At 41.6% G+C, this 288,358-nt stretch overlaps 3 protein-coding genes and 1 long non-coding RNA gene across 5 annotated transcripts; 2 read left to right on the top strand and 2 right to left on the bottom strand.

The window, feature by feature from the left end:
* Window positions 1-3,637: 3,637 nt before the first annotated feature.
* On the top strand, window positions 3,638-102,994 carry LOC140197038 (uncharacterized). The gene is made up of 18 exons (XM_072256969.1): window positions 3,638-3,714; window positions 10,687-10,731; window positions 11,010-11,104; window positions 12,009-12,169; window positions 14,746-14,770; window positions 32,855-32,968; window positions 36,780-36,920; window positions 40,229-40,353; window positions 45,099-45,216; window positions 46,475-47,019; window positions 81,908-81,998; window positions 84,788-84,948; window positions 87,422-87,446; window positions 88,091-88,210; window positions 90,412-90,546; window positions 93,226-93,413; window positions 95,526-95,643; window positions 99,706-102,994. The coding sequence occupies exons 3-18, from the start codon at window positions 11,038-11,040 to the stop codon at window positions 100,254-100,256; spliced, it is 2,685 nt and encodes an 894-aa protein (XP_072113070.1). The 5' UTR covers window positions 3,638-3,714; window positions 10,687-10,731; window positions 11,010-11,037; the 3' UTR covers window positions 100,257-102,994.
* A 6,463-nt stretch (window positions 102,995-109,457) lies between these two features.
* On the bottom strand, window positions 109,458-130,543 carry LOC140195969 (uncharacterized). The gene is made up of 3 exons (XR_011885583.1): window positions 130,490-130,543; window positions 111,206-111,288; window positions 109,458-109,476 (listed from the first exon to the last, which is right to left on the bottom strand). It is a non-coding gene; the product is annotated as an uncharacterized lncRNA (long non-coding RNA).
* A 46,011-nt stretch (window positions 130,544-176,554) lies between these two features.
* LOC140196438 (coagulation factor IX) lies at window positions 176,555-225,935 on the top strand. Its single transcript, XM_072255665.1, has 9 exons — window positions 176,555-176,583; window positions 204,387-204,471; window positions 207,211-207,371; window positions 210,512-210,536; window positions 211,181-211,300; window positions 213,526-213,660; window positions 216,325-216,512; window positions 218,629-218,746; window positions 222,872-225,935. Exons 1-9 carry the CDS (start codon window positions 176,581-176,583, stop codon window positions 223,420-223,422), a joined length of 1,386 nt encoding a protein of 461 aa, XP_072111766.1. The 5' UTR covers window positions 176,555-176,580; the 3' UTR covers window positions 223,423-225,935.
* LOC140196437 (uncharacterized) lies at window positions 224,914-284,319 on the bottom strand. Of its 2 annotated transcripts, XM_072255663.1 has the most exons (15): window positions 284,153-284,319; window positions 262,166-262,281; window positions 259,211-259,565; window positions 256,994-257,053; window positions 256,116-256,728; window positions 250,784-250,850; window positions 246,779-246,891; window positions 245,546-245,696; window positions 240,170-240,252; window positions 238,321-238,450; window positions 237,366-237,483; window positions 236,599-236,710; window positions 227,955-228,011; window positions 227,597-227,708; window positions 224,914-225,689 (listed from the first exon to the last, which is right to left on the bottom strand). In XM_072255663.1, exons 1-15 carry the CDS (start codon window positions 284,187-284,189, stop codon window positions 225,564-225,566), a joined length of 2,250 nt encoding a protein of 749 aa, XP_072111764.1. In that variant the 5' UTR covers window positions 284,190-284,319; the 3' UTR covers window positions 224,914-225,563. The 2 variants fall into 2 exon arrangements, with proteins under 2 accessions (XP_072111764.1, XP_072111765.1); XM_072255664.1 differs by lacking the exon at window positions 262,166-262,281.
* Window positions 284,320-288,358: the final 4,039 nt, after the last annotated feature.

The raw sequence follows: 288,358 nt of genomic DNA on the forward strand, positions 1-288,358 counted from the left end.
GACAGATTGAAACACAGCAAGTTCCCACAAATAACAATGTGATAACTAAATAAACTATTTTAATGATGTTAATGGAGGCTTAAGCCATGAACACTAGTTCAATCTATATACTACTAAAACGCTCATGCCTTGTCTGTCTGTTTGTGACCTCCAATTAGCACAAACGGTGCATTACAGCGGCACTCTTCTCTGGCTAAATCGAATTAAAATGTGCTAACTTACAGAATGCAGGCAAAGTTCAGGGTTATATATTCGTATAAAATTGCTCATTCGCAAAAATCAACAGGCTGCTGTTTAACCCGAGAGCCGATCCGCCATCATGGAAATCGAGGCGCGACAGCCCAACATGATGCATGCGCACGGCAAGCCTCAGCAGCGACACCTACCGGAGCAAAAGGGCAGGGCAGCTGTATTTCGAGGGGTCACATTCTGCCAATCACCATCAGCATGTGCAAGATTGGGACAGATCAAACTGCCACCCATCAATAAGAAATAATTAAATCTTATTGTAATGACGTACTTCGAGACACCCATAAAATCCTTTGCTGCAGTCAAAGGACACCAGTGACTATATCACGTACATTTAGGACAGCGCCAACGACATCATCATGAATAATCCCAGCTTCCTTTGCTGTTACTGCTTTGTATCTTCTATCCAGTATTAGGGTTAAAAAAAGGTCAGCCTAATTATGCCGCGTGGAAAGGGAAGACGGACATTATGGTCAAGAGATGACACCAAACGTCATCGGGAAGCAGCAAGGAGAGGGAGAGAACAAGAATCAGATGAGGCCAGGGTTGCGTGACTCCAGGATCAAAGAGTCAGGACAAAAAAAGATGGCAGAAGAAGAGACAGAGGAGGAGAGGCATGCACATCTCCAGGGTCAGAGACAAACAACAAACAGCAGAAAAGATGAAGAGACAGGGGATGAAAGGGCTGCACGTTTCCAGAATGACAACGAGAAGCAAAAAGGTGGCAGGTAAACCAGAAATTATTCCGTCAGAAGTGTCCTTCGTTAAATGAGCAGCTATATTTCCTTTGCTACGCATCGTTCTTCTTTAATAAACTGAGGTTTTCTACTTCAGTTTCCAAAGCAAAGCGATACCAATAGCATTCAGGAAAATTTAATGTTCATTCTGGTGGCATCAGACTGCACTACCCTTCTCTCAAAGGATGCCCCAACGGGTCACCCGGTTGTCTAGTATTCCTTATTTTTCACTATTTGTATGATTTACCATTTATGTCTTTGTATGGTACTGCTATTACAAAACAATTTTTACATCAAATGTCAGTGATAATAATTCTGATTCTGAGTCCTTTTTAATTCGTCTTTCAGGATCCGCTCCCCGTGCTAATGACATTATCTCTGAACACTCAATATTTATTTGATAGTTGTGCTTTTGAAGTAATCAGGCAAACTCAGACCAGTCTGTACCACAGTAGAATTTCCCAACAAATGGAGACAATAACTCATTTCCTCAATTGGATGCTTTTTATATGTACAGTATACAAAGAAAGCAACTCAAAAAGTTCAATTGGAATACTTGGCCATTACTCAGCAATCCCAGATCTATATTCACACTGATTCCTTTTCAGTGTCCACTCTGTTTCATGAAGCCTAAAATTTTACTGACATGCGGCTAAGGATGTGAGCATTGTGGGTTAGACTAGTACTGTCCATCACTCATTTGAATCAAATACATAGGCAATTTCAAGGAAAAATAGATATCAACATATGGTCAATGGTCAGTTAAGGAAAAGGCCAGAAAGTGTAGATACTCTTCTATGAAGAACAACAAGCCAAATGAGCTTTTGTTATAATCCTGCAGTTTAATTACTGTTATTATTTTTATTCTGGATTTGTTGAAGTAGTTGAATATAAGTTTCCTTGTTTTAATATCAGTCTTGCTGAAGTGTTTCAACCAGAAACGCCGACTGTACTTTTTTCCATAGATGCTGCCTGGCCTGCTGGGCTTCTCCATCATTTTGTGTGCCTTGCTTTAATATCTTTTATTAGAGGGTAAACCTGAACTACTTGTTCCCAGTCAATAGCCCAGACCTCTGATTACTACTGAGTAGATTACCATATCCAACATGCCTTTCCTCATTTTGAATTCTGACTTGATATTTACAAGCTTAGTTTCTACTTTTTTTGAATGTTATACCAAATTGAGTGGACTGAGCACGGTTCTCGGATCAGATCATTCCAGACCTCTGCATGCCTTCAAGAAAAGTGTTAGTCTGAGATGAGATGTGTGTCTGATGCCTGCTGGAGGTCAGCTTTACACTAGGGCTGACTGCTGACCAAATGGCAACTCTATTTGCCTGAATATGGTTTCCAGCACTATAGAAAGAAGTATAGGTAAATGACATTATTTCAGTTTTTAACTTTTTTTTGCATTTTTAAAATTGCTTAAACCTGCTTAAATAGAGACATTCCGAAACATAGAAACATAGAGCATAAAAACCTACAGCATATTACAGGCCCTTTGGCCCACAATGTTGTGCCGACCGTGTAACCTACTCCAGAGACTGCCCAGAATAGCCCTCTATTTTTCTAAGCTCCATGTTGCTGTCTAAGAGTCTCCTAACAGACCCTGTTGTATCTGCCTCTACCACTGCTGCTGGCAGTGCATTCCATGCACTCACCACTCTGTGTGGAAAAAATTACTTCTGACATGTACCTTGTACCTAATTCCAAGTACCTTTATACTGTGGCCCCTCTTGTTAGCCATTTCATCATGGGAAAAAGCTTCTGGCTATCCACATGATCAATGCCTTTCATTTTAAAAACAACTCAGACGTATTTGACAACTATTAAGCTATGAAAGACCCTCTGGACATTCTGGGGGATTCCATGATGCTTGTCTGTCTCTCAGAATCAATTCCACCTAGGGGGAGACCTCCTGGCTGCAGAGACTCATCTTGTCTGATCCCTGCGTCCAGGCAATTTTCTTTAAGTGACAAAATGGGCCCAGCAAGCAAGTCTGAGTAACAAAATGGATTCAGCAAGATGCAGACTTGAGGATAATTCCATTCTGTACTCAGCACAGGAAAAGGGGCAAGATGTTGAGGGTGGATGTGGAAATTCTTAAGGAGGCACAGTAGCTTAGCAGTTATCACAAAGCTTTACAGTACAGGTGACACAGGTTCAATTCCCGCTGCTCCCTGTAAGGAGTTTGTATGTTCGCCCTGTGACTGCATTGGTTTTCTCTGGGTGCTCTGGTTTCCTCAATGGTCCAAAGACTTACCAGTTGGTAGGTTAATTGGTCATTGTAAATTGTAATATGATTAGGCAAGGATTAAAATTGGGGGATTGCTGGGCAGCATGGCTCAAAGGGCCAGAAGGGCCGATCCTGTGCTGTATCTTAATAAAAAGAGAAGAGACTGAGCAGGCAACAGCAAGTTCATGGTTACCTATAGTGTCTGTTGAAGTACTCACTATGAGAAAATACTTTCGTTAATGTATCTTTCAAATTCTGACAGCATTTCTCTCTCACTTTTGCTCATTTGTGCTCTGACCAGTGTGGGGATTTGTCAGCCATCGTTTATTTACCCATGGATTCAGATGGTTTTGAGTAAATATTTGAAGTTACTCATTAACTGAGGCTTTCTGGTGTTTGATTGTGCTTGGTGTTTTAAGTGCAAGAAGCACCCAATGGCTGTGTGATGAAAAGTATTCCATCTGGATTTTTGTGGACAAATTGTATTTGAAGGTACTGCGCCATATTGTAGTCCAGCCTTTGTGTCAATTTCTATTTTGAAAAATAAATATCTTTATTTTATCAGTGCTGATACCTGGCCTCTTCAGTGGGTCTGCATTGACCTCTGGCCTCTGGAGGGGAGTCAGTGCTGACCCCAACAGTGCTTATCCCTGGATTCTACAGATGGTCAGCGATGAACTGTGACCCTTACGATGGGTCAGTGCTGATCCCAAGCCTCTGCAGTGCACATTGTTTTACCCGGATTGGCAATTGATCCATGTGAATTCCTGAGTTCTTCTGTGAGTCTTTGTTGGTTCCTGGGATTTGCCATGAGTCGATGTTGGTTCCGGAGTTCTGTAGAGGGTCGACATTGGCTCCTGCAATTTGTCGTGAGTCGGTGTTGGTTCCAGAGTTCCGTAGAGAGTCGACATTGGTTCCCACGATTTGCCATGAGTTGCTGTCGGTTCTGGAGTTCTGTAGTGGGTCGGTGTTGGTTCCCGGAATCTGCCGTGAGTTTAGCATTGGTTCCTAGATTTTTCTTTAGGGCCAGCACAGATGCCTGGCCTGTGTGATGGATTAATATTGTTCTCAGGTCACTGCAGTCAATTGGTCTCTTCCTAGCTTATACCATGGATCACTGACTCTCCTTGCTTGTGCAGTGGTTTACTTTATGATGGATTGATGATGTATCCTGTGCTGTAGGCTTGGTCACAGATGTTCCTCGGCTTTACCAAGAGTCACAAATAATCTCTGATATGTGTATTTAGACAGTGATGGTCCTTAACACGTGTTCTAGTTGACTGATATTCCCTGACAGTGTGCTAGTCACTGATGTCCATGGTGTGTGTTGTAACGCAGTAGCAATCTGTGGCCCTTGTGCTGGATCACTGTTTGTTCCCTGACCCAGGGGTTGGGTCAGTAGTGTTCATTGGCCTGTGTTCTGGGTCACTTGTACAGTGGGCCCCTGATGATCTGTCCTCTGTGACGGGTCTGTGAAGATCCCTAACCATTGCAGTGATCCCAGCCCCAAAAGTTCAGTTCACTAGAGACCTAGTACACAAGCCAACAGATACCCAAGTCCTGCTGTTCTTCAGTGCCTGTTCCCAGATTCTTTGGTGGGTAAATAATGCATCTCAGTGTCTGTGAAGGTTCAGCAAAGGTACCTGGCCTGACGATTGTTCAGTGCTGGTCCCATGTCACAGTGCTGTTTCCTGGCCTCTACAGTGAGACGGAGGTAGACCCTGGCCTGCAGAGTGGACCATTTTTATTTTACATCTGTGCAATGTGTTACTTTAAGATGGATGGTGGGCTGGGCCATTGATTATACCTGCCCTGTGTACTGGGGCATTAACCATACCTGGCCTGTGAGGGTTGGTCATTGACGATTGCTGCTATTGTGATTGATCAACACAGATCAGTTGCTCAAGTGCTGGATTAGTAATTATTTCTGACCGGCTAACCATCCCTAGGACATGTATCGGGTCACTGATGTTCTCTGGGCCTGAGCTGATGCATTAATGTGCCTTGATCCATGTGATCATTGATATTCCCTGGTCCTTGTGTTGGGTCACTGCTGGTCCCTGGTTTGTATGTTGGGTCTGTAATGTTCCCTGGTCTGTATGTTGGGTCTGTAATGTTCCCTGGTCCGTATGTTGGGTCACTGCTGGTCCCTGGTCTGTATGTTGGGTCTGTAATATTCCCTGTTCTGTATGCTGTGTCTGTAATGTTCCCTGGTCTGTATGTTGGGTCTGTAATTTTCCCTGGTCTGTATTTTGGGTCTGTAATTGTCCCTGGTCCTTGTGTAGGGTCTGTAATGTTCCCTGGTCCGTATGTTGGGTCTGTAATTGTCCCTGGTCCTTGTGTAGGGTCTGTAATGTTCCCTGGTCTGTATATTGGGTCTGTAATGTTCCCTGGTCCGTACGGTGGGTCTGTAATGTTCCCTGGTCCTGGTCTAGGGTCTGTAATGTTCCATGGTCTGTATGTTGGGTCTGTAATGTACCTTGGTCTGTGTGTTGGGTCACTGCTGGTCCCTAGTCTGTATGTTGGGTCTGTAATGTTACCTGGTCCGTATGTTGGGTCACTGCTGTTCCTCGTCCATGTGTAGGGTCTGTAATGTTCCCTGGTCTGTATGTTGGGTCTGTAATGTACCCTGGTCTGTGTGTTGGGTCACTGCTGTTCCCTGGTCCGTATGTTGGGTCTGTAATGTTCCCTGGTCTGTATGTTGGGTCTGTAATGTTCCCTGGTCTGTATGTTGGGTCTGTAATGTACCCTGGTCGGTATGTTGGGTCACTGCTGGTCCCTGGTCTGTATGTTGGGTCTGTAATGTACCCTGGTCTGTGTGTGGGGCGTCTGATAATCCCTGGGCTGGATGCTGGTGCATTGACATTCTCCAGTCTTAGCTGTAATATGTCAGTTTGACTTTTTTAAAAAATGTGTTGTGATAACCTGCCAAGAGGAGAGTTATATCATCAAGTTCACAAGAAGTTGAGAAATTATCTGGAGCGTATTTGGAGTAAGGATAGCAATTATTTTTTTCAGATGATTGCAAAGGTTTTGTTTCCAACCTAAAGTACCAAAATATTCTTCTCTTATGACAATGTACAGTACATGCAGAGTAGTATGGGATATTTTGTGATTCTGTGTTGCTCAATAAAACCAATTAATGTTGAAAGAAGTGCTATTATCGAAGCACAACGAATTTTAAGAGTAAAGTGTAGGACATCAGCTTCAGAAACCAGATACGATGCTATCAGTATATCATATTTCAATTCACTTACGTGGGACCCTATGCTCTGTTGCTCTCTAACAATCTGCCAATTATAATGGACATTGTACCTCACAGGTAAGCAAGCTGATGATGTGATATCTCATCTAATATGGGGCTATAATGCAGCCGATCAGGAGCATTGATCCCTTTTCTGAAATCTCACTGACGTCAAGAGAAGTTCTGCCCTGGTGCTGTACTGCTTTCAGTTTTGGAAAAAATCCAAAGCCAAAATCAATATCAATGTTAAGGCAGTTCGGCACAAGAAGGTAAATCAGATAGAAAACAGAATGAATTGCATCAGAAACTAAATAGAACAGAGAAAGCTAAGATGAAGAGGTATCGGTGGGTGGCCCTGCGTCCAAAATAGACCACAATTAGAGCGTACAATACAATTTACTAAATTGATAGCAGTCAAAAGGAGCAAAAGGTTACAATCAAATGGAAGGTTTTCCAAATGGACAAGGATCTAGAAAACAAGACATATTCAAGTGAATCAAACCAAAGGGAAGATAGATTTAAGGTGAAAAAGGTGGTATAAAAATGTGGGTTGGAGATTACAAGGTGTATTAACTATGAGAAGCTTTTAAAGGAATATGCATTTTATTAATTACACCTGTACACCTGCTTGTTATTGGAAATATCTAATCTGCCAATCATGTGACAGCAACTCAATGCATAAAAGCATGCAGACGTGGTCAAGAAGTTCAGTTGTTCAGACTAAACTTCAGGAACATAGAAAACCTACAGCACATTACAGGCCCTTCAGCCCACAAAGCTATGCCAAACATGTCCCTACTTTAGAACTGCCTAGGCTTTACCCATAGCCCTCTATTTTTCTAAGCTCCATGTACCTATCCAGGAGTGAAAGACCCTATCGGTTCCACCTCCAACACTGCCGCCAGCAGCCCATTCCACGCACTCACCACCCTCTGCGTAAAAAAACTTACCCCTGACATCTCCTCTGTACCTACTTCCAAACGCCTTTAAACTATGCCCTCTCGTGCTAGCCATTTTAGCCCTGGGGAGTGGGAAGAATTGAGTTTGAAGTAACTTTGACCATGGAAAGATTGTTGGTGCCAGACGGAAGTGTTATGAGTATCTCACCTGGGATTTTTACAAACAATAGTCTCTGAGGTTTACAGAGAAAAGTGCAAAAAACAGCATTACAACAGTGATGTGCAGAAGAGCATCTCTGAACGTGCGACACGTCCAACCTTGAAGTGAATGGGTTACCGCAACAGACCATGAACTTACATTTAGTGACCGCTATATCAGGTACAAGAGATACCTAAGTAAAGTGGTCACTGAGCCTAGCTTAATTCGTAAATGTAGAAATGATGCACAATCATGTTCAGACAAAGCACAATGCATTCAGAGACAATTATTGAGTGAAAAATGAATGGTATTGAACATGGTAAGCAAGTCAGTTAAAAGTTCACAGTGAGCAAGCTTCTAAACTTGAAGCAAGCCAATTGAGAATTGGGTTTTCATACTCGGGAATATTGAAGGAAACGAAGGAAGTGCAAACAGGTGAATTATTAACAATATAACATTCAAGAGACTGCAGTAATCTAGAGCAAAATAAAACTATTAGAGGAACTCAGTGAGTTGATCTGCTTCTGTGGAGGAAGGGAATTGTTGATGTTTTTGGTTGAGACACTCTATCAGGAGTAAGAGTGGAGAAGAAAAACAATGGATATTAAGAGGAGAGTGAAAGATGGACCAGGGAGGGGTGAGAAATGATGGAGCCAGGAGGGATGAGTTGGAAGGCCGAGGCAGGGGGATGGTACATGGAAGCAGACAAAGGAAAATAAAAAGGGAATATGGAACCTGGTAGTGGGGGTAAAGGTGGAGCCAGAGATTGGAGGGTTATAATTGGAAAAATCAGGGCTGAAAGTGCCAAAATGCCAAAATATGAAGTAAGGAGAGTGATTTAAGGGAGATGTAGGCCAATGGAACCTGGTGGGTGAGAGGATCTGGTAGGTGAGGTACTTGTGCAGTGTGTGAATGGAGCCAGTATAGGAAGAAGGACAAAAATGAGTGGGGATTTGAGGGTGGAGGCTGCTGGAAAGTGTTTATGGGAATGGAAAGAGACTAGAATGGGAGGGCCAAGGATGAATAAGAAGGGGAGAGAGAGAGAAAATATGAAGTGTCGTTTATTTAGTTTGCTAGGCTAAGGCAAAAAAAGCAAACTAGAATGGTAACTCATAGTCCACCTGGGAAGTCTACAACCCAACGTTGTAGAACTGTGTCAGGGTCTTGGCCTGAAATGTTGACTGTACTCTTTTCCTTAGATGCTGCCTGACCTGCTGAGTTCCTCCAGCATTTTGTGTGTGTTGCTAAGATAGGTAGATACTTTATTGATCCCACAGGAAACGACAGTGTCACAGTAGCATTACAAATGCACAGATATAAATATTCGAAGAGAAGTAGAAAGAATAAAAAAGTAAGTTACCTCAAACAGTCTAACAGGAGGGTGTCATCACTTCCACAGTTATAGGTTGACCTATTATAGAGCCTAATGGCCAAGGGTAAGAATTACCTCACGTAGCGCTCTTTGGAACAGCACAGTTGGCTTAATCTATTACTAAAAGTGATCCTCTGTTTGGTCAAGATGGCATGCAGAGGGTGAGAAACATTGTCCAGAATTGCCAGGATTTTCCGTAGGGTCTTTGTTCTACCACTGCCTCCAGTGTGTCCAGTTTGACTCCTATAACAGAGCCAGCCTTTCTAATCAGTTTATTGAGCCTGTTGGCATCACCCATGTTGATGCCATTGCCCCAGCACACCACCGCATAGTAGATTGTACTGGTGACAACAGACAGGTAAAACATGTGAAGGAGATGCCTGCATAGTCCAAAGGACCTCAGTCTCCTCAGGAAATAGAGACGACTCTGGCCCTTCTTGTACACAGCCTCTGTGTTGGTGCTCCACTCAAGTCTGTCATCCAGGTGCACCTCCAGGTACTTGCAGGTCCTCAACACATCCACGCCCTCACCATCAATAGTAACAGGAAGCACTGCAGGCTTAGTCTTCCTAAAGTCCATCACCATCTCTTTTGTCTTTCTAATGTTGAGTTGCAGATGACTCAGCTTGCTCATTTGACAAAGTCCTCCACCAGGGCCCTGTACTCATCCTCCCGTTCTCGCTTTGTACACCCAACTATTGCTGAGTCATCAGAGAATTTCTGCAGATGACATGACTTAGTGTTGTATCTACAGTCTGAGAAAGGGCAAACAGAAAGGGAGCCAATACAGTCCCTTGTGGGGCTCCAGTGCTGCTTATAACCATGTCTGGCACACAGCTCTGAAGCTGCACAAACGGTGGTCTGCCAGTCAGGTCATCCCATAAGCTCTGCATGACACTTGCAGCACTATGACACCTACGTGTCTGCTCTCCCTTGCCACACCTCAACCCTTGTCCTCTTTCTTTTAACTGCTGAGAGTTCTATTGCCTCTTAATGCATAGAGTAAGACTAGTAGACCATTACTAGATTTCTCACGGGCACCAGATGAGATACATGTGCATATTCTCAGTGAGGAATTTTCTCAAGGCTACTCACCAGGAACAAGAACGCATAAGTCAGGCCAGAATAGGCCAACTCAGGTGCTCACTTTTGAGATTCCATCCACTGATGTGCATTCATGAATGCACATTAAAAGATGCTGCAGGCAGGACAGACTGGCAGGAACCTGAAGTAACAGCACGAACTTTGCTTCCAATGAGTCCACACCACCCAATGTTGAATGAGTGATCAGTTCCTCCATTGCAACCTACCATAATCGTGTCTTTTATGACAACTCTGTTCCCACAGGAACAAAATAAGTACCAACACACAGTGTTTTGCCCCTGAAATATCATATCACTCCCAAAGTCTGTACTCTAGTGAAGGCCTTGGTATGCTGCGATTTCACTCTAGGAACGTACCTGGATTCCATAAGAGAGAATCCTGGTATCTCTCAGGACCAGGAATATGCATGTTGCTTCTGGTGCTAAAACACTACAGTCTGAAGCCTCGGCCTCTGATAAGAACTAATTGTACTTATCCTGAATTCTCAGTAATCTTCTAATATTCAAATGGGGCACAAACATCAGGAATGGAAAACCAGCATGTGACTGTCTTTGTGCAAGAATAATTGGCAATTTATTTGATCTTCTTATGATTTGTTTTGTGAATTTGACTGCTGATTTGAACTTCATGTTATTTGCCTTTGTAGCAAGGTGAGGGCAAAACCCAGAAGTTTGAAGTGAAGAATCCTCTGGTAAGTTTGTCAAGATGCTGAGGTAGGCATGCTTAAAGATGATATTTCTGTAAAAATTGGAAGTACAATCAAGGTTTGCCTTGAAGAGGTCTAGAAGGCCACTGGGTTGAAAAGTAATTAGAGATGGGCAATCCATAAGCAGGAATGAATTTAAAAAGAAAATACACAGAGAAGAAGCATTTGGTTGCTGTAAGACTGAAGAAAATAATTGAAACCTTTAGGGTTATCTGGTTAACTGCTACCTCAGTGCATGTGAGAATTTTGCTTTCCTGTTGTAGGTGGGAGCTTGATTAACGTGACTGCACAATGGTGAAGGCTTGCTGTTGCTTAATATTTCTTGCGGTTGCTCATATCGTGGTGCCCAGCTACTCAGGTCAGTATGAAATTTAAATGATTATGCTGCGGTAATGCTCAGAAAGTGCTTAACCCTGAGATAGATGTCCATCGACGACTTTCCCTTCCGTCAATTCTACATTTCGGTGAAACAGAGGCAGCCTTTCTTTGTAGGTGATTCATCATTCTGGTAAAACTGTACACTGTCCAGGGTACAAAGTTCATATTACCCTGGTGCACATTCTGACTCAGAAGTGAGTTTCCTGCTACTCATCTGCTTTATCACCTAAATCGCTACCTTCTAGCTTTGTAGAATCTGCATCAACTTTGTTCCATCATGTTTCCTGCTGAAACCCTCATACCTAACTTAGTTAATTCTAAACTTAACTATTCTTGTCCTATCCTAGCACATCTTTTGCCATTCACCCAGAACTCTGCTGCCCATAATTCTATTTTGCTCTAAGTAGTTTACACAATTATCTCAGTAACCTTTGCGTAGATTGGTTTCTTGTCTGGAAATACCAGATTTAGATTTCCTTTCCCTGGGGAGAAAGATTGAGTGCATTCATCTCATGATTTTAATAAACCTCTATATTGTCTCCCCTCAGTCCCTACACTCCCAGGAATTAAGTCCTAACCTGCCCAACTTGTCCCTATAACTCAGTCTTTCAAGTCCTGGCAACAGTCTTGTAAATTTTCTCTGCATTTTTTTCAGCTTAATAATGTCCTTCGCATAACACAGTGCCCAGTCCTGTATGTGTAATACTCCCAGTTTAGCTTCACCAATATTTTGTACACAGATGATGCACTGTCCTTGTTTAGATCAAGTGCTATACTAGTATGGAGGATACACTGCCTTGGTACTAATGCCATAATTCATGTCAGATTGGTAAACTGTCCTGCAGAGAGCAATAATTAAGATGATTCTTTATTTTCCTTTTCAGTATTTTTATCAGAAAAAAAAGCCTCTGAAGTCTTGAGAATTAGGAAACGGGACAATTCTTTCTTTGAAGAATTCAAGACTGGAAATTTAGAAAGAGAGTGTTCTGAAGAATATTGTGATTTTGAAGAGGCAAAAGAGATTTTCCCAACAACAGATGATGCTGTAAGTATCCTGCAGTCAATTGGCGCAGAACCCCGGTTGCCTTAATAAATCTGTCATAGTTTTATTGGCACTGAGGGAAAGATTTACATACTTTGAACCTTTTGAATCTCCACAGAACGGTTGTAACACTAATGCATGAGAAAACAATTGGTGTTGTTATTGTGTGCACAGTAATGCCTTTCACTGGAGGAATATTTAACCTTGTACCTCTGGTGTATCCCTTCTGCCCAACCCACACCTCTTCTTTGGAATGAGTTACTTCATTTCAAGCAACAATAGATGTTCTGCAGTTGGCTCACCTTCACAACTTATTGAAGTTCCTCCTTTAGAGTAGCCTCTGTTGGGAATTGTTTGGAAAGTGGGCTTCAGTTGCAGTATTTACCCTTGGAATAGTTTTTCACCACATTGTATAGGGTAGGAACCCAACTCTTCCATATTTCTGAATTAAAGTAAGTTAGCACCTTGGAGACTGAGCACGTATTATGGAGCCTCCATCTAGTGAATCTTTAACATGTAACACATGGTATAATTATGAGACCAACTTCTACAGATATGTGGTGGTGAATATATTGACTGGTTGCATCATGGAAACACCAATGACCTTGAATGAAAAAACCTGCAAAAAGTAGTGGATATGGCCCAGTCCAATACAGGTAAAGCCCTCCCTGCTATTCAGTGCATCTACATGGAGCACTGCCACAAGAAAGCAGCACCATCATCAAGGAACCCCACCACCCAGTCCATGCTCTCTTCTTGCTGTTGTAGAGGAGCCTCAGGACCCACGCCATCAGGTTCAGGAACAATTATTACCCCTCAACCATCAGACTCTTGAACCAGAGGGGACACCTTCACTCACCCCGTCACTAAACTTTTCCCACAACATATGGACACACTTTCAACGATCCTTCATCTCACGCTCTTGATATTTATTGCCTGTTATTAATATTTTTTTCTTTGTGTATTTTCACAGTTTGTTGTCTTTTGCACATTGGCATTTGTCTGTCTTGTATGCAATCTTTCACTGAATCCATTGTGTTTCTTTGCACTTACTGTGGATGCCCGCAAGAAAAATGAATCTCAGGGTCATATATGGTGAGATATATGTTCTCTGACAATAAAGTTATTTTGAATTTGAAGTGTTTTTGTAAATAGTGTTATGAAAAATTACAGGGATCTTGATCAGCTGGTACATAGGCTGAGCCCTGGCTAAGGCTTTCAATCCAGATAAATGTGAGGTATTGCATTTTGGGAGATCGATCAGAGTAGGACTTCTACAATGAATGCTAGGGTCCCAGGGAATGTAATAGAACAGAGGGACCTAGGAATACATGCGCATAATTCATTGCAAACACTGTCACAGATATACAGGGTGGTGAAGAAAGTGTTGGGTTCATTGGCCTTCATCAGTCAGGATATTGAATATAGGAGTTAGGAAGTTAGGTTGCACTTATTTAAGACATTGGTGAGGCCACACTTGAAGAATTGTGCCCGGTTTTGGTCACATTACTACAGGAAAGATGTTACAAAACTGGAAAAGAGTACTGAAAAGATTTACTAGGGTGTTGTCTGGACTTGGGGGACTGAATTACAAGGAGAGTTTGCATAGACTAGGATTTATTTCTGGAACGCAGGAGACTGAGGGGTGACCTGATAGAGGAATATAAGGTCATGAGGGTATAGACAGGTTGAAAGCACATAGTCCATACAGGTTTTTTCCCAGGGAGTGGGTGCAAACATGTCGATGTAGATTTAAGATCAGGGGCATCTTCTTCACACAAGAACTGATACAGATTTGAAATAAGGAACCAGAGGTAGTGGTTGAGACAGGCATATGAGCAGCATTTAAAACAAACCTAGATAAGTACATGGATAGAAGAGATTTATGAGGCTGTGGGCCAAAAATGGACAAATAGAACCAGCTAACACAGTTGGCATGGTTTGAATTGTTGGGATGAGTTGGTTCGAAGGGCCTGTTTCTAAGCTCTTATGATTCTATGACGCTGACAGACCACCATTTGGTTCTGAACTTGAAAAGCGAGCAAGCATCAAAGATAATATTTTTCATTTCAGTTACTTGACAATAGTATAAATTGTTCTTAGGCATAGACTCAACCCAAAGGAATATGATTAGAGAATGTGCATAAAAATGTTCATGATGGTTTAAATAGCATTTCCAACACATGAGCATGATGAAGAAATGAGTTCACTATGATGAAGAGTCCAAAGCCTAGAAAAAAATAGACTGAGGGATATGGAGAAAAGCTTGGATTGATGAATTTGACAAGAATGTGGGTGAGTGGGATTCTGGAATTTAGGAAGTGTGATTATGGAAACTAATAATATGTTCACTAAGCATAATTGTATGAAATGGTGGTGGAGGGATTAATTTTTTTTAAATGTGAACAGGCTTTTTGCACAATGTGCTTTTGTTGGAGTTTAGTTGCCTAATTGTTTTGTTCTTGTCATTAGGTATATAGTACAGAAGTGTTCTAATTAATTGCATTCACACAGGATCTCAGATTACAGTATCTGGTATTTTACTAAGGCATCTAATCAACTGTATACTTTTTTGACAGTTAATATTTTGGAACAAGTATGTCGGTGAGTAAACTGCTTTCTCACAAGCTAGGAATAGATAAAAAAAATTAATAAACAATATTAAAGCAACGTTTGCATTTAATGTTCATTGTGAACTGTGATTGGTTATTTTCTTTAAAATGGCTAAAAGATTACAATTAGCTTCAATGTGAGATATTCCTTCATATATCATCCAGTGTGCTATCAGTAACAATTTCAAATAGAATAGAATGGTGTTCTGCCATCAAAAAAAATTCCACCCTTCTGTCCCATGTTGTGTTTTCCTGGATGTGTTATAATCCCAATTTTTCTACTCTCATCCTACTCTAGTAACATGCAGATTTTTAAACAGGCCATTGATCTCTTTCCATGCCACATTGGTTCCTGTAGGTGATGTTCATTAGAAAGATGTAGAATGGGTGGTCTTACTTTCCAGTATTAGGCCATTTCTATGATGGGGAATTCTATTATCACTTAATTCCATTATTAAATTATTTTATTCCATTTATCATATTACATATAACAGTAAGACTGTCTGAGATAAGTGGAATTGAGTAATTTTAGTAATGGATTTTTAAAATCATGGCTATGAAGTTACTTAGTTATCTGTCTAATAAATGCGTGAAAATAGTGAAAACTTTATGCTTTACATTAACATTGCTTATATGAAACACTGCGTTATGGAGTATTTTTATCAGCCTAGCAATATTTTGTACCTAAATTTATACAGAATTGGAATAGAACCCTTTGAGAATGTTTTGTCATTCAGCGAAGTCATTACTCCTCTTCTGTTTCATCTACACCTTCCTTTAATATCCCAATTTCCTTGAGTCCCTGGGTATCCAAAAATATGTATATTGATTTCCTTTGTGGATGTGTCAATGAACATTTATTGTGTTCTTGTTAGAGAATTTCAAAGCTTCATATTTGTTTAGTAATTCATTTTTTTGCACTACCTTACTTTCCATTTTTCTATTTTCTATTTATGATTTATAATTTAAATTTTTAATATTTACTATCGATTTGTAATCCAGGGAGCGGGAAGTGCAGAATCAAATATCGCTATGATGATTATACATTCTAGTATCAATTGTTTGGCAACAATAAAGTATAAAATAATGAATTGGCTATTCCCAATCCTTTATCCTGTGACCATGACTCCTCACTCTAGTTTTTCCAGAACCTTCAGTTTCCATTCTTTATGGGAAGCAGGAAAGAGTCAAGCTCCAAGATAGTATGCGTCCACTGAGCTTTGCCACTTAGGATAATCTCCTGATTACAGAAATCAGACTAGTAATTCTGTATTTTTCTAGTCAGCCAAATGGAATGATGACCCATTGCAACTTCATCTTGTCCTCTCTATCACTGTTGGAAGCCTGGCTTCAGTCAATTCAATTCACTCTATCCAGTGAAAAAGAAACAAAAAAAAGAGAATGTTTGGATAAAGTTCATAACTTTCCATCTCTGAGAAGACTATTTGTGCACTATTGCTAGAAGCTCAGCTCTTCAAGCCAAGCTGTTCCAGTAAATCTTTTCTGTCTGTCTGTATCTTGTTTTACAGCGGTTGGCATCCAGCTTAATGGTGCATTACCGCCACCCTCTGCTCCAGAATGTGCACTAGACATACATTCTAAATCCCTTCACCCAATCACACGCGTGTGTGTATATATATATATATATACACACACACACAAACCTACACTTCACCCTCCCATCTTTGACCATCCTAGTATCCTATTCTTGTTTACTCATCATATTCTATAAAAAAAACCCTGTACCCCTTAAAAACGCTAAAAATACCCGGACTTGTGCTTTCTCACCCATGCCCAGCAACCCTTTTAATGTGAATTCCTGCATCCCCAACTCCCTTAATTTATTTCTCATCATCTCTCTCTGTATCCCATACTTCCTGCAACACAAAACTACATGTTCTACTGACTCCTCTTCCTGACATTCCTCACACAATCCTGTCTGGTGTTTCCCTATCATTTTCAATGTTTTGTTTAATGCACAATGCCCCAGCCTTAACCTAGTCCACACAATTTCCTCTCTTCTGTTTCCATTACCTACCCTAGTAACTGCAACACTCTTTTGTATTTGATATAAATGCCTCCCTTTCCCCTCCCTGTCCCATCTTTCTTGCCACATTCGGTTGACTTTTTCCCAGATTACACACTTAACCTCTGCTTTACTGATACTAATGTGCATTTCCACATTTTCTTTCTTTAATGCCCTCTTTGCCAACTCATCCACCCTCTCATTCCCCTTCACCCCTACATGTGCTGTAACCCATAGAAATTTTACCTGACCTCCTTGATTTGCAATTCTTGTAACTAACTGAAGGACTTCATAATGTACATCTTGCTGACTGTTTGTGTGAAAAGACCTTAAACTTGCTAGAACTGAGGATGAATCTGAACATATCAATGCTTTGGCTTGTCTGGCTTTCTGCACCCATTGCAACGCAACCAACACCGCCAGCATCTCCACTGTAAACACCTCTAACTCATTAGATGTTCTTCTGCTGATTCCAATTTCTTTTGCTGGTATTACCACCCCAAACCCTGTCACTCCTGTTTCAGGTTCCTTCGCACCATCCGTATAAATGTGAGTATAATCACTATACTTTTCCATCACATGACAGTTAAATGCATTTACTAAATCTGTTTATATCTTTCTTTCCTTTTTACCTCTAATAAATGCCAGTCTATATCAGGCCATACAAGCTTCCATGGAGCTACAACCGGATAAACTACTGGAGGACTTATCCTCAGATCAAATACTCCACATTCTTTCGCGATATCATTCCCTACCCGACTAAAGGTATCCCTCTGAAACTTCCCATTTTCCCAGCACTCCTGCAACACTCCTTTAGTAGGGTGAGAATCATTGTGCCCCTGCAAGTTAGCCCAGTAGTTTGCCATCAGTTGCATCCTTCTTAGTTCCAAAGGCATTATTCCCATTTCTACCTGTAGGGCTGACACTGGTGACATTTTAAAAGCCCCACTGCACACTCTCAAGGCCTGAGCCTGAATCACATCCAGTTTCCTTATAAGAGACCTAGCTGCTGATCCATATACTATATTTCCATAATCCAATACAGATCTTACTAAAGCCACATACATTCTCTTCAAAGCTGAACAACTTGCTCCCCATTCCCTACTAGTCAAACATCTCATCACATTTATTACTTTTTTACATTTCTCCTCAACTTTCCTGATATGGTCTGCCCATGTTAATCATGAATCAAATATAACTCCCAGAAATTTAAATGATGCAACCCTTTCTAATTCAACCCCATACATCCTTAACTTCTTCCCTACCTCAACCCTTTTCCTGGTAAAAAAAATACAGTTTGAGTTTTGTCTACTGAAAATCTACATCCCCAATCATAACCCCACTCCACCACTTCATCAATTGCTTCTTGTAGTTTCCTGATTATATGGTCCATGTTCCTGCCTCTTTTCCACAAGGCCCCATCACCCGCAAACAGTGACCTACCTATATCCACTGGTACCTTTGTGAAGACATCATTGATCATAATGATGAAAAGTAACGGGCTAATCACACTACCTTGAGGTGTGCCATTTTCCACTATGTACTGTTTTGATAATTCTGATCCAATCCGAACTTGAATTTTTCTACCAAACAAAAAATCTTTAATCCAATTAAAAACGCTCCCACCAACCCCCACCTTGTGCAGTTTAATTAATAATCCTTCCTTTCACATCATATCATAGGCTTTTTCAATGTCAAAGAACACTGCCACTACTGACTCTCTATTTGCCTGGGCCTTCCTTATTTCAGTCTCTAACATAATCACTGAGTCCATGGAATTCCTTCCCTTTCTAAAACCACTCTGATAACTTGCCAGCATTCCCCTTTTCTCAAGCTCATATGATAACCTTTCTGTTATCATCCTTTCCATTATCTTACACATACTTGATGTTAATGCAATTGGTCTGTAGCTAGTGGGTTTTGACAGATCCTTGCCAGGCTTCCTTATTGGAATTACTACTGCTTCTTTCCATGCACTTGGTAATCTTCCCTCCTCCCACACTCTGTTATAAAAATGCAGCAACTTCAAGAGCGCTCCTTCTCCTAGATTTTTTAGCATCACAGAGCATATCAGATCTTTCCCTGGGGAGGTTGGTCTCGATCTCTTTATTGCTCTCACCATTTCTGCTAATGTAAATGGATCATCAATTATATCATCTGTTCCTTCCCTCCTGCTTAACACACCTGGGTGTTGGCTCATTATTCTTTCCCTTCTTCAGACAAATTTTCTGAACTGTGTATCAGTACAAATGACTTGGCCATGACCTCAGCCTTATCCCTACTGGAGACTGCAGTTTCCTCCTCAGATATCATTACTGGATATTCTCATTCCCTTCTATCTCCTCCCATCCTCTTAATCATTCCCCATATCTCTCACACAGGTGTTGTTCTTCCTACCTTGTTGCAAAAACTCCTCCAACTTGCCCTTTTAGCTTGACGTATAGTTCTTCTCACCACTGCCTGTGCTTTCTTATATTGAACCAAATGCTGCATATTATGGGTTCTTTTAACTAGCCTGAATGCTCTATTTCTGTTTTTTACAGCCTGACAACATTCCTCTGTCCACCATGGTACCAGTTTTCTATTCATCCTATTTTTACTCCTAGGTATAGATCCTTCTGCTGCCATGATAATTGCTGAAGTCACCTGACTGTTTAATTCATCTACATTTCCAGAAATATCAATCTTTGTCAACCCTTCTTCACTCAACTTCTGGAACTTACCCCAATCAGCTTTTTCAAACACCTACTTTGGGGTTCCGCCACCTGGTCTTACTTCAACTCTTTCAACCACTGAACACAAAACTGGGTAGTGATCACTGCCTACTGTTGAAGCAGTCCAAACTCCCCAGTTACTAATGCCAGCCAAGGTATTAGACACTAACGTAACATCTAACACTGACTCAGTTCCTGTTGTTATATCTATCCTTGTGCCGCTACCATCATTCATACACACCAAATCCCTTTCTTCCATCAAATCTTCAATTACCTTTCCATTTGGATCTGTAATCTGATCCCCCCATATTGTGCTATGAGCATTGAAATCCGCACACCACACTACTTTATGTCTGTTTGTCCTTGTATCTCTAATAGGCTGTCCAAATCCAACCTTTTACATGGATTGTAGTAGTTAATTATAACCACTCCCTCCCCTCTCTCTCACACTTCCACCACTATGTATTCCTGATCATCTCCTTTTTCCAGTACCCTATATGGTATACCTTGCTTGATTAACATAGCACAACCCCCTCCTCCCCCTAGATTTCTATCTTTCCTTATCATTGTATACCCATATACCACAAAGTCTAAAGTTGGTTTTAACCAAGTTTGCTGAATACACACTACGTCTGGTTTTACAACCATTTCTTTAATAAAGTGCTTGAATTCCTGGCTATTGGCCAGTAAGCTCCTTGCATTCCATTGTAAAAGAATCACCATAATTAGTATTAACCAACACATGACACTTGGTTCTCCCTCACTTCCTCCCATGTCAGTCCTACTAACCCTAAATGGTTTACTGCTGCTTTTACCACCAGCTGAATTTTGTCACTTTTTGACTTTACCTCAGCCGTACTATTAATCACTCCTGCAATGAATGTTACTAGAGCCTTTTTGTCTACATAAATCCTGTCATTTGTTCTTTGTTGCATCTCTCGTATCCCTATTGCTCCCTGTTCATTATGAGCATTATTCTGTTCTCTTGACATTCTTACAGCTTCTGCATAAGTGATCTTTCTTTTCACTCTTATTTCTTGAATTTTAGTCTCCCGTCTGACAACCTCACACCCACTATATGCAACATTATGAGCTCCTCCACAATTGCAGCATTTTGGTTGAACTCCTATTCCGCACTTTCCATATTCATGATCACCCCCACATCTAGCACATCTCCTCTGCCTTTTACAGTTTTTAGCCACGTGTCCAAACCTTTGACAATTATAGCACCTCAATGGCTTTGGCACATACACCCTTACTGGGTAACTCATGAAACCCAGGAACACCTTCCTTGGCACTCTTCTTCAAATTCAATCAATACTGATTCACTTTCCTTTTTCACTCCCTCCTTTGTTGTTTTCAGTCTTTGAACAGTCATTACTTTCCCTCCTTTTATATTCCTCTTTATCTCCTCCATATTTATACTCATTGGTATCCCCGTGATCACTCCTTTACAACCACTGTTTTGTGCTCCCACCCTCCCAGTGTATTCCACCTTGCATTTTCCTATCTCTTTTAGCTTGAGTGCTTTCTCAAGTTGTTCCTCATTCGCACATCTTACCAATAAGTTGCCATCATTAAGGACTTTTGCAAATACTATTTCCCCTACCTTATTTGTCAGAGTTGTTGTTAGCACAAATGGGTTAATTTTCTTCATATGTCCCTGAGCCTTCTCATTAAACCTAATTATGACAACACCTCCTCTCTGAGCTTGTTCATCCTCCTCACTTTCAGAGCTTTCTCCACTATCATTTCTTATTCTTTTATTCCCTTTGTCTTGGTTTTTATTCATCCGACCCCTCACTACCTCCTCATTCCCTTTATTTCTCCCTTCACAATAATCCACCTCTCCCCAGCTGCCTACCTCTGGTCCCAAGTCTCTATCCCTCTCCTTCTCCACTTTCTTTCCCTCAACCCCGCCTCTTATCTTGTCTGCCATTACCGGACCCACATGACCCCCTCCCAGCAATTTCCGTTCCTTCCCCACTCTCTTTCCCTCAACAGGTTCCAAACCACATTCACGCATCAAGCAAAACACAGCCAGCTTCCAGTCTGCTCCCACGGTCAGCCAGCAATCTCCTCAGCAGCCAACCATCTCTAAAATCAGTAAATCTTTTAAAAGGATTGTGCTCCTTTAAGTGGAAGATTGCCAAGATGTGCTGTGTTTGAAATAAGTAAGACAAGTTCAGTGCAGCTGATTCCTGCCCAAGCTGCATACTCTCAGTTGACAGTGAGTAACAGGTGATCTTGTCAGTACTTGCTGACAAATGACCATCGACAGCTGTGCTCAGTTTTGCTTTCTCCTGGGCCATGTGCTTCCAGCTTTCTTTACAGCCTTGGTCTAAAAGAGCTGGATTCCAGAAGTGAGATTTCCTGCCATTGATGTGAAAGTAGCACTTAACCAAGTCATAGAGTACTATAGCACAGAAATAGTCCCTTCAGCCCATTTAGTCCTTGACAAACTGTTAATCTGCCTAGCCCCATTGACCTACAAATGGATTATAGCCCTCCATACCCCTCAGTACCTATGAAAATTTTCTCTTAAATGTTGAAATCAAACCTGGATCCACCACTTTTGCTGGCAGCTTGTAATAATTGTCCTATTTATGCTTATCTTATTTGACTGCATTTACCCCATATTCCTCTAAACTTTTCATATCTGTCCAAATATCTTAATATCTGCACTTGCCTCTATTGTCTTTGACGGCTTGTTTCATAGACCTACTGCTCTCTGTGTGGAGAGGGTGAGCTTGTCCCTTGGATCCCCTTTAAATCTTCCCTCTCTCATCTTAAACCTTTGCCCCTTGGTTTACTCTGGGGAAAAGACTGTGAACATGTACCCCAGCAATGCCTTTCATAATCTTTATAAAACTCTATATGGTCATCCCTCACTCCAGGGAAAATAAATTGAATGTAGCATTAGTTATTCTACCTTGTGTAGAAGGAAGTACTCAACTCTTCATTGCTGGTGGCCAATAAATTAGTATCCTTCTGCAAGCATGTTTACATCAAAATGACTGACTTCCAGGTTTTTGCCTTTTGGGGCAGTATTTTTTGGGGGTTGGTTTGATCAGATAGAGCAATCAAGCATAGCCTTGGTTTTAGGGTCTTGCCAAAAGTATAGCACATCACGAATGTCTCAACTGCTTTACACATGACCGCAAGAAACTGCAGAGAGGGTTCACCTCATCACAGAAACCAGCCTCCTCAGTAAAGCAGCCAGCAGAATCAAATACAGCCCTCCCCTACCCCCACTTTGGACTTCCTCTATTCTCCCCTCTTGCATTAGGCAGGAAATATGAAGATTGAAGAAACATAGCACCAGACTCTTGTGCAGTTTCTTAGTGTGATAAGTTGGACTCTTGACTCTACAATCTGCCTCACTATGACCTTGCTTCTCACTGTTTTCCTGCACTGCACTTTCTCTGCAGCGGTTACACTTTATTCTGCATTGTTAGTGTTTGGCCTTGTTCTGCCACCACTTGCGCCACCACTTTCACCACCTTCTGAGTGCAGAAGTTCCCCCTCGTGTTCCCCTTAAACATTTCACCTTTCACCAGTAACCTCGAGTTCCAGTCATACACAACCTCAGTGGAAAAGCCCTGCTTACATTTACCTTCTCTATGCCCCTCACAGTTTTATATAACTCTATCAAATCTCCCCTCATTCTCCTATGCTCAAGGCAATTAAGCCCTAATTTACTCAACCTTTCTCTATAACTCAGGTTTCCAAGTCCAGCAAATATAAGACCAAAAGACAAGGGAGCAGAACTAGGCATTTGGCCCATCCAGCCTGTTCCGCCATTCAATCATGACTGATTTTTTTTCACCTCCTCAGCCCCACTCCCCGGCCTTCTGCCCGTAACCTTTGATGCCATGTCCAATCAATAACTTATCAATCTCTGCCTTAAATACACCCAAAACTGGCCTCCACAGCTGCCTGCGGTAACAATTTCCACAAATTCACCACCCTCTGGCTAAAGAAATTTCTCTGCATCCCTGGTTTAAATCGATACCCCTCTATTCTGTGGGACACCACTAGTCACTGGCAGCCAACCAGAAAAGGATCCTTTTATTCCCACTCACTGCCTCCTACCAATCAGCCAATGCCCTAACCATGTTAGTAACTTTCCTGTAATATCATGGGCTCTGAACTTGGTAAGCAGCATCATGTGTGGAACCTTGTCAAAGGCCTTCTAAAAGTCCAAATATACAACATATTTGCATTCCCTTTATCTATCTTACTTGTAATCTCCTCAAAGAATTCCAACAGGTTCATCAGGCAAGATTTTCCCTTAAGGAAACCATGCTTGTCCTGTGTCACCAAGTCCTCCATAACCTCAGCCGTAACAATTGACTCCAACATCTTCCAAACCACTGAAGTCAGGCTAACTGGTCTATAATTTCCTTTCTGCTGTCTTCCTCCTTTCTTAAAGAGTGGAGTGATATTTGCAATTTTCCAGTCCTTTGGCACTATGCCAGTGTCCAATGATTTTGAAAGATCATCACTAATGCCTCCACAATCTCTACCGCTACCTCTTTCAGAACCCTAGGGTGCAGTTCATCTGGTCTGGGTGACTGATGTACCCTTAGGTCTTACAGCTTTTTGAGCACCACCTCCCTTGTAATAGTAACTGCACTACTTCTCTTCCCTCTCTCCTTCCAACACCTGGCTCACTGCTAGTGTCTACCACAGTGAAAACTTGCAAAATACCCATTTAATTCATCTGCCATCTCTTTGTCCCCTGTTATTATTTCTCCAGCCTAATTTTCCAGTGGTCCTATATCCACTCTCATCTCTTTTATTTTTTACATATTTGAAAAAGCTTTTACTATCCACTTTGATATTGTTTGCTAGTTTGCTTTCATATTTCATCTTTTCCCTCCTAATGATTCTTTTATTTGCTTTCTGTAGGTTTTTAAAAGCTTCCCAATCCTCTACCTTCATGCTAATATTTGCTTTGTTGTATGCCTGCCAGCATCTCCTTCCAATTTTACTTTGGCCAACTCCTCTCTCATATCACTATAATTTCCTTTTCTCCACTAAAATGCTGCCACTTTTCCCCTATTTTATTTCAAGTTGAATTCAATCATATTGTGATCACTGCCTCCTAATGGTTCTTTTACCTTAAGCTCCCTAATCACCCCCGGTTCATTCCATAACACCCAATCCAGTATAGCTGATCCCCTAGTAGACTCAACGACAAACTGCTCTAAAAAGCCATCTCACAGGCATTCAACAAACTCACTCTCCTGAGATCCATTACCAGCTTGATTTTCCAAATTGACCTGCATGTTGAAATCTCCCATGACTATCATAACATCACCCTTTTGACACGCCTTTTCTATTTCCTGTTGTAATCTGTGGTCCACATCCCAGCTACTTTTGGGAGGCCTGTATATAACTGCCATCAGGGTCCTTTTATCCTTGCAGTTTTTAATTCAACCCACAACTATTCCACATCTTCCAATCCTATGTCACATATTTCTAATGATTTGATGCCATTCTTCACCAGCAGAGCCATGCCACCCCCTCTGACTACCTTCCTATTCCTTTGACACAATGTGTAACATTGGACATTCAGCTCCCAACCTTCATCCCACAACATCATCCACCTTATTTTTTATACTCTGTGCATTGAGATATAACACTTTGAGTACTGTATTTGCTACCCTTTTTGATTTTGAATCTCTAATACACTGATACTCACCCTGCTGGCTGTAATTTTGTCCTATCATCTGCCTGCCCTTCCTGACTGTCTGACTAACAAAGTCTTCAAGAAGCTGCAGCTGGATGCATTTCACGCAGATGTAGTCCCTGGGAAACTCTGGGTCTCCCAGGACTCCCGCATCTGGCAGGAAGAACACACAATAGTAATTTATTGCACTAGGTACAGTAAGAGAAAAAAGGGGAAACTTAATAGAAATTTACCCAGAGCCAATACCTCTTTCGAGCTGAAGCCTCCTTTGAGCCAAAGCCTGACACTCCTACTCTCACCATTGGCCTACTCCCAACAATGGCCACCCCGCTTGTCCCTTTTGTACTTTTAAACAAGTGTCATCGACCTGCAAGAAACCTCATCACTGTGGCCTGCACCTGCTGCTGATTGGGCCGTCAGAATGAGCCCAAACGCCCGCTTGTACATTCTTTCTGCCCTACCTTTCTGTAGTTAGGTGACCAAAAATGGGCACTAGGCTCAAATTAGGCCTCACCAATGTCTTACAGAACTTTAACATAACATTCCAAATCCTGTATTCAATACTTCTTTGATTTATGAAGGCCAATATGCTAAAAGCTTTCTTTATGACTCTATCTACCTGTGACAACCACTTTCAAAGAACTATCGATCTGTATCCCAGATCACTCTGTTTTACCACAATCCTCAGTGCTCTACCACTCACTGCACAAGTCCTCCCAAAGTGCAACACCTCCTACTTGTCTGCATTAATTTCCATCTGCCATTTTTCAGCCTATTTTTTCAGCTGGTCTAGATCCCTCTGCAAATTATGATAGCCTTCTTCACTGTCCACTATACCCCCTAATCTTGGTATCATCTTCAAATTTGCTGATCCAGTTAACTAAATTATCATTCAGATCATTGATATGGATGACAAACAGCAATGGACCCAGCACGAACCCTGCGGCAATCCAATAGTCACAGGCCTCCAGTCAGAGAGACAACCATCTACTACCACTCTCTGGCTTCTCCCACAAGGCCAATGTTCAATCCTATTCACTACCTCATCCTGAATGCCAAATAACTGAATTTTCTTGACCAACCTCTCATGTGGGACCTTGTCAAGTGCCTTTCTAAAGTCCATGTAGACAACATCCACTGCCTTGCTTTCATCAACTTACTTGGTAACTCCCTCAAAATACTCTAAGACAGTGGTCCCCAACCTCCAGCCCGCGGACTGATAGGTTGCCGCGAAGAATGCAGCGGTAGTCGGAACGCACCCTGCACATCTTTAAGAAAAAAGCCAAAATAAACAAGCTAATTAATTAGGTGCCGCCCGGCACATAAATGTCAGGCCAGATCAGAGGCGATTGCTGCAAGTCTCCCCTCTCCACGCCACCGATGTTGTTCAAGGGAAGGGCATTAGGACCCATACAGCTTTGCACCGGTGTCATCGCAGAGCTGTGTGTGGTTAAGTGCCTTGCTCAAGGACACAACACGTTGCGTCAGCCAAGGCTCGAACTAGTGACCTTCAGACCTTAACCACTTGGCCAAGTGTTGTCATAGTCGATACTAAAATAAAATAGCTGCAATAACTGAGCCCAGAACACACACACACTCTTACGACTCAAACATGTTTTTGTTTTACATGTGCATCCACACTGTTCTGAAGTCTGAACAGAAGTCTGCTATTTTTATACAGAATTGACTTATCAGTTATGCATATCGACCATTTGGTAAATTATATATGTTTGAATTCCTTATTTGCAGGATTAATCATCATTCACAATAGAGATGGTAAAAGTTAATAGGAACAACAAGCTGGCACTTTGAAGTTAGTAAAGCAATTGTCCCTCCTCAGCCGTTGGGTGTATTTCACATCCTTCTTCTATTCCACTCTCGTCTGTCTCCACGCCCCTCCCCCCCATTGTGTAAAAGGATGCTATGTTTTAGGAAGATCTTTCTGGAGAAGTGTCACTACAGGGGCCTCAGTGGTTTGAGTATGCACTGCCGCCATCACCCCCATCTATCTTGTCTGAATTAAGCAGAGGTGTCTCCAGTGATTTCACTCCAAAGGTCTCCTTTGTCTGGGTTTGCCTACACACCACTGCAGTCATTCTTGCCTGGGTGTTGTCGTTAATTGTTACCTTACCACAGCTTCCACAACTGTGCAAGAGGAAAGAAAGAGATAATGATTGAAAAAAATCTGCCTACAGCCTCTCCTCTCTGTAGCCTCCATGAGCCAAGCCTCAACTTCCCACTCTAACATTGGTCCCGTCACACAATAGCCACACCTATAATGCCGCTCTGCTTAAAGCTAACTTATTCTTATTGGCCCTTTCCAAGTGCCTAACTACGCAAAATCTGATTTCTCCTTTCAATGTGTGGTGCGCAGAATGCTCCAACTGTCCCCGCACGATTCTTTTGAAATCCCTCTCCCACCACTCAAATCCAATGTCTCCTGTCGATGTGTGCAACGTAGAATGTCCCGAGTGCCCCCAGTTTCTTCTTTTGAAATCTCTCACTATGCAAAATCCATCTCCTTGTAATGTGTGGCATACAGAATTTCTTCACTGACCCCGCTTGCTTCTTTTGAAATCTCTCCCGCTATGCAAAATCCAATGTCCCTTAGTGAACTGAAGTCTGGCATGCGGAATATCTCCACTGCCCCTGCTTGCTTCTTTTGAAATTTCTCTCCTGCAACACAAAAAATTAATTAATGAGTCCTGTTGGAACAAAACTTTTACCAGGGTTCTTCTCTGGACTGGCTGGATTCATATCTGTCACTGCTGTAAATTGTTATGATTAAAAGTCAGTCAACTCAGCCCCAAGTCATCACTGCAGGAGTTCTGGGGACAGTGTCCTGGGCCCAACAATCTTCAGCTGCTGCATCAAGACCTTGTATCCATGAGGATGTCAAGAGGGTATATCCACCGATAATCCCACAGTATCTAATAATATTAGCAACTCATCAATTAGAGATGTTACATCTATTCTTGAGATTTACTGATACTGCTTTTGCCAAGTAACCTACGAAAAATATCTTTTGGGTTACAATTGACCCAAAATGAAGCAAACACAAGCCTATAATTTCAAATCATGTCATTTTATTAACAGTATTAGCTTACTCAGAATGAATAGGTAGCAATGAACTTACGGTAACACTAGTCTAAAAGTCTAACCTCCTGTTGCTAAAAAGCTTCTTGAATCATGGCACCTTATATTCTCATCCAGTCAAATTATTAATTTCACTGTGTATCCTTGATCTTAATGCACTTACTATTCCTTCAATATAGCTAAAACTGCCACTCTTTAGCCCCTTTTCCCCTTTTGTGCTAAAAAAAACTTCTCCGTTTCTTCTCAGGCTCGAGTACTTCATCTTCTTTGTTCTTAATCCTTTCACTACATTGCACTTCTGCAAGTCATCAAAAAATGTGGAAATCCATTCTATCTTTAGTCTATCTTCTTTAGATGATCTGTTGGTTTTTGGAACACCCTAACCCTGGTTTCCTGATGTACATCTTCTGCCTGCTGTTTCTCAGTGTAAAGTCTGAGACAATAGTTCTTGACCCTTTCATTTGTTTTAGACCATAAGACAAAGGAGCAGAATTGGGCCATTCAGCCCAACAGGTCTGCTCCACCATTCCATCATGGTGATTCATTAACTCCCTCAACCCCATTCTCCTGCGCTCTCCCCACAATCTTTGACACCCTTATCAAGAACCTATCAAACTCTGTATTAAACATACCCAATTACTTGATGTCCATAGCCGTATGTGGCAATGAATTCTATAAATCCACCACCCAGTGGCTAAAGAGATTTTTCTTCATCTCTGTTCCAAGTGAATGTCCCTCTATTCTGAGGCTGTGTCCTCAGGTCCTAGACTCAGTTATGATAGGAAATATCTTCTCTACATCCACTCTGTATAGGCCTTTCAATATTTAATGGGTTTCTTTGAGATCACACCCCCACACACCTCATTCTTCTAAACTCCAGCTAGTTCAGAGTCAGAATCAGATTTAATATCACTGGCATATGTTGTGAAATTTATTAACTTTATGGTAACAGTACAATGAAATACATGAAAAGTAAATGTAGAGAAACAAATGAGTTACATTAAGTATATATCTATCTATTAAATTGTTAAGTTAAAATAAGTAATGAAAAATAACAACTAAAAATACAGACACAGAGCCTTCAAAGGCTCCTTTCATTCCTGGAATCATTCTTGTTGCCCTCCTCTGGACCCTCTCCAGTGCCACATCTTTTCTTAGATAAGGGGCCCAAAATTGCTCACAATATTCCATGTACAGTCTGACCAATGCCTTAAAAAGCCTCAGCATAACATCCTTGCTTTTATGTTCTAGTCCTCTTGAAATAGATGCTAACATTGCACTTGGCTTCCTTAACACCGGCTCAGCCTGCAAGTTAACTTTTAAGGAATTTTGCACGAGGACTCCCAAATGCATTTGCGCTCTAATATTTGAATTTTTTGCCCATTGAGAAAATAGTCTAGGCTCTTATTCATTCTAACAAAGTACCTGACCATGTAACACAAAGAAAATGCTGGAGGAACTCAGCAGGCCAGGCAGCAACTATGGAAAAGAGTACAGTCAACAGTTCAGGTCGAGACCCTTCAGCAGGACTAGGGGGAGAAAGATGAGAAGTCACATCAAGAAGGAGGGTGATGTGGTAAATGACCATATACTTCCAAATGCTATATTCCCTCTGTCTCTTCTTTGCCCATTCTCCTAATCTGTCTAATCTTTTCTGCAACTCCCTGCTTCCTCAGCACTACCTGCCCCTCTACCATCTTTGTATTGCCGCAAACTTGGGCCACAATGCCATCAACTCCATCATCCAATTCATTGATATGTATATGAAAAGTAGCAAACCCAACGTGGACCCTTGTAGAACAGTACTAGTTACCAGCAGCCAAATAGAAAAGGTCCCTTTTATTCCCACTCTTTGCTTCCTGCCAGTCAGCCGATCTTCTATCCATACTGGTATCTTTCCTGTAATACCATAGTTTCTTATCTTGTTATCAGCCTTATGTATGGCACCTTGTCAAAGGCCTTTTGGAAATCCAGGTATACAATTTCCACCAATTCTTCTGTCTATCCTGCCTGTTATTTTCTCTAGGAATTCCAACAGATTTGTCAGGCAAGGTTTTCCCTGAAGACTTTGGCCTATTTTATCATGTGCCACCAAACCTCATCCTTAGTAATGGTCTCCAACATCTTCCTATCTACTGAAGTCAGGCTAACTTGCTATATTTTCCTTTCTTCCACCTCCCTCCCTTCTTGAAGAGTGGAGTGACCTTTACAATTTTCCAATCCTCCAGAACCATTCCAAAATCCAGTGATTCTTGAAAGATTGCTGTTAATGCCTCCACAATATCTCCAGCTACCTCTTTCAGAACCCTGGCATGTAGTCAATCTGGTCCATGTGACTTATCTACCTGCAGACCTTTCCGCTTCCCAAGCACCTTCTCATTAGTAACAGCAACTACACTCACTTCTGCCCCCAGACATTCTTGAATTTCTGGTATACTGTTGGTGTCTTCCACAGTGAAGTAATGTAAAATGCTTATTAAGTTCATCTGCCCTGTCTTTGTCCCCCATTGCTATCTCTCCAGCACAATTTTCAGCAGTTCAACATCCACTCTTACCTCTCCTATACTCTTATATATCTGAAAAAAACAACTTTTGGTATTCTCTTCTAAATTATTGGTCAGCTTAACTTCATGGCAAAAAATTTGCTCACGAAAGTAATCATTCTTTTGAAAGAAGTGGAAGGGAAAATCAGATCATATGTCCTGAGAGGAAGTTCCAAAGTAACTTACGGAAGCCAAAGAGTGGTATTAAATATATTTTATGTTTCCAATTCATGGACTATTGCTGAAGGGAAAAAGTTTTCTCCCTCAACAGCCATTCATTTTAATCCAACTTCTCTTGCAATGAAAAAGAGTGAAACTGTCTAACATTCTGATTGGTCTGAGTTTGTAAGGGCTTGCGAACCAGTCTGAAGTCTCTGCAGTGAGTATCAGTGATCTTGTCCTTAACAGTGCCCTGGGATTAAAGGACATGATGGTCAGACTAGGACAAAGTCATCAGTTCAAGGAATTGAGGGAATCATTTTACAGACTTTTTTTTAAAGAATAGAAGGAGCTTGAACCAACAGAAAGCATTAGCATGTTTGAAAACCTGAACCAGTCAGTCATTTAGAATTTCCATTTGCCCCTGACGAAATTCTTTTAATTCAATGGGGCTACAGAGAGCATAGTGTTTTTCTAGTATGGGTGATCTTGGAGTTTAACAAGCTAAAATTATACAGTCTGGCAGATGTAATAAACTTAAAATAGATTGGTCCCACCAACATGACACCTTCCTTAAAATTTTGTGGAATTGTGTGGAAAAGGTACGACTCTTACCACACAAACTCCCACAGGACTGACTGGTCATTCATCTGCAGAGATTGTAGACTGTTGTAGACCTCGATAATTCAGCCATCCTTACTGTTTCCATTAGACATTTCGTTCAATTCCAAGCTTCCACAACCAGGAAGTCTGGGGCTACCTTTTCCACCTGAAAAGTATCTTAATTACCAAGCTGTCACTCATAGTTTTATTCTAGCATTCACAACAGAAGTCCTAGGCTCAAGCCTCACATGAAATCAAGACTGACATTACAATTTAAAACAAAGGAAGTGGTCTTCTGTCCAATATGCTGACTTCTGGCTGACAGATGGGGCTTTCAGTTGCCCTGTCATCTCTGGTGATACAAAAGATCCTCCTTGTCTATTTTGAAGACCAGGAGATTTATCCATAGTGCCTTCACCAATATTTGAGTCTTATACCATAAACTATATGTATACCCAATATTTCATCATGTTTACATGACAAAGGATCATTTTTGATATATGTGGCTCAACCTACTCCCAGACGTAATAAATTCATTGTGCTCTCAAACAATATAATATTGAGCCTTTCCTGACACTCACCTCTTACACAGCTCTTCCCCATAATTTTATTTCTGCTTAATTGAGAGGGCAGAAAGAGTCTTGGTTTGATAACTCATCTGAGAAACAAGACTTCTGGATGCAGAACTCCTTCAGTACTACAGCAAACTTAGCCTGTAAATTTATCAACCTGGGTTGAAAATTTTATTTGAGCATTAAGGTTAACATTTAAGTTGTTGCAGAATACTCCTTGACAATATCCTTTCCAATTAAAACTTGTTTAAATTTTAAGATCATTACGTGACTACCTAGTGCTTTTTATCCTAATATTTTAATATGGTTTCCTTTGGAGATCAGAACAAAAAATATTGAAACAATCAAAGGTTAATGACATATTGTTCCTCAGTATTGAAATAACAATGTTTAAAGCCTTCCGTTCCTCATTTACCACATAGATTAATAATGTTTGCAGATTTATGTTATTAAAACATAAACATATCCGATTGCAATTACATACTGACCTTCATCAATGTTGTCTCTGAATTTATCATATTTAAGGGATGTGTATATCAATCCATATCTGAATTCATGTATCACATTTGAGAAAGGGCTTACTAAGAGTAGTTGATGAAGTCAATGAGAGTGGAAGTTTACATTTTTCAAGAGTCTCTGTGATTCATTAAATATATCCATCATAGACGGTGATCAGTGTGAAACTAATCCATGTACCAACAATGGAACTTGCCAGGATCTGATTGGGGGCTACTATTGCCACTGTCCTCAAGATCGAGATGGACCACAGTGTCAATATGGTAACGTTGAATCTTTTTCATTTGAAATGATGTCCTTGTTCAACACTTCCATGTGTTGTTGTTTATTGTGTTTGTGTTTAATAAAATTAGAGGCTTACAATTCTGTGTCTAATGAGAGCACCAAACAATATAAATGCAGTTACAGTCTGAATCTGCCATCAGAATTCTCCTAATTCACCATGTATTGATCTACAAAAATGTTCCCAATGACTTTATCTAGAGAGGAAGTAGCAGAGGGTGCAGACTGTAGGCAATGTCAGGAATGTTGTAATCAAATTGAAGGAAGAAAGCAGATTTGGTTTTTGGGTCGATGAGGGAACACCCTGCTCCTCTGGGCCCAAGAGCAATGGTGTAAAGGCACCAGCTGATGGACTCAGCCTTTTTGACTTCATTTCAATTGCCTGATTATCTGAACTCTGGGAAATCTACCCACAGGTTTTCCATTTATGGAATATTTAATGACAATACTCTGTTAACAGATAAGTTATGAGGGGAGAGACATATGACTCTTTGCAAATAATCTAATGTCCAATTTTCTCTGCAAAGAGTGCCTTTTTAAATGACAGAGGAAAAACAAAATACAGTAAAAGGAGCAACACACATCAAAGTTGCTGGTGAACGCAGCAGGCCAGGCAGCATCTCTTGGAAGAGGTACAGTCGATGTTTCAGGCCGAGACCCTTCGTCAGGACTTCGTCCGTTAGTCCTGACGAAGAGTCTCGGCCTGAAACGTCGACTGTACCTCTTCCTAGAGATGCTGCCTGGCCTGCTGCGTTCACCAGCAACTTTGATGTGAGTTGCTTGAATTTCCAGCATCTGCAGAATTCCTGTTGTTACAGTAAAAGGAGGGCAATTTTACCAGAGAAAAAAATTGTAGTTACATTTGTGGTTCACAGTCTCATTAAAGTAACTTAAATATACAAATCCAAAACTGTAGATACTGGTAATATGAAATAAAATCAGAAAATTTTCAGAGCACTGAGTGAGTCAGGGCAAAATATGCAGGGAAAGAAACAAAGTAAATATTTCAGGTCAAAGACTTATTGACAAAACTAAATGAGTTAATGTTGGAGTTTCCTCAGCACAGTTGTCACAAGTGCCAAAACCCATTTTGTATAAACTGAAAACAGGCATTCTGGGATGGGTTTCTCTTTTATTTTAATTTTTAACTCTACTGTCTGGAACATCAAGTTAACCCATTGTCACCCATTAAAAGCATATCGTGAAACTGATGTAAATACACTAAAGTGTTCAACACACAGAAAATGCTGGAGGAACTCAGCAGGCCAGGCAGCATCTAGGAAAAGAGTACAGACAATGCTTCGGGTGAAAACTCTTCGGCAGGACTGGAGAAAAAAGCTGAGAAGTAGATTTAAAAGGTGGGGAAGGGGAGAGAGAAACACCAGGCGATAGGTGAAACCTAGAACAGGAAGGATGAAGTAAGGTTCTGGGAAGCTGATTGGTGAAAGATCAGAAGGCCATTTGCCGAGCACCTACTCACTGTCCTTCAGAAAAAGCAGGAACTCCCATGTTAATTCCACTTCCCATTCCCATTCCGATATGTCCATCCTTGGCCTTCTCCACTGTTGTGATGAGGCCACACTTAGGTTGGAGGAACAACGCCTTATATTCCGTTTGGGTAGCCTCCAACCTGATGGCATGAACATCGATTTCTCAAACTTCTGGTAATGTACCCCCCCCCCCCCCGCTTCACCATTTCCCACCCCTTTTTCCCTCTCTCACCTTATCTCCTTGCCTGCCCATCACATCCCTCTGGTGCTCCTCCCCATGGCCTTCTGTCTCTTTCACCAATCAACTGCCCAGCTCTTTACTTGATCCCTCTCCCTCCAGGTTTCATCTATCACCTGGTGTTTCTCTCTCTCCCCTCCCCCACCTTTTAAATCTACTCCTCAGCTTTTTTCTCTCCAGTCCTGCCGAAGGGTTTCGGCCAGAAACATCAACTGTACTCTTTTCCTAAATGCTGCCTGGCCTGCTGAGTTCCTCCAGCATTTTGCGAGTGTTGCTGGGATTAACAGCATCTGCAGATTTTCTCTTCTTTGACATTAATGATTGTCAGTCATCAAGGCCTAGAGAAAGTCTGCACTGACTTATTTGTAATGTTTGAAGTCCAAACCCCAAGCATAATTCTGCTGTGTTGTTCACTAGTGACCCTAAACCCCCAATTTTCCATCTAGAACAGCTAAATGTCATAGCCTAGAAACACCAGCGGTGCCCTTCAGTTCAAATTTGTGACTTAGCAGGGCTTCTGTTTGGTGTAAAACAATAAAAACTGCTGAAGGAGCACAACAGATCTTCCAAGTGGTACACCATTCATAGTGACTCCATCTCAATTTCTGAAGTAGGGCTATTTAACTATATATGAAACACGATCACATCAGTACGTACCCTGCTGAGGCTCTTGCTCAATAAATACAACAACATTTTTAGTGATCCGGTCAAAAATATACAGTACTGTGCAAAAATCTTAGGCACATTTATATAGCTAGGGTGGCTGAGAGATTTGCACGGTACCATATTTGTCAACGTGGAACGGAGATTGAGTTTGTAAATCTGGTGGGAGCAGAAGATTCTGGCAATGACAAGGGTGGAGCGCCACGGGTGCAGACACTCCCAGTCCTGAGACACCAGGCAAGGTCATTTGATTCCAAACAATTTGTTTATTGATCATTACAGAATGCCCCTCCGGTGCTTCCTTCTCCCTTCCCCTCTTTCCAACCGTGATTCCCCTCTCCCTGCCCCCTTCTCACTCTCAGTCCACAACACAGACCCATATCAGAATCAGGTTTATCATCACTTACATATGTCATGACATCTGTTTTTTTGTGTTTGGCAACAATACAGTGCAATACATAAAATTACTACAGTGCTTTGCAAAAGTCTTAGGCAGCCTAGCTATATATATGTGCCTAAGACTTTTGCACAGTACTGTAATTCACCCCAATTATTTCACCCTACTTTCCCCTCACCCAGTGGTTCCTGCTTGCAAATGGGAATTGGTGTTTTATGGATTGGCTGCTACTGAACGTAGTATATGGGACTTCTGTATGAGGCTGCACTCCTGTTCCAGCTGGCATACCCACTAGAGGAAATGAGAAAGCCAATACTTAATTGTTTAAAAATCAATCAGATTTCAGCTTCTCTACATATCCAGGCTGCTTATGATCTTCACTTACAAGTAGTTACCTGTCCTATCATTGTGGTAACACCCTAAAGGAGCTGTGTGGTGTGTGGCCAAGTGGTTACGGCTCACGATCTGAAGGTTGTGGGTTCGAGTCTCGGCCAAGGCAGCATGTTGTGTCTTTGACCACACACTGCTCCAGTCCACCCAGCTGAAAATGGGTACCGGCAAATGCTGGGGGTTAACCTCGCAATAGACTCCGGGGGGAGTCTCGTACGCTCAGTTGCTTCACGCCACAGAAACCAGCATAAGCAGCAGCCTGATGGGCCACAAAGGCTCGGAACAGACTTTGACTTCGACCTAAAGGAACCGCCATTAATGGAAGACTGACAGATTCATCTGATTCACTAATGCAAGTTCTTGTATCTCACATAAAAAATTATATAATTGTGTACTTAAAGGAGAAAATCGAGAATTTGTCTTTAACCGACCAGTTCAAAGGGTGTGCCATAGCCCTTAATAAACTTTTCCGAATAATGCATGTGTGTTGTGTGGTATAGGTGTTTCCTTTGCATAGATAATTTTTCAGTTTGTTTGTTCAGCACTGTTACTTGGTCTAATCAATCCAGAGTCATCCATGGATAAAGTTTAATTTCAATATTTAATGATTTCAGCACTGAAGGCAACAAACTGCTCTGACAATTATGGTTATTGTGAACATATCTGTAAAGAAGTTCCCTCGAAAAATAGGCGGGAATGTTCATGCGTGAATACCTACAATCTAAGTGATGATGGCTTTTCCTGCATTCCTAAAGGTGAGGAGTTTCCTAATCTTAAGGGTAATATTCTTCATATTTCTGCTCCTTCTTTGAGGAGTGACACTAAATAGTACCAAGTCGATAATGCAAAGTACATGGGTGCTAGATGGACTTCTATAAATGATCCTTCTTGTAAATGGGTGTAAGGTGAACCCAACAGAGCTGTTGGGCAAAAGGAGAAAATAGCTTATAGCCAAATAAGAAAAATGGGACATGTGGGAACAATATGAAAGGGAGCACATACTTGAATGCCTCTCTTTTCTAAAAGAAAAAAATGTACCATATAAGAATATAAAATCTAATGGACATGGATCTATAGATTACCAGTTTCCAGGTTTATTTGATCTTATTGCACTTTTATTAAAGAATCCAGACTTCCTCAAGTATCTGCATTTCTTGAATTGCATGAGTTATTTATCTCAGTACTTGTCCGACCTTCTTCAGCTCAACAACTCCGACAGCATGGAAGCTGTGCTAATCTGCCAATAGCTCCCATAGCTGTGACTTCTATCTTTGCAGAAAAAGACTGAATTCAAGTTCCACTCCAGAGATCCAATCTTATAAACTACGCCAACACGCCTGGTTAATACTAAGGGAGTTCTGTCTTCTGAATGAGATGCTAACCCAGGCCCACATCTACTCTCTTGGCTGGATACAAACTATCCCATGCTTCTCTAGTAAAGCTTTGATATCTAGCATGCACCCTCAAGATTTTAGTGATGCAGGACTCACAGATTTTCCACCCTGCTGAATTTTATTTCTGTTAACACTCCAACACTGTTTTTATTTACTCTTTTAAAGATGTTTTATGATAGTGCAACAAATTTTCCAATTAAGGTAGGTAGGGGAAGTGTGGGAAAGGGGGGACTGATGGATTTAAAAAGGAACACAAGAAGGAAGGCCCTGATGTGTTTAAAAGCAGCTTGAGAAGGAGGGCCATGGTGAGTTTAAAGGAAGAGCGCAGAATGGGGCTCCAGTGAGTTTAAACAAAGTGCAAGAAACAGTACCTGGCACTGGAGATTCTCAATGGGATAGTGGAGTTTTACTGTAATTTTGTAGAAATGCAGTGAGTTCTCCCCAGATTCCTGATGAACTTTGCCACAAACAGATCTTCTGTTCATTGTCAGACTGGTGTTTGTGGGAGCTTGTTGCGTGCAAATTGGCAGCGTGTTTCCTACCATTGTTCATACTACAGTAGAAACAAACCAAAATTCTGAGGGTTCCTGCCATTTATTGGGGCTCTATTACAAGAGCATGCAATAGTTACTTATTGGCTTTAAAGAGACAGGTAAAGCACATTATTAAATGCTGGCCTCTTGCGCATTCTTAAGTTGCATAGGCTGCATCATGTCTTCATCTGCCTATGTTTGACACTGAGAATCCCATCCCTAAGTCTCTGTACCTTCCTGCCCATTTTCAATAGATTTCAATGGGTATACTTAATTGCAGAGAAATGTATACAATATACATCCTGAAATTCTTTTTCTTCCCAAACATCCACGAAAACAGAGGGGTGCCCCAAAGAATGAATGACAGTTAAATGTTAGAACCCCAAAGTCCCCTGCAGCTTCCCCCTCCCGCACATAAGCAGCAGCAAAGCCCCTCCCCCACCAACAAAAAAAAACTTACACCCCCTACGGGGCACTCAAGCGTGCAACAAATCATCAATAAAGGCACAGACGCAGTACGCCAAAGACTACTCGTTCATCCGGTAATTCGACATACCACAGGCTCTCTCTCTCCCTAATAAGGAAAAAAGACGTATCCCCATTTCACAGAGAGTGGGGAGACGTAACAAAGCAATTCACTAAAAGATATGTCAGCCTCTTTGAGCAAGTTTTGGATATCTGCTTTAGTTTCTCAAATTTTCTTTGTTAACATTATATAATACCAATCCAGGTTTTTTTTTTTGTTATTGATGTTATTAGGTTGTGTGTAGATATCGCAACTTTAATTATCTGTACTCCGGTGTATCTGTGGGTTACCAGGGTATCTTGTTTTGGGGTTTTTTGATATTCCAGGGTTTGGGAGGCTTTCTGAAAGTATCCTGAGGTCTCTGAATTAAAGGTACATCCAAGGCACAGTATCTTTGAAGTCAGTGTATGTACTCTCAGTGCTCACTTTATTAAGTTCAACTGCACACTGAGTGTATGTTTGTTGCCCATCTACTTCAAGTTTCGACATATTGTCCATTCAGAGATGCTCTTCTACACACCACAGTTGTGATGTGTGGTTATTTGAGTTCCTGTCACCTTCCTGTTAGCTTGGACCAGTCTAGCCATTCTCCTCTGACCTCTCATTAACAAGGCACTTTTGCCCACAGAACTGCCGCACGTGATGCTTTTAGCTTTTCACATCATTCTCAGTAAATTCTAGTGAATGTTGCGTGTGAAAATCCTAGGAGATCAGCAGATTCTGAGATATGTGATCAAAGTCACTTGGATCACATTGCTTCCCCATTCTGATAGTTGGTCTGAATAACAACTGAACCTCTTGACCATGTCTGCATGCTTTTATGCATTGAGTTGCTATCACATGAATGGCTGATTGAATATTTGCATTATTGAGCAGATGTACAAGTATACCTAATAAAGTGGCCACTGAGTGTATAATCAACCCTTACCTTTGAATTGTGGAAATTTCTACTGTGTGAGGCAACAAGTTTCAAACACAGTGAGAGTATCTTCATCTCGAAACTGCAGAAGCAAGCAATGTTTTGAAATAACAGTTTTTTTGGGCAACTGTGATTACTTGATATATCAAGAGTCACTTGAGTTATCAGTCTTTAAGTGCCGAGATTGATATGACAATTTACATTTTGGAATATTTTTGTACAGTGATGCCCAGTACAATATCCAAGATTTCTGTGTTTATTAACTGCAGAAAAAATATTGGTTGATATAGCACTTTTTGTCCATTACAACGTTCCCAAAGTGGGTCAAAGGAACTCAATTACTGAGTCAGGAAGAGGTATTGGACAGGAAGCTATAAACTTTGTGGTTGGCAAAGCGAAGGGAGGTGAAGATGGGAGACGGAGTTCTCAGAGGGTTAAGTACAGAAATCAGTAGAGGAGATGTTATCGAATTAAACATGATAAACTGAAAATTGAATGAAAGTAAGTCATTAGCTTTAAATAAATAAAAAAAAGGTAAGTTCCAATGATGATGTTTGCCCATTAAGTGATAGCTTATGTTGGATACTGCCCTAAATCCTTAGAATTGTGGTTGTGAACGGTACATTGGGATTAGGATTACACTGTAATCTCCTCTGCATATCATTGAATTGAAATACAATATACATTGCAGAATATGGTTGCGGATACCTCAGAACAGTAAATAAAAAATCACTTTCTCAAGGCATGGAAAATTCAACACTAGACCCTCGAATCACTGGGGGCAAGACGATGAAGAAAGGAAGCAGCCCCTGGCAGGTGAGTTGCTTTACTGTAGTAATCTAGTGAACATTCTGTGTACAGAAAACTGAATCCTGGGGCTGCTTGTTTCTGTTTCAGTTAATATTTTTGTTAATGTAGTGCTTAGGTGTTAATAAATAAACCAACTATAGTATTTGTACTAAAGCATGTGATTTCTCCGGCCAAGGCCAAACAAGTGACTTACAAGTATTTATCCTGACGAAGGGTCTCGGCCTGAAACGTCGACTGTACCTCTTCCTAGAGATGCTGCCTGGCCTGCTGCGTTCACCAGCAACTTTGATGTGTGTTACAAGTATTTATAAGAGCTTTCTTGATTTTGTAATGTTGCGCTGGTGTTGGTAAAGCCATGTAATCTGTCTGTATTTTTAACTACTTCTTCAAATTTTCTTGCTGCCTTCAAGAATTTATACACAGTGGCCCATAGGCTCTGTGTTCCCCAGCCTCTTTTAACATGAAACCATCATGTTTGTAAGTTAAATGTTGAAGGATTAAAGAAAAGTAGCAAGCAAAAACTGCTCCAGATATTTAGAAAGGGGATTATGCTAAATGATAAGGAGGAAGACGGGGAACCATTGGGAAGGAAGGCACTCAGCCCGTGCTGGTGCTGTGAAAGAACTACCAGTTATTATTGCTTCCCAGGGCTTTCTCTGCCAATCATTTCAGCTAAGTATTAAGTGAATGACCTTTCTGAAAGTTGAAATGTAATCTGTTTCTACCACCCCTCCACTCACTGAATTTCAACGTGAATAGGTTCCTACTCCTCTACATCCTGACTTGGTTTGCCAGTTACTTTAAATCTGTAGCTCAGTAATGGTCACAGTGCACATGTAGGTGTGCGAGCATTAATAACCATACAGCAGAGCCCTGACTCAGTTCACCTTGGTCCTCTTTGCCCCTGCATCGGGACCTTGCTCCATCAAGTTTGGGTGGGAGTTGGTGTGCAACATCTGTCTGACACTAAAAGCAAATTGTGCACAGGCAGCTTCCTTACCTTAACAAGGAGGAACCTGGCACGAGAAGGATTTTACTATCATGCGAATGAGAGAATGCAAAGACATCTGTGCCAACTGTGCCATTTCAGGGACTAGTGACTGTTGGACGATTCATTGGCTAATTCACTCTGTTATTTTCATCATTCTAGCTCCCATTAAAAACAGTGCCAATGGAAACATTGCAGCTGGAAAGTCAATGCAGGCTGGTGCTCTAGAGAATGTTGGAAACATCAAGTCAGGCAGTATTTTTGGTGAGAAAAACTGAGTTAAATTTCAGGTCAAAGGCGCTTCATCAGAACTGGGAAAGAGAGAAAATGAGCTGCTTTCATGTTGCAGAGGGTTGAACAGGGATGGATATGGCAAAGGGAGTGCTATGACTGGGGTTGCCAAGGGGAAAAGTTGTATTGGAGGTCATCAGATCAATGGATTAATGGGGATAGTTTGAGAGAGAGTCCAGACAAATGAACATTAAAAACTATGAAATGAGGCCAGTTAGCATGAGAACAGAATCAAAATTGTAGTGTGCAGAGCTTTAGAATGTTCTTTAGCGGTCAGGCTGTGTTAATGGAGAAACAATGAAAACCGAGCCAGTATCACAAATGGACTGACCAGTTCTGATAAAGGCAGAGAAAGTTTGAAGTTTGATATCGAGTCCAGAAAGATGCAATGTACCAATATAGAGCGAGGGGTGCCATTGTGCTCATCAAGCTCCATTACAACAATGCAGGAAGCTGCAGATTGGCAGTGGAATGTAGGATATACTGGCAGGAAGCTGAGGATCAGACCTGCAGACTGAATGCAGGTTTTCCACAAAGCAGTCACTTAATCGGTTTTTGTTTACTCCACTGTGGAGAAAACCACATTGTGAATGCAGTACGCCAGAATGGAAGAAATGCTTGGGAATTCCTGCTACAACGGATAAGAGTATTGATCACAAATGGTGATCAATACTCTTATACTCTGATCAGAAGTAGTGGGCTGCTCTATTTGCTGCAGTGATCATGGTTATGAGGCTATTCTTAAAATGGTCAGAGATATGGGATTTCTCTCAGTGCTGATCCCAGTACAAATGTGAGCACTAAGAGCAGCTCCTAATCTGTATTGCTGTGAACATTGCCATAGGAACAGCAACTGCAGGACTGTAATCCTCACAGCTGTGACACCATCACCTTTAAAGAAGTAAGAGATCTAGCACCAGAGTGTCTCCATTACTGGAGTGAGAGCAGCTCCAGAACTCTTATCATTACTGCAGGTGTAAGAACAGCCCTAGGACTGTGAGCATTATTGCAGGGAGAACAGTCTCGGAACTGTGATCTTTTTTTGTGATTTGAGCAATGTGGAGCGGTGGCCATTTCTGCAGCGAGTGAAGCCGCAGCAATAGGAGCACTACTGAAGTAGAAGAGCATCCCCAGATCTTTGACCACTAATGCAATGAGTGCAGGAACAGCAAAGCAATAGACCAGTGAAGCTTTGCCACTGGAGAGCAGATGTGATTAGAGTGGTGGGGGATTTCAGTTCCCAGCTTTGTTGGTGGATGGCGCTATCTAATGAAATTCTTTACAAGGGCTGTGTGGTTAATGTTATCTACGTGGACTTGATGAAAGGCTTTTGACAGGTCCTTCATGTATGGCTGGCCTAAACCATTGGATGCTGTGGGATGCTATGTGTGTTGTAAATTGGATCCCAGACTAGCTTGGTAATAGGAGAAACAAGGTGATTACGGAGAGCTGCCTTTGTAATTGGAAGCCTGCGAATCTGGTATGCTGCAGACATTGATGTTGAGAGATTTGTTGTTCATGCATTCATTGGGCACTTCATTGGGTTACCTCCTGGATGTCCATGGTTATTCTGCTGCTGTAGCCCGTCCACTTCACCATTCGAGATGTTGTGCCTTCAGAGATGCTCTTCTGCACACCACTGTTGTGCGTGTGGTTATTTGAGTTACTGTCACTTTCCTGTCAGCCTGAACCATTCTGGCTGTCCTCCTCTGACCCCTCTCATTAACAAGGCATTTTCACCCACAGAACTACCGCTCATGGGATTCTTTTTTTTTCATTTCTTTGCACCATTCTCTAAAAACTCTAGAGACCGTTGTGTGTGAAAATCCCAGGAGCTTAGCAATTTCTGAGATACGCAAACCATCCTATCTGGCAGCAACAATCACTCCATGGTCAAATTCACTTAGATTATATTTCTTCCCCACTCTGATGCTTGGTCTGAACAACAACTGAATCACTTGACCATGTTTGCATGCTTTTATGCATTGAGTTGTTCTCTCATGCTTGGCTGATTAGATAATTGCATTAACAAACAGGTGTACATGATAGAGTGGCCACTGAATGTACAGTAATTTGGATATGAATGTAGGAAGTTTGCAGTCAATACAAAAAAGTTGTACATTGTAGATAGAGAGGGAGATAGTCTTAGTTTATAGAACAATACTGGTGAGCTGGTAAATTGACCAGATAATAGCAGATGGAACTTAATCCTAGTAACTATGAGTTGATGCAAGTTGGTGGTCCAACACGGATATACGTTCTGAACTGTATTGCCCGATGGAGAACAGTGAGACCATCATGTGCAGGCAATAGGTTGCTAAAAGGAAGGTGTTAAAGAAGAGATAAGAGTTGCTGGCTGTCATTAGCTGCAGCATAGATCTGAAGTGCACGGAAGTCATTGAACTTTGGTTAGGCCATAGCTGGAGTACTACCTTAGCAATGGCCCACTGCTAGAGTACAGGCTGCCAAATGCACTGAAGAGGGTGAAGCAGAAAGATCCATTAGGATGTTGCCAGGGTGGAACCTTACAATTATGAAGGTAGACTGGCTGGACTGGGTTTCTTTTCCTTCAACACTGTAATACAAAATTATGAGAGACATAGGTAGGGTGGAGTGTGAGAAACTTTTCCTCATTATGGAGGCACCTAGAGCCAGAAGGCATAGGCTTGAGGTGAATATTAAGAGAGTTAAAAGGCATCTGAAGAAATATTGTTTCACCCAGAGAGTGGTTGCAATCTGGAATGCACTGCCCTCAAAGATGGTACATTTGAAAAGTATCTGGATGCACACTTGAATCATTAAGGCATAGGAGGCCATAAACCTGGTACTGTTAAATGGATTTAGTGTGGACAGGGACTTGATAGTGCTCTTGGATGTCATTAGTCAATGCTTCTTTGTTGTCGAACACTATTTCTCAATCATATCTTTCTCTGGAAATACATGCAGATGGGCAAAATTAGCCTTATTTCCCTCTCCAATCCACAATCAATTTTTATCAGAGCAAAATGAATCTTTGATATTAGCTTTATTCTTTATATCACTGGGAAATCCTTAAGATGTTTTAAAAATAGACTCAACCTTGGGGCATTCTGCTTTTACTTGATCCTCAAACACAAGAAAATCTGCTGATGCTGGAAATTCAAGCAACACACACAAAATGCTGGTGGAATGCAGCAGGCCAGGCAGCATCCTATAGATGCACTGATCCTATAGATGTATAGTCCTATAGATCCTATAGATGGCAGCATCCTATAGATGTACAGTTGATCCTATGGATGCTGTCTGGCCTGCTGCATTCCACCAGCATTTTGTGTGTGTTGCTTTACTTGATCCTACAGGTTTAGTTACTGGGCTTGTAGTGAAGTTATTTTTTTAGGTCTACGGGTGGAGGGTTTGTTTCTTGAGGTTTGTGAATGTCTCGTTTCTGGAGTTGTATTTAATTTTATGAGGTCACTCTGTATTTTAATGACAGATCCTACTTATGGATGCAGGTGGACATTTCAAGTGTGGAGGAGTTCTAATTCATCAGTTTTGGATCTTGACTGCCGCTCATTGCGTTGATGAAGGAGGTCGATTTAAAGTCAGACTTGGTATGGGAAATCCAGTCATGCTTGCTATAGCTCATGCCTACTCCAAGTGCCTGGTACATATAGTGCAGTGTGCTCCTCCCTGAGTACAGTTCACAATTTCTAGTTCCTGCACAGAGTTGCATCCAGTACCTCTTTGCTGCCCGCATTTGTCTCATTGGACTTCTATTCCTCATCAATGTGTTTTCTGTTGACAAGGTCATTCAAAGAAGACATCAGTTTTGCATACATGCTGCTGCTGTAGCAGCTAATTTGAACCCATCAATATTACTCTGCATTGCCTTAATTTCTCCAAGTGACAATGTTTTTCGATGTTGAGATTTGCTCATTTCAGCTGTCTCTTCATTCCCCACCGCACCCCACCCCCATCACCTTTAAGGCCACTATTGAAGATATCTAAAATGAAACACCATGTTATTCTTCTTCATTAAAGACATGACATAAATTCAAATTATTATTGTCCCACTGAATGGAATTCAAACTTGTAGTTTTCAGAGGCATGTATCTCTCACTGGCAAAGTGCAGTTGTAAGCCAGACTTTGTAGTCTTTGCTGCTGAGTGTTTGTTAACTTTACTTGCTTCTTCTCGAGAGAATGCTTTATTTTGAGGTATAGCTGAGATAATGGGAGCAGGGAGCCTTTGTGTCAGGTCTCCACCCTCCACCCACTCTTCCTGGAGTAACGTCGCAGAATGTGGCTCAAACATACAAGTGGTAAAGCGCTGAATCTGGATTGTCTCCCCCTTTCCTTCCTTCAAAGCTCAGCAATAAATACAGAAACAAAGGGACAGTTCATAAAACCTTTCGGTGGGGCTGCAGGTCACCTTGGCTGTGGGGATCGTAACTCTACCCAAAAGAAGAAAGAGTACAACATCAGGCCAAGTTCTCATGGCAAAGGACCCTGGTGCCTTGGAACTATTGGTCTACTGCTCTAAGCTTCCAGCGCAAGGTGGTGCTGATGAACTTCAGATAACAAACGCAACCAGATTAGAAGCAAACTTCTCTTGTCAAAGGATTGCTTCATTGTGAGGTCCAGTGGGGGAAATCAGCAGTCAGCAGAGTCATTTCCACTAACAGCATGTGGACGAGGCAGTCTTGTTGTTATACTGACAGTAATACTGACTCCAGACAGTGAGACAAGAGTCCTGAAGAAGGGTCTATTTCCATAGACGCTGCCTGACCTGCTGAGTTCCTCCAGCATGTTGTGTGTATTGCTGAGTGATATTGACTGTTCACATGACATAATGCCCATCTATGTTTCAGGTGAGCATAACCGGTCAGTTAATGAGAGAACAGAGGATACTATCATCATAAGTGAAGTGATCATCCATCCCAACTTCAGCCGCAGCAGGTTGGATAATGACATCGCTCTCCTCCGACTATCTGTACCTGCTATCTTCAGTGATTACATCCTCCCAGTATGCCTGCCCAGCCAAATGATGGCAGAGGAAAGATTACACATTCCGGGAAACAAAGTATTGGTCACAGGTTGGGGAGCAGTGGATGAAAACGATGACACAATCCGCCCTACCACTCTGTTATTCATCGACATTACATTGGTTTCCCATAAACAGTGCAAGAATATGCTAGGAAACAAAATCACATCGAACATGATCTGTGCAGGAGACCGAACTTACAGGAGAGATGCCTGTAAAGGTGACAGTGGTGGGCCAATGGTTATTGTAAAGAATAGCACGTGGTTTCTGATAGGACTGGTCAGCTGGGGAGAAGGATGTGGCCGGTTCCATAAGTTTGGTGTTTACACAAAAGTGTCTAATTACCTAGACTGGATATATTCAGTAACTAATATCTAATTTTTTTTTCAAATCTGCTCCTCTCTGATTGATCTACAGGACAAAGTTATCTTTATCATCTCTTTCCAATTCAACTACAAATGTATTAAATAATATTGGACAAATAAGTTCTTGAGATGTGAGGTGCTAAATATGTTGTATTACTTTGGTGATAGTCTACCATAATTAAATATAAATTATGACTAATATTCAGATAAGGTTTGTGCATTATGACTCATGCTAATAATCTGGAAAGAATAGTAACTGAATTTCAACAAAGAAAAATATAGTCAGTTCAGTTTTCTGTCCTGCTTGCTTTCTTAGTTTGCTCCATGAATTTTTCTATTCTCCTAAATGTATATGTTGAAAGTGCTGATTGAATCATTTTAAATATTTCATGTCTTTCCAGGTTTTTGTCAATATGGTACACAGCTGATCAGTGTGTGCTGTCATATTCATCTAGTTAATATGCTGTGTGTCTCATTATCCACTATTGAACTCTTTAAGTTTAGTTCTGCCTTTGGCAGAGTCTTTTTGTCAAGGCTAATTGGGGCCCAAGAGAGGGGCAAGAAAGGAACCAAGGCGTGTATTTTTTTCTGCTTCATCTTACTATCAGGAACTAGTTCCAGAAAGGAATTGGTGTAAGACCAGGAAAAGTGAACATGGAAGAGGAAAAAAAATGAAGATTATACAGGTTTGGACATAAAGATTAAACTGAGTTGAATGCAACATGGTCAAAAAGGTTAAATGGACTTGGCTGCCAATTAGAGTATTAGCTCTGACACAATTTAAACTCGACATAATAAACCTATCTTTCAAGTTTCAATTTGATTTTCTTGCTGCATTTTTGACTTAGCATATATTGTAAACCAAGTTCTCAAAGGAATAAATTATGTTATAAATAGACAGAGCTAGAGGGGTGACAAGAAGCATTGTTAGGACATGCAAAATAATATGTTCATGGCTCACATAGAAGTTATACTTATATTCATTCACCATAGACCAACAGTTTCTACAATACTACATTATATTAACACTGTCTAGTTTCTTGTCAGTTATCTCGTCCAAAGACAAAACTGTTCTTAGTAACAGTCATTTTATGCACATCATTTGCACTGTTTAGCACTCCTCATTGTATCCGAGAGGCTATCTCATTCAATATATTTAAGACACAGTTAGATAAATTTTTGCGTAGCAGGGGAATAAAGGGTTATGGGAAAAAGGCAGGTAGGTGAGCTGAGACCACAGTCACGTCAGCCATGGTTTTATTGAATAGTGGAGCAGGCTTGATAGGCTAGATAGTCTAGTTCTGCTTCTATTTCTTATGTTCTTATTCTTCTTCAGAAATAATCTTTTCTTTTACAGGACCCTCCAAACCCTTGCGCTCCATGTACCTATCCAAATGCCCCTTAAATGTTGCAATTCTACTCACCTTTGCCTCTTCCTTTGGAAGCTCATTCCAGATGCTCACCACCCTCTGTGTAAAGAGGTCTTTTAGACAAGGAAATGCCAATGAACTAAATAAGTATTTTGCATCAGTCTTCACTGTGGAAGACACTAACAGTATTTGAGAGTATTGGGGGCAGCAGTGAGTGCAGTTGCTTAGTAGGGAGAAGGTGCTTCGGAAGCTGAAAGCTCTGGAGGTAAATAAATCACCTGGACTGGTGACTAGTGGTGTTCCTTAGGGGCTTGTATTGGGATCGCTTCCATTTATGTTGTATGATCTGGATGACAGAATTGATAACTTTGTGGCCAAGTCTGCAGATGATACAAAGATAGGTGGGGGGTGGGGTGGTGCAAGGTAGTGTTGAGGAAGCAGGGATACTGCAGAATGACTTACATTAGATGAATAGTCAAAGAAGTGCCAGATGGAATACAGTGTTGGGAAGTGTATGGTCATGTACTTTAACAGAAGGAATAAAAGTCTAGATTATTTTGTAAGCAGGGAGAAAGTTCAAAAATCCAAGGTGCAAAAAGACTTGGGAGTCTTTGTGCAGGTTTCCCTAAAGGTTAACTTGCAATTTGATTTGGTCATGAGGAAGGCAAATACAATGAACCATAGAACCATAGAATATTACAGCACAGAAACAGGCCTTTTGGCCCTTCTTGGCTGTGCTGAACCATTTTTCTGCCTAGGCCCACTGACCTGCACCTGGACCACATCCCTCCATACACCTCTCGTCCATGTACCTGTCCTAGTTTCTCTTAAATGTTAGCAGTGAGCCCACATTTACAACTTCATCTGGCAACTCATTCCACACTGCCACCACTCTCTGTGTGAAGAAGCCCCCACTAATGTTCCCTTTAAACTTTTCCCCCTTCACCCCTAACCCACGTCCTCTGGTTTTTTTCTCCCCTAGCCTCAGTGGAAAAAGCCTGCTTGCATTCACTCTATCTGTACCCATCATAATTTTATATACCTCTATCAAATCTCCCATTGTTAGCATTTTATTTCAAGTGGTTGAGAATATAAAAGTAAAGATGCATGGCTTCATCTTTACAAGGCAATGGTGAGGTTTCACTTTGGAGTTTTGGGCCCCTTATCTAAGAAAGGATGTGCTGACATTGGAGAAGGTTATAAGGAGGTTCATGAATATGATTCCAGTTTTGCAAAGCTTATCATATGAGGAGCATTTGATGGCTCTGCACCTGTACTTGCAGGAATTTAGAAGAATGAAGGGGTATATCATTGAAACCAATTGAATATTGAAAGGGCTAGTTGAAATGGACATGGAGAGGATGTTTCCTAAGTGGGGAAGTCCAGGACCAGAGGGTGCAACCTCAGAATTGTGGGACGTCCATTTAGAATGGAGATTCAAAGGAATTTCTTTAGCTGGAGGTGGGTGAATGTGTGGAATTTGTTGCCACAGGCAGCTGTGGAGGCCAGGCCATTGAGTGTATTTAAAGTGGAGATTGATATATTCTTTATAAGTCAGGGCGTGAAAAGTTACAGGGAAGAGGCAGGAACATGGAGTTGAGAGGGAAATGGATCAGCCATGATGAAATGGCAGAGTAGGCCCAATTGACCAAAGTCCTAATTCTGCTCCAATGTCTTATGGTCTTTTAAGTCTCTTCCCTTTCATCTTGTATTTGTGCCCTCTGGCTTTGAATTCCCCAGCCCTGGGGAACAGACTGTGACCATACACTTACCCAGACCACGCATGAGTTTGTAAGCTTCCATGTGGTCTCCTTAAAGCCTACCAACTCTCCACGGAATAAGGATCCATGACCTCTGCCTATAACTCAGGCCGTCTAGTCCAAGCAGCAGCCTCATAGATTGCTTCTGCACCTCCGCCATAGTGACAGTGTCTTTCCTATGACAGGGTGACCTGAAGTGAACACAGTACTCCAAGTGCAGTGTCAACAACTTGTGTAACTGCAATAAAATGTCCCTACTATTGAACTTGATGCCCTAACTGATGAAGGTCGGCATACGAAATGTCTTTGTTACCACCCTGTGTACTTTTGCTCCATTATCAGCGAACTGTGCTCAGGCCTACAACACTCATCAGTGCCCTGCCATACATTGTATGGGTCCTCCCCTGGTTTCAAAATCCAAACCGCATTACCTCATGCATATCTATGTTGGAATCCATTTGCTATTCATTACTCATTTCCTTAAATGACCAAGATCTCTTTGTATTTCATTGTAACCTGCTTCACTATCAGCAAGAACCCCCAATTTAATATTATCAGCAAATTTGCTAATTGTTCCATGAGTATTCACAGCCCAATCATTTACATAAATAATAACAGAGGTCCCAACATTGACCCATGGGGTATCCCACTAGTAAAGGCCTCCAGTCAGAGAATCGACCTCCAAGCATCACCCTCAGTTTCCTATTATTGAGTCAGTTCTGAATCCATCTCAATAGTTCCCCCTAAATCCCATGTGACCTATTCTTCCAGATCAGTCTGCCATGTGGGACTTTGTCAAAGGCATTGCTAAAGTCTATATCGACAACATCCCACTGTCTGGCTTTCATCTATCCCCACGTTTGTCCCTTTGAAACATTTCAAAAGATTCATTAGACATGACTCCCCACGTATAAAGCCATGCTGACTACTCCTGATCAGGCTTTGACTATCCATGTGATTAAAGATCTTATTCCTCAGAATTCTCTCTAGTAACTTCCTTACAACTGAAATCTGTGTCACTGGCCTGTAGTTCCTGGCTTGTCCTTGTTATCTTTATTGAACAATGGAAGAACATCAGCCATCCTCCAATCTTCCAGAACTCCAACAGTAGCTAACGATGAAGCAAATATCTCTACAAGAGCTTCTGCAATTTCTCCCCTGACCTCCCATAAGGTCTGGGGTGCACTTAGTCAGGCCCTGGGGAACCTTAATGGCTACGAATAACTTATTCTTCGTAAAATGCATGTTTCAAGACCTCACTACTTATTACCCTCATTTTTAAGCATCCATGATATTCTCTTTAGTAAACAAGAGGAGAAATAGAGATTTAAAAAGTCAGATAGCAACTAAAGAGGGGAATAAATAGTCAATATTTCAGATCCTGAAGAAGAGTCTCAGTCCAAAATGCTGACTGATTATTCCCCAACACAGATACTGCCTGATCTGCTGAGTTCTTCCAGCATTTTGTTGTTGTTGCTCAAGATTTCCAGCATGTGCAGAATCTCTTCTGTTTATTGATTGCATCTCATGCCCTCTTTTTGCCCTGCTAATTTCCCCTTAAACCTGCTCTTATACTTTTCACATTTGAACCCAGCTGCCAAAAAGCAATGAAAAATAAAAAAAATTCACAGACCAGGGATTCAATATTGCTCATCAACCAAGGTTCACTGAACTTGATGTGTCTACCGTTCACCCTAAAAGGACTATGCTGTTCCTGGACCCTCGATATGACCCTTTTAAAAGTCTTCCACTTGCCAACTGTTGTTTTGCCTTTAAGTAGAGTCTCCTAGTGGACCCCAGCTTAACACTGCCTAATACACTGGAAGTTGGCTCTGTTTCAGTTCAGGACTTTAACCAATGGATCTGTTTTTAATTTTTTCCACTATTTTAAATTAATAGAATTATGTCACTGAACCCAAAAGGCTCCCCAATTACCACATTGGTTACTTGGCTTTCTTTGTCTCTTAGTATTGTTCTTTCCCCAATAGCCTTCTCTATATATTACGTGATGAACTGGACTTGAATGTACCACACATATTCTGCCCTGTCCAGACCCTTTGCGCATTGGGTGGCCCAGTCAATACTGGGAACATTTAAATCTCCACTAGCACTACCCTAGTATTTTTACAACGGCATGCAGTTACTCAACACCTTGACTTCTCAAGTTCCCACTAACTGTTAGGGGATCTAGCCCTATGTCGTCGTCTTCTTCTAAACTATGATGAACTACTAAAGTTGGAGTCAAAATGGCTTAGCAGGAAAAACCAAAAGTGGTCGTAGATAGTTGCCTCCAACCACAAACACCAGAAAATCTGCAGATGCTGGATATCCAAGCAATACATACAAAATGCTGGAGAAACTCAGCAGGCCAGACGGCATCAATGGAAAAGAGTACAGGCGATGTTCTGGGCCAAGAAACATTGACTGTTTGCTCTTTTCCATAGATACTGCCTGGCCTGCTGAGTTCCTCCAGCATTTTGTATGTGTTGCATAGAAAATTACATCTCTGACTGGAGGCCTGTGACTAATGGGGTACCGCAGGGATCGGTGCTGCTTCCATTGTTGTTTGTCATCTACATAAATGACTTGGATGATAATGTGATAAACTAGACCAACTATTTTGCAGATGATACCAAGACTGAGGGTGCAGGCAGTCTGTAAGAGCTTGGGAAAATGAGCTGAAATTGACAGATGGAATTTATTGCAGGAAAGTGTGAGATGTTGCACTTTGAGAGGACAAACCAGGGTAGGAGTTACACAGTGAACTGTAGAGGATGGAGGAATATGGTAAAACAAAGGGATCTGGAGAACAGATCCATAATTCCTTGAAAGCAGCATCACAGGTTGATAAGATCATAAAGAGGGCTTTGGTCACTTTGGACTTTATAAATCAAAGTACTGAGTACAGGTGTTGGGATGTTATACTGAAGTTGTATAAAATATTGGTGATGCCACATTTGAAGTATTGTGTGCATTTCTGGTTACCTACCAACAGGAAAGATAGCAATAAGATTGAAAGAGTACAGAGAAAATTTACAAGGATGGTGCTGAGATTCAAGGACCTGAGTTATAGGGAAAGGCTGAATAAGTTAGGACTTTATTTCCTAGAGCATAGGAGAATAAGGAAGATCTGATAGAGGTGTACAAAATTATGAGGGGTATAGACAGGGTTTTTCCACTGAGGTTAGGTGAGAGTAGGATTAGAGGTCATAGGTTAAGGGTGAAAGGTGAAATACTTAATGGGAACCCAAGGAGGGACATCTTCACTCAAAGGATGGTGTGAATGTGGAATAAGCTGCTAGTGGAAGAGGTGAATGTGGGCTCAGTTGCAACATTAAAGAGAATTTTGGATAAGTAAGGAGGGCTACAGTCCAGGTACGAGTTGATGGGACGTGCCAGAATAACATTTGAGCATGGATCAGGTGTGCTGAAGGGCCTGTCACTGTGCTGTGGTGCTTTAGGATTCTATGACTCTAATGGCATGTTTTTGAGACAGAGGTAGATGAAAGGATGTTTAATTAAGATGCATAAAGTTTTAAGGTGAACAGAAGGAGCATTAACTATCTAAATGTGAATGTAGAATTCCATTACTCAATATTTCAAAGCAAATCATCTATTCATTATCCATTGCTCTTTGCAGGAGGTCACTTTGTGTAAATTGGCTGGTACATATCCAGCATTATATTCCATCCAGACAGATCATTCACGCCTGTGCATCGAGATAATTCTAGAGAAAGTCAACAGCAGAAACAGAGTTCCAAAGAAAAGGCAATAAGGGGCAAGACCAGGATCAGTTAGATTGTGATGGCAAGAGTCCATTCAATTGTATTATTTAGGTATATGATGATGAAGACTAGCTGGACAATGATTTGCACTGAGATTGATTCTACTGTTTTAGATTACAACTTGCGTGCCATCACAAAGCAGATGCAAGTGGAGACAAATTTCTGCGGTCAGATATCTTTAAGAAGGATGCTCCACCTGTGATGGCAGTAGAAGAAATTATGAAGTAAAAATTGGCTCCTTGCATTTCTCTTGAGTTGATACGTACTGACAATCCTGTTCAGCGTACCTTTAGGTGAATGCAACGCACTATGGGTTTCTGGAAGCATCCTGACATTTTTCATTGTGGAGGGCCAGGATAACCCTCCATAATTTTTACATTCAGATTTACTTCCTATTCTGTTGGTGATCTTATAACCATCCTAAACTTCATTCACTATAAAAGTTGCTTTGTGGGCATTGCAAATGACCTCTAATAGTGGTATTTCAAAGTGGCCTAAAGTACGTGTTTTTATATAAAATTTCCAGTCACTTTTACATCAGAGTTATTGTTCACTATTATTTTCCATTATTGGTTCCTTAAGGTTGTTATAGCTGGGGGTGGTAATGGGGACAACTTCCCACTACCTGTTAAATGCTCCCAATGGGGTGAACCTCAAATAGCCTCTGATAGCCAGGTTCAGCTCCTGGCCTTCAAGCGTAGCTTAACTACTAAACCTGGCAGAACCATCTCTATCAACAGGAGAAGGGGCAAAGGTGGGGTACTGGCGCCTTCAAACCAGTCGCTTTGGGCAGATGTGGCTCGTCAGCCGTGGTTGGCAGCTCATCTAGGAGAAGGGAAACTCTGATCTCAAACCACCGCTGCCTTGCAGCTATACCCACTAATGGGGAAGGCTTTGGCTAAACGCCAAGGAAAATTCTGGAGCTGGAGTCCCTAAGGCAGCCCTACATTGAGTTCAATGCTGACTGGCAACTCCTGCAATGCTGCTGGTACCGAAAAGTATCGGTCTCTGCCATTCCTTTGGGTTCATCAGATGCGTGGAGAGGGGGAGCTTGCGACATGGGCAACAGCTTGCTCTCCATAGCATACTGCCCAGAGTTGCGGATCTAGACAGCTAGGACACAACATCCATAGCCAACTCTGACTGACAGAGGCCTCAACTTCACATATTTTCCACAGAAATGTGGATCCAGAGTTTTCCTTGCTGGTGCCTCACAAGAACAAGTTCATAGGCTACTCAGTTTCCTGGTAAATTGTTGTCTAATCAAACAACACACAAGATGATAATTAACTTATTCCAAATATTGACAGATGCTATCGAATATGTACAAAATACTAACTTGGTTTAATAGATGAATGCTGCCTTTAATCCTGTTCAAAATTTAGCTGATGTTATTAATAGTTCCTTTTCTTTTGATACCATCTCCCTCATTTACATATCTATAGACAACACCTCCTCCTCAAAACCCTCACCCGTGATATAATGCAGATTCAGATTCATTTATTTATCACCTGTACATTGAAACATACAATGAAATACATCAACAACTAACACAGCCAAGGATGTTCTGGGGGCAGCCCTTGAGTGTTGCCAAACTTCACGGCGCCAACATATCATGGCCACAGTGTTTATCAGAGCAATACCAGCAAAACAAGCCCTTTTCCCCTCTCCCAGCCTCCACCCACTCACCACATCCGTCCCTCACACACAAAGACAGGCCACTAGCCACAGGATAGGTGACCTCCAGGCCTTCAGTCCTTGACCTCGGACTCTCAGATTCATAGACATCAGGCCTCCAGCTTTGGACTTTGCCCCAGCACGTGTCAATCATAGCTCTGACCTTCAGCCCCTGACTTCTAGACTTGCACAGATCTCCCTGGTGACTTGGGCCCTTGTGACTCCTTCAGGGTTCTATCTTCTGCCTTTGACCTTCAAGTTTCGGACTCACTGGGTTCAGTGCTTCGACCTTTGGCTTTGACAACCGGACTTCGCTGACGTCTGGATATCAACTCCAGGACTCACTAATCACTGCTTTGATTTTTGAGCTTCTATTTTCAGACTCAAACAGTCCTCTGACCCTGGTGAACCAGGGGTGGAGTAGGCCACTGGCCTTTGTGATTTCTGACAAAATATCTGGAACTCACTGCCCTTATGGACTGGAACCAGGACTTGCTAATTTAGGGATCACTAGTCTCCTCAGTGGCTGCTGATCAGGCCTTCAGGGTCAATGACATTTGACCATGAAGCACCCGGACCTGGACTCAAACTCGGTCCCAGTCTCTTCATTTACTGCCCCTAACCTCCAACTCCCCTTCATCTCTGTCCCTAAGCCCTAACTCCCAACTCTCCACTCTGATCCAGAAACCATCCCAACGAACATTAAAAAAACTATGTCTAAGCCACTGAGCACAACATTAATGAACGTGGCAGTTCAGCTCATCATGCCTTCAATTCCCTCCCCGCATTCCACCATCAACTTCGCTTTTCTCTTGAAATTCTTTAAACATGATGCTTCCTAAATCCGAATCTGTATTGCAAGTAGTTTGTATTTGAACTCATCCAATCTGATGTCTATTTGCCATAGCTCAGAAGAGCCCCTACACAAGGACAGCAAGGGCAGTGGTGATCCATTGTCTTTGTCTCCTTGACCTAACTACAACCTTTGACATATTAGGCCGTACAATCCTTCCCCAACACCTTTCCTTTATGACCCACCTGAGAATATTTCCCTTGCCTATTTTTTATCTCTGTCCTTCCAAAAGCATGTTTTACCACTGTAACTCATCTACATCCCAAGGATCTACACTTACAATCCTCTATTCATCAATTGATTCAAGATCAGAAGTATATTTATTATCAAAGAATATATAAATTGAACAACTTGAGATTTGGCTGCTTACAGGCAGTCACAAAACAAGAAACAGAAAGAAACCAATAAAAAACTAAAGACCAACCCCCAATGCATAGAGAGAAAAAAAAACAAATCATGCAAACAACAGAAGCCAATAACAGCATTCCAAACCAAATTGAGTCCGTTGATCTGTGTCCCCAGAGCAGTTTGGAGTAGGCCCAAAGCCTTTGTCTCAGTTCATCCTACCAGTGGAGCAAATCACCGTGAAGCTTGCAGACATGAAGCATGGCAGCCAAGGCAGTCCCACAGCCTTAATGCCGCAGAGAGAGAAGTGAACATCACAGGAAACTGAACAAAATTGGCTGACATTCATATTCGGTCCTAACTGGTCCAGTTCTATCTGGCTGGCTCTTAAACTGTCGAAACAGCAGATCGTGTCCTTCTTTAGGACCTGGGTCCCACCACAGTGAAGTGCTCCAGGCTTAGACCACACCACCCAGTGATTCGCTCTGGGCCTAGACCTTGCTGCCCAGCCCGAAGTCATTCTCGACTCTCCAAATCGGTCTGGTGCTTAAAGCGATCCAACCTCATACCCGGGTTAGTTGGACGGGCATAGAAACTCCTTCCCTCTGACTCCAATTCCATCTGCATCGATTTTGCAAATGTACCAGCATGGCTCATCCCTCGAATTCACCTCGCCTTTGCTCATCTCTTCATTGTTTGCAGTGACACACATTTACTTCAGGAAAACTGTTATTAATAATTCCTTGCCTTTTGAACTACCAGTGAGCTATCACTGGCCTCCAGTAGAGCCACCTTAATGGTACCAAAATGTATCAATATGCCCCGCTGCCTTGACAAGTATAGCCTTTTGCATTCAAGAGATGGCCAGAGATTCACCCTTCCCTTTGGCCGGTGTATGAAGGGCAACCCAGTGCTGCCTCCGAGACTTTTGCTGTTTCCTCCTTTATATTTTGTAGTAGTCCTCCATTAACCATGGCATATCCATAGAGTACTGGAAAACAGTTCAGAAAATAAACAGCAAAGTTCACAAAGTTAGCTCTTCAAAACTTTCTAGTTTCCCCCAACCTCAGTGGGAAAAGTCTGCTTGAATTTACCCAATCAATACCCCTCATGATATTGGATAACTCTTTTAAATCTCCACTCATTCTCTTACACTCTAGGGAATAAAGTCTAAATGTATTCAACCCTTCTTGTAACTCAGCTCCCGATGAAGGTAGCTATAAGTTACTGATGAATAATGTAGTTGTTAGAGTAATTTTTGGGTTTAGGCCATTCACATGTAGTAAATGGCTTTAGCCACCAGTCTTCTGTTTATTGACAATTTTTAGGTTGTAACAATGCATTTCTTAAAAGCTGTGAATACCAGAATACCAGTCCAGATGCAGCTGGTGAGAAGGTGTGAGGTTTGCATGCAGTTTCAAAGACAGCATTAATCTATATTTTGTAAATATGGATTGCGCTTCATGTTAAGCATGTAAAATACCAAATAAATATATTGTGGATTCAGTTTGGAACAGTGGATTCCTGAATACCAGTCCTGATGCTGCTGGCGCCGGTGGGATGGATGTAATCGGGAGGTGTGAAGTTTGTATGTAGCTTCAAAAGAAAGCATTGTCTATACTTTGTAAATATGGAATTATCTTTTATGTGTGTAGCAAATAAATATTGAGCCCCACATTGGGCAGTAGACCTTTCCACCGAAAGTGTCTCTGTCTGTATGATGCCTGCTGAACCTTGTTTTGTCAAACAAAGAAGCTGTTTTGTATCTACCAGTAACTCTTTCTCCGGTGATTTCATTCACACAACAACAGTAGCTATGAACATGCAGATTTGCTTGTCTCTTTTCAGCTGACGTACAGTAGAACCGGGAAGCTTAGGAAAACCCCAACTGTCATTAAAGTCCCAAATTTTCCTGATCGTATCATCCTTAATGTAGTCTGACAAGTTTGCTTTAAAGCTTCACTTGCCGTTCTGATCACCTACCTACAGGAAAGATATCAATAGGATTGAAAGAGGGCAGAAAAAGTTTACAAGGATTTTGATGGTACTTGACAACATCAGTTATAGGGAAAAATTGAATTGGTTAGGATTTTATTCTCTGGAGTGTAGGAGAATGAGGGGAAATTTGATAGAGGTATACAAAATTATGAAGGATATACAAAGTTTGAAGTTAGGGTAAATGCAAGCAGGGAGAGACTACAACTAGAGGTCATAGGTTAAGGATGAAAGATGACATATTTATTTTTAAAATTTACTTTACTGAGATGCATTGCAGAATAGGACCTTCCAGCCCTACGAGCCACACCACCCAGCAATCCTCTGATTTACTCCAAGCCTAATCACAGGACAATTTATAATACCCAATTAACCTATCGACCAGTAGGTCTTTGGATTGTGGGAGGAAACTGAAGCACCCAGAGGAAACCCATGCTGTCACGGGGGAGCTCCTTGCAGGTGGTGGCAGGAATTGAACCCAGGTCACCTGTACCATAAAGCATTGAGCCAAGTACTATGCTACCATGCTGCCCCACAAGGAGAACCTGAGTGGGAACTTCTTCACTCAGAGCATGTTGCAAATGTGGAATGAGCTGCAGCAGAAGTGGTGGTTGCAGGTTTGATTGCAGCATTGAGGAGAAGTTTGGATAAGTACATGAATGGATGGGGTATGGAAGGCTATGGTCTGCGTGCAGGTCGATGCGGGTAGGCAGATAATAGCTCCGCGTGGACTAGGTGGGCTAAAGGCTCTGTTTTGGTGCTGCCATATTCTGTGATTCTAAATGGAGAAGTTGATGGGCTAACACCAGATTTCCAACTTGTTCTTCCTTATCGATGATATAATGCAGTACCTGCTTTTAAAAAAATCTGCTATAGTGGTTGCAGTTCTCTCTGACACCAGCAAAACTCTATCACCATCAAATTTATTCCCTCATCTGCAATCCACATAAAGGGTCTCGTACTGAAATGTTGATTGCCTATTTCCCTGCATAGATGCTCCCTGACTGACTGAGCTCCTCTCGCTTTTTGTGTGCTGCTCCAGATTCCAGCAAGTGCCATCTCTTGCGTCTCCAAACCTTTCCCTTTCGCAACTACTTCCAGAGGCTGAACTTGCATATCCACCACTGCATACCTCAGCTTCTTATGCCAATGATTTGGATGAAGGAATTGATGGCTTTGTAGCCAAACTTCCGGACAATACGATGATAGGTGGAGGGGCAGGTTGTGTTGAGGAAGCAAGGTGTCTGCCGAAGGACTGCTGCTAAGTTAACAAATTTCACGTCACATGCCAGTGATAATAAACCTGATTCTGATTCTGACTATTTACTAAATGGGGAGGAAAGCCTAAAATCAGAGGTGCAAATGGACATGAGAATCCTCGGGCAGAATCTCCTAAAGGTTAACTTGCAGGTTGTGTCATTGGTATGGAATGCAAATGCAATGTTAGCATTCGTTTCAAGAGGACAGGAATATAAAGGCAAGAATGTAAGGCTGAGGCTTTATAAGGCATTGGTCAGACCACGCAGAGTATTGTGAGCAGTTCTGGGCCTCTTATCTCAGATAAGATGTGCTGGCATTGGAGAAAGTCCAGTGGAGATTCACGAGAATAATTTTGGATATGAAAGGGTGCATTTAGAGGAGTATTTGATAGTTCTATGCAGTTTTGGGCCACTTATCTAAGAAAAATATGTGCTGGCAGTGGAAAAGGTGCAGAGATGGTCCATAAGAATGATCCCAGGAATGAAAGGTTTAACATTTGAGGAGTGTTTGATGGCTCTGGGCCTGTACTCACTGGAGTTTAGAATGGTGGTGTCTCATTGAAATGTATCGAATATAGAATGGATATGGAAAGGATGCTTCCTATAGTGGGGGAGACTAGGACCAGAGGGCACAGCCTCAGAATAGAGGGACATCCATTCAGTACAGAGATGAGAAAAAGTTTCTTTAGCTAGAGGGTGGTGAATCCATGGAATGCATTGCAGGCCTAGTTGCAGTGTATATTTAAGGCAAAGGTTGATAGGTTCTTGATTAATCTGATGTCAAAGGTTACTGGGAGAAGGTTGGAGAATAAGGTTGAGAGGGATAATAGATCAACCATGATAGAACGACAGAGCAGACTTGATGGGCCAAATGGCCTAATTCTGCTCCTACGTCTTATGGTCTTATCAAGAATTAAACTTGTCTTTGATACTAGTCCACTGGTTGATACATGTATTATTATTTTAAGGATAAGTTTGGTTTTCAGTGGTTTAGAACCTAATTCAGAATGCAATATGTCACCTACTGACTAGTCACTCAGTTACAGCCACAGTTCACACTTAGTAGCCTCGGTGGATTGCTGTAGAGCTGCAGAGAACAATACTGTGAATCTGTGTTTAGCAAATTATATAGAGGCATCTGATCAGACAGAAGTGAAAGGCCATTTTAGCGCATCCAGACACCAACAGAGGATTCCCAAATAGCATTAATTTGCCCTTCAGCTTGGTACCAAGTTGAATGAATGCATGATACTCCTTATACCACCCTACCTCATTTTCTGTCATCACTAACTACAAATGCTGCTTTAGAGATCTTTGATGCTACACATTGTTTCTCCCCTCTGTATCCTTCATTAACAACTGCATATCCGTAGAGAATTGGAAAACACCATGAAACAGTGGGTGTCCTCCACTATCACCTTCCCCATTTTTTTGCCAGCTGGTTAATACTATCAACTAAGTTTTCAAGCCTTCTAACTATTCTTGTAACTAAGAACATGATGGGTGTGAGAATGAGCTGAAACATCCTAACTCAAGACATTCTACCCCAGATTGTGATTGTCAGCAAAGTATTAATTATATGGAGTGTGGAAGAAGAAGATGCCACATCTCAAATTCATCTAATCCTGATGCTGGAGAATGATCAGGACCAGGTAGCCAGCAGCCCTGGGTGCTTTATCAGCTCAAGTGCAGACGTTTTAATCAAAGGCTTATATTAGCCAACTTTTCCACACAGAGACAAGTCCTTTGGACTATTGGGGTGTAGATGTGTTGGACAAAATTCAGGAATGGATTTGTTGATGGGAATGTTTTAGGATGGTCCATTCCCTCTCTGGTATCAGAGTCAAACATGTCACAAAGGTAATAGAAACATAGAAAATAGGTGCAGGAGTAGGTCATTCGGCCCTTCCAGCCTGCACTGCCATTCAGTATGATCATGGCTGATCATTCAACTCAGAACCCTGTACCAGCCTTTTCTCCATACCCCCGATCCCTTTAGCCACAAGGGCCATATCTAACTCCCTCTTAAATATCGCCAATGAACTGGCCTCAACTGTTTCCTGTGGCAGAGAATTCCACAGATTCACCATTCCCTGTGTGAAGAAGTTTTTCCTAATCTCGGTCCTAAAAGGCTTCCCCTTTATCCTCAGACTGTGACCCCTCGTTCTGGACTTCCCCAACATCGGGAACAATCTTCCTGCATCTAGCCTGTCCAATCCCTTTAGGATTTTACACGTTTCAATCAGATCTCCCCTCAATCTTCTAAACTCCAACGAATATAAACCTAGTTCATCCAGTCTTTCATTACATGAAAGTCCTGCCATCCCAGGAATCAATCTAGTGAACCTTCTTTGTACTCCCTCTATGGCAAGGATGTCTTTCCTCAGATAAGGGGACCAAAACTGCACACAATACTCCAGGTGTGCCAGAAACTGTACAGACAGAAGTTACAGGCTTTATTTGTTTAAATGGAATGGACAAAAATAAATGAATATAATCCTATAGACAAATTTTAAGCAGTTAGCAAAAGGTAGTAATCTCAAATATATTTACAGTGCCTCACCCACATAAATATAGTTAAAAAGAGAGAAAATGTGAAAAAAGAAACATAACCATGAATGAGGGTAATTGGAGAGTAACTGGTGATCACAAAGAAAGAAACTGACATAATTAGCCTGGCTACGTGTAACCATTAACCCAGGGACCGGATCCCCTTTGCAGTATTTCCCAATGGTCACCCCAAACATATCAGAGATATTTTCTTTGTGTGTCTGCCCCCTCTGCAATTTAAGTTCAAGTTTAATCATCATTCAACCATACATGAATATAGCCAAATGAAACAGTGTTTGTCTGGAGCCAAGGTGCAAAACACATTACCAACAGCACACTGCACATAGCACAAATAGTTATGATCTCAGAAAAATAAGATCAGGTGTATGATCTCAGAAAAACATTCATTCACAAAGAAAAAAATATATATAGCCCTTGCCCCATAACTGTAAGTAGTCCTGGATCAGCTTGTTCTTCCACTGAGTGAACACCAGAGGGCAGCATGAATGGGAGGGATCAGCCCCACCCCAGCATGAATTCCAAATCCACCAGCAGAGGCCCCTGCTTACTTCTCTGGGTGACTGCAACAGGCCGCTGTGTCCGAAGCCTAATTTTTGCCACAATCGAGTTAACGCAGCTCCCCCACCATCAGTCTTCCAATGAACTAGTGAACCGAACTTGCAGTATTCTGCATTACTAATGTCCGTCAGGTTCTTGTGATTCCAATAAAAATGTCCAAGATAATTGATAATTCCAATCAACACACATCAAAGTTGCTGGTGAACGCAGCAGACCAGGCAGCATCTCTAGGAAGAGGTACAGTCGACGCTTTGGGCTGAGACCCTTCGTCAGGATTGACTAAAGGAAGAGCTAGTAAGAGATTTGAAAGTGGGAGGGAGAGGGGGAGATCCAAAATGATAGGAGAAGACAGGAGGGGGAGGGATGGAGCCAAGAGCCGGACAGGTGATTGGGAAAGGGGATATGAGAGGATCATGGGACAGGAGGCCCAGGTAGAAAGACAAGGGGGGCGGGGTAACCCAGAGGATGGGCAAGGGGTATAGTCAGAGGGACAGAGGGAGAAAAAGGAGAGTGAGAGAAAGAATGTGTGTATGAAAATAAATGACCGATGGGGTATGAGGGGGAGGTGGGGCATTAGCGGAAGTTAGAGAAGTCAATGTTCATGCCATCAGGTTGGAGGCTACCCAGACGGAATATAAGGTGTTATTCCTCCAACCTGAGTGTGGCTTCATCTTGACAGTAGAGGAGGCTGTGGATAGACATGTCAGAATGGGAATGGGAGGTGGAATTAAAATGTGTGGCCACTGGGAAATCCTGCTTTCTCTGGCGGACAGAGCGTAGGTGTTCAGCAAAGCGGTCTCCCAGTCTGCGTCGGGTCTCGCCAATTTATAGAAGGCCACATCGGGAGCACCGGACACAGTATATCACCCCAGCCGACTCACAGGTGAAGTGTCGCCTCACCTGGAAGGACTGTCTGAGGCCCTGAATGGTGGTAAGGGAGGAAGTGTAAGGGCATGTGTAGCACTTGTTCCGCTTACAAGGATAAGTGCCAGGAGGGAGATCAGTGGGGACGGATGGGGGGGACGAATGGACAAGGGAGTCGCGTAGGGAGCGATCCCTGCGGAAAGCGCGGGGGGGTGGTAAGATGTGCTTAGTGGTCGTATCCCGTTGGAGGTGGCAGAAGTTACGGAGAATAATATGTTGGACCCGAAGGCTGGTGGGGTGGTAGGTGAGGACCAGGGGAACCCTATTCCTATTGGGGTGGCAGGAGGATGGAGTGAGAGCAGATGTGCATGAAATGGGAGAGATGTGTTTGAGAGCAGAGCTGATGGTGGAGGAAGGGAAGCCTCTTTCTTTAAAAAAGGAGGACATCTCCCTCAGCCTGGAATGAAAAGCCTCATCCTGAGAGCAGATGCGGCGGAGCCAGAGGAATTGCAGGAAGGCGATGGCATTTTTGCAAGAGACGGGGTGAGAAGAGAAATAGTCCAGATAGCTGTGAGAGTCAGTAGGCTTGTAGTAGACATCAGTGGATAAGCTGTCTTCAGAGATAGAGACAGAAAGATCTAGAAAGGGGAGGGAGGTGTAAGAAATGGACCAGGTAAACTTGAGGGCAGGGTGAAAGTTGGAGGCAAAGTTAATAAAGTCAACGAGCTCAGCATGCATGCAGGAAGCAGCGCCAATGCAGTCGTCGATGTAGCGAAGGAGAAGTGGGGGACAGATACCAGAATAGGTAGAGAACATAGATTTGACTTTTTGTTGGCTTTGTGGACCAAACTAAAGGTGTAGCTATGGGCACCCGTATGGGTCCTAGCTATGCCTGCCTTTTTGTTGGCTTTGTGGAATTTCTCCTTTGGCCCCTCCCACTTCCTCCAAACTAAGCGTGTAGCTATGGGCACCCGTATGGGTCCTAGCTATGCCTGCCTTTTTGTTGGCTTTGTGGAACAATCTATGTTCCGTGCCTATTCTGGTATCTGTCCCCCACTTTTCCTTCGCTACATCGACGACTGCATTGGCAGGAAAGCAAAATGGCAACTCCAGTCTGAAATGGCATCAGAGAAGGATGCTTGACAGCAGAGGCAAGGCTTGATTGCTATCACCTACTACTACACCTACCCCTTAACCATCAGGCTCTTGAACCAGAGGGGATAACTTCACTCACCATCACTGAACTGTTCCCATAACCTGTGGACTCACTTTCAAGGACTTTTCATCTCATGTTCTTGATATTTATTGCTTACATATTTATTATTATTGTTTTTGTTGTTTGTATTTGCACAGATAGTTGCCTTCTGCACACTGGTTGTTTGCCCTGTTGGATGTGCTCTTCCATTGATTCTATTGTTTTATGTATTTGCTGAGTGTGCCCACAAGGAAATGAAACTCGGGTTTGTATATGGTAATGTATATGTACTTTGGACTTTTGAGTTCAGTCTCTTTCATGGAAAACATCTGACCCAAACGTGGTACCCCGCCAATCACGAAGACCAGTGCTGATCAACTGCCTGGAGTGCTCACTAATATCCTTACTCTCTCACTTTGGTAGACTTCAATTATTCTGTTGCCGCAGAAGAACGTTGTAACCTGCCTCAGAAACTATCATCCAGTTGCATTTAGATTTTTTGTGATGAAGTTCCTTAAAGAGATTGGTAATGAAACATATCATCTCCTGGCTCAGGAATGACTTGGATCCACTCCAATTTGCCTACCATTATAACTGGTCAACAGCAGATGCCATTACATTGGCTCTTCAATCAACCCTGCAATACATGGAAAATGAAGATATATACATCAGGATGCTCTTGATTGACAACAGCACAGCATTCAATACTATCATCCCCTCAAAACTAATCAATAAGCATCAAGACCAAGGAACAATACCTCCTTGTTGAACAGGATCCTCAATTTCCTCACTTGCAGATCCCAGTCAGTTCGGATTGGTAACAACATCTCTGCAATCTCCATCAGCACAGGTGTACCTCAGGGCTGTGTGCTTAGCCCCCTCCTCTACTCACTTTATACTTACCATTGTAAGACTATGCACAGTTCCACTGCCATATTTAAGTTAGCAGGCAACACCGCTGCCGTTGGCCAAATCAAAGGTAGTGATGAATTAGGACGTAAGAGGGAGAATGAAAGTCTGGCTCAGTGGTACCTAAAGCAAAATCTTCTCACTGAATGTCAGAAAAACCAAAGAGCTTATTATTGCCCTCAGGAGGAGGAAATTGGAAGTCCATGAGTCAGTCCTATCAGGGGATCAGAGGTGAAAAGTGTCAGCAACTTTAAATCCCTCGGTGTTTCTGAGAATCTCTCCTGGATCCACCAAGTAAGTGCCATTACAAGGAAAGCACTGTAGTGCCTCTACTTTCCTAAAGGTTTGCAAAGACTTAGTATGTCATCTAAAACCTTGACAAACTTGTGGAGAGTATACTGACTGGTTGCATCATGGTCTAGCGTGGAAACACCAATGCCTTTGAATGGAAAAGCCAACACAAAGTAGTGCATACAGCCCTTGTCATCACAAGGAGTGCTGCCACAGGAAAGCAGCATCCACTCTCAAGGACCTACACCACCCATGCTCTCTTCTCACTGCTGCCTTCAGGAAAAAAGTACAGGAGCCTCAGAACCCACAACAGCAGCTTCAGGAACAGTTATTACCCCTCAACCATCAGGCTCTAGAACCAGAGGGGTTTTCTTCACTCAACTTCACTCACCACAACACTGAACTCCTCCTACAAACCATGGATTCACTTTCAAGGTCTCTTCATCTTGTGTTCTTGATATTTATTGCTTATTTACTTTTTTTTGTAATTGCACAGTTTATTGCTTTTTGCACATTATTGCTTGTCCATCTTGTGTGCATTTTTCATTGATTCTATTGTGCTTCTTTGTATTTACTGTGAATGTCTGCAAAAAAATGAATCTCATGGTAATATTGGTGACAACATCATTATCATCAGCGATCACTTTTGGTTGAGTATGATTGTTCTCCTGGTGGTAGATCTGACCATTTGTGGGTCTTGAGATGACTGAAGAGGCTGATCTCTGATTCACAAGTCCTGTTGCAGTGTTGGCAGGTGTTGGTCATTGAAGTGGTGATGGATGTAGCTGGTTAGGCCTTTCCCAGTCTCTCCTTACGTTAAAGCTGCTTAGTCTTAGCGGCATGGTGGAGGTATTCTTCGAGATGTGCAGTCCCCTCATAGACAATCCTTCTCCAGCTTTCCCTATCCTGTGCTAATTTCTCCCATCCATTCAAATTGATGCGGCACTTCTTCGGGTCGGTCTTGATATTGTCCTTGAGATGTTTTTACTGCCCTCCAGGAGTGCGCTTTGCATCCTTGAGTTGGCTGAACAGGAGATGCTTAGGGAAGCGGAGCCAGGAATATGGATGATGTGGCCGACCCAATGCAATCGGTGTTGAGTCACGATTGTGGTTATGGAGTTAATGTTAGCCTCCTTCAGGATGCTGGAGTTAGTACGCCTGTTCTTCCAGCTTTCAGAATCTTTTGGAGGCAGCTTTGATGGTAAGTTTCTAGGGACTTTATGTGCCTGCTGTATGTTGTCCATGACTCTGCTCCATATAGAAAGGAGGGGAGGACTATAGCTTTAAAGACCAGGAACTATAGTGTTAGTCTTGACATCCCGATGTTCAAAATTTGGCTTCAGGTGTCGGCTCTTGAAGAAAGAGGCTGCCAAGATATGGAAAATGATCAGTGTTCCCCAGAGGGTTGTTGTGAACTTGGATGGTTGGAGGTTTAGGAGCTTGATCAGGAGCAGGTTGGTGCAGCATTGAGGCTAGGCAATTAAAAGATTCCTTCATTCATATTTCTTTATTTTATCGATACAGCACGAAATAGGCCCTTCTGGCTCTTTGAGCTCTGATGTGAACAACCCCTGACTTATCCCTAGCCTAATCATGGGAAATTTACAACAACCAATTAACCTACTAACCAGAGCAACACACACAAAGTGCTGGAGGAACTCAGAGTGTCTCGGCCTGAAGTGTCGACTTTTTTCTGTTTCCCATAGATGCTGCCTGACCTGCTGAGTTCCTCCAGCGTTGTGTGTGAGTGTTGGGGTCATATACTGTGTCTGGTGCTCCCGGCGTGGCCTCCTGTATATCATGGAGACCCAACATAGATTGGAGACCACTTCACTGAGCACCTATGCTCCGTCTGCCAGAAAAGGCAGGATCTCCCAGTGGCCACCCATTTTAATTCTGCTTCCCGTTTCCATTCCCTTCCGACATGACAGCCCATGGCCTCCTGTACTGTTGCAATGAGGCCACACTCAGGTTGGAGAAACAACACCTTATATTCCATCTGGGTAGCCTCCATACTGATGGCATGAATATTGATTTCTCAAACTTCTGGTAATGCCCCCCCTTTCACCATTCCCCACCCCCTTTTCCCTCTCACCTGAGGTCCTTGCCTGCCCATTGCCTCGCTCTGGTGCTCCTCCCCACTTTCTTTCTCCCATGGCCTTCTGTCCTCTCCTATTAGATTCCCCCTTCTCCAGCCCCATACCTCTTTCACAATCACCTTCCCAGTTCTTTTCTTCACCCCTTCCTCCTTCCTTGTATATCACCTTGTGTTTCTCCTTCCCCTCCCCCCACCTTCCAACTCTAACTCCTCATCTTTTTTTTTCTTCAGTCCTGCTGAAGGGTCTCGGTCAACTGTAACGTCAACTGTACTCTTTTCCATAGATGTTGCCTGGCCTGCTGAGTTCCTCCAGTAGTGTGTGTGTGTGTGTGTGTGTGTGTGTGTGTGTGTGTGTGCGCGTGTGTGTGTGTCTGTGTCTGTGTGTGTGTGTGTGTTGCTTGGATTTCCAGCATTTGCAGATTTTCTCTTGTTTGTGAAAGAAAGAGACAAGTTAGTCCAGGGAACAGAGACAGGGAAGTGCGAAGGGTGAGTCCAACCCATTCCACTACCAATCAAGTATTCCCATCCCTTCCTCTTTCTCTTTCCATGGGCATGTCTCTTTTTGTGACTCTTGGTTTTGTCTTCCTTCCCCACATACCATTCCCCATTACCTGGCACTAATACTCCTAATCCAACTGCATTACAGGCAACACTTGCCCTTGGCTTCCTCCCTTCCCAGCATCCCTGACCCAGTCTTTCCAGATGTAGATTTTTTCACTTGCACTGCTTGTGATCTAGTGTACTGCATTCTGTGTTCACAGTGTGACCTGCCCTGCCCTGGGGAAACGAAAGACAGACTGGGTGATCATTGTGCTCGGTCTGCATGAACAGCCCTGAGGTTTCAGTTGCCTGCCACTTTAATTCACCACCCTCCCCTGACCTCTCTGTCTGTGGCCTCCTGAGCTGTTATGAGGTCCAATGCAAGCCTAAAAACACTTTATGTACGACTGCGCATCTTGCAGTCAGCAGGACTCAAATCAAATTTTCCAATTTAAGATAACTTGCTCTTTCCTTCCGTTTGTAACAGAACTGACCTTTTTCTTTGTCTGCCATCTCACTTATTTCCTTTTTTTTCATTTGTACACTCTGGCTGCTGGGCATATCCATTTGACTGAACCCACAAAGGAGTTCAACTGCCCCTTGATAGCCACCTTTGTCACTTGATCAGAGAAGTTTCCTCTATTCCACCACCCTCTCTGCAATCCAGACTAACGTGCTTTTCTCTTTCTCCGTTCTGACTCAGGGTCCTGAAACCAAAATCTTTAACCCTTTCACCTTTTTTCACAGGTGTTACCTGACCTATTGAGTTTCCCCCTGCATTTTCTTCACTTCACTTGCCCCAATGTTCCCACAATCATTTGCATGGACTCTTATGTTATCGATTCCTTATTTATTTATTATTATTGTTTCTTCATTTTGCATTTACACAGCTTGTTGCCTTCTGCAGTCTGGTTGAATGTCCGAGTTGGGCGGTCTCTCATTGATTCTGCCATAGTTGTTAATTCTGTAAAATTGTTGAGTATGCCCACAAGAAAAGGAATCTCGGGGTTGTATATGGTGACATTTATGTACTTCGATAATAAAATTTACTTTGAACTTTTCAGTTCATGTTTCTTCTGTTCTGTGCTCTGATTAATGCAAATGACTGTCCCATGTAGTGCAATCAGCACCTTACCTACTCATACTGCCACCTACAGGGATCCAGGGACATGTGCAAGGAGATGCCTTGGTTCAGATGAAATTTTATTTTGAAAATTAGGGTTAGGGTTAGGTTTAGGCACTGTGATACAAAGATAAGGAAAGGGAAATAAGGTTAGTGGGCATAACTGCAGAAGAGGAACAAGTACAGTGAGATTGGGATTTACTGCATCTGCTCAGTACAGGTGATCCCCACGTTATGGAGATGTTGTGTTCCAAGAAAGCAGTCGGAATCACAATTTTCTTATATGTGAATGTATGTCGTCTGCACATGGGTCAAGAAAGATAAGTCTTAAGAACCCGAGTTGATCTATTTAGTTTTTTTTTATAAATTCCACAAAGATGCATTTTATTCCATATCTCAAGTTTATTCCCAATCACAATTGTTTGGGTAGTGATTTCTGGATTCTATGAAGGAGAATTTCCGTAATCTGAACAGTTATAAGACGGGTGGGGGATGTTAACTGTGAAAGTGTTGCAGAATATGGATATGGGCATTTCTGTCCATCTGCTTCGCCTTGACTAATTGCCCCATTTGCCCATGTTTGGCCCATTTTCCTCGAAAGCACGTACTTGTCCAAGTACCTGAAGAAGTTAAAAGAGTACACAGCATCCTTGGCTTTATAAAAGGAGTGTAGGGCACAAGAGTAAAGAAATAATGATTAACCTTCATAAAATACCAACAATGCCACAATTATAATGTTGTCCCCTGTCCTAGTGGGGCATATTCTTGGAAAGATGTGAAGGCTTTGGAGAGGATACAGAAGAGATTTACTGAGGAGATTTCAGGAATGATAGGTTCTATAGACCGGAATAGCTGAGCTTTGACTCCTTTAATCAGAAGAGATTGTGAAACGGTCTGACTGAGATACTTAAGATCATGTAGGGGAATAGTTGGAGAAAAAATGTTCTCTTTGATTGAATGGGTGATGAACTAAGGGACACAGAGTGAAAATAACATGCAAAAACAAAAGAGAAAGAAGACTTCTTTCATAAACAAAAAAGACAAGAGGTGGGTGAAGAGCAGATTTTCAATCAGGTGGCAATAAAAGATGATTATTTTATTATCTCTAAATATGCAATATAACCTGTTTTTCAGCTGATTATGAATTTAATCTATGAGCTCAATGCAGACCAGGAATAAAATTTGAAGCACACTGAACCAGTTTCATTCAGGTTTGTATCTGCTGTCATCAGGAAAAAACTGGAATTCCAAATGATTGATTAACTGAGTCAATATTTAGAATTAGTTATTTAACAACTAGTGTACTGTTTGAAAGAAGTGGAATTTAGCAGAGGGACAAGGACATGGTAAGTGAAGAATAGCTTAAACTTGAACAATCAAGATAGAATATCATTTCACTGAAGAATTCAATTATAACAAACATAAAATAAATTTGATAATTTCAAAAGATAAATGTTTAACCAAATTATGTGTTTTTTAACAAGTCTCAAGTAAACTTAAAGGACTTCTTGTATTCTTATGAATTACTTGACTATTAACTGTTGTGGTTGGAAAGCAAAAAGGATTCTTATTTTTACAGAGACCTTTTAATGTCAAAGATCTACTTAAAGAACATTATAACGACTTGTGTGTCTGTGTTCAGAGTTTCATTTGGTTTTGTTGGCAAAATAAGAAGTTAAGGGTTTTTACTTCATCTTTATATTTAACAAGCAAACTGCACGCTATAAAAACCTGCTTCTTCAATCTCATGCAGAGATAGTTAATTAATTTCCTCATTTATATTTTGCTGTTGAGTCCCCGGATTTTTGGTGTGTTTTACATTGTTTCTCTCTTTCTATTGGGGCAGGTATAGTGGTTACACACTCAGTGTTTTCTCACTTGCTTGGTTTCCTGAGGATTCAAGATCAAGAGCAAAGCCAGGTGCACCACTTGCTGATAGGATTGGCGCAATCACTAAATTCCATTGTGTCAAGGATTTAAAAAATAGTGCATGTTCTCGGACAACAAAAGCTGCCTTCTTCCGTGAACTTACTTAGGGTGCTATTTTAAAGAAATTACTGATACAGTGACTGCTTTCTGATACACCTATCAATGACAGCTCCATTCTAGGAGTAAAGCACACAACTAGATGATTAGGAGGTTTTATTATTCTGCCTCATGTGCAGATGAAAGACGTGTTGTTCTTGATTTTCGATTGCCAGTGTAATAGAAAAAAATAGAAATAGTCAAGAAGTCACAAGTCACAAAGCACCTGATATATCTGTAACCTGTTTTAAAAAGAGTCTTTGAGTGATTTGTTGGCATCTCTTTGTGAGCACCACTGAGAGAAAATTACAGAATCACTAACTCTAACACACTAATGCTCTTATAGAACATAGAGGAGACCATTTGACACATCAACTGTTCATGCTGGCTCTCAGAAGCAGTCCCATTAATCATATTCCTGCACATACTTCTCTTGTAACCATTCTCCTTTAAACACAACTCCCCATCCTTCATTATCCTAGCATTCTCTACCCTTGGGGTAATTTATAGTGATTAACTACCAGCCAGCACGTAGTTGGGATGGGATGGGGGAGGAAAGCCTGGGTACTCAGGGGAACCCTATCCAGTCAGAATGAGAACATGCCACCTCCACAGAGTTGGAGGGATCAGGAAGAAGCCAGATCAATGGGACCGTGAAGCTACATCAGCAATTTTACCACCAGACAGGTCAGCAGATTCCTTAGAATATTCATTACAGTTTCTTCATCTGGGCAGATGACCAACTTACTGCAGATGACATGCTCAGACATCCTGGGAGTATTTCCCAGGCTTGCTGATCTAACCTAGGCTAGGTTTCACTAGGAACGGCTTAATAATATTACCCCAATCAAACAGACAACATACAAGCACTAATTGTTGGGTAATGAGCATGGCCAGGTGACTGACTATCAATGGGTGAGCAGTTAGGGAACAGTGACCACAACTCCTTAACTTTCAGGATAGCTATAGGTAAGGATAACTAATATCCTTGTGGGAGAGTTTTCAGTTGGAGTATGGCAAATTATGAAGGCATTAGGCAGGAACTAAGAGGAGTTAATTGGGAAACACCTTTTCTCTAGCAAGTCCACATCAGACATGTGGAGGCTGTTTAAAGATCAAATGCACAGAATACAGGAAAGGTACATTCCTTTTAGAAGGAGGGGGGTGGAAAGATAAGAGAACCTTGGATGTGCCGAGAGGTGATTAGTCAAGAAGAAAAAGGGAAAGTACGAAAAGCTTCTGAAGTCAGGATCAAACAGCACATGAGGATTATAAACAAACCAGAAAAGAACTAAGGAAGGGAATAAGGAAAAGCCAAAGAGGTCATGCAAAGTCTTTGGCGAGTAGGATTAAGGTGAGTCCCGTGACATTCTACACATACATCAAGAGCAAGAGGATAACTAGGGACAGGGAGAGACCACTCAAGGGTAAAGAGGGGAACATGTGCTTGGATGTGGAGAATGTGAGTGAGGTACTTAATGAGTACTTTGCTTCAGTATTTACTAAGGAAAAGGATGTGGAGGACCAGGAGATCAGTGCTGAATGTATAAATACATTAGGTATAAATACAAAGGTCAAAGGTTGGGCTTCCTAATGAGTATTAAGGTGGATAAGTTCCCAGGGCCTGATGGGATTTATCCCAGGTTTTTGAAGGAGGCAAGAGATGAGATTGCTGGGTCCTTGACCAGTATATTTCCATGTCCTCTCTGGACACAGACAAAGTCCGAGAGATTAATGTGTACCTCTATTTAAGAAGGGAACAAGGGAAAATCTGGGATCTATAGACTTGTGAGTCTCATGTCAGTTGTAGGGAAATTATTGGAGAAAATTCTTAGGGATTGGTTATATTAGCATTTGGAAACACATGGCCTAATTAGGGAGAGCCAGCATGGCAGGTCATGTCTTACCAACTTGATTGAGTTTTTTGACAAGGTGACGAGAGAGATTGATGGGGGTAGGGCAGTGGATGTTGTCTACATGGATTTTAGTCAGGCGTTTGACAAAGTTCCTCATGGGAGGCTAATCCAGAAGATTAAGAAGCACGAGGTCTGTGGCAAATTGTTTGTTTGGATTCAGAACTGGCTTGCGCATAAAAGACAGAGGGTAGTGGTTGAAGAGGCTTATTCGAGCTGGAGCTCTGTAATTAGTGGTGTTCCGTAGGGATCTGTGCTGGGACCTCTGCTGTTTGTAATGTATAAAAATGATCCGAATGAAAATATAGATGGGTGTGCTAGTAAATTAGTGGATTATACCAAGATTGGTGGAGATGTGAATAGTGTAGAAGACTGGCAAATAATACAGCACGATATAAATCAGTTGCAGATACGGACAGAGAAATGGCAGATGGAGTTTAACCGAGGTAAGTGTGAGGAGTTGCACCTTGGTAGGGAAAATGCAAGGAGCCAGTACACTGTTAAGGGCAAGATCTTTAACAGTGTTGCTGAGCACAGATCTTGGGCTCCAAGTTCATAGCTCCTTGAAAATGGCTGTACAGGTCAATAAAGTGGTTAAGATGAAATGCTTGCTCTTATTAGTCAAGGCACTGAGTTCAATAGTCAGGAGCTTATGATGCAAACTTATAGGTTAGGCCATATCTGGAGTATTGCATACAGTTGTGGTTGCCCCACTATGGGAAGAATGTTGAGGCTTTGGAGAAGGTACAGAAGAGGTTCACTAGGACGCTGCCTGGTTTAGACGTAATGTGCTATCACGAGCTGCTGAATAAACTTGGGCTGTTTTCTCTGGAGTACCGGAGGCTGAGGGGAGATCTGACAGAGATTTATAAGATTATGAGTTGCATACATACAGTGGACAGAGAGTTTCCGTTTCCCAGGGTTGAAATGTCTAATACCAGAGGGCATGCATTGAAGGTGAGAGGGGATAGGTTGAAGGGGGGTGTGAGGGGTAAGTTTTTTCACTCAGAGAATGGTGGATGCCTGGAACGCGCTGCCTGGTATGGTGGTAGATGCAAATACAGTCGAGGCTCCTAAGTAACGTTTAGGTAGGCACATGGATGTAAGGAAGATGGAGGGATATGGACATAGTGTAGGTAGCAGGGATTAGTGTTTGGGTGTTTTTGATTTGCTTTTTAGCTGGTTCAACACAACACTGTGGGCCCACTGTCCTGTTCCTGCGCTGTAATGTTCTGTTCTATATTCTATATTGTATGTACTAATCTGCATTAGCATTTTAGCAGACCAAATTTAAATTCTGAAATCCAGAGTAAGTAGACAACATCACAGCAATAAATGTCACAACGTTTACAATATTTAGGTCTTAGATGCTGACCTTGGGTGTTTTAAAACAGAGCCAGCACATGGACCGACACAACAAGCTGAAGGATCATAGGATGTTGTCCAGAAACTGAGTTTCGAGATCTGTGTCATATGCACAGAGCTTGGAATTCAGTGTATGGATAATGTCTAAATCCAGCAACTTTACATGTTGTCAGATGAAATGATGATTGCAATTTTCTTTGTTATTCTAGAGAGCGAAATTCCAGGTTGAGAATTATTTGTTCAGGAACATCATTTAAAAGTAATCTGTTAGCAAATCTGGGAATTCCTGGTGGACAATGAACACAATTCTAGAGTGTGAAATGTGTTCCACAGAAACATAGAAAACCTATAGCACAATACAGGCCCTTCGGCCCACAAAGCTGTGCGGAACATGTCCCTACCTTACAAATTACTAGGCTTACATATAGCCCTCTATTTTTCTAAGCTCCATGTACCTATCCAAAAGTCTCTTAAAAGACCCTATCGTATCCACCTTCACCTCAGTTGCCAGCAGCCCATTCCAAGCACTCACCACTCTCTGCGTAAAAAACATACCCCTGACATCTCCTCTGTACCTACTCCCCAGCACTTCAAACCTGTGTCCTCTTGTGGCAACCATTTCAGCCCTAGGAAAAAGTCTCTGACTATCCACACGATCAATGCCTCTCATCATCTTATACACTTCTATCAGGTCACCTCTCATCCTCTGTCGCTCCAAGGAGAAAGAGCCGAGTTTACTCAACCTGTTTTCATAAGACATGCTCCCCAATCCAGGCAACATCCTTGTAAATCTCCCCTGCACCCTTTCTATGGCTTCCACATCCTTCCTGTAGTGAAGCGATCAGAATTGAGCACAGTACTCCAAGTGGGGCCTGACCAGGGTCTTATACAGCTGCAACATTACCTCTCGGCTCCTAAATTCAATTCCATGATTAATGAAGGCCAATACACCGTATGCCTTCTTAACCACAGAGTCAACTTGTGCAGCTGTTTTGAGCGTCCTATGGACTCAGACCCCAAAATCCCTCTGATCCTCCACACTGCCAAGAGTATTACCATTAATACTATATTCTGCCATCATATTTGACCTACCAAAATGAAACACTACACATTTATCTGGGTTGAACTCCATCTGCCACTTCTCAGCCCAGTTTTGCATCCTATCAATGTCCCGCTATAAACTCTGACAGCCTTCCACATTATCCACAACACCTCCAACCTTGGTGTCATCAGCAAACTTACTAACCCGTCCCATTACTTCCTCATCTAGGTCATTTATAAAAATCACAAAGAGTAAGGGTCCCAGAACAGATCCCTGAAGCACACCACTGGTCACCAACCACCATGCAGAATATGACCCATCTACAACCACTTTTTGCCTTCTGTGGGCAAGCCAGTTCTGGATCCACAAAGCAATGTCTCCTTGGATCCCATGTCTCTTTACTTTCTCAATAAGCCTTGCATGGGGTACCTTATCAATTGCCTTGTTGAAATCCATATACACTACATCTACTGCTCTTCCTTCATCAATGTGTTTAGTCACATCCTCAAAAAGTTCAATCAGGCTTGTAAGGCATGACCTGCCCTTGACAAAGCCATGCTGACTATTCCTAATCACATTATACCTCTCCAAATGTTCATAAATCCTGCCTCTCAGGAACTTCTCCATCAATTTACCAACCACTGAAGTAAGACTCACTTGTCTATAATTTCCTTGGCTATCTCTACTCCCTTTCTTGAATAAAGGAACAACATCCGCAACCCTCCAATCCTCCGGAACCTCTCCTGTCCCCATTGATGATTCAAAGATCATCACCAGAGGCTCAGCAATCTCCTCCCTTGCCTCCCACAGTAGCCTGGGGTACATCCCGTCCGGTCCTGGTGACTTATCCAACTTGATGCTTTCCAAAAGCTCCAGCACATCCTCTTTCTTAATATCTAAATGCTTAAGCTTTTCAGTCTGCCGCAAGTCATCACTACAATCACCAAGATCCTTTTCCATAGTGAATAATGAAGTGAAGTATTCATTAAGTACCTCTGCTATTTCCTCTGGTTCCATACACACTTTCCCACTGTCACACTTGATCAGTCCTATTCTTTCACATGTTATCCTCTTGCTCTTCACATACTTGTAGAATGCCTTGGGGTTTTCCTTAATCTTGCCCGCCAAGGCCTTCTCATTGCCCCTTCTGGCTCTCCTAATTTCCTTCCTAAGCTCCTTCCTATTAGCCTTATAATCTTCTAGATCTCTAACATTACTAAGCTCTCTGAACCTTTTGTAAGCTTTCCTTTTCTCCTTGACTGGATTTATTACAGCCTTTGTACACCACGGCTCCTGTACCCTACCATAACTTCTCTGTCTCATTGGAACGTACCTATGCAGAACTCACACAAATATCCCCTGAACATTTGCCACATTTCTTCCGTACTTTTCCCTGAGAACATCTGTTCCGAATTTAAGCTTTCAATTTCCTGCCTGATAGCCTCAAAATTCCCCTTACTCCAATTAAACACTTTTCTAACTTGTCTGTTCCTATCTCTCTCCAATGCTATTGTGAAGGAGATAGAATTATGATCACTATCTCCAAAATGCTCTCCCACTGAAAGATTTGACACCTGACCAGGTTCATTTCCCAATACCAGACCAAGTACAGTCTCTCCTTTTTGTAGGCTTGTCTACATATTGTGTCAAGAAACCTTCCTGAACACACCTAACAAACTCCACCCCATCTAAACCCCTTACTGTAGAGAGATGTCAATCAATATTTGGGAAATTAAACTCTCCCATCACGACAACTCTGTTATTATTACACCTTTCCAGGATCTGTTTCCCTATCTGCTCCTCGATATCCCTGGTACTATTGGGTGGCCTATAAAAAATACCCAGTAGAGTTATTGACCCCTTCATGTTCCTAACCTCCACCCACAGAGACTCCGTTGACAATCCCTCCATGACTTCCTCCTTTTCTGCAGCCGTGACACTATCTCTGATCAGTAGTGCCACGCCCCCACCTCTTTTGCCTCCCTCCCTGTCCTTTCTGAAACATCTAAAACCCAGCACTTGAAGTAACCATTCCTGTCCCTGAGCCATCCAAGTCTCTGTAATGGCCACCACATCATAGCTCCAAGTACTGATCCACGCTCTAGGCTCATCCGCTTTGTTCACAATACTCCTTGCGTTAACACAAAATAATCTGCAGATGCTGGGGTCAAAGCAACACTCACAACACGCTGGAGGAACTCAGCAGGTTGGGCAGCATCCGTGGAAAAGATCGGTCGATGTTTCGGGCCGGAACCCTTCGTCAGGACATCTACTTGCGTTAAAGTAGGCACATCTCAAACCATCCATCTGAGCGCGTCCCTTCTCTATCACCTGCCTATCCTCCCTCACACACTGTCTCCAAGCTTTCTCTGTTTGTGAGCCAACCACCTCTCCCCAGTCTCTTCAGTTCGGTTCCCACCCCCCAACAATTCTAGTTTAATCTCTCCCCAGTAGCCTTAGCAAACCTCCCTGCCAGGATATTGGTCCCCCTGGGACTCAAGTGCAACCTGTCCTTTTTGTACAGGTCATACCTGCCCCAAAAGAGGTGCCAATGATCCAGAAATCTGAATCCCTGCTCCCTGCTCCAATCTCCCAGCCACGCATTTATCCTCCACTTCATTCTATTCCTATACTCACTGTCGTGTGGCACAGGCGGCAATCCCGAGATTATTACCTTTGCAGTCCTGCTTCTCAACTTCCTCCCTAACTCCCTGTAGTCTTTTTTCAGGACCTCTTCCCTTTTCCTACCTATGTCGTTGGTACCAATATGTACCACGACCTCTGGCTGTTCTCCCTCCCACTACAGGATATCGTGGACGCGATCTGAAACATCCAGAACCCTGGTATCTGGGAGGCAAACTACCATCTGAGTTTCTTTCCTGCATCCACAGAATTGACTGTCTGACCCCTTAACTATAGAGCCCTCTATCACTACTGCCTTTCTCTTTCTTTCCCTACCCTTCTGAGCCACAGGGCCAGACTCTGTGCCAGGGGCATGGCCACTGTTGTTTCCCCCAAGTCGGCTGTCCCCCCCAACAGTACTCAAACAGGAGTACTTATTGTCAAGGGGTACAGGCACAGGGGTACTCTCTACTACCTGATTCTTCCCCTTCCCTCTCCTGACTGTGACCCACTTGTCTGTCTCCTGTGGCCCTGGTGTGACCACTTGCCTATAACTCCTTTCTATTACCTCCTCGCTCTCCCTGACCAGATGAAGGTCATCGAGCTGCAACTCCAGTTCCCTAACACGATCGCTTAGGAGGTGCAGATATGGCCATCTGGGAGGCTGGGCGACTCCAGGACCTCCCACATCTGACACCAAGCACAGAAAACCGGCCCCACACTCACACTACTTCCTTTCTGCAATTAACACAGGCAAACCCACCTCACCTCGTCCCGTTACGGCCTAGGCCCTTTGAGCCAAAGCTCTATCACACTGCTACCTCTCACTCTGCTGCCCGCTGGATATGGCGGTCTTCTTTTTAAATTTTTCCCGCTCTACTGGCTGACATCATGCGCCTGCGCAGTCTTGCCTCTCTTTTACCCTGAGTAGTAAAATGCCTTCGCTCCAGAAATCCTTAGCCGTTCACTCGCAGCCTTCTTGCTCCGAATCCTTAGTACATTAAGTTTGGTCTGTTCCCAGTATGATAACCACCAGCATGGGTATGAGCACATGGGAGGTTCTGGCCAGAGAAAGAGCAGACAGTGGATGCCCAGAAACATTGAATGGAGCTGCATTTACTAAACAAATGGGGTTTCTCAGAATACGTATTCCCTTGATGAAGAGAAATTCAAAGAAGTTACTCAAAATTTCCTTATAAACTTTTTGTCAAGTTTTACTTGCACTGAACTTACTGATTGATCAGGAGGTGGTATGAACTATTTGTTTTCAAATGTTTTTATTGTGAAGCAACTCAGTTTAACCACAACTGACAATATCCTAAAGTAGAATGCTTCTTTTTTCTTCTCTTTCTTATAACAACATAATGAAAGTCAAATGAATGTATGTGTAGTAAACAAGCAAAAAGCAAAGGAGACCCTACCACCCCGTCTCCTTTCCCCTTCTCAGCCCTACCTTCCCGTCACCCCTCCCGGATGTGCTGTTTAGGTCCTACCGCCCCCCCACACTTAGTTCAGCTGTTGATCTCTTCTAAATACAACAGTAATTGTTGCCAGAATTTTTCAAATTCCTTCAGTCTGTCCTTGATAACGTATTTTATCCTCTCTAGATGCAGAGTATCCATTAATGCAGCCAGCCATTGTCTGAGTGATGGAATTTCCTCCTTTTTCCAGAACATCAGTATGAGTTTCTTTCCATTAAGTATGCCATAGATCAGGAGTTGTTGCTGGGTAGCCTGGAATTTATTTGACCTCGCAGAAGTTCCAAAAATTATTAAAATGGGGTCTGGTATTATCTGAACCTTTAGTACCTTCGATAGGACCTCAAATATTTGCTTCCAATACTCTTGTATCCTGGGACATAAAGCATAACTATGTAACAAATTTTCCTCCAAGGACTTGCAGTTCTCACACATTGGGGACACCTCTGGGAATATTTTATGAATCCTTACTTTTGAGTAATGTAATCTATGTAGGCTTTTAAATTGTATTAAACAATGCCTTGATGGAAAAGTAGTTAACATACTCCAAAGCCTCATTCCATATAACCTCCTCTATCTCTGTACCCAACTCCTTTTCCCACTCTTTCTTAATATTAAACACCCAGTACTCAAGAATAACTCATTTTAGAATAGGAATGCAAAAGGCAGATTTTTACTACCAGGAACTGATTCAGTGACTTGTATCCCGATAATTGCTATCTCAAAACAGGATCATAGATTTATAAATGCATTGAATCAGCAACCCTCCTTTATAAAATAAATGTCTTTGACTGTTTACTAGCTCACATCAAAAACAGGTGCGACCATTTATTTATTGATTTAGTGATACAGACCAAAACAAGTCTCGATGTCCAGCAACCACCTATTTAACCCTAACTGCAAGGTAATTCACAATGGCTATTAATCTTTTAACTGGTACGACTTTGGAATGAAAGAGGAAACAGAGCAATGTAGAAAACCCAAACATCCATGGGGGCAGGATGTACAAAGTTCTTACAGATGGCATCAGAATGATATTCCAAACTCTGATGTCCCACGTTGTACTAATGTCGTGCTAACCACGATGCTACCGTGGTGCCCAAATATCTGGAAGAGGCTCCTGCTCCAGTGGAAAATAGGACAGGTTATACGGAGTCATCATTTGTCAGTTGCAGTTCAGAGAAACCAGTAGTTCCAAGGTAGTTCATTGAAGGGCTTATTCTAATATCTGACCTTCCTATCTTTTACCTGGACCAGGTTTGCATTCGGACCCTGAAAATGCTGGGATGTTACTGGTGTTTAGCATCACTGATGATGGTCAGCTGGGCTGTGAGTGTTGAGAGCTCAGGTGGGTGCCAAGATCACACTATCCCATGTATAATGTTGTATTCAGAGATGGATCGCCTCCTTACTGTTGTGATGAGGCCACACTGAGGTTGGAGGAGCAACACCTCCAACCTGATGGCATGAACATCGATTTCTCTAACTTCAGGTAATGCCCCCACCCATTCTCTTTCATCATCCCCCATCCCCCTTTTCCCTGTCTCACCTTCTCCTTAGCTGCCCATCACCTCCCTCTGGATCTCCTCCTCCTGCCCTTTCTTCCATGATCTTCTACCCTCTCCTATCAGATTCCCCCTCTTCCAGCCCTTAATCTCTTTTATCAATCTATTACACAGCTCTTTACTTCACCTGCTCCCCATCTCCTGGTCTGACCTATCACTTGCCTCGTTGTACTTCTTCCTCACCTCTCCCAACTTCCTACTCCGACTTCTTATCTTTTTACCAGTCCTGATAAAGTGTCTCGGCCCAAAACATCGACCGTTTACTCTTTTCCATAGATGCTGCCTGGCCTGCTATACTCCTCCAGCATTTTGTGCGTGTTGCATGGAACTGACTGCATTGCTGCTTCAAAAAAAGAAAATTACCAGGAATGTTTAATGAATCTTATTGGTATTCATGATGTGAAAATATTAATACAGACGTTCATTTTGGTATGGTAATTTGAACAGAAGTAAGATTAGCCTAAAAGGCACCCAATAGGCAAATCCTTTGTAACATGTAAAGAACATAAAACAAATTGGGTTTACTTCAGTCAAGAACCATTTGCTTGGTCTTCATCTGCTGGAGACCTGATGGATTAGCCAATGTACCTTTCAAAGTTGCTGCATAGAGGTGCCTTTTTACAACCCATCTTGTTTGCCCCTTCTTGGCATCCCCTTCTTTGTTTTCCTCCATCTGCCATTTACTGGAAATTAATATTCTCCATCTTTAATGTCATTCCATGAAATATCTTTCCAGTTTTTAATTAAACTTTCCACATTATTCACATTTCATTACCTTGCAGGGAATCCGCTCTCACTACTTTGGGCCCCGCTATCTAAGGCTTAAACTAGGCTTGAAGGGAAAGCTTGAGAGACATTAGGAGGTGGGTTTCCAGACTGACTCTGAAAGGCAACGTCACCTTCCAAATGATAGTGGGGATTTACATCAGAGGCCCTTCTCAAGCTGGTGAAACATCAATTTGAAGCTGAAAGGAAAAGGTATTTCTTTTCTCTTTGAGGTTTCACACTTAGTGGCCCACAACTCCAGTTCTCAGTGCAACTGCTTCCAGCAGTAAGACCAGGCTACTTCAATAGCCCAGCTTACTAAACTGAAGGAGAGCAGTTGACTAAATGCAGAGCAACCGAGAATGAAATGTACTATTCTGGGCTACCAAAGACTGGATCAGGGATCAACTTTATTCCCCATATAATTTACATGTATTAGGAATTTTCTACAGTGTGTTGGTCAGGGTGTGTGATCTGTGACAAATAAACAACAGCATTTAACAATTATGAAGAATTATGTCAAAAATATAGTTGGGGGTTAAAGTGTAGATAGGGAATAAATTGTGCATAAATACCAGCATGTAGTTCCCGAGTAAACAGCTTTGTAAACAGTGGTTTAAAGTTTTTACAATGCAGCGATGGGGTGACAGGGGCAATAGATAAGGGTGCGAGTGGTCTAACTAGAATGGATGATCAGATTAACTGCCTGGGGGGAAGAAGCTTTCAAGATGGTGTGAAGCTTTTGTTTTATAGCGCTTTCCAGAAGGAGGTTTTGGAAAGGGCAGTCTGCAGGGTGGGTTGCGTCCACAATGATTTTTCCTGCCTGCATCTTTGTCCTGGTGGACTGCAGCCTTTTCTGCTGACCTGACAGTTTGCTGCAGATCTCATATATTGTGAGAGGTTGCTGCACCAAATCAAACAGTGTAGAATTGCACCAGTATGTTCTGAGAAAGATGGAATTTTACCAACTACCACAAGAAGTACATCCTCTGCTGAGCATTTTGTTAATGAAGCAAATACAGTTCTCCCACAGGAAGCCCTATGAAATGATGCTGAGGAGCCTGAAGGTTAAAGTGGAGCTAACTGCAGAATTGTTGGTGATGAGAGGGTGGAGAGGAGGCTCATTTCTCCTGAAGGCTATATGCATTTCCACAGTTTTGAGGTCATTCTGCTCCAAGTTTTTGTGATTGCACCAGGACACTAGCTTGTTTGCTTCAGGTGGTACTTGGATTCATCGCTTCCAGTGATTAGTCCAATGACAGAGGTGCCCCCAAACTTTATCAGGATGTGGATCATTCCAAATGCACATCAGTTGAAAATTACAACAGTAAATTCTGATTTTAGCCAACAAATCTGTCGACTATTGAGCCCAATATAAACAAGTATGAATCATCCCAAGCCCAGTAATGGTTAGAAACACATTCATGTTCCCAGCATCTGAGAGGAAGACGTTAATGGGATTGCTGGTAAGTTACTGAGCACATCATAAGATGGTTTAGAAAGGACAGAGATCTGGTATGTTCTGGGAGGAGATGCAGTGGGCAGATTTCACTCTCTACTGTTTATTTTTCATCCTTCGTTCAGAGTGTTTGACCAGGTGTAGCAGTTCGGGTACAACTTGCAGGGCAACGTGTATTGTACAAACAATCTTGGTCTGTATTTATTAATGATTTGAATCCTGATCAGTCCTGGAACCAGTCTGGATTACTGATCGTGACCTCAGCCTTTAAATGTCAACCCCTCCCTAAATTCCCCTCCTCACACCCCACCTTCACTCCCACTACCCAACCCTCCACAACATTTTTAGTGTTTTTCCAGAAGAATAAAGCAGCAAGGGTGCTGAAAATTCGGAAACGAGCAAACTGGTTCTGGGAAGAGGTTAAACCAGGGTCTCTAGAGCGAGAATGCTACGAGGAAACCTGTTCATTTGAGGAAGCACAAGAAATTTATAAATCCAGAGAGAATACAGTAAGCATCTGTAGTCTGATAAATGCATGTACTGTAGATGAGTGTGCTTCTATTCAAGCCTGTTTTGTATATGTCTGTGTCTTCTATGGGGATATATTATATAAGCTTTATACATGTGAGTCTGATTTAGGATATAATTGTATATATAAAATAAAGTTCAGAGTTTCGTTTATTGTCAAAGTATGTACGCATTATACAACTCTGAGAGTCATCTTCTCCAGATAGCCACGAAACAAAGAAAACCATGGAAGTCATTCAGAGGAAAACATTGACCCCCTCCCCCGCATGAATAAACAAATCTCACAAATGACAACCCGATCATCAACCCCCACGCCAAACAAAAATAGTGTAAGTGCCAACAAAACCATCAAACACCGCTCCCCCCACGTGGGAAAACGATCATGCAAACAGCAACAAGAACATCAAACCCCAACACCCCCCTCACCAAATACCAACAAGAAAGAATGGGAAAGACAATGATATGCACTAAAAGTCCATAAATCAATTTCAGTAAAGCTGTCTTATCCGGGTTTTTTAAAAGGACAAAAGTACAATTTTCTATTCTCATTTCTTACTACATCCTTGAGTTAACCTTCTGCAGTTTATAGAAAAGAACTCCAAATCCCTCTGAATAACATCCTTTCCTGATCACTCAATTTTAAAAGAAAATATTCCATTTCTCTATTATCCTGAGCTAGGTAACATCTCATCATTGTAACCTCCCGTTATGTTGTTGTGTACTTAATTAACCTGTCCTAATATCTTGATAGAGCTTTATAGCCTCTTCATAACCTACTTTACCAAAGTATCATTAACAAACTTAGATTACTTTCAGACCCCATATCTATGTCACTGTTAAAAATTATATAAATTGGCTCAAATACCAATTCTTGCAGCACTGTAATATACGAACCCAAGATTAATCCAATCACTTCCACTCTAACTTTTCTCTTAAGTGACCCAATTAGTCCTGGATTTTGTGCATTACCTTCTTGAGTGGTACCGTACTGAGCTACTACACAAAATTCACTAATTACTATAACCACCCCCTTAGTTACAATATAGGCCATGGACCAAGTACTGGTAAATCTGATTAAATGGGGTGGTACGCAAGACAGTATGCATTTTCCATTGCTAATCCCATTCCACATGCAATGGAAGACTTAAAATCCATTCAATTTGCCTTGCTCGTTGTTTTGTCTCTCTTTCACCATCAGGAATTATTTGTTGAATTCTAAAATCATCTGTCACAAGTCTCATTGCTCATTTGGGAACTTGTTAAGCCTTTAATTTAATACTGTAATGCATGTATCATTAAGTTGACTGGTCTTTCTCAAGGGGTTTATATATTTGTGGTAAAGTATAAATTATTTCCTTAAATGTTCACCAGTGCTTATGACTATCGTACCTTTTAGTTTTGTTTCCCAAAGCGTCTTAGCAAATGCCTTTCATCCATTCCTGCAGTGGCACAGCTAGTAGAGCTTGTTCATTAACAGCTCCAGTAACCTGGGTTCAGTACTGACTCTATTTGTGTGGAGTTTACATACTCTCCATGTGCAGCATGATTTCCTCTAGGTGCTCCACTCAGGATCAAAATCAATAGCAAAGGAGGAGGAGAAGATGGTGCGACAGCAGTGCGCACAGCCTCTCCGGTGAATGATATCTGTAATCTGTCAAGTAGGGGACCGTGTACAACTGTGATTTGATGGAGAAGGACGTGAGAGTATGGAGGAACATATGGAAAACTTCTGAAATGCCTGCTTCGTTGCCGCTGCTGCTGTGTGGTAACCGGGATCTCCGGAGCTGAAGGCGCCCGAAATCCTCGGCTTTGTATGTTTCAGTGGCAGGGGATAGGTCAAAGGTGCTCAGCAGAGGATAGCCCTCAGGAGGGGCTGTATCAGAGGGACTGGTTGGAGGCTCAAAGTTTTCAGACGGATGGACTCAGTGTCGGCTGTAGTCAGCTGCTTCCAAGGCATCGGCAAGTTGACGGTGCCTGGAGGTTTATGGCAGGGAGCTTCTCCCTTTTGCTGAATGTTATCGGGGACTCGGGAGTCGATCGACTATGTGACTTGGAGACTTCTTTTACAGTGCCCATGGTTTGTTCATCAAATTATGGTACTGCTTTGCACTGCTGTATCTATATATTATAATTATGTGGTTCTGTCAGTGCTAGTCTTTGGTTTGTCCTGTTTTCTGTGATATCACTCCGGAGAAACATTGTATCATTTCTTAATGCATGTATGTATTTCTAAATGACAATAAAAGAGGACTGAGTGTTCTCATAATCTAATCTAATATATCGTGAAAAGTGTTTTTTTGCAGCAGCGGTACTTTCCAATACATAATAAAAAAAAACGATAAATTACAATAAATTAATTAGCTACTACAAAAAGAGTTTCTTTGTAGATCATGAAGTGATGGCTGTCTGATAACTTCCATGAATAGAATCTTAACACTTTTATTTTATTAACAGATGGAGTTCTGGTTTTCCTACAAAAGTAAGTGATGTAACATTTTTGTGATTTTGAATGTGAAGTAGTTGCATGCTATTTCTAGCTCTAGAATTTGCAAGTTAGGAATTGACATAGCAAGATTGGAAGGAGGGAACCAAATTTCTTACAGAAATGGGAGGTATTTACTGGAAGCAGGTTAAACCAAGAGACATTTATTTAATTCTTCTCAAGCCAAATCCATTAATCAGAATCCTGAGAGATTATGATTCTACAAGAGGGCAGCTCAGTGGTGCAGCTAGTAGAGCCAATGTCTCTGAGCACCGGTGGCCTGGGTTCAATCCTAACTTCAGGTACTGTCTGTGTAGAGTTTGCATGTTCTTCCTGAGACTATGGGGGTTTCTTGGGTGTGCTCCAGTTTCCTTCCACATCCAGGTTCCTAGATTAATTGTCCACTGTAAACGTGCCCCTAGTGAGTGGTAGAATCTTGGGCGAGTTCATGAGAATGTGGAAAGAAGAATGAATTGGATTAATATTGGAAAGTGTCATTGGGTTCTTAATGGTCAGCATGGATTAATTGGGCTGAATGGCTTGGTTCCGTGCTACATGAATCTATGAAATCCATATTGCTGAATCCTTATGAACATATTCTCCAAATGTTTCTCTGATGCTTTTATCTCTGTCACACCCAGATTTGGATCCTTGTAGATCCAATCCATGCTTGAATGGTGGTTTATGTAGATTCGACAACCACAAGTATATCTATATCTGTCTCTGCCCTCCCCTGTGGAAAGGGAAAAATTGTGAATCAGGTTAGTGGTTGCTTCTAATAATGTGTACATCCTCCCCGTGTCAGTGGTCATGCAGTGTACATATAGCATGCATGTATTTGGCTTATTGCTTTTTATTCTTTGTGGAAACCTATCTAATCAGTATTGAAACAAGATGGACAGCATCTCACATCGCCAGTAAATTTATGGATATATGTTAGACGCCAGGCAAAAGCACAGTTGGAGGTGATAGCCCCACTGTTCGTGCCAAATGACCTCGATAAAATACGCACACCAGTGAATAATATATTCCCTTTGAGGTTTTATGTTTGTTGTTTTAATGTTAAAAGTTAGAAATTTTGTAGGGCAATAAAGCAGTGTACGCTATAGTTCAGAAGGCTGTTCAAGTAATTCTCAGGAAAGAGAAACCAGTGTTTCCAAAAACATCACTTGAGAGACACAAGGATTTCACAACAACCATTAAAGCTGTAAAGTGTCCATAAAACAATGTCTACCTTGTGCATCTGCAACCTAACCAGTAAGTGTATAGAGTTCCGAGAACTGCTGATAATACCAGATACTGGAAGTGACCAAACGTCTCAATGACCAGTGAAATCACTAACTACTGGTTGGTCCTTTCAGTTCCTAGACTCTCCCCAGCCTATCACACCCCACTTTCCAGGTGAGATCCTTGGTGTTCCAAACACCATCCAGCTATTAAACCTAGAGGATGGACACTGTTCTATCCAACTGATATTCTTGGACTCACTCCTTTGACTCCTCAATGGCATAACAAAGCAAAGACAGCAACAACCAGCGTATAATATGGAATTTCACTGTGCCACTCTCTCTGAAGAGAGGGAGCAGGATCAGGAAAGTAGGAGAGCAAGTGGGAGTGATTTTTTTCCCCAAGGTTTCCTCCTCTAAGTAGGCATAATTTCTACTAATGTTTTTCATTGGGTGATGCATAATTAGTTAGATTTTCCTGCGCACATTGTGCATGATATGGGTTATTGAAATCTCAACATCACAAGTGAAGATGGAACAAGGGAGATTTAGTGCATTGCTGGTTTTGTCCTGCATCAGAGGGAGACCCTAATGAAGTTCATTCACCTTTTTGTTCCTTCACCCACTGCCAAGATTCATCTTTTCACAATAGTGTCAGTAGTCTTAAAGTTAATACAGAAATCCACTGTCATATTGGACTATATTTAAGAAAGAATGGTTTGGTTATATTTAAGCCTTCACCAAATGAAAATTTAAAACACTGCAGATGCTGCAAGTCTGAAATAAAAACAAAAATAAAATTATTTGCCGTTCAGGCACCAACCTGTGAATCTCCTCAACACACACACACAACATGCTGGAGGAACTCAGCAGGCCAGTCAGCATCTATGGAGGGAAATGAATGGTCAATGTATTGGGTCAAGTGTTGATGAAGGGTTTTGGTCTAAAATGTTGACTGCTTACATAGATGCTGTCTGACCTGCTGAGTTCCTCCACAAGTCTGTGAGTGTTGTTCAAGATTTCCAGCATTGGCTGGAAGTCTTGTGTCTCCATTAAATCTGCTCAAACTTTTTGCCTCAAGCAAAACAATTACATCTTCTTTAGTCTCTACATGAAATATATTTGCATATCCTTGGTATCATTCTATTTATGTTCTAAGATTTTGACATCCTTTCTAAATTGCAGTGGCATAATACTCCAAATGGCTTATAGAGATAACCCGAGAAAGTTTAACAAAGTATTTTTGTGCTCTGTGCTTCTATGTGGCCCTTTTAAGGCATATTGCCACTTTACCCTTCGTCAGAGTGTTCCCAAGCCCTGTTTAACATTACATCATTTGGCTTATATTGCCTCATAATGCATTATTTCACACTTTTATGCATTAAGGCTAATTTGCCATGTAGTACATTGTTGGACAAGTCTATATCCATGCTCTTCTTACATGTGTTTCTATCCTCCTCAGTTTCCTCCATCTCCAAGTTTTGGGTTAGCTTCAAACTTCCAAAGTTCTGTTTTGAATGTTGAAGTCAATATCTCAAAAAATGAGCAATGGCTCTAAACTTGACCCCTCAGAGGTACCACTGCATGCTTCTTTTTAACCTGAAAGAATTGCTGTCCATCATTATGTTCTGCCTACTTTAGCACTGTGACTGTCACGCTGTGTTTCACTTGGACTTCCCTGACTCAGTAGCCAAAAGGAGTCATGTATTCTTTCTGTGTCTTGTTCTTTAATTCAGAAAACCGCAACTGTGAATACAAGAATGGCTTCTGTCAACAGTATTGCAGCATCAACACAACAACACAAATGCCAATGTGTTCCTGTGCGGAAGGTTATCAACTAAATCAGGATCAACAGCAGTGTTCCGCAAGTGGTACTGATTAGACTCTGTCGTCATTTCTTATTTTTACGTACATATATATAATTTACTAATGCCGGCAGGATCCGCATTGTTATCTACTCCCAAATTCTCCTTGAACAGAGTGGCCATATCACTTCAAAGGACAGATAATGGTCAACTAAATTGGTGGGTTTTGAGTTACACATTGACCAGCAGATTTTCTACCCTGAGAGACATTAGCAAAAACAAATGAACCAGATGGATTTTTAAATGTCAATAAGTCAATAGCACATTTATTTCAAATTTATTTAAATCCATTCATTTAAATTCCATGGTATGATTGGAAATGGTGTCTCCAAATTAATATCTCTAACCTGTGATATTATCGAGTGACTTTCACCCAGTCTTGCAATTAATTCAAAACTATCAATTCAGTGACTTGCTCCTCAGCCAAGTGCCCAAATTAACTTTAAGCCAATGTTGTAACTTGGGATGTGAACTTCTGCTTGAGAAATTCCAGCCTAAAAATTGGATTATATTAAACATCTACAATTTTTAATCACAAATCGTGCATAAAGGTATTGTTTGATATTTTCCAGCAGGTCTTCTTTATTTGGAAATGGACAAGACACTATCTGATTCACTTAAGCACACATGCCATTTTACTTTGCATTTTGTGCATATAATATTGTCATCAACCTGCCGAGCAGAAATTATATAAAAGTTCATGACCTACAATCTTCACCTCACTCATTGTAAAAACAATGAGCAAACCACCTGGCAGATTGGGAAGTTTATGATTTCAAAGATCCCGATGCAATAGCAATGTTAAGAGTACTGAGACAGCACATTGATATCACACGCTGCAGACAGGCATCACTAATAAAGGTCTCAGGGTTTGTGTACCTTGCTGCAAGGTCCTTGCATCTATTACCATAATGACCAATATGGCAATGGCCTGATGGGGCAGCTACAAGGCGTGGAGTGCTTGCTCAGCACAGATATTAACCCTTCCATCCCCTAAAAGCCCCTTTTCTTTTCCCTCCTGTCATTTCTCTACTACCTCTACATTTTCCCTCATTTCTGTGGTAGTGGCCAACTGCAAATATACAAGTATGGGAGAAAACCATGAAAATGGTGATATCTTAGTTTCTCAACTTTATTTTGGTGACCCCTGATTTACCGTAAGAAAATGTCACATCCATTTAAAGTAATAAAGTGAATGAGATCCAATTTCTAAACAACATGGACAAGCTGGGATGGACACCATAGAAACATAGAAAGCCTACAGCACAATACAGGCCCTTCTGCCCACAAAGCTGTGCCACACATGTCCTTACTTTAGAATTTACCCAGGCTTACCCATAGCCCTCTATTTTTCTAAGCTCCATGTACCTTTACAGGAGTGTCTTAAAAGACCCTATCGTATCTGCCTCCACCACCGCTGCCGGCAGCCCATTCCACGCACTCATCACTCTCTGCATAAAAAAGCTTAGCCCTGATATCTCCTCTGTACCTACTTCCAAGCGCCTTAAAACTGTGCCTTCTCGTGTTAGACATTTCAGCCCTGGGAAAAAGCCTCTGACTATCCACACGATCAATGCCTCTCATCATCTTATACACCTCTATTAGGTCACCTCTCATCCTCCGTCACTCCAAGGAAAAAAAGGCAGAGTTCACTCAACCTACCCTAAGGCACACCCTCCAAACCAGGTAACATCCTTATAAATCTCCTCTGCACCCTTTCTATGGTTTCCACATCCTTCCTGTAGTGAGGCGAACAGAACTGAGCACAGTACTCCAAGTGGGGTCTGACCAGGGTCCTATATAGCTGCAACATTACCTCTCGGCTCCTAAGCTCAATCCCACGATTGATGAAGGCCAATGCACCGTATGCCTTCTTAACCACAGAGTCAACCAGTAGCTTTTCTTCCAGGAAATGTCCCATTAGGGTGTGGACCACATTGACATATACTTCCAAAGGTTTCCTAGAAGCAGTTATAGATTCCATGAAACTTTTGATATCGCTGGGTAAAGGAGGAAATAACGGGGATTGTAAATCTATTGATTTCAACCTGCAACCATTAAAACAGAACATGTCTAAAGTAATGAGTTGTTCTAACCTTGATGTGGTTGTAAGCTCACTGTACATATGATCTGATGCTTCATGGAATATGATAGTTGCTGAACTTCTGCTAAGTAAGTTCAGGAACTCATTACCTACTCTATGCCAGTTTTTACTCAAATACTTGCTGCTGCAGAGTCGCTTCCCTGTAGTTAGCTGTGAGAATATCTTAATCTTCAGCCAATTGCAGTTTATTATGATTATATATGAATCAATCTCTGCTAATTTATTTTGATTAACCTCTTAGATAATACTTAACAGTTTATTAGTGGAGTCGGCTGGTGGCACAGTGACATCAGCACCAGACTCCGGAATGGAGCTTCCTGGGTTCGAATCCAGTCGGGACGCTCCCGAGTACGCTTTCCATCCGTGCCGGGTTGAGTGTTGAGCTCGCAACTGGACCTCGTAAAATAAAGAAAAATACTGCGAAATGTCTGTGCGAGGAGTGTCGCCCCACACAGCCTTCCGATCCGCACCTTGTAAGGGATGAAAATGCCCGACACCGGCCTCTGAGGCTTGAGTCGATGTCATCATCATCATCATTGTCATTAGTGGAACCTTCATATTCTATTGTTGTTACTTTCCAGTGGACTACCCATGTGGGAGAATACCTCTATATGGATCACGAACTCGCACACACATTGAGGAAGAATATTCCCTCAACGATACAGATACGGACTATGAACACTTAACGAAGTTAAATTACTCTGAATCAGACGCTCGGGTACGAATTATTGGTGGACACCTTTGCAGACAGGGACATTGTCCTTGGCAGGTGAGGCATATAAAGCTGCGCATTTGGTTTGTAACTCATCAAGCCGTAGAAACATGTTTAATTTTGTGGAGATACAATTGGAATATGTGAAGTCCGGTTGTGTTTTGCTATTTTATGAAACATAAAATAGTATTTTTGTAAAATTGGCAATCAAAGAGTACCACTAACCACCTCTTCCCAGGGCCTGCTGCTGCACAATTGTGCACACACAGCCCAGGGGTGGTGTCTGGAAATAGGGACTGCTGGAATATCCAGAGTGGGATCACTGGGATGAGATCTGCACAGTACAATGAGGAACAGGAGGTGAGAGTGCAAAATTAAGAAATTCAAATTTCTTAGCAGATGGTGTTGCCCCTTGCAAGGAGACAATAGACTGTTAAGGGCAAGATCCTTAACAATGTTGCTGAGCAGGGAGATCTTGGGGTCCAAATCCATAGCTCGTTGAAAGTGGCTACACAGGTCGATAAGGTGGTAAGAAGGCTTACGGAATGCTTGCTTTTATTAGTCGAGGCATTGAGTTCAAAAGTCAAGAGGTTATGTTGCAAATTTATAAAACTCTGGTAAGGCCACATTTGAAGTATTTCATACCGTTCTGGTCACCCTACTATAGGAAGGATATTGAGGCTTTGGAGAGAGTGCAGAAGAGTTTTACCAGGATACTGTCTGGTTTAGAGTGCATCATAGAGTAGACAGAGAATACCTGTTTCCCAGGGTTAAAATGTCTAATACCAGAGGCCATGCACTGAAGGTGGGGGGGGGCGTGAAATTAGTAGGTTCAAGGGGGATGTGAGGGGCAAGTTTTTTTAGTTAGAAAGCACTGCCTGGTATGGTATTAGAGGCAAACACATCAGAGGCTTTTAAAAGACGTTCCGATAGGCACATGGATGCCAGGAAGTTGGAGAGATATGGGTATGATTTAGATAGGAGAGATTAGTGTTTGGGTGTTTTTGATATACTTAGCAGCTGGTTCAGCACAACACTGTGGGTTCCAGTGCTATACTGTTCTATGTTCTAAATTAGAACTTGATGAATTCCAATCACTGGACTGACACCTTCTACAAAGTAACCCCCAAACTGCACCCCCGCTCCCAACTTCAAGCAGAGATGTCCTGAAAGCATTGAGAATGATCCTCCATGAAGGGGATAGGACCCATCAGTGAAGAAAGGGTGTCATGCAATCACATTCTCCAGGCTGTTGTTTCTTAAACTAAGGCCATGGAAGTAGTACAGAAGGTGATCTATTCTGGATGAAAGTTCCCCAATGAGATCTGTTCAACATTGTACTCTGAATATAATTTCATGGAATCAATTTGATTGTAGCTCAAGTAATCCTCAGTATCACACATTTTATAGAGTTCCCTGAGTATCTTACACTCTACCAGCCTCACAGTCTCTCGGAGATATCTCCTGTACCTAATAAAGTGGCCATTCAGGTATGTTCATGGTCTTCTGCTGCTGTTGCCCATCCAATTCAAGGTCCAACATGTTGCGCGTTTGGAGATGCTCTTCTGCACACCACTGTTGTAACGTGGTTATTTGCATTACTGCCACGTTCCTATGAGCTGGAACAAGTCTGGCCACTCTCCTCTGACTTCTCTCGTTAACAGGCATTTTCACCCACTGAAAGGGTTTCATTTTTTGCACCGTTCTCTGTAAACCCTAGAGACTGCTAGATGTGAAAATCACAGGAGGTCAGCCTTTTCTGAGATACTCAAACTACCCCATTTGGCAACAACAATCATTCTGCAGTTAAAGTCACTTAGATCACATTTCTTATGTTTGGCCGGAATAACGTCTGAATCTTTTGACCATGTCGGCATGCTTTTATGCAATGAGATGCCACATGCTTGGCTGATTAGATATTTGCATTAACGAGCAGGTGTACAACAAAAGCTGGTAAAGTGGCCACTGAATTTATTTTTGTAATTACCTTTAATTTCAGACATCACATTGCTATCTCACTATGCAAAAGAAATCATTAATTAGTGACACAGCATAACCTAAAATTAGGCAAATCAGTTTTAACCTTTGTGGCTGTAATGCAAAGCTCCAAACAGAATAAAATCTTTTAGAACTACACACAACTCATGTATTTGCTCTTGCTGTTCTTAGGTATTGATACATGCCAAGAATGGTTACGGATTCTGTGGCGGAACATTGATTAACAATCGTTGGGTTGTGACAGCTGCTCATTGCTTTGATTTAGCACATCCACACTCAGTTACAGTAGGTAAGATGCAGTAAATGTATTTTTAGAAAAAGATCTCAACATCAACAACAAAAACAAAAATCAGCATTGACCATTAATCTGGTTTGTTAGTCACACTGATATGTAAGTGGCTTTCCTCTTTATTGAAATTAACTTTTGGTGGTTTTAAAATTTCACTCGAACAGCCTTGCATCACCAATAGAACAAAAAAAATTAACCTATTTATTCCTTGTTAATTTTATGATTTAATTGCTTCAAGTGACATTGAGTAAAAGATGAATATAAGAACACATCAACAAAAGCACCTAGAAACTGCACTCGTTGTTTGGTGTGTTAAGTGGAGAGCTGTATATAAAGCACTGCATCCTGTTGGCTCCTCCATGAAAATCTATGAAACTGAAAATGCATTTGAAATAGCACTAAGGAGGTTTGAACACAGAACCATGAGCTTTGTGATGTTCTCATTGACAACTGCTGAATCTCGAGGTAGAGTGTGTTCACTGGAAAGCTGCATAAAATGCTGCTGCAGGAGTCAAAAATGAACAAAGTGCAGAGTGAAGGGTGGGTTGATGGGAGGTTGGGGAGAGAGAATGCTGCTTGCAGCTCTGATGTGAACAGTGAAGATATCACTGATTTTCAGTACCATGACTGTTAAAGGCTGATGTGCTGTGAACAGAACAACTGTCATATTTTGCTGACAATTGTTAATCCTATGATACGCTTCTAGCTTTGTCTGTGAGTGACCAGAGGCTGAAGGTTGCCCTCAAATCTCCCATCTATGCTGGCAATAGAAGAAACGTAATCCTGACAGTTTTTTTTTAAAATTAGAGAATCAGCATAAGACCACAAGGTAGAGGAGCAGAATTGGGTCATTTGGCCGATCGAGTCTGCTCCGCCATTCAATCATGGCTGATCCCTTTTTCCCCTCCTCAGCCCTACTTCCCAGCCTTCTCTCCGTAACCTTTGATGCTGTGTCCAATCAAGAACTTATCAAGCCCTGCCTTAAATACACCCAATGAACTGGCCTCCACAGCTGCCTGAGGTAATAAATTCCACAAATTCACCATGCTCTGGCTAAAGAAATTTCTCAGCATCTGTTTTGAGTAGACACCCCTCTATCCTGAGGCTATGCCCTCTTGTCCTGGATTCTTCCACCATGGGAAACATCCTTTCCATATCTACCCTGTCTAGGCCTTTCAACATTTGAAAGGTTTCAATGAAATACCCCCTCATCCTTCTAAATTCCAGTGAGTACCAACTCAGAGCTATCAAACGTTCCTTGTATAAATCTTTCATTCCCAGAATAATCCTTGTGAACCTCCTCTGAATCCTCTCCAATGCCAGCACATCTTCTCTTAATGAGGAGCCCAAAACTGTTCACAATACTCAAGATGAGATATCACCAATAGCGGAACACCACTAGTCACTAATCAGACAAGGATCCTTTTATTCCCACTCACTGTTTTGTACCAATCAGCCAATGCTCTAACCATGCCAGTAACTTTCCTGTAATGCCATGGGCCTTATGTGTGGCACCTTGTCAAATGCCTTCTGAAAGTCCATATATACAACATCCACTGCATCTATCCTACGTGTAATTTCTTCTTTAATCATCTTTAACAACTGACTCCAACATCTTCTGAGGTCAGGCTAACTGGTCTATAATTTCCTTTCAGCTGCCTCCTTGCTTTCTTAGTGTGACATTTGCAATTTCACAGTCCTCTGGCACCATGCCAGAGTCCAATGATTTTTGAAAGATCATTACTAACGCCTCCACAATCTCTACTGCTACTCCTTTCAGAATCCTAGGGTGCAGTTCATCTGGTCCAGGTGATTGATGTACCCTTAGGTCTTACAGCTTTTTGAGCATCTTCTCCCTTGTAATAGCAACTACACTCACTTCTCTTCCCTTCCACCTTTCAACGTTTGGCTCACTGCGAGTGTCTCCCACAGTGAAGACTGATGCGAAATACTCACTTAGTTCATCTGCCATCTCCTTGCCCCCGTTATTTCTCCGGCCTCATTTTCTAGCAGTCATATATCCACTCCTGCCCCTTATTTTTTTTTAAACATACTTGATAAAGCTTTTACTATCCACTTTGATATTGTTTACAAGCTTGCTTTTATATTTCATCTTTTCCCTCCCAATGATTCTTTTAGTTGCTCTCTGTAGGGTTTTAAAAGCTTCCCAATCCTCTGTCCCACTATTTTTTGCTTTGTTCTATGTCCTCTCCTGCTTTTACATTAAGCTTTGACTTCCCTTTTCAGCCAGTTGTACTATTTTGCCATTTGAGTATTTCTTCAGTTTTAAAATACATTTATCCTGCACCTTCATTTTTCCCATCAAGTCACACCACTGCTATTCTACTGTGATCTCCTTCGAACTGACTTTGGCCAACTCCCCTCTCATACCACTGTAATTTCCCTTACTCCACTGAAATACTAATACATCAGGTTTTATTTTCTCCCTGTCAAATTTCAAGTTGAATTCAATCATAGTGATCACTGCCCCTAAGGTTCTTTTACTTTAAGCTCCCTAATACCCTGTGGTTCATTACAGTATAGCTGATCCCCTAAAGGCTCAACGACAAACTGATCTAAAAAGCCAACTTGTAGGCTTTCAACAAACTCACTCTCTTGAGATCCATTTCCAACCTTTTTTTCTCAATTAACTTGCATGTTGAAATCTCCCTTGACTATCATAACATTGGCCTTTTGACACACTTTTTCTATTTCCTGTTGTAATCTGTGGTCCACATCCCAGCTACTGCAAGGAGGCTTGTATATAACGGCCATCAGCGGCCTTTTACCCTTACAGTTTCTTAACTCAACCCACAAGATCGGAAGATGTTGAATCCTTATGTCACATCTTTCTACTGATCTGATGACATTCTTCACCAGCAGAGCCATGCTATCCTCTCTGCCTCCCTTCCTATCGCTCTGAAACAATGTAACAGGCCCTGATAATAGGCCCTTCCAACCCTATGAGCAAAAACCCATTTACACCCATGTGACCTATTAACGCGTCCATTTTTGTTGGGGGGGGGAATGTGGGAAAAACCAGAGTACCTGGAGGAAACAGATAATGTCATAGGGAGAACTGCAAACTCCTTACTGACAGCACGGAACTGACTCCAAACCACTGGGGCTGTAATAGCTTTACGCTGCTATGGGTATCACTGTTTGTGCATCTGACTCCCTGTAAGCTGTACACTGGTAAAATATGAAAGTGCCAAGACCTATTCCCTGTGGGCATGATTACACTGGGAAATCATCATGCGCATGATCTCAGCTGAGTAGCATTACCTTCAAGTGCGATTTCCACACGAAGAAATGTTTGCAAATTGATCCAATTTCTAGGCTATGGCTTATTAGGAACACAACGTATACAAGTTGTACTATGCTATGAGTATCCACTTCTTCCAAAATATTCAAAGTAGACATTGAACAGTTTTTATAGTGTTTCTCCCTCATTTCATCTTTCCCCTTGCTCATTTTCTTGACTGCAGCTATATTAATTTCCCTCTTAATTGTGTCTCTTTCTCCTTCGCCTTAGTATTTCAGACTCTACGATCTCACTCAGGCAACTTCTGCTCATCCTGCCTCAGCTCTTTAGTTACTCTTCTCTTCCCTTTATCTGTCAGCTTTCATCCTGTCGAGTATTTCAGCATTTTCTGCTTTTATTTCAGATTTTCTGTATTTGCAGTCTTTTTTATTCATTTGGATTTTCACCAGTTGATTTCACTGCTCTAAAGCTTTTGCTTTAGATTTGGACAGAATCTATTATAGCACGAGACCACCTTGACAATAGTGTACATTCTAGTTTTCTGAGGGAGTGATCTACTAGTTCTATTAATTCACTCCTTTTTCGTAGTACATTTCAGAGAAAATCAGGATGTTGCCTGGCCTACTGAGTTCCTCCGGCATTTTGTGTTTGTTGCCTGGATTTCCCGCATCTGCAGATTTTCTCTTGTTTAGGATGTGTATTTAAATTGTTTCCAATACCCATTCAGTACATTTCAGATTATAAAAACTGTAGAAGTTAAATGACTGGTTCTTACATTTTGTTGTTAATCCCTGCAGGTGAATTTGATAAGCTCCGAACAGGGATCTGGGAACAGAATGTTTTGGTGAAGAAGATTCTGACACACCCTCAGTATGATCCAGTAACATATGACAATGATATTGCCCTGTTGTATTTGAATCAGTCTGTGAATTTTACTTTTGCTGTTTCTCCAATTTGCCTGCCCAATCAGAACCTGGGCAAGCTGCTACTGCTAAATGGGAAAGCGGGAATGGTAAGTGGTTGGGGCATAACCAAAGAAAGAGGAAGACTATCCCGATTCTTGCTCAGAGTGGAGCTTCCTTACGTTGAACAGGCCACTTGCATAAATTCAACAAACTTGGAAGTTACAGATAATATGTTCTGTGCTGGATACACAGATGAGTACATGGATTCCTGCAGAGGGGATGCTGGGGGACCGTACGCAGTTTTGTATCGAAACACCTGGTATCTGACTGGTGTGGTTAGTTGGAGTGAAAGTTGTGCCAGAGAAGGAAAGTATGGATTATATACTAGGGTGCCAGGTTACTTATCATGGATACATGATAATTTGTTACAACACAGCTACTGACTTACAACCACTATAATGGCATCATAGAAAGGATAAGCTCTGATTGTGAATGATCATTATGACACTGGGTGTGTTTCTAAACAAATAGCTAATAAATTTGCAAACTGAAAAGATTATGTAGAACCAGTTTGAAATTAAACTAGCAGTTTTGCTTAAGATGTTTCAGCTGGTCATATTGTAGCCTAGAAATTACTGATTGCTCCATTGCTACAGAATGCTCATTGGATGCTATCTAATGACAAATATAAGAACAAAAATGCTACCATTTGACTGCATGAAACTAACAGAAATGATCACATTTGAATGTTTTTTTTAAAAAAGAACAGTTATATAGATTATATTTTGATCACAAACTTCTCTCAGAGTTAGATAGTCTTCAGTGATGCTGTGGGTTAGAACCAGATTCAAACATGGATTTGAAGCCCATGTGCAGTACACAATTTGCCACTAATTATCTTACAGTTTTGGATGTTCAATAAATAAACTCCTTTGCAAATGCTGACAACTGAATTTCCCCATATTGGACAGCTGGTATCTTTTAATCCATTACATACAAGTCAGACAAAATATGCAAAACTACACACAATGCCTGAAGTCCAGTAACTTTTCAGTTGTATATATTTTGGAAAAGCTTTTTTCCCCCAAAAGTCATTTAAACTTTACCTCTATTCAAACATTAGTGAACTGTCTCATTTTGTGATCAGTTAATCATCCCCAACCTACTGTTAACAGATCTACATCCAGAAAGCAAGTACACCGTGATTTTGCTCAGACACAGTTCAAAGTTAGACACGAAGCACAAATTTCCAAGTGCTGTAGCTACTCCTTTCGCTCTAAGCTGGGACCTCGAGGCATGGAACGGCAGTAACTTCCTTCACCCAGGCCATCTAGCAAATGGGCTTTCCCCATGTAACAACATTATTAGCAGGGTTTAAAAATAAGCTGGTTACTGTCAGTAGTTTTTTGAAATACATATAAAAGCTTGCATCTCTTTGAATAATCCTGCTAAACCAAGGCACTTGCTGCAAATTACACTAACGGTCTACCCTTAAGAGTTTGAATTAGTTCTTTGACTCAATTACGAATTACCTGTGACTCTGATTCAGTGTCATTTGTTCCCACTAAAATTGTTTCTACTTGAAGTTTGAAACCTTACACTGTCTCTTACCCACTTTCCTTATAGTGATTTCTAATTTGATTTTTATTTTTAAACTAGACAATGGGGTGACCCATTGGGGCACCCCTTTGAGAGAAGGGTAATGCAGTCTGATGTGACCAGAATGAACATTAAATTTTCCTGAATGCTATTGGTATCGCTTTGCTTTGGAAACTGAAGTAGAAAACCTCAGTTTATTAAAGAAGAACTACATGTAGCAAAGCAAATATAGCTGCTCCACATTTAACGAAGGACACTTTTGATGGCATCATTTCTGGTTTATCTGCCACCCTCGTGCCTCTTGTTGTCATTCTGGAGACATGCAGCCCTTTCATCGCCCATCTCTTCATTTCTTCTGCTGTTTGTTGTTTGTCTCTGATCCTGGAGATGTGCATGCCTCTCCTCCCCTGTCTCTTCTTCTCTCATCTTTTTTGGCCCTGGCTCTTTGATCCTGGAGTCGTGTGGCCCTGGCCTCATATGATTCCTGTTCTCTCCCTCTTCTTGTTGCTTCCCGACGATGTTTGGCATCATCTCTTGATCATAATGTCCCCCTTCCCTTTCCACGCGGCATAATTAGGCTGACCATTTTTTTTTTACCCTAATACTGGATGGAAGATACGAAGCAGTAATACCAAAGGATGCTGATTATTCTTGATGATATGGTTGATGCTCTCCTAAATGGACATGATATAGTCACCGCTGTCCTTTGACTGCAGCAAAGGGTTTTATGGGTGTCTCGAAGTACGTCATTACAATAAGATTTAATTATCTCTTATTGATAGGTGGCAGTTAGATCTGTCCCAATCCTGCACATGCTGATGGTGATTGGCAGAATGTGACCCCTCAAAATACAGCTGCCCTGCCCTGTTGCTCTGGTAGCTGTCACTGCTGAGGCTGGCCATGAGCATGCGTCGCGTCGGGCTGTCACGTCCCAATTTCCATGGTGGCGGATCAGCTCTTGCGTTAAAAGGGAGCCTGCTGATTTTTGTGAAGGAGCAATTTTATATGCATATATAACCCTGAACTTTGCCTGCATTCTGTAAGTTAGTGCATTCTAATTCTATCGAGCCAAAAAAAGTGCCCCTGTAATGCACTGTTTGCGCTAATTGGAGCCTTTGGAGCTCACAAACAGACAGAGCATGAGAGTTTTAGTAGTATATAGATTATAAAGGTTACAAGAATGGTTCTTTTTATAAATAAAACATGGTTTCCCAAGCCAGTAAAGTGACATCTTATTATACAATGTTGAATTAAGAGACAGCAAACCAACATTAAAACAATCAAAGACTGTTTTCATACAGTATCAAAGTAATTAAATTGATTGATATATTATCATCACGTGTACTGAGAACAGTGAAAAACTCAGTTACAGATAATGGGGCTATACCATCAATATTCAAAGCTATCCCCAAGAATTCAACCACAAGAAGTAAACAGGGGAACCTGGAGTTGTTCAGAATAGTTCAAGTAGATTTTAATCAATAACTTGAGAAACCTTGAATAATCAATTTTTAAATGACAGTAAATGTGTAAAATTTTAAAATGACAAGAATAAAGTGTAATAAAATAACTAAAACGGAAACCTGCGGTAGTGTTCGTGATCACTGGAGAAGGCCTCAGCTTCGTTTTCCTCACTGTCTTCATACCTAGAGTCTCTTAATAAATGAAATGAATGAAGTGATGTTTAGGGGACAGGGTGAGCAGCCACAATGGAGTAAGAGACGACTGCAAATGTCAAGGACACCCCGTTAAACGGATATTCACAGAACAATTTAAAAAAATGTAAAGCAGAGTGGAGAAAGACTAACCTGAAATAGATAGTCAGGTGATGGAAAGAGAGCAAGAATCAAGGTGATGGATGTGCTTAGTGATATAACAGAGTGGGGAGTGATGTGTGTCCATCGTGGATTCTTTGTGAAGGGCCATTCTGTTCACTTCATCTAGGGTTTGAATTTAATAGCAAGCCAGTCTTATTATTTTAAGAACTCTATTGGTAGTCTTTCCCAGAATAAAATTAGAAGTAATTTGTTTCTTAAAGGCATAAGCTCTCACGATTACTGGCAACACACACTTCCCAGTGATATAGAAAAGTACCAAGCGCTCACCAATCACCAGTACCTTGTGCATCAGATTTCCTTTAAAATGTCGTGAAAGTGCTTTGACCCAACAGTGAACATTTAAATAAATGTTTTGCGAGTATAAAGAAATGAAAAAAGGTATCAAAATGAACCACCCAGACACCATTTCAATTGAAAATATAACCCAAGTAGTGATTTTTACCTTCCAAGGTGAAATCTGGCAAAGTGTTACATTCTCCTGTAGTAGAACTTTTCTCAAGTGTTATACCAGGAAATACTGAATTACATATAGTGGGTAAATCCATCTCCATTCTTTAAGATGTTCAGTTTCCTCATGCTAATAGGATTGCTGACATAGAGGAGGCAGTGAAGGATAAAAAAAAAAGGCACAGTGTCTTTATTGAGATTGGGAGACCGAAGCAGAGCACTTTTCCCTACCACACATGATGGTTTCAGATATAATGCTGTTTTTATGAAATTTGTCATCTTGGAAGTTTGATGAACATGACAATAGCATGTTACCGAGTCAAGTTGCTACATAGCAGATGGGAAGGTAAGAGCAGAAAAGTTTTTTGATGAAACATTCTTGAGGATAATTTTACTCCATCTTGTCAGCAGTTCCTATTTTTATGTGGATCCCAAACATCAGAGAAGTTTAATATATAACAAATCAAAATCTGTTACAACTAACTACACTGGAACCCTACCTACATCAGTCTAAACAGCGTTAGCAGTTGCTTCCAGCTCAGTCTGTGAATCCACAGGAGACCCTAAAAGTTGCTATCTTAATCAACCTAGCCTGGAAAATTAAACCTTTGTGGACTCTATCACACTAAGCACACTGTACAAAACATCACATTACATATTATACTCTAATAAACTTCATGCTCCTGCTGTGATTGATACACTAGATTAGAGCATAGAAGTAAATGGAAGTGACATACTTATGTAATGCATTCGTTATTTTAAAGGTACATCATCTAGTCACTGATTAAACTTGAGACCAAGTAACACTTGCAAACCAAATTGTTTTTCAAAACACGCAAGTTAGCCTAGATCAGTCTGTCCCTGGCCCAGGCAGTTGTCCCCACAAGCTTCAAGATCGCCACCATTGTGCCAGTGCTGAAGCAACTTCCATCCAGTTGCACTCACCTCCATCATTGCAAAGTGCTTTGAGAGACTGGTTATATCACATCTGAAATCCTGTTTGCCCACTACCCTGGACCCCCATCAATTTGCCTATCACACCAACACGTCAACAGAGGACGCCATCTCCACGGCACTTCACTCTGCCCTGACCCACCTGGACAGCCCCAACTCTTACGTCAGAATGCTGTTCATTGACTTTAGTTCAGCATTCAATACTGTGATCCCCTCCAAGCTGATTGCCAAACTTCACCAGCTTAGTATCAGCTCATCCCTCTGCAATTGGACTTTGGACTTTCTGACTAACAGACCCCAATCAGTTAAGTTAGACAACCTCTGCTCCTCCACTCTCACCTTGAACACCGGCGTGCCTCAAGGCTGTGTGCTGAGCCCTCTTCTGTACTCCCTCTTCACTTATGACTGCATTCCTGTACATGGTTCTAACTTCATAATCAAGTTTGCAGACGACACTTCGGTGGTTGGCCTAATCAGAGGGGATGACGAGACGGCCTACAGGGATGAGGTCCAGCACCTGGCCATGTGGTGTGCCGACAACAACCTGGCCCTTAACACCCAGAAGACCAAGGAGATCATTGTGGACTTCAGGCATGCTTGGAGCCCACACTCACGTCACCACCTACATCCACGGAGCTGTAATGGAGCGTGTATCAAGCTTCAAATTCCTTGGTGTCCACATTTCCAAGGATCTCACCTGGTCCCTGAACTCCTCCATCCTGTTCAAAAAGGTGCAACAGCGCCTTTATTTCCCGCGAAGCATCAAGAAAGCTCACCTCTGTCACAGGATACTGACGGACTTTTACCGCTGTACCATTGAGAGCATACTTACCAACTGTATCTCAGTGTGGTATGGCAATTGTCCCGTATTGGACTGCAAAGCACTCCAGCGTGCGGTGAAAACTGCCCAGCTGATTATTGGCACTCAATTGCCTACCATTGAGAACATCTACCATAAATGCTGCCTGGGCAGGGCGAAAAGCATTATCAAGGATGCATCTCACCCTAAGCATGGACTTTTTTACTGTCCTCCCACCCGGTAGGCACTACAGGAGCCTCCGCTCCCACACCAGCAGCCACGGGAATAGCTTCTTCCCGGAAGCTGTGACCCTGCTGAACCTCACATCACAGAGCTAGGCAGTATTGCACCCATATTGTACTGTCTTTTTATTCACAGTTGTTTTGTAAATAACACTATTCTTTGCATTTCTGGTCAGATGCTAACTGCATTTCATTGGCTTTGCATCTGTATTCGGCACAATGACAAAGTTGAATCTAATCTAATCAATTCTGTTACGTACATACAGTTGTGTAAGGGTAAATCTTGGAGTTCACGTGTTAGTTTTGCAGATAATACTGTTCACATATTGACTAATTCTTCTTTCCTGTCAACCCCAACAACTGTAATTCATTTTTCCAGTGTAACAATAGTATTTTACACCAGCCACTTTTGACGAATTATACTTTTTCTGGAGTAAGTTCAGAAAAAAATATACATTTGTCAGTTCTTCACCAGGAAACTAAAGGACAGATTTATAGTGTGTGCTCTAGTATTACATATCAAAATTATAATTCATGGTCAGGTACCTGCTCAGAAGGCGTCGCATTGGCATCTGGTCAATGTCTCTCTGCTCTCGTTCCTCCCGCGTCATCCCTTTATAATTTGATGTCAGGCCAAAAATGAGTCTTGACCACTTATGTGGTAGAAAAGTGAACAACTATCCAATTAGATTGCCAGAAAGTAAAAGCTCTTTGCTCAGTTTTCAATGATCCTCAAAGTGATGCCTGTTGGAAAAAAGCAGTGACACAGAGCAAGAACACTTTATGATTTAGTGTTCAATGCACGCGGCCACTTCGGTGATGAATATCTGTTATCTGCCAAGTAGGGGACCGTGCACAATTCTGATTTGATGGAGACAGTTGTGAGAGCACAGCAGAACATCTGCAAAACTTCTGAAATGCCCACTTCACTGCCGCTGCTACTGTGTGGTTAGCAGAATCTCCGGAGCTGAAGGCCCTGAAATCCTCAGCTTTGCGTGTTTTAGCGGCCGGGAAGAGGTCGAAGGCACTCGGTAGAGGATGGCGCTTGGGAGGCTGTATCGGAGAGGCTGGTCGGAAGCTCGAAGTTTTTGGACGGATGGACTCAGTGTTGGCTGTTTCCAAGGTATCGGCAAGTTGACGGTGCCTGGAGGTTTATGGCAGGGAGTTTCTCCCTTTTGCCACCTGCTATTGGGCACTCGGGAGTCAATTGACTCGGGACTTTGAGACTTTTTTTTACTGTGCCCATGGTCTGTTCTTTATCAAATTATGGTATTGCTTTGCACTGCTGTAACTATATGTTATAATTGTGTGGTTCTGTCAGTGTTAGTCTTTGGTCTGTCCTGTTTTCTGTGATATCACTCCGGAGAAACATTGTATCATTTCTTAATGCATGTATGCATTTCTACATGACAATAAAAGAAGACTGAGGGTTCTCATAATCTAATTCAACCTGCCAGTACTGGCAACTCAAACGGCAGATACTTAGACCAATTACGTGAGAGGATGAGCGTGGGAATTGAGCAGCGGTGGAAACACCTTAACAAAAACTATAGACATTTTCAGCGTGGGTTGACAATAACCTTTGTAAATAACATACACGGTTCAACACTGTTAAATATATTAAACTTCTCAAAGATTTTGAATCCTACATCTTTTTTGTACCACTGACTATTGAATCCCAACAGAGCCAAGACACAATTCTATCATTCATTTATGTACAAGCAGAGTCGATGTCGTCAAATAGGCCTTCCTGGATTATACAAATATATCTCTCTGATCTCTGCACAAAAAAATGGAGAAACCAGAACAAGAATCTCACTTTGATGCAATATGAATAACTATTCAGACTCTTCTTTTAGAACAGCACAGGAAGATGACTAACTCATGTAATATATTCCAATAAACGTTGTAAACAACAACAACAACAAAAAAAGAAAACAAAGAAAGTAAGAATTAAGGCAAACATACTGATGAGCTTCCCAGCAAGTTCTTTGTTGCTTCTATTTTCCTTGGGATGTTTATACAAGTACATCACACAACGTCAAATCCCACTATGTTTCAGAGTCTCCTGACTCACACTGGGCAACTGTACATAAAAACAGTCAATTACTTTCAAAGACACTAAGGCAAGTTAAAGAGAGAATTCCATTGAACTAAACCACAGAGTACTGTATTCAGTGCTAGTTACACAACCCTAGAAAAGATACAAGGTGATCCATGACAATATTGACAAGATTGAGGAAGTGATCTGGAAAGATTGACAAGGCTGTGATTATTTTCTTAACAACGAAGTCTGAGGTACTGAGACATACAGCACTCATGAACCTACAACTCTGTGTGTTTCAGTGCTTGAGGGCAAGAATGGAAGAAAGAAAATTTTCATGCATCTGTAAGGGGGTTTCATCTCTTATGTTACTGCGTAGGCTCATTAAAATGGCTTCTTTGTTATGTTTTTCTTAGGAATGCTTCTTTGTTATGTTAAATGCTGAGAAAGTTTTTGCGCTAGCAGCTTGTTTTGGTTTAGAGTGTGATAAGAATATGTTATGAACCAATTGGGATAGTTGTTACATTTTTGATGTATTTGAAGATACTGTATGCGCGGGGTTTTGGGGCAGAAAGCGGGAGAGAGAGAGAGAGAGAGACAGAGGATGGACCAGGTGCTGTGAGTCTGCTAACGGGGTCGGACCCTGAGGAGGGCGTTCGGCGAGGAGACAGAGACAGACTCGTGTGGAGGGTCTGGTCGACCACCGCTGTTGGTCCCAGGTGGCCGGTTGAGGTGGTCCGAGGGGTTGCAGGGTGAAGAAGAAAGGTCCTGAGCTCCAACTGTTTGTGCACGAAGAGATTGAACTTTGATGAGTGTGGCGCCTTTTATTTTCCTTTTATATTTTATTCTCTATTAATTATATAGTTCCAATAATATCTATAAACTGTAAATCATTTAATTGTATCCGGTGTATTGTCTGTTATTTGGGCGGGGTGGGGTACATCACACAGCATCCACACAAACTAATTACCCAGTTTGGTGGCGCCAAGGGCTGTTTCCCTAGACGACAGCGAGCCGAGCGACCCTGAGGCTGACCGGGGGGCTACACATCCATCTTTTCATTTTTACAAGATCATAGAGATGCGACTGGCACAATTATCTCACAGTACTGATCTCTAAAGAAAGCAGTGAAGACATGGTTTACCTGATGATTTTTGTTAATGCTTCGACAAAGTACACAGGCACTTTAATGCCATCCTTTACTTCTTGCCCTGTAAGTACTAACTCTTGTTCTGTATAGTAGCTCAACTAAATGTCTATTCAACTGTCAGCCCAGTAAGATCAAGGTAATACAGATGTAACTGAATATAAATGCATCTTAAGGAGGGTTAATGGATTTCCTTAAATACAAGGAGAATTTAAACTTATCAGATACCAGATATTTTTTCCTGAAGGTTTTGGTAATTAAAGCAAAAATATAAATGAGCAGATTATTGAAAGAGTACAATCTGTGCTGAATACTATCTTGATGAGACTCCTACAACTACAGGTTTGGAAGAGCAAGGGATGAAAACCCTCCCGATGTGGAGGGAAAAAAGCTGTTGAAATACAAATGTTAAAACAAGCTGCTACGACCCTATGCTATCTTAGGGCTAGGCACTCCTGCTTACCTCTTGTAGTATCTTTAGCAACTCCTCACGGATCTTGAGATGTGGCAAAATCTTGTCTGGCAAGGGTGTGAGCCATTCCTTTATAGCAGCCATCACCCGACTATCAATAAAAGTGTTCTTCAAATCCTGTCTGCAAGAATTAATAGGAAAGTTGGCATCAGCAAAAAGAAACATTACCTGTTAGTCATAATGACTGTCAAATATTTACTTGAGCTCTCCTAGATTGAGAACTTCTAACAATCTTTTAACCTTCTGCTGTTTCAGTAACCCCTTATTCTGCATAATTTAGCTCCAGTAATGCTTGTCTTTTATTTATATTTTCTGTATCCTGCAGGATTATAAGAGAATGCATAATATCATGAAATTCTATGTGACCCAAGCTCCATCATGATCTTAGGTGTTGGCTGTGTATAGTTTACATATTCATCCTATGACCAAGTGGGCTTTCTGTATGCTTGTCTCATCTCCAACATGCCAAATACAGTCTGGTTGCTAGGTTAACTGGCTACTCCGAAGTTCCCCTGTTAAAGCTGGACGGCAGGTAAATTACTGGGGGGAGCAGGAGGAATTGGTAGTAGTGCAAGAGGGAAAATGGCATTAGAGGAATGAGGTGTCTGTTTATCAGTATGGATGTGGTAGCTGAAGGGCTTTGTTTCCTGCTGAATGAACTGTATTTGACAGTTAATACGTGATCAATTGTTCTCATTCACAATCTACGAGCAACATTTAAAAGATGCTTCTTAAAAGCTTTTCATAACACTTTCATCATGTCAAAATATAATTTAGTTTGGCCAAGTACTGATGGACTCCAGATTCCACAGCTTCCAGAAAATATGAGCATGTTCGACACACAAACTTCTACAGTTCCTAAAAGGGGATATGTGGCTTTGGTAAACTTATCTCTAACAAATTAAACCTAACAGATACGACAAGAAATTCTATTCAGAGTACTAATTCCAATCTGCATTGATTACTAAATAATTCTTTCAATGCCATGGGTTGCCCAAACATTAAGAACCTATAGTAAAATACAATTCACTTGTGAGAAGCATCTCATCTGAAAATGTTTTTATCTGTTATCCCTGAAAATATCAACATTATCCTCAAGTTCAACCCTTGTGTTGTTCGGTTTTACTCTGACCACTCAACTGAGCTATCACTTTAGAGAGGCGAGATTGTTAGAACTTTTTTGGGGTTAGTACATATAGCAAATAACTTCAGCAATTGACTTCAGCCACTAGTCTTTAGATCTGAATATGAACTGTAGATTAAAACTAAAATGCAGTTCTGAACAGTGGGTTCCCAAGAATCGTGAAGTACAGTTAATCAGAAGACTAGACAATGCTGATTTAAATTCATTATTTGGATGTCTGTAATGTGGATATGAAGAGGGAGGTGCAAAAGTTGCATGTGTTTGGATGTCTTCAGTGTGGGTGTGAAGAGGGAGGTGTGAGGGTGGTGTGTAGTTCAAAGGGAGCATTGTAAATGTGGAATTGTTCTTTGACCTTTAGCATATAGAATGTCCTGTAGTGTTGGGTGAAGCAGACCTGCTGCTCCAAAAGGGTCCCTCTCTTTCTCTCATGACTCCAAAAGGCTGTCAGCTTATTTGTGAGTGTGTGAATATGAAATAAAAAGACTAGTTTTCATATCTACCAACATCGTCTCTCTAGTGACTTTGTTCTTGCGACAACAAGATCATTGAGCATCTGTAGATTATGCATACATGCAAGATATCAGATTGCATTCATACTATCTGTACAGTTTGGAACACATACCAGTGGACACACCAGTAATGGGAACTAACACAAGAAACTCAGCACCGGAATTACAAAGAGGAACAGGGGTGAATCACTACTTACTTTTTCAAATGCATTACGACTGTGGGGAGAAGGGTCAGTTTCTTCAAAGCTGGCTTCTTTTGGCCATTGAGTTGTCTATCTTCCTGCCAAAAATAAAAGGGAACATAGCTGGGTTTGGAAAGATATCAGTGATTGGACGAGTGTAACAGCAAGCACGTCATTGGGTTTTACAGTACTGAAACATGTCCTTTGGCCTATCATGGCAATGAAGCACATTACACCTAGCGATATTAATTCTGCTTGCATGCATGCCTTGGAGATTTCAGTACTTGTCTTGAGTGCTGGCCTCCATCACATGGAAATACAATCCAGAATCAAAGCCCGCTCTGTGTGATAAAGTTCCCCCACAGGCCCCTCTCTGTCTCCTACCTCTTACTGTAAACCCATGTCCTCTTGTATTAGGCACTAATCCTGGGAAAAAATGATTTTATAAAAAAAAATTATCTGCTCCATCTAACCCTTTCATAATTTTATATACAGAAATGAAAAACAGTTCTTGGGCACGTGTAAAAAAAATTCTGTAAAGCACAGACAGTTTCAAAAATAATGAAATGAAAGGTTTCTAAATAACCAAGTAATTACTAAAAAGAGCAGTAAACAGTTAAAACCAAATCACAATTTGGTGTGACCGCCCTTTGTCTTTAAAACTGCATCAATTGTCTTTGGTACACTGTTGTGTCAGTATAAGAAAATCGGCTGGTAAGTTGTTCCAAGCATCTTGGAGAGCTTGCTATAGTTCTTCTGCAGACTTTGGCTGTCTCGCTTGCTTCTGTCTCTCCTGATAGCCTGAGGTAGCCTCAACGATGTTGAGATCAGGGCTCTGTGTAGGCTATACCAACTGTTGCACAACACCTTGCTCTTTTTGCAGAAAGTAATTCTTTATGACCTTGACCGTGTTTTTGAGATCATTGTCCTGCTGCAGAATGAAGTTGGGACTGATCAGCACAGCTCAATGAATCAGAATGTGCTTGTAATGTGCATGTGCAATGAATCAGATTGTCACCATCAAGGATTCCATTAATTCTGACCAGATCACCAACTCCATGAGCAGAAATGCAGCCCCAAACCTGCAGGGAGATTCTGCAGTGCTTCACTGTTGGTTGCAGACACTCATTCATGTAGCACTCTCCAGCTCTTCTACGGACAAACTGCCGTTTGAGACAAAAATGTCAAATTTTGACTCATCAGTCCAGAGCACTTGCTGCCATTGATCAACATCCCAGTCCTTCAGTTTTTGTATGATTATGATTATGAGGACACGCAGTCCCCTTTTATTGTCAGTTAGTAATGCATGCATTAAGAAATGATAAAAATGTTTTTCCAGAATGATATCACAAAAACGCATGACAAACTGACTTGAAAACTAACAAAAACCACATAATTATAACATATAGTTACAACAGTGCAAAGCAATACCGTAATTTGATAAGAACAGAACATGGCACAGTAAAAGTCTCAAAGTCTCTCGAAAGTCCCATCATCTCACACAGACGGTAAACCTCCAGCACCGCCAACTTGCCGGTGCAGCATCCCGGAAGCATCCGACCACAGCCTGACTCCAAGTCCGTCCAAAAACTCCGAGCCTCCGACCACCTCTTCAACACCGAGCACCATCTCTGCCGAGCGTTTCGACCCCGGCCCCAGCCCCGGCAACAGGTGATACACAAAGCCGAGGATTTGGGCCTTCATCTCCGGAGATTCTCGATTGCACAGTAGCAGTGGCAGCGAAGCAGGCATTTCAGAATCTCTGTAGTTGAATCTCTGGATTTGTTTCCAGTTTGGAGGAATGGCTTTTTGGCAGCAACTCTCCCATGAAGATCACTTTTGATAGCTCCTCCAGACTGTAGAGGGATGTACTTGGATTCCAGTGGTTTCTGCAAGTTCAGACTTGCAAGTAATGCTGGGTCCCCGATTTAGAAGGGACATCATTTTGATGCACCTCTCATCTGTTGGACACAGTTTCTGTGGTTGACCTCTGTGTTTCTGGTCTTCAACCTTTCCTATTTCTTTGTGCTGCTTCAGAAGAGCTTGGACAGCACAAATTGAAACTCCTGTCGACTGCAAAATTTCTTCCTGGGAGAGACCTTGCTGATGCAAGTTGACAAATTTGTGTCTTGTTGCTATGCTCACCCTTGCCATAGTGTAAGAATTGATGATAAACTCAATAATAAGCAAATGTTTTGAGAGGCTGGTTAAGGACTACATCTGCAGCATGCAACCACCCACACTGGACCCCTTACAATTCGCCTACCGACACAACCGACAGACAGATGATGCAATAGCCACAGCTCGACACATTGTCTTTACACATCTGGAGAAGAAGGATGCTTCTTCTCCAGCATTCTTGGACTACAGTTCAGCATTCAACACCTGCCTTCACCCTGCCTTGTGCAGCTGGATCCTGGACCTCCTTTCAGATCGCTGGCAGGTGGTAAAAGTGGGCTCCCTCACCTCTGTCCCTCAACACAGGTGCCCCCCCAGAGCTGTGTCCCAAGCCCCCTCCTTTACTCTCTGTATATCCTTTTTTTTCGTAATATAATTTTTATTGAGTTTTCAAAAAGAATACATGAAAAGATAAAATCTACCCTCCCCCCCTCCCCTTAACCCTCCCCCCCCATATATATAGTCCTACCTAAAAAGAAAGAAAGAGAGAAAAAAGAAAAGAACCGCCTGGGTGTTGGAAGGTTTCCACATGCTCCATGGGATTCAAAATAAATTTGGTATAATTATTCGTTACTTTCCCCAGGGGACCAAGGTCTTTATCGGAGCACTTAATTATGCCATCCTATCTTTTGTAAATAAGGGCGCCAAATATTCAAAAATGTTACATATTTATCTCTTAAATTATAAGTAATTTTTTTGAGTGGAATACAACTAGCCATTTCATTATTCCAACGATCCATACTTAAATACGAATCCGATTTCCAAGTAACTGCTATAGTCTTCTTAGCTACTGCCAATGCAATTTTTATAAATTCTTTCTGATATTTATTCAATTTAAGTTTCGGTTTTATCCCTTCAATATCACCTAATAGAAATAATACAGGGTTATGTGGAAGTTGAGTTCCAGTAATTTGTTCCAATAAGACTCTTAAATTTATCCAAAAGGGTTGAATTTTAAAACAAGACCAAGTAGAATGTAAAAAAGTACCAATTTCTTGATTACACCGAAAGCATTTATCAGATAGATTTGAATTTAATCTATTTATTTTTTGTGGTGTAATATATAATTGGTGTAAAAAATTATATTGTACTAATCTAAGTCGAACATTTATTGTATTTGTCATACTGTCAAGACAGAGTCTTGACCAATTTGTTTCATCAATATTAATATTCAAATCTGTTTCCCATTTTTGCTTTGACTTATGGGTTCCTTGTTTAATTGTCTGTTCTTGAATCAAATTATACATACAAGAAATAAATTTTTTAATTTTCCCTTTTTGAATTAAAATTTCAATTTCATTAGGTTTTGGCAAAAACATTGTTTGACCCAGCTTACCTTTTAAGTAAGCCCTTAATTGAAAGTAACAAAAGAAAGTATTATTAGATATTTTATATTTATCCTTTAATTGTTCAAATGACATCAATATACCTCGTTCAAAACAATCTCCTATAAATTTAATCCCTTTTTGGTACCAATTATATAAAAGTTGATTGTCCATTGTAAAAGGAATAAGTCTGTTTTGAAACAAAGGTCTCCTTGCTAATAGAGATTTGTGTTTCATTATCAACATTTATCTTATTCCATAAATCAATCAAATGTGTTAATATAGGAGATTCTTTCTTTTCCCGTATCCATTTAGATTCCCATTTATATATAAAATCTTCAGGTCTATTTTCTCCTATCTTACCTAGTTCTATTTTAATCCATGTTGGTTTTTGATCATCGAAGAAAGATGCAATAAATCTAAGTTGATTTGCTTTATAATAGTTTTTAAAGTTTGGAAGTTGTAACCCTCCTAACCCAAATTTACATGTCAATTTTTCCAATGATATTCTTGACATTTTACCTTTCCAAAGAAATTTTCTCACACATTTATTTAACTCTTGAAAAAATTTCTGTGCCAATTGTATTGGTAATGTTTGAAACAAATATTGTAATCTAGGAAATATATTCATTTTTACAACATTGACTCTACCTACTAATGTTATTGGTAGTATCATCCATTTGTCAAAATCTTCTTGAATTTTTTTCAACAGTGGTAAATAATTAAATTTATATAAATTCTTTACATCATTATCAAGTCTTATACCTAAATACTTTATACCATTTACCGGCCATCTAAATTGGGTTACTAATCGACATTGACTATAGTCTCCTTTAGTAAGAGGTAAAATTTCACTTTTATCCCAATTTATTTTGTAACCTGATACCTTCCCATATTCATCCAATCTAGAAGATAATTCATGTAACGAATGTTGTGGGTTTGTTAAATAGATCAAAACATCATCGGCAAAAAGATTAATTTTATATTCCTCCTGATTAACTCTAAAACCTATAATATCTGGATCAATTCTGATTAGTTCTGCTAATGGCTCTATCGCCAGTACAAATAAAGCAGGTGATAATGGACAACCTTGTCTAGTTGACCTTTTTAACTGGAATGGTGTTGAAATTTGAGAATTTGTCACTACTTTAGCTTTAGGGTTAGAATTTAAAGTTTTAATCCAATTTATAAAAGATGTTCCTAACCAATATTTTTCTAATACTTTAAATAAAAAATCCCATTCTAATCTATCAAATGCTTTTTCTGCATCCAAAGCTACTACTATACTCTTCTCATCCCTTTTTTGTGCCAACTGAATTATACTGAGTAGCCGGGTTACATTATCTGCCAATTGTCTATTTTTAATAAATCCTGTTTTTGATCCATATGTATTAATTTTGGTAAATATTTAGATAATCTATTCGATAAAATTTTTGCTATTATTTTATAATCCGTATTCAATAAAGAAATAGGCCTGTATGATGTTAGTTTCATAGGGTCTCTGTCTTTTTTTGGCAATACTATTACAATCACTGTTGAAAAAGATTCTGGAAGTTTATGTATTTTTTCTGCTTGACGTATTAGTTTCATAAAAAGAGGAAATAATAAATCTTTAAATTTTTTATAAAATCCAGGTGGAAAACCATCTTCTCCTGGAGATTTATTACTTTGGAGTGATCCTAAAGCTTCTTCAACTTCTTTTAATGTAAAAGGCATATCTAATCCCTTCTGTTCTTCCAAATTCAATTTTGGAAGAGAAATTTGTGATAAAAACCTTCCTATCTCATTAACATCATTTTGGTATTCTGATTGATATAATTCAGAATAGAAATTTTTAAAAGTTTCATTTATTTCAAGAGGTTTATAAGATATTTTATTTGCCGTTGTTCTAATTGCATTTATTGTTTTGGAAGCTTGTTCTGTTTTCAACTGCCAGGCAAGAATTTTATGTGCTCTCTCACCTAACTCATAATACCTTTGTTTAGTTCTTATAATTGCTTTTTCCGTTCTATATGTCTGAAGCGTATTATATTGTAACTTCTTATTGACAAGTTGTCTTTGTTTTTCTTCTGACATATAGCTTTGAGATTCTTTTTCTATTTTTGTAATCTCTTTTTCCAATTGATCTAGTTCTGCCATATATTCTTTCTTAATTTTAGACGTATAACTTATTACCTGGCCCCTAAGATATACTTTCATCGCATCCCATAATATAAATTTATCATCCACTGAATGAAAATATGTATCTAAAAAAAATTGAATCTGCTTTTTCATAAAATCACAGAAATCTTGACATTTTAATAATGTTGAATTAAATCTCCATCTATAAGCCACTTCTTCCTTATCAGCCATTATTATTGTCATTAATAAAGGGGAATGATCTGATAATATTCTTGCTTTATATTCCATATTTTTCACTCTGTGTTGAATATGCATTGATAATAGAAACAAATCTATCCTTGAGTAAGTTTTATGTCTATGGGAATAGAACGAATAGTCTCTTTCTTTAGGATTGATTCTTCTCCATATATCAATCAAATTTAAATCCTTCATCAATGATAAAGTTAAATTTACTACCTTCGATTTTATAACAGCCTTGGTTGATCTATCTAAGACTGGGTCTAAGCAAAAATTAAAGTCTCCTCCAATTAATATTTTTTCATGTGCATCCGCCAAATTCAGAAAAGCTTCTTGTATGAATTTTGCATCATTTTCGTTTGGTGCATAAATATTCATAAAAGTCCATAATTCAGAAAAAAGTTGACAATGTATAATTACATATCTCCCCGCAGAATCAGTTATTACATTTTGTATTCTAATTGGTAACGTTTTATTGATCAAAATTGCTACTCCCCTCGCTTTTGAATTAAATGAAGCCGCAACAACACTACCCACCCAATCTCTCTTTAGTTTCTGATGTTCTGTTTCTGTTAGGTGCGTTTCCTGTAAAAAAGCTAAAGCTATCTTCATTTTTTTTAATATGTGTTAAGATTCTTTTTCTTTTCACTGGTCCATTAAGCCCATTAACATTAAAACTCAAAAAATTCAATAAATTAGTCATTATTCTTAACAAAGTTACTCCAATCTAAAACATTACTTATCTTCTCAACTCTCATAGTTCCTTGGGGAATCTCTTTAAGCTTCACCATGTTGCTATGTGTTTCCCTCCCAACCTTCCAGGCAAAAGGAAAAGAAAAGATAGAAAGAATACAAAAAAAAGAAAAAACAAAATACCCCCCCACTAATGTTGTGAATGAAAAGATACACAACACTACCCCCCTCCATTTTACGGGTCATGGCAAAAGCCACGCTTGCACACATGATTAGCGTAGCAATTGATCAGTGCTTCTTCCAGCTCCCCCGCAACAAAAAATAATTATGTATATATAGGCAAAATTAATGTTACTATTCCCAACTTATATTCCTCCAGTTTTAACCTTTCTTACCCCCCTCGTATAATTAATGATATCTTATACATTCATCCAGCTTCAAAAATCCAACAAGTCCATTCTTTAACCCAATCTTCATCTTCAATCTATTTTGCTCCCCTGGATTTGTTCTTGTATCTGGTGAATATTCAGAGAATCTCGCACAAACTGCTCTGCTTTCTGGTAGTCATCAAAAAATCTTTTTTCTCCACCAGGCAAAAAAATCTTCAAGGTTGCAGGATAACGCAGTATAAATTGATAACCATGATCCCATAGGATTTTTTTCACTGGATTAAATTTCTTCCTTCTCTTCAAAAGTTCATAACTTATATCAGGGTAGAAAAAAACTTTGTTCCCTTTAATTATCAATGGCCCTTTTCTATCCTTGGCAGCTCAAGCAGCTGCCTGTAGAATCCTTTCCTTGTCTTGAAATCTTAAGAATTTTATTAAAATCGATCGTGGATATTGGTCATCTTTTGGTTTTGGTCTTAGAGCTCTATGTGCCCGCTCAATTTCAATTGGTCGAACCTCCTCTTCCATTTGCAAAACATCCGGGATCCATTTTTGAAAAAATTCTATTGGTTTTTCTCCCCCCATACCTTCTTTAAGACCAACAATTTTAATATTATTACGTCTGCTGAAATTTTCCAACATGTCCACTTTCTCCAAGAGTCGATTTCTTTCCGAGTTCCAGACAAGCAGATCATTTTCTGTTTTTTTCCACTCTATCATTCATATGCCCCATTGCTCTTTCCATCTTTTGAAGCTTCTTATCAATTTTGTCCTGTCTTTCCCTAACTTTATTATAGCACATCTTCGTATCTCTAAGCTCTTCTCTTACTTTTCTTAGTTCAGCCGTTAATTGCAATATAGCCTCTATTATGTCTCTATCATATCCTTTACTTCCAATCACTTCCAATTCTTCCTCCTCTTCTTCATCTGTGTTCTCTGCAGAATCCAATTCTGACTGAGTCATTTTTTAAAAATTTATTTATTTATTTATTTATTTATTTAAAATATGTGCAGGAGTAGGCCATTCAGCCCTTCGAGCCTGCACCACCATTTATTATGATCATGGCTGATCATCCAACTCAGAACCCCGCCCCAGCCTTCCCTTCATACCCCCTGACCCCGTGTAGCCACAAGGGCCATATCTAACTCCCTCTTAAATATAGCCAATGAACTGGCCTCAACTGTTTCCTGTGGCAGAGAATTCCACAGATTCACCACTCTCTGTGTGAAGAAGTTTTTCCTAATCTCGGTCCTAAAAGGCTTCCCCTCTATCCTCAAACTGTGGCCCCTCGTTCTGGACTTCCCCAACATCGAGAACAATCTTCCTGCATCTAGCCTGTCCAATCCCTTTAGGATCTTATACGTTTCAATCAGATCCCCTCTCAATCTTCTAAATTCCAACGAGTACAAGCCCAGTTCATCCAGTCTTTCTTCATATGAAAGTCCTGCCATCCCAGGAATCAATCTGGTGAACCTTCTTTGTACTCCCTCTATGGCAAGGATGTCTTTCCTCAGATCAGGGGACCAAAACTGCACACAATACTCCAGGTGTGGTCTCACCAAGGCCTTGTACAACTGCAGTAGTACCTCCCTGCTCCTGTACTCGAATCCTCTCACTATAAATGCCAGCATACCATTCGCCTTTTTCACCGCCTGCTGTACCTGCATGCCCACTTTCAATGACTGGTGTATAATGACACCTAGGTCTCGTTGCACCTCCCCTTTCCTAATCGGCCACCATTCAGATAATAATCTGTTTTCCTATTTTTGCCACCAAAGTGGATAACTTCACATTTATCCACATTAAATTGCATCTGCCATGAATTTGCCCACTCACCCAACCTATCCAAGTCACCCTGCATCCTCTTAGCATCCTCCTCACAGCTAACACTGCCACCCAGCTTCGTGTCATCCGCAAACTTGGAGATGCTGCATTTAATTCCCTCATCCAAGTCATTAATATATATTGTAAACAACTGGGGTCCCAGCACTGAGCCTTGCGGTACCCCACTAGTCACCGCCTGCCATTCTGAAAAGGTCCTGTTTATTCCCACTCTTTGCTTCCTGTCTGCTAACCAACTCTTCACCCACACCAATACCTTACCCCCAATACCGTGTGCTTTAAGTTTGCACACTAATCTCCTGTGTGGGACCTTGTCAAAAGCCTTTTGAAAATCCAAATATACCACATCCACTGGTTCTCCCCTATCCACTCTACTAGTTACATCCTCAAAAAATTCTATGAGATTCGTCAGACATGATTTTCCTTTCACAAATCCATGCTGACTTTGTCTGATCATTTCACCGCTTTCCAAACGTGCTGTTATCACATCCTTGATAACTGACTCCAGCAGTTTCCCCACCACCGACGTTAGGCTAACCGGTCTATAATTCCCCGGTTTCTCTCTCCCTCCTTTTTTAAAAAATGGAGTTACATTAGCCACCCTCCAATCCTCAGGAACTAGTCCAGAATCTAACCAGTTTTGAAAAATTATCACTAATGCATCCACTATTTCTTGAGCTACTTCCTTAAGCACCCTGGGATGCAGACCATCTGGCCCTGGGGATTTATCTGCCTTCAATCCCTTCAATTTACCTAACACCACTTCCCTACTAACATGTATTTCGCTCAGTTCCTCCATCTCACTGGACCCTCTGTCCCCTACTATTTCTGGAAGATTATTTATGTCCTCCTTAGTGGAGACAGAACCAAAGTAATTATTCAATTGGTCTGCCATGTCCTTGCTCCCCATAATCAATTCACCTGTTTCTGTCTGCAGGGGACCTACATTTGTCTTTACCAGTCTTTTCCTTTTTACATATCTATAAAAGCTTTTACAGTCCATTTTTATGTTTCCTGCCAGTTTTCTCTCATAATCTTTTCTCCCCTTCCTAATTAAGCCCTTTGTCCTCCTCTGCTGAACTCTGAATTTCTCCCAGTCCTCAGGTGAGCCACTTTCTCTGGCTAATTTGTATGCTTCTTCTTTGGAATTGATACTATCCCTAATTTCTCTTGTCAGCCACTGGTGCACTACCTTCCTTGATTTATTCTTCTGCCAAACTGGGATGAACAATTGTTGTAGTTCATCCATGCAACCTTTAAATGCTTGCCATTGCATATCCACCGTCAATCCTTTAAGTGTCATTTGCCAGTCTATCTTAGCTAATTCACGTCTCATACCTTCAAAGTCACCCCTCTTTAAGTTCAGAACCTTTGTTTCTGAATTAACTATGTCACTCTCCATCTTAATGAAGAATTCCACCATATTATGGTCACTCTTACCCAAAGGGCTTCTCACGACAAGATTGCTAATTAACCCTTCCTCATTGCTTAAAACCCAGTCCAGAATAGCCTGCTCTCTAGTTGGTTCCTCGACATGTTGGTTCAAAAAACCATCCCGCATACATTCCAAGAAATCCTCTTCCTCAGCACCTTTACCAATTTGGTTCACCCAATCTACATGTAGATTGAAGTCACCCATTATAACTGCTGTTCCTTTATTGCACACATTTCTAATTTCATGTTTAATACCATCTCCGACCTCACTACTACTGTTAGGTGGCCTGTACACAACTCCCACCAGCGTCTTCTGCCCCTTAGTGTTACGCAGCTCTACCCATATCGATTCCACATCTTCCCGGCTTATGTCCTTCCTTTCTATTGCGTTAATCTCTTCTTTAACCAGCAACGCCACCCCACCTCCCTTCCTTCATGTCTATCCCTCCTGAATATTGAATATCCCTGAACGTTGAGCTTCAATTGCAGTGGCTGTCGGTTCTTGTAGTTTGCGTTGTGTCGATTTGCGCATGCGCATTTCCGGTGTCTTCTTCGAAGAACCCGTTACCACTGCCATTGCTCCCTGTTCTACCGAAGGAGATCCAACCCGAGTCTGAGGCTCCATCGTTGCAATAGGCCCTTTTTTCTTCCCCTCTCGTGGCTGCTTCGCAACAGCAGACTTCTTTTGTTGCGGTTTAGGAGGCATATCGTAAAGTAGTCTTACAAAGTTTATAAATAGTTTTCAGAAAATATTTATTAACTTTGTTTTGTTTAAATGGTACTTTACTGATTTGTTGCGGGAGAGCTGGATTTACACGTCTCAATCCCACGTCATCACGTGACGCCCCCTACTCTCTGTATATCCTTGACTGTGTCACCACCCACAGCTCTAATCTGCTAATTAAATTTGCTGATGATATGTTGATTAGCCTAATCTAAAATAATAACAAGGCAGCAGCCTACAGAGAAGAAGTCATCACCCTGACACAGTGGTGTCAAAAAAACAACCTCTCTCTCAATGTCGCAAAAACAAAGGAGATGGTTGTGGACTACAGGAGGAATGGAAACAGGCTAACTTCTATTGACATCAATGGGTCTGGCGTTGAGAGGGTGAATAGCTTTAAATTCCTCAGCATACACATCGCTGAGGATATCATGTGGTCTGTACACACCGGCCATGTGGTGAAAAAAAAAGTATAACAACACCTCTTTCACCTCAGACAGTTAAGGAGTTTACAGTCCAATGGGCACACGGATTCTCACCCTGCAAAAGGAGTGTTGCAGGAGTGCTGGGAAAATGAGAGGTTTCAGTAGGATAATTTTAGTTGGGTAGGGAATGATATTGTTAAAGAAGTGGAGTGTTTGATCTAAGGATAAGTCCTTCAGTAGTTTATCCGGTTGTAGCTCCACGGAAGATTGTATGGCCTGACAGAGACTGTGTGACGAAAGAGGGTTACAAAAGTACACATAGACTGAGATGTTAACTGTCCTGTGCTAGCACCAGTGGGATCAACAGTTGATCTGCCACTCGTCTTCAGGAGAGAGAGATAAGTAAGACAATGGAGCAGCATTTGGAAATGTTAATGAAGAGACGAGAGAGTTTAACGGAAGGAGACATCGGTCTGAGTATTGTCAAGACCGGCTCCTTTTGAACCCTGAACTGTTTGAAGTGTGATGGACAGGCGATACCCCAGCAGGGGGATAAAAAGGGACAGGTTCGCTAAGGCAATGCACACACGACTCCACGAGGTAACGAGACCCTGAAAGCGGTGTGCCCCCCCCCTACTAGTTGGTGGGAGTTGTTGGAGGTCTGGTCACGGGACCAGCCATAGACGCACAGGGTAGAAAGGTACGGATCGGCAGGAACCTGGTGTGTGTGTCCACCCTTGCCTGGGTGCTGGGTTCACCGCAGAAGAACGATCGTATCTGGAATGGAGGGGTCACAGTCGGTGACCTCAGAAGACATTACCAAGGACTCGCCCGAAAGCTAACTGCGAGGAATATCGAAGGTCTGTGTGGAATCCATTTTTGAATATTCATTCGCTTTCGCTCTCTCTCCTTTTCCCCGCCCAACGGCACAACAGTGATTACTGCAAACTGAACTGAGCTCAATTGAACTGAACTTTGCGTCACTTGAAACTGGTCATCTACCCCTAGACTGCGATAGAGCTTGATTGATCCTATTATCCTAGTTCTGTGTACATGTGTGTTTTATCGTTGCTGAACTGTTGCATTTATTATCCTTGTGATTAGAGTACTGTGTTGCTTATTTCTTTAATAAAACTTTCTTAGTTCCAGTAATCCAGACTCCAACTGAGTGGTCCATTTCTGCTGGTTTGGCAACCCAGTTACGGGGTACATAACAACTGACACTTGTTAGCGGTAAAAAGGAAAGGAAAATATAAAACTGATTTTGTAAGTGCATTTAACTGTCATTTGACGGAAAAGTATAGTGACTATACTCAGATTTATACGGATGGTGCTAAGGAACCTGAAACAGGAGTGACAGGGTTTGGGGTGGCCCTACCAGCAAAAGAAATTGGAATCGGCGAAAGAACATCTAATAAGTTGGGGGTGTATACAGTGGAGATGCTGGCGGTGTTGGTTGCGTTGCGATGGGTGGAGAAAGCTAGACAAGTCAAAGCGTTAATGTGCTCAGATTCATCCTCAGTTCTAGCAAGTTTAAGGTCTTTTCACTCAAACAATTGGCAAGATGTACTTTATGAAGTCCTTTAGTCAGTCACAAGAATTGCAAATCAGGGAGGTCAGGTAAAATTTCTATGGGTTCCAGCACATGTAGGGGTGAAGGGGAATGGGAGGGTGGATGAGTTGACAAAGAGGGCGTTAAAGAAAGAAAATATAGAAATACACATTAGTATCAGTAAAGCAGAGGTTAAATGTGTAATCTGGGGAAAAAAAATCAACCAAATGTGGCAAGAAAGATGGAACAGGGAGGGGAAAGGGAGGCACTTATATCAAATACAAAGGAGCGTTGCAGGTACTAGGGTAGGTAGTGGATACAGAAGAGAGAGAACTGTGTGAAGAGGAGTCAGTAGAACATGTAGTTCTGAGTTGCAGGAAGTATGGGATACAGAGAGAGATGAGGAGAATTAATCTAAGGGAATTGGGGTGCAGGAATTCACATTAAAAGAGTTGCTAGGCATGGGTGAGAGAGCACAGGTCAGGGTATTTTTAGCTTTCTTAAGGGGCACAGGGTTTTTTTTAAATAGGATATGACGGATAAGCAGGAATAGGGTACTAGGATGGCCAAAGATGGAAGGATAAGATGTAGGTTAGGGTATGTGTGTGTGTGATTGGGTGAAGGGATTTAGAATGTAAGTCTATTGCACGCTCCGGAGCAGAAGGTGGCAGTAATGCACCGTTAAGCTGGGTGCCAACTGCTGTAAAACAAGACAAAGAAGAAGAAGAAGTTGAAGAGTTTGGCATGGGCCCCCAAATCCTAAGAACTTTCTACAGGGGCACAATTGAGAGCATCCTGACTGGCTGCATCACTGCCTGGTATGGGAACTGTACTTCCCTCAATCACAGGACTCTGTAGAGAGTGGTGCAGACAGCCCAGTGAATCTGAAAATGTGAACTTCTCACTATTCAGGACATTTACAAAGACAGGTGTGTAAAAAGGGCCCAAAGGATCATGGGGGACCCAAGTCACCCCAACCAAAAACTGGTCCAGCTGCTACCACTCAGGAACTGGCAGCACAGCATAAAAGCCAGGACCAACAGGCTCCAGGACAGCTTCTTCCACCAGGCCATCAGACTGATTAATTCATGCTGATATAATTGCATTTCTGTTATATTGACTGTTGTACATAATATTCACTACAGACGATTATAAATTGCACATTGCATATTTAGACAGATGTAACATAAAGATTTTTACTCATGTATGTGCAGGAAGTAATAAAGTCAATTCAATTCAAAACTGTCACATATACCACACCCTCACCTTTTAGTTTGGTTGTCCTTCGCCCAGTTTGATTCCTTCTACCCACTTCTGTTTCAGTTAATCAGTTTAGTTCATTCAACTCATTATATCATTATCATTAGCACCTGTTAGTTATCTTTCTTTAATCATGCACTGGGCAAAATGCCCTCAAGGTAATAAGCTTTTATTTGAAAAGTGGTCTCTTATTTAACATGTTACTTTTTTAATGAAATACAAAAGGTTTTCTGTAACACTTCACTTTTTGAAAAATGAATGTTTGGAAATTTAAAATTTACTTTTTTCTTCTGACACACTATTGCAGAAAGCAAAAAATAAACATCTAAAACTAAATTTATATTTAAAAAGCTAGGGTGCCACAAGCTTTTACACAGTACAGTACTCCTCAGCTTCTTTCACTCTGTTTTTTATTGTACACCTGAAATTTCTATACCCTGAAGTATTCAACTGCCAGTCATACACTTCTTTCAACCATGTTTATATGTTAAGAATTACGCAATTCCAAGCAAGGCAATATCTGGATTGAAATTGCTGAAGTAATACATCTACTATTCCCCTATGATTTTCATTTTTTACAACCCGCTTCATCCTCTCCTCTAGACTCCTTTCCTCTTCCTTTAAATGATGAAAAGAATCTCAAACCAATAACCTAGTAATTCTGTCACCACATCACACACTTCACTGCCACTGAATTGCTACTGTCAAATGATCTTTTAATGTAAACTGCAAATCCAGAAACACTAACAAAAAGTCCTGGAAGTTCATCCCTTTCAACAGATGCAGCTAGACCTATTGAATGCTTCCAACATCTTCTGTATTTTTTAAAAAATACCAGCATTTCCAATTATTTTTACTTTTCATTTAGCATCATTGTGTTCCCTAATCTTCCGCCAGAGATATAGAATGTTCGAGCATTAGATTTTGCAATATATTCCACTCACTCTTCTTTGCTTTTTGGGTGATTGCTCCCATTTGACCTAGTTATCTACAAGTGAATGGTCTGCTCAAAACTATGCATACCAATCAGCTACTTGGCTGACAAGTGGAATATATTACAAAATCTAAAATGTAAAACCTCTGGAAGAACAGGAAGATACTAATATCCTTACTCCCAAACAATGTGACATTACGAGCATAATATCTTTTGTCCCTAGAGAACATTGCCTATTCTTCAAAATCCAAAATAGTGATAGAAGCAAATTCCACAGGAAATTTAGAAGGGGAATAAATTGGATTGTTCTGGCTGGACAATACAATCAGCTGAATAGATTCATCTTACAACTAAGATTTCACATTTTAATGTTCCCAACTGGGTACTCCTACTTTATAACTTTTTGTTTAATAGTTTTAAACTAATTGCATTACACTCCTCAAACTAATATTTTCAAAATATATGTTAGTATTGGACTGGAGGTTGTCATAGTTGGGGTAGGTAGTGGGAATAAGCTCCCACTACCTATTATCTGACAACCAAGTGCAGCTGCTGGCCACGTGTGGCTTCTACTGGGCCCAGCGGAACCATCTCTTCTAACAGGAGCAGGGGCAAAGGTGGGTTACTGGCACCGTAAAACCAGTCGCTTCAGGCAGATGAGGTACGTCAGCTGTGGTTGGCAGTTCATGCAGGAGAAGGAAAACTCTGATCTCAAACCTCAATGCCTTGTGGCTATACCCAGTGATGAAGGAGGTTTCATGAGTAAACCCCAAGGAAAAATTCGGAGCTGGAGTCCCGAAGGTTAGTTCAATGCTGAGTGACATGTCCTGCGATGCCGCTGGTGCCAAGCTGTATCGGTCTCCGCCATTCCTTTGGATTCAGCAGCTGCATGGAGAGAAGCAGCCTGCTGCATGGGCAACAGCTTGCTCTCTACATCCTACTGCCCTGGCTTGCATAGAAGGCTAGGACATGATATCCACAGTCAGCGCTGACCAACGCAGGGCCTCAAATTGGATTTAGTCACAATGCACTTCATTTCCAATTACTGTACTGCAAACATATCATCAAGCTTTCTAGTTGAACGTGTTTTACTTTAAAGGGCAAGTGGCATATTTACGGCCAAATGGCAACAATTTAATTATAGGGAAATTTGTTAGGTTGTTAGCAAGGTCACGTGGAGTTCTGCGTATACAGACCAATAGCATTAACGTCAAATATATGTAAGAAAATGGAAAGGATGATAACAGAAAGGTTGTCGTATGAGCTTGAGAAGAGGGGAATGCTGGCAAGTTATCAAGGTGGTTTTAGAAAGGGAAGGAATTCCATGGAGTCAGTGATAAGGTTAGAGACTGAAATAAGGAAGGCCCAGGGAAATAAAGAATCGGTAGTTGCAGTGTTTTTTGACATTGAAAAAGCCTATGATATGATGTGGAAGAAAGGATTATTAATTAAACTGCACAAGATGGGGGTTGGTGGGAGAGTTTTTAATTGGATTAAAGATTTTTTGTTTGGTAGAAAAATTCAAGTTCGAATTGGATCAGAATTATCAAAACAGTACATAGTGGGAAATGGCACACCTCAAGGTAGTGTGATTAGCCCATTACTTTTCATCATTATGATCAATGATGTCTTCACAAAGGTACCAGTGGATATAGGTAGGTCACTGTTTGCAGATGATGGGGCCTTGTGGAAAAGAGGCAGGAACATGGAGCATATAATCAGGAAACTACAAGAAGCAATTGATGAAGTGGTGGAGTGGGGTTATGATTGCGGATGTAGATTTTCAGTAGAAAAAACTCAAACTGTATTTTTTGCCAGGAAAAGAATTGAGGTAGGGAAGAAGTTAAGGATGTGTGGGATTGAATTAGAAAGGGTTGGATCATTTAAATTTCTGGGAGTTATATTTGATTCATGATTAACATGGGCAGACCATATCAGGAAAGTTGAGGAGAAATGTAAAAAAGTAATAAATGTGATGAGATGTTTGACTGGTAGGGAATGGGGAGCAAGTTGTTCAGCGTTGAAGAGAATATATGTGGCTTTAGTGAGATCTGTGTTGGACTAGGGAAATATAGCATATGGATCAGCAGCTAGGTCTCTTATAAGGAAACTGCATGTGATTCAGGCTCAGGCTTTGAGAGTGTGCAGTGGGGCTTTTAAAATGTCGCCAGTGTCAGCCCTACAGGTAGAAATGGGAGTAATGCCTTTGGAACTAAGAAGGATGCAATTGAAGGCAAACTACTGGGCTAACCTGCAGGGGCACAATGATTCTCACCCTGCTAAAGGAGTGTTGCAGGAGTGCTGGGAAAATGATAGGTTTCAGAGGGATAACTTTAGTTGGGTAGGGAATGATATCGCGAAAGAAAGTGGAGTGTTTGATCTAAGGATAAGTCCTTCAGTAGTTTATCCGGTTGTAGTTTCATGGAAGCTTGTATGGCCTGACATAGACTGGCATTTGTTAGAGGTAAAAAGGAAAGGAAAATATAAAACTGATTTGGTAAATGCTTTTAACTGTCATGTGATGGAAAAGTATAGTGATTATACTCACATTTATACGGATGGTGCGAAGGAACCTGAAACAGGAGTGACAGGGTTTGGGGTGGCTATACCAGCAAAAGAAATTGGAATCAGCAGAAGAACATCTAATAAGTAGGGGTGTTCACAGTGGAGATGCTGGCAGTGTTGGTTGCGTTGCAATGGGTGCAGAAAGCCAGACAAGTCAAAGCATTGATACGCTCAGATTCATCCTCAGTTCTCTCAAGCTTAAGGTCTTTTCACTCAAACAGTCGGCAAGATGTACTTTATGAAGTCCTTCAGTTAGATACAAGAATTGCAAATCAGGGAGGTCAGGTAAAATTTCTATGGGTTCCAGCACATGTAGGGGTGAAGGGGAATGAGAGGGTGGATGAGATGGCAAAGAGGGCGTTAAAGAAAGAAAATGTAGAAATGCACATTAGTATCAGTAAAGCAGAGGTTAAGTGTGTAATCTGGGAAAAAAATCAACCAAATGTGGCAAGAAAGATGGAACAGGGAGGGGAAAGGGAGGCATTTATATCCAATACAAAGAAGTGTTGCAGGTACTAGGGTAGGTGGTGGATACAGAAGAGAGGAAACTGTGTGGACTAGGTTAAGGCTGGGGCATTGTGCATTAAACAAAACATTGAAAATGATAGGGGAACACCAGACAGGATTGTGTGAGGAATGTCAGGAAGAGGCGTCAGTAGAACATATAGTTCTGAGTTGCAGGAAGTATGGGATACAGAGAGAGATGATGAGGATTAAACTAAGGGAATTGGGGGTGCAGGAATTCACATTAAAAGGGCTGCTGGGCATGGGTGAGAAAGCACAGGTTAGGGTATTTTTAGCTTTCTTAAGGGGTACAGGGTTTTTTTTCATAGGGTATGATGGATAAACAGGAATAGGGTACTAGGATGGCCAAAGATGGGAGGGTAAGGTGTAGGTTAGTGTGTGTGTGTGTGTGTGTGTGTGTGTGTGTGTGTGTGTGTGTGTGTGTGTGTGTGTGTGTGTGTGTGTGTGTGTGATTGGGTGAAGGGATTTAGAATGTATGTCTATTGCACACTCCGGAGCAGAAGGTGGCAGTGGGTGCCAACCGCCATAAAACGAGGGAGAGGGAGAGGGAGAGAAGTTTTGTGCAGATTTTTGGTTTCTCTCATCAGGAAGGATATAGTAGCATTGGAGGCAGTCCAAAAGACATTCTCCAGGCTAATTTCTGGGATGACAGGATTGCCCTATCAGGAAAGGCTAAATAAGATAAGTTATTTGTTCAGAAGGATTAGGGATGATCTTATTGAAACACACTTAGGGGCTTTACAGATTAAATGTCGAAAAGTTTTCACTAGTAGAAGAGCTTCCAACGAGGGGACACAAGTAGTTTCAAGATAAGGGGTTGGTCACAATGAAAAGAATTACGTGGAAATTTCTTCCCGTAGAGGGTAGTGAATCTTTCGAATTCCCTATACTTTGGAGTGGGGAGGCTAGTTCATTAGCAATATTTAACATGAAGGGAAATAAAAGACCATGGGATTGAGAGGAGTTAAGGTCTTGGGTAATTAGTGATTATTTTTATTGACTGGCAGGGCAGGCAGCCTACTCCTGCTCCCAGTTTATTGTGGTCTTTGAGCAATTCCCCAATCCCCATCTTGCCTTATGAGCAGTTGACTCACTTCTGCTGCTTCATTCATCTTGATGATCATAGAGCTAACCACATCATCCGCGTCTGTGTCGCCCTTCAGGTATTTATTTGACTTAGTTAAATTTCTGCTTTAAATAATTTGTTTGTAACTATTTTCTAGTTAAAGTTAAAGACAAAATTCATTGTCTATGGTCTATCGCGGCATGTGATGACGTCACCTCTGGTTTCGCCCCGCTTTGGGGTAACTCTCTGGTTCGGAGGAGGTTGAAAGGTGTGGCATGAACGTGAAGAGTTCCGTCTCTGCCCACAGAGAAACATTATAGAAGCAACGCCGTAAGTTCATATGACAGTATTTGAAGTAAAAATATTAACTGGAATTCTGTTAAAGGAAGCGGCGCGCGGGGTGGGCTCGAGCCCGATGGCGGTTTGACGCGACCCCCTCGCCCGCTACTCGGGGCGGCTGGAGACTCTCGCTAAAAGAAGAGAGCACGCTGGTCTCAAGAATGAAACAGACGTTGTATATATTTGTATTTTTTTAACAACAGTTTTCACCATGCGATGTTAATGTGGAAGAGTGAACAGTACAATAGCCTTCTCAAAAGATTATTTATCCTTAGATGCCCTTACTATAGCGAGTGATGATGGAAGGTTCCACACATCACCATTTGATAAATGTTTATTTAAAATAATGCATATAAAAGCTGCCCTCATCCCTGTAGGTACTCACAATTATTCTGTACTTCTTTATCATCCTCGCTATCAGGAAGTACTGGCTTCTTCCTTTTCACTGAAGTAGAAAAGCAATACATTTAGACATGGAATTGGTTGGTATTCAGACCATCACTCTACCACATCATTCATAAAATCCACTTCCCTTTCTCTTTTCTGATACAACATCCTTTAGTTAAGGTTTCAAATGGAACTGCTGGACAACAACTACATTCAAAGATTCGATCAATAGTAAGTTGAACTCAGTAAGGGAACTGGATACTATAGCTAGAATCAGAGAAAAAAAATCTGTTGAGAATTGTTGGTCTTCAGCACAATTCTTTTGGAAGGTGCAATGGCAGTTAGCAGACTTGCTGCCACTCAGCTCCAGAAATCACATTTAATCCTAACCTCTGGTGCTATCTTGTGGAATTTGCACCTCCTCTGTTAAGCAGGTTTCTCCCTGAGTGTTCAAGTTTCCTTCCACATTTCAAATGTGGCCTGGTTGGCTGCTGCAATTACTCTTGGTATTGGAGGGCACTAAGAAAATTGGAGTGGTGATAATGATCATACAAGAGAGAATAGGTTACAGGGAAATACCTGAGGGAATGGAAGGGATGGGTTTCTCTGAGAAATGGCATAGATGTGATGGACTTAGTGGCCTTCAATGTCATAAGGAAATATGAGGATCCTTGTCTGAACTTGCACATCAATTACAGGTTCAGCGTAGGGTTGCTGCCTTGTCAGTATACAGTTATGCTCACCAGAAAGAGCGTGGAGAGAAGTACTGGATAGAAGCAAAATGATATTGGAACCTACAACTTCACAGATCTCTGATTTGCCTATACACATTCTAATACTTATCAAAATGAGCTATTTCAAGATTAAATATTTACTGCCTCAAGCAACTGTACATACAAATGATACATTATGTGTATGAATAGTTCAATAAAATAAATCACTAAATGTTAAGTGCATCTAAATTCTGCTTGCAGCCAAGCTTCAAAAGCATGTTTGATTTAATTTATGGACAGTGAATCAACTCAGTACAAAGTAAACCTGCTTCTGGGCTGCAACCCTTGACAGGACTTATTCCGCAATTATAAGAGGTATTATGGAATTGGTTCGGCTTCACTCAGGTTTAACAGTACTGAGGGAGGCACTAGAAGGCAATGATATACATACAGCTTGAGAAAGTTATGAGTCAATCAATCCTTTTAGTGTTTGGTGATGCTAATTCTGTTATCGTTAATATTGCTCATCTTTGCTGGTTTTGCAATGAAGGATCAAATGTACTTCCCCCCCCCCCCCCCCACCCCGACTTGCAACTGGATTATTTGGAAGCACGCCATACACCATTAATACCCTCACTCAATCTCCTGGCAGTTTTGGTTTGTTTTGAGTAGCCGCCACAGGTTCTACTATGAATTTCACACCAGCTGTAGAAATTATACCATGCTCCAAACGAAATACATGTAAAGCCACAACTGATCTGCTGATATTTGAAGATAGGGGGCAACGTCAATGCTTCATCCAAGTGAGTTCTCGACAGATGGGCTCACTATACAAGAATAGAGCACATCACCATAGAGCCAATGCTATTCTCATTGAACATAATAAGATCTCTTACAAGAAAGCTATTTGGTTTGACAGTGAGCATTTTTATTTCTCTCTAATGCAGACTCAGCAGGTCACACTTTACCTACCTTAGATCCAGAGACAAAATAAAATATTCAAACATAACTCCTGTGACCATACAAATTTAAGCTGGTCAACATACTTTGCAAGGCTACATATCCCCAAGATCTTTGCTAGCCTACTGTGTACTTCTGAAGTGCATAAATATTCAAGAATTATAGTTATTATCCATATCAATTTAACTTATACTACAGGGGGCAAGTGAAGCATTAAGGACAGAAAAGACAGAATTTGTTTTGAAAACATAAGCTAAGCTGAGAAATACTGGTACAACATACTGAAAGTAAAAATACAATCTACATAGATTCTCTTTATGTGACTACTCTACTGAAACAGTATAACAAATTTAATAATAGAATATTAGATTAAATCACCATATCAGACGACTTTAAATAACGGACTGCTGAACATATTACAGAACCTCATCAAGACAGAATCTAGGATACCATGAAATGAAGGGGATATCCAGGCCTTAGGATGGTCTGTAGAAGGAAGAAATATCTTCTCCATTTTCAGCACTAATTTAAACAACAGCATCAAGTACCTGTTTTTTTATTCTCCTGCTCATCATCACTTTTGGAAGCCGTGAGAGGTCCAGGACTGTCATTATCACTGGCTCCTCTGCTCTCGTGCTGTACAGGTGACATTCTTCCATCCTTTTCACTGTCTGTGTCATTCAGCTGATTGTGGCTCCCTTCAGGTTCTCCTCCACTTCCTTCATTTGTGAAGTGATTCTCTTTATCGTTACCTGCTTCATCATCTGATTGTTCAATATTGCAAACATTTTTATTTTTTTCACTCTCAGAATCAGAGCTAACATTATTTTCCTCTCTGCTTTCTGGATGGCCAGGACCATCACTGTCTTCTGCATCACTCTGATCTTCCTTGTGACTTTCATCCTGAAACAGAAGCAAAATCAAAAATTGCAATAATTGGGGTTTTTAAAAAATCCATTAATATAATTAATATATGCTATTTCAGAGAATGAAAAGACAAAAAGAGTGGAAGGGTGAGGAAGAGAAATCAGAGGGAACATTATGAAGAGCAATGTCAAATCTTTGCTACAACAATGAATTAGTTAAGACTTGTAAATGTGGAAACGGAGGTGTTTGGCCAAGGAGCTTCAGAGATTAATATGCTGCAGTCACTGGTCAGACAAGAAGATAGGTGGAAATGCCCAAAGAACATTGCTGGAGGACAAGATAAAAGGCTGGCAAAGATTGAAGGCAAAACGAGGGTGAACACTAAAATAAAAATGAGAGTTGGGCCATTCAGTTTTATAAGCCTACTCTCTCACAAGAGCCTAGCTAATCATCCACTTGCTCACTTTCCTGCTCAATACCTAGATCCCTCTAACACGCAAAAATAAGTGGCCTTAAATATACCCAACAAATTAATATCTATTGCCCAGTTATAGAAAATGCAACAAATCTTAATCTTCCATAAAGGTAATTAGTATTAACAAGTTTACACCTTGTCCTTTAACTCCATACATCGCACTTGTAGACTCTCCACCAAGATGAAAATCTCTCAGAATCTAATTTACAAATCATTTACAACACATTGTTTATTTGAATATAATCACTCATTCCCCTCAAACAAATAAACCTAAACATTCCTATTCAGACCATCCAAAACAAATATTTTCTACCCTAGATTCCAAATTTACAAAGAAAATTCCTATAGAATTCTTGGAATACTTTTTTTTACATTTCAAACCTCAAAATTAAGATGAGGATACACGCAGACCCCACATAGCACTGATTCGTTACAACATGGTTATTCGATTCTTTATTGAAATTTTTTTAAATGACAAAAATTCATTCTAAACAACACTTAAAACTTTAAGAGCAGCCACCATTACAGTAAACAATCAGCCAATGAAAGAGCTTTACATCCTTCTGAGCCACTTACAGCCAATCAAGTATTAGATCACACTCTGCCTCCCTCGAGAGTGTAAACGTTTTTACACCCTTGCCAATTTATTCCATTTTTTTCCACCCATAATGTATGGAAAATGGCCTGCAACTTCCAGTGAGGGTAGTACATGCAAGATGTCCAGGAAAAGCGTCAGCATGGTTGTGAAACTGCAAGTGATATGCTGTTTGGAAGCTGGTGAGAATCAGGTAGATGTTGGTGCCTCTTTCAAATTTGCAATGTTCATCGATAATGACCTTGACTGGGAGTGAAGCAATAGGCAAAGAGAGGTGTTCTCGACAGAATTTCCTGATTTCCTGAATATTTTCTTTTACAGGACCCTCCAAACCCTTGCGCTCCATGTACCTATCCAAATGCCCCTTAAATGTTGCAATTCTACTCACCTTTGCCTCTTCCTTTGGAAGCTCATTCCAGATGCTCACCACCCTCTGTGTAAAGAGGTCTTTTAGACAAGGAAATGCCAATGAACTAAAGTGTTTTGCATCAGTCTTCACTGTGGAAGACACTAACAGTATTTGAGAGTATTGGGGGCAGCAGTGAGTGCAGTTGCTATTAGTAGGGAGAAGGTCCTTCGGAAGCTGAAAGGTCTGAAGGTAAATCAGTCACCTGGACTGGTGACTAGTGGTGTTCCTTAGGGACAGTACTCCAAGTGCAGTGTCAACAACTTGTGTAACTGCAATAAAATGTCCCTACTATTGAACTCGATGCCCTAACTGATGAAGGTCGGCATATGAAATGCCTTCGTTACCACCCTGTGTACTTTTGCTCCATTATCAGCGAACTGTGCTCAGGCCCACAACACTCATCAGTGCCCTGCCATACATTGTATGGGTCCTCCCCGGTTTCAAAATCCAAACCGCATTACCTCATGCATATCTATGTTGGAATCCATTTGCTATTCATCACTCATTTCCTTAACTGACCAAGATCTCTTTGTATTTCATTGTAACCTGCTTCACTATCAGCAAGAACCCCTAATTTAATATTATCAGCAAATTTGCTAATTGTTCCATGAGTATTCACAGCCCAATCATTTACATAAATAATAACAGAGGTCCCAACATTGACCCTTGGGGCATCCTACTAGTACAGGCCTCCAGTCAGAGAATCGACCTCCAAGCATCACCCTCAGTTTCCTATCATCGAGTCAGTTCTGAATCCATCTCAATAGCTCCCCCTAAATCCCATGTGACCTATTCTTCCAGATCAGTCTGCCATGTGGGACTTTGTCAAAGGCATTGCTAAAGTCCATATAGACAACACCTCCCTGTTTGTCTTTCATCTATCCCCATGTTTGTCTCTTTGAAGCATTCCAAAAGATTCATTAGACATGACTCCCCACGTATAAGGCCATGCTAACTACTCCTGATCAGGCTTTGACTATCCATGTGATTAAAGATCTTATTCCTCAGAATTCTCTCTAGTAACTTCCCTACAACTGAAATCTGTGTCATTGGCCTGTAGTTCCTGGCTTGTCCTTGTTATCTTTATTGAACAATGGAAGAACAACAGCCATCCTCCAATCTTCCAGAACTCCAACAGTAGCTAACGATGAAGCAAATATCTCTACAAGAGCTTCTGCAGTTTCTTCCCTGACCTCCCCTAAGGTCTAGGGTGCACTTAGTCAGGCCCTGAGGAACCTTAATGGCTACGAATAACTTATTCTTCGTAAAATGCATGTTTCAAGACCTCACTACTTATTACCCACATTTTAAAAACATCCATGATATTCTCTTTTGTAAACAAGAGGAGAAATAGAGATTTAAAAAGTCAGATAGCACCTAAAGAGGGGAATAAACAGTCAATATTTCAGATCCTGAAGAAGGGTTTCAGCCCAAAATGCTGACTGTTTATTCCCCAACACAGATACTGCCTGACCTGCTGAGTTCTTCCAGTATTTTGTTGTTGTTGCTCAAGATTTCCAGCATGTGCAGAATCTCTTCCGTTTATTGATTGGATCTCATACCCTCCTTTTGCCCTGCTAATTTCCCCTTAAACCTGCTCTTATACTTTTCACATTTGAGCCTAGCTGCCTGAAAGCAATGAAAAACAAAAAAAATTCCCAGACCAGGGATTCAATATTGCTCATCAACCAGGATTCACTGAACTTGATGTGTCTACCCTTCACCCTAAAAGGACTATGCTGCTCCTGGACCCTCGATGTGACCCTTTTCAAAGTCTCCCACTTGCCAACTGTTATTTTGCCTTTAAGTAAAGTCTCGTATTGGACCCCAGCTTAACACTGCCTAATACACTGGAAGTTGGCTCTGTTTCAGTTCAGGACTTTAACTAATGGATCTGTTTTTAACTTTTTCCATAACTATTTTAAATTAATAGAATTATGTCACTGAACCCAGGCTCCCCAATTACCACGTTGGTTACTTGGCTTGCTTCGTTCCTTAGTATTGCTCCTTCCCCAGTAGCTTTCTCAATATAGTATGTGAGGAACTGGTCTTGAACGCACCACACATATTCTGCCCTGTCCAGACCCTTTGTGCATTGGGTGGCCCATTCGATACTGGGAACAATTAAATCTCCACTAGCACTACCCTAGTATTTTCACAACGACATGCAGTTTCTTGACACCTCGACTTCTCAAGTTCCCTCGAACTATTAGGTGGTCTAGCCCTGTCAAGGTGACCATCCCCTTCTTATTTCTAATCAAATGAACTTGTTAGATGAATCCTCCCTAAGCTCTGATATTATGCCTTCCCTTATTAAAGGTACAATACCCTTTCACCCCTGCCTGTTCCTCTGTCACACCAACAGTGTCAGTATCCTGGAGCACTGAGCTGCCAGTCCTGCCTTTCTGTCAGCCACTTTTGTGTTATTGCCTCAACACCCTAGTCCTGAGAGGCATTCCATGCCCTCAGTATGTCCACCTTGCCTGCTAAGCTGTGGGGCTTGCAATAGGTGCAACTTAGGGCAGTGTTCCTATCTGCCTTTTTTCTGAAACATGGCTGTCCTGGTTGCTAGGTTTTTCTTGGTTGCTGCCTGTACTCATTTTCTCACTGTCTTCACTCTCTTGAGACCTACCCCCTCCACCCCACCCCTGCCAATATAGTTATAATCTCCTTGTTGGTGTTGTGGAGAGGGGTAACAAACTTTGGCTGTCATATGGTGTTACTTAAGGAGCAGGATAGAAGTGTTTGCATGTGGTTGTATTTGCAATTGTCTGACTCTTGAAAGAAGGAATGAAATTGCTGAAACCATCTTCAATGATAATTAGAAAACTGAACCAAAAGAGAAGTACAGTTTGATATCATGTCCGGCTTCAGCATTGAAGCATGTCAAGACACTGGAGAGGATACAGAAGAAATTCACTAAAATATTGCCATCAGTGCAATATTTGAATAAAGAAAAGCCCCAGAAAATTGGGACTTCATCAGAACAAGTGTTAGAAGGAGTTGTGAAAGCATTTAAAATTATAATTTTAATAATAATTATGTAAATAGGAAAATAATTTCTGCTAGTCACCCTCAGTAATCAGAGGGCAGAGTCTTTCTAATAGAATTGGAAGGTTATGAGAATTATTTAATATGGAGTAATTTAGGATGAGAAATGCCCCAAATATAAACAGAATGGGTGCAGAATCTTTAAAAGGCTTTCACAGAGGGTAAATAGTTAATGCTAAGTAGTTGTGGGAAATAGGAGAACAGAACAGAATTAGTTCAGAGATGCTGTTCAGGCATATAATCAGTATGGCACCAACGGAAGCCATTCTGTTCATCAAATCCATGCTGGGTTCCACAGGAGCAATCCTATCAATTTCTCTGCTGTTTCACCATTTTCCAAGAAATTATTGTCCAAAAGATAGGTCTTCAGTTTCCATTTGAAGTGCACCAATTGATCTTTCCAGCATCTTCCAGGCAGTGAATTCCAGACACCAAGCTATTTTAGATAATAATAATAATAAAAAATGATCTCACATTCAAACTAGGACTTTTTGCCCCAAATTTTAAATCTTTATACTTGCACTCTGAATCATTGACTAATGGAAACTCTTCTCTCTGATCACCCCATTAAAATCAGTCATGAGCTTTCATGCCTAGGCCAAAGCTCTTCTCAGACAACTTCACATGACAGATAACAAAGCTAGCTCTTCTGCTGTTTAACCATGGAGCCATTGGACCAGTTGGTGATTCTATGCTACAATCCTGCTCAGCACATTTCAGGGAGGGTGCTGTTAGACCCTGGATATGTCAACTCTGAAAGCGAAGATTGTGCGCGGCAGGTCATGTCTAACCAATGTTATACAGATTTTCGATGAGGTCACCAGAAAAGTTGATGCAGGAAAGGCAGTGGATAATGTCTAGATGGACTCTTGCAAAGCCTTTGACAAAATTCCATTTGGGAAACTGATCCAGAAGGTTCAATCACTTTGCGTTCAGGATGAACTATTAAGGGAGGGCGTCACGTGATGACGTGGGATTGAGACGTATGAATCCAGCTCTCCCGTAAAAAATCAGCAAAGTACCGTTTAAACAAAGCAAAGTTAATAAATACTTTCCAAAAACTACTTATATACTCCTCAAGACTATTTTACGATATGCCTCGTAAACCGCAACAGAAGAAGTCTGCTGTTGTGAAGTCGCCGCAAGACGGGAAGAAAAAAAGGCCTACTGCAGCAATGGAACCTCACACTCAGGTTGGATCTCCTTCGGAGGAGACACATGTTATCTCTGGCGTAGAAGAACAGGGAGCAATGGCGGCAGTAATGGTCCCTGGGAAGAAGATGCTGGAATTGCGGATGCACAAAGAAGTAGGCATGTGCAAATCGATACAACTCAAACTACAAGAACCGACGGCCACTGCAAGCAAAAGTGATTCAGAGTCAGAATTGGATTCCGCAGAGAACACAGATGAAGAAGAGGAGGAAGAACTGGAAGAGACTAAAAGTAAAGGAGACGACAGAGACATAAGAGAGGCTTTATTGCAAGTAATGATTGAATTAAAAGGATTAAAAGTAGAGATTAGAAACATGAAGCTGAGCTATGATAAAGCTATGAAAAGACAGGAGAAAATGGATAAGAAACTTCAAAAGTTGGAAAGAACAATGGAGCATATTAATGACAGAATGGAAAAAACAGAAAATGATATGCTTGTCTGGAAAACAGAAAGAAATCGACTGTTGGAAAAAGTGGACGTGCTGGAAAATTTTAGTAGATGAAATAATATTAAGATTGTTGGTCTTAAAGAAGGTATAGAGGGAGGCAATCCAATAGAATTTTTTCAAAGATGGATCCCGGAAACTTTGCAAATGAAAGGGGGAGACCGATCAATTGAAATTGAATGGGCACATAGAGCTCTAAGACCAAAACCACAAGATGACCAATATCCACGATCAATTTTAATAAAATGTTTAAGATTTCAAGACAAAGAAAGGATTTTACAGGCGGCTGCTCAAGCTGCCAAGAATAGAAAGGGTCCATTGATGATAGAAGGGAACAAAATTTTTTTCTACCCTGACATAAGTTATGAAATTTTGAAGAGAAGGAAGAAATTTAATCCAGTGAAAAAAGTCCTATGGGATCACATTTATCAATTTATACTGCGCTATCCTGCAACCTTGAAGATTTTTTGGCTGGCAGAGTAAAAAGATTTTTTGATGATTACCAGAAAGTGGAGGAGTTTATGCGAGATTCTTTGAAGATACAAGAACAAACCCAGGGGAGCGAGTTGGATTAAAGATAAAGATTTAGTCAAGGAATAGACTTGGTGGATTTTTAAAGGTGAAAGAATATATAAATATATTATTATATGATAGAAGGGAAGAAAGGTTAAAGTTTGAAGAATATTAGTTTGGAATAGTGATATTAATTTTTATATATATATATATATATATATATATATATATATATATACAACTTTTTTGTTACAGGGGAGCTGGAAGAAATACTGACCAATTGCTACGGAATTCATGTGTGCAACCATGGCTATAGCCATGACCCGCAAAATGGAGGGGGGTAGTGGGCTTTTTTTCATTCACAACATTAGTAGGGGGGTATTTTGTTATTTTTCTTTTTGTATCATATCTATCTTTTATTTCTTTCTTTTTGCCTGGATGATTGGGAGGGAAACACATAGCAACTTGATGAAGTTTAAAGAGATTCCCCAAGGAACTATGAGAGTCAAGATGTTAAGTAACCTTTTGGATTAGAGTAACTTTGTTAAGAATAATGACTAATTTATTGAACGTTTTGAGTTTTAATGTTAATAGGCTTAATGGACCAGCGAAAAGAAAAAGAATCTTAACACATTAAGAAAATGAAGGTAGATTTAGCCTTCTTGCGGGAGACGCATCTAACAGAAACGGAACATCAGAAATTAAAGAGAGGTTGGGTGGGTGGTGTAGTTGCAGCTTCATTTAATTCAAAAGCGAGGGGAGTAGCAATTTTGATCAATAAATGATCAATTAGAATACAAAATGTAATAATTGATTCTGCGGGGAGATATGTGATTATACACTGTCAACTTTTTTCCGAATTATGGACTCTTATGAATATTTATGCACCAAATGAAAATGATGCAAAATTTATACAAGAAGCTTTTTTGAATTTGGCTGATGCACATAAAAAAATATTAATAGGAGGAGATTTTAATTTTTGCCTAGACCCAGTCTTAGATAGATCAACTAAGGCTGTTACAAAATCGAAGGTAGTAAAACTAATTTTATCATTGATGGAAGATTTAAATTTGATTGATATATGGAGAAGACTGCACAGAGTCTTGTCATCTTCAGAAGTTTTCGGATGACTCTGCCATAGTTGGATGCATCAGCAAGGGAGATGAGGCTGAGTACAGGGCAACGGTAGGAAACTTTGTCACATGGTGTGAGCAGAATTATCTGCAGCTTAATGTGAAAAAGACTAAGGAGCTGGTGGTAGACCTGAGGAGAGCTAAGGTACCGGTGACCCCTGTTTCCATCCAGGAGGACAGTGTGGACATGGTGGATGATTACAAATACCTGGGGATACGAATTGACAATAAACTGGACTGGTCAAAGAACACTGAGGCTGTCTACAAGAAGGGTTAGAGCCGTCTCTATTTCCTGAGGAGACTGAGGTCCTTTAACATCTGTCGGATGATGCTGAGGATGTTCTACGAGTCTGTGGTGGCCAGTGCTATCATTTTTGCTGTTGTGTGCTGGGGCAGCAGGCTGAGGGTGGCAGACACCAACAGAATCAACAAACTCATTCGTAAGGCCAATGATGTTGTGGGGATGGAACTGGACTCTCTCACGGTGGTGTCTGAAAAGAAGATGCTGTCTAAGTTGCATGTCATCTTGGTCAATGTCTCCCATCCACTACATAATGTACTGGGTGGGCACAGGAGTGCATTCAGCCAGAGACTCATTCCACCAAGATGCAGCACTGAGCGTCACAGGAAGTCATTCCTGCCTGTGGCCATCAAACTTTACAACTCCTCCCTTGGAAGGTCAGACACCCTGAGCCAATAGGCTGGTCCTGGACTTATTTCATAATTTACATATTACTATTTAACTTTATGGTTCTATTACTATTTATTATTTATGGAGCAACTGTAACGAAAACCAATTTCCCCCGGGATTAATAAAGTATGACTATGACTAAGAATCAATCCCAAAGAAAGAGACTATTCGTTCTATTCTAATAGACACAAAACTTACTCAAGGATAGATTTTTTCCTATTATCAATCAATATTCAACACACAGTGAAAAATATGGAATATAAAGCAAGAATATTGTCAGATCACTCTCCTTTATTAATGACAATAATAATGACTGATAAGGAAGAAGTGACTTATAGATGGAGATTTAATTCAACATTAATAAAACATCAAGATTTTTGTGATTTTATGAAAAAACAGATCCAATTTTTTTTGGATACAAACTCTCATTCAGTGGATGATAAATTTATACTATGGGATGCGATGAAAGCATATTTGAGGGGTCAGATAATAAGTTATATGTCTAAGATTAAGAAAGAATATATGGCAGAACTAGATCAATTGGAAAAAGAGATTACAAAATTAGAAGAAGAATCTCAAAGACATACGACAGAAGAAAAACGAAGACAACTTGTCAATAAGAAGTTACAATATAATACACTTTAGACATATAGAATGAAAAAAGCAATCATGAGAACTAAGCAAAAGTATTATGAGTTAGGTGAGAGAGCGCACAAAATTCTTGCTTGGCAGTTGAAAACAGAACAGGCTTCCAAAACGATAAATGCAATTAGAACAAGTGCAAATAAAATTACTTATAAACCTTTAGAAATTAATTAAACCTTCAAAAGTTTCTACTCTGAATTATATCAATTGGAATCACAAAATGATGTTAATGAGATAGAAAGGTTTTTATCACAAGTAACTCTTCCAAAATTGAATTCAGAAGAACAGAAGGGATTAGATATGCCTTTTACATTAAAAGAGGTTGAAGAAGCTTTAGGATCACTTCAAAGTAATAAGTCTCCAGGAGAGGATGGTTTTCCACCTGAATTTTATAAAAAGTTTAAAGATTTATTATTTCCTCCTTTTATGAAGTTAATACGTCAAGCGGAAAAAATACATAAACTCCCTGAATCTTTCTCAACAGCAATTGTAATAGTATTGTCAAAAAAAGATAGAGATCCTTTAAAACCAGCATCTTATAGGCCTATTTCTTTGTTGAACACGGATTATAAAATAATAGCAAAAATTTTATCAAATAGATTATCTAAATATTTACCAAAATTAATACATACGGATCAAACAGGGTTTATTAAAAATAGACAATTGGCAGATAATGTAACTCGGCTACTCAGTATAATTCATTTGGCACAAAAAAGGGAGGAGATGAGTATAGTAGTAGCCTTGGATGCAGAAAAAGCATTTGATAGATTGGAATGGGATTTTTTATTTAAAGTATTAGAAAAATATGGGTTAGGAACACCTTTTATAAACTGGATTAAAACTTTAAATACTAACCCTAATGCTAAAGTAGTGAGAAACAGTCAAATTTCAATACCATTCCAGTTAAAAAGGTCAACTAGACAAGGTTGTCCATTATCACCTGCTTTCTTCGTATTGGCGATAGAACCATTAGCAGAATTAATTAGAATTGATTCAGATATTAAGGGTTTTAGAGTTAATCAGGAGGAATATAAAATTAATCTATTTGCTGATGATGTTTTGATTTACTTAACAAACCCACAGCATTCATTACGTAAAGTATCTTCTAGATTGGATGAGTATGGGAAAGTATCAGGTGTTACGTACCCTGTAACTGGGTTGCCAAACCAGCAGAAATGGACCACTTAGTTGGAGTCTGGATTACTGGAACTAAGAAAGTTTTATTAAAGAAATGAGTAACACAGTACTCTAATCGTAAGGATATAAATGCAACAGGTTAGCAATGATAAAACACACGTACACAGAACTAGGATAATAGGAATCAATCAAGCTCTATCGCAGTCTAGGGATAAAATGATCAGTCTCAAGTGACGCAGAGTTCAGTTCAACTGAGTACAGTTCGCAGTAATCGCTGTTGTGCCGTTGGAGAGAGAGAGATAATATGCAAATTCTGGTTCACACAGACCTTCGTTCTTCGCAGTTAGCTTTCGGGTGAGCCCTCTTACTGTCTTCGGAGGTCACCGACTATGACCCCCCCGTTCCGTATACGATCGTCCTTCCACGGTGCACCCAGGCAAGGGCGGACTCACACACCAGGTTCCTGCCGATCGTACCTTTTCACCCTGTGTGTCTATGGTCAGTCCCATGGTCAGCCCCGTGATCAGACCTCCAAACTTTCACCAACTTGTGGGGGCACACTGTACTTCTAGGGTCTTGTTATCTCATGATCTCATGGTGTCTGTCTTGCCTTAGCGAACCTGTTCGTTTTATCCCCCTGCTGGGGTATCGCCTGTCCATCAAACTTCAAACAGTTCAGGTTCAAAGCAACCGGTCTGTCAATACTCGGAACTGCGTCTCTTTTCGTTAATCTCTCTTGTCTGTCATTAACATTGTGGACGCTTCTCCCTTTTGTCTCTCTTATCTCTCTCATCAGCATCAATCTTCTGATAACTTGGTCTTTCGTCACACAGGGTATAAAATAAATTGGGATAAAAGTGAAATTTTACCTCTTACTGAAGGAGACTATAGCCAATGTCAATCAGTAACCCAATTTAGATGGCCGGTAAATGGTATAAAGTATTTAGGTATAAGACTTGATAATGATGTAAAGAATTTATATAAATTTAATTATTTACCACTTTTGAAAAAAATTCAAGAAGATCTTGACAAATGGATGATACTACCAGTAACATTAGTGGGTCGAGTCAATGTTGTAAAAATGAATATATTTCCTAGATTACAATATTTGTTTCAAACATTACCAATACAATTGCCACAGAAATTTTTTCAAGAGTTAAATAAATGTGTGAGAAAATTTCTTTGGAAAGGTAAGATGTCAAGAATATCATTGGAAAAATTGACATGGAAATTTGAGTTAGGAGGGTTACAACTTCCAAACTTGAAGAATTATTATAAAGCAAATCAACTTAGATTTATTGCATCTTTCTTTGACGAACAAAAACCGGCATGGATTAGAATAGAGTTAGATAAGATAGGAGAAAATACACCCGAAGATTTTATGTATAAATGGGAATCTAAATGGATATGGGAAAAGAAAGAATCTCCTATATTAAAACATTTGATTGATCTATGGAATAAGATAAATGTTGATAATGAAATAAAGAAATCTTTATTAGCAAGGAGACCTTTGATTCAAACCAGACTTATTCCTTTTACAATGGATCATCAACTTTTATATAATTGCTACCAAAAAGGGATTAGATCTATAGGAGACTGTTATGAACGAGGTATATTGATATCATTTGAACAATTAATGAATAAATATAAAATATCAAATAACACTTTCTTTTGTTACCTTCAGTTAAGGGCTTATTTAAAAGACAAACTGGGTCAAACAATGTGTTTGCCAAAACCCAATGAAATTGAAATTTTAATTCAAAAAGGAAAAATAAAAAAAATATTTCTTTTATGTATAATTTGATTCAAAAACAGACAATTAAACAAGCAAAACAAAAGTGGGAAACAGTTCTGAAAATTAATATTGATGAAACAAATTGGTCAAGGCTGTGTCTTGACAGTATGACAAATACAATAAACGTTCGACTTAGATTAGTGCAATATAATTTTTTACACCAAATATATATTACACCGCAAAAAAAAAGATTAAATTCAAACTTATCTGATCAATGTTTTCAGTGTAATCAAGAAATTGGTACTTTCTTACATTCTCTTTGGTCTTGTTCCAAAATTCAACCTTTCTGGATAAATTTAAGAGTTTTATTGGAACAAATTACTGGAACTCAACTTCCACATAACCCTATATTATTTCTATTAGGTGATATTGAAGGGATAAAACTGAAACTTAAATTGAATAAATATCAGAAAGAATTTATTAAAAATTGCATTGGCAGTAGCCAAGAAGGCTATAGCAGTTACTTGGAAATCGGATTCGTATTTAAGTATGGATCGTTGGAATAATGAAATTTCTAGTTGTAATCCACTTGAAAAAATTACTTATAATTTAAGAGATAAATATGATACATTTTTGAATATTTGGTGCCCATATTTACAAAAGATAGGATGGCATATTTAGTTGCTCCGATGATAAAGATGTTGATCCCTTGGAGAAAGTAATAAATAAATTACTAAATTTATTTTGAATCCCATGGAGCACGTGGAAACTTTCCAATATCCAGGCAGTTCTTTCTTCTTTTTCTTTCTTTTTTTTTTCAGGTAGGGGTATATATCGGGGAGGGGAGGGTTAAGGGGAGGGGTAGGGTAGATATTATCATTCTATGTAATCATTTCAAAAACTCAATAAAAATTAGATTTAAAAAAAAGGATGAACTACTAAAATTGGAGTCAATATGGCTTAGCAGGAAAAACCAAAAGTGGTCGTAGATAATTGCCTCCGATCACAAACACTAGAAAATCTGCAGATGCTGGATATCCACGCAATACGTACAAAATGCTGGAGGAACTCAGCAGGCCAGGCGGCATCAATGGAAAAGAGTACAGGCGATGTTCCGGGCCAAGAAACATTGACTGTTTGCTCTTTTCCATAGATACTACCTGGCCTGCTGAGTTCCTCCAGCATTTTGTGTGTGTTGCATAGAAAATTACATCTCTGACTGGAGGCCTGTGACTAATGGAGTACTGCAGGGATCGGTGCCGGTTCCATTGTTGTTTGTCATCTGCATAAATGACTTGGATGATAATGTGATAAACTAGACCAACAATTTTGCAGATGGTACAAAGACTGAGGGTGTAGGCAGTCTATAAGTGCTTGGGAAAATGAGCTGAAATTGACAGATGGAATTTATTGCAGGAAAGTGTGAGATGTTGCACTTTGAGAGGACAAACCAGGGTAGGAGTTACACAGTGAACTGTAGAGAATGGAGGAATATGGTAAAACAAAGGGATCTGGGGAACAGATCCATAATTCCTTGAAAGCAGCATCACAGGTAGATAAGATCATAAAGAGGGCTTTGGTCACTTTGGACTTTATAAATCAAAGTACTGAGTACAGGAGTTGGGATGTTATACTGAAGTTATATAAAATATTGGTGATGCCAAATTTGAAGTATTGTGTGCATTTCTGGTTACCTACCAACAGGAAAGATAGCAATAAGATTGAAAGAGTACAGAGAAAATTTACAAGGATGGTGCTGAGATTCAAGGACCTGAGTTATAGGGAAAGGCTGAATAAGTTAGGACTTTATTTCCTAGAGCATAGGAGAATAAAGAAGATCTGACAGAAGTGTACAAAATTATGAGGAGTATAGACAGGGTTTTTCCACTGAGGTTAGGTGAGAGTAGAATTAGAGGTCATAGGTTAAGGGTGAAAGGTGAAATACTTAATGGGAACCCAAGGAAGGACATCTTCACTCAAAGGATGGTGTGAATGTGGAATGAGCTGCTAGTGGAAGAGGTGAATGTGGGCTCAGTTGCAACATTAAAGAGAATTTTGGGTAAGTAAGGAGGGCTACAGTCCAGGTACGAGTCGATGAGACATGCCAGAATAACATTTGAGCATGGATCATGTGTGCTGAAGGGCCTGTCACTGTGCTGTGGTGCTTTAGGATTCTATGACTCTATTAGCAAGTTTTTGAGACAGAGGTAGATGAAAGGATGTTTAATTAAGATACAAAGTTTTAAGGTGAACAGAAGGAGCATTAACTATCTAAATGTGAATGTAGAATTCCATTACTCAATATTTCAAAGCAAATCATCTATTCATTATCCATTGCTCTTTGCAGGAGGTCACTTTGTGTAAATTGGCTGGTACATATCCAGCATTATATTCCATCCAGACAGATCATTCACGCCTGTGCATCGAGATAATTCTAGAGAAAGTCAACAGCAGAAACAGAGTTCCAAAGAAAAGGCAATAAGGGGCAAGGCCAGGATCAGTTAGATTGTGATGGCAAGAGTCCATTCAATTGTATTATTTAGGTATATGATGATGAAGACCAGCTGGACAATTCTGCTGTTTTAGATTACAACTTGCATGCCATCACGAGGCAGATACAAGTGGAGACAAATTTCTGCGGTCAGATATCTTTAAGAAGGATGCTCCACCTGTGATGGCAGTAAAAGAAATGTTGAAGTAACAATTGGCTCCTTGCATTTCTCTTGAGTTGATATGTACTGACAATCCTGTTCAGCGTACCTTTAGATGAATGCAACACACTATGGGTTTCTGGGAGCATCCTGACATTTCCCATTGTGGAGAGCCAGGATAACCCTCCATAATTTTTACATTCAGATTTACTTCCTATTCTGTTGGTGATCTTATAACCATCCTAAATTTGATTCACTATAAAAGTTGCTTTGTGGGCATTGCAAATGACCTCTAACAGTGGTACTTCAAAGTGGCCTAAAGTATGTGTTTTAATATAAAATTTCCAGTCACTTTTACACCAGAGTTATTTTCCACTATTATTTTCCATTATTGGTTCCTTAAGGTTGTTATAGCTGGGGGTGGTAATGGGGACAACTTCCCACTACCTGTTAAATGCTCCCAATGGGGTGAACCTCAAATAGCCTCTGATAGCCAGGTTCAGCTCCTGGCCTTCAAGTGTAGCTTAACTACTAAACCTGGCAGAACCATCTCTATCAACAGGAGAAGGGGCAAAGGTGGGTACTGGCGCCTTCAAACCAGTCGCTTTGGGCAGATGTGGCTCGTCAGCCGTGGTTGGCAGCTCATCTAGGAGAAGGGAAACTCTGATCTCAAACCACCGCTGCCTTGCAGCTATACCCACTAATGGGGAAGGCTTTGGCTAAACGTCAAGGAAAATTCTGGAGCTGGAGTCCCTAAGGCAGCCCTACATTGAGTTCAATGCTGACTGGCAACTCTTGCAATGCTGCTGGTACCGAAAAGTATCGGTCTCTGCCATTCCTTTGGGTTCATCAGATGCGTGGAGAGGGGGAGCTTGCGACATGGGCAACAGCTTGCTCTCCATAGCATACTGCCCAGAGTTGCGGATCTAGACAGCTAGGACACAACATCCATAGCCAACTCTGACTGACAGGCCTCAACATCACATATTTTCCACAGAAATGTGGATCCACAGTTTTCCTTGCTGGTGCCTCACAAGACCAAGTTCATAGGCTATTCAGTTCCCTGGTAAATTGTTGTCTAATCAAACAACACACAAGATGATAATTAACTTATTCCAAATATTGACAGATGCTATCGAATACGTACAAAATACTAACTTGGTTTAATAGATGAATGCTGCCTTTAATCCTGTTCAAAATTTAGCTGATGTTATTAATAGTTCCTTCTCCCTTGATACCGTCTCCCTCATTTACATATCTATAGACAACACCTCCTCCTCAAAACCCTCACCCGTGATATAATGCAGATTCAGATTCATTTATTTATCACCTGTACATTGAAACATACAATGAAATACATCAACAACTAACACAGCCGAGGATGTTCTGGGGGCAGCCCTTGAGTGTTGCCAAACTTTCTGGCGCCAACATATCATGGCCACAGTGTTTATCAGAGCAATACCAGCAAAACAAGCCCCTTTCCCCTCTCCCAGCCTCTCACCCACCACCTCTGTCCTTCACACACAAAGGCAGGCCACAAGCCTCAGGATAGGTGACCTCCAGGCCTTCACTCCTTGACCTCGGACTCTCAGATTCATGGACGTCAGGCCTCCAGCTTTGGACTTTGCCCCAGCACGCGTCAATCATAGCTCTGACCTTCAACCCCTGACTTCTAGACTTGCACAGATCTCCCTGATGACCTGGGCCCTTGTGACTCCTTCAGGGTTCTATCTTCTGCCTTTGACCTTCAAGTTTCGGACTCACTGGGTTCAGTGCTTCGACCTTTGGCTTTGCCTACTGGACTTTGCTGACGTCCAGGTATCAACTCTAGGACTCACTAATCACTGCTTTGATTTTTGAGCCTCCATTTCCAGACTCAAACAGTCCTCTGACCCTGGTGACCCGGGGGTGGAGTGGGCCACTGGCCTTTGTGATTTCTGACAAAATATCTGGAACTCACTGCCCTTACGGACTGGAACCAGGACTTGCTAATTTAGGGATCGCTAGTCTCCTCAGTGCCTGCTGATCAGGCCTTCAGGGTCAATGACATTTGACCATGAAGCACCTGGACCTGGACTCAAACTCGGTCCCCGTCTCTTCGTTTACTGCCCCTAACCTCCAACTCCCCTTCATCTCCGTCCCTAAGCCCCAACTCCCAACTCCCCACTCTGATCCCGAAACAATCCCTACGAACATTAAAAAAACTGCTTGAGCCACTGAGCACAACATCAATGAATGTGGCAGTGCAGCTCATCATGCCTTCAATTTCCTCTCCACATTCCACCATCAACTTCCCTTTTCTCTTGACATTCCTTAAACATGCTGCTTCCTAAATCCTAATCTGTCTTGCAAGTAGATTGTATTTGAACCCATTCAATCTGATGTCTATTTGCCATAGCACAGAAAAGCCCCTACACAGAGAAACGAGAGGCAGTGGTGATCCATTGTCTTTGTCTCCTTGACCTAACTACAACCTTTGATATATTAGGCTGTACAATCCTTCCTCAACACCTTTCCTTCATGACCCACCTGAGAATATTCCCCTTGCTTATTTTTTTATCTCTGTCCTTCCAAAAGCATGTTTTACCACTGTACCTCATCTACATCCCAAGGATCTACACTTTCACTCCTCTATACATTAATAGATTCAAGATCAAAAGTATATTTATTATCAAAAAATATATGAATTAAATAACTTGAGATTTGGCTGCTTACAGGCAGCCTAAAAACGAGAAACCGAAAGAAACCAATAAAAAACTAAAAACCAACCCCCAATGCATAGAGAAAACAAAGAAAAACACAAATCATGCAAACAGCAGAAGCCAATAACAGCATCCATACCAAATTGAGTCTTTCGATCTGTGTCCCCAGAGCAGTTTGGAGTAGGCCCAAAGCCTCTGTCTCAGTTCATCCTACTAGTGGAGCAAATCACCGTGAAGCTCGCAGACATGAAGCATGGCAGCCAAGGCAGTCCCACAGCCTTAATGCCGCAGAGAGAGAAGTGAACATCACAGGAGACTGAGCAAAATCAGCCTGACGTTCACATCCGGTTTTGACTGGTCCAGTTCTATCTGGCTGACTCTTAAACTGTCAAAACAGCAGATCGTGTCCTTCTTTAGGACCTGTGTCCCAACGCAGTGAAGTGCTCCAGGCCTAGACCACACCACCCAGTGATTCACTCTGGGCCTAGACCTTGCTGCCCAGCCCAAAGTCATTCTCGACTCTCCAAATCGGTCTGGTGCTTAAAGCGATCCAACCTCACACCTGGATTAGTTGGATGGGCATGGAAACTCCTTCCCTCTGAATCACTCACTCCAACTCCATCTACACTGATTTTGCAAATGCACCAGCTCGGCTCATCCCTTGAATTCACCTCGACTTGGCTCATCTCTTCATTGTTTGTAGGGACACACATTTACTTCAGGAAAACCATTATTAATAATTTCTTGCCTTTCGAACTACCAGTGAGCTATCATTGGCCTCCAGTAGTGCCACCTTAATGGTACCAAGATGTATCAATATGCCCCGCTACCTTGACAGGTATAGCCTTTTGCATTCAAGAGGCGGCTAGAGATTCACCCTTCCCTTTGGCCGGTGTATGAGGGGCAACCCAGTGCTGCTTCCGAGCCTTTTGCTGTTTCCTCCTTTATATTTTGTAGTAGCCCTCCATTAACCATGGCATGTCCATAGAGAACTGGAAAACAGTTCAGAAAATAAACAGCAAAGTTCACAAAGTTAGCTCTTCAAAACTTTCCAATCTCCCCCAACCTCAGTGGGAAAAGTCTGCTTGCATTTACCCAATCAATACCCCTCATGATATTGGATAACTCTTTTAAATCTCCACTCATTCTCTTACACTCCAGGGAATAAAGTCCAAATGTATTCAACCCTTCCCTGTAACTCAGCTCCTGATGAAGGTAGCTATAAGTTACTGATGAATAATGTAGTTGTTAGAGTAATTTTTGGGCTTAGGCCATTCACATGTAGTAAATGGCTTTAGCCACCAGTCTTCTGTTTATTGACAATGTTTAGGTTGTAACAATGCATTTCCTAAAAGCTGTGACTACCGCAATACCAGTCCAGACGCAGCTGGTGAGAAGGTGTGACGTTTATCTATATATTGTAAATATGGATTGCGCTTCATGTTAAGCATGTAAAACACCAAATAAATGTATTGTGGATTCAGTTTGGAACAGTGGATTCCTGAATACCAGTCCTGATGCTGCTGGCGCCGGTGGGATGGATGTAATCGGGAGGTGTGAAGTTTGTATGTAGCTTCAAAAGAAAGCATTGTCTATACTTTGTAAATATGGAATTGTCTTTTATGTGTGTAGCAAATAAATATCAAGCCCCACGTTGGGCAGTAGACCTTTCCACCGAAAGTGTCTCTGTCTGTATGATGCCTGCTGAACCTTGTTTTGTCAAACAAAGAAGCTGTTTTGTATCTACCAGTAACTCTTTCTCCGGTGATTTCATTCACACAACAACAGTAGCTATGAACATGCAGATTTGCTTGTCTCTTTTCAGCTGACGTACAGTAGAACCGGGAAGCTTAGGAAAACCCCAACTGTCATTAAAGTCCCAAATTTTCCTGATCGTATCATCCTTAATGTAGTCTGACAAGTTTGCTTTAAAGCTTCACTTGCCGTTCTGATCACCTACCTACAGGAAAGATATCAATAGGATTGAAAGAGGGCAGAAAAAGTTTACAAGGATTTTGATGGTACTTGACAACATCAGTTATAGGGAAAAATTGAAAAGGTTAGGATTTTATTCTCTGGAGTGTAGGAGAATGAGGGGAAATTTGATAGAGGTATACAAAATTATGAGGGAATATAGTTAGGGTGAAAGCAAGCAGGGAGAGACTACAACTAGAAGTCATAGGTTAAGGATGAATGATGAAATACTTATTTTTAAAATTTACTTTACTGAGATGCATTGCAGAATAGGACCTTCCAGCCCTCCGAGCCACACCACCCAGCAATCCTCTGATTTACTCCAAGCCTAATCACAGGACAATTTATAATACCCAATTAACCTATCGACCAGTAGGTCTTTGGATTGTGGGAGGAAACTGAAGCACCCAGAGGAAACCCATGCTGTCACGGGGGAGCTCCTTGCAGGTGGTGGCAGGAATTGAACCCAGGCCACCTGTACCATAAAGCGTAGAGCCAGATACTATGCTACCATCCTGCCTCACAAGGAGAACCTGAGTGGGAACTTCTTCACTCAGAGGATGGTGCAAGTGTGGAATGAACTGCAGCAGAAGTGGTGGTTGCAGGTTTGATTGCAGCATTGAAGAGAAGTTTGGATAAGTACATGAATAGATGGGGTATGGAAGGCTATGGTCTGCATGCAGGTGGATGCGAGTAGGCAGATAATAGCTCAGCGTGGACTAGTTGGGCAAAAGGCTCTGTTTTGGTGCTGCCATGTTCTGTGACTCTAAATGGAGAAGTTGATGGGCTAACACCAGATTTCCAGCTTGTTCTTCCTTATCGATGATATAATGCAGTACCTGCTTTAAAAAAAAATCTGCTATATTGGTTGCAGTTCTCTCTGACACCAGCAAAACTCTATCACCATCAAATTTATTCCCTCATCTGCAATCCACATAAAGGGTCTCGTACTGAAATGTTGATTGCCTATTTCCCTGCATAGATGCTCCCTGACTGACTGAGCTCCTCTCGCTTTTTGTGTGCTGCTCCAGATTCCAGCAAGTGCCATCTCTTGCGTCTCCAAACCTTTCCCTTTTGCAACTACTTCCAGAGGCTGAACTTGCATATCCACCACTGCATACCTCAGCTTCTTATGCCGATGATTTGGATGAAGGAATTGATGGCTTTGTAGCCAAGCTTCCGGACAATACGATCATAGGTGGAGGGGCAAGTTGTGTTGAGGAAGCAAGGTGTCTGCCGAAGGACTGCTGCTAAGTTAACAAATTTCACGTCACATGCCAGTGATAATAAACCTGATTCTGATTCTGACTATTTACTAAATAGGGAGGAAAGCCTAAAATCAGAGGTGCAAATGGACATGAGAATCCTCGTGCAGAATTTCCTAAAGGTTAACTTGCAGGTTGTGTCATTGGTATGGAAGGCAAATGCAATGTTAGCATTTGTTTCAAGAGGACAGGAATATAAAGGCAAGAATGTAAGGCTGAGGCTTTATAAGGCATTGGTCAGACCACACAGAGTATTGTGAGTAGTTTTGGGCCCCTTATCTCAGATAAGATGTGCTGGCATTGGAGAAAGTCCAGTGGAGATTCACGAGAATAATTTTGGATATGAAAGGGTGCATTTTGAAGAATATTTGATAGTTCTATGCAGTTTTGGGCCACTTATCTAAGAAAAATATGTGCTGGCAGTGGAAAAGGTGCAGAGAAGGTCCATAAGAATGATCCCAGGAATGAAAGGTTTAACATTTGAGGAGTGTTTGATGGCTCTGGGCCTGTACTCGCTGGAGTTTAGAAGAATGGCAGGGTGGTGTCTCATTGAAATGTATCGAATATAGAATGGATATGGAAAGGATGCTTCCTGTAGTGGGGGAGACTAGGACCAGAGGGCACAGCCTCAGAATAGAGGGGCATCCATTTAGAACAGAGATGAGGAAAAGTTTCTTTAGCTAGAGGCTGGTGAATCTGTGGAATGCATTGCAGGCCTATTCGTTGTGTATATTTGAGGCAAAGGTTGATAGGTTCTTGATTAATCTGTTGTCAAAGGTTACTGGGAGAAGGTTGGAGAATAGGGTTGAGAAGGATAATAGATCAACCATGATAGAACGACAGAGCAGACTTGATGGGCCAAATGCCTAATTCTGCTCCTACGTCTTATGGTCTTATCAAGAATTAAACTTGTCTTTGATACTAGTCCACTGGTTGATACAGGTATTATTATTTTAAGGATAAGTTTGGTTTTCAGTGGTTTAGAACCTAATTCAGAATGCAATATGCCACCTATTGACAAATCACTCAGTTACAGCCACAGTTCACACTTAGTAGCCTCGGCGGATTGCTGTAGAGCTGCAGAGAACAATACTGTGAATCTGTGTTTAGCAAATTATATAGAGGCATCTGATCAGACAGAAGTGAAAGGCCATTTTAGCGCATCCAGACACCAACAGAGGATTCCCAAATAGCACTAATTTGCTCTTCAGCTTGGTACCAAGTTGAATGAATGCATGATACTCCTTATACCACCCTACCTCATTTTCTGTCATCACTAACTACAAATGCTGCTTTAGAGATCTTTGATGCTACACATTGTTTCTCCCCTCTGTATCCTTCATTAACAACTGCATATCCGTAGAGAATTGGAAAACACCATGAAACAGTGGGTGTCCTCCACTATCACCTTCCCCATTTTTTGCCAGCTGGTTAATACTATCAACTAAGTTTTCAAGCCTTCTAACTATTCTTGTAACTAAGAACATGATGGGTGTGAGAATGAGCTGAAACATCCTAACTCAAGACATTCTACCCCAGATTGTGATTGTCAGCAAAGTATTAATTATATGGAGTGTGGAAGAAGAAGATGCCACATCTCAAATTCATCTAATCCTGATGCTGGAGAATGATCAGGACCAGGTAGCCAGTAGCCCTGGGTGCTTTATCAGGTCAAGTGTAGACGTTTTAATCAAAGGCTTATATTAGCCAACTTTTCCACACAGAGACAAGTCCTTTGGACTATTGGGGTCTAGATGTGTTGGACAAAATTCAGGAATGGATTTGTTGATGGGAATGTTTTAGGATGGTCCATTCCCTCCCTGGTATCAGAGTCAAACATGTCACAAAGGTAATAGAAACATAGAAAATAGGTGCAGGAGTAGGCCATTTGGCCCTTCCAGCCTGCACTGCCATTCAGTATGATCATGGCTGATCATCCAACTCAGAACCCTGTACCAGCCTTCCCTCCATACCCCCGATCCCTTTAGCCACAAGGGCCATATCTAACTCCCTCTTAAATATCACCAATGAACTGGCCTCAACTGTTTCCCGTGGCAGAGAATTCCACAGATTCCCCACTCTCTGTGTGAAGAAGTTTTTCCCAATCTCGGTCCTAAAAGGCTTCCCTTTTATCCTCAAACTGTAACCCCTCGTTCTGGACTTCCCCAACATCGGGAACAATCTTCCTGCATCTAGCCTGTCCAATCCCTTTAGGATTTTATACGTTTCAATCAGATCCGCCCACAATCTTCTAAACTCCAACGAGTATAAGCTAGTTCATCCAGTCTTTCATCATATGAAAGTCCTGCCATCCCAGGAATCAATCTGGTGAACCTTCTTTGTACTCCCTCTATGGCAAGGATGTCTTTCCTCAGATTAGGGGACCAAAACTGCACACAATACTCCAGGTGTGCCAGAAACTGTACAGACAGAAGTTACAGGCTTTATTTGTTAAATGGAATGGACAAAAATAAATGAATATAATCCTATAGACAAATTTTAAGCAGTTAGCAAAAGGTAGTAATCTCAAATATATTTACAGTGCCTCATCCACATTAAATATAGTTAAAAAGAGAGAAAATGTGAAAAAAGAAACATAACCATGAATGAGGGTAATTGGAGAGTAACTGGTGATCACAAAGAAAGAAACTGACATAATTAGCCTGGCTACGTGTAACCATTAACCCAGGGACCGGATCCCCTTTGCAGTATTTCCCAATGGTCACCCCAAACATATCAGAGATATTTTCTTTGTGTGTCTGCCCTCTCTGCAATTTAAGTTCAAGTTTAATCATCATTCAACCATACATGAATATAGCCAAATGAAACAGTGTTTGTCTGGAGCCAAGGTGCAAAACACATTACCAACAGCACACTGCACATAGCACAAATAGTTATGATCTCAGAAAAATAAGATCAGGTGTATGATCTCAGAAAAACATTCATTCACAAAGAAAAAAATATATATAGCCCTTGTCCCATAACTGTAAATAGTCCTGGATCAGCTTGTTCTTCCACTGAGTGAACACCAGAGGGCAGCATGAATGGGAGGGATCAGCCCCACCCCAGCATGAATTCCAAATCCACCAGCAGAGGCCCCTGCTTACTTCTCTGGGTGACTGCAACAGGCCGCTGTGTCCGAAGCCTAATTTTTGCCACAATCGAGGTAACGCAGCTCCCCCACCATCAGTCTTCCAATGAACTAGTGAACCGAACTTGCAGTATTCTGCATTACTAATGTCCGTCAGGTTCTTGTGATTCCAATAAAAATGTCCAAGATAATTGATAATTCCATTTGTTGGATCATGCACCGAATTTAAAATCAATTTTTTTTCTCTCTTCCGCAGTTTGAATGAAGGGTCTTCAACCTCAAACTGTTTCTCTTTCCACAGATGCTGCCTGACTTGCTGTACTTCCAACGTTTTCTGTTTTTATTTCAGATCGTCAGCATCTTCAGACTTATTTTTGATTTGTCATTTGGCATCCTTTGTACATAATGTATAAGGTATGCAATATGATAGATCTCTGCCTAACTTCTGATCCTTAGGGTTCTTCCAGGAGTCAAAAAATGGCGAGCAGTCTTAATTCCAAGATTTCAGTTTATTTTAGAGTACAGTCTAGCATACAAATACTGAGCAAACTAAAGAAAGAGCTGAGAAGTGATGTAAGAGAGGAATTAATGCTAAAGGGTGTAAGACAAAAGAATAAAAGAAAAACCTATCACTTTTATAGATAACATAAAAGAAATTCCATGGATACGAATGAATTCATTAATAGGCTACAGAATAGAACAATTACATCACGTGGGTAATGTGCTAACATTTAAGCAGTGAAAACTGAGAAAGGTGATGAACTGTTAGTTTAGCTGCTATACTGCTTTCTGCCAGTGAGTGTGAAAAACACGAGTTTCTTAAAGGTACAAATCTTTAAAAAAGTATTTTTAAAAAAGACAATGGTTTCCAATAGTCTCAGAGGGCTTGGAATCAGGAGTTTGGTTCATAATGAGGAAGACATTTTCTGCTTTTAGGAAGATATTAGTGGACTCATTCTGTGGGCAGAAGAGTGGCAAATGGAATTTAATTCAGTTTTGTACATAGTCATAGATTAATACAGGCCCTTTGGCCCAACTGGTACTTGCTAACCACAGTGTCCTCCCTGCTAGGCCCGGTTGCAATGTTTGGCCCATAACTCTCCAAGACCCTCCCCTCCAGGTACCTATCCAAATGCCTCCTAAATGTGCATCTGTACCCACCTCAACCAGTTGTTGTGGCAGTTCATTCCAAGTACTCACTACCCTCTGTAAAAAGTTACCTCTCAGATCCCTTCAAAATCTTTCCCCTCTTGCATCTTTGCCTTCTAGTTTTGGACTCTTCAACCTTGCGGAAAAGACGATGACCCTACACCTTATCCATATTCTTTATGATTTTTCATAAACTCATTCTCCTGCACTTCAGGGGACAAAGATTTAGCATGGTCAACCTCTCCCTATAACTCAGTTCTCTAATGCAGGCAGTATCCTCATAAATCCCTTCTGCACCCTGTCCAGTTTCACGATGCCAGGGTAACAAAAACCACAAAACACTCTAAGTTGCGGCCTCACCAATGACGTAGGAATTGCAATGGCGGGGTGTAAAACTTCCTTTGCCTGGTATCATGATATCAAATGTACTCCTGCTGGAGAACAAGAGTGAAGACTTAAGGGCAAGTTTGCTGGATCGGAGGGAAATGAGGGATTGCTGCATTCTCTATTTCATAAAGACATGGCATACCTCAGACATGCCGGATTCAGTAATCAGACTCGAGGGCTTCTCGATCCACCAGATGGATTGAACTGCTGATTCAAAAAGGGCAAGACGTGTTTGGGTCAGGGTCTGTGTTTCATGATAGATTCTTCATGGTCCTCGGATGTAGCGGTCTTTTGGCACTCTTGTTTTTCCAACCTGGGACATCTAATGGTTAAGTTCCACCTACTCTGCGTACTGAGAGAGCTCCTCTCCTTGATCCTGACTGCAATCTACGTACTGCCAAAAGCCAGTGTTAAGCAAGCAATCAACGTATCAAATACTGTGATTAGCAAACAGGAAACAGTCTACCCCAGTGCCTTTCAAATCCCTACAAAATCATTCAGAATCTTCCTCAACCAGAAACGTTGGATGAACCAAGAGATCCACAGTCTGCTGAGGGCTAGATCATGGGTGTTCAGGTCTGGAGACCACGTAAAGTACAAGAGTTCCAGGTACAACCTCCGGAAAGCAAAATGGCAACTCCAGTCCGAAATAGCATCACAGAAGGATGCTCGACAGCTGAGGCAAGGCTTGATTGCTATCACCTACTACAAAGTAAAATTAAGCAATATATGCGACAAGGTTTTGCTTCCAGATGAAATCAATGCCTCTTATGCTCACTTTGACCAAAAACCATTGACTTGATGAACACCCACTGTCTCCGACAGCCCTGTGTGGTGATCGGACAGAGCATTCTTATCTTACTCTTGCTCCCCGGACCTGGAAGATCTGATGATTAAGTGCTGACCACTCTACTTAGCAAGAGGGTTCTCTGTGTTCCGGACTGCAGTTTACCCAGATGACCTCAATGCCTCAAACCCACAGCCCCGATTAACTGGTGATTTCAGTCTCTGAGGCTGACATGACAGCATCCTTCAGGAGGGTGAACCCACAGAAAGAATCTGGCCAGATGAGGTACTGATCAACTGGCTGGAGTGTTCAGCAATATATTGAATCACTCATTTTGGCAGCTTGAGGTACTCACCTTCTTCAAGCAGACTTCAATTATACCAGTGTCTAAGAAGAACATGGTAACCTGCCTCAGATTATCATCCAGTAGCACTTACACCCAAGTGATGAAATGCTTTGAGAGGTTGGTGTTAAAATATATAAACCACCTGAGAAGCAACTTGGATCCACTCCAATTTGCCTACCAATGTAACAGTTCTATGGCAGGTGCCATTTCATTGGCTCTTCACTCAAACCTGGAACATTTGGACCACAAAGATTCAACTTCAGCTCAGCATTCAATACTATCATCCCCTCAGCAAAACCAAAGAGATGATTATTTTCTGCAGGAGGAGGAAACCGGAGGTCCATGAGTTAGTTTTCACTGGGGGATCAGAAGTGAAGAATGTCAGCAAATGTCAAATTCCTCGGTGTTATCATTTCAGAGGATTTGTCCTGGGACCAGCATGTAAGTGCCATTGTTAAGAAATCACAGCAACAGCTCTACTTCCTTTGAAGTTTGAAAAGATTCAGCATATCTAAAACTTTGACACCCTTCTATAGATGTGTGGTGGAGAGTACGTTGCATCAGAGATTGATTGCTTCATGGCCTGGTATGGAAACACCAATTCTCCTGAATGAAAATCCTACAAAATGTAGTGGATATGCTCCAGTCAATCACCACCAAATTCAGGAACAGTTATTACCCCTTAACCATCAGGCTCTTGAACCAGAGGGGATAACTTCACTCACCATCACTGAACTGTTCCCACAACCTATGGACTCACTTTCAAGGACTGTTCATTTCATGTTCTTGATATTTATTGCTTATTTATTTATTACTATTATTTTTTGTCATTGCGCAGTTTGTTGCTTTTTGCACATTGTTGCTTGTCCGTCTTGTGTGCATTTTTCATTGATTCTATTGTGTTTCTTTGTATTTACTGTGAATGCCTGCAAAAAAATGAATCTCATGGTAATATTGGTGACAACATCATTATCATCAGCGATCACTTTTGGTTGAGTATGATTGTTCTCCTGGTAGTAGATCTGGCCATTTGTGGGTCTTGAGATGACTGAAGAGGCTGATCGGTGATTCACAAGTCCTGTTGCAGTGTTGGCAGGTGTAGGTCATTGAAGTGGTGATGGATGTAGCTGGTTAGGCCTTTCCCAGTCTCTCCTTACGTTAAAGCTGCTTAGTCTTAGCGGCATGGTGGAGGTATTCTTCGAGATGTGCAGTCCCCTCATAGACAATCCTTCTCCAGCTTTCCCTATCCTGTACTAATTTCTCCCATCCATTCAAATTGATGCGGCACTTCTTCGGGTCGGTCTTGATATTGTCCTTGAAATCCTTTTACTGCCCTCCAGGAGTGCGCTTTGCATCCTTGAGTTGGCTGAACAGGAGATGCTTAGGGATGCCGAGCCAGGAATATGGATGATGTGGCCGACCCAATGCAATCGGTGTTGAGTCACGATTGTGGTTATGGAGTTAATGTTAGCCTCCTTCAAGATGCTGGAGTTAGTACGCCTGTTCTTCCAGCTTTCAGAATCTTTTGGAGGCAGCTTTGATGGTAAGTTTCTAGGGACTTTATGTGCCTGCTGTATGTTGTCCATGACTCTGCTCCATATAGAAAGGAGGGGAGGACTATAGCTTTAAAGACCAGGAACTATAGTGTTAGTCTTGACATCCCGATGTTCAAAATTTGGCTTCAGGTGTCGGCTCTTGAAGAAAGAGGGCTGCCAAGATATGGAAAATGATCAGTGTTCCCCAGAGGGTTGTTGTGAACTTGGATGGTTGGAGGTTTAGGAGCTTGATCAGGAGCAGGTTGGCGCAGGACTTGGGTTTTCTTGATGTTTAGATCAAGTCCCAGGAGCTTGTATGCTCTGGAAAAACATCCTTTAAGCACTGCAGATCCTCCTCAGAGTGAGCTATGATGCCATTGTCATCTGCATATTAGAACTCCATGATTGAAGTAGTTGACACCTTGCTCTTTGCTTTAAACCTGTTAAGAGCCTCTCCATCTGTCCAAAGGAGAATCTGGACTCCTTGTGGGAGGTCTTGGCCAGGGAGGTGAAGAATGGTTGCAATGAAAACAGCAGCAGAATTGGGGCAATGATGTCCTCGTTTGACCCCAGTCTCAAGCTTAAAAGTGCTGTTTCAGAGCTGCTGCTGCTGACTGTTGCACTGATATCATTGTGTAAGAGTAGCAGGACCTTGAGATATTTCAGCGGGCACCCGATTTTGGACAGTACCTCCCAAAGGGCAGAACGATTTACGGAGTCAAATGTTTTTGTAAAGTCTATGAAGGCCATATAAAGTGAGAGATATTGTTCCCTGGTTTTCTCCTGCAATTGATGTGCTGTAAAAATCATTTCAGATGTTCCTCTGGCTGGGCAGAAGCCACATGGAGACTCAGGCATGGGGTCTTCTGCCAGAGGTGAAAGGTGATAATTCAGGTGAGCACCTTTCCTGTCGTAGAGAGGAGAGAGATGCCTCTATAATTTCCACAGTCAGCTTTATCACCCTTTTTGGAGAATGTGACATCAGGACATCCCTGAGTTTAGCTGGAATCTTCTCCCGGTCCCAGATCTTGACAAGTAAGCCATGAATATGATTTAAAGGTTTTGTGCCACCTTCCTTTAGAATTTCTGCTGGAATTCCATCAGGCCCGGTGACCTTGTTTTTTCTCAATTTCTTGCAAGCCGTCTGCACCTCTTTAATACTAGGAGGCTTACTCATGGGTCATTGTGAGAGATAGTTGATGATTTCAATGTCAACAGTGGTGTTACGATTAAGTAGCTCCTGTAAATGTTCCTTCCATCAAGAATTGATGGCATCATTATCCTTTAGCAGCCTTTGCCCATCCTTGCTGATATACATGCACTATGATAATAAATTTACATTGAACTTTGAACACAATGTCCCTCCGATTAAACTCAATGCCCTGACCGATAAAGGCCAGCATACTAAACAGCTTCTTCACCGGCCTGTCTAGTTGTCTCGTAATATCAGGTTCCTCTGTTCCACAACACTCATCTGTGCCCTGTCCTTCACTGTATCAGCTTAACCCTAGTCTGACTGTCAAAAATTCATCTTCTCACACATATCTAGGTTGGAATCCAATTGCCACTCCTATTTCACTATCAACAATACCCCTAATTTAATATCATCTGCAGACTTGTTAATCGTGCTATCTACCTTCATATCCAAGTCATTTGCATAAATAATAAGTAACATAAGTCAGAATGTTTACTCCTGAGGCATACTTCTAAGATGTGAGGAACACAGAAACAGAAGTCTGGTGAGTAAATGAGCGTTTAAGTACTGTAAGCATTTGATTTAAGAAAATCTATGCATTGAGGCTAGACAATTAAAAGATTCCTTCAGTCATATTTCTTTATTTTATCGATACAGCATGAAATAGGCCCTTCTGGCTCTTTGAGCTCTAATGTGAACAACCCCTGACTTATTCCTAGCCTAATCATGGGAAATTTACAGCAACCAATTAACCTACTAACCAGAGCAACACACACAAAGTGCTGGAGGAACTCAGAGTGTCTCGGCCTGAAGTGTCGACTGTTTACTGTTTTCCATAGATGCTGCCTGACCTGCTGAGTTCCTCCAGCGTTTTGTGTGTGTGTGTGTGTGTGTGTGTGTGTGTTGCTTGGCTTTCCAGCATCTGCAGATTTTCTCCTGTTTGTGAACCTACTAACCAGTATGCCTTTGGATCGTGGGAATAAACCGGAGCTCCCGGAGAAAACCCACGCATTCTACAGGGAGGATGTCCTGATTCCTTACAGGTGACACCAGGACTGGACTCTGAACTCCAACACCCTGAGCTGTAATAGCGTCATGCTAACTGCTATGCTACCATGCTATATAGGAAACTAGTAAATGAGGCAAATATCCAGAGAAAAGCAACTGTAATATTGTAAGTTCACAAAAAGACAATAGTAGTCAATTGGAAAAGCATCCATTTCAATGTAATTATAGTGAATAGGGAATGGCAGATTTGGAATTAAATAGGGGCAGACAAAAATGTACTTAAACAGTAAAATCCTTTTAAAGAGGTAAACCCTCTAGTGTTAGCTGCCTCTGCTTTATATAAAAGACTCCTACTATCTCCCTATCAATGCACTTCACTGCATTAGTGTAACTTTGTTATAAACCCCCTCAGCCTTCTCTACTTCAAGGAAAACAAGCCCACACTATCCAGTCTCTGCCTACAACTGAAATTCTTCAACCCATCCAACATCCTTGTGTGTTCCCTCAGCACTCTCTCCAGTGTAATTTCATCCTCCCTAGAATATGGCAACCATAATTTACAAAGTACTCCACCTCCCGCCTAAATTACATTTTATCAAATTTGTACCGCACCCTCTCTACTTTTATATTCTGTAAAAAAGACATTGCAGATGCAGGAATTCTGCAATAAAAACAGAAAATGCTGGAAAAACTCAGCAAGTCAGGCAGCAACTGTAAAGGTTAACATTTCTACTTTGGAACCCTTCATCAGGACATTTGAACAGAGAAACAAAGCCACCTGGACTATATCTCTTCCCACCCTGTTACTTGTAAACATCCCATCCCCTACTCACAAATCCTCCACCACTGCCGCATCTGCTGTCAGGATGAGGCTTTTCATTCCAGAATGAAGGAGCTGTTCTCTTTCTTCAAAGAAAGGGGCTTCCCTTCCTCAATCATCAGTGCTGCCCTCAACTGCATCTCTTCCAATTCGCTTACATCTGCCCTCACCTCATCTTCCTGCCACCCCACCAGGGATAGGTTCCTCTTGTCCTCACCTACCACCCCACCAGTCTCCACATCCTGCACAGAATTCTCTGTAGCTTCTGCCACCTCCAACAGGATTCCACCACCAAGCACATCTTTCCCTGCCCCCTCCCCAATTTCTGCTTTCCGCAGGGATCACTCCCTACGCAACTCCCTTGTCTATTTGTCCCTCCCCACTGATCTCCCTCCTGGCACTTATCCTTGCAAGTGGAACAAGTGCTTCACCTGCCCCTACACTTCCTCCTGTTCAGGACCCTAAACAGTCATTCCAGGTGAGGTAACAACTCACCTGTGAGTCTGTTGGGGTCATATACTGTGTCTGGTGCTCCTGGCGTGGCCTCCTGTATATCAGGGAGACCCAATGTAGATTGGAGACCCCTTCACTGAGCGCCTACGCTCTGTCTGCCAGAAAAAGCGGGATCACCCAGTGGCCACCCATTTTAACTCTGCTTCCTGTTTCCATTCCGATGTGACAGTCCATGGCCTCCTCTACTGTTGCAATGAGGCCACACTCAGGTTGGAGGAACAACACCTTATAGCCTCCAAACTGATGGCATGAATATAGATTTCTCAAACTGCTGGTAATGCCCTCCCTTTCAACATTCCCCATCCCCTTTTCCCTCTCACCTCAGGTCCTTGCCTGCCCATTGTCTCGCTCTGGTGCTCCTCCCCCCTTTTCTTTCTCCCATGGCCTTCTGTCCTCTCCTATTAGATTCCCCCTTCTCCAGCCCCATACCTCTTTCACAATCACCTTCCCAGTTCTTTTCTTCACCCCTTCCTCCTTCCTTGTATATCACCTTGTGTTTCTCCTTCCCCTCCCCCCACCTTCCAACTCTAACTCCTCATCTTTTTTTTTCTTCAGTCCTGCTGAAGGGTCTCGGTCAACTGTAACGTCGACTGTACTCTTTTCCATAGATGTTGCCTGGCCTGCTGAGTTCCTCCAGTATTGTGTGTGTGTGTTGCTTGGATTTCCAGCATTTGCAGATTTTCTCTTGTTTGTGAAAGAAAGAGACAAGTTAGTCCAGGGAGCAGAGACAGGGAAGTGCGAAGGGTGAGTCCAACCCATTCCACTACCAATCAAGTATTCCCATCCCTTCCTCTTTCTCTTTCCATGGGCATTTCTCTTTTTGTGACTCCTGGTTTTGTCTTCCTTCCCCACATACCATTCCCCATTAACTGGCACTAATACTCCTAATCCAACTGCATTACAGGCAACACTTGCCCTTGGCTTCCTCCCTTCCCAGCATCCCTGACCCAGTCTTTCCAGATGTAGATTTTTTCACTTACACTGCTTGTGATCTAGTGTACTGCATTCTGTGTTCACAGTGTGACCTACCCTGCCCTGGGGAAACGAAAGACAGACTGGGTGATCATTGTGCTCAGTCTGCATGAACAGCCTTGAGGTTTCAGTTGCCTGCCACTTTAGTTCACCACCCTCCCCTGACCTCTCTGTCTGTGGCCTCTTGAGCTGTTATGAGGTCCAATGCAAGCCTAAAAACACTTTATCTACAGCTGCGCATCTTGCAGTCAGCAGGACTCAAATCAAATTTTCCAATTTAAGATAACTTGCTCTTTCCTTCTGTTTGTAATAGAACTGACCTTTTTCTTTGTCTGCCATCTCATTTATTCCCTTTTTTTTCATTTGTACACTCTGGCTGCTGGGCATATCCATTTGACTGAACCCACAAAGGAGATCAACTGCCCCTTGATAGCCACCTTTGTCACTTGATCAGAGAAATTTCCTCTATTCCACCACCCTCTCTGCAATCCAGACTAACGTGCTTTTCTCTTTCTCCGTTCTGACTCAGGGTCCTGAAACCAAAATCTTTAACCCTTTCACCTTTTTTCACAGGTTTTACCTGATGTATTGAGTTTCCCCAGCATTTTCTTCACTTCACGTGCCCCAATGTTCCCACAACCATTTGCATGGACTGTTATGTTATTGATTCCTTATTTATTTATTATTATTGTTTCTTCAAATTTGCACTTACACAGCTTGTTGCCTGGTTGAATGCCCGAGTTGGGCGGTCTCTCATTGATTCTGTCATAGTTGTTATTCTGTAAAATTGTTGAGTATGCCCACAAGAAAAGGAATCTCAGGGTTGTATATGGTGACATTTATGTACTTCGGTAATAAAATTTACTTTGACCTTTTCAGTTCATGTTTCTTCTGTTCTGTGCTCTGATTACTGCAAGTGACTGTCCCTTGTAGTGCAATCAGCACCTTACCTACTCATACTGCCACCTACAGGGATCCAGGGACATGTGCAAGGAGATGCCTTGGTTCAGATGAAATTTTATTTTGAAAAACTGTGATGCAAAGATAAGGAAAGGGAAATAAAATTAGTGGGCATAACTGCAGAAGAGGAACAAGTACAGTGAAATTGGGGTGTTTTGGATCGGGACAAAAAGAGCAGCGTGAGAGCTGAATTCTGAAGGAAGGCAGTTTTTTAAGAAACTTCTTCAAGTGCAAGAAGGACGAGACTGCGCAGGCACGTGACGTAGACAGGACAGTGTGGAGAGTTTAAAAAGACCACCCTATACAGCGTGCAGCAGTCAGAGTGGGCAATGGAGTGAGTGGTATCATAGTGTAGGGCTTTGGCTCAACGGGCTTAGGCGGTAACGGGAAGAGACGTGAGCGAGGCACCAACTCTTTTCTCCCCTTGGCGAATCGTCCCCGACAGACAGAGGAACAGCAAGGCTCACACAGCTAACAGTACGAGCTAACAGTTTAAAAAGTCCGTGTGTTTGGCAAGGTAAGTGGGTGAGTAGACTTATTTTTCCTTGTTTCATTCCTGTAGAATTAGGTAGCAGGTTTAGTGCTTTGTTCAGGGTGTCAGATGTGGGAATCCTGGGAGATCTCCAGCCTCCCTGATGGCCACATCTGTGCCAGGTGCACCGAGTTGCAGCTCCTCAGAGACCGTGTTAGGGATCTGGAGCTGCAGATTGATGACCTACTGCTTATTAGGGAAAGTGAAGAGATGATAGACAGGAGGTACAGGGAAGTAGTCATCCCTAGGCTACAGGGGTCAGAAAATTGGGTGATTGTCAGGAGAGGAAAGGAAAATGCCCGGATAGTGGAGAGCACCCCTGTGGCTGCCCCCCTCAGAAAAAGTATCTTGTTTTGGATGCTGTTGAGAGGGATGACCTGACAGTGGACGGCCACGGTAACCGGGTCTCTGGCACTGAGCCTGGCGCTGTTGTGCAGGAGGGAAGGAGGGAGAGTACCCCGGTGGCTGTGCCCTTTGACAATAGGTACTCCTGTTTGAGTACTGTTGGGGGGGATAGCTTACCTGGGGGAAGCGACAGTGGCCGTGACTCCGGCACAGAGTCCGGCCCTGTAGCTCAGAAGGGTAGGGAAAGGAAGAGGAGGGCAGTTGTAATAGGGGACTGGATAGTAAGGGGGTCAGATGGGCGATTCTGTGGACGCAGTCCAGCGACCCGGATGGTAGTTTGCCTCCCTGGTGCCAGGGTCCAGGATATTTCTGATCGTGTCCAAGATATCCTGAAGTGGGAGGGTAAGGAGCCAGAGGTTGTGGTACATATAGGTACCAATGACATAGGTAGGAAAAGGGAAGAGGTCCTGAAAGGAGAATATAGGGAGTTAGGAAGGGAGTTGAGAAAAAGGACCGCAAAGGTAGTAATCTCGGGATTACTGCCTGTGCCACGTGACAGTGAGAGTAGGAATGCAATGAGGTGGAGGATTAATGCCTGGCTGAGGGATTGGAGCAGGGGACAGGGATTCAAGTTTTTGGATCATTGGGACTTCTTTTGGAGCATGTGTGACCTGTACAAAAAGGACGGGTTAGACTTGAATCCTAGGGGAACCAATATCCTGGCGGAGAGATTTGCGAGGGCTACTGAGGTGACTTTAAACTGGAATGGTTGTGGGGTGGGAATCAAATTAAAGAGACTAGGAGAGAGGAGGTTAGTTCACAATAGGGGGATGGGAACAAGTTCAAAGAGACAGAGGGGTGTAAAATGAGGGTAGAAGCAAAAAGTAGTAAGGTGAAAAGTAAAAGTGGCAGGCCAGCCAATCCAGGGCAAAAATCAAAAAGGGCCACTTTTCAACATAATTGTATAAGGGCTAAGTGTGTTGTAAAAGCGAGCCTGAAGGCTTTGTGTGTCAATGCAAGGAGCATTTGTAACAAGGTGGATGAAATAAAAGTGCAGATTGTTATTAATGAATATGATATAGTTGGGATCACAGAGACATGGCTCCAGGGTGACCAAGGATGGGAGCTCAACATTCAGGGATATTCAATATTCAGGAGGGATAGACATGAAAGAAAAGGAGGTGGGGTAGCATTGCTGGTTAGAGAGGAGATTAACGCAATAGAAAGGAAGGACATTAGCCGGGAGGATGTGGAATCGATATGGGTAGAGCTGCATAACACTAAGCGGCAGAAAACGCTGGTGGGAGTTGTGTACAGGCCACCTAACAGTAGTAGTGAGGTTGGGGATGGTATTAAACAGGAAATTAGAAATGCATACAATAAAGGAACAGCAGTTATAATGGGTGACTTCAATCTACTTATAGATTGGGTGAACCAAATTGGTAAGGGTGCTGAGGAAGAGGATTTCTTGGAATGTATGCGGGATGGTTTTTTGAACCGACATGTCAAGGAACCAACTAGAGAGCAGGCCATTCTAGACTGGGTATTGAGCAATGAGGAAGGGTTAATTAGCAATCTTGTCGTGAGAGGCCCCTTGGGTAAGAGTGACCATAATATGGTGGAATTCTTCATTAAGATGGAGAGTGACAGAGTTAATTCAGAAACAAAGGTTCTGAACTTAAAGAGGGGTAACTTTGAAGGTATGAGACGTGAATTAGCTAAGATAGACTGGCAAATGACACTTAAAGGATTGACGGTGGATATGCAATGGCAAGCATTTAAAGGTTGCATGGATGAACTACAACAATTGTTCGTCCCAGTTTGGCAAAAGAATAAATCAAGGAAGGTAGTGCACCCGTGGCTGACAAGAGAAATTAGGGATAGTATCAATTCCAAAGAAGAAGCATACAAATTAGCCAGAAAAGGCGGCTCACCTGAGGACTGGGAGAAATTCAGAGTCCAGCAGAGGAGGACAAAGGGCTTAATTAGGAAAGGGAATAAAGATTATGAGAGAAAACTGGAAGGGAACATAAACACTGACTGTAAAAGCTTTTATAGATATGTGAAAAGAAAAAGATTGGTTAAGACAAATGTAGGTCCCCTACAGACAGAAACAGGTGAATTGATTATGGGGAGCAAGGACATGGCAGACCAATTGAATAACTACTCTGGTTCTGTCTTCACTAAGGAGGACATAAATAATCTTCCGGAAATAGTAGGGGACAGAGGGTCCAGTGAGATGGAAGAACTGAGGGAAATACATGTTAGTAGGGAAGTGGTGTTAGGTAAATTGAAGGGATTAAAGGCAGAAAAATCCCCAGGGCCAAATGGTCTGCATCCTAGAGTGCTTAAGGAAGTAGCCCAAGAAATAGTGGATGCATTAGTGATAATTTTTCAAAACTCTTTAGATTCTGGACTCGTTCCTGAGGATTGGAGGGTGGCTAATGTAACACCATTTTTTTTAAAAAGGAGGGAGAGAGAAACTGGGGAATTATAGGCTGGTTAGCCTAACGTCGGTGGTGGGGAAACTGCTGGAGTCAGTTATCAAAGATGTGATAACAGCACATTTGGAAAGCGGTGAAATCATCGGACAAAGTCAGCATGGATTTGTGAAAGGAAAATCATGTCTGACGAATCTCATATAATTTCTGTGTGGGACCTTGTCAAAAGCCTTTTGAAAATCCAAATATACCACATCCACTGGTTCTCCCAAAGGCTTTTGACAAGGTCCCACACAGAAGATTAGTGTGCAAACTTAAAGCACACGGTATTGGGGGTAAGGTATTGATGTGGATAGAGAATTGGTTGGCAGACAGGAAGCAAAGAGTGGGAATAAACAGGACCTTTTCAGAATGGCAGGCAGTGACTAGTGGGGTACCGCAAGGCTCAGTGCTGGGACCCCAGTTGTTTACAATATATATTGATGATTTAGACGAGGGAATTAAATGCAGCATCTCCAAGTTTGCGGATGACACGAAGCTGGGTGGCAGTGTTAGCTGTGAGGAGGATGCTAAGAGGATGTAGGGTGACTTGGATAGGTTAGGTGAGAGGGCAAATTTATGGCAGATGCAATTTAATGTGGATAAATGTGAGGTTATCCACTTTGGTGGCAAAAACAGGAAAACAGATTATTATCTGAATGGTGGCCGATTAGGAAAAGGGGAGGTGCACCGAGACCTGGGTGTCATTATACACCAGTCATTGAAAATAGGCATGCAGGTACTGCAAGCGGTGAAAAAGGCGAATGGTATGCTGGCATTTATAGCAAGAGGATTCGAGTACAGGAGCAGGGAGGTACTACTGCAGTTGTACAAGGCCTTGGTGAGACCACACCTGGAGTATTGTGTGCAGTTTTGGTCCCCTAAATTGAGGAACGACATCCTTGCCATAGAGGGAGTACAAAGAAGGTTCACCAGATTGATTCCTGGGATGGCAGGACTTTCATATGATGCAAGACTGGATCGACTAGGCTTGTACTTGATGGAATTTAGAAGATGGGGGGGGGATCTTATTGAAACATATAAAATCCTAAAGGGATTGGACAGGCTAGATGCAGGAAGATTGTTCCCAATGTTGGGGAAGTCCAGAAGGAGGGGTCACAGTTTGAGGATAAAGGGGAAGCCTTTTAGGACTGAGATTAGGAAAAACTTCTTCACACAGAGAGTGGTGAATTTGTGGAATTCTCTGCCATAGGAGACGGTTGAGGCCAGTTGTTTGGCTATATTTATTAGGGAGTTACGTGTGGCCCTTGTGGCTAAAGGGATCACGGGATATGGAGGGAAGGCTGGTACAGGGTTCTGAGTTGGATGATCAGCCATGATCATACTGAATGGCAGTGCAGGCTGGAAGGGCCAAATGGCCTACTCCTGCACCTATTTTCTATGTTTCTAGAAGAGGAATGCGGTAGTCATAGGGGATTCCATAGTCAGGGGAGCAGACAGGAGATTTTGTGAGCCTGATAGAGATACCCACATGGTGTGTTGCCTCCCAGGTGCCATGGTACGGGATGTCTCGGATCGGGTCCAGAATATTCTGAAGGGAGAGGGTGAGCAGCCAGTTGTCTTGGTACATGTTGGTACCAATGACATAGATAGGAAAAGGGAGGAGTCCTGAAGAGAGATTTCCGGGAGTTAGGAAGGAAGCTGAGAAGCAGGACCTCCAGGGTAGTAATCTCGGGATTGCTACCTGTGCCACGTGCTAGCGAGGGCAAGAATAGTAGGATCAGGCAGATGAATGCGTGGCTGAGAGACTGGTGCAGGGGGCAGGGCTTCAGACTCTTGGATCATTGGGATCTCTTCTGGGGGAAGTATGACCTGTTCAAAAAGGACGGGCTACACCTGAACCCAGAGGGGACCAATATCCTGGCGGGAAGGTTTAAAAGAGCTCTTAGGGAGGGTTTAACTTAATTTGGCAGGGGGATGGGAACCGGAATGATCGAGCGGAGGAGGGGGAAAACAGAAATAAATCTAAGATAGTGAGCAGTAAAGATGTCAGGAAGGACAGGCAGGTGATGGGGAAAATTTGCAGCCATTGGGATGAGTTGCAGTGCAATCAAAGCAAAAAGTACCAAATACTGGTCTTAAGGTGTTACACTTAAATGCACGCAGCACAAGGAATAAGGTGGATGATCTTGTCGTACAGCTACTGATTGGCAGGTATGATATTATGGTCATCACTGAGATGTGGCTAAAGGATGCATGTCTATGGGATCTAAACGTCCAAGGATACACGGTGTATCGGAAGGATAGGCAGGTAGGCTGAAGGGGAGGCATGACTTTATTGGTAAGAAATTATATTAAATCATTAGAAAGAGTTGACATAGGATCAGAAGGTACAGAATCTTTATGAGTTGAGCTAAGAAATCACAGTGGTAAAAGGACCCTGATGGCAGTTATATACAGGCCTCCTAACAGCTGCAGGGATGTGGACTACAAATTACAACAGGAAATAGAAAAGGTTTGTCAGAAGGGCAGTGTTATGATAATTGTGGGGGATTTTAACATGCGAGTGGATTGGGAAAATCAGGTCGGCACTGGATCTCAAGAGAGAGAATTTGTAGAATGTCTGCAAGATGGCTTTTTAGAACAGCTTGTTGTTGAGCCCACTAGGGGATCAGCTGTACTGGATTGGGTATTGTGTAATGAACCAGAGGTGATTAGAGAGACTGAGGTGAAGGAAAGCTTAGAAGACAGTGATCATAACATGATTGAGTTCACTGTGAAATTTGAGAACGAGAAGCCGAAATCCGATGTGTCGGTATTTCAGTGGAGTAAAGGAAATTACAGTGGCATGAGAGAGGAACTGGCCAAAGTTGACTGGAAAAGGGGCACCAGCAGGAAGGACAACAAAGCAACAGTGGCTGGAGTTTATGCGAGATGTGAGGAAGGTGCCAGACAGATATATTCCAAAAAAGAAGAAATTTTCGAATGGAAAAAGGATGCAACCGTAGCTGACAAGAGAAGTCAAAACCAAAGTTAAAGCAAAAGAGAGGGCATACAAGGAAGCAAAAATTAGTGGGAAGACAGAGGATTGGGAGGTTTTTAAAAGCTTACAAAAGGAAACTAAGAAGGTCATTAAGAGGGAAAAGATGAACTAGGAAAGGAAGCTAGCAAATAATATTAAAGGGGATACTAAAAGCTTTTTCAAGTATATAAAAAGTAAAAGACAGGTGAGAGTAGATATAGGACCGATAGAAAATGATGCTGGAGAAATTGTAATGGGGGATGAGGAGATGGCAGAGAAACTGAACGAGTATTGTGTATCAGTCTTCACTGAGGAAGACATCAGCAGTATACCGGTTACTCAAGGATGTCAGGGAAGAGAAGTGGTTGCAGTCACAATTACGACAGAGACTCAGGAAACTGAATAGTCTAAAGGTAGATAAATCTCTAGGACCAGATGGAATGCACCACCGTGTTCTGAAGGAAGTAGCTGTGGAGATTGCGGAGGCATTAGCGATGATCTTTCAAAATTCAATAGATACTGGCAAGGTTCCGGAAGACTGGAAGATTGCAAATGTCACTCTGCTATTTAAGAAGGGAGCAAGGAAGCAAAAAGGAAATTATAGACCTGTTAGCTGACCTGTGGTTGGGAAGTTGCTGGAGTCGATTGTCAAGGATGAGGTTACAGAGTACCTGGAGACATATGACAAGATAGGCAGAACTCAGCATGGATTCCTTAAAGGAAAATCCTGCCTGACAAACCTATTGCAATTTTTTGAGGAAATTACAAGTAGGCTAGACAAGGGAGATGCAGTGGATGTTGTATATTTGGATTTTCAGAAGGCCCTTGACAAGGTGCCACGCATGAGGCTGCTTAACAAGATAAGAGCCCATGGAATTACGGGAAAGTTACATACGTGGATAGAGCGTTGGCTGATTGGCAGGAAACAGAGAGTGGGAATAAAGGGATCCTATTCTGGTTGGCTGCCGATTACCAGTGGTGTTCCACAGGGGTCTGTGTTGGGGGCCGCTTTTTACGTTGTACATCAACGATTTGGATTATGGAATAGATGGCTTTGTGTTAAGTTTGCTGAGGATACAAAGATAGGTGGAGGGGTCGGTAGTGCTGAGGAAATGGAGAGTCTGCAGAGAGACTTGGATAGATTGGAAGAATGGACAAAGAAGTGGCAAATGAAATACAATGTTGGAAAGTGTATGGTTATGCACTTTGGCAGAAGAAATAAATGGGCAGACTATTATATAAATGGGGAGAGAATTCAAAGTTCTGAGATGCAACGGGACCTCATGCAGGATACCCTTAAGGTTAACCTCCAGATTGAGTCGGTGGTGAAGAAGGCGAATGCAATTTGGCATTCACTTTTAGAGGAATAGAGTATAGGAGCAGGGATGTGATGTTGAGGCTCTATAAGGCACTGGTAAGACATCACTTGGAGTACTGTGGGCATTTTTGGGCTTCTTATTTAAGAAAGGATGTGCTGACCTTGGAGAGGGTTCAGAGAAGATTCACTAGAATGTTTCTGGGAATGAGAGGGTTAACATATGAGGAACATTTGTCTGCTCTTGGACCGTATTCTTTGGAGTTTAGAAGAATAACGGGGTCCTCACAGAAACATTTCAAGTGTTGAAAGGCATGGACAGAGTGGATGTGGCAAAATTGTTTCCCATGATGGAGGAGTCTAGTACGAGAGGGCATAAATTAAGGATTGAAGGGTGCCCATTCAGAACAGAGATGAAAAGAAATTTTTTTAGCCAGAGGATGGTGAATCTATGGAATTTGTTGCCACAGGTGGCAGTGGAGACCAAGTCATTGGGTGTATTTAAGGCAGAAATCGATAGGTATCTGAGTAGCCAGGGCATCAAAGGTTATGGTGAGAAGGCAAGGGAGTGGGACTAAATGGGAGAATGGATCAGCTCAGGATAAAATGGCGGAGCAGACTGGATGGGCCGAATGGCCGACTTCTGCTCCTTTGTCTTATGGGATTTACTGTATCTGCTCAGTACAGGTGACCCCCGCGTTTTGGAGATGTTGTGTTCCAAGAAAGCAGTTGGCATCACAATTTTCTTATATGTGAATGTATGTCGTCTGCACATGGGTCAAGAAAGATAAGTTTTAAGAAACCGAGTTGATTTATTTAGGTTTTTTTTTATAAATTCCACAAAGATGAACTTTATTCCATATCTCAAGTTTATTCACTATCACAATTTTTTGGGTAGTGATTTGTGGATTCTATGAAAGAGAATTTCCGTAACCTGAACAGTTATAAAATGGGTGGGGGATGTTAACGGTGAAATAGAATATGGATATGGGCATTTCAGTCCATCTGCTTCGCCTTGACCAATTGTCCCATTTGCCCGTGTTTGGCCCATTTTCCTCGAAAGCACGTACTTGTCCAAGTACCTAAAGAAGTTAAAAGAGCACATTTCATCCCTGGCTTTATAAAAGGAGTGTAGGGCACAAGAGTAAGGAAATAAAGATTAACCTTCATAAAATACCAACAATGCCACAATTGTAATGTTGCCCCCAGTCCTGGTGGGGCATATTCTTGGAAAAATGTGAAGGCTTTGGAGAGGATACAGAAGAGATTCACTGAGGAGATTTCAGGAATGATAGGTTCTGTAGACTGGAATAGCTGTGCTTTGACTCCTTTAATCAGAAGAGATTGTGAGATGGTCTGATTGAGATACTTAAGATCGTGTAGGGGAATAGTTGGAGAAAAACTATTCTCTTTAATTGAGTAGGTGATGAACTAGGGGACACAGAGTGAAAATAACATGCAAAAACAAAAGAGAAAGAAGACTTCTTAAACAAAAAAGACAAGAGGTGGGTGAAGAGCAGATTTTCAATCAGGTGGCAATAAAAGATGAATATTTAATTATCTCTAAATATGCAATATAACCTGTTTTTCAGCTGATTATGAATTTAATCTATGAGCTCAAAGCAGACCAGGAATAAAATTTGAAGCACACTGAACCAGTTTCATTCAGATTTGTATCTACTGTCATCAGGAAAAAACTGGAATTCCAAATGATTGATTAACTGAGTCAATATTTAGAATTAGTTATTTAACAACTAGTGTACTGTTTGAAAGAAGTGGAATTTAGCAGAGGAACGAGGACATGGTAAGTGAAGAATAGCTTAAACTTGAACAATCAAGATAGAATATTATTTCACTGAAGAATTCAATTATAACAAACATAAAATAAATTTGATATTTTCAAAAGATAAATATTTAACCAAATTATATGTTTTTTAACAACAGTCCCAAGTAAACTTAAAGGACTTCTTGTATTCTTATGAATCACTTGACTATTATCTGTTGTGGTTGGAAAGCCAAAAGGGTTCTTATTTTTACAGAGACCTTTTAATGTCAAAGATCTACTTAAGAACATTATAACGATTTGTGTGTCTGTGTTCAGAGTTTCATTTGGTTTTGTTGGCAAAATAGGAAGTTAAGCGTTTTTGCTTCATCTTTATATTTAACAAGTAAACTGCACGCTATAAAAACCTGCTTCTTCAATCTCATGCAGAAATAGTTCATTAATTTCCTCATTTATATTTTGCTGTTGAGTCCCCGGATTTTTGGTGTGCTTTACATTATTTCTCTCTTTCTATTGGGGCAGGTATAGTGGTTACACACTCAGTGTTTTCTCACTTGCTTGGTTTCCTGAGGATTCAAGATCAAGAGCAAAGCCAGGTGCACCACTTGCTGATAGGATTGGCGCAATCACTAAATTCCATTCTGTCAAGGATTTAAAAAATAGTGCATGTTCTCGGACAACAAAAGCTGCCTTCTTCCGTGAACTTACTTAGGGTGCTATTTTAAAGAAATTACTGATACAGTGACTGCTTTCTGATACACCTATCAATGACAGCTCTGTTCTAGGAGTAAAGAACACAACTAGATGATTAGGAGGTTTTATTATTCTGCCTCATGTGCAGGTGAAAGATGTGTTGTTCTTGATTTTCGATTGCCAGTGTAATAGAAAAAAAACAGAAATAGTCCAGAAGTCATAAAGCACCTGATATATTTGTACCTTGTTTAAAAAAAAGGTCTTTGAGTGATTTGCTGGCATCTCTTTGTGAGCATCACTGAGAGAAAATTACAGAATCACTAACTCTAACACACTAATTCTCTTGTAGAATATAGAGGAGACCATTTGACACATCAACTGTTCATGCTGACTCTCAGAAGCAGTCCCATTAATCACATTCCTGCACATACTTCTCTTGTAACCATTCTTGCACACCATCCCTTTAAACACCCTTCATTATCCTTGCACTCTCTACCCTTGGGGTAATTTACAGTGATTGATTAACTACCAGCCAGCATGTAGTTGGGATGGGATGGGGGAGGAAAGCCTGGGTACTCAGGGGAACCCTATCCAGTCGGAATGAGAACATGCCAACTCCACAGAGTTGGAGGGATCAGGAAGAAGCCAGATCAATGGGACCGTGAAGCTACATCAGCAATTTTACCACCAGACAGGTCAGCAGATTCCTTAGAATATTCATTACAGTTTCTTCATCTGGGCAGATGACCAACTTACTGCAGATGACATGCTCAGACATCCTGGGAGTATTTCCCAGGCTTGCTGATCTAACCTAGGCTAGGTTTCACTAGGAACGGCTTAATAATATTACCCCAATCAAACAGACAACATACAAGCACTAATTGTTGGGTAATGAGCCTGGCCAGGTGACTGACTATCAATGGGTGAGCAGTTAGGGAACAGTGACCACAACTCCTTAACTTTTAGAATAGCTATAGATAAGGATAAGTAATATCCTTGTGGGAGAGTTTTCAATTGGAGTATGGCAAATTATGAAGGCATTAGGCAGGAACTAAGAGGAGTTAATTGGGAAACACCTTTTCTCTAGCAAGTCCACATCAGACATATGGAGGGTGTTTAAAGATCAATTGCACAGTATACAGGAAAGGCACATTCATTTTAGAAGGAAGGAAGAGGATGGAAAGATAAGAGAACCTTGGATGTGCCGAGAGGTGATTAGTCAAGAAGAAAAAGGGAAAGTATGAAAAGCTTCTGAAGTCAGGATCATAGAAACATAGAAAATAGGTGCAGGAGTAGGCCATTTGGCCCTTCGAGCCTGCACCGCCATTTATTATGATCATGGCTGATCATCCAACTCAGAACCCCGCCCCAGCCTTCCCTGCATACCCCCTGATCCCTGTAGCCACAAGGGCCATATCTAACTCCCTCTTAAATATAGCCACTGAACTGGCCTCAACTGTTTCCTGTGGCAGAGAATTCCACAGATTCACCACTCTCTGTGTGAAGAAGTTTTTCCTAATCTCGGTCCTAAAAGGCTTCCCCTTTATCCTCAAACTGTGACCCCTCCTTCTGGACTTCCCCAACATCGGGAACAATCTTCCTGCATCTAGCCTGTCCAATCCCTTTAGGATTTTATACGTTTCAATCAGATCCCCCCTCAATCTTCTAAATTCCAACGAGTACAAGCCCAGTTCATCCAGTCTTTCTTCATATGAAAGTCCTGCCATCCCAGGAATCAATCTGGTGAACCTTCTTTGTACTCCCTCTATGGCAAGGATGTCTTTCCTCAATTTAGGGGACCAAAACTGCACACAATACTCCAGGTGTGGTCTCACCAAGGCCTTGTACAACTGCAGTAGTACCTCCCTGCTCCTGTACTCGAATCCTCTTGCTATAAATGCCAGCATACCATTCGCCTTTTTCACCGCCTGCTGTACCTGCATGCCCACTTTCAATGACTGGTGTATAATGACACCCAGGTCTCGTTGCACCTCCCCTTTTCCTAATCGGCCACCATTCAGATAATAATCTGTTTTCCTATTTTTGCCACCAAAGTGGATAACTTCACATTTATCCACATTAAATTGCATCTGCCATGAATTTGCCCACTCACCCAACCTATCCAAGTCACCCTGCATCCTCTTAGCATCCTCCTCACAGCTAACACTGCCACCCAGCTTCGTGTCATCCGCAAACTTGGAGATGCTGCATTTAATTCCCTCATCCAAGTCATTAATATATATTGTAAACAACTGGGGTCCCAGCACTGAGCCTTGCGGTACCCCACTAGTCACCGCCTGCCATTCTGAAAAGGTCCTGTTTATTCCCACTCTTTGCTTCCTGTCTGCTAACCAATTCTCCATCCACATCAATACCTTACCCCCAATACCGTGTGCTTTAAGTTTGCACACTAATCTCCTGTGTGGGACCTTGTCAAAAGCCTTTTGAAAATCCAAATATACCACATCCACTGGTTCTCCCCTATCCACTCTACTAGTTACATCCTCAAAAAATTCTATGAGATTCGTCAGACATAATCTTCCTTTCACAAATCCATGCTGACTTTGTCCGATGATTTCACCACTTTCCAAATGTGCTGTTATCACATCTTTGATAACTGACTCCAGCAGTTTCCCCACCACCGACGTTAGGCTAACCAGTCTATAATTCCCCGGTTTCTCTCTCCCTCCTTTTTTAAAAAGTGGGGTTACATTAGCCACCCTCCAATCCTCAGGAACTAGTCCAGAATCTAACGAGTTTTGAAAAATTATCACTAATGCATCCACTATTTCTTGGGCTACTTCCTTAAGCACTCTAGGATGCAGACCATCTGGCCCTGGGGATTTATCTGCCTTCAATCCCTTCAATTTACCTAACACCACTTCCCTACTAACATGTATTTCGCTCAGTTCCTCCATCTCACTGGACCCTCTGTCCCCCTCTATTTCTCGAAGATTATTTATGTCCTCCTTAGTGAAGACAGAACCAAAGTAATTATTCAATTGGTCTGCCATGTCGTTGTTCCCCATAATCAATTCACCTGTTTCTGTCTGTAGGGGACCTACATTTGTCTTTACCAGTCTTTTCCTTTTTACATATCTATAAAAGCTTTTACAATCAGTTTTTATGTTCCCTGCCAGTTTTCTCTCATAATCTTTTTTCCCCTTCCTAATTAAGCCCTTTGTCCTCCTCTGCTGAACCCTGAATTTCTCCCAGTCCTCAGGTGAGCCACTTCCTCTGGCTAATTTGTATGCTTCTTCTTTGGAATTGATACTATCCCTAATTTCTCTTGTCAGCCACGGGTGCACTATCTTCCTTGATTTATTCTTTTGCCAAAATGGGATGAACAATTGTTGTAGTTCATCCATGCAACCTTTAAATGCTTGCCATTGCATATCCACCGTCAATCCTTTAAGTGTCATTTGTCAGTCTATCTTAGCTAATTCACGTCTCATACCTTCAAAGTCACCCCTCTTTAAGTTCAGAACCTTTGTTTCTGAATTAACTATGTCACTCTCCATCTTAATGAAGAATTCCACCATATTATGGTCACTCTTACCCAAGGGGCCTCTCACGACAAGATTGCTAATTAACCCTTCCTCATTGCTTAAAACCCAGTCCAGAATAGCCTGCTCTCTAGTTGGTTCCTCGACATGTTGATTCAAAAAACCATCCCGCATACATTCCAAGAAATCCTCTTCCTCAGCACCTTTACCAATTTGGTTCACCCAATCTACATGTAGATTGAAGTCACCTGTTATAACTGCTGTTCCTTTATTGCACACATTTTTAATTTCATGTTTAATACCATCTCCGACCTCACTACTACTGTTAGGTGGCCTGTACACAACTCCCACCAGCGTCTTCTGCCCCTTAGTGTTACGCAGCTCTACCCATATCGATTCCACATCTTCCCGGCTTATGTCCTTCCTTTCTATTGCGTTAATCTCTTCTTTAACCAGCAACGCCATCCCACCTCCCTTCCTTCATGTCTATCCCTCCTGAATATTGAATATCCCTGAACGTTGAGCTCCCATCCTTGGTCACCCTGGAGCCATGTCTCTGTGATCCCAACTATATCATAATCATTAATAACAATCTGCACTTTCAATTCATCCACCTTATTACGAATGCTCCTTGCATTGACACACAAAGCCTTCAGGCGCTCTTTTACAACTCTCTTAGCCCTTATACAATAATGTTGAAAAGTGGCCCTTTTTAATGCTTGCCCTGGATTTGTCGGCCTGCCACTTTTACTTTTCTCCTTAGTACTTTTTGCTTCTACCCTCACTTTACACCCCTCTGTCTCTCTGCACTGGTTCCCATCCCCCTGTTGTGAACTAACCTCCTCACGCCAAACAGCACATGAAGATTATAAACAAACCAGAAAAGAACTAAGGAAGGGAATTAAGAAAAGCCAGAGAGGTCATACAAAGTCTTTGGCAAGTAGGATTAAGGTGAGTCCCATGACATTCTACACATACATCAAGAGCAAGAGGATAACTAGGGACAGGGAGAGACCACTCAAGGGTAAAGAGGAGAACATGTGCTTGGATGTGGAGAATGAGAGTGAGGTACTTAATGAGTACTTTGCTTCAGTATTTACTAAGGAAAAGGATGTGGAGGACCAGGAGATCAGTGCTGAATGTATAAATACATTAGGGTGTATAAAGGTCAAAGTTTGGGCTTCCTAATGAGTATTAAGGTGGATAAGTTCCCAGGGCCTGATGGGATTTATCCCAGGTTTTTGAAGGAGGCAAGAGATGAGATTGCTGGGTCCTTGACCAGTATATTTCATGTCCTCTCTGGACACAGGCAAAGTCCCAGAGACTAATGTTGTACCTCTATTTAAGAAGGGAACAAGGGAAAATCTGGGAACTATAGACTGGTGAGTCTCATGTCAGTTGTAGGGAAATTATTGGAGAAAATTCTTAGGGATTGGTTATATAAGCATTTGGAAACCCATGGCATAATTAGGGAGAGCCAGCATGGCTTTGTGATGGCAGGTCATACCTTACCAACTTGACTGAGTTTTTTGACAAGGTGACGAGAGAGAATGATGACAGTAGGTCAGTGGATGTTGTCTACACTGATTTTAGTAAGGCATTTGACAAAGTCCCTCATGGGAGGCTAATCCAGAAGATTAAGATGTGTGCGGTCCAAAGCGAATTGTTTTTTTTTAAGTTCTTTATTTTCAAAATTTTCAAAAAAAAACAATGAGATCTACAAAAACATACCAGCTCAGACATGTATAAAAAAGAAATAAGCAAAAATAAAAGAAGACATAACATTAGAAGGATGCCTATTGTACAAAAAGTGCTCAAAAATACCAAATATTAAATCTCAAATGAGGGCGGTGAGAAATCAGCTGGGGGGAAATTGCTCATCTACCCACGGTCTCGTCCAGGTAGGCGAGAAATGGATCCCAGATAGTCGAAAATTTTTTAATTGAATTGGTTCTCAAGGACCTAAGTTTCTCCATTTGTATGACTGAGATAATATCAGCCATCCATCTCCGAAAGGAAGGGGGAGAAGGTGATTTCCATTTCATCAAGATAAGTCTTTTGGCAACAATCATCCCCAGCATAAGAGACTGTTGTATGGCTGCAGGGAAACAAATAGTAGATTGCGAGCAGCCAAATATAGCGAGACCAGCCTCCAAGGGGAAGGATCTTTTATAGGCCTTTGAGTACCATCGAATATTTTGGACCAAAATCCAGGCAGTAATGGGCAAAACCAAAAGGTGTGTGACAACGTGGCTTCCGTCCCTTGGCATCTATCACACATTGGTGAGACAGAAGGGTAAATCCTGTGCAATCTAAGTTTAGAGTAATGGAGACAGTGGACAACTTTAAACTGGATCAGTTGGTGCCTCCTGTTAACAGAGCAAGCCTGTATCATAGAGAAACACTTATCCCAGGCAGCTTCAGATAATTCAATGCCCAACTCCTCTCTCCAGGCATCCCTAATCTTCACAGTAGACACTACAGTGCAATTATCAAACAAATGTACAAACTTAGAAACGAGATGCCTGGAGTCAGGAGGGTTCTTTAAAATATCAAAAAGCATGTTTCCCTGGAAGGATTTCAAAATTACAAATCTTAGATTGAATGTAGTGTCTAATTTGCAAATAACAAAAAAAGTGCGAATGAGGCAGCTCAAGTTTCTGTTTCAGCAGTCTAAATGTTGCAAACCGTCCCTCTATGTACAGGTCTTCAATAGAAACTAGACCCTTCTCCCTCCAAGCATGGTAGGTTTTATGGAAAGGAGTGATTGAAACAGATTGGTGTTTGTACAGGGGTCTCTAGTAAATTCAGAACACTCTTAATCAGATTTAGAATTCTGACGGAATTTTTCAAAACAAAACTGAAACCTTTTGAAGTCCCAGGCCTCTCTAACTTGGAGAACAGCATGGTTGGAAAGGAGGAATTGACAACAGAGTTGGACCCCATACATAGCCACAAGGGAGCCCCAGGGGCTAGGTTATCCGGAGCCCCCTGTTGCCAAATCATTAAAGCCCTAGCATTAACAGCCCAATAATAGTGTCTAAATACAGGTAATCCCAGCCCTTCTTCAGACTTGGGCTTTTGTAAATGAATTTTTGAAATACTGTGATTCTTATAATTCCAAATATAGGACAATATTATGGAGTCCAACCCTTTAAAGAAAGCTGATATAAGAAAAATGGGGAGATTTTGACAAAGATAGAGAAACCTAGGAAGAGAAATCATTTTAATTGAAATTATACGACCAATCATGGACAGAGGTAGGGTTTTTTATATTCTGTTTAAGTTTTGAAATAAACTCTGCGAAGTTTAATTTAAATATTAATTTAGGATCTTTGGGGATTGTCAAGCCGAGGTAAGTAAAGTGATCTTTAACTACTTTGAATGGGACACTTTCCGAAAAACCCCGCGTGTAGTCGTTGGAGAGGGGCACAAAGTCATTTTTTGTCCAATTGATTGAGTATCCTGATAGTCTGCCAAAAGAGGTGATTAAATCTAGAAGAGGAGGGACTGACTTTTCTGGGTTTTGTAAGTAGAGTATCACATCGTCAGCATATAAACTAGTAAGTGTTTCAATACCTCCTACTTTCAAACCCAGAATATTTGGGTGACTTCGTATTTTTAAGGCGAGGGCCTCTACCGCGACGACAAAAAGGGCCGGCGAGAGAGGGCGCCCCGCTGGGCTGAACCGTGTAGGGGACACAGAGTTGAATTGTCACCATTAGTTATAATAGAACACACTGGGCTGGCATATATCAGTTTTACCCAAGATACAAATGACTTGCCGAACCCAAACCTGTACAGTGACTCAAGCATGTAAGACCACTCAATCTAGTCAAAAGCCTTTTGTGCATCAAGAGCTAAAATTGCTGCCCCATTAGCTTTCCCATGATCAGCATATATAGTATTAAGGAGGCATCTGACATTGGAAAAAGAGAACCCACCCGGGACAAATCTTGTCTGATCAGGATGAATGATAGATGAGAAATGCTTATTTAGTCGGTTAGCCAGCATTTTAGTAATTAACTTTCTATCAAAATTCTGGAGTGCAATGGGCCTAGAGCTGGCTGGGTCTGTTCCCTCTTTACCTTTCTCTAAAATGAGGGAAATGTTAGCCTCGTACAATGTCCTAGGCAAGGCTTTATCTCTCAGAGAAGGACATCACTCTGAGGAGAAGTGGGGCAAGGATATCACAGAATTTCTTCTAAAATTCACAGCGAAATCCATCTGGCCCAGCAGCAGGTCGATAATGTGGTTAAGATGAAATGCTTGCTCTTATTAGTCAAGGCACTGAGTTCAATAGTCAGGAGCTTATGATGCAAATTTATAGGTTAGGCCACATCTGGAGTATTGCATGCAGTTGTGGTTGCCCCACTATGGGAAGGATGTTGAACTTTGGAGAAGATAGAGAAGAGGTTCACCAGGACGCTGCCTGGTTTAGACGGAATGTGCTATCACGAGCTGCTGAATAAACTTGGGCTGTTTTCTCTGGAGTGCCGGAGGCTGAGGGGAGATCTGACAGAGATTTATAAGATTATGAGTTGTATACATACAGTGGACAGAGAGTTTCTGTTTCCCAGGGTTGAAATGTCTAATACCAGAGGGCATGCATTGAAGGTGAGAGGGGATAGGTTGAAGGGGGGTGTGAGGGGTAAGTTTTTTCACTCAGAGAATGGTGGATGCCTGGAACGCGCTGCCTGGTATGGTGGTAGATGCAAATACAGTCGAGGCTCCTAAGTAACGTTTAGGTAGGCACATGGATGTAAGGAAGATGGAGGGATATGGACATAGTGTAGGTAGCAGGGATTAGTGTTTGGGTGTTTTTGATTTGCTTTTTAGCTGGTTCAGCACAACACTGTGGGCCCACTGTCCTGTTCCTGCGCTGTAATGTTCTGTTCTATATTCTATATTGTATGTACTAATCTGCAGTAGCATTTTAGCAGACCAAATTTAAATTCTGAAATCCAGAGTAAGTAGACAACATCACAGCAATAAATGTCACAACGTTTACAATATTTAGGTCTTAGATGCTGACCTTGGGTGTTTTAAAACAGAGCCAGCACATGGACCGACACAACAAGCTGAAGGATCATAAGATGTTGTCCAGAAACTGAGTTTCGAGATCTGTGTCATATGCACAGAGCTTGGAATTCAGTGTATGGATAACGTCTAAATCCAGCAACTTTACATGTTGTCAGATGAAATGATGATTGCAATTTTCTTTGTTATTTTAGAGAACGAAATTCCAGGTTGAAAATTATTTGTTCAGCCACATCACTTAAAAGTAATCTGCTAGCAAATCTGGGAATTCCTGGTGGACAATGAACACAATTCTAGAGTGTGAAATGTGTTCCACAGAAACATAGAAAACCTACAGCACAATACAGGCCCTTCGGCCCACAAAGTTGTGTGGAAGATGTCCCTACTTTAGAAATTACTAGGCTTACCCATAGCCCTCTTTTTTTCTAAGCTTAATGTACCTATCCAAATGTCTCTTAAAAGACCCTATCATATCTGCCTCCACCACCATTGCCGGCAGCCCATTCCACACACTCACCATTCTCTACATAAAAAATATATCCCTGACATCTCCTCTGTACCTACTCCCCAGCACTTTAAACCTGTGTCCTCTTGTGGCAACCATTTCAGCCCTGGGAAAAAAGCCTCTGACTATCCGCACGATCAGTGCCTCTCATCATCTTATACATCTCTATCAGGTCACCTCTGATCTTCCATCGCTCCAAGGAGAAAAGGCCGAGTTTACTCAACCTGTTTTCATAAGGCATGCTCCCCAATCCAAGCTACATCCTTGTAAATCTCCTCTGCACCCTTTCTATGGCTTCCACATCCTTCCTGTAGTGAGGCGACCAGAACTGAGCACAGTACTCCAAGTGGGGCCTGACCAGGGTCCTACACAGCTGCAACATTACCTCTCGGCTCCTAAGTACAATTCCACGATTAATGAAGGCCAATACACCGTATGCCTTCTTAACCACAGAGTCAACCTGCGCAGCTGCTTTGAGCGTCCTATGGACTCGGACCCCAAAATCCCTCTGATCCTCCACACTGCCAAGAGTATTACCATTAATACCATATTCTGCCATCATATTTGTCCTACCAAAATGAAACACCACACTTGTCTGGGTTAAACTCCATCTGCCACTTCTCAGCCCAGTTTTGCATCCTATCAATGTCCCGCTGTAACCTCTGACAGACCTCCACACTATCCACAACACCTCCAACCTTTGTGTCATCAGGAAACTTACTAACCCATCCCTCCACTTCCTCAGGACATTTATAAAAATCATGAAGAGTAAGGGTCCCAGAACAGCTCCCTGCGGCAGACCACTGGTCACTGATCTCCATGCAGAATATGACCTGTCTACAACCACTTTTTGCCTTCTATGGGCAAGCCAGTTCTGGATCCACAAAGCAATGTACCCTTGGATCCCATGCCTCCTTACTTTCTCAATAAGCCTTGCATGGGGTACCTTACCAAATGCCTTGCTGAAATCCATATACACTACATCTACTGCTCTACCATCATCAATGTGTTTAGTCACATCCTCAAAATATTCAATCATGCTCGTAAGACGTGACCTGCCTTTGACAAAGCCATGCTGACTATTCCTAATCATATTATACCTCTCCAAATGTCATAAATCCTGCCTCTCAGGATCTTCTCCATCAAGTTACGACCACTGGTCTATAATTTCCTTGGTTATCTCTACTCCCTTTCTTGAATAAAGGAACAACATCCGCAGCCTTCCAATCCTCCGGAACCTCTCCTGTTCCCATTGATGATTCAAAGATCATCATCAGAGTCTCAGGTCAGAGATTCAGCAATCTCCTCCCTCACCTCCCACAGTAGCCTGGGGTACATCTCATCCGGTCCTGGCAACTTATCCAACTTGATGCTTTCCAAAGGCTCCAGCACATCCTCTTTCTTAATATCTAAATGCTTAAGCTTTTCAGTCTGCAGCAAGTTATCACTATGTAACCTCTTTAACCCCACCTGACTCCCGTTGTCTAGGGTGAATAGCTTTTGACCCCCGCCAAACAGTGTAAATGCTTGATGTGGATATGGTGTGAGACCCCCAAATATCAGCAGCGACACTGATATCAAACAATAGACAAAGTGCGAGTAACAAAATATACTTTATAGCAATTCGTAATGATGTGTTAGTAGAAACAACTAAAAGAAAAGGGGCCGAGTAAGTAAATTTATTAGTTTTGTGCACGTAATATTTTAATACGTTGGAGCTCACGCCTCCGATTCTATCCACAATGTCCTTCCGAGACTTCAGCCACCATCCGAATCGCCGAGGTCCAGTATCTGCCACCCTGGAACCGTAATCCGTTCCCGCACGTCCGTCCTCTCCACTTGCCTCCTGAAAAAGCCCACGATCCTCAGCTCAGCACACATATACAAGGTAGCATAACATGACTTCCATTGGCTAGCAAATGAATACAATTTCCATTATCATTAATTATAACCCAAACATGCTGCCACAGAGAACCCCCGACTCAGCAGTTAACGGTACAAGAAAACACTTCAGAGAAGCCATTTTGTAATAAGCAATTAACAGTTAACAGTCCATCTAATATCACTAAGAACCCTACGTTCTGCCCCCACCGAATAAAGTCATGCCCTCATGACATTCAAATAATTTGCCACCCCTTCCTTCAGAACACACAGCCCTATCCATGTGCAGGAAGCAGTGACATGACTCCCCAAAACAGTAGAGAATACACCCTGTCCTCCTCTCCGGGGCAGGGTGGAGGGGTTCCAACTCCTCTGAGACCTATGTACCCCCTCTTCTAACTCTTCTGCCTCACACACTACAGGGGACCCTTCGAAACTACGAGGCGAACCCTCCCTCGAGCGGTCACCCAAGCCCCTCTGCACCTCAGAACCCTCTATCTCTGGTTCAGGCCCTACATCCTCTCCTCCAGCGCCCTGCGGTACCACGGACTGCCTCTCACTAGCCCCTCTTACCTCGTCTAACCCAGTGAGGGAAAGGCCAGGAGTTTCTTCCTCCATCACAGGAGTATCAGCGAATGGCAGAATGTACCAACCATCCCAGACATCATCCTCCGAATCAGTATCCCTCACAGAGGCTGGGCTTGGGCCCATCTCTCCCGGGGTAGGCGTGTCCTCCACCCTACGGGGACACAGAGTCCTGGTATTGGGTACAGCCTCCTCAACAGGCTCCCACTCTACCTGTACATCTTGCCCCAGGGACAACAGGTAATTACGGTGGAGAATATTGATGGGCCCTTTTCCATCCTCAGGCAGCACCCAGAAAACCAGTAGGTTTGGCATCTGACTCTCCACCACATAGGGCGTGGCTTCCCAGTGATCAGGCAGCTTGTGTTTTCCCAGTAATCCCAGATTGCTGATGAGGACTCGGTCTCCCGGTAGGAGTTGAGAGAACTTTACTTTCTGGCCATACTTCCTCTTATTTCCCCGATTCTGCCGGACGGCCGCCTCCCCGGCCAACACGTAAGCTTTTTACAGTTCTTTCCTCATATCAGACACATACTTCAAGTAAGACTTCGGTGATACCTCACCCACTTCAGTCCCGAAACAAAGGTCAATGGGCAACCTTGCCTCATGCCTAAACATAAGATAATAGGGCAAGTAACCAGTAGCTTCATTGCATGTACAGTTGTAACAGTGAACAAGGTGCCCAATATGTCGAATCCAACGATTCTTCTTGCTGATCTCCAGAGTCCAGAGCATGTCTAGCAGTGTCTGATTAAACCTTTCCGGCTGGGGATCGCCCTGCAGATGATAGGGCGCGGTCCTCGATTTCTCAACCTCCAGCATGCCCAGTAACTCAGATGAGCTTACTCTCAAAGTCTCGTCCTATGTATCCTCCGAGGAAGGCCATAATGCACAAAATACTTCTCCCATAGCACTTTCACCACTGTAGTCGCCCTCTGATCCTTGGTAGGAAAAGTTTGACCACATAGTGGTCTGTGATGACCAAGACATTTTCCGTGTTGCTGGCATCGGGTTCTTTGGCCAAGAAATCCATACACACCAGGTCCAAAGGCCCCGCACTATGCAAGTGGGACAAAAAGGCAGCCTACCCGGGCAGCGTCTTCTGCCGTATGCAACGAATGCAGGATTTGCTGTACTCTTCAACCTCCGTCCTCATTCGGGCCCAGTAATACCGATCCTTGAGCAATCCACAGGTCTTTTCCACTCCCAAATGTCCAGAGTCATCATGGAGGGACTTCAACCCAACCTCCGATACTTCTCTGGCAGGACCAGCTGCCAACACCGAGGTCGGTCCGGGGGTACATCACCCGGTACCCAGTATAACATTTGGTTCTTCAACCTCAACCGAGGTCATTCTCTCGGTAACAGGGACACTTAACCGTGCTTAGCCTTCTCTGCCAGTGTCATATCCCCCTCTTCCACCGCATGCCAGACAGGGCCTAGTCTGTGTCATCTCGCTGAGCAGCGGCCACTTCCCCAGGGCTTAATCCTGGCAGCTGCGTGGTCTTCAGAGCAGTCAGGTCACAATAAACTAGGGGCAGGGTGTCATCGGGACCCCCAATGAATCCACTGCTCAATCTGGCCTCTCCTCCTCCTCAGCCTGCACGGTGATAGCAAACTGGCACATTGCCTTCACCCCGGATGCAGGAACACTCTCCCACTCATCGTCCTTCTCCAGCCCCTCATGCCCCCATCGGGACAGCGCATCCGCGTTGACATTCCGGCTCCCCAGCAGGTACTTCAGGCTGAAATAATACACAGACAAGGCTGCCAGCCACCGATGACCTGTGGCATCCAGTTTTGCCGAGATCAGGATAGAAAACCATAGAAAAACTACAGCACGGTAACAGGCCTTTTGGCCCTTCTTGGCTGTGCCGAACTATTTTCTGCCTAGTCCCACTGACCTGCACACGGAACATATCCCTCCATACACCTCCCATCCATGTATCTGTCCAATTTATTCTTAAATGTTTAAAAAAGAACCCGCATTTACCACCTCGTCTGGCAGCTCATTCCATACTCCCACCACTCTCTGTGTGAAGAAGCCCCCCCCTAATGTTCCCTTTAAACTTTTCCCCCCTCACCCTTAACCCATGTCCTCTGGTTTTTTTCTCCCCTTGCCTCAGTGGAAAAAGCCTGCTTGCATTCATTCTGTCTATACCCATCATAATTTTATATACCTCTATCAAATCTCCCTCTTTCTTCTACGCTCCAGGGAATAAAGTCCTAACCTATTCAACCTTTCTCTATAACTGAGTTTCTCAAGTCCCGGCAAAGTCCTTGTAAACCTTCTCTGCACTCTTTCAACCTTATTTATATCCTTCCTGTAATTTGGTGACCAAAACTGAACACAATACTCCAGATTCGGCCTCACCAATACCTTATACAACCTCATCATAACATTCCAGCTCTTATACTCAATACTTTGATTAATAAAGGCCAATGTACCAAAAGCTCTCTTTACGACCCTATCTACCTGTGACGCCACTTTTAGGGAATTTTGTATCTGTATTCCCAGATCCCCCTGTTCCACTGCACTCCTCAGTGCCTTACCATTTACCCTGTATGTTCTAACTTGGTTTGTCCTTCCAAAGTGCAATACCTCACACTTGTCTGTATTAAACTCCATCTGCCATTTTTCAGCCCATTTTCCCAGCTGGTCCAAGTCCCTCTGCAGGCTCTGAAAACCTTCCTCACTGTCCACTACACCTCCAACCTTTGTATCATCAGCAAATTTGCTGATCCAATTTACCACATTATCATCCAGATCATTGATATAGATGACAAATAACAATGGACCTAGCACTGATCCGTGTGGCACACCACTAGTCACAGGCCTCCGCTCTGAGAAGCAATTCTCTACTACCACTCTTTGGCTTCTTCCATTGAGCCAATGTCTAATCCAATTTACCACCTCTCCATGTACACCTAGCGACTGAATTTTCCTAAATAACCTCCCATGCGGGACCTTGTCAAAGGCCTTACTGAAGTCCATGTAGACAACATCCACTGCCTTCCCTTCATCCACTTTCCTGGTAACCTCCTCGAAAAATTCCAATAGATTGGTCAAACATGACCTACCATGCATAAAGCCATGTTGACTCTCCCTAATAAGTCCCTGTCTATCCAAATGCTTGTAGATTCTGTCTCTTAGTACTCCCTCCAATAACTTACCCACTACCGACGTCAAACTTACTGGCCTATAATTTCCCGGATTACTTTTTGATCCTTTTTTAAACAACGGAACACCATGAACTACTCTCCAATCCTCCAGCACCTCACCCATAGACACCGACATTTTAAGTATATCTGCCAGGGCCCCTGCAATTTCAACACTAGTCCCCTTCAAGGTCCAAGGGAATACCCTGTCAGGTCCTGGGGATTTATCCACCTTAATTTGCCTCAAGATAGCAAGCATCTCCTTCTTTTCAATCTGTACAATTTCCATGATCTCACTACTTGTTTCCCTTAATTCCATAGACTTAATGCCTGTTTCCTTAGTAAAGACAGACACACAAAACTCATTTAAGATCTCCCCCATTTCTTTTGGTTTCGCACATAGCTGACCACTCTGATCTTCAAGAGGACCAATTTTATCCCTTACAATCTTTTTACTCTTAATATACCTGTAAAAGCTCTTTGGATTATCCTTCACTTTGACTGCCAAGGCACCCTCATGTCCTCTTTTAGCCCTCCTGATTTCTTACTTAAGTATTTTCTTGCACTTCTTATACTCCTCAAGCACCTTATTTACTCCATTTCCTCCTATACATGTCGTACAACTCTCTTCTCCTTCTTTATCAGAGTTGCAATATCCCTTGAGAACCAAGGCTCCTTATTCCTGTTCACTTTGCCTTTAATCCTGACAGGAACATACAAGCTCTGCACTCTCAAAATTTCTCCTTTGAAGGCTTCCCACTTACTGATCACATCCTTGCCAGAGAACAACCTGTCCCAACCCACGCCTTTTAGATCCTTTCTCATTTCTTCAAATTTGGCCTTCTTCCAGTTCAGAACCTCAACCCTAGGACCAGATCTATCCTTGTCCATGATCAAGTTGAAACTAATGGTGTTATGATCACTGGAACCAAAGTGCTCCCCTTCACACACTTCTGTCACTTGTCCTAACTCGTTTCCTAACAGGAGATCCAATATTGCATCCCCTCTAGTTGGTACCTCTATATACTGATTTAGAAAACTTTCCTGAACACATTTTACAAACTCTAACCCATCTAGACCCCTAACAGTATGGGAGTCCCAATCAATATATGGAAAATTAAAATCCCCTACCACCACAACTTTACGTTTCCTGCAGTTGCCAGCTATCTTTCTGCAGATTTGCTCCTCCAATTCTCGCTGACTATTGGGTGGTCTATAATACAACCCCACTAATGTGGCCATACCTTTCCTGTTTCTCAGCTCCACCCGTAAGGACTCAGTAGACAAGTCCTCTAATCTGTCCTGCCTGAGCACTGCTGTAATATTTTCCCTGACAAGCAATGCTACTCCCCCACCTTTCATTCCTCTGCCTCGATCACGTCTGAAACATTGGAACCCTGGAATATTAAGCTGCCAGTTCTGCCCCTCCTGTAGCCAAGTTTCACTAATTGCTATAACGTAATAATTCCACGTGTCAATCCACGCCCTCAACTCATCCGCCTTCCCCGCAATACTCCTAGCATTGAAATATATACACCTCAGAAGATTTTTACCACCACTCACAACCTTTCTATTTGCAGCTTTGCTTGAACTTTTAACATCATTTATTTTCACCCCAGCCACACTGTCAGCTCTGGCACTCTGGTTCCCATCCCCCTGCAAATCTGGTTTAAAGCCTCCCTAACAGCACTAACAAACCTTCCTGAAAGGATATTGGTCCCCTTGTAGTTCAAGTGTAACCCGTCTCTCTTGTACAGGTCCCACCTGCCCCAGAAAACTTCCCAATGATCCTGAAATCTGAAACCCTGCCCCCTACACCAGTTCCTCAGCCACTTGTTCATCCTCCAGAGCATCCTATTCTTACCCTCACTAGCACAGGTAGCAATCCTGAGATTACCACCCTCAAGGTCCTGCTTTTCAACTTCCTACCAAGCTCTCTATACTCACTCTCCAGGACCTCCTCACTCTTCCTTGCTATGTCATTGGTACCGATGTGCACCACGACATCTGGCTGATCACCCTCCCACTTGAGAATGTCATGCAAGCGATCAGAGACATCCTTGACCCTGGCACCCGGGAGGCAACAAATCATCCTGGATTCTCTGTCATGACCACAGAACCTCCTATCTGTACCTCTAACTATCGAGTCCCCTATCACTACTGCTCTCCTCTTTTTCCACCCTCCCTTCTGCACTGCAGAACCAGACTAGTGCCAGAGATCTGGCTGCTGCAGCTTGTCCCAGGTAAGTCATCCCCCCCAACAGGATGTAGGTGAACGGGTTGTTGTCTGTCCTCACCTCAAACTAGGCCCCGTAGAGATAGTCACTCTGCTTATCCACCACTGCCCATTTCAACACCAGGAACTCCAATTTGTGAGTGGGATAGTTTCTCTCTGAGGGCAACAAACTCCAGCTGACAAATGCTACAGGCCTCAGCCCAGCGCGCTGACCCTGATATAAAACGGCCACTAACCCCTCATGGCTGGCGTCAGTGTGTAACACATGGGGCAATCGGGGGTCCGCAAAAGCCAGTACCAGCGTCTGAGTCAGCGTCTCCTTCGGTGACTGGAAAGCCACTTCACATTGGTCATCCCATCTCTGTCCGAAGGGCTCTGGCGGGTTCAAATATTCTCCAATCTCTCGTTCTTTCCTCCCTTTCCCCCTCTGTCCCAGGGGAGGGTAGCCTCGCAGAAGCTGGTTCAAGGGATGACTCACTTTGGTGCAGCCCTTCATGAACCTCCGACAGTATCCACAGAACCCCAGAAACGAGTGCAGAATGCTCACGGTCTGGGGCCTCGGTCAGGTGGTCACTGCCTCAATCTTAGCCGGGTCGGTCGCTACTCCAATCGCGAGACAATGTGTCCAACATAGCCAACAAACGTCTGGCAGAACTGGCACTTGTCCAGGGAAAGATTTAACCCTTCCTGCTTCAGCCGGTTCAGCACCTTCATCAGTCTCGCTTCGTGGTCTTCCAAGGTGGATCCAAATACTGTGAGGTCGTCCAAATATACCAGCACTTTGAGCAGGTTCATATCCCCCACTGTCTTCTCCATGACCCTCTGGAAGGTGGCAGGGGCCCCTGATACGCCCTGGGGCATCCTTTCAAATGGGAAAAATCCCAAAGGGCATATGAAGGCCGTCTTCTCCTTATTGGACTCACTCATCAGGATCCGATAATATCTACTCCTCAAATCCAACACACTGAACCACTTCGCCCCACTCAGACAGGCCAGCACGTCTTCGACCCGGGGGACCGTGTACTGATCTGGGACCATGCGCCTGTTCAGTGTCCTATAGTCCACATACGTATGAACCTTCCCATTCTTCTGGGTCACTACGATAGGAGATGCATAAGGGCTTCGGGACTCCATGATGATCTCAGCCGCCTTCAACTTACACAAATGCTGCTGCACGTCTTCCACATCTGCAGGGGCCAGACGCCGTGATCGTTCCCTAAACAGAGTATCCTCAGTCACCCGTATGGTGTGGTGAGTGCTCCTGGAACAACCCACATCAAACTCGTCAAGGGAAAAAACATCTGTCATCCTCAACAACTTCTCCACCAGACCCCGCTTCCAATCCTCCGGCACAGGTGATGCCCTAAATTTGAAAGCATCAGTGGCCAACTTAGGCCTTACTCCCGACAGCTCCCCCCCAACTGGCCTCATGGGGGCGCTATGCATCACCGTCACCGGGAACAAATGCGCCAGGGGCATCCCTAGCCTAAAGGTGACCTCCCATGCAGTCGTGTTCCTGACAATCACCACTAGCCTGCGTGCCTGTACCACCGAGGGCTTCTGCAACTTGGGTCTCACCAGCACCCAAGCAGGGAATCTCGACTCCCCTTCGAGATCTTCCAGGGTGTCCACTAAAAGGGCTTCACCCTCAGGCACTCCTGGGAATCTAGGAATCCACATCACTCTGGCTACTTCACCAGGCCGTACCAGCCTGGGCTTCGACTGGGCACATCACATAGTGCCTCGTTCACCTGCCGTGTCCAGCCCAGGGTGACCCCATGATTCCACAAAAGCGGCTCGGAACACTGGGTGCACTGACAGGGTCTCCAAAAAGTCACCCACCTTCTCCTTCAAGGATCCCAGGAGTCCCTGCACAATAGGGGTGTTGGTCCCCACCACAATTGACACACCCCCAGTCTCACTGGGATCTGGGCAAACCGGTACCAGGGCCTCATGAGCCTCAGGCACCCTCACCTCAGCTTCCAGGAACTCCAGTTTCACAGACAAATAGCCATTGTACAGGTGATCACCATACCCCAAATTTCCAGTGCACTGAAAGGGGTCAGGGGTAAGTGCGCCAGATCCTGATTGTAAAACGACCAGTACAGTAATGTAACCTGCGACCCCGTGTCGAGGATGGCTTTTGCATCTATCCCCTCGATCCGTATCGACACGTTGGATCGGGGCCCCACCAATCCTTCTGGGATAGGGTCTTTTCCTCTCGATGGTTCCGCGGCACATTGTTGGGAACGTATTTTCCCAGAGACTCCAGTCCGTTCCCTCACTGAGTCCCCTCTAAGTTTCCCAAGCCCCTTTCCTGCTGGGACACCCGGGGACTCTCCCTCTGAGGGGCTCCCTGCCATTCACATTCTCACCTGAAGTGCCCCTCTTCCCTGCAGTTATAGCACACGCCTCGCCTCGCGGGACCCCAACCTCCACCTGGCCTCAGTGCTGTCCGTCCCGCCCGGGAGGGGCCTTCTCCGCTAGTCCCTTCCGGCGGAGAGACTCCACCAGCCGCGACCCCTTTTGCTATCCCCCGCGAGGAGCTGGCCCCGGTCATTTCACCACAAGGAGCTACTACCGAGGACCGCACCTCTTCTGCTTCCAATTCGTCCTCCTCCTCCCTTATCTTTCTGAGCAACTGAACAAAAAACGGGGGCGGGGGGGAGGAACACGCTCTACGGGATTGCTGGAAACACGTAGTGATCGCATCATGTCTCTGTGCACCCCTGACTACCTGGTCGACCCTTATCCTATCTACCTCATCCCCCAAAATGACCCCCCCGGCGCCTCAAGCAATTTAGCCTTCACTCTAGCCGGAGAAGCTACTCAGAAAGCTTTTCCCCTTTCTCCTGATGCAAATTCTGAATTCCCCCTAAAAGCTCCACTGTGCCTCCTGTCAGCCCCAAAGCCTTCTCTAATGCATCTAGACACTCCCTCCAAGAAGCCAAGGGCTGGTTAACTTTCACGCCTTTTACCACCTCAGCTGCCACCCTTCTCAAACTGTCCCCCAATCTTTGCCGCTTCTCCTCCTCAGAACACTGCCACTCACCTAGCAACTGAGAGGTATGTTCTATCTAGGTCTCATAATCATCCTCCCCTTCGGGGATGGGTGCCCTCCCTGAGAAAATTCTTAACTTCTGTCGCGAACCCACTGCCCTGTTCACCAGGGAGCTAATGGCTGAGGCCAACTCAGAGCCCTCCCCTTCCGTGGGGAATGAGAACTAATTACATTCTCCAAATCTGACCTCTCCCTTCCTTCATCCTTCAAAAACGATTGGACCTGCTCTCTAAAATCACCGCTCCCAGCTTCGGGCAATTTCTCTTGTGTCCCATTAGACCCTTCCTCCGTGACAGCGTGCACGTCCCATAGCCCCGCCTCACCGAGGTCACCTATACACGGCGGCAGTCCCAATTCCTTGACGTCAACACTAGTTTGTACCAGCACAATGGCTGAGTCCCCTGTTTCACCAACCTTTCTGCTTACAATTTCAACCTTACCGATAGCTCTGACCATACTCAAAACATCGAATTAACACATCGCCTGAGGTACACGTATCCACCCCACTTAATACGCAGGCATGATTAACCGGTACTTCCTCGATCTCACACCGAAGTTCAATCTTATCCGAGTCCATCTCTTCTAATTTAAATGGGTAACTTACACCGTATCCCTACAGAATTCAGATCCCGGACGAGCTCCCACAATGTAACCTCTTAAACTCCACCTGACTCCCGTTGTCTAGGATGAATAGCCATCGACCCCCGCCAAACAGTGTAAACGCTTGGTGCGGATACAGTGTGAGACCCCCAAATATCAGCAGTGACACCAATATCAAACAATAGACAAAGTGCGAGTAATGAAATATACTTTATAGCAATGCGTAATGATGGGTTAGTAGAAACAACTAAAAGAAAAGGAACCAAGTAAGTAAATTTATCAGTTTTGTGTACATAATATTTTAATACGTTGGAGCTCACGCCTCCGATTCTATCCACAACATCCTCCCAAGACTTCGGCCACCATCCGAACCGCAGGGGTTCGGTATCTGCCGCCCTGGAACTGCTGTTTGTTCCCCGCACGTCTGTCCTCTCCGCTCGCCTCCTGAAAAAGCCCGTAATCTTCAGCTCAGCACACACATACAAGATAACATAACATGACTTCCATTGGCTAGCAAGCAAATACAATTTCCATTATCAATAATTATAACCCAAACATGCTGCCACAGAGAACCCCTTACTCAGCAGTTAACGGTACGAGAAGCCATTTTATTATAACACTTCAGAGAAGCCATTTTGTAATAAGCTATTAACAGCTAACAGTCCATCTAATATGACTGAGAACCCTACAACTAAAATCACCAAGATCCTTTTCTATAGTGAATACTGAAGTAAAGTATTCATTAAGTATCTCTGCTATTTCCTCCGGTTCCGTACATATTTTCCCACTGTCACACTTGATAGGTCCTATTCTCTCCCATCTTATCCTCTTGCTCTTCACATACTTGTAGAATGCCTTGGGGTTTTCCTTAATCCTGCCCACCAAGGCCTTCTCATGGCCCCTTCTGGCTCTCCTAATTTCCTTTTTAATCTCCTTCCTATTAGCCTTATAATCTTCTAGATCCCTAACATTACCTAGCTCTCTGAACCTTTTGTAAGCTTTTCTTTTCTTCTTGACTAGATTTAATACAGCCTTTGTACACCATGGTTCCTGTACCCTACTGTACCTTCCCTGTCTCATTGGAACGTACCTATGCAGAACTCCACACAGATATCCTCTGAATATTTGTCACATTTCTTCCGTACTTTTCCTTGAGGACATCTGTTCCTAACTTAAGCTTCCAATTTCCTGCCTAATAGCCTCATAATTCCCCTTACTCCAATTAAACACTTTTTGAACTTGTCTGTTCCTATCTCTCTCTAATGCTATTGTAAAGGAGATAGAACTATGATCATTATCTCCAAAATGCACTCCCACTGAGAGATTTGACACCTGACCAGATACATTTCCCAATTCTAAATCAAGTACAGTCTCTCCTCTTGTAGGCCTATCTACATATTGTGTCAAGAAACCTTCCTGAACACAGCTAACAAACTCCACCCCATCTAAACCCCTTTGCTGTAGAGAGATGTCAATCAATATTTGGGAAATTAAAATCTCCCATCACAACAACTGAGTTATTATTACACCGTTCCAGGATCTGTTTCCCTATCTTCTCCTCGATATCCCTGTTACTACTGGGCAGCCTATAAAAAACACCCAGTAGAGTTATTGACCCCTTCCTGTTCCTAACCTTCACCCACAGAGACTCCGTAGACAATCCCTCCATGACTTCCTCCTTTTCTGCAGCCATGACACTATCTCTGATCAACAGTGCCACGCCCCCACCTCTTTTGCCTCCCTCCCTGTCCTTTCTGAAACATCTAAAACCCGGCACTTGAAGTAACCATTTCTATCCCTGAGCCATCCAAGTCTCTGTAATGGCTTCCACATCATAGTTCCAAGTACTGATCCACGCTCTAAGCTCATCTGCTTTGTTCACAAAACTCCTTGCATTAAAATAGGCACATCTCAAACCGTTGGTCTGAGCACGTCCCTTCTCTATCACCTGCCTATCCTCCCTCACACACTGTCTCCAAGCTTTCTCTATTTGTGAGCCAACCGCCTCTTCCCCAGCCTCTTCAGTTCGGTTCCCACTGCCCAACAATTCTAGAGTAAGCTCGCCCCAGTAGCCTTAGCAAACCTTCCAGCCAGGATTTTGGTCCCCTTGGGATTCAGGTGCAACCCGTCCTTTTTGTATAGGACACACCTGCCCCAAAAGAGGTTCCAATGATCCAGAACCAACATGTCGAGGAACCAACTAGAGAGCAGGCTATTCTGGACTGGGTTTTGAGCAATGAGGAAGGGTTAATTAGCGATCTTGTCGTGAGAGGCCCCTTGGGTAAGAGTGACCATAATATGGTGGAATTCTTCATTAAGATGGAGAGTGACATAGTTAATTCAGAAACAAAGGTTCTGAACTTAAAGAGGGGTAACTTTGAAGGTATGAGACGTGAATTACCTAAGATAGACTGGCAAATGACACTTAAAGGATTGACGGTGGATATGCAATGGCAAGCATTTAAAGGTTGCATGGATGAACTACAACAATTGTTCATCCCAGTTTGGCAAAAGAATAAATCAAGGAAGGTAGTGCACCCGTGGCTGACAAGAGAAATTAGGGATAGTATCAATTCCAAAGAAGAAGCGTACAAATTAGCCAGAGGAAGTGGATCACCTGAGGACTGGGAGAAATTCAGAGTTCAGCAGAGGAGGACAAAGGGCTTAATTAGGAAGGGGAAAAAAGATCATGAGAGAAAACTGGCAGGAAACATAAAAACGGACTGTAAAAGCTTTTATAAATATGTGAAAAGGAAAAGACTGGTAAAGACAAATGTAGGTCCCCTGCAGACAGAAACAGGTGAATTGATTATGGGGAGCAAGGACATGGCAAACCAATTGAATAATTACTTTGGTTCTGTCTTCACTAAGGAGGACATAAATAATCTTCCAGAAATAGTAGGGGACAGAGGGTCCAGTGAGATGGAGGAACTGAGCGAAATACATGTTAGTAGGGAAGTGGTGTTAGGTAAATTGAAGGGATTGAAGGCAGATAAATCCCCAGGGCCAGATGGTCTGCATCCCAGGGTGCTTAAGGAAGTAGCCCAAGAAATAGTGGATGCATTAGTGATAATTTTTCAAAACTCGTTAGATTCTGGACTAGTTCCTGAGGATTGGAGGGTGGCTAATGTAACTCCACTTTTTAAAAAAGGAGGGAGAGAGAAACCGGGGAACTATAGACCGGTTAGCCTAACGTCGGTGGTGGGGAAACTGCTGGAGTCAGTTATCAAGGATGTGATAACAGCACATTTGGAAAGCGGTGAAATGATCGGACAAAGTCAGCATGGATTTGTGAAAGGAAAATCATGTCTGACGAATCTCATAGAATTTTTTGAGGATGTAACTAGTAGAATGGATAGGGGAGAACCAGTGGATGTGGTATATTTGGATTTTCAGAAGGCTTTTGACAAGGTCCCACACAGGAGGTTAGTGTGCAAACTTAAAGCACACGGTATTGGGGGTAAGGTATTGGTGTGGGTGGAGAGTTGGTTAGCAGACAGGAAGCAAAGAGTGGGAATAAACGGGACCTTTTCAGAATGGCAGGCGGTGACTAGTGGGGTACCACAAGGCTCATTACAATATATATTAATGACTTGGATGAGGGAATTAAATGCAGCATCTCCAAGTTTGCGGATGACACGAAGCTGGGTGGCAGTGTTAGCTGTGAGGAGGATGCTAAGAGGATGCAGGGTGACTTGGATAGGTTGGGTGAGTGGGCAAATTCATGGCAGATGCAATTTAATGTGGATAAATGTGAAGTTATCCACTTTGGTGGCAAAAATAGGAAAACAGATTATTATCTGAATGGTGACTGATTAGGAAAAGGGGAGGTGCAACGAGACCTGGGTGTCATTATACACCAGTCATTGAAAGTGGGCATGCAGGTACAGCAGGCGGTGAAAAAGGCGAATGGTATGCTGGCATTTATAGCGAGGGGATTCGAGTACAGGAGCAGGGAGGTACTACTGCAGTTGTACAAGGCCTTGGTGAGACCACACCTGGAGTATTGTGTGCAGTTTTGGTCCCCTAATCTGAGGAAAGACATCCTTGCCATAGAGGGAGTACAAAGAAGGTTCACCAGATTGATTCCTGGGATGGCAGGACTTTCATATGAAGAAAGACTGGATGAACTGGGTTTGTACTCGTTGGAATTTAGAAGATTGAGGGGGGATCTGATTGAAACGTATAAGATCCTAAAGGGATTGGACAGGCTAGATGCAGGAAGATTGTTCCCGATGTTGGGGAAGTCCAGAACGAGGGGCCACAGTTTGAGGATAAAGGGGAAGCCTTTTAGGACCGAGATTAGGAAAAACTTCTTCATACAGAGAGTGGTGAATCTGTGGAATTCTCTGCCACAGGAAACAGTTGAGGCCAGTTCATTGGCTATATTTAAGAGGGAGTTAGATATGGCCCTTGTGGCTACGGGGGTCAGGGGGTATGGAGGGAAGGCTGTGGCGGGGTTCTGAGTTGGATGATCAGCCATGATCATAATAAATGGCGGTGCAGGCTCGAAGGGCCGAATGGCCTACTCCTGCACCTATTTTCTATGTATGTTTCTATGTAAATCTGAATCCCTGCTTCCTGCTCCAATCTCTCAGCCATTCATTTATCCTCCACCTCATTCTATTCCTATTCTCACTGTCGTTTGGCACAGGTGGTAATCCTGAGATTACTACCTTTGTGGTCCTGTTTCTCAACTTCCTTCCTAACTCCTTGTAGTCTTTTTTCAGGACCTCTTCCCTTTTCCTACCTATGTCATTGGTACCAATATGTACCACGACCTCTGGCTGTCCACCTTCCCACTTCAGGATATCTTGGACGCGATCTGAAACATCCCGGACCCTGGCACCTGGGAGGCAAACTACCATCTGAGTTTCTTTTCTGCGTCCACAGAATCGCCTGTGTGACCCCCTAACTATAGAGTCCCCTATCACTACTGCCTTTCTCTTCCTTTCCCTACCACTTCTGAGCCACAGGGCTGGACTCTGTGCCAGAGGCACGGCCACTGTTGTTTCCCCCAGGTCGGCTGTCCCCCCCAACAGTACTCAAACAGGAGTACTTATTGTCAAGGGGTACAGCCACAGGGGTACTCTCTAGTACCTGACTCTTTCCCTTCCCTCTCCTGACTGTGACCCACTTGTCTGTCTCCCATGGTCCCGGTGTGACCACCTGCCTATAATTCCTTTCTATCACCTCCTCGCTCTCTCTGACCAGACGAAGGTCATCGAGCTGCAACTCCAGTTCCCTGACGTAGTCCATTAGGAGCTGCAGCTCGACACACCAGTTGCAGATATGGCCGTCTGGGAGGCTGGGAGACTCCAGGTCCTCCTACATCTGACACCGAGCACAGAAAACTGGCCTCACACTCATACTACTTCCTTTCTACAATTAACACAGGTAAACCCACCTCGCTTCGTCCGGTTACCGCCTAGGCCAGTTGAGCCAAAGCCCTATCACTCTGTTACCTCTCACTCCACTGACCGCTGGATATGGCGGTCTTCTTTTTAAATTTTTCCTGCTCTACTGGCTGACATCATGCACCTGCACAGTCTTGCCTTTCTTTTACCCTGAGTAGTAAAATGCCTTCACTCCAGAAATCCATAGCAGTTCACTTGCAGCAGCCTTCTTGCTCCAAATCCTTAGTACATTAAGTTTGGTCTGTTCCCAGTATGATAACCATCAGCATGGGTATAAGCAAGTGGGAGGTTCTGGCCAGAGAGAGAGCAGACAGTGGACGCCCAGAAACATTGAATGGAGCTGCATTTACTAAACGAATGGGGTTTCTCAGAATACGTATTACTTTGATGAAGAGAAATTCAAAGAAATTACTCAAAATTTCATTATAAATTTTTTGTAAAGTTTTACTTACACTGAACTTACTGATTGATCAGGAGGTAGTATCAAACTATTTGTAATTGAACAGCCAGTACTCAAGAATAACTCATTTTAGAATAGGAATGCAAAAGGCAGATTTTTACTACCAGGAGCTGATTCAGTGACTTGTATCCCTATAATTACTATCTCAAAATAAGATCATAGGTTTATAAATGCATTGAATCAGCAACCCTCCTTCGTAGAATAAATGTCTTTGACTGTTTACTAGCACACATCAAAAACAGGTGCGACCATTTATTTATTGATTTAGAGATACAGATCAAAACAAGCCTCGATGTCCAGCAACCACCTATTTAACCCTAACTGCAAGGTAATTCACAATGGCCATTAATCTTTTAACTGGTACGACTTTGGAATGAAAGAGGAAACAGAGCAATGTAGGAAACCCAAACATCCATGGGGGCAGGATGTACAAAGTTCTTACAGACTGCATCAGAATGATATTCCAAACTCTGATGCCCCACATTGTACTAATGTCGTGCTAACCACAATGCTACCGTGGTGCCCAAATATCCAGAAGAGGCTCCTGCTCCAGTGGAAAATAGGACAGGTTATACGGAGTCATCATTTCTCAGTTGCAGTTCAGAGAAACCAGTAGTTCCAAGGGAGTTCATTGAAGGGGTTATTCTAATGTCTGACCTTCCTATCTTTTACCTGGACCAGGTTTGCATTCGGACCCTGAAAATGCTGGGATGTTACTGGTGTTTAGCATCACTGATGTTGGTCAGCTGGGCTGGTGGGTGCTCAGGTGGGTGCCAAGATCACACTATCCCATGTATAATGTTGTATTCAGAGATGGATTGTCTCCTTACTGTTGTGATGAGGCCACACTGAGGTTGGAGGAGCAACACCTCCAACCTGATGGCATGAACATCGATTTCTCTAACTTCAGGTAATGCCCCCACCCATTCTCTTTCATCATCCCCCATCCCCCTTTTCCCTGTCTCACCTTCTCCTTAGCTGCCCATCACCTCCCTCTGGATCTCCTCCTCCTGCCCTTTCTTCCATGATCTTCTACCCTCTCCTATCAGATTCCCCCTTCTCCAGCCCTTTATCTCTTTTATCAATCTATTACCCAGTTCTTTACTTCACCTGCTCCCCCCTCTCCTGGTCTCACCTATCACCTGCCTCCTTGTACTTCTTCCTCACCTCCCCCAACTTCCTACTCTGACTTCTTATCTTTTTACCAGTCTTGCTAAAGTGTCTCGGCCCAAAACATCGACTTTTACTCTTTTCCATAGATGCTGCCTGGCCTGCTATATCCCTCCAGCATTTTGTGCGTGTTGCTTGGAACTGACTGCATTGCTGCTTCAAAAAAAGAAAATTGCCAGGAATGTTTAATGAATCTTATTGGTATTCATGATGTGAAAATATTAATACAGACGTTCATTTTGGTATGGTAATTTGAACAGAAGTAAGATTAGCCTAAGAGGCACCCAATAGGCAAATCCTTTGTAACATGTAAAGAACATAAAACAAATTGGATTTACTTCAGTCAAGAACCATTTGCTTGGTCTTCATCTGCTGGAGACCTGATAGATTAGCCAATGTACCTTTCAAAGTTGCTGCAGAGAGGTACCTTTTTACAACCCATCTTGTTTGCCCCTTCTTGGCATCCCCTTCTTTGTTTTCCTCCATCTGCCATTTACTGGAAATTAATATTCTCCATCTTTAATGTCATTCCATGAAATATCTATCCAGTTTTTAATTAAACTTTCCACATTATTCACGTTCCATTACCTTGCAGGGAATCCGCTCTCACTACTTTGGGCCCCGCTATCAAAGGCTTAAACTAGGCTGAAGAGAAAGCTTAAGAGTCATTAGGAGGTGGGTTTCCAGACTGACTCTGAAAGGCAACGCCACCTTCCAAATGATAGTGGGGATTTACATCAGAGGCCCTTCTCAAGCTGGTGAAACATCAATTTGAAGCTGAAAGGAAAAGGTATTTCTTTTCTCTTTGAGGCTTCACATTTAGTGGCCCACAACTCCAGTTCTCAGTGCAACTGCTTCCAGCAGTAAGACCAGGCTACTTCAATAGCCCAGCTTACTAAACTGAAGGAGAGCAGTTGACTAAATGCAGAGCAACCGAGAATGAAATGCACTGTTCTGGGCTACCAGAGACTGGATCAGGGATCAACTTTATTCCCCATATAATTTACATGTATTAGGAATTTTCTACAGTGTGTTGGTCAGGGTGTGTGATCTGTGACAAATAAACAACAGCATTTAACAATTATGAAGAATTATGTCAAAAATATAGTTGGGGGTTAACGTGTATATAGGGACTAAATTGTGCATAAATACATAAATACCAGCTTGTAGTTCCCGAGTAAACAGCTTTGTAAACAGTAGTTTAAAGTTTTTACAATGCAGTGATGGGGTGACAGGGGCAATAGATAAGGGTGCGAGTGGTCTAACTAGAATGGATGATCAGATTAACTGCCTGGGGGAAAAAGCTTTCAAGATGGTGTGCAGCTTTTGTTTTATAGCGCTTTCCAGAAGGAGGTTTTGGAAAGGGCAGTCTGCAGGGTGGGTAGCGTCCACAATGATTTTTCCTGCCTGCATCTTTGTCCTGGTGGACTGCAGCCTTTTCTGCTGACCTGACAGTTTGCTGCAGATCTCATATATTGTGAGAGGTGGCTGCACCAAATCACACAGTGTAGAATTACACCAGTATGTTCTGAGAATGATGGAAATGAAGCAAATACGGTTCTCCCACAGGAAGCCCTATGAAATGATGCTGAGGAGCCTGAAGGTTAAAACGGAGCTAGCTGCAGAGTTGTTGGTGATGAGAGGGTGGAGAGGAGGCTCATTTCTCCTGAAGGCTATATGCATTTCCACAGTTTTGAGGTTCCAAGTTTTTGTGATTGCACCAGGACACTAGCTTGTTTGCTTCAGGTGGTACTTGGATTCATCGCTTCCAGTGACTAGTCCAACGACAGAGGTGCCTCCAAACTTTATCAGGATGTGGATCATTCCAAATGCACATCAGTTGAAAATTACAACAGTAAATTCTGATTTTAGCCGACAAATCTGTCAACTATTGAGCCCAATATAAACAAGTATAAATCATCCCAAGCCCAGTAATCGTTAGAAACACATTCATGTTCCCAGCACCTGAGAGGAAGACGTTAATGGGATTGCTGGTAAGTTACTGAGCACATCATAAGATGGTTTAGAAAGGACAGAGATCTGGTATGTTCTGGGAGGAGATGCAGTGGGCAGATTTCACTCTCTACTGTTTATTTTTCATCCTTCGTTCAGAGTGTTTGACCAGGTGTAGCAGTTCGGGTACAACTTGCAGGGCAACGTGCATTGTACAAACAATCTTGGTCTGTATTTATTAATGATTTGAATCCTGATCAGTCCTGGAACCAGTCTGGATTAATGATTGTGACCTCAGCCTTTAAATGTCAACCCCTCCCTAAATTCCCCTCCTCACACCCCACCTTCACTCCCACTACCCAACCCTCCACAACATTTTTAGTGTTTTTCCAGAAGAATAAAGCAGCAAGGGTGCTGAAAATTCGGAAACGAGCAAACTGGTTCTGGGAAGAGGTTAAACCAGGGTCTCTAGAGCGAGAATGCTACGAGGAAACCTGTTCATTTGAGGAAGCACAAGAAATTTATAAATCCAGAGAGAATACAGTAAGCATCTGTAGTCTGATAAATGCATGTACTGTAGATGAGTGTGCTTCTATTCAAGCCTGTTTTGTATATGTCTGTGTCTTCTATGGGGATATATTATATAAGCTTTATACATGTGAGTCTGATTTAGGATATAATTGTATATATAAAATAAAGTTCAGAGTTTTGTTTATTGTCAAAATATGTACGCATTATACAACTCTGAGAGTCATCTTCTCCAGATAGCCACGAAACAAAGAAAACCATGGAAGTTATTCAGAGGAAAACACTGACCCCCTCCCCCGCATGAATAAACAAATCTCACAAATGACAACCCGATCATCAACCCCCACGCCAAACAAAAATAGTGTAAATGCCAACAAAAACTTCAAACACCGCTCCCCCCACGTAGGAAAACGATCGTGCAAACAGCAACAAGAACATCAAACCCCAACACCCCCCTCACCAAATACCAACAAGAAAGAATGGGAAAGACAATGATATGCACTAAAAGTTCATAAATCAATTTCAGTAAAGCTGTCTTATCCAGGTTTTTTAAAAAGACAAAAGTACAATTTTCTATTCTCATTTCTTACTACATCCTTGAGTTAACCTTCTGCAATTTATAGAAAAGAACTCCAAATCTCTCTGAATAACATCCTTTCCTGATCACTCAATTTTAAAAGAAAATATTCCATTTCTCTATTATCCTGAGCTAGGTAACATCTCATCATTGTAACCTCCCGTTATGTTGTTGTGTACTTAATTAACCTGTCCTAATATCTTGATAGAGCTTTATAGCCTCTTCATAACTTACTTTACCAAAGTATCATTAACAAACTTAGATTACTTTCAGACCCCATATCTATGTCACTGTTAAAAATCATATAAATTGGCTCAAATACCAATTCTTGCAGCACTGTAATATACGAACCCAAAATTAATCCAATCACTTCCACTCTAACTTTTCTCTTAAGTGACCCAATTAGTTCTGGATTTTGTGCATTACTTTTTTGAGTGGTACCGTACTGAGCTACTACACAAAATTTACTAATTACTATAACCACCCCCTTAGTTACAATCTCAAGAAACCTGATCAGAGTTACCAAATGTGAAAATCTCTCCATAGATTCATATAGACTTTGTTCAGTCATATTTTATATTTTCCTACTGTCTTTGTACCATATTCCTAATAATAAATTGTGACATTTCACAACCAAGATTGAAGTCAGAAGAAATTTCTTCGCTCAGAGAATGGAGAGTCTTTATTATTCTCTAAATTAGAAGATTGCAGAGAGGCAGTCATTAAGTTTCAGTTTCAAGAAGAAACTGAAATTTCTGGATGTTAGGGAAATCAAGGAAGTTTGAGAATAGTGCAGGAAAATTGTGCTGAGGCTGAGTGTCAGCCATAATATTGATGAATTGTGGAGCTGGTGGCCATATTCATTTTCTTATGATACTCTGTTCATGTTCTATTTTCTCTCTTTCTTCTTTCAGAAATATCTAGATTACATTTGCTATCTTTTTTTAATCTATGACCAATTCTGAATAATCAAAAATCAATTTACTATCTCTAAAGAAATTGTTAAACTACATAAGAATGTAAACCATCACTTCAAGGCTTTCAGATAGCTTTTACTCCCATTAATCAGTCCAATAACTTTTCTTTATTGACACTCATATTGTTAAGGTCATCACTCTCACTAGAACCTTGATACGACTGCAGAATCTGAATCACCAAAGCATATAGGCCATGGACCAAGTACCGGTAAACCTGATTAAATGGGGTGGTACGCAAGACAGCATGCATTTTGCATTGCTAATCCCATTCCACATGCAATGGAAGACTTAAAATCCATTCAATTTGCCTTGCTCATTTTTTTGTCTCTCTTTCACCATCAGGAATTATTTGTTGAATTCTAAAATCATCTGTCACAAGTCTCATTGCTCATTTGGGAACTTGTTAAGCTTATAATTTAATACTGTAATTGATGTATCATTAAGTTGACTGGTCTTTCTCAAGGGGCTTATATATTTGTGGTAAAGTATAAATTATTTCCTTAAATGTTCACCATTGCTTATGACTATCGTACCTTTTAGTTTTGTTTCCCAAAGCGTCTTAGCAAATGCCTTTCATCCATTCCTGCAGTGGCACAGCTAGTAGAGCTTGTTCATTAACAGCTCCAGTAACCTGGGTTCAGTACTGACTCTATTTGTGTGGAGTTTACATACTCTCCATGTGCAGCATGATTTCCTCTAGGTGCTCCACTCAGGATCAAAATCAATAGCAAAGGAGGAGGAGAAGATGGTGCGACAGCAGTGCGCACAGCCTCTCCGGTGAATGATATCTGTAATCTGTCAAGTAGGGGACCGTGTACAACTGTGATTTGATGGAGAAGGACGTGAGAGTATGGAGGAGCATCTGGAAAACTTCTGAAATGCCTGCTTCGTTGCCGCTGCTGCTGTGTGGTAACCGGGATCTCCAGAGCTGAAGGCCCCGAAATCCTCGGCTTTGTGTGTTTCAGCGGCAGGGGATAGGTCAAAGGCGCTCGGCAGAGGATGGCACTCGGGAGGGGCTGTATCAGAGGGACTGGTTGGAGGCTCAAAGTTTTCAGACGGATGGACTCAGTGTCGGCTGTAGTCGGCTGCTTCCAAGGCATCGGCAAGTTGACGGTGCCTGGAGGTTTATGGCAGGGAGCTTCTCCCTTTTGCTGCCTGTTATCGGGGACTTGGGAATCGATCGACTATGGGACTTGGAGACTTTTTTTTACCATGCCCATGGTTTGTTCATCAAATTATGGTACTGCCTTGCACTGCTGTATCTATATATTATAATTATGTGGTTCTGTCAGTGTTAGTCTTTGGTTTGTCCTGTTTTCTGTGATAACACTCCGGAGAAACATTGTATCATTTCTTAATGCATTTATGCATTTCTAAATGACAATAAAACAGGACTGAGTGTTCTCATAATCTAATCTAATATATCGTGAAATGTGTTTTTTTTTGCAGCAGCGGTACTTTCCAATACATAATTTAAAAAAAACTATAAATTACAATAAATTAATTAGCTACTACAAAAAGAGTTTCTTTGTAGATCATGAAGTGATGGCTGTCTGATAACTTCCGTGAATAGAATCTTAACACTTTTATTTTATTAACAGTTGGAGTTCTGGTTTTCCTACAAAAGTAAGTGATGTAACATTTTTGTGATTTTGAATGTGAAGTAGTTGCATGCTATTTCTAGCTCTAGAATTTGCAAGTTAGAAATTGACATAGCAAGATTGGAAGGAGGGAACCAAATTTCTTACAGAAATGGGAGGTATTTACTGGAAGCAGGTTAAACCAAGCGACATTTATTTAATTCTTCTCAACCCAAATCCATTAATCAGAATCCTGAGAGATTATGATTCTACAAGAGGGCAGCTCAGTGGTGCAGCTAGTAGAGCCAATGTCTCTGAGCACCGGTGGCCTGGGTTCAATCCTAACTTCAGGTACTGTCTGTATAGAGTTTGCATGTTTTTCCTGAGATTATGGGGGTTTCTTGGGTGTGCTCCAGTTTCCTTCCACATCCAGGTTCCTAGATTAATTGTCCACTGTAAACGTGCCCCTAGTGAGTGGTAGAATCTTGGGCGAGTTCATGAGAATGTGGGAAGAAGAATGAATTGGATTAATATTGGAAAGTGTCATTGGGTTCTTAATGGTCAGCATGGATTAATTGGGCTGAATGGCTTGGTTCCGTGCTACATGAATCTATGAAATCCATATTGCTGAATCCTTATGAACATATTCTCCAAATGTTTCTCTGACGCTTTTATCTCTGTCACACCCAGATTTGGATCCTTGTAGATCCAATCCATGCTTGAATGGTGGTTTATGTAGATTCGACAACGACAAGTATATCTATATCTGTCTCTGCCCTCCCCTGTGGAAAGGGAAAAATTGTGAATCAGGTTAGTGGTTGCTTCTAATAATGTGTACATCCTCCCCCTGTGTCAGTGGTCATGCAGTGTACATATGGCATGCATGTATTTGGCTTATTGCTTTTTATTCTTTGTGGAAACTTTTCTAATCAGTATTGAGACAAAATGGACAGCATCTCACATCGCCAGTAAATTTATGGATATATGTTAGACTCCAGGCAAAAGCACAGTTGGAGGTGATAGCTCCACTGTTCGTGCCAAATGACCTCGATAAAATACACACACCAGTGAATAATATATTCCCTTTGAGGTTTTATATTTGTTGTTTTAATGTTAAAAGTTAGAAATTTTGTAGGGCAATAAAGCAGTGTACGCTATAGTTCAGAAGGCTGTTCAAGTAATTCTCGGGAAAGAGAAACCAGTGTTTTCAAAAACATCACTTGAGAGACGCAAGGATTTCACAACAACCATTAAAGCTGTAAAGTGTCCATAAAACAATGTCTACCTTGTGCATCTGCAACCTAACCAGTAAATGTATAGAGTTCCGAGAACTGCTGATAATACCAGATACTGGAAGTGACCAAACGTCTCAATGACCAGTGAAATCACTAACTACTGGTTGGTCCTTTCAGTTCCTAGACTCTCCCCAGCCTATCACACCCCACTTTCCAGGTGAGATCCTTGGTGTTCCAAACACCATCCAGCTATTAAACCTAGAGGATGGACGCTGTTCTATCCAACTGATATTCTTGGACTCACTCCTTTGACTCCTCAATGGCATAACAAAGCAAAGACAGCAACAACCAGCGTATAATATGGAATTTCACTGTGCCACTCTCTCGGAAGAGAGCGAGCAGAATCAGGAAAGTAGGAGAGCAAGTGGGAGTGATTTTTTCCCCCAAGGTTTTCTCCTCTAAGTAGGCATAATTTCTACTAATGTTTTTCATTGGGTGATGCATAATTAGTTAGATTTTCCTGCGCACATTGTGCATGATATGGGTTATTGAAATCTCAACATCACAAGTGAAGATGGAACAAGGGAGATTTAGTGCATTGCTGGTTTTGTCCTGCATCAGAGGGAGACCCTATTGAAGTTCATTCACCTTTTCCTGTTCCTTCACCCACTGCCAAGATTCATCTTTTCACAATAGTTATTTCAGCAGTGTCAGTAGTCTTAAAGTTAATACAGAAATCCACTGTCATATTGGACTATATTTAAGAAAGAATGGTTTGGTTATATTTAAGCCTTCACCAAATGAAAATTTAAAACACTGCAGATGCTGCAAGTCTGAAATAAAAACAAAAATAAAATTATTTGCCGTTCAGGCACCAACCTGTGAATCTCCTCAACACACACACACAACGTGCTGGAGGAACTCAGCAGGCCAGTCAGCATCTATGGAGGGAAATGAATGGTCAATGTTTTGGGTCAAGTGTTGAAGAAGGGTTTTGGTCTAAAATGTTGACTGTTTACTTCCCTGCATAGGTTCTGTCTGACCTGCTGAGTTCCTCCACAAGTCTGTGAGTGTTGCTCAAGATTTCCAGCATTGGCTGGAAGTCTTGTGTCTCCATTAAATCTGCTCAAACTTTTTGCCTCGAGCAAAACAACTACATCTTCTTTAGTCTCTACATGAAATATATTTGCATATCCTTGGTATCATTCTATTTATGTTCTAAGATTTTGACATCCTTTCTAAATTGCAGTGGCATAATACTCCAAATGGCTTATAGAGATAACCCAAGAAAGTTTAACAAAGTATTTTTGTGCTCTGTGCTTCTCTGTGGCCTTTTTAAAGCATATTGCCACTTTACCCCTCGTCAGAGTGTTCCCAAGCCCTGTTTAACATTACATCATTTGGCTTATATTGCCTCATAATGCATTATTTCACACTTTTATGCATTAAGGCTAATTTGCCATGTAGCACATTGTTGGACAAGTCTATATCCATGCTCTTCTTACATGTGTTTCTATCCTCCTCAGTTTCCTCCATCTCCAAGTTTTGGGTTAGCTTCAAACTTTCGAAATTCTGTTTTGAATGTTGAAGTCAATATCTCAAAAAATGAGCAATGGCTCTAAACTTGACCCCTCAGAGGTACCACTGCATGCTTCTTTTTAACCTGAAAGAATTGCTGTCCATCATTATGTTCTGCCTACTTTAGCACTGTGACTGTCACACTGTGTTTCACTTGGACTTCCCTGACTCAGTAGCCAAAAGGAGTCATGTATTCTTTCTGTGTCTTGTTCTTTAATTCAGAAAACCGCAACTGTGAATACAAGAATGGCTTCTGTCAACAGTATTGCAGCATCAACACAACAACGCAAATGCCAATGTGTTCCTGTACGGAAGGTTATCAACTAAATCAAGATCAACAGCAGTGTTCCGCAAGTGGTACTGATTAGACTCTGTCACCATTTCTTATTTTTACGTACACATATATAATTTACTAATGCTGGCAGGATCCGCATTGTTATCTACCCCCAAATTCTCCTTGAACAGAGTGGCCATATCACTTCAAAGGACAGATAATGGTCAACTAAATTGGTGGGTTTTGAGTTACACATTGACCAGCAGATTTTCCACTCTGAGAGACATTAGCAAAAACAAATGAACCATAAATGTCAATAAGTCAATAGCACATTTATTTCAAATTTATTTAAATCCATTCATTTAAATTCCATGGTATGATTGAAAATGGTGTCTCCAAATTAATATCCCTAACCTGTGATATTATCGAGTGACTTTCACCCAGTCTTGCAATTAATTCAAAACTATCAATTCAGTGACTTGCTCCTCAGCCAAGTGCCCAAATTAACTTTAAGCCAATGTGTATGCTTGAGAAATTCCAGCCTAAAAATTGGATTATATTAAACATCTACAAAAAATTGGATTATATTAAACATCTACAATTTTTAATCACAAATCGCGCATAAAGGTATTGTTTGATATTTTCCAGCAGGTCTTCTTTATTTGGAAATGGACAAGACACTATATGATTCACTTAAGCACACATGATGGCATTTTACTTGCATTTTGTGCATATAATATTGTCATCAACCTGCCGAGCAGAAATTATATAAAAGTTCATGACCTACAATCTTCACTTCTCACTCATTGTAAAAACAATGAGCAAACCACATGGCAGATTAGGAAGTTTATGATTTCAAAGATCCCCATGCAATAGCGATGTTAGAAGTACTGAGACAGCACATTGATATCACATGCTGCAGACAGGCGAGGGCTTGTGTACCTTGCTGCAAGGTCTTTGCATCTATTACCATAATGACCAATATGGCAATGGTCTGATTGGGCAGCTACAAGGCGTGGAGTGCTTGCCCAGCACAGATATTAACCCTTCCATCCCCTAAAAGCCCCTTCTCTTTTCCCTCCTGTCATTTCTCTACTACCTCTACATTTTCCCTCCTTTCTGTAGTAGAGGCCAATTGCAAATATACAAGTATGGGAGAAAAACTATGAAAGTGGTGATATCTTAGTTTCTCAACTTTATTTTGGTGACCCCTGATTTACTGTAAGAAAATGTCACATCCATTTAAAGTAATAAAATGAATGAAATCCAAATTCCAAACATCATGGATAAGCTGGGATGGACACCATAGAAACATAGAAAGCCTACAGCACAATACAGGCCCTTCTGCCCACAAAGCTGTGCCACACATGTCTTTACTTCAGAATTTACCCAGGCTTACCCATAGCCCTCTATTTTTCTAAGCTCCATGTACCTTTGCAGGAGTGTCTTAAAAGACCCTATCGTATCTGGCTCCACCACCGCTGCCGGCAGCCCATTCCACACACTCACCACTCTGCATAAAAAAGCTTACCCCTGACATCTCCTCTATACCTACTTCCAGTCACCTTAAAACTGTGTCCTCTCGTGTTAGACATTTCAGCCCTGGGGAAAAAGCCTCTGACTATCCACACGATCAATGCCTCTCATCATCTTATACACCTCTATTAGGTCACCTCTCATCCTCCGTCACTCCAAGGAAAAAAGGCAGAGTTCACTCAACCTACCCTAAGGCACACCCTCCAAACCAGGTAACATCCTTATAAATCTCCTCTGCACCCTTTCTATGGTTTCCACATCCTTCCTGTAGTGAGGCGACCAGAACTGAGCACAGTACTCCAAGTGGGGTCTGACCAGGGTCCTATATAGCTGCAACATTACCTCTCGGCTCCTAAACTCAATCCCACGATTGATGAAGGCCAATGCACCGTATGCCTTCTTAACCACAGAGTCAACCAGTAGCTTTTCTTCCAGGAAATGTCCCATTAGGGTGCGGACCACATTGACATATACTTCCAAAGGTTTCCTAGAAGCAGTTATAGATTCCATGAAACTTTTGATATCGCTGGGTAAAGGAGGAAATAACGGGGATTGTAAATCTATTGATTTCAACCTGCAACCATTAAAACAGAACATGTCTAAAGTAATGAGTTGTTCTAACCTTGATGTGGTTGTAAGCTCACTGTACATATGATCTGATGCTTCATGGAATATGATAGTTGCTGAACTTCTGGTAAGTAAGTTCAGGAACTCATTACCTACTCTATGCCAGTTTTTACTCAAATACTTGCTGCTGCAGAGTCGCTTCCCTGTAGTTAGCTGTGAGAATATCTTAATCTTCAGCCAATTGCAGTTTATTATGATTTTATATGAATCAATCTCTGCTAATTTATTTTGATTAACCTCTTAGATAATACTTAACAGTTTATTAGTGGATTCAGCTGGTGGCACAGTGACATCAGCACCAGACTCCGGAATGGAGCTTCCTGGGTTCGAATCCAGTCGGGACGCTCCCGAGTACGCTTTCCATCCGTGCCGGGTTGAGTGTTGAGCTCGCAACTGGACCTCGTAAAATAAAGAAAAATACTGCGAAATGTCTGTGCGAGGAGTGTCGCCCCACACAGCCTTCCGATCCGCACCTTGTAAGGGATGAAAATGCCCGACACCGGCCTCTGAGGCTTGAGTCGATGTCATCATCATCATCATTGTCATTAGTGGAACCTTCATATTCTATTGTTGTTACTTTCCAGTGGACTACCCATGTGGGAGAATACCTCTATATGGATCACGAACTCGCACACACATTGAGGAAGAATATTCCCTCAACGATACAGATACGGACTATGAACACTTAACGAAGTTAAATTACTCTGAATCAGAGGCTCGGGTACGAATTATTGGTGGACACCTTTGCAGACAGGGACATTGTCCTTGGCAGGTGAGGCATATAAAGCTGTGCATTTGGTTTGTAACTCATCAAGCCGTAGAAACATGTTTAATTTTGTGGAGATACAATTGGAATATGTGAAGTCTGGTTGTGTTTTGCTATTTTATGAAACATAAAATAGTATTTTTGTAAAATTGGCAATCAAAGAGTACCACTAACCACCTCTTCCCAGGGCCTGCTGCTGCACAATTGTGCACACACAGCCCAGTGGTGGTGTCTGGAAATAGGGACTGCTGGAATATCCAGAGTGGGATCACTGGGATGAGATCTGCACAGTACAATGAGGAACAGGAGGTGAGAGTGCAAAATTAAGAAATTCAAATTTCTTGGCAGATGGTGTTGCCCCTTGCAAGGAGACAATAGACTGTTAAGGGCAAGATCCTTAACAATGTTGCTGAGCAGAGAGATCTTGGGGTCCAAGTCCATAGCTCGTTGAAAGTGGCTACACAGGTCGATAAGGTGGTAAGAAGGCTTACGGAATGCTTGCTTTTATTAGTCGAGGCATTGAGTTCAAAAGTCAAGAGGTTATGTTGCAAATTTATAAAACTCTGGTAAGGCCACATTTGGAGTATTTCATACCGTTCTGGTCACCCTACTATAGGAAGGATATTGAGGCTTTGGAGAGAGTGCAGAAGAGTTTTACCAGGATACTGCCTGGTTTAGAGTGCATCATAGAGTAGACAGAGAATACCTGTTTCCCAGGGTTAAAATGTCTAATACCAGAGGCCATGCACTGAAGGTGGGGGGGGGGGGCGTGAAATTAGTAGGTTCAAGGGGGATGTGAGGGGCAAATTTTTTTTGGTCAGAAAGCACTGCCTGGTATGGTATTAGAGGCAAACACATCAGAGGCTTTTAAAAGATGTTCGGATAGGCACATGGATGTCAGGAAGTTGGAGAGATATGGGTATGATTTAGATAGGAGAGATTAGTGTTTGGGTGTTTTTGATATACTTAGCAGCTGGTTCAGCACAACACTGTGGGTTCCAGTGCTATACTGTTCTATGTTCTAAATTAGAACTTGATGAATTCCAATCACTGGACTGACACCTTCTACAAAGTAACCCCCAAACTGCACCCCCGCTCCCAACTTCAAGCAGAGATGTCCTGAAAGCATTGAGAATGATCCTCCATGAAGGGGATAGGACCCATCAGTGAAGAAAGGGTGTCATGCAATCACATTCTCCAGGCTGTTGTTTTTTAAACTAAGGCCATGGAAGTAGTACAGAAGGTGATCTATTCTGGATGAAAGTTCCCCAATGAGACCTGTTCAACATTGTACTGTGAATATAATTTCATGGAATCAATTTGATTGTAGGTCAAGTAATCCTCAGTATCACACATTTTATAGAGTTCCCTGAGTATCTTACACTCTACCAGCCTCTCAGTCTCTCGGAGATATCTCCTGTACTTAATAAAGTGGCCATTCAGGTATGTTCATGGTCTTCTGCTGCTGTTGCCCATCCAATTCAACGTACAACATGTTGTGCGTTTGGAGATGCTGTTCTGCACAGCACTGTTGTAACATGGTTATTTGCATTACTGCCACGTTCCTATGAGCTGGAACTAGTCTGGCCACTCTCCTCTGAGTTCTCTCGTTAACAGGCATTTTCACCCACTGAAAGGGTTTCGTTCTTTGCACCGTTCTCTGTAAACCCTAGAGACTGCTAGATGTGAAAATCACAGGTCGTCAGCCTTTTCTGAGATACTCAAACTACCCCATTTGGCAACAACAATCATTCTGCAGTTAAAGTCACTTAGATCACATTTCTTATGTTTGGCCGGAATAACGTCTGAATCTTTTGACCATGTCGGCATGCTTTTATGCAATGAGATGCCACATGCTTGGCTGATTAGATATTTGCATTAATGAGCAGGTGTACAGGGAAAGCTGGTAAAGTGGCCACTGAATTTATTTTTGTAATTACCTTTAATTTCAGACATCACATTGCTATCTCACTATGCAAAAGAAATCATTAATTAGTGACACAGCATAACCTAAAATTAGGCAAATCAGTTTTAACCTTTGTGGCTGTAATGCAAAGCTCCAAACAGAATAAAATCTTTTAGAACTACACACAACTCATGTATTTGCTCTTGCTGTTCTTAGGTATTGATACATGCCAAGAATGGTTACGGATTCTGTGGCGGAACATTGATTAACAATCGTTGGGTTGTGACAGCTGCTCATTGCTTTGATTTAGTACGTCCACACTCAGTTACAGTAGGTAAGATGCAGTAAATGTATTTTTAGAAAAAGATCTCAACATCAACAACAAAAACAAAAATCAGCATTGACCATTAATCTGGTTTGTTAGTCACACTGATATGTAAGTGGCTTTCCTCTTTATTGAAATTAACTTTTGGTGGTTTTAAAATTTCGCTCGAACAGCCTTGCATCACCAATAGAACAAAAAAAATTAACCTACTTATTCCATGTTAATTTTATGATTTAATTGCTTCAAGTGACATTGAGTAAAAGGTGAATTTAAGAACACATCAACAAAAGCACCTAGAAACTGCACTCGTTGTTTGGTGTGTTAAGTGGAGAGCTGTATATAAAGCACTGCATCCTGTTGGCTCCTCCATGAAAATCTATGAAACTGAAAATGCATTTGAAATAGCACTAAGGAGGTTTGAACACAGAACCATGAGCTTTGTGATGTTCTCATTGACAACTGCTGAATCTCGAGGTAGTGTGTTCACTGGAAAGCTGCATAAAACGCTGCTGCAGGAGTCAAAAATGAATAAAATGCAGAGTGAAGGGTGTGTTGATGGGAGGTTGGGGAGAGAGAATGCTGCTTACAGCTCTGATGTGAACAGTGAAGATATCACTGATTTTCAGTACCATGACTGTTAAAGGCTGATGTGCTGTGAACAGAACTGTCATATTTTGCTGACAATTGTTAATCCTATGATACGCTTCTAGCTTTGTCTGTGAGTGACCAGAGGCTGAAGGTTGCCCTCAAATCTCCCATCTATGCTGGCAATAGAAGAAACGTAATCCTGACAGTTTTTTTTTTAAATTAGAGAATCAGCATAAGACCACAAGGTAGAGGAGCAGAATTGGGTCATTTGGCCGATCGAGTCTGCTCCGCCATTCAATCATGGCTGATCCCTTTTTCCCCTCCTCAGCCCTACTTCCCAGCCTTCTCTCCGTAACCTTTGATGCTGTGTCCAATCAAGAACTTATCAAGCCCTGCCTTAAATACACCCAATGAACTGGCCTCCACAGCTGCCTGAGGTAATAAATTCCACAAATTCACCATGCTCTGGCTAAAGAAATTTCTCAGCATCTGTTTTAAGTAGACACCCCTCTATCCTGAGGCTATGCCCTCTTGTCCTGGATTCTTCCACCATGGGAAACATCCTTTCCATATCTACCCTGTCTAGGCCTTTCAACATTTGAAAGGATTTCAATGAAATACCCCCTCATCCTTCTAAATTCCAGTGAGTACCAACCCAGAGCTCTCAAACGTTCCTTGTATAAATCTTTCATTCCCAGAATAATCCTTGTGAACCTCCTCTGAATCCTCTCCAATGCCAGCACGTCTTCTCTTAATGAGGAGCCCAAAACTGTTCACAATACTCAAGATGAGATATCACCAATAGCAGAACACCACTAGTCACTAATCAGACAAGGATCCTTTTATTCCCACTCACTGTTTTGTACCAATCAGCCAATGCTCTAACCATGCCAGTAACTTCCCTGTAATGCCATGGGCCTTATGTGTGGCACCTTGTCAAATGCCTTCTGAAAGTCCATATATACAACATCCACTGCATCTATCCTACGTGTAATTTCTTCTTTAATCATCTTTAACAACTGACTCCAACATCTTCTGAGGTCAGGCTAACTGGTCTATAATTTCCTTTCAGCTGCCTCCTTGCTTTCTTAGTGTGACATTTGCAATTTCACAGTCCTCTGGCACCATGCCAGAGTCCAATGATTTTTGAAAGATCATTACTAACGCCTCCACAATCTCTACTGCTACTCCTTTCAGAATCCTAGGGTGCAGTTCATCTGGTCCGGGTGATTGATGTACCCTTAGGTCTTACAGCTTTTTGAGCATCTTCTCCCTTGTAATAGCAACTACACTCACTTCTCTTCCCTTCCACCTTTCAACGTTTGGCTCACTGCGAGTGTCTCCCACAGTGAAGACTGATGCAACATACTCACTTAGTTCATCTGCCATCTCCTTGCCCCCATTATTTCTCCGGCCTCATTTTCTAGCAGTCATATATCCACTCCTGCCCCTTATTTTTTTTAAACATACTTGATAAAGCTTTTACTATCCACTTTGATATTGTTTACAAGCTTGCTTTTATATTTCATCTTTTCTCTCCCAATGATTCTTTTAGTTGCTCTCTGTAGGGTTTTAAAAGCTTCCCAATCCTCTGTCCCACTATTTTTTGCTTTGTTCTATGTCCTCTCCTGCTTTTACATTAAACTTTGACTTCCCTTTTCAGCCAGTTGTACTATTTTGCCATTTGAGTATTTCTTCAGTTTTAGAATACATTTATCCTGCACCTTCATTTTTCCCATCAAGTCACACCACTGCTATTCTACTGTGATCTCCTTCGAACTGACTTTGGCCAACTCCCCTCTCATACCACTGTAATTTCCCTTACTCCACTGAAATACTAATACATCAGGTTTTATTTTCTCCCTGTCAAATTTCAAGTTGAATTCAATCATAGTGATCACTGCCCCTAAGGTTCTTTTACTTTAAGCTCCCTAATACCCTGTGGTTCATTACAGTATAGCTGATCCCCTAAAGACTCAACGACAAACTGATCTAAAAAGCCAACTTGTAGGCTTTCAACAAACTCACTCTCTTGAGATCCATTTCCAACCTTTTTTTCTCAATTAACTTGCATGTTGCAATCTCCCTTGACTATCGTAACATTGGCCTTTTGACACACTTTTTCTATTTCCTGTTGTAATCTGTGGTCCACATCCCAGCTACTGCAAGGAGGCTTGTATATAACGGCCATCAGCGGCCTTTTACCCTTATAGTTTCTTAACTCAACCCACAAGATCGGAAGATGTTGAATCCTTATGTCACATCTTTCTACTGATCTGATGACATTCTTCACCAGCAAAGCCATGCTATCCTCTCTGCCTCCCTTCCTATCGCTCTGAAACAATGTAACAGGCCCTGATAATAGGCCCTTCCAACCCTATGAGCAAAAACCCATTTACACCCATGTGACCTATTAACTCGTCCATTTTTGTTGGGGGGGGGGAAATGTGGGAAAAACCGGAGTACCTGGAGGAAAGAGTTAATGTCATAGGGAGAACTACAAACTCCTTACTGACAGCACGGAACTGACTCCAAACCACTGGGGCTGTAATAGCTTTACGCTGCTATGGGTATCACTATTTGTGCATCTGACTCCCTGTAAGCATTAGCTGTACACAGGTAAAATATGAAAGTGCCAAGACCTATTCCCTGTGGGCATGATTACACTGGGAAATCATCACGCGCATGATCTCAGCTGAGTAGCATTACCTTCAAGTGCGATTTCCACACGAAGAAATGTTTGCAAATTGATCCAATTTCTAAGCTATGGCTTATTAGGAACACAATGTATACCTCTTCCTACAGATGCTGCCTGGCCTGCTGTGTTCACCAGCAACTTTGATGTGTGTATACAAGTTGTACTGTGCTACGAGTATCCACTTCTTCCAAAATATTCAAAGTAGACATTGAACAGTTTTTATAGTGTTTCTCCCTCATTTCATCTTTCCCCTTGCTCATTTTCTTGACTTCAGCTATATTAATTTCCCTCTTAATTGTGTCTCTTTCTCCTTCGCCTTAGTATTTCAGACTCTACGATCTCACTCAGGCAACTTCTGCTCATCCTGCCTCAGCTCTTTAGTTACTCTTCTCTTCCCTTTATCTGTCAGCTTTCATCCTGTCGAGTATTTCAGCATTTTCTGCTTTTATTTCAGATTTTCTGTATTTGCAGTCTTTTTTATTCAAATGGATTTTCAGCAGTTGATTTCACTGCTCTAAAGCTTTTGCTTTAGGTTTGGACAGAATCTATTATAGCACGAGACCACCTTGACAATAGTGTACGTTCTAGTTTTCTGAGGGAGTGATCTACTAGTTCTATTAATTCACTCCTTTTTCGTAGTACATTTCAGAGAAGATCAGGATGTTGCCTGGCCTACTGAGTTCCTCCGGCATTTTGTGTTTGTTGCCTGGATTTCCAGCATCTGCAGATTTTCTCTTGTTTAGGATGTGTATTTAAATTGTTTCCAATACCCATTCAGTACATTTCAGATTATAAAAACTGTAGAAGTTAAATGACTGGTTCTTACATTTTGTTGTTAATCCCTGCAGGTGAATTTGATAAGCTCCGAACAGGGACCTGGGAACAGAATGTTTTGGTGAAGAAGATTCTGACACACCCTCAGTATGATCCAGTAACATATGACAATGATATTGCCCTGTTGTATTTGAATCAGTCTGTGAATTTTACTTTTGCTGTTTCTCCAATTTGCCTGCCCAATCAGAACCTGGGCAAGCTGCTACTGCTAAATGGGAAAGCGGGAATGGTAAGTGGTTGGGGCATAACCAAAGAAAGAGGAAGACTATCCCGATTCTTGCTCAGAGTGGAGCTTCCTTACGTTGAACAGGCCACTTGCATAAAATCAACCAACTCAGAAGTTACAGATAATATGTTCTGTGCTGGATACACAGATGAGTACATGGATTCCTGCAGAGGGGATAGTGGGGGACCGTACGCAGTTTTGTATCGAAACACCTGGTATCTGACTGGTGTGGTTAGTTGGGGTGAAGGTTGTGCCAGAGAAGGAAAGTATGGATTATATACTAGGGTGCCAGGTTACTTATCATGGATACATGATAATTTATTACAACACAGCTACTGACTTACAACCACCATAATGGCATCATAGAAAGGATAAGCTCTGATTGTGAATGATCATTATGACACTGGGTGTGTTTCTAAACAAATAGCTAATAAATTTGCAAACTGAAAAGATTATGTAGAACCAGTTTGAAACTAAACTAGCAGTTTTGCTTAAGATGTTTCAGCTGGTCATATTGTAGCCTAGAAATTACTGATTGCTCCATTGCTACAGAATGCTCATTGGGTGCTATCTAATGACAAATATAAGAACAAAAATGCTACCATTTGACTGCATGAAACTAACAGAAATGATCACGTTTTAATGTCTTTTTAAAAAAAAAACAAGTTATATAGATTAGTTGATCACAAACTTCTCTGAGTTAGATAGTCTTCAGTGATGCTGTGGGTTAGAACCAGATTCAAACATGGATTTGAAGCCCATGTGCAGTACACAATTTGCCACTATCTAATTATCTTACAGTTTTGGATGTTCAATAAATAAACTCCTTTGCAAATGCTGACAACTGAATTTCCCCATATTGGACAGCTGGTATCTTTTAATCCATTACATACAAGTCAGACAAAATATGCAAAACTACACACACTGCCTGAAGTCCAGTAACTTTTCAGTTGTATATATTTTGGAAAAGCTTTTTTCCCCAAAAGTCATTTAAACTTTACCTCTATTCAAACATTAGTGAACTGTCTCATTTTCTGATCAGTTGATCATCCCCAACCTACTGTTAACAGATCTACATCCAGAAAGCAAGTACACCGTGATTTTGCTCAGACACAGTTCAAAGTTAGACACGAAGCACAAATTTCCAAGTGCTGTAGCTACTCCTTTCACTCTAAGCTGGGACCTCGAGGCATGGAACGGCAGTAACTTCCTTCACCCAGGCCATCTAGCAAATGGGCTTTCCCCATGTAACAACATTATTAGCAGGGTTTAAAAATAAGCTGGTTACTGTCATTATTTTTGTGAAAATACATATAGAAGCTTACATCTCTTTGAATAAACCTAAGCCAAGACACTTGCTGCAAATTACACTAACGGTCTACCCTTAAGAGTTTGAATTAGTCCTTTGACTCAATTATGAATTACCTGACTCTGATTCAGTGTCATTTGTTCCCACTAAAGTTGTTTCTACCTGAAGTTTGAAACCTTACACTGTCTCTTACCCACTTCCCCAATAGTGATTTCCAATTTTTCTTCTAATTTGATTTTTATTTTAAAATTAAGAATAATCTTTCTTTTGTAGAATGTCTCATAATTATTCCTTACCCAAAAAGAAAGCATTCTTTGAGTAATGCTAGGAAATAATGAAAATTAGTTAACAGTAACCGTTGTTCTCAGCTCCACCTCCCTCTCCCCCCCCCAAAAATAATGGAATTACATGAGATGATTCTCTTAATTTAACTTTCTGATTAGGTAATTTCCAATTACCAAACGAGCAAGGTTACAAGAGGACCAATATCTGTAAATAGCCACCAACTACTGAGAAGCGAAAACCTTTACAAAGAGGGGTTTATTTGTTTAAAAAATACAACTTGTGTCTACAATTACATATTTCATCACAATCTATGTTTGAACAAGACAATCAGCCCAACCTTTAACATCGCTATCCACTTACAGACCTACCCAGTTAATGAGAGCTTACTGAAAGATTTAAAAGACCAGAATGATGTGAGATTGTACTGATCTTGCAGAGACAGCACGATTCAAGCCATATATTCAAACACAGCGCATGTCTATATTTAATTAAGTCCTTTTTACCCCTGTTTTCAACTTAATTGGACAACTTGGCTTAATGCCAGACAGCTGTGTTCCTCCTCTCCTCGATGTAGATTTGTAAAAGGAGTTTGTTCAACCTCTATATGTGCAGTCTTCAGTGATGTAAACTCATCCATTCAATCTGCAGACTGGGTTCATCAAACATGCTGTCGTCAGAAACATTGACTGGATATCTGGAGCTCAGATATGACATAACTTTAGTCCACCATTTCATGACTAAAAAAATCTCTTGAAAAGAATGCTTGAAAACAGAAGAGAGCAGAGGAGGTATGTTGATTCCACTGGGCTGGATGTTAGGAGCGCACAATTGTGTTTGTAAGCTGTTGCACAATGTTACCCAGCTCCAAGTCACTAATAAGTATGCATTACAGAGGCATACGATTGCCTTCAATGCTGATTTTTACTGCCCGAGATGACTTGGTCATTTTCTTGATATCTTGAAATCGGCGCATTTGCTTGTCAAGACGATTCAATGTTTTCTTTACTGCTCCCTGAGGGACGAGGCAGAAAATTGACACACATCAGTTCACTTTGCACAAGTACAGTATTTCCCTGCATATACTGATGAACCATCAAATTTTCTCCTTTTAACTTTAAACCTGAAAAGTTTGCAGAATTGCAATTGAGAGTCTTCATTAAAATTTTTTAATATTTGATCCTGAACCAAAGGAAATATCTTAGAACAAGGCTTCACTGTGTTCTTAGAATAACCTAATATTTTGATTAAAATGTTGAAAATGATAGCATTCTGACTGGTGATTTTCATTATTTTAACAATCAAGCAGTGCATAAAAATAGATTTATGAATAAGAGTAAACAACTCACCTAATAAATATACCTTCAGGATGCAATGGTGTGTACAGCCTGCATATGCTCCAATATCATTTAATAATCCACAAGGCAGGAAATGACAAAGACATTCCTCCTTCACTCATTCCACCCAACCATGTAGAATTAGAATAAGAATTTCACAACACATGTCTGTTCTAAATGGACATCCCTCTATTCTGAGGCTATGTCCTCTGGTCTTTGACCCCCCCCCCCCAATCCTCCCCACATCCACTCTGTTGAGGTCTTTCAACATTTGACAGGTTTCAATGAGGTCCTCTCCTCATTCTTTTGAATTCCAGTAAGCAAGGATCCAATTCCAAGATGTTCCTTTTTGCTTTAAATGAAGATAGACATACTAGATCCCACAGTCTTGAACAAAGCCCTTTCAAGTACACAGAATCAAACTGTGCCAAGATTAGAAGCCAGATTGTCTGACCTGACTTGGCTCACAATGCGATTGCAACCTATGACACTGAAGAAAGATCAACCAAATTCAGCACACACTAAATTATCAACATGCTGGGGAAGCCAAATGATCAGCTCTTGCACATTATGATCATGCAACCTCCTTGCTTTCATAGTTAACTGAGATGGGAACCTGATGATGCATTGCTGACTCTTGGCCTTGTGTATTTGGAGTGGACAGTGGCCTTGTACCCAACCCAATACAAAAAAAAAAGAGAAACATCACCAGGACTTCAGTCAAGTTATTGGAGAGCAGGAGAGAATTTTAAAACTATTTGGATCAGCTTCTATTTTCATTTAATTGCCCAAATTGACTTATTGTCTTCTATTCTGGACTAATGAAACAGACATATAATATTTTAAAAATGTAATTTCCCTTCATCCCATTTGGGGATCACAAAGCAAGGCAGGATAGGCCAGAGCTCTGTCAGTGGCCTCCCACTGTGGCTCAAGAATCCTAGCGGAACTGGGCTTCCATTTGGCAGGTATATTATGAAACCCTTGGAGACTCAAGTTCCCAGGGGCACAGTCACAGACCAGACTATCTAGAGCTTGTGAAATGGCCCGCTTCAAGTAAATAACATCATAGACACATTGGCAGTTTCGATGTAAAACTATTCAAGTTCCCAGAGATAGGTTTGGCATCGTCAGATAATAATTATAAAACAGCAAGACTCAAAGGTACACGTAACATATCACCAGAACTCCCTGTACCTTTCACTGACATTTACAATTACACACTGAGTCACATTACTACCAAAGCAAATAATATTCCATGATGGTCTCTGAAAGAAAGAATCCGATTCTGTGTCCAATCCCAGCAGGCAAGTATGCAACTAAAAGTTGATTACCTTTTCCTACTGAGCCCTTCTTGACCCGAATTCAGGTTCCAGCAAGTATCAAACCACAATTACTCCCCTCACCTTCAACCATATCAAGTGCAAAAGAGAACCTGCCTACTCATGTGGTTCAGATCAGACATTAAAAAATAGAATCCAAATCCGTAGTACATTAACACTATCACTGATGGAAGATTTTCTTTGGAAATCTACTTTCTTAAAAAAATGACAGTCATATCACCAACTCAATCTTCTTTACCCACCCTGCTTGCCTCGATTTCTACATTCCACTTTGGTCTAACAACATAATCCCTGTTTGACGGTAACGGCACTCTGGCTCTTGCACAGAATCCGGGATCACCAGGTCGAAGTGCTCTAAATTTGAAAGATGCAAATGAAAGGTTAAGTTGAGGATTTGTAAAGATCAGAGTTATTTTGAATTTTTAAAAATATTTTTAATCTCCACCCATTCTCCTAATTTTGGTTATTTAAAAAGCACCACCAGTATAGGGAATGATGGGTATGTGATAGCTGTAAATTCTAGCTTCCTGCATAATTATATCAGCTGCAACATTTGCTTCTGTCCAATTTTCAACCTCCTTCAATCTGTACATCACTTACTTTTCCTCTCCTGTTAACACCTTCTCCAGATCTCTGCGAGGGGTCTGCCCACCAGAACTATGAAAAAAGAAAAACAGTTGTTTAATTCTTTTCACAACATGCAAAGGTATTTCGAGCAGGACATAGATAGATGCACTGCATTCAGGGATGCCAATGTAACTTAGAAGTCTTCTTATGGAATGGATTTCAAGATTTGCTACAACAACTGAATGATCTACTAGAAATTTACCACAGCAAAACTAGTATTTAGGATAATATATTTTTCAGACATTTCCCAGGGACTAGAGTTGAAAGTGTGTGGTAAACATTGATGCTGGTAAAACAGATGCTTGCATACCCATTCCCCAAACCCACAAGTTTTCCCCAGCATTATGTTTCCTCTTACAGTGATTTGTATATCTGCACATACTGAGTCCTACTTGATGTTTTTGATATCTTTCATTGCCTTTGCAAAAAATGCTTCTTTCTCCTAGATTAAAAATACAAACATAGTGTACCTCCATATGAGATTTTGGCTAATTGGGAAAATGAAAGTAATGAGAATGAGGAACATTTAAATAACAAACTTCCATTCTAATGATGCTTTTGCATTCACAGGATGTTACCAAGGGCTTTGGATCAATTTGTCATTTTGTTATTAAGCAATTGCAGTTAGTAATTAATACAAAGCAAATTAAAATTATCATGGCAATGCTTGTTGAATGAACAAGCCAGCCAGTATACCAGAGAAACAACTAAACCTCTGAATAAATTCCTTTACAAGTGGGTTCACCTACACTATTTTGATTCTACCTATGCCATGTTGACATATCAGTCTTGAACCAAGGACCTTCTAACTTTAGATCCAAATGTATTTCCTGTAAATTTTTGCCACAAAATGGATCACAGCTGCCATGACTGTCAAGCAATGTAAATTGAAGGCCAGACAATACAATTGCTTTTAGCATAGGCTACGTTCACAGAGCAGGTGACAGAGTCATGGAGTCTTATTCATCTCTTGAGAGAATAAGGGGTATGTCTACAGAATTAGTGTTCTCTTCTGGGTGTCAGATGTGGGAGTTCCAGGAGACTCCTAGCCTCCCCGAAGGCCACATCTGCACCAGGTTATCAAGATGCAGCTCCTTAAAGACCATGTTAGGGAAATGGAGCTATAGTCAGGGCAACATATAGGCAATTCTGTGGATGTAAAAAGGAAACACAGATGCCAGGATCTGAGATGTTTCTGGATGCCTCCACAATATCCTGAAAAGGGAGGGTGAGCAGCCAGGAGTGGTGGTACAATGACATAGGAAGAAAAAGGGAGGAGGTCCTGAAAAAAGAATATAGGGAGTTAGGAAGGAAGCTGAGAAACAGGACCTCAAGAGTAGTAATCTCGGGATTGCTGCCTGTGCCATGTGACAGTAAGGAGAGGAATAGAATGAGGTGGCACATAAATGTGTGGCTGAAGAATTGGAGCAGGGGGCAGGGATTTAGCTTCCTTGATAACTGGGACCTCTTCTGGGGCAGGTGGGACAGGGAACAGAAGGGACAGGTTGCACTTGAATCCAAGGGGAAACCAATATTCTTGCAGGCAGATTTACTAGAGCTGCTAGGAGTGGTTTAAACTAATATGTAGGGGGATAAAACCAGGATGATAGAGCTGAGGATGAGCCAGCAGGTTTACAAGTAGGTGATGGGTGTAACATGAATGTAAAGAAGGACAACCCAAGTACAAATACAGACAAAGCCAAGAGTTAAACTGTACCACAGAGGCAAAATTCATAAGAGCGAAGAATGCAGAACTGAAGGTGCTGTATTTAAGTATGCATAGCATTTGAAATAAGGTGGAGGAACTCGTGGCGCAATTAGAGATTGGTCGGTATGACATTGTGGACATCACTGAGTTGAGGCTGAAAGGAGGCTACAGTTGGGAGCTTAACATCAAAAGACAGGCAGGAAGGCATAGGCAGTGGTGTGGCTCTGTTAGTAAGAAATAGAATTACATCTTTAGAAAGAGGAGACAAAGGGTCAGAGAGTGTTGAATCTTCATGTTTGGAGTTAAGAAACTACAAGGGTAAAAACAAACATAATGGGAATCACACATAGGCCTCCAAATAGTAGCCAAGATGTGGGATTGAGATTACAAAGGGAGCTGGAAAAAAACATAGAAACATAGAAAATAGGTGCAGGAGTAGGCCATTCGGCCCTTCGAGCCTGCACCGCCATTTATTATGATCATGGCTGATCATCCAACTCAGAACCCTGCCCCAGCCTTCCCTCCATACCCCCTAACCCCCGTAGCCACAAGGGCCATATCTAACTCCCTCTTAAATATAGCCAATGAACTGCCCTCAACTGTTTCCTGTGGCAGAGAATTCCACAGATTCACCACTCTCTGTGTGAAGAAGTTTTTCCTAATCTCGGTCCTAAAAGGCTTCCCCTTTATCCTCAAACTGTGACCCCTCGTTCTGGACTTCCCCAACATCGGGAACAATCTTCCTGCATCTAGCCTGTCCAATCCCTTTAGGATTTTATACGTTTCAATCAGATCCCCCCTCAATCTTCTAAATTCCAATGAGTACAAGCCCAGTTCATCCAGTCTTTCTTCATATGAAAGTCCTGCCATCTCAGGAATCAATCTGGTGAACCTTCTTTGTATTCCCTCTATGGCAAGGATGTCTTTCCTCAGATTAGGGGACCAAAACTGCACACAATACTCCATGTAATAAGGGTAATAACATAATTGTAATGGGAACTTCAATATGCAAGGGGATTGGAAAAGTCAGGTTAGTGTCAGATAACAAGAGAGGCAATTTGTTGAATGCCTACGAGATGGCTTTTTAAGAGTCTACCCGGGGAAAGGCCATCTTATTCGGGAGCTTAATGTAAAGGAATCCTTAGGAGGCAGTGATCATAATATGACTAAATTCATACTGCAATTTAAGAGGGAAAAGCACAAGTCACACGTATCAGTATCGCAATGAAATAAAGGGAATTACAGAGGCACGAGAGAGGAGCTTGCCGAGGCAGATTGTAGGAGGATACTGTCGGGGATGACAGCGGAGCAGAGAAGGCTGAAGTTTCTGGGAATAGTTCACAAGGCGCAGAATAGGTATGTCCTACAAAGGAAGTAGTTTTCAAATGGCAGAGGTAGGTAACCGTGGCTGACAAAGGAAGTTAAAGACTGCATAAAAACCAAGAAAAGGGCATATAAGGTAGCAAAATTGAGTAGGAAGTTGGATGCTTGGGAAGCTTTTGAAATCCAACAAAAAGCAACTAAAAAAGCTATGAGAAGGGAAAAGAAGAAATATGAGAGCAAACTAGCCAATAATATAAAGCAGGATATTAAAAGTTTTTTTCAGTTATATAAAGAGTAAAAGGGAGGTGAGAGTTGATATTGGACCACTGGAAAATGATGCTGGTGAGGTAGTAAGGTGGGGGGGGGGGTGGGGGTGGAACAAAAAAAATGGCAGATGAACTTAAAGGGTACTTTGCACCTGTCTTCACAGTGGAAGACACTAGCAGTGTGCCAGTCATCTGTGAGTGTCAGGGAGCAGGAGTGAGTGCCATTGCAAAGGAAAAAGTGCAGGCAAACTCAAAGGTCTTAAGATGGATAAGTCACCTGGACCAGATGGACTATGTCCCAGAGTCCTGAGAGAGGTTGATGAAGAAATAACAGATGCACTGGTCATAATCTTTCAAGAATCACTTGATTCTGTCATGGTCCCGGAGGACTGGGAGATTGCTAATGTCAGGTGGCAGCGAGTGGGAATAAAATGAGCCTTTTCTGGTTGGCTGCCAGTGATTATTGATGTTCCGCAGGGAACGGTATTGGGACTGCTGCTTTTCACATCGTTTGCCAGTGATTTAGATAATGGAATTGATGGCTTTATGGCAAAATTCGCGGATGGTACGAAGATAGGTGGAGGGGGAGGTAGTGCTAACGAAGCACTGCAATTGCAGCAGGACTAGTCAAATTGGAAGAATGAGCAAAAAAGTGGCAGATGAAATAGTGTTGGGAAATGTATGATAATGCCTTTTGGTAAAAGGAACATTAGTGCACACTATTATCTAAATGAGGAGAAGGTTCAAACATCAGAGGTGCAGAGGAACTTAGAGGTCCTCTACAAGACTCCCAGAAGGTTAATTTACAAGTTGAGTCTGTGCTAAAGACAGCAAATGCAATTTTGGCATTTATTTCAAGGGGAACAGAATATAAAAGCAAGGAGATAATATCAGATATTAGTCAGGCCACACTTAAGAATATTGTTGACAGTTTTGGACTCCATATCTCTCTCCATATCTCACTGGAGAGAGCGCAGAAGAGGTTCATAGGGATGATTCTGGAAATGAAGGAGTTAACATATGAGGAGCGTTTGGTAGCTTTGGGCCTGTACTCAGTAGAATTTAGAAGAATGCTGGGGGGTCTCATTGAAACTTACCGAAAATATTGAAAGGACTACTTAGGGTGGATTTGGAAAGGATGTTTCCTATAGTGGGGGAATCCAGAACTAGAAGGCATAGCCTCAAAGTTGAGGGGTGACCCTTTCGAACAGAAGTAAGGAGGAATTTTTTTAACCAGAGTAGTAAATCTGTGCAATGCTCTGCCACAGACCGCGGTGAAAGCCAAGTCCGTGCATATATTTAAGGCGGAAGTTGATTGTTTCCTGATCAGTCAGGGCATCAAAGTATATGGTGAGAAGGCAGGAATGGCAGAGCAGACTCAATAGGCTGAATGGCCTAATTCTACCCCTATGTCTTATGGAGTCATAGAGCATGGAAAGAGTCCTTTTCACCTAACTGGTACATACCAACCGAGATGCCCATCCATGCTACTCCCATTAAGCCAATATCCTTCTAAACCTTGCCTGTCCATGTACCAGTCCAATCGTTGCTTAAAAGTTGTTTTTGTACTTGCCTGGACGACTTTCCTGGCAGCTCATCCTACATTATACCACCCTCTGTGTAAAAGTTGCCCTCAAGTTTAACCCTATTTATGCCCCTCATGATTATATACACCTCTATAAGATCACTATACTCCAAGGAAAAGGGTCTAGCCCATCAAACCTCTAACAAAGATCTCAAGTCCTGGCTACATCCTTGTAAATCTTTTCTGCACTCTTTCCAGTTTAATGACATCTTTTCTAATAGTTAGGTGACCAAAACTGAACACAATACTCTTAAATGAGGCCTCACCAACATCTTGTACAACCATATCATGATCTCGCAACTTCTACAAGTCATGCCCATACTAATGCCAGAAGTCTTTACCACCCCCTCCATCTGCACCTCCACTTCCAGTGAACTATGTACCTGAACGCTAAGGTCCCTCTGTTTTACAACAAAATTACTGACAACTGATATGAATGATTGATCAGATTTATCTGATCAGTTCTAGGCAAGATATACAAATTTCTCTATTATTTAGTCTAAAGTTTAGGAAAAAAATCAGCAATATATAGCTTATTTTATTCTTGTGAAACAAAACTCGTCCAAGCTTTTCCAAGAGGAATTAATGCTGGTATTACTTACTGCATCACGCAGTCATGAAATAAAATTCAAAGACAGCTAAAGTGCACACAATCTTGTACAATTACCTTCCACTGAATGTCTGCTCTTGATGGCGAATGTGAAGCAAAGAGAAAATTACTTAGAACAAGACAGGAGACAACCGGCCGCTAAAGCAAAGCAAAGTCACAAGGTATTGAAATGTCTGTGCTCTACGTTTTGGTGGCGTGTTTTTGGGCTGATTGAGCGATCTTGGACTTTGCTACCTCTAAGAAGGCCCTGTGAAGCTTCGAGTGAAGTGTGTGGTCTCGAGGCCAAGAAGCCCAGAGATAAGACACGAGTCCATGATTGACCCAATTTCTTATCAATTAAAGCACCAAGGAAGATTGAAATCTTCAAGGCGAGCAGGATTTCAGTACCATCTGCCAGCCTCTCGTTTGCTGCTCCAGGAGGAAGCTTCCTGTGTTCGAATGGTCTCTCGCTTTCCCTTAATACTGTCAGAGGGTAGTGTCGGAGTCCTGGGTCTTAGGCAAAGTTTAATCGACACAATTTGTAGATTGGACTCTGTAGTTCACATTATGATGTGTTTCAGTTTGTTCCTTTTTTTGTTGCTATTTTGAGCAGTTTTGATTGGGCGACCTGCAGATAATGAACCGGGCTCTTTCAATTTTGTGTTTTATATTCTGTACTTTTTGATCATTTTTTTGTTGCCATGTGCATGATTTGTATTTTTTGCATGTGGGAGGTGGGTGGGTTTGATGCTTTTCTTTGGAACTGGAGTTCCATGGTTTTTCTTTGTTTCGTGGCAGTCTTTGGGGAAGACAAATCTCAGGGTTGTGTACTGCGTATATACTTTGATAATAAATGTTCTTTGAATCTTGATAAAGCAATGAATGACATGGGTCCTGTTCTATTGCCATATTTAACTGACTTAGTAGACTGATCTACTCTATTTTTCATTTAAAACCACTTGATGAAATTAAACAGTAAAATAAATATGTTTTATCATTATAAAGGTTACAAGAAATGGTTCTTTTTATAAGTAAAACATGGTTTCCCAAGCCAGTAAAGCGACATCAATGTTGAATGAAGAGACAGCAAACCAACATTAAAACAATCAAAGACTGTTTTCATACAGTATCAAAGTAATTAAATTGATTGATATATTATCATCACGTGTACTGAGAACAGTGAAAAACTCAGTTACAGATAATGGGGCTATACCATCAATATTCAAAGCTATCCCCAAGAATTCAACCACAAGAAGTAAACAGGGGAACCTGAAGTTGTTCAGAATAGTTCAAGTAGATTTTAATCAATAACTTGAGAAACCTTGAATAATCAATTTTTAAATGACAGTAAATGTGTAAAATTTTAAAATGACAAGAATAAAGTGTAATAAAATAACTAAAACGGAAACCTGCGGTAGTGTTCGTGATCACTGGAGAAGGCCTCAGCTTCGTTTTCCTCACTGTCTTCATACCTAGAGTCTCTTAATAAATGAAATGAATGAAGTGATGTTTAGGGGACAGGGTGAGCAGCCACAATGGAGTAAGAGACGACTGCAAATGTCAAGGACACCCCGTTAAACGGATATTCACAGAACAATTTAAAAAAATGTAAAGCAGAGTGGAGAAAGACTAACCTGAAATAGATAGTCAGGTGATGGAAAGAGAGCAAGAATCAAGGTGATGGATGTGCTTAGTGATATAACAGAGTGGGGAGTGATGTGTGTCCATCGTGGATTCTTTGTGAAGGGCCATTCTGTTCACTTCATCTAGGGTTTGAATTTAATAGCAAGCCAGTCTTATTATTTTAAGAACTCTATTGGTAGTCTTTCCCAGAATAAAATTAGAAGTAATTTGTTTCTTAAAGGCATAAGCTCTCACGATTACTGGCAACACACACTTCCCAGTGATATAGAAAAGTACCAAGCGCTCACCAATCACCAGTACCTTGTGCATCAGATTTCCTTTAAAATGTCGTGAAAGTGCTTTGACCCAACAGTGAACATTTAAATAAATGTTTTGCGAGTATAAAGAAATGAAAAAAGGTATCAAAATGAACCACCCAGACACCATTTCAATTGAAAATATAACCCAAGTAGTGATTTTTACCTTCCAAGGTGAAATCTGGCAAAGTGTTACATTCTCCTGTAGTAGAACTTTTCTCAAGTGTTATACCAGGAAATACTGAATTACATATAGTGGGTAAATCCATCTCCATTCTTTAAGATGTTCAGTTTCCTCATGCTAATAGGATTGCTGACATAGAGGAGGCAGTGAAGGATAAAAAAAAAAGGCACAGTGTCTTTATTGGGATTGGGAGACCGAAGCAGAGCACTTTTCCCTACCACACATGATGGTTTCAGATATAATGCTGTTTTTATGAAATTTGTCATCTTGAAAGTTTGATGAACATGACAATAGCATGTTACCGAGTCAAGTTGCTGCATAGCAGATGGGAAGGTAAGAGCAGAAAAGTTTTTTGATGAAACATTCTTGAGGATAATTTTACTCCATTTTGTCAGCAGTTCCTATTTTTATGTGGATCCCAAACATCAGAGAAGCTTAATATATAACAAATCAAAATCTGTTACAACTAACTACACTGGAACCCTACCTACATCAGTCTAAACAGTATTAGCAGTTGCTTCCAGCTCAGTCTGTGAATCCACAGGAGACACACTTATGTAATGCATTCATTAAAGGTACATCATCTAGTCACTGATTATACCTGAGACCAAGTAACACTTGCAAAACAAACTGTTTCTGAAAACACGCAAGTTAGTCTAGATCAGCTATCATTTCTATTTCAGATAAAGCCCATCCTGTTTAAATCTGCTGAAATCATCAATTCTGTTACGTACATACAGTTGTGTAAGGGTAAATCTTGGAGAGTTCACGTGTTAGTTCTGCAGATAATACTGTTCACACATTGACTAATTCTTCTTTCCTGTCAACCCCAACAACTGTAATTCATTTTTCTAGTGTAACAATGGCATTTTACACCAGCCACTTCTGACAAATTAAACATTTTTTGGAGTGAGTTGTGAAAAAAATATACATTTGTCAGTTCTTCACCAGGAAACTAAAGGACAGATTTATAGTGTGTGCTCTAGTAATACATATCAAAATTATAATGCATGGTCAAGTACCTGCTCAGACGGCGTCGCATTGGCATCTGGTCAATGTCTCTCTGCTCTCGTTCCTCCCGCGTCATCCCTTTATAATTTGATGTCAGGCCAAAAATGGGTCTTGACCACTCATCTGGTAGAAAAGTGAATTGTACAATTAGATTGCCAGAAAGTAAAAGCTCTTTGCTCAGTTTTCAATGGTCCTCAAAGTGATGCCTGTTGGAAAAAAGCAGTGACACAGAGCAAGAACACTTTATGATTTAGTGTTAATTCAACCTGCCAGTACTGGCAACTCAAACGGCAGATACTTAGACCAATTACGTGAGAGGATGAGCGTGGGAATTGAGCAGCGGTGGAAACACCTTAACAAAAACTATAGACATTTTCAGCTTGGGTTGACAATAACCTTTGTAAATAACATACACGGTTCAACACTGTTAAATATATTAAGCTTTTCAAAGATTTCCAATCCTACGTCTTTTTTGTACCACTGACTATTCAATCCCAACACAGCCAAGACACAATTCTATCATTCATTTATATACAAGCAGAGTCGACGTCTTCAAATAGGCCTTCCTGGATTATACAAATATATCTCTCTGATCTTTGCACAAAAAAATGGAGGAACCAGAACAAGAATCACACTTTGATGCAATATGAATAACTATTCAGACTCTTCTTTAAGAACAGCACAGGAAGATGACTAACTCAAGTAATATATCCCAATAAATGTCGTAAAAAACAAGAAAAAAAGAAAACAAAGAAAGTAAGAATCAAGGCAAACATACTGATGAGCTTTCCAGCAAGTTCTTTGTTGCTTCTATTTTCCTTGGGATGTTTATACAAGTACATCACACAACGTCCAATCCCACTATGCTTCAGAGTCTCCTGACTCACACTGGGCAACTGTACATAAAAACAGTCAATTACTTTCAAAGACACTAAGGAAAGAACTCCGTTGAATTAAACCACAGAGTACTGTATTCAGTGCTAGTTACCACAACCCTAGAAAAGATACAATATTGCCAAGATTGAGGAAGTCATCAGGTAAGATTGACAAGGCTGTGATTATTTTCTTAACAACAGAGTCTGAGGTACTGAGACATACAGCACACATGAACCTACAACTCTGTGTGTTTCAGTGCTTTTGGGCAGGAATGGAAGAAAGAAACTTTTCATGCATCCATCTTTTCATTTTTACAAGAACGTAGAGATGCGACTGGCACAATAATCTCACGGTACTGATCTCTAAAGAAAGCAGTGAAGACATGGTTTACCTGATGATTTTTGTTAATGCTTTGACAAAGTACACAGGCACTTTAAGGCCATCCTTTACTTCTTGCCCTGTAAATACCAACTCTTGTTTTGTATAGTAGCTCAACTAAATGTCCATTCATCTGCCAGCCCAGTAAGACCAAAGTAATACAGATGTAACTGAATATAAATGCATCTTAAGGAGGGTTAATGGATTTCCTTAAATATAAGGAGAATTTAAACTTATCAGATACCAGATATTTTTTCCTGAAGGTTTTGGTAATTAAAGCAAAAATATAAATGAGCAGATTATTGAAAGAGTACAATCTGTGCTGAATACTATCTTGATGAGACTCCTACAACTACAGGTTTGGAAGAGCAAGGGATGAAAACCCTCCCGATGTGGAGGGAAAAAAGCTGTTGAAATACAAATGTTAAAACAAGCTGCTACGACCCTAAGCTATCTTAGGGCTAGGCACTCCTGCTTACCTCTTGTAGTATCTTTAGCAACTCCTCACGGATCTTGAGATGTGGCAAACTCTTGTCTGGCAAGGGTGTGAGCCATTCCTTTATAGCAGACATCACCCCACTATCAATAAAAGTGTCCTTCAAATCCTGTCTGCAAGAATTAATAGGAAAGTTGGCATCAGCAAAAAGAAATATTACCTGTTAGTCATGATTACTGTCAAATATTTACTTGAGCTCTTCTAGGTTGAGAACTTCTAACAATCTTTTAACCTTCTGCTGTTTCAGTAACCCCTTATTCTGCATAATTTAGCTCCAGTAATGCTTGTCTTTTATTTATATTTTCTATATCCTGCAGGATTATAAGAGAATGCATAATATCATGAAATTCTATGTGACCCAAGCTCCATCATGATCTTAGGTGTTGGCTGTGTATAGTTTACATATTCATCCTATGACCAAGTGGGCTTTCTGTATGCTTGTCTCATCTCCAACATGCCAAATACAGTCTGGTTGCTAGGTTAACTGGCTACTCCGAAGTTCCCCTGTTAAAGCTGGACGGCAGGTAAATTACTGGGGGGAGCAGGAGGAATTGGTAGTAGTGCAAGAGGGAAAATGGTATTAGAGGAATGAGGTGTCTGTTTATCAGTATGGATGTGGTAGCTGAAGGGCTTTGTTTCCTGCTGAATGAACTGTATTTGACAGTTAATACGTGATCAATTGTTCTCATTCACAATCTACGAGCAACATTTAAAAGATGCTTCTTAAAAACTTTATAACATTTTCATCATGTCAAAATATAATTTAGTTTGGCCAAGTACTGATGGACTCAGAATTCCACAGCTTCCAGAAAATATGAGCATGTTGGACACACGAACTTCTACAGTTCCTAAAAGGGGATATGTGGCTTTGATAAACTTATCTCTAACAAATTAAACTTAACAGATAACGACAAAAAATTCTATTCAAAGTACTAATTCCAATCTGCATTGATTACAAAATAATTCTTTCAATGCCATGGGTTGCCCAAACATTAAGAACTTGCAGTAGAATACAATTCACTTGTGAAAAGCATCGCATCTGAAAATGATTTTATCTGTTTTTCCTGAAAATATCAACATTATCCTCAAGTTCAACCCTTGTGTTGTTCGGTTTTACTCTGACCACTCAACTGAGCTATCACTTTAGATAGGCGAGATTGTTAGAACTTTTTTGGGGTTAGTACATATAGCAACTTCAGCAATTGACTTCGGCCACTAGTCTTTAGATCTGAATATGAACTGTAGATTAAAACTAAAATGCAGTTCTGAACAATAGGTTCCCAAGAACTGTGAACCACAGTTAATTGGAAGACTAGACAATGCTGATTTAAATTCATTATTTGGATGTCTGTAGTGTGGATATGAAGAGGGAGGTGCAAAGGTTGCATGTGTTTGGATGCCTTCAGTGTGGGTGTGAAGAGAGAGGTGTGAGGGTGGCGGCGTTCAAAGGAAGCATTGTAAATGTGGAATTGTTCTTTGACCTTTAGCATATAAAATGAACTGTAGTGTTGGGTGAAGCAGACCTGTTGCTCCAAAAGGGTCTCTTTCTCTCATGACTCCAAAAGGCTGTCAGCTTATTTGTGAGTGTGTGTATATCAAATAAAAAAGACTAGTTTTCATATCTACCAACATCGTCTCTCTAGTGACTTTGTTCTTGCGACAACAAGATCATTGAGCATCTGTAGATTATGCATACATGCAAGATATCAGATTGCATTCATACTATCTGTACAGTTTGGAACACATACCAGTGGACACACCAGTAATGGGAACTAACACAAGAAACTCAGCACCGGAATTACAAAGAGGAACAGGGGTGAATCACTACTTACTTTTTCAAATGCATTACAACTGTGGGGAGAAGGGTCAGTTTCTTCAAAGCTGGCTTCTTTTGGCCATTGAGTTGTCTATCTTCCTGCCAAAAATAAAAGGGAACATAGCTGGGTTTGGAAAGACATCAGTGATTGGACGAGTGTAACAGCAAGCACGTCATTGGGTTTTACAGTACTGAAACATGTCCTTTGGCCTATCATGGCAATGAAGCACATTACACCTAGCGATATTAATTCTGCTTACGTGCATGCCTTGGAGATTTCAGTACTTGTCTTGAGTGCTGGCCTCCATCACATGGAAATACAATCCAGAATCAAAGCCCGCTCTCTGTTATAAAGTTTTCCCACAGCCCCTCTCTATCTCCTTCCTCTTCCTATAAACCCTTGTCCTCTTGTATTAGGCACTAACCCTGGGAAAAAATGATTTGATAAGGAAAATTATCTGCTCCATCTATCCCTTTCATAATTTTATATACAGAACCGAAAAAAAGGTCTTGGGCGCATGTAAAAAAAAATTCTGTAAAGCAAAGACAATTCCAAAAATAGTGAAATGAAAAGTTTGTAAATAACCAATTACTATAAAGAGCAGTAAACAGTTAAACCCAAATCACAATTTGGTGTGACCGCCCTTTGTCTTTAAAACTGCATCAATTGTCTTTGGTACACTGTTGTACAGTATAAGAAAATTGGCTGATAAGTTGTTCCAAGCATCTTGGACAGCTTGCTACAGTTCTTCTGCAGACTTTGGCTGTCTCGCTTGCTTCTGTCTCTCCTGACAGCCCTAGATAGCCTCAATGATGTTGAGCTCAGGGCTTTGTGGAGGCTACACCAACTGTTGCACAACACCTTGCTCATTTTGCAGGAAGTAGTTCTTTATGACCTTTGAGGTCATTGCCCTGCTGCAGAATGAAGTTGGGACTGATCAGCACAGCTCAATGAATAAGAATGTGCTTGTATATTGTCACCATCAAGGATTCCATTAATTCTGACCAGATCACCCACTCCATGAGCAGAATGCAGCCCCAAACCCGCAGGGAGCTTCTGCAGTGCTTCACTGTTGGTTGCAGACACTCATCCATGTAGCACTCTCCAGCTCTTCTACGGACAAACTGCCTTGTGTTTGAGACAAAAATGTGAAATTTTGTCTCATCAGTCCAGAACACTTGCTGCCATTGATCAACATCCCAGTCCTTGAGTTTTTGAATGTAGCTGAATCTCTGGATTTGTTTCCAGTTTGGAGGAATGGCTTTCTGGCAGCAACTCTCCCATGAAGACCACTTATGACAGCTTCTCCACACTGTAGAGGGATGTACTTGGATTCCAGTGGTTTCTACGAGTTCAGACTTGCAAGTAATGCTGGGTCCCCGATTTAGAAGGGACATCATTTTGATGCACCTCTCATCTGTTGCACACAGCGTCTGTGGTCGACCTCTGTGTTTCTAGTCTTCAACCTTCCCTATTTCTTTGTGCTGCTTCAGAAGACAGCACAAATTGAAACTCCTGTCTGCTGCAAAATTTCTTCCTGGGAGAGACCCTGCTGATGCAGGGAAATTTGTGTCTTGATGCTATTCTCACCCTTACCATGGTGTAAAAGTTGATGATAAACTTGGACTACAGTTCAGCATTCAACATCATAATTCCCTCCAGGCTTGACAAGAAGCTCAGAGACCTCAGCCTTCACCCTGCCTTGTGCAGCTGGATCCTGGACTTACTGTCAGATCACCAGCAGGTGGTAAAAGTGGGCTCCCTCACCTCTGCCCCTCAACACAGGTGCCCCCCCAGCGCTGTGTCCCAAGCCCCCTCCCTTACTCTCTGTATATCCTTGACTGTGTCGCCACCCGCAGCTCCAATCTGCTAATTAAATTTGCTGACGATATATTGATTGACCTAATCTAAAATAATAATGAGGCAGCCTACAGAGAAGGAGTCATCACCCTGACACAGTCCTGTCAAAAAAACAACCTCTCCCTCAATATCGCAAGAACCAAGGAGCTGGTTGCGGACTACAGGAGGAATGGAGACAGGCTAACCTCTACTGACATCAATGGATCTGGGGTTGAGAGGGTGAATAGCTTTAAACTCTTCGGCATACACATCGCCAAGGATTTCACATGGTCTGTACATACTGGCCATGTGGTGAAAAAGAACGTAACAACACCTCTTTCACCTCAGACAGTTGAAGAGTTTGGCATGGGCCCCTAAATCCTAAGAACTTTCTACATGGGCAAAATTAAGAGCATCCTGACTGGCTGCATCACTGCCTGGAATGGGAACTGTACTTCCCTCAATCACAGGACTCTGTAGAGAGTGGTGCAGACAGCCCAGTGAATCTGAAAATGTGAACTTCTCACTATTCAGGACATTTACAAAGACAGGTGTGTAAAAAGGGCCCAAAGGATCATGGGGGACCCAAGTCACCCCAACCAAAAACTGGTCCAGCTGCTACCACTCAGGAACTGGCAGCACAGCATAAAAGCCAGGACCAACAGGCTCCAGGACAGCTTCTTCCACCAGGCCATCAGACTGATTAATTCATGCTGATATAATTGCATTTCTGTTATATTGACTGTTGTACATAATATTCACTACAGACGATTATAAATTGCACATTGCATATTTAGACAGATGTAACATAAAGATTTTTACTCATGTATGTGCAGGAAGTAATAAAGTCAATTCAATTCAAAACTGTCACATATACCACACCCTCACCTTTTAGTTTGGTTGTCCTTCGCCCAGTTTGATTCCTTCTACCCACTTCTGTTTCAGTTAATCAGTTTAGTTCATTCAACTCATTATATCATTATCATTAGCACCTGTTAGTTATCTTTCTTTAATCATGCACTGGGCAAAATGCCCTCAAAGTAATAAGCTTTTATTTGAAAAGTGGTCTCTTATTTAACATGTTACTTTTTTAATGAAATACAAAAGGTTTTCTGTAACACTTCACTTTTTGAAAAATGAATGTTTGGAAATTTAAAATTTACTTTTTTCTTCTGACACACTATTGCAGAAAGCAAAAAATAAACATCTAAAACTAAATTTATATTTAAAAAGCTAGGGTGCCACAAGCTTTTACACAGTACAGTACTCCTCAGCTTCTTTCACTCTGTTTTTTATTGTACACCTGAAATTTCTATACCCTGAAGTATTCAACTGCCAGTCATACACTTCTTTCAACCATGTTTATATGTTAAGAATTACGCAATTCCAAGCAAGGCAATTATCTGGATTGAAATTGCTGAAGTAATACATCTACTATTCCCCTATGATTTTCATTTTTTACAACCCGCTTCATCCTCTCCTCTAGACTCCTTTCCTCTTCCTTTAAATGATGAAAAGAATCTCAAACCAATAACCTAGTAATTCTGTCACCACATCACACACTTCACTGCCACTGAATTGCTACGTCAAATGATCTTTTAATGTAAACTGCAAATCCAGAAACATCAACAAAAAGTCCTGGAAGTTCATCCCTTTCAACAGATGCAGCTAGACCTATTGAATGCTTCCAACATCTTCTGTATTTTTTAAAAAATACCAGCATTTCCAATTATTTTTACTTTTCATTTAGCATCATTGTGTTCCCTAATCTTCCGCCAGAGATATAGAATGTTCGAGCATTAGATTTTGCAATATATTCCACTCACTCTTCTTTGCTTTTTGGGTGATTGCTCCCATTTGACCTAGTTATCTACAAGTGAATGGTCTGCTCAAAACTATGCATACCAATCAGCTACTTGGCTGACAAGTGGAATATATTACAAAATCTAAAATGTAAAACCTCTGGAAGAACAGGAAGATACTAATATCCTTACTCCCAAACAATGTGACATTACGAGCATAATATCTTTTGTCCCTAGAGAACATTGCCTATTCTTCAAAATCCAAAATAGTGATAGAAGCAAATTCCACAGGAAATTTAGAAGGGGAATAAATTGGACTGTTCTGGCTGGACAACACAATCAGCTGAATAGATTCATCTTACAACTAAGATTTCACATTTTAATGTTCCCAACTGGGTACTCCTACTTTATAACTTTTTGTTTAATAGTTTTAAACTAATTGCATTACACTCCTCAAACTAATATTTTCAAAATATATGTTAGTATTGGACTGGAGGTTGTCATAGTTGGGGTAGGTAGTGGGAATAAGCTCCCACTACCTATTATCTGACGACCAAGTGCAGCTGCTGGCCACGTGTGGCTTCTACTGGGCCCAGCGGAACCATCTCTTCTAACAGGAGCAGGGGCAAAGGTGGGTTACTGGCACCGTAAAACCAGTCGCTTCAGGCAGATGAGGTACGTCAGCTGTGGTTGGCAGTTCATGCAGGAGAAGGAAAACTCTGATCTCAAACCTCAATGCCTTGTGGCTATACCCAGTGATGAAGGAGGTTTCATGAGTAAACCCCAAGGAAAAATTCGGAGCTGGAGTCCCGAAGGTTAGTTCAATGCTGAGTGACATGTCCTGCGATGCCGCTGGTGCCAAGCTGTATCGGTCTCCGCCATTCCTTTGGATTCAGCAGCTGCATGGAGAGAAGCAGCCTGCTGCATGGGCAACAGCTTGCTCTCTACATCCTACTGCCCTGGCTTGCATAGAAGGCTAGGACATGATATCCACAGTCAGCGCTGACCAACGCAGGGCCTCAAATTGGATTTAGTCACAATGCACTTCATTTCCAATTACTGTACTGCAAACATATCATCAAGCTTTCTAGTTGAACGTGTTTTACTTTAAAGGGCAAGTGGCATATTTACGGCCAAATGGCAACAATTTAATTATAGGGAAATTTGTTAGGTTGTTAGCAAGGCCACGTGGAGTTCTGCGCATATTTTTGGTTCCTCTCATCAGGAAGGATATAGTAGCATTGGAGGCAGTCCAAAAGACATTCTCCAGGCTAATTCCTGGGATGACAGGATTGCCCTATCAGGAAAGGCTAAATAAGTTATTTGTTCAGAAGGATTAGGGATGATCTTATTGAAACACACTTAGGGGCTTTACAGATTAAATGTCAAAAAGTATTCACTAGTAGAAGAGCTTCAAACGAGGGGACACAAGTAGTTTCAAGATAAAGGGTTGGTCACAATGAAAAGAATTACGTGGAAATTTCTTCCCGTAGAGGGTAGTGAATCTTTCAAATTCCCTATACCTTGGAGTGCGGAGGCTAGTTTGTTAGCAGTATTTAACATGAAGGGAGATGAAAGACCACGGGATTGAGAGCTATGAGGATGTGACATAGAGGAGGAGTTAAGGTCTTGGGTAATTAGTGGTTATTTTATTGACTGGCAGGGCAGGCAGCCTACTCCTGCTCCCAGTTTATTGTGGTCTTTGAGCAATTCCCCAATCCCCATCTTGCCTTATGAGCAGTTGACTCACTTCTGCTGCTTCATTCATCTTGGTGATCATAGCGCTAACCACATCATCCGCATCGCTGATGAAAGTACCACCATCACGATTTCGCCGCCGCCTCCGGTTCTGATCTTTCTTCTTCTGTAGCATCATCTCAAAATCAGAAACAAAGTCTGAACTGCAACAGAAATAAACCCATCAATGCATAAACGATTACCTTATACGGTATACACTAGATAGAGCACAGTTTCAGCAAACAAGCCCAATACTATTAAAAATTCCAGTAACACATGGATGGGTCTGTACATCCCTTGGCATGTGGAATTTTCCAATAGTGGAATGTGTAATTTCACACTTCCGTTATTTCAAGCTTTAAGTCATTGGATCAGGCCATCTGAACCATAACTCTCTGGCAAAAGAGCATGATCATCCCAGCACTGCCTATAAGGAGTTTGCATGTTGTCCCCATGACTGCACAAGTCTTCACTGGGTGCTCTGGTTTCCTTCCACAGTCCAAAGTTGGTAGGTTAATTGGTCATTGTAAATTGTCCTGTGACTAGGCTAGGATTAAATCGGACAATTGTTGGGGTTGCAGCTCAAAGGGCCGGTAGGGCCCATTCCGCACTGTATCTCAATAAATAAATACCAAATGCACAGTAGTGCATTTTCAGAGTGGGGTTCTTTAAAATCTGATTGGGTCATTAAATAAATAAAGTCTTGCAAGACCATGGATCTGCGCCTGGAAAGTCTTCACTCTCCAGGGCACAGGCTTGGGCAAGGTTGTATGGAAGACCAGCAGTTGCCCATGCTGCAAGTCTCCCCTCTCCACGACACCACTGTTGTCCAAGGGAAGGGCATTAGGACCCATACAGGTTGGCACCAGTGTTGTCGCAGAGCAATGTGTGATTAAGTGCCTTGCTCAAGGACACAACACGCTCCCTCCGCTGGGGCTCGAACTCACGACCTTCAGGTAGCTAGTCCAATGCCTTAACCACTTGGCCACGTGCCCACATTGGGTCATTAACTTACCATTTTATTGCTTAATCTCAATTCACCCCTGGAACTTTTGAAGTAAAAAATTTCCGTTCTGGGGTGGTGGGATTCTGTTCAGCATTTTCTACCAACCAAGGTGATTTTAGAACTTATTGTAAAAATCTATGTCACTACAACAATAACAGTGCTTTGCAAAAACTTCAACAAAATCACATTCCAGCATAAGATGATGCTGTACAATCTGAATTTTAAGACGCTTGTACTTACTCTAACCCTTTTCCTCTAACTTCATTGTCCGAATCTGACTCTTCAGCAACTATTTTCTTTCTCTCTGCCTCCTGTGCAGCTTTTTCACCATCTAGATCTTCCTGGTTAAAACCCTGAGCAGAAGAATAAATTTTAGAGTTATGGATAATTTCTCCAGAACATAGCCAGAAATGAAACAAAGGATAGGAGGAGCATGCTTCAATCAAGCTTTATAAGTTCTTTCCCATAAACCCTACTCAAAGCTTGTTGGTTACAAGTGTGTTATAGCGTGCAACTATATTATGAATACAGTTGAAATGATCTTACAGCAACAAGCTGAAAACTTACCCTACAGAAAACAAACTCATAAGCTTGATCTTGAAAATCTACAGTACTTGGAAATGCAGTTTGAAGTGTCTTGCAACGTTGAATGTCAGTACAGTCAATACCTTATTTTCTCAGAGCCACTACAAATCAGATAGGTTAGACAATAAATGACATACTTACCGTGAATCTAATTCATTTTAAATAGAGCATTACCAGCATCAAACTCCTGAATCAAACTTTTGTTACCAGTATAGTTTCCTCTATACCACCAACAAATCAATTCCAAGTCAGAGAGGGTATGGCATACAAACAGATGCCTTTAGATTAAGCATACCTGCCATAAAGTTCATACCACACGTCTTTCTTTGGTTCAATAAGCTGATGCTTACTATACTAGTAAAGATTGAATAGTGATTTGACAACTTTCTCAGTATGGTTTGGCCAACAGAAAACTTCACAGTATGTGAACAAAATTATAATAACTTGGTTAGAAGTGAGTTTGATTATTGAGTAATGCCACTGCTACAACTCCCGGATCACCTCATCTATTTTCTTTGGTTTGGAAGTACTAGTAAATCTCATATCATGGTTCACATATCCCCTGTGCATTTCTTTACCATACATCAGTGTTACCAATTTCCAGTCAAGCAAAATCATAAACCATGCCTTTAAGTAAGAGTGCTACTCCCTTGCAAAATGAACAGGCTAAAGTGTGTTTCATGTGTATGTCCAATCTGCCAATTGACATTTTATGAAAGGAGTATAGCACCAAAACAGACAACTTAAATTTAAGTAATTAAATTTAACTCACTTTCATTTAACCTGCCAATTTTTTTTTGAATCACAAGTACATAAAAGGTACATAGTTCCCTTATAAATGAACTGCTTTGTTATCATTCTGTCAATTAAACTGACTAATAATCTTCCTAAGTTTCACTAGCTATTAAATCAGAAAATCTATCCATTCCACATCTCCATTACCACAAAAATGCACATTCCTCTCATTCTTTTAATTATTTTCCAAACGAGAATTTGCCAAATTTGCAGTGGAGGAGGGTGCGGCAACAAGCAACCTCCTTAACTGCTCCTCTGTGCAACAAAATACACTACACTTTTAACAAACCCCCAACTCCCAAGAGTGGAATCTTGGCAGTTACCTCATGCCGAGCTTAAATGTATAGGATCATCGCAATAATAGATGTAGATGATTGTAGAAATTTTGAAAACATTATTAGCCATTGTCCGCAGCCATTGTGGAACACAACTCCAATGCCAGGCTTTGAAAAAATTTCTGCCATGTGGCTGTAAAGAGAATTTTAAAGGTACTTGAATTTGCCATAGCTTAAAAACATACCACTTACACAAAATGCATTTCCAAATGCCCTCTGTGGAACACTAAAGAATCCTGAAGTGTGAAAGTTCCAGTGGCTTGTATTATGTGCTTTAGGTCACTTTCCAGTTTATAAGGAATGAGAACTGGACCCACTAGAGTGATCTTGACTCCATAGGGTAAGTCCTCGTACTGATATGGTGCTACATGCTCTTTCAGCTGGGAGATTCTCTCTTTATCTTAGACAAAAAGTTTTCTTCAACCAGGAAGACCAGAACACTTGTTTAATTTTGTTTAATTGTGTCAAATGGTTTGTACTCAACATGTTCACAAAGGAGCAGGCAAACTTAATATATGATTGTGAAGAACTACAAGATATCTCAATGAGGTGAGTGATGCTGGAAGGGCAGTAAAACACTTGATTTGGTTTAATGGGAAAGCCACAATAAGAAAACAGATTCTGAGAATTCATCCACAAGTGTCGAACATAAATCCAGAGGGACTGAGAATATACAACTCACTTGATCATAATATCTGAAACATACAGGACAGAGTTAATTTTAGATCTCTCTAGTTAAGATATGATGGGCCAAATCGTGCATTGTAGACATTCATGAGACTAAGTAGCCCAAAGTGAAGTTTCAGTTACAAAGATATGTGTGACGGAGAACACTCGGTAGATGCACTCCACACACACACACTCGTCACTCTGCTGTCATTGCAGTAAGGGTGTGCACTTCACTGTCTTCCCCAGTATATTCTCACAATAGGTTGCAAGCTGGGCTGATGCACTCAGGCTGACTTTAAGGTGCCTTTCACGCCATACATGGTGGAATATTCCATTTCTTTAGTAATGTTGTTTGTACATGTATTGGGGGGAGGGAAATTCACACTGGACATAAATAGTAGAACTATTATTGCATTTTCTGGTAGATATACTTTTGTAGGTATTGACAGGTTACTTTTCACTATTTTCTCTAATTTTTGACACACCCTTGCACTAAAGGGCTAAGCGTCTCCAGCCATTTTTCTCTTTGGTCATAACCAATGTATCCAGCAATATTGCAGTGACTGGAACTAAGAAGCAATCTGATATACAGTGCAGCGTGAACTGAACACTGGCTGAATGTCAACACAGCCTTCTCTCCCAAATAGATGTAATGACTAATTACTGTGCAATTCATAGCCCATGTATCTTTACTGGCTAAACACTCTGAAATTCCTGATCATTAGCTCTCAGTTGTACTAGTGCTAGACTATAGGCACTTTGAAAAGCAAACCTCTACCCAATTATTAGAACTAAAGCATTAAATATTCAAGGGCTCAAAATCTTTGTAAGTAAATAAACCACTAAGTCTAGAAAATGTGTGTCTCAGGCCATTGAAAAAGAAAGGGAAGAAACAGTGTTGGCATTAATTGTGTTTAATTACATGGAGGGTGAACAAGTGCAGGAGGATTGGAAAAGTACTTAATATGGCACTTTTGTTCAAAAAAGGAGAAAAATAATAGACCAAGTATCACTCGACAAACACACAGGAAGCAAATTATTAGTAAACCTCTGAGGAATGCACTCAGAAAGGTACAGATTGATCAAGAACAGTCGATATAGTTTTGTTAAGGCACAGTCAAACTGATGTTAAGGAGGCATGATGATATAGCCTATATGACAGAATAATCAAGAATTAAAAGCCCGTGGAATCTCAAGCAATGCAATAGCTTGGATCCAAAACTAATTCTTTGATAGGAGGTTCAGGTTGATAAACTATAGGAAGGTTTATAAAGGTATATAAAATTACAAAATGTCTGGAATCATTGAACAGGAAGTACTTTTTCACTTGAATATATCATTAACAACAGATAAGTACCTTTGAGTTATTATGTAGGATTATGAAGAGTAAGATTTTATCCCATCTCCAGAATTATGGGAGTTTGATTCTTATACAAGTATACAGGCAGAAACCCTCACTGAATTTTAAATAGGACCTGGAACAGCATTTTATTTGCTATAACATACGAGTTTGGAAATTTTGTCTAAAGAATCTTTTTTATTGTTTACAAGGTAGGCTGAAGTGGCTTCTTTTATAAACTTTTACAATAACTTGAGATTACCTGGTTTTCAGAACAGGCTAAGTGTCAGATTGAAAATGCTATTTAAGAGTTATTTAAATAGATATGAGTATTTTGTATGTTGCCCTCCAAATACCTTTCCTTGGAAAGGTTACAAACATTTACTATTTAAGTTAACATTATGATTTTCAAACATTCTTTGACAGAGTTTTAGTCTACAACAATAAGCAGGATTTTTTTTGTCTTTAAAACAGTAATAAATCTGTTGAACCACAGTGCTTACAAACCAACTCCATACGTACTGTAAACTCTTCCCCTTCATCATCCGATTCACCAAAAATGTCAGCTATCAAGTTTCCAACACCAGTCCTGTTTTGAGGAAGCAGAGGACAATGTTACCAGGTTACCCGTAGATATTTGTCCTATTAACAGGAAATATTATCTATATGTAAGGGCATATTCTCATATTCCACTGCAGTGCTTCCTTACGAGTTGCAACGTCACTAAGCATTGGCACATATCCTATTATGGCCAATGGAGATTTCCTAATATGGTACATCTCCAAAAGAAATAAAATTACACTAAAATTTAGAACAACTGATTGCTGTTTGTGATGTATATAAATGACCTGGATGCAGATAGAGATGGGTGGATTAGAAAGATTGCACATGGTACCAAGATTGGTGCAGTTGTAAATAGCGTAGAAGACTGGCAAAGAATACAGTGCAATATAGATCAATTGCAGATATGGGCAGAGAAATGGCAGATGGAGTTTAACCCAGATAAAAGTGAGGTGTTGCATCTTGGTAGGGAAAATGCAGACAGTCCAAGGAGAGAGATCCTGGGGTCCAAGTTTATAGCTCCTTGAAAGAGGCTACACAGGTCGATAAGGTGGTTATGGAATGCTTGCTTTTATTAGTCGAGGCATTGTGTTCAAAAGTCAAAGGGTTACGTTGCAACTTCATAGAACTCTGATTAGGCCACATCTAGAGTATTGCATACCATTCTGGTCATTCTACTATAGGAAGGATCTTAAGGCTTTAGAGAGGGTGCAAAAGAGGTTTACTAAAATGCTGCCTGGTTTAGAGGGCATGTGCCATTATGAGACGCTGGGCAAACTTGAAAACAACAAAAAAATCTGCAGATGCTAGAAATCCAAGCAACACACGATAGAAGCTCAGGGTTGATCTGATCGGGATTTACAAGATTATGAAAGGCATAGATAGAGTAGACAGGGAGTATCTTTTTTCCCAGGGCAAAAGTGTCTGATACCAGAGGGCATGCATTGAAAGTGAAAAGGGGTAGGTTCAAAGGGGACATGGGGGGCGAATTTTTTTTTTACTCAAGAGTGGTAGATGCGTGGAATGTGGCTGCCTGGTATGGTGGTAGAGGCAAATACATTAGAGGCTTTTAAGAGACATTTAGATATGCACATGAATATGAAGAAGATAGAGGGATATGGGCATTATGTACAGAGGAGGGATTAGTTTTTGGAGGATTTTTCATTTGCTATTTAGCATGGTTCGAAACAACATCGTGGGCCGAAGGCCGTGTTCCTGTGCAGTACTGTTCTATGTTCTATTGTGCACACATCTGGTTAATTGGTGGAAATATCTTGGCTCCTGATCCTGATGTATATTCACAAAAAAGCTACAATTCATCCAGCTGGAAACTACATTGCCATTATGCATCATGATCTCTTGAATAGCATGGCTCAAACTTAACTCAAATGCACCAGCACATAATTCAGATTGTTATAATACTGAAGAAGGATTATATTGGAGGTTAGGTGTCAAGTGTGTGTGTGTGTTGGGTACCTTTGGTTTTTAAACAAATCCTAGTGAGATTCTCTGGCCAGTCATTAAACATCTTGTGAACTTAAAGAGTTCTCCTGTTGAACTGCATACAATTATTCTTCCATCAAAGGTGCTAAAGCAATTTAACTATTGCAAACATGGCTGTTTGCGTACCTTATACTCTGATTGGCAGCCTATAAAACAATGACTGTATTAAAATTATTTTTCTTTTTCACAAAAGACTTTGGAAAACTTGATGAAGCAACAAGAAGCTTCAAGGAAGAATGCTCAAAAAAACTCATCAATTCCTCTACTCTCTGAAGAGAGCTGGACTTTGCACATCCACATTCACATCGTCCAACAAATGTGCAGTCGAGAGCATCCTAACAAACTGCATCACTGCTTGGTCGGAAAACTGCACTATGGCAGACAGGAAGGCTATACAGTAGGTAGCCAAAACTCCCCGACACATCTTTGACACCAGCCTCCCCTCCATCAAGGACATATATACATAAAGGTGCCAGAAAAGGACCAGTATCATGAATGATCCTACCCACTCTGCTCAAGGACTGTTACTTTCCCCAAGTAGCAAGGCTGATCAACACTTCACATGCCCCATCACCGATACTTTATCATTTCCTGTCAGCTGCCTTATGTACAGATACCCCCATGCCCAGCGTCAGTTTATGGACATACGATCAATGTAAAGAGAGTCACAGAGCCAAGAAAAGTACAGCACAGAAAAAGGCCATTTGGCCCATCTAGTCTGCACCAAACCATTTAAACTGCCTGCATCCATCGACCTTCAGCAGGACCTCGGCCCTCCATACCCCTACCTATGCAAACCTTCTCTAAAATGTTCAAATCAAATTCGCATGCACCACAAGTGTTGGCAGCTCACTCCACGCTCTCACAAACCTGAGTGAAGAAGTTTCCCCCACCATGTTCCCCTTAAACTTACCATCTTTCACCCTTGGAGGTCATGGGTTAAGTGTAATCATGCCCAACTTCAGTGGAAAAAGCCTTCTTGCATTTACCCTATTGATACTCCTCATAATTTTGTATACCTCGATCAAATCTCCCCTCAATCTTCTACATTCTAAGGAATAAATCACAACCAAGTCAATCTTTCCTTATAACTCAGGTCCTCCAGTCCCAGCAACATCCTTGTAGATTTCTCTGTACTCTTTCAAATCTTGCTTACATTGCTCCTGAGGTAGGGTGACCAAAATTGCACACAATACTCCAAATTAAGCCTCACATGTCGTATGCAACTTCAACAAAACATCCCATTCCTTACACTCAGTACTTTGATTTATGAAGGCCAATGTGCCAAAAGCTTTCTTTACAACCCTATTTAGCTGTGACATCAATGAATTATGGACCTGTATTCCTAAATACATTTGTGTACGGCACAGTTCAGTGCCCTACCATTTACAGTGCAAGATTTACCCTGGTTCGGCCTACCAAAGTCCAGCATCTCACCCTTGTCTGCATTAAATTCCATCTGCCATTTTTCAGCTCATTTTTCCAGCTGGTCCAGATCCTGCTGCAAGCTCTGATAGTCTTCTTTGCTGTCCACTACACCCTTAATCTTGGTGACATCCACAAATTAGCAGATCCAGTTAACCATATTATCATCCAGATCGTTGATATAGATGATAAACAGCAATAGACACAGCACCGATCTCTGTGGCATTTCCCTAGTCACAGGCCTCCAGTTAGAGAGGCAACCATATCCTACCACTCTCCAGCTTCTCCCATGAAACCAATGTCTAATCCAATTTACTACCTCATCTTGAATGCCGAGCGACTGATACTTCTTAACCAACCTCCCACGTGGGTCCTTGTCAAATGCTTTGCTAAAGTCCAAGTAGACAACATCCACTGCCTTGCCTTCATCAACTTTCCTAATAACTTCCTTGAAAATCTCCATAACACTGGTCAGACATGAAGCCATGCTGACCATCTCTAATCAGTCCATGTCTATCCAAATACTCATATATCCAGTCCCCTAGAATACCTTCCAATTAACTTTCTCAATACTGATATCAGGCTCTCTGGCCTATAATCTCTTGGCTTATGTTTAGGGCCTTTCTTGAACAGCTGAGGGTAGCAACATCAGCTATTCTCCAACAACACTGTCGCTAAGATGATTTAACTATCTCTGCCGGGGCCCCTGCAATTTCTGCACTTGCCTCCCACAGAGTTCAAGGGAACACCTTGTCAGGCCCTGGGGATTTTTCCACACTAATTTGCCTAAAGGCAGTAAACATATGTATATACATTATCTTAGGTATTTATATTGATTGTGTTTTTTAATTATCATTGTGTTCTTTATCTTTTGTGTTTTTTTTTGTGCTGCATCTGATCTGGAGTAACAATTATTTTGTTCTTCTTTACATCTGTATACAGGAAATGACATTAAACAACCTCAAGTACTACTTAAATGCCAGCTTTTCACTGCTTCCATAAAGTAATGGTGGGTGATTTCACGAGATACAAGTTACTGCCGTGAGGTATTTAGCGTCAGGAAGTAGGCTCTTTAGCCCATCAAGTTCACAGCAAACATTCCAAATGCAGAAAGAGAATTCTGACCTTGACTTTATCAGGCTACATCTTGCCTGCTTTTCTAAAGAAGGAATGCAGCTTTTTGTTTATACAATATTTTCAACGCAACATTTTTACTATACCAGCAAGTTAGAAACTAGGTACACGTGAGTCTTTACTTAATGGAATACTGAACAATTGTGAAGGTGTGAAGAGCTTGCCTTGTATGTGAAAGCTAACTGGATTACAAATTAGTACATTACTTCAGAACTGGAAGAGGTTAAACATAACGGCACTCAAGTATCATGCATTCTGACTCATTTTTTGACCATAAATCAATTTCTACAATGCCAAATGATTAGCTAAAGAGCAAATAAGACTTTGAAACTTTACAATGATGTTAACTGAAGTGATAAGGTACAGCAATTTAAAAATTTAAAAGGAAAAGGAAAAATAATGTGAGGTGTGGGAGACGCAAGAGGGATAACCATCCAGGAACTTAAAAACATGTTAGTCATTGTAAGTCTTGACATATTCCTCAAAGGAGGAAGTTTCAACAGCTTTTTGCAACAGAGTTATTTATCTTCGAACATACCATCAACAAAGAGGAAAAAAACAAATACAGGCCAACAGACAGTAAGAGATCATTAAATAAGGAATGGGGTAAATACAAAAGAGATGCTGAAAAGTCAGTTCTATTAGCTCTCCTGTACAAATGATGACATTTTGGTCTCAGGATGAGAGAAATAAGCAGGCATAAACAGCAAAGAGTACTTTGCAAATTCAATAAGTGAGTTAAGAAAATACAGAGCGAAGAATAATGTATATCTTTAACTTAATTGGTAGGAATTAAAGGGTTCACATCAAATTATAAAAGCATTAAAATTCAGTACTCAAAACAGACAGTTTCAGATAATGATTTATCATGAGTTAGCGAATGCTTTTTCTCCCTAATGAGTTAGTCAATAGACAGCAAGGAAACCGTTTATCAACAAAATACCTCAAAGTCTGATGTGTTTTTTTCTGCAATGACTGACTTATCCTGGAAGCATAAACAATAACTTACTGTTACTCCCTGAGACTGTAGCCTGGTGCTAAATGGTACAGTTCAGAAACTCTCAGCACTGGACTATAGTACTGAGTGCTCTTCAAAGTTCAGTCATACACACTATAAAGAGTCATCAGCATTTACTAAAATCATTCCAAAACAATCTAGGATGGAGAATTGGGGAAATAATGTAATTCACCTACAATACTCCCATCCTAGCTTTAAGAACACATCACTTACTCATCCTCAGATTCACTGTCACTGCCAAACAGACCGGATTCAGCTTTCTGAGCAGGCTGCTTATTTTCCTCATCACTGTCAGATAACATAGCCTTGGACTCTTTTCCTGGTGCAGCATCACTGTCGGAATCCTCACCAGCAGAAAGGATGCGTTTTTTCTTAGCACCTGTATCACTGTCTGAGTTGGAGTCCTCATCGTCTGAAACAATGCGCTTTTCCTTCGGAGCAGAATCGCTCTCTGAACCATCGCCATCCGAGAAGACCCGCTTTTTCCTTACACCCACATTGCTATCAGAATCCTCAGCATCAGAAACAACCTGCTTTTTTACACGCATATTTGAGTCACTGCCAGAGTCATCATCAGAGGCTACATGCTTGGCTTTTGAAGTGTTCACGCTGCTGTCAGAATCATCATCTGAAATTATCCTCTTTACTGGAGCAACATCAGCTTCACTGTCTGACTCCTGGCTTCCCGAGACAGCCTGCTTTCTCTTTGTGTCACCAGATTCACTATCCGATTCCTCCCTATCAGAGTCAATGACAGTGTTCTTGGTGGGAGCAACGTCACTGTCCGAATCCTCACTGTCTGACATCAAGCGTGTTTTCTTTGCAGCTGTGGGAAGGGAAAAATAGCATCTTATTTAGACTAGTCCTATTAACTGCAGCAGGTTGTTAACCATTTCAAAGACTTATCTGTTCTCTGAGTGATAGGAAAGTACTTTGATGGGCTAACCACATAGCATCCTCAAAAGATTATTCATCCTTAGATGCCCTTACTATAGCGAGTGACGATGGAAGGTTCCACACATCACCATTTGATAAATGTTTATTTAAAATAATGCATATAAAAGCTGCCCTCATCCCTGTTGGATACTCACAATTATTCTGTACTTCTTTCTCATCCTCGCTATCAGGAAGTACTGGCTTCTTCCTTTTCACTGAAATAGAAAAGCAATACATTTAGACATGGAATTGGTTGGTATTCAGACCATCACTCTACCACATCATTCATAAAATCCACTTCCCTTTCTCTTTTCTGATACAACATCCTTTAGTTAAGGTTTCAAATGGAACTGCTGGACAACAACTACATTCAAAGATTCGATCAATAGTAAGTTGAACTCAGTAAGGGAACTGGATACTATAGCTAGAATCAGAGAAAAAAAATCTGTTGAGAATTGTTGGTCTTCAGCACAATTCTTTTGGAAGGTGCAATGGCAGTTAGCAGACCTGCTGCCACTCAGCTCCAGAAATCACATTTAATCCTAACCTCTGGTGCTATCTTGTGGAATTTGCACCTCCTCTGTTAAGCAGGTTTCTCCCTAAGTGTTCAAGTTTCCTTCCACATTTCAAATGTGGCCTGGTCGGCTGCTGCAATTACTCTTGGTATTGGAGGGCACTAAGAAAATTGGAGTGGTGATAATGATCGTACAAGAGAGAATAGGTTACAGGGAAATACCTGAGGGAATGGAAGAGATGGGTTTCTCTGAGAAATGGCATAGATGTGATGGACTTAGTGGCCTTCAATGTCATAAGGAAATATGAGGATCCTTGTCTGAACTTGCACATCAATTACAGGTTCAGCGTAGGGTTGCTGCCTTGTCAGTATACAGTTATGCTCACCAGAAAGAGCGTGGAGAGAAGTACTGGATAGAAGCAAAATGATATTGGAACCTACAACTTCACAGATCTCTGATTTGCCTATACACATTCTAATACTTATCAAAATGAGCTATTTCAAGATTAAATATTTACTGCCTCAAGCAACTGTACATACAAATGATACATTATGTGTATGAATAGTTCAATAAAATAAATCACTAAATGTTAAGTGCATCTAAATTCTGCTTGCAGCCAAGCTTCAAAAGCATGTTTGATTTAATTTATGGACAGTGAATCAACTCAGTACAAAGTAAACCTGCTTCTGGGCTGCAACCCTTGACAGGACTTATTCCACAATTATAAGAGGTATTATGGAATTGGTTCGGCTTCACTCAGGTTTAACAGTACTGAGGGAGGCACTAGAAGGCAATGATATACATACAGCTTGAGAAAGTTATGAGTCAATCAATCCTTTTAGTGTTTGATGACGCTAATTCTGTTATCGTTAATATTGCTCATCTTTGCTGGTTTTGCAATGAAGGATCAAATGTACTTCCCCCCCCCCACCCCGACTTGCAACTGGATTATTTGGAAGCACGCCATACACCATTAATACCCTCACTCAATCTCCTGGCGGTTTTGGTTTGTTTTGAGTAGCCGCCACAGGTTCTACTATGAATTTCACACCAGCTGTAGAAATTATACCATGCTCCAAACGAAATACATGTAAAGCCACAACTGATCTGCTGATATTTGAAGATAGGGGGCAACGTCAATGCTTCATCCAAGTGAGTTCTCGACAGATGGGCTCACTATACAAGAATAGAGCACATCACCATAGAGCCAATGCTATTCTCATTGAACATAATAAGATCTCTTACAAGAAAGCTATTTGGTTTGACAGTGAGCATTTTTATTTCTCTCTAATGCAGACTCAACAGGTCACACTTTACCTACCTTAGATCCAGAGACAAAATAAAATATTCAAACATAACTCCTGTGACCATACAAATTTAAGCTGGTCAACATACTTTGCAAGGCTACATATCCCCAAGATCTTTGCTAGCCTACTGTGTACTTCTGAAGTGAATAAATATTCAAGAATTATAGTTATTACCCATATCAATTTAACTTATACTACAGGAGGCAAGTGAAGCATTAAGGACAGAAAAGACAGAATTTGTTTTGAAAACATAAGCTAAGCTGAGAAATACTGGTACAACATACTGAAAGTAAAAATACAATCTACATAGATTCTATTTATGTGACTACTCTACTGAAACAGTATAACAAATTTAATAATAGAATATTAGATTAAATCACCATATCAGACGACTTTAAATAACAGACTGCTGAACATATTACAGAACCTCATCAAGACAGAATCTAGGATACCATGAAATGAAGGGGATATTCAGGCCTTAGGATGGTCTGTAGAAGGAAGAAATACCTTCTCCATTTTCAGCACTAATTTAAACAACAGCATCAAGTACCTGTTTTTTTATTCTCCTGCTCATCATCACTTTTGGAAGCCGTGAGAGGTCCAGGACTGTCATTATCACTGGCTCCTCTGCTCTCGTGCTGTACAGGTGACATTCTTCCATCCTTTTCACTGTCTGTGTCATTCAGCTGATTGTGGCTCCCTTCAGGTTCTCCTCCACTTCCTTCATTTGTGAAGTGATTCTCTTTATCGTTACCTGCTTCATCATCTGATTGTTCAATATTGCAAACATTTTTGTTTTTTTCACTCTCAGAATCAGAGCTAACATTATTTTCCTCTCTGCTTTCTGGATGGCCAGGACCATCACTGTCTTCTGCATCACTCTGATCTTCCTTGTGACTTTCGTCCTGAAACAGAAGCAAAATCAAAAATTGCAATAATTGGGGTTTTTAAAAATCATTAACATAATTAATATATGCTATTTCAGAGAATGAAAAAACAAAAAGAGTGGGAGGGTGGGGAAGAGAAATCAGAGGGAACATTATGAAGAGCAATGTCAAATCTTTGCTACAACAATGAATTAGTTAAGACTTGTAAATGTGGAAACGGAGGTGTTTGGCCAAGGAGCTTCAGAGATTAATATGCTGCAGTCACTGGTCAGACAAGAAGATAGGTGGAAATGCCCAAAGAACATTGCTGGAGGACAAGATAAAAGGCTGGAAAAGATTGAAGGCAAAACGAGGGTGAACACTAAAATAAAAATGAGAGTTGGGCCATTCAGTTTTGTAAGCCTACTCTCTCACAAGAGCCTAGCTTATCATCCACTTGCTCACTTTCTTGCTCAATACCTAGATCCCTCTAACATGCAAAAATAAGTGGCCTTAAATATACCCAACAAATTAATATCTATTGCCCAGTTATAGAAAATGCAACAAATCTTAATCTTCCATAAAGGTAATTAGTATTAACAAGTTTACACCTTGTCCTTTAACTCCATACATCTCACTTCTAGACTCTCCACCAAGATGAAAATCACTCAGAATCTAATTTACAAATCATTTACAACACATTGTTTATTTGAATATAGTCACTCATTCCCCTTAAACAAATAAACCTAAACATTCCTATTCAGACCATCCGAAACAAATATTTTCTTCCCTAGATTCCAAATTTACAAAGAAAATTCCTATAGAATTGTTGGAATACTTTTTTTACATTTCAAACCTCAAAATTAAGATGAGGATACACTCAGATCCCACATAGCACACTTAAAACTTTAAGAGCAGCCACCATTACAGTAAACATTCAATCAGCCAATGAAAGAGCTTTACATCCTTCTGAGCCACTTACAGCCAATCAAGTATTAGATCACACTCTGCCTCCCTCAAGAGTGTAATCATTCGAGGGAATTCTCGCCAATTTATTTCATTTTTTTCCGCACCCATAATGTATGGAAAACGGCCTGCAACTTCCAGCGAGGGGAGTACATGTAAGATGTCCAGGAAAAGCATCAGCATGATTGTGAAATTGCAAGTGATATGCTGTTTGAAAGCTGATGAGAATCAGGTAGATGTTGGTGCCTCTTTGAAATTTGCAGTGTTCATCGATAATGACCCTGACTGGGAGTGAAGCAATAGGCAAAGAGGGGTATTCTCGACAGGATTTCCTGCTATCAAGAATGGCTTCAGAGTGGAAACTTTAGAAAAGGAGGTCAAATCTCAACACCAACTTGAAAAGAGAGCCACTGTTAGAGGAGGACCCACAGCCTAGTCCCTCCTCCAAGATGTAACCACCACCTGCTTCCGCTGCTGTGACACATTACTGCTCCACTGATGTAAAGGTTAGGCCTATTTGCATATTTGTTACTCCACAAACTACCGTGCATGCATAAAATATCATGTCATACATCTTGGGTTTGACTTTTGTTAAAAATCAGGCACACATGCCCATTTACGTAATGTTATAATGATCCCGCATAGCACGGATTTACATAGCGCTCCACCTCTAAGGAATGCATGCTCAGTGTTAGAGGGGCCAAAGTACATTTGTTATTGGAAACAGGGTTGAGTACAGCAGGTAATGCCTTTATCAGTAGCAAAGTTTTCTCCGCTAAATATACATGTTCCATGCTTAAAACCAAATAAGCTGTAAAAACATCACGAACCAAAGCATATGTTGTCCAAATTCAAAATAGAGCGCTTTACAGAATGAAACATTCCAAAGGAATGCTCAGAGGACTAATTTGACACAAATAAATGCAGAGCCAGAAAAAAATCTATTAGAAAACACATCCTCCATTTGTAATTGTCGTATTTAATACTTTCAATATGGCTTCCTCTACATTGGCGAGATAAAGCACAGACAAGGTGACTCTAATGATAGGTGTGTCTTCACCGAGTGCTCCGGTCCTCTTCCCCCCCAGTACAAAGATGTATCAGATAGGCCACAGTAAATTTTCCCATGGTTAGGTCGGGGTTAAGTCAGGGGTTGCTGGGCAAGAAGGGCCTATTCCGTGCTGTGAAACTCACTAACCCCAACCTAATTATTTCACTATGATCTTACTTAATGGTGAACAGGTTTGAGTGGTTGTGTAGTCTATTCATGCTTCTAATTCGTGCATTTGTATGTTCAAGAGCAACTGTGAGGGTGACAGTTATCTCAGGGAGAGGCCATCCACCAACAATTTTCTTCAGACCTTTCCCACTTCCACCCGTCTCCTCTCAGCTTCTTACATCATTCCCATACTCCCTCTCCCTCACCTGCCTATCAAAACCCTCTCACCTGGACCTACTAGCTCTTGCATCACCCCTCCCCCTGCCTTTTTATATAGGCCATCTTCCTTCTTTCTTTCCAGTCCCAATGAAGAGTCTTGACCCAAAATGTCAACTGTTCATTTTTTTCTATTCATGCTGCCAGAGCTCCTGAATTCCTCCAGCCTCCGGTGTTGCTCAAGGTGATGACAATGCTGGAGCAGAGTGTGATAGGATCAAGATGGCAAGTCTCTCACCTCAGTATGATGACCTACACTGCTGCCTTCAGATGCTGCACAGTGTTCAGTTGGGTCTTCCTGATCATCTGAGCCTGAATTATGTTCATCCTGTACTGGCGTTGCTCCACCATCATCTATTGAAAGTAAAATAACAGTTACTACCACTGTAGCACACTACCTCTGAACTCCACATAGCCAAAAATACTCTATTGGTTGTATAGCTATTCTGGGATGCCCTGAACTACAAGTTTCATTCTTTCCCTGTGATCTACTGAACATGTGAAGGGTGAACCAATACTCACTGAACAAAATGTGCCAACTGCCTGTCAGATCTGATGATTTTTGATCCACAGTTGTTTTAGGAGTCCAAGAATGAGTTGAAAACTTGCTGCTTTATGATTGTTTATTTAAGGTTTAAACAAAGGAACAGACACAGCGCACAAGAAACTTAACGGAACCAAGGATAAAGACAAAGACAAGAACAAGAACAAAGATGGCAATTTTTGCAGAGACTGACATGTATACTGAGATAAGGCCACACTCCTGAGATAAACAAATGACAATTAAAAGACACACAGGAATAGCACGTTCAACACATAGCTAATGAGGAATGATGATAAACCGTTATGTAACTGTTATATCACTCTACCACCTGTAGGTGGAGTCTAACACAATATATTGTGAAGAAGTTAAAATACAAATTATGTTAGTAAACTACAATTTGAATCCTGCTAAAAGGATAGTAATTCAACTAATACCTTATGAAAAACATTAAAAAACCAACTGATTCCAACATGTGTTATGATTGCACTATAGTCATAAAATTACAAAACAAACAAGAAAAGTTTCTATACTTCACATAATATCATGGTATCATTTAAGTGGACAAATAGGGATTTAATGAGCATTGATAATTGTCTGAACTTTGCTGGCAAGGCTAAGATTTAGTGAGAAAAAGGAAGCAAGCATCCTCCATTGTGAGGGTACTCCAATGCTGTTTGGTAGTAAGTTTCACCCAAGATTTTGTCACAGAATTATAGAATAATAGAAAAGTACAGTGCAGGAACAGGCCATTCAGCCCTCAATGTTGTGCCAAACCAACTAAAAAGCAAATCAAAAATCTCCTTCAATGCATGCCCTTGGGTATTAGACACATCAACCCTGGGAGACAGATACTGTCTGCCACTTTACCTATGCCTCTCATAACCTTATAAACCTTCATCAGATTTCCCCTCAGCCTCCGACGCTCCAAAGAAAACAACCCAAGTTTATTCAACCTCTCATGATAGCACATGCCCTCTCAACCGGGCAGCATCCTGGTGAACCTCTTCTGCACCCTCTCCAAAGCCTCAACATCCTTCCTACAAGTGGCCTAACCAAAATGTCATAAGGTTGCAACAAACTTCCTGACTTTTGAACTCAATACCTCAACTAATAAAAGCAAGCATTCCATATGCTTCTTCCACTACCTTATCGACTTGCATGGCCACTTTCAAGGAGCTATGAACATGGATCCTAGATCTCTCTACTCAGCAACACTGTTAAGGCCCCTGCCCAAACAGTGTACTGTCTCTTTGCATTTGCACTGCAACACCTCACTTTTACTGTGCTGCATTCTTTGCCAGTCTTCTACACTATCCACAACTCCACCAATCTTGGTATCATCTGCAAATTTACCAACCTATCCATCTACATTTTTATCCAGGTCATTTATATACATTAAAACCCTGGGAAACAGATACACTCTGTCCACTCTTATCTATACTCCTCATAATCTTATAAACCTCCTTCAGGTCCCAGTGCAGAATCCCTGCAGAACCCTTCTAATTATAGACCAACTCAAGTCTCCTCAACCACTATCCTCTCTCTTCTATGTACAAACCCCATTTCCAGAAAAGTTGGGATGTTTTCCAAAATGCAATAAAGGCAAAAATCTGTGATATGTTAATTCATGTGAACCTTTATTTAACTGACAAAAGTACAAAGAAAAGATTTTCAATAGTTTTACTGACCAATTTAATTGTATTTTGTAAACATACACAAATTTAGAATTTGATGGCTGCAACACACTCAACAAAAGTTGGGACAGAGGCATGTTTACCATTGTGTTACATCACCTTTCCTTTTAATAACACTTTTTAATCGTTTTGGAACTGAAGATACTAATTGTAGTAGATTTGCAATTGGAAATTGTGTCCATTCTTGCTTGATATAAGACTTCAGCTGCTCAACAGTCCGTGGTCTCCGTTGTCTGATTCTCCTCTTCATGATGCGCCATACATTTTCAATAGGAGACAGATCTGGACTGGCAGTAGGCCAGTTAAGCACACGCACTCTGTGTCTACAAAGCCACGCTGTTGTAGCCCGTGCAGAATGTGGTCTGGCATTGCCCTGCTGAAATAAGCATGGACGTCGCCTTGATGGCAACATATGTCTCTCTAAAATCCTAATATACACCTCAGAGTCAATGGTACCTTCACATACATGCAACTCACCCATGCCGTGGGCACTGATGCACCCCCATACCATCACAGATGCTGGCTTTTGTACCTTTCGCTGATAACAATCTGGATGGTCGTTTCAATCTTTGGCACGGAGAACTCGACGCCCGTTTTTTCCGAAAACTAGCTGAAATGTGGACCCACTCTGACCACAGCACAGGGTTCCACAGTCTTTTGGTCCATCTGAGATGAGCTCGGGCCCAGAGAACTCACCGGCGTTTCTGCATAGAGTTGATGTATGGCTTCTTCCTTGCGTAATACAGTTTCAAGTTGCATTTCTGGATGCAGTGACGGACTGTGTTGAGTGACAATGGTTTTCCGAAGTACTCCCGAGCCCAGGTGGCTATAATTGTCACAGTAGCATGACGGCTTCTTAGGCAGTGCCACCTGAGGGCTCGAAGATCACGCGCATTCAACAGTGGTTTCCGACCTTGCCCTTTACGCACTGAGATGTCTCTGAATTCTCTGAATCTTTTCACAATATTATGTACTGTAGATGTTGAAAGACCTAAATTCTCTGCAATCTTGCGTTGAGAAATGTTCCTTTTGAACTGACTAGCAATTCTCTCACGAATTTTGGCACAAAGGGGTGAGCCACGACCATCCTTGCTTGCAAAGACTGAGCCTTTGATGGACACTACTTTTATACCCAGTCATGATACCTCACCTGCTGCCAATTAGCCTGCTTAACGTGGAGTCTTCCAAACTGGTGTTACTTGAATATTCTGTGCACTTTTCAATCTTATTTTAACTCTGTTCCAACTTTTGTTGAGTGTGTTGCAGCCATCAAATTCTAAATTTGTGTATGTTTACAAAATACAATTAAGTTGGTCAGTAAAACTATTGAAAATCTTTTCTTTGTACTCTTGTCAGTTAAATAAAGGTTCATGTGAATTAACATATCACAGATTTTCATTTTTATTGCATTTTGGAAAATATCCCTACTTTTCTGGAAATGGTGTTTGTACAAGAGAGCTCTGAATACAAACAGCCAATTCACCGTGAATCCCGAGCATCTTAATCTTCTGGATTAGCCTCCATGAAGGACTTGTAAACTCCTAACTAAAATCCATGTAGATAACGTCCACTGCCCTACACTCATCAATCTCTCTCCTCAGTTTGTCAAAAAAAAACTCAATCAAGTTAGTAAAACACGACTTACCACACACAAAGCCATATTGGCTCTCCCTAATTAAGCCATGGATTTCCAAATGCTCATATATCCCATCCCATTAACTTCCCTTCAACTGATGCAAGACTCTCCAGTCTATAGTTCCCATGATTTTCCCTTATTCCCTTCTTAAATAGAGGTAAAACATTAGCAACTTTCCAGTTCTCCAGGACCTTGCCTGTGGCTGGAAAGGACACAAAGATACTGGTTGAAGGTCCTGCAATCTCGTCTCTTGTCTCCTTCAATAACCTGGGTTAAATACCATCAGGCTCTGGAGACTTATCCATCTTAATACTCCCTAGGAGGCCCAATACTTCCTCCTCCTTTACCTCTAAATTCCCTAACCTATTTATACACTCAGTAATGATCTGATCTCCTGGTCCTCCATATCCTTTTCCTTGGTTAAAACTGAAGCAAAGTACTCATTAAGCACCTCACTTACATTCTTTGAATTGTACCACCCTCTCCCTAGTTATCCTTTTACTCTTCATGTATAGAATGACTTGGAATTCACCCTAATCCTACTTACCAAGGACTTTTCATGGCCCCTCCTGGTTTTCCTAATTCCCTTCCTTAGTTCTTTTCTGGCTTGTTTATAATCCTCATGTGCTTTGTTTGATCCTGACTTCTGAAGCTTTATGTACTTTTCCTTTTTCTTCTTGACTAAATTCATCACCTCTCTGAACACCCAAAGTTCTCATATCTTTCTATCCCCATCCTTTCTTCATGCTGGAAGTCCAGGGAGACCCAGAGTCTCCCAGGGAACAATATCTGCGTGAAGTGCATCCAGGTTCAAGCCCTTTGGCTTGTATGGGAGAAAGAGGAGATCATTGATCGGGGCTATAGGGAAGTAGTCACCCCAAAGTTGCAGGAGTCAGGTAGCTGGGTGACCGTCAGGAGAAGGAATGGAGACTAGGTTACTGGCACTGAACCTGGGTCTGCAGTGCAGACGGAAAAGAGGGAGAAGAGGGGAGCGGTAGTGATAGGGGACTTAACGGTCAGAGGAACAAACAGGAGATTCTGTGGATGTGAACAGGACATCCGGATGGTGTTTTGCCTCCCAGGTGCCAGGGTCAGGGATGTATCGGATCTCGTCCACAGCATTTTGCAGGAAGAAGGAGAGCAGCCAGATATCTCAGTACAGGTTGGTACCAATGACATAGGAAGGAAAAGCAAAGAGGTCCTGAAGAGAGAATTTAGAGAGCTGGGCAGAAAGCTGAGAAGCAGGACCTCCAGGGTAGTAATTTCAGGATTGCTACCTGTGTCATGCACCAGTGAGGCTAGAAACCGGATGATTTGGCAGAGAAGCTGGTGCAGGGGGCAGGGTTTCAGGTTCTTGGATTATTGGGATCTCTTCTGGGGGATGTATCACCTGCACAAAAGGCACAGGTTACACCTGAACCCAAGGGGGACCAAAATTCTTGCAGGCAGTTTGTTAGCACTGATGGGGAGGATTTAAACTAATTTGGCGGGGGATGGGAACCAGAGTGAAGGGACTCAAGTTAGGATGCATGGTAAAAAAGCAAAGATAGCGTGCAGTCAGACTGTCAGGAAGTGCAGCAGATGACAGGACAAAATTGCAGCCAGCAGGCCAAGTATCAGTGCATTTGGGATGCAGAATCAAAAATAGTAGTAAATACAGTACTCAGTGTTATATCTCAGCGCACAGAGTATAAGAAATAACGTGGATGATCTTGTTAGGTATGATGTTGTGGCCATCACTGAATCATGGCTAAAGGATAGTTGTAGAAAAGAGCTGAATATTCAAGGTCACACGTTGTACTGGAGAGGTAGGGAGGTAGGCAGAGGGGGTGGCAGGGCTCTGCTGGTAAAGAATGGCATCAAATGTCACTCCACTCTTTAAGGAAGGAGGAGTGCAGTAGAAAGGAAATTATAGACCAGTTAGCCTGACCTCAGTGGTTGGGAAAATGTTGGAGTCAATCGTTAAGGTTGAGGTTTATAGAGTACTTGGTGACACAGGACAAGATAGCACAAATCCAGCATGGTTTCCTTAACGGAAAATCTTGCCTGACAAATCTGTTGGAATTCTTTGAGGAAATTACAATGTTGGAAAATCTATGGTCATGCATTAGGTTGAAGAAATAAATCTGCAGACTATTTTCTAAACGGGGAGAAAATCCAAAAATCTGAGATGCAAGTCCTTGCGCAGAACATCCTAAAGGTTACCTTGCAGGTTGAGTCAGCGGTGAGGAAAGCAAATGCAACATTAGCGTTCATTTCAAGAGGTCTAGAATATAAGAGCAGGGATGTGATGCTCAGGCTTAATAAGGCACTGGTGAGACCTCATCCTGAGTATTGTGAACAGCTTTGGGTTCCTTATCTAAGAAAAGATGTGCTGGCATTGGAGAGGGTTCAGAGGTTCACAAGGATGATTCCGGGAATGAATGGATTATCAGACGAGGAATGTTTGATAGCTATGGGCCTATACTGACTGGTATTTAGAAGGATGAGGGGGAATCTGAAACTTTTTGAATGTTGAAAGGCCTAGACAGGATAGATGTGAAAAAGATGTTTCCCATGGTGGAAGAGTCTAGAATAAGTTACAGCCTCAGATTAGAGGGGCATCCATTTAAAACAGGGATGCAGAGAAATTTCTTTAGCCAGAGGTTGGTGAATTTGTCAACACAGAACACAGAAATTTACAGCACATTACAGGCCATTCGGCCCACGGTGTTGTGCCAACCATGTAACCTACTTTAGAAACCACCCAGAATTTCCCTAGCACATAGCCCTCTATTTTTCTAAGCTGCATGTACCTATCTAAGAGGCTCTTAAAAGACCCCTTATTGTATCTGCTTCCACTACCGCTGCCGGCAGTGTATTCCACGCACCCACCACTCTCAGTGTGAAAAAACTTACCCATCATCCCCTCGGTACCTATTTCCAAGCCTCGTGTTAGCCATTTCAGCCTCTGACTGTCCACACAATCAATGCCCCTCATCATCTTATACACCTCTATCAGATCACCTCTCATCCTCTGCCACTCCAAGGAGAAAAGGGCAAGTACATTCAACCCATTCTTATAAGGTACACCCTCCAATCCAGGCAAAATCCTTGTAAATCTCCTCTGCACACTCTCTATAGAATCCATATTCTTCCTGTGGTGAGGTGACCAGAACGGAACACAGTACTCCAAGTGGGGTCTGACCAAGGTCTTACATAGCTGTAACATTACCTCCTGGCTCTTGAACTCAATCCCACAATTGATGAATGCCAACACACCATAAACCTTCTTAACACTATCAACCTGCGCAGCAGTTTTCAGTGTCCTATCAACATGCAGCCCAGATCCCCCAGGTCCTCCACACTGCCAAGAGTCTTAGCGTTTATATTATATTCTGTTTTCAAACTGGACCTACCAAAATAAACCACTTCACACTTCTCTGGGTTAAAGCCCATCTGCCACTTCTCAGCCCAGTTCCGCATCCTATCACTATCCTGCTGTAACCTCTGACAACCTTCCAGACTACCCACAACACCTCCAACTTTTCTGTCGTCAGCAAACTTACTAACCCATCCCTCTACTTCTTCATCCAGGTCATTTATAAAAATCACAAAGAGGAGGGGTCCCAGAACAGATCCCTGCGGAACACACTGGCCACTGACCTCCACGCAGAATACCATAGGCAGCTATGGATGCCAGGTCATCGGGTATATTTAAGGCAGAAATTAATAGATTCTTGATTGGCCACACCAAAGGTTATGTGGAAAAGGCTGGGGAGTGGGGCTGTGGGGGGAGGGGGGGGCAGAGAGATCAGCCATGATTGAATGGCAGAGCAGACTCAAAGGACCAAATGGTCAAATTCTGCTCTTATACCTTATGGTCTTCTAACAGGAACATACTTTTCCAGTACTCTGTGCAATTGATCTTTAAACACCTTCTATATATCTGATGTGGACTTGCCAGAGTAAAGGTGTTCTGAATTAATGCTTAATTCCTGCCTCATGCCCTCAACTCTAATTTAAAACTCTCCCAAGAAGTCCATACCTATCCTTATCTATAGTATCCTGAAAGTTAAGGAGTTGTGGTCACTGTACTCTAACTGTTCATCCACTGAAAGGTCATTCACCTGACTAGGCTCATTACCCAACACCAGGTGCAGTATGGCCCCTTCTCTCACTGGACCATCCAAGGGCTGATTTAAGAAACCACACTTAACAAAGTCAGCCCCATCTAAACCTGTTTCACTAGAAAGATCCCAACTTATATTAGGAGAGTTGAAATCCCTCATGACAACAACCCTGTTATTTTCACACATTTCCTTAATCTGATCACATAACTATTCCTTGATGTCCCAGTGGGCATTCGGGGGTCTGTACAATTCCACCAGTGTAATTGCACACTTCCTATACTTGAGTTCCACTCAAATAGATTTGGTGTCTGACCCCTCTATTATGTCTCCTCTGACTGCAGCTGTGATATTGTCCCTCATTAATAGTGCAATTCCACCTCTTCATTTACCTCCTCCTCTCTATCTTTTCTGAAACGCCAAAAACCTGGTATATTAATCACCCATTCTTGCTCCTCTCACAATCAAGTTTCGGTAATGGCTACAACATCATTGTTCCATGTACTGATCCATGCTCCAAGTTCATCACCCTTACCCATAATTCTCCTAGCATTAAAATATACACACTTCCAACTATCTGACCCATCATACCTGTTACTTCAACACTTTCCCTGACATCTACCTTGCGGTCTGATCCTTCTCTTACTGACCTGGGGCTCCAGTTCCCAGCCTCCTGCAAAACTAGTTTAAACTCCCCGAGTAGCATCAATAAACCTCCCGGCCCGGACATTGTTTCCCCTCCAGTTCAGGTGCAACCTGTCCCTCTTGTACAGGTCACCACTTCTCCAGAAAAGGTTACAATGATCGAAGAACTTGAAACCCTGAACACTGCACCATCTCCGCAGCCACTCATTTGTATGTGCTATCATCCCATTCTTGCCTGCATAAGCCTGTGGGAGTAAGCTGGAGGTTACAACCTTGGAGGTCCTTCTCTTCAGCCACATTCTGAACACTATATACTCATTGTGCAAGACCTCTTCCCTCTAGGTCTTTGGTGCCAATATGCATCAGGACCTCTAGCTGTTTCCTCCCCGCTCCCCCCCCCCAAGAATATCCTACAGCTGCTTCGATACATCATGAACCTTAGCACCAGGGAGGCAACACATCATCCTGGTGTCTCTTTTGCGGCCATAGAATTTCCTTTCTATCCCCCTAACTATAGAGTCCCCCATAACTACCATACTGTCTGACTTTACCCTTCCCTGTCAAGACTCAGAGCCAGCTACAGTGCCACCATCCTGGCAACTGCTGCTGTGATCTGATGGGTCATTTCCACCCCCACCCCCCCCCAGAGGCATTCAAAGCGGTATACCTGTTGCTGAGGGAAATAACCACAGGGGAACCCTGCACTGACTTCTTAATCCCTTTACCTTTCCTGATAATCACCATCTACTGTCCAAAGACTGTACTCTGGGTGTAACCACCTCTTCATAATTCTTGGTTATACTGTCTTTGGCCTTCTGAATGATCCTGAAGTTAGGTGCACTTCCCACAGATGTAGTCATCAGGGAAATAGTTAGGTATCCCAAATTCCCACATCTGATAGGAGAAATATTCCATCTTAACAACTCTACACCAAAAAAGGAAAAGGCTTGCCTTTTCTTGACTGTTCACGCCAAGGCTTGTTAAGTCAAAGCCTCCACACTATCACTGGCACACTCTGACAATAGCCACTCTGCTTGAGGCTACCCTCCTATGACTTACAGCTGAGGTCAGGCCTCTGACGCCCACACTTTCTGCACTTGTGCTGTCCAAAAAGACTGGACTTGCCCAGATCTGCTCTTTTCTCCTGTCTTCTGTAGGGCTATGACCTAATACACGCTCCTCTCCTTTGAGCCGCTAAAAAAAGACCAGCTTTAACAGAGTCTGTTCCTTTTATATTCGCACTCCAACTTTCGGCAGGCCTCTGATGACGACAATTGCTCTTGAACAATTTACTACAGGCAATATATTTCTTTCCAAATCAAAACACAAGACATAGAAGCAGGAATAGAATCTATTCAGCTACTCAATAAAAATAATGCTTCATCCAAACTCGAGCCTCGACTTTATTTTTCTGCATGATTGCCAAAAACATTAATTGTCAGACTTGGATAGACTTAAGCACCTTAGTATCCACCAACCTCTCAGGCTAAAAATATTAGATTCACAAAATTCATGGAAGACATTTTTTCTCAACTCGGTTTTAAATGGCTGACCTCCTATTCTGAGACTATGCATCTGATTCAATACTCCATATACCTATCTTCACAGCATACATCACGTCAAGCCACTTCAGAGTTTTCTGTTTGAGTGAGATTTTATTTTCATTCTTTTAAAATCCAGACAATAGTGCAAATCTCTACAATCATGAGAAAAATCAAAATCAATTTAGTAAACCTCTGCTGCATTGCCTTCAAGGCAATTAAGTTTTTTACTAAATTATGTAGCCCTAAACTACAGCTAATTTTCCGTGCGACCTCACCAAAGCCTTATCAAATTTTACCAATATTTTCATATTAATATACTTGATTCTCTCTCTCACTCTCCATTCCTCCTTCCCAAAAAGACTGTTAGCTTATTTGTTAGCCCATGTATCAAAATAAAAGACTACTTTTCATATCTACCAACTGTGTCTCTCCAGTGACATTGTTCACGCGACAGTGCTCATTATAATCTACCTGATTTACTTTTGCTCACTCATTTAACCTCTTTCCTCCCTTTGTAAACTTGGTGCCCTTCTTACACGTTACTTTCCCACCTATGTTATGTTGAAGCTGTGTAAGACAGTGAAACCAAATTTGGAGAATTACGTGCAATTCTGTTCACCTACTTACAGGAAAGGTACACAATTTAACGGAGTTCAGAGAAAATTTACAAGGATGTTCCCAAAACTTGAGGACTTGAGTTACTAGGAAAGGTTGAATAGATTAGGAGTTTATTCCCTGGAGCGTAGGAAAATGAGGGGAGATTTGATTGAGGTATACAAAATTATGAGGTGTATAGATGGAGTAAATGCAAACAGACATTTGCTACTAGAACTAGAGGTCATGGGTTAGGGGTGATTGGTGAAACACTTAAGGGGGACTCGAGAGGGAACTTCAGTCAGAGGGAGATGCGAGTGTGGAATGAGCTGCCAGTGGAAGTGGTGGATCCAGTCCAACTGCAACACGGAAGAGAAGTGTGGATAAGCACATGGATGGAAGGGTATGGAGGGCTATGGACTAAAGTAAATGGATGGAAGGGTATGGAGGGCTATGGTCTAGGAGTGCGTTGATGGGACTAGGCAAAGTTTAAAATATCAATTTGGCACTGACTGGATGGGCCAAGGGGTCTGTTTTTATGTTGTAGTATTCTGACCATCTTTGCATGGCAACAAATTTGGATACATTTCAGATGATCTTTCACCCAAGTCACTAAGACAGGTAATAAGAAAAAACCCCTGAAAAGAGATCCCTGAGGAACTCCACAAGGGATAGCTTGCCACTGTGAGATATTCCAAATTGCTCCTGCCTGTAAACCAATCCCCCATCATTGCTAATGATTAAAGTAAACCTTTTTGATGCTGAAGGCCAATCTGCCCACTAGGTTAGTGCGAGCTCGATACAGCCATTCAACATTTCCTACTTTTTTGGTGCAAATTATTTCTCTTTATTGTTAATTCCCCCTTGAAAATCGTGATTTACTGTTTCCACCACTCTTGCACAAGTTCTAGATTATAGTCACTGAGTGCAAATATTTTTTCCTTGAATTCTGAATCATCTAAAGAATGCAGTTGGATAACTAATGGATACAGTTACCCTCTATTTACTTGTCTCACTCTTGTGCATTTCCATCAAATCCCCTCTCAGCTTTTTTTAGCACCATCCCTTCTCTCAAAGTGGATGATCAAAGTTAAATCAATACTCTAGCAGGATTAGAATCAAATAAATCATAGGAAATTTACCATTCAGTAGTGTCTGTGCCAAACAAAAAAGAGCTACACAATCTCATCTCATTTATCAGCCCAATGTGTATAAATTGCTTGTCACAGCTTTTCAGATAGACAGCCATGTACCGATTTAAAAATGATAAGGGTTTTGGCCGCTACTATAGCTTCAGATAGTGGATTTCATATCCCTACTACCCATATCCCGTAAGAGATAGAAAGAAACCATTCGATCTATCCCAGTTCTTGGATCAATCCCTTTCCTCTACTCTCTTCGATGCAACCTATTCTTCCCAACATCCACTCTCCCCTATGATACCACCCATCTCCACTTGAGACAGGCAGCAGACTGGCAAAGGGGAATGGGGTGGCTCTTTGGTAAAATTTGAAATTAAATCCTTAGCAGGAAGATTAGAAGATGAAGAATCCTTGTGGTAAGAGTTAAGAAACTGCAAGTATAAAAAGATCCTGATGGGATTTATATGGAAGCCCACTGCCCATATCAAGGCAGCAGAGCCCAAGGGCATATCAAAGTGGCAGAGAGCAAGGAACACCATGAGGTTTGGACAACTCATACGCCAGGCCAGATTTAAGTGGTCAGGTTGTCAGGGTTGGAGGTGAGGGCCGGTCTGGTTGGGCTCACTGCTCCACAGGATTTGCTCATCTCTGTGCTGGCTCTGTTCTCATTACTACCATCAGGAAGGAGGTACAGGAGCCTGAAGACACACATTCAATGATTCAGGAACAGCTTCTTTCCCTCTGCCATCTGATTTCTGAATGGACATTGTTCACTAACTCGCTAATTTTTTATTTTTATTTTGCACTAGTTATTAAATTTAACTTATTTACAAGAAAAATGTCTCTGAACTGGTTTTATGCACTAATTACTCATAAAATATGTTCTGGTCTTCATTAAGTCACAATAATAGACACAATCTGCCTAAACTATTAACACATAAGCAATTATACTTTTCATGTCTTTATTGAACACATTCACAATCCAGGCTGGAAAAAGTATGTGACCCTTCTATTTATTGACTGGTAAAGCCTCCTTTAGCAGCAATAACCACCACCAAACGTTTCTTGTAGCTGCTGATCAGACTTGCACAACAGCGGGGGAATTTTAGACCATTCCCCCATATAAATCTGTTTCAGTTCATCAATATCCCTGGGACACCTTGCACGAACAGCCCTCTTCAGATCATGCCACAGCATCTCAATTGGGTTAAAGTCCGGACTCTGACTTGGCCATTGCAAAACTTGCAATTTCTTCCTATTAAACTATTCTGTTGATTTACTCATGTCTCAGATCACTGTCTTGTAGCATCACCCAAATTCTATTAAGCTTCAGGTGACGGACCACTACCCTGACATTATCCTGTAAAAATATCCTGATACAATTTTGAATTCATTGTTCCCTTGATGATTGTAAGCTGTCCAGGCCCTGTGGCAGCAAAGCAGCCCCAACTCTTTATGCTCCTTCCACCCTGCTTCACAGTTGGGATGAGTTTTTGGCATTGGAGTGCAGTGCCCTTTTCCCTCCAAACACAGCAGTGTGCATTTCTGTCAAAAAGTCCAACTTTTGTCTCATCTGTCCATAGAACATTGCCCCAGAAGTATTGTGGTACATCCAGGTGGTCTTTTGAAAACTTGAGAAGTGTAGCAATTTTTCCTGGAGAGCAGTGGTTTCCTTCCATGAACACCATTCTTTTTCAGTGTTTTTCTTATAGTAGACACATGAACAGAGACTTCAGTGGGTCTCTTGCTATTACCCTTGGGTTCTTTTTCACCTTGTTCAATATTACACATTATGCTCTTGGTGTGATCTTTACAGGATGCCCACTCCCAGTAGCAATAGCACTCCATTTCCTCCATTTGTAGACAATTTCTCTTACTGTGGAATGATGAACACTCAGGTCCTTAGAAATGCTTCTATAGCCTCTTCCAGCTTCATACATCTCTACAATGCTTCTCCTAAGGTTCTCTGAAAGTTGTTTTGATCGAGGCATGGTGCACATAAACAGATCTTTATTGAGAAGAGCAGGCTCTGTCAGTAACCTGGCTCTGTGGGTCCTTTTTATAGGGCAAGAGCACCTCTACACCCCACACTTTCATCTCATCTCATTGATTGGAGCACCTGATTTGTAGAAGGCTTTACCCTACAGGTTCACATACGGCTTTTGAAACTAAACTGATTGTTTAAATGGCATACTCAGTATTGTCGAGAAGTACAATTGTTTGTTTGTTTAGGCAGATCGAGTTTATCTATTAATGTGACAGATGAAGATCAGACCACATTTTATAAGTAATTAATGTAGAAAACCAGGTAATTGCAAAGGGTTCACAAACTTTTTCTTGCAAATGCACTTTGAACTTTGAATAGTAGCCAGGATGTGAGATACAACTTACAATAGGAGAAAGAAAAGGCACGTAAATAAGGCATTGTTCCAGTGGTTATGGGAGACTTCAACATGTAGGTATACTGGGAAAATCAGGTTGGTACTTGACTGCAAGAGAAAGAATTTATAGAATAATTACAAGATGACTTTTTAGGGCAGCTTGGGTCATACCCACGAGGTAAAAAACAATTTTAGATTTGGTATTGTGTAATGAAACAGCTTTGATCAGGGAGCTTAAGGTAAAGAAACCTTTAAGAGACGGAGATCATAATAGGATAGAATTCACCCTGCAATTTCAGAGGAAGTGGCTAACAAAGGATATATTAGTATAGTAAAGCAAAGCTAACTACAGAGGCAAGAGCGATCAGCCGACCAAAGTTGATTGCAAGGGGGGTCCCAGCAAAAATAGTGGAGCAGCAATAGCAGGAGTTTGAGGGAGTAATTCTTTGAGGGAGTAATTCAGAAGATGTAGAATTATTTCATCCCAAACAAGCAGCAGTAGCAGCATTCTAAATAGAGTAAAAGGAAAAAGTGGCCAACAAGGGAAGGCAAAGACAGCACAAAAGCAAGAGAAGACACACAACATTTCAAAACTGAACAGGAAGCTAAAGGATTGGGAAGCTTTTAAAAAACAACAGAAGGAAACTAAAATAAAGCAAAAAGGGAGAAAGGATGAAATATGAAAATAAGCTGGCCAATAATATAAAGGATACCAGAAGTATCTTTTTCAGAGATATATATAGCACTGGAAAATGACACTGAAGTAGAATTGGGGGAAAACAGAGAAACAACAGGAAAACTGAATGTATTGCAAGAGACCACACAATGGAAGACACCAGAAAAAGTGCCAGATATTCCAGAGAATCAGGTGGAGAAGTGAGTGCAGTTACTGTTACTAAGGAGAAGGTGTTGGGGAAGCTGAAATGTGAAGATAAGTCACTTGGACTGAATGGACTACATCTTAAGGTTCTGAAAGAATATCTGAAGAGATTGTGGAGGCATTAGCAGAGATCTTTCTAAAGATCACTATAATAGTCAGGATTTGTTCCAGAGGAATGCAAAATTGCTAAATGTCACTCCACTCTTTTAAGGGATGGAGGCAGAAGTTGTAGACCAGTTAGCCTGACTTCAGTGGTTGGCAAGGGTTAGAGTCTACTACTTAGAATAAAGTTTTGAGATACTTGAAAACACAAGATAAAATAGGGCAAAGTCAGCATGGTTTTGTGTTGGGGAAATCTTGCTGAACAAATCTGTTGGAATTCTTTACGGAAATAACAGGCAGGTTAAATAAAGGAGAGTCGGTTGATGTTTACTGGAATTTTCAGAAAGCCTTTGATAAGGTGACACACACATGAGACTGCTAACACAAGAAAATCTGCAGATACTGGAAATTCAAGCAACACACACAAAATGCTGGTGGAACACCAGCAGGCCAGGCAGCATCTCTAGGAAGAGGTACAGTCAACGTTTCGGGTCGAGACGCTTCATCAGGGCTAACAGAAAAGAAGAGATAGTAAGAGATTTGAAAGTGGGAGGGGGAGGGGGAGATCCAAAATGATAGGAGAAGACAGGAGGTGGAGGGATGAAGCCAAGAACTGGGAAGTTGATTGGCAAAAGGGATACAAGGCTGGAGAAGGGAGAGTATCATGGGACGGAAGGCCTAGGAAGAAAGAAAGGGGGAGGGGAGCACCAGAGGAAGATGGAGAACAGGCAAGGAGTAATTGTGAGAGGGAAAGAGAGAAAAAAACAAATAAAAAATAAATTAGGGATGGGGTAAGAAGGGGAAGGGGGGCATTAACAGAAGTTAGAGAAATCAACATTCATGCCATCAGGTTGGAGGCTACCCAGACGGAATACAAGGTGTTGTTCCTCCAACCTGAGTGTGGCTTCATCTTTACAGTAGAGGCGGCCGTGGATAGACATATCAGAATGGGAATGGGATATGGAATTAAAATGTGTGGCCACTGGGAGATCCTGCTTTCTCTGGCGGACAGAGCATAGGCGTTCAGTGAAGCAGTCTCCCAGTCTGCGTCGGGTCTCGCCAATATATAGAAGGCCACACTGGGAGCACCGGACACAGTATATCACCCCAGCTGACTCACAGGTGAAGTGTTGCCTCACCTGGAAGGACTGTTTGGGGCCCTGAATGGTGGTAAGGGAGGAAGTGTAAGGGCATGTGTAGCACTTGCTCCGCTTACAAGGATAAGTGACAGGAGGGAGATCGGTGGGAAGGGATTTGGGGGGGGAGAATAAATGGACAAAGGAGTCACGTAGGGAGTGATCCCTGCAGAAAGCAGAAAGTGGGGGGGGGGGGTAGGGAACGATGTGCTTGGTGGTGGGATCCCGCTGGAGATGGCGGAAGTTATGGAGAATTATATGTTGGACACGGAGGCTGGTGGGGTGGGAGGTGAGGACAAGAGGGACCCTATCCTTAGTGGGGTGAGAGCAGATGTGCATGAAATGGGAGAGATGCGTTTGAGGGCAGAGTTGATGGTGGAGGAAGGAAAGCCCCTTTCTTTAAAAAAAGGATATCTCCTTCGTCCTGGAATGAAAAGCCTAATTCTGACAGCAGATGCAGTGGAGACGGAGGAATTGAGAGAAGGGGATGGTAATTTTACAAGAGACAGGGTGGGAAGAGGAATAGTCCAGGTAGTTGTGAAACTCCGTGGGCTTATAGTAGACATCAGTAGATAGGCTGTCTCCAGAGAAAGAGACAGAGAGATCAAGGAAGGGGAGGGAGGTGTCAGAAATGGACCAAGTAAAATTTGAGGGCAGGGTGGAAGTTGGAGGCAAAGTTGACGAAGTCAACGAGCTCAGCATGCGTGCAGGAAGCAGGCACCAATGCAGTCGTTGATACAGTGAAGGAAAAGTGGGGGACGGATACCAGTATAGGCTTGGAACATGGACTGTTCCACATAGCCAACAAAAAGGCAGGCATAGCTGGGACGCATACAGGTGCCCATGGCTACACCTTGAAGGAAGTGAGAGGAGCCAAAGGAGAAATTATTAAGAGTAAGGATTAATTCCACTAGACGGAGCAGAGTGGTGGTAGAGGGGAACTGGTTGGGTCTGGAATCCAAAAAGAAGCGGAGAGCTTTGAGACCTTCCTGGTGGGGGGTGGAGGTATATAGGGACTGGACATCCATGGTGAAAATAAGACGATGGAGGCCAGGGAACTTGAAATCATTGAAAAAATCCAGAGCATGAATAGTGTCACGAACATAGGTGGGAAGGGATTGAACAAAGGGGGATAAAACTGTGTCAAAGCATGCAGAAACGAGTTCGGTGGGGCAGGACAATGGAAGCTGAAACAATGGGTCTACCTGGACAGGCAGGTTTGTGGATCTTGGGTAGGAGGTAGAAACAGGAAGTGCGGGGTGTGGGAACTACGAGGTTGGTGGCAGTGGATGTGAGATCCCCAGAGCTGATAAGATCAGTGATGGTGCAGGAGACAATGGTCAGGTGTTCCTTAGTGGGGTCATGTTCGAGGGGTAACTAAGATAAGGTAAATGAGACTGCTAAACAAGGGTATTACAGGAAAGCTGCTAGCATTGGGTGACAGGCAGTGGGAGAAAAAGTGGCCTTTTCTTGTTGGTTGCCAGTAACTACTAGTTTTGCCCAGAGGTCTTTGTTGGGTCCAGTACTTTTCATAGTATATGCTAGTGATCTAGATGACGAAGTTCATAGCTTTGTTGCCCAGTTTACACATGATACAAAGATAGCTGAAGGGGCAGGTCGTGCTGTGAAAGCAGGGAGTCTGCAGAAGGACCTGGACAGATTAGCAGACGCAAAGTGGCAGATGGAATACAACATAGGGAACCATATATTCATACACTCTGGTAGAAGGAATAAAAGCAATAGACTATTTTCTAAATGGGGAAAGCATTCAGAAATCAGAGGCGAAAAGGAACTTGGAAATCCTAACACAAAGGAATATTTGCAGATGCTGTAAACCCACGCAACACACAGAAAATGCTGGAGGAACTGAGCAGTTCCTGTGCAAGATTTCCTAAGGGTTAACTTACAAACTAAATCAACAGTATGGAAGGCAAATAAATGTTAGCATTCATTTCAAGAGGATGAAGATATAAAAGCACTGATATAATTCTTATAAAGCTTATCCTTATATGACATTGGCCAGAACACATTTGGAGTACTGTGAGCAGTTTTAGGCTCCATGTCTAAGAAAGGATGTGCTGGCACTAGACAGGGCCCACAGGAGGTCTACAAGAATGATCCTAGGGTTGTAAGGGTTAATCCATGAAGAATGTTTGATGGCTCTAGTTCTGTACTAAAGAACTCTGAAGGATGAGAGGGGTTCTCACTGAAACCTACTGACTATTGAAGGGCCTGGATACAATGGATGGGGAGAGGATGTTTCCAGTAGTGGGAAAGACTAGCACCATACAGCACAGTTTCAAAATAAAAGGGTACCCATTTGAATAGAGATGAGGAGGAATTTCTTTAGTCAGAGGGTGGTGAATTTATGGAATTCATTGGCATAGACAGCTGTGGAGGTAAGTCATTGGGTATATTTAAAACAGAGGTCAATAAGTTCTTGATTAGCAAGGATGTCAAAGGTTTCAAGAAGGCAAGAGAATGGAGTTGAGAGGGAAAATAAATCAGCCATAAAATGGTGAATCACTCAATGGGCCAAATGGCCTCCTATGCATTATTGCCACTAGGGGTAATTCACCATTTACAATTCAACTAACGACCAATACAACTTTAGAATGTAGAGGAAACCTGGGCACCCAGGTCACGGGGAGAATGTGTAAATTCCACAAAGACAGCACTGGAGGTCAGAATTAAACCCAGGGAGCTGACCACATCTACAGCCGGACTGTCATCAAGTGTTTTCCACATCTCTCTTCTTACTCTTTCATAACTTAAATGTATGTTCTCTAGTTTAGGCTCTTTTATCAAGGAAAAGGTCATTTTATCTACGCTAATAAAAGGTCCTTTTATCTAGACATCTCAAGATCTTCTACATACAATTAAGCCTCTCCCCACCCACCACTTTTACAAGGATATCAACTTTGGCTCAACCAATCTTTTCCAACTGGCAGAATTTTCCAACCCTGGTACTTGTAAACCTAGCCTTGCCAAGAGAACTACGTATTTCTTACGTGGTGAACAGAACTGTGTGACATCACCCTACCAGTCTTATCTACATTTCCAGCATAACTCCTGTAAAAGCAACCAGCGCTTTTTTAATGATTTTAATCTACACTAGAATCTTTGAGTCCACCAAGAACAACTTTCATCTGTTTAAGAAAATTCCATGACTTAAAGAAGCTGGGTGGCCAATTTTACAGGATTATCTAGTTATCTCCACAATATCAGTAAGGATTCAGAGAAGAACTTGTCAGATTTTTTAATTAAGAAATAGTTTTTGATTCAAGATCTAAGTAGAAAAGTCATTAATTGATAGAAAACTCAAACTATGGCTGAGTTTATTAGTATATCCAAGCTTATAAAACAGACTGATTATCAACTAAAGAAGCTAGAAAGCAAGGCTCCCTCACAGGGGAGGGTACTTCAATTCAAACCCAACTAATAATTAGACTCACAAGGCATTTTTTAAGCAGGAAAAGTTAGACCAAAAAAAGTACTTACATGAAACTTTCAAGAATTTAGCACATCCTAAAACACCTGAGTGCCAATTACATACTTTTCTAAAGTAAGGTTAAAAAAAAACACATAGTAGCCAATTTGGATAAAGGAAAGATCTAGCAAACAGTAATCAGGTGGTCAGGACAAAACAAAAATCCTGTACTCATCTTTGAACAGTACCATACAAGTAGCTTTACAATTGCTTTTACATTGAAGTGGGCATTGGTTGGTTATCAGCTTGGTATTGGACTTGCTCTGCCTGAGACTGCAAGAAACTACAGAAGTCCTCAAGAAATCTCCTGTCAATTCTACTCTCCAATGTTCATTCTCTGGAAAACAAACTTAATTACTTTTATCTGTAGCTGACCCAGTGTGAGATGAACTGCTGTGTGCTTATTCTTACAGAAACCCAGCTCCAGGACATCCTAAGCACCATCAATCTTTAGGCCATGCCAATCAGGGACCTGGGCTAATATTTTGTGACTATATTGTGCTGTAATGTAATTATGTTTTGCACCCTGGCCCCAAAGGAACAATATTTCATTTAGCTGTGAATGTTTGTACGGCTGAATGACAATAGACTGAACTTGAACTTGAAACTACAAAGAGCCAGGAACACAACTCAACACCTCGTGGAAACCAAACTCCCCTTCATGGACTGTCTATATTTTTCAATACCTCAGGAAAGCAGCCAACGTATTCAACCAACCTGGTCATTCTTTCTTCTCCCACCACTGCTCCCCCAATGGACAGAAAGTATGTACTACCAGGATCAAGATCAGCCCTATCCCACTGCAATAAAGCTATTGAACAATCTCCTAACAGTTAGTTTTATCATAACTCTTGACCTCAAGTTGTGGCATTTCACCTTAACTCAATACTATTATCCCCTCAACACTAATAAATAAGCTCCAAGATCTAGGCCTCGATACCTCCTTGTGCAACTGGATCCTTGATTTTCTCACTTACAAATCCCCGTGAGTATAGATTAGCACCAACACCTCCACCACAATTGCCATCAACATAGGTGCATCACAACGCTGCGTACTTGTTCCCCATTCTACTCGATTTACACTTATGACTGTGAGGCTACAGCTCCAATGCCTTATTTAATTCACTGATAGCACCACTGTCACAGGCCAAATCAAAGATGGTGATAAATGACACATAGGAGGGAGACTGAAATTCTGGTTTAATGGTACCAGAACAACCTCTCGCTCAACATCAGCAACACCAAAGGCCTGATTTTTGGCCTTTATTGGAGCTGCACAGTGGACAGTCTCCTGACTGGTTACCCCATTTGGAAACACCAATGCCCAGGAATGGAAAAAAACTACAAATAAAAGTGGTGTATAGAGCCCAGTCCATCACAGGAAAGACCCTTCCCACCTACAAGGAGTGCTACCACAAGAAGAGGGCTATAGGTAAGCCTAGTAATTTCTAAGGTAGGGACATGTTCGACACAACTTTGTGGGCCGAAGGGCCTGTATTGTGCTGTAGGTTTTCTATGTTCTAAGAAAGCAGCATTCATCAAGGGCCCCCGACATACTCTATTCTCACTGCTGCCATCAGGAAGGAGGCACAGGAGACCTTATTTCCCACACCACCAGGTTCAGGAATAATTACCCTTCAATCACCAGGTTCCTGAACCAACATGGGTAACTTCACCTACCTCAACACACAACTGATTCCCATGTATGAATATATATTACCTTTAAACAAGAATGCAACACTATACACATCATCCCCAATGTAGTTTCACAAATGCCCTGTTCTGAATTTACATATTCTTCCATCACTTTTCAATCAACAGACATCCATCCTTTCAGTAGTCTGAACATCATGATTTACAATGCATTCCCTGAATATCTTCCTTTTTTGACTGATCTTAAACCTAGGTACTCAAATCATGCTTCCAATCATTTGTCCTGATATTCATTTAATATGCCTTGACTAATTTCAGTTATGAGTGAGTTGTAATGTTAAAAATGCACACTACGAATGATTGAAACAAAATGCAAACAAACTACTCGGGGAACTGAACGGGTTAAGTGGCATCTGTGGAGGCAAAGGCATGGTCAACGTTTAGGACCGAGCTCCTCTGGCAGTTTGTGTGTTGTTCCAAATACCAGCACCTGCACTCCAATGTGTCTTCATTGCTGATAAGTGATGTCAACCATCACGCCAATATAACTTGTGACTGCGGGGATCTCAGAGCAGACGACTCAGAAACAAGCACAGGGGGGCTGAAACCATGGTTCCGCATTCTCCCGTGGCCCAGCTCCCAATGATATAGACCCCACGCCCACACAACTCTTACCCTCTCCATCTGGAAAGTACTCATCCTCCAAATCCATGCCTACGGACAAGTACCAGCCCGCTTTAATTCAATCTCAACCCTACACACCGTTATTCCGATGTGTACTTGCAAAATGGTAACCGACGCTCCGGCCTACATACTCCAACATACTGCGCGTGCGTGCAGAGTCGGAGGTCACTGGTCATGTGATCGGGTCAAGCGGAAGCATGCGCAGACTGATCAGAGGAGGTTGAGTTTTGGAGTCTCGACGTGGGGTGAATGTGATCATATCTTTCCCTTCATCTTTTGGCCTATCGTTTAGGGTACCAAATTTGCTGTAAAGTAAATCAGAAAAGTGTTTTTTTAACTTTTACTGTATTTGCAGTTTCTTACGGGAATTGTCAGTATTCTCAGTTCATAGAAATACAACGTTGGGCGGAAGAGTAAGATAGTCACTGATAAAGTTGGAAATGTTCGGTATATCGGTAACATCCATATAGAAGTAATGTTTACACGAGGAAGACTGTAATCCAAACCAGCACGCACAAAATGCAAGTTTGCATTTTGAACTCGGCAGGTCAGGCAGCATCTATAAAAAATGAATGAACAGTCAAAGACGCAAACACGAGGAATTCTGCAGATGCTGGAAATTCAAGCAACACACATGAAAGTTGCTGGTAAACGCAGCAGGCCAGGCAGCATCTCTAGGCAGAGGTACAGTAGACGTTTCGGGCCGAGTCCTGACGAAGGGCCTCGGCCCGAAACGTCGACTGTACCTCTAACTAGAGATGCTGCCTGGCCTGCTGCGTTCACCAGCAACTTTGAACAGTCAAAGCTTAGGCCGAGACCCTTCTTCGAGACTGAGAAAGAAGGAGGGAGATGCCAGAATATAAAGGAGGCCAGCTGGAAAGGGATAGGTGAAGCCAGGTGGGTGGGAAAAATGCAGGGCTGAAAAGGAAGGAATTACAGTCAAAAGCTTTCATCGGAACTGGAGGATATAACATACCCCTAACATTCATGGAAACCCATTAAGTTTCCTTTGCTAAAACAGTTCAAATAGGTTGCTTCTGTATAATGACAATTCTTTTATGGATCGTATCTCATTATAGAGGTCATGGAGCTTAGGGAATTAAGGGAATGACTAGTGATTTATTGGACTGTATCTAAATGAAGATAGAGGAGATACACTAAGTCTTAAGGCATATTAAGGTGGATAAATCCATGGGGCCTTTTCAACTACATCCTAGGACCCTGGGAGGCTAGGAAAGAAATGGCAGAGATCTTTGCATCACCTTTAGCCATGAATGAGAAACTGGAAGGCTGGAGGCTGACTAGTGTTCTGCTTCTACTTAAGAAGGGTTGTAAAAAAAAGTGAGGGAACTTATCAACAATAGTAGGAATATTATTAGAAGAATTTGTGAGAATAAAGATCTACCAACAATAAGGAATAATCAGCTTGGCTATGTGCATGGTAAATTGTGCCACTTTTTAAAAAATTCTGGTAACAATGAAGATGGACAGGAGTAGGTGGTAAATACTGTCTAAATTAGTGGTCGCCAACCGGTCGATCTTTGAGATTTTCCCAGTAGATCCTGAAAAAAATGAAAAATAAATGCACAAATACTGTTGTAATGTGAGCATTATAAAAATAAGTAATACTAATTAGGATAATGGTAATATAGCAATACTCCCACTACTGAAAGCTGTTTGTAAAGAGAGATTGTTTCCAGGTTGCAGGGTTTTAGTTCCATTCTTTCTGCCCAGTGTGCATGTGTGTATAGCTCCCCCACCATGCACTGCGGTTTCAGCATTGCTTGTGCTGCATCAAAATGGCCAATTAGATTAGATAAGAGTACAGACTCGAAAACATCAATATACGGCACTCGCTCGTGATATCCTGATAGCATAGTGGAGGCCTCATGAAAGAGTACAAATTCCATCCAGAATGGGAAGAGGAATTTCTATTTACCTTGGTGAAAGACAAGTGTGTGTGCCACCAAACACAAGCACTGACTAAAAGAGGGAATCTGAAGCGGCACCACAACACCAACCACCAGGAATTTAAAGACACCTACCCCCCCCCCCCCCAAAGAGCGCAATTTGTGCCAGGAAAAGCTGAGGAGCCGAAATCGGGGTTGAAGGCCCAGCAATGGGTTTTTCACAAAATATGCTGCTCAAAATATGGCTGCTATTGAAGCAACACACATCAAAGTTGCTGGTGAACGCAACAGGCCAGGCAGTATCTGTAGGAAGAGGTACAGTCGACGTTTCAGGCCGAGACCCTTCGTCAGGACTAACTGAAGGAAGAGTTACTAAGAGATTTGAAAGTGGGAGAGGGAGATCTAAAATGATAGGAGAAGACAGGAGGGGGAGGGATGGAGCCAAGAGCTGGACAGGTGATTGGCAAAGGGGATATGAGAGGATCATGGGACAGGAGGTCCGGGGAGAAAGACAAGGGGGGGGGGAACCCAGAGGATGGGCAAAGGGTATAGTCATATCTCATATCCCCTTTGCCAATCACCTGTCCAGCTGTTGGCTCCATCCCTCCCCCTCCTGTCTTCTCCTATCATTTTGGATCTCCCCCTCCCACTTTCAAATCTCTTACTAACTCTTCCTTCAGTTAGTCCTGACGAAGGGTCTCGGCCTGAAACGTCGACTGTACCTCTTCCTAGAGATGCTGCCTGGCCTGCTGCGTTCACCAGCAACTTTGATGTGTGTTGCTTGAATTTCCAGCCATCTGCAGAATTCCTGTTGTTTGCTGCTATTGAAGCATCATTTCGTGTAAGTCACCTTTTGGCTAAACACAAGAAGCCTTTTACAGATGGCGATTTATTCAAGGAAGCAATGGTCATTACCACAGAGACTGTTTTTAATGACTTTAAAAACAAAAACGGCATCACAACCACAATACATAACATACCGCTTGGCCCTGCAACAGTGACAAGGAGGGTAGAGTCATTGTCAGAGGACATGGATCGATAACTGTTAAAGGACTTGTCACTGTGAATATTTTTCACTACAATTCGATGAATCCCTGGATGTAATGCAAACAGCTCAGCTTGTTGTATTTGTCAGAATGGCTTTCCAGGATTTTACAACGAAGGAGGACTTCCTCACTCTTTTGCAATTAAAGGAGAGAATGAGAGGTGAGGATATTTACAATGAGTTTAAAAAATATGTCCGTGAAAATTACATCTCCATTCATAAACTGGTGGCAATTACTACTGATGGGGCCCCAGCAATGCGCGGTGTGCGCGTTGGTTTTATAGCACTGTTCTGTAATGACCCTGATTTTCCCAGTTTCCTGGATCGTCACTGTGTGATTCATCAGCAGGCCTTGGCTGGGAAGGTCGTGGACTTTTCTCATGTAATGACAGTGGTGGTCAAACTGATAAACTTGATTCGAGCAAAAGCGCTTCAGCACCACTTATTCAAGGCGTTATTGGATGAGCTCGATGCCGCTTACGGAGACATAATTCTTCATGCTGATGTTCGGTGGTTGAGTCGCGGCAAAGTGCTGCAACGATTTGTTGACTTGCTGCCTGAGATAAAGACTTTTCTGTTGACAAAAGACGAGGAACTGTCAGATGATGCGTGGCTACTGGATTTAAGGTTCCTGACAGACCTAACGGCTAAATTAAATGCACTTAACATGGGAAAAGATCGTCACCTAACCCAGATGATAAGCGCAGTAAATGCGTTTAAGGCCAAGCTCGGTGTTTGGATTTCAAATTTAAAGAATGGGAGGCTGACACATTTTCCCAACTTGGAAAAAATGTTACAGGCCATCAAGGAAAAAAATGCTTTTCGCCCTGAGCTGTACTGTGCTTACCTAGACAAACTGGCAATAGAGTTCGATCGGCATTTTGGGGAGTTAAACGTCATGAAAGATATTGCTGCATTTATTTCAAACCCATTTCTGCCGATCGATTTAGAACAGATAGCAGCCAAATTCCAGCAAGTATTTGGTGTGCCAAGTGATACTGAAATGGAAATAATTGATTTGCAAAATGACCTTAAAGCAAGATCAAGGGGCGGTGACTATTGGGGGCTTATCAGCAGGGTGAAGTTTCCTTATCTCACCACATAGGCACTAAAAGTCAGTGCCTACTTCTGGTCAACTTATCTATGTGAAATTGCATTTTCACAGATGAAAATTATTAAATCTAAGTACAGGAGCTGTCTTACTGACAGACACCTCACAGACTGTCTCAGACTGGCTGTCTG

This window comes from Mobula birostris, chromosome 4, assembly GCF_030028105.1.
Source record: "Mobula birostris isolate sMobBir1 chromosome 4, sMobBir1.hap1, whole genome shotgun sequence".
Lineage (NCBI taxonomy): Eukaryota > Metazoa > Chordata > Chondrichthyes > Myliobatiformes > Myliobatidae > Mobula > Mobula birostris.

What these genes read in the sequence shown, in the direction of transcription:
- LOC140197038 (XM_072256969.1), top strand. Translation starts at nt 11,038, where the DNA reads ATGGTGAAGGCTTGCTGTTGCTTAATATTTCTTGCGGTTGCTCATATC. An exon ending in CTTTTCCTGCATTCCTAAAG is followed by an intron (nt 36,921 to 40,228) that starts GTGAGGAGTTTC and finishes TATACATTGCAG; the next exon opens with AATATGGTTGCGGATACCTC. An exon ending in AGGGAAAAATTGTGAATCAG is followed by an intron (nt 88,211 to 90,411) that starts GTTAGTGGTTGC and finishes TCTTTAATTCAG; the next exon opens with AAAACCGCAACTGTGAATAC.
- LOC140196438 (XM_072255665.1), top strand. An exon ending in GTTCTGGTTTTCCTACAAAA is followed by an intron (nt 210,537 to 211,180) that starts GTAAGTGATGTA and finishes TGTCACACCCAG; the next exon opens with ATTTGGATCCTTGTAGATCC. An exon ending in AGGGAAAAATTGTGAATCAG is followed by an intron (nt 211,301 to 213,525) that starts GTTAGTGGTTGC and finishes TCTTTAATTCAG; the next exon opens with AAAACCGCAACTGTGAATAC.
- LOC140196437 (XM_072255663.1), bottom strand. Translation starts at nt 284,189, where the DNA reads ATGGATTTGGAGGATGAGTACTTTCCAGATGGAGAGG. An exon ending in ATGAAGGGGAAGAGTTTACA is followed by an intron (nt 246,892 to 250,783) that starts GTACGTATGGAG and finishes TCTTCTGCTCAG; the next exon opens with GGTTTTAACCAGGAAGATCT. An exon ending in AGATGAATGAAGCAGCAGAA is followed by an intron (nt 240,253 to 245,545) that starts GTGAGTCAACTG and finishes TATTTTTGGCAG; the next exon opens with GAAGATAGACAACTCAATGG.